This window comes from Myotis myotis, unplaced genomic scaffold, assembly GCF_014108235.1.
Source record: "Myotis myotis isolate mMyoMyo1 unplaced genomic scaffold, mMyoMyo1.p scaffold_m19_p_18, whole genome shotgun sequence".
Classification (NCBI taxonomy): domain Eukaryota; kingdom Metazoa; phylum Chordata; class Mammalia; order Chiroptera; family Vespertilionidae; genus Myotis; species Myotis myotis.
The window spans coordinates 40,129,079-40,417,436 of record NW_023416322.1 but is presented as its reverse complement, the minus strand read 5'-3'; the positions used below and the strand labels follow the sequence as shown (position 1 = coordinate 40,417,436).

The 288,358-nt window shown below is 43.1% G+C and overlaps 1 protein-coding gene and 2 pseudogenes across 1 annotated transcript; 1 reads left to right on the top strand and 2 right to left on the bottom strand.

The window, feature by feature from the left end:
- Positions 1-102,230: 102,230 nt before the first annotated feature.
- COL11A1 (collagen type XI alpha 1 chain) lies at positions 102,231-242,931 on the bottom strand. The gene is made up of 67 exons (XM_036344132.1): positions 242,497-242,931; positions 220,524-220,691; positions 218,328-218,541; positions 215,845-216,007; positions 205,430-205,558; positions 198,844-198,960; positions 198,192-198,284; positions 196,005-196,259; positions 194,776-194,838; positions 193,321-193,362; positions 192,057-192,119; positions 191,315-191,389; positions 189,980-190,066; positions 188,158-188,214; positions 184,361-184,414; positions 182,946-182,999; positions 182,770-182,823; positions 182,442-182,495; positions 181,138-181,191; positions 180,977-181,021; positions 179,643-179,696; positions 178,993-179,037; positions 178,704-178,757; positions 177,995-178,039; positions 176,075-176,128; positions 174,850-174,894; positions 173,663-173,716; positions 173,538-173,582; positions 168,181-168,234; positions 166,535-166,642; positions 165,167-165,220; positions 159,858-159,911; positions 159,690-159,734; positions 159,505-159,558; positions 159,357-159,401; positions 156,415-156,468; positions 152,693-152,746; positions 148,075-148,128; positions 146,080-146,187; positions 145,611-145,700; positions 145,079-145,132; positions 139,238-139,345; positions 137,387-137,494; positions 136,428-136,481; positions 134,871-134,924; positions 134,273-134,380; positions 129,817-129,870; positions 128,061-128,114; positions 126,768-126,821; positions 122,264-122,317; positions 121,136-121,243; positions 120,834-120,887; positions 120,303-120,356; positions 119,376-119,429; positions 116,818-116,871; positions 116,543-116,650; positions 116,023-116,076; positions 112,885-112,938; positions 111,906-112,013; positions 111,408-111,461; positions 111,277-111,312; positions 111,135-111,188; positions 109,775-110,024; positions 108,456-108,568; positions 106,859-106,927; positions 105,174-105,407; positions 102,231-103,941 (listed from the first exon to the last, which is right to left on the bottom strand). Exons 1-67 carry the CDS (start codon positions 242,600-242,602, stop codon positions 103,795-103,797), a joined length of 5,424 nt encoding a protein of 1,807 aa, XP_036200025.1. The 5' UTR covers positions 242,603-242,931; the 3' UTR covers positions 102,231-103,794.
- Positions 149,450-149,561, top strand: LOC118673798 (annotated as a pseudogene).
- A 26,552-nt stretch (positions 242,932-269,483) lies between the features above and the next one.
- Positions 269,484-269,578, bottom strand: LOC118673850 (annotated as a pseudogene).
- Between the last annotated feature and the right edge of the window lie 18,780 nt (positions 269,579-288,358).

The window sequence follows — 288,358 nt, the reverse complement described above, 5'->3', positions numbered from 1 at the left end:
GGCCACCGTGCTTATGTCTGAGAAAAAATCAGACAGTTGTCGCGAGACTGGAGATGCCGGTAAATGAGTCAGTGCCTCTCCTCGTATGAAGATGCGACAAAATCACAAACTGGAAACCAAGAGTGTGCGGTGAACCTTTGACAGAAATCCAGGCTGGTGATAGCACCTAGGGAACAAGAGCGTAGGTTAGGAGTCACTGTACATTCACGAAGAAAGACGATGCCAATCAAACAGAATAATTTTTAATATCATTTAGTTGCATTTAATACTATTGATAGGTGAGCCAGAGGAGCCCACCACATCATCAGTTATACCTCTTGAATTTTATGAATTATTTAACTGGACATCTTATGGTTATTTTTATGGTCATGGTAAAAAAAAAATTATGACTCATATTGAGAGTTTTTAAATATATTTGCATTTGATTAAACAAATCAAAGACATGATAGGTGAATAAGGGGATTTTGGGGTGGGCCTTCACTTTTCACTGTTTTTAGAAATATCTGAGGAAAAGGATTCTCAACTTTGCTTAATTTGCCATCTGATAGGTGTGTGTTTTTTGAAAAAAAATCAAGAATTTGCTTTTAGAGAAATGTGTGTAAAGGAGATGGAGGCGAGTGCAAATTCAGCCCTATCCATGACACGTGTCTGTCCTCTTTAATGGTGTGGGATGGAGGAGTGAATGCCCTACTAAGGGCCAATGCCACTAGGGACTTTTCTGTGTGAGGAAACCAGGCAGGCCACCAGCCAGGCCACCGGGTGACCTCTGGTAACAGACAGGAGGCGGGAGTTGCCTGGTAGCGCCGGGTAGGTCTCATTTCAGTGGTGGAACATTTGGCGTGGGTGGTAGAGTGACGATAAGGAGGGCAGTTGTTCTTTCCCCAAAAAAGGATCCGTTTCTCCCACTCAGGATGTTTTCTGCATAAGTCTCACTTGTCATAGAGATTTAACGTCCTGTTTTCTTCTTTCTACAGTAAAAAACACAACAAAAACCCACCATCTTTCCCTCCTGGGTTCCTGTCTTCTCAACTATAAAGTCAAATATATTTTCTTGTAGCCTCTTCTCTTCAAGTCCCAGAAAATTAGAACATAGGCCCTGGGCTGGTCCTCCTTTCAAATATCTTCCTGCTAACTGCTGCGAGTCTGGCTGTGCACACTCCCTGCAGGGCCTCCGGCCAGGGAGGAGGTGGACAGTGAATTTCCCAGTTTCACGCTGCCCTGGGAGCTCCCGGGAACGTATGCCTAATGAGCACAATCGCGGGATTGTTAGTCATTGCCTGTTCTTCATCTTCCTAAAAACACAAACACATTTTGGAACCTCTCAGAGTTTTTTTAATCAGGTAAAATTGGTTCCTTTCTTGCAAATATTCTAGATATGACTAAAGAATGAAATGATCAAAGAATATAGAAGATTATGTTCTTTGTGTTTCATTTCAGCCTCATCCTTTATCTCTCTTAAAATGTCAAATCAATTACTTTCATGTTGGTATATACATTTTTTATTTAATTAAGTACAGTAGTTCGTACCATATCTTTCTTTAATAATCACGTGTTAGTGTTTAAAAATTATAGGTATCTTCTTTGTTTCAGTTTTTAGTTAATATAGCAATGCTTAGTAGGTTGTTAAAAAATATCATTAAGGTAACGAAAAGAAAGTGTATTAACTCAACACCCAGAGACCATGTCCTGCTGCTCCATATTTCAAGGTTTACAGGAACACATACATGCATGCCTATGTGGGGGTGTGTGTATTAACATGTGTGAGGTCATCAGTACACAGATTCAGGTTGATGTTCATCATCGTTAAGTATTGTGGCTGATCTGATTGGTATTGCTGACCAATCCAACTAACTGATAATGTAGAACAGTTTTACCCCAAATTGACTTCATCACCAAATGGTTTCTTTGATTCATCCTGACAGTATTTTCTCAGAATTCTTTAAGCACAGAATGTCAGGAAATGGGCTATAGAAACTAGTTGTATCAAGTCACACAGGTTATACTAATCAGCTTTCCATGCGCCAGCCAACAGGAATTGACTGGATGTCTACATTAGACCTGGGCATGTGGAGTGTCTCTCAAATAACTGAAGTAAATGATGAAGCAGCAATTGCAGATTTACCTAAATCACCTAGACGATGCACCATGATTTCTTTAGCGATGTCTGTAGTAAGGCTGCTGGGCTGTCAGGTACTGGACCCGCAGGGGTGTTTATAGGTAGCAAGTGTCACACATTTGAAAACCCCCATCAGGCCTGAAACCCTGGGGAAACACTGGGCAGATCACCCCAGCAGGTGCAATGGGTGAGGGAGCCTCAGAGTGGAAGCAGGAGAGGGTGGGAGAGTCCAGTTGCTAAATAACAACAACCAGACAAAAGTTCGGGAGTGAATGAAACAAAAATCAGACACATTTTTTATGTAACTGGATTGCTCTGGACTGAGTGTTCAGTGAAGGATTCTAGCTTCAATAGCATCCGTAGCCACCAAATCTCTTCATTTATAGGAAAACCAAATTGGTATCGGTTTGATTGTGCACTGTGCTCTCCTCCATTTAGTCTTTGAATGAATATGTATAGGCACACTACGGGGTAAAAGTAAGAAGGATTGGACAGTTGTTTGGGGCCAGGCATTGTGCTGAGCACTTTGTTTACATTATCACATTATATTTTAATGCCATGCTACTGAGCATCATTAAGAATAAAGACTTAAGTTACTGATGGGTTTACAAGCAGCTATAAAACTCCGTCTCAACTATCAAGAGGCCTATAATATGGTTGGAACGGGAGAATATTGACATAAAACCACAAATAATACAAATTAGTCTCTGCAAAGTGCTGGAAGAATAGCAGTTAAGGAAACACCAGCAATGATAAGAGTTTAAAGTTATAAATATTTGCTGAGTTCAGGGAAGGATTCGAGGATCCATGTCATGTTTGCCTTCAGTGCTACAATAAATTCTCATTTTCCCACCTGTCTCCTGTTCCCCCAAATTTTCTGGAAATCCTCCTGAAAGCTCTTCTCTTAAAAAACAATGTTTTTCTTCTTCAGGCTTTACCACTCTTTTGAAACCCATTCAACTACCTCACTTCTTACACCCCCGGAAGTGACTCAGAATGTAGAGATTGCCTGCGATGAATCACCTGGGCCTTCCGTGCTATAAGCACCTGGAGTTCACAGTGTGCCTCCTCGTCTTGTCCCTGATGTCCAGCTTGGCCATAGGACTTGCTGTGGCCGTGATGATGTTAGAGATTTGATCAGAGCACAGGCTTGAAACGTGCTCGCGTGTTTGGTCCTACCCCTGAGTTCCTTTCGCAGGGAGGCGCACCTGCCCTAGTTAGCCACTCATCTTGTGATGACCTCCCCTATTCTAATTATCACATTATATTAGCAAACCCGGACCCATTGGGCAGGTTGGAGCCAAACCCAGCAGGGCGCAGCCTATATCAGCTGAAACCCAGCTTACCCATAGATGCAAGAGCCAGAATGAATGCGGATCGTTGCGTCCCACTAAAGTATTTATGCGCAGCGGCATTGTGGCAATAGCCTACTGAGGTAGCCCTCCTCCCAGTTTTTAAATTATTCTGAACACAATTTTTCTTGATTCTATCTATATAAGATGTACTGATGGTGAGTTGATGCATATTAAATACATTCACCTAAATCATTCTCTTGAGTATTAAATAAAAATATTAAATGCCTGTTCATTATAACAGATATCTTGTACTCAGCATTAACCAGTTCAAAATTGAACTTTTCTCACCACTTTTACAGATCTTTTTTTTTCACAATTCCCCCTCCCAGTTGATATCATTCTACCTATTGCCCAACCAGAACCAGGGGCGACATCACTAACTCATTTCTCCCCCCATCATCAGTCCATCCTGTTGTCCACTAAGATCTTTGATTCTGTTTCCTTAACATCTTTTTCATCTTCCTCCTTGGTCCTCTGGCTGCAGACTCTTGTTATATATCTTCCATCCTCTTTGACTTCTGGTCCAGTCTGTGTGACCCTCCAAGTGTTCCTCTTTATTGCTGCTAGCATCTGAAAATCTAAACCTGATCATCTCACTGTCTCTCCTAATATCCTTGGGGTCCCCCTGAGGAGACTAAGGATGTTCAGTAGGTCTAAGGCACCCTAGCATGGCAAGCTGGTGGCATGTAGGTAACCAAGGCTCCCCGTGCCTTCATCTCCACCGTTCCTCCCTTCCTGCAGTGTTTGGTCCAGCCATCCAGAACTGCGTTCACTTCTTGCTTCGCTGATTCCTTTAAACTTTCACATATGCTCCTCCTCTTACAGCATGCCTCTTAAGTGATGTGTGCCTTCGAGTGCGGTGAAATATTATTCATCAACCCAAAATCAATTTGCCAGAATCATCTTATCAAAATTCCTCCTCTAGGAAGATTTCTCAGGCAAAACCCTCTCTCACTTCCCCAATAGTCTTTTGCACAGAGTCAGGACGGCGACCTTTCTATGCGTTTCCCTATCTCGCTGATGATCTTGTTATTACCTCCCTTAGTCCAAGTATTGCATTATGTGACATTTGTATTTTACTAGTATCATAACACCCAGAGTTTCCTTTCACTCTGGTTCCCCTGATACCTAGAACATGATCGGCGCCTAGTCGGTGCCATGAATGAATATAGACAGGGAAGAAAGAGGTTAATAACATAAAACAGTAATTGTCAGATTCTTCCCTTAGTTTCTTCAAATGGTAGTTGTTCACATACCTTTCATCTTCAGGTTCTGCTTACAATTAAATTGCCAGTATCTTGGGAAAAAATTAATTCCTTTTGATAGATTCTGCCATTCTGCTTAAGTACAAAAGGTCTAACATTTGGAAAAGTAAATGTTGCCTCTGATCAACACACCATTGATGTCATGACATTGACACTCAAGGACAGAAAGGGGAAGAACGTTTTCTAGTGGAGGCTAATTTTTACTTCACCTTCTCCGAGGTGTTTTTTTCTCTTTGATTGGGCCTGAGCATTAAATGGACAAACACACCGACAGGAGAGAGGCACACACGCTGATTTAATACAGGTTTGCGTGACAGGGGCCCTTGATGGGGGCGTGGCCTTGGGAAGGAGCCCGTCAGGAGTTAGGCAAGCCGGGGTCATGCTAAGGCCGTCTTGGTAGTTTTCCACACTTTTTCCTCCTCTTTCTCTACATTTTTCCTACCTTCTCCCTAGCCACATCCTACTCACTTTTCAGGGTTCAGCTTTGTGGTGTCCATTTCCCAAGTTTCTCTTTCCCATCTCCAAAACCAGGCGAGGTCTGTAGTTATATGCCCCCGTCAGATTTCTCCATTGGTTTTGCAGCCCTCGTTATACTCATAATTATTCACTTGTTTTTCACTATTAGATTACAAGGTTCATGAAGGCCAAAATTATGTCTTCCTGAATCTCCATGTAGCCTCAGGGCCTAGCAAGTCGCCTCACGTCTTATCGTCATTTAAAGCAGCAACGAATTAAAGGTGTGCCAGAATGCATCCCTGGCTCCCGTACCAGGCACCTCATGGCTAGACTGATTGTAAACGCCTTTCCCTGGTTTCTGCCTGGGGTCCTGGGCATCCTGTGAGGTTCCCATCTGTCCCCCGTCCTTTCACTCTGAGGAGGACCCCAGTGCATCCAATACGTTCTAGGAGCGCCCGGACAGCAGCTTTTGCCCATCCTGAGATTTTCTGTTTGACAAGAAACAGATGCCTACTCAGATCAATGAGCACTGAGATTGACCAGGTAACCTGCAGGGAGTGAGGGACCTCCCCCCTGCTCTGCGCCTGGAAACATCCCAGGCACGTGACATGTAAAAGACTTGCTAAATGAAAATAAGCATGTACGTCCGTCTCAGGGTTAGGAGAACACTCCCACTGTTACCTGGAGGGAGCCCAGACAAGACAGTGCATTCTCCGCGGTAGGAGAGGCTGTAAATCATTAAGTAGCTGCCGGTGCCTGAGGGACGGCAGAGGCTTCCAGGGGAGATAACCACGTGGGCAGAGCAAGTCCAGGTGCATGTTGGCTGATCACAGACACCTGGCGCTGGGCAAGGGGCTAGTAATGACCACCGTGGTCCTCTCAAGCAGGTCAGATGCGGGTGAAAAACAGCTTCAGGGTTTGAGACGACCTTTTCAGTGATCACAAGGGCAGCTGGGACTCGAGGTACAGGGGGCGAGAGTGAACGCCCCGAGATCAGAAAGCGCCTGGCTGGCCATCCGCGGGGTTGCCAAGGGGACTGGGCTTAACGGCGGAGCTGCTGTCCATAGGAGCCATCTTCGTCCCTTCAGGCTGTCCTGACAAAGTGTCACAGTGTGGGTGGCTCATGAAATCGTTACAGTTCTGCAGGCTCGAAGGATGCGGGCAGAGTGCCTGGTGGTCAGACGAGGCCTCTCCCAGGTCTCCGATGTCGTGTGTCTCACCTGCGGGGGAGGAAAAGGAGCTCTCTCAGGCCCATTCTATTTCTTTCTTTATATTTTGCTCTTTTATTTATTTATTTATTTATTAACTTATTTTATTATCTTTTTTTCCATCACCATTCATCTCCTCTCTGCCCTCTTCTACCTCCACCCCTCCCCTCCACAACCACACTGTTGTCCATGTCCGTGAGTGCTCTTATGTTTTTCTGTTTTGCTCAGTCACTTCCCCCCACCCCCCCCACCAGTTGTCTATCCCTCACATTGGGCATTAAGATTCCAACACAGGGCTCTGGGGGAGACACAAAGATTCAGACATTCAAGAGCTAACTCTGGGTAGGGGAAAGGCAGGAGAGATCACCAGCTAACAGAGGAGCACAGTAACTTCTTGTCCTCTGAGTCGCCACATCTACTAGTAAAGTCGCCCATTTCTTTTCTGGCTGTGCCTGGACCCGCTTAGAACGTAGTAGATCTAAACCTGCATTTGGGAGACACCAGGAACTCTCCATGGACGAGTCCCGGGAAAGCAAGGTCTCACTCTCTCCTAAGACCCTACAGCAGCGGTTCTCAACCTGTGGGTCGCGACCCCTTTGGGGGTCGAATGACCCTTTCACAGGGGTCGCTAAGACCATTGGAAAACACATATATAATTACATATTGTTTTTGTGATTAATCACTATGCTTTAATTATGTTCAATGTGTAACAATGAAAATACATCCTGCATATCAGATATTTACATGACGATCCATAACAGTAGCAAAATTACAGTTATGAAGTAGCCACGAAAATAATTTTATGGTTGGGGGTCACCACAATATGAGGAACTGTATTCAAGGGTCGTGGCATTAGGAAGGTTGAGAACCGCTGCTCTACAGGGAGGTTCTTCTGGAATGTCTTCTTGTTCCTGCCTCCCTCCTGTGCCCCATAGGCTTAGATTTCTTTTTGACAATCTTCTATCCTGATAAAGTCCATGACCCTTGTCCCAGGATGAAATCATAGGCTCTTTTCCTTGTTTCCCTCTTGGGCTTCCAACGTGTTTTCTGAGCTTGTAGTCACTCAGGCCGCCAGAGAGAGAGAGACGCTGTGCTTGGAGATCGGGCTCCCACGTGCCCCCGACTTTCATCTGCTCCTGAAAAGGGAGGCGTATTCTAGGGACAGTCAGCTACCCAGGTACGAGCCAGAACGGGGATACATTCTTCCAGGCTGCTTTCTGTGCATGGACTGAAAGTTACACTTTCTTATTTCTTCTAGAAATGGGCCCCGTTGATCAGTGACACGGAGTAGCTGGGAGGGATTGCAGAGATGTGTGCCTCAGGGTCCCTTTTCTGACTCCAATTCAAATCTAACTTTTCACACCATGGGAGGCTTTCAATGATGCTCAGAGCCCACTGCTTCCACCCCTCCCGCCTGGCACCGACAGGTCTCGGGCTCCCCTGGGGTGGAAGAAGCATGACGTCACCAAGCATTAACACTGCCCTGATTTCTAGATGAGGAGAAGGACACGGACATTAGGAAAATAATGGAGTCCACGTGAAAGATCCCGCCAGGCCTCAGAGCTGTTACTCACCACATCCCACTCGTTCAGCCACGACCTCCACGACTCCTTTACGGAACGGAATTCTGAGCACCCATTACGCGGAGCTTAATTGCAACTCAGGGAAGTGAAATAGTATTAATCAGGGCTAATACCGCGGTGGACTCTGACCCACAAGAATAAATCTAATAAATGTGTAGGTTCCCCTGTCACATAACGAGTTCTTCCTTTGTCATTACTCAGGGGACTAGTGTGAAACCGTAAGGGGAATGTTTAAGGCTCTTAATGAGACGCAATAAATAATTGTATGGTTTTAATTTCCTAATCATTTTAATGCCCCAAATTAAGAGTATGCATCAAGGTACATCCATGGAAGCCTGCCCGTCCCCGTCCTCTGGAATAATGTGAGAAAAGAGGAAAAGTAAAGGAGATCAGATAAAATTGAGTAAAGAAAATGTTAGGCTGACAATCAGGGAAGCAATATCCAAATGATGAAATCAGGATGGTGAAACAGCCTATTAAGTGAAGTGGTCAGAAGTACCATCTCTCGGGCCATAAAAACAGACTGCAATAGGCATGTTACCAAAGAGAGATGTTCTTGGGCGGCTCAGCTAGAGAAACCTGGGTCAGGGAAGTCTCCGATTCCAAGCAGCCCCAGCCTCTGTCTGCTCCCCCGTTCCTGGTGCCCATTAATCATCTGTCCGGTGATCTCAGCTCAGATCTGTGCCAATCCTCCTACCCTACAAAACAACCGATTTTAGCCACAGAAGTAGAAATACTTTCAGTAGATGCATCCCTCCACCCCACGCTCCTCGCCCCTCCCCCACCTCCCCCCCCCCCCCTACACACACACAGAATAACAATTCTTTGGAGAAAATTACGTATTCAAACCACTTAATTGACACACAGAACATCAAATAAGCAGGGAAATAGTGAAACCAATTGATTAGCAAGACCATGATATCAATTAGAAAAATGATCTTTTCAATATTTTTGGCCTGTAATATGGTTGATCACTCTTTCCAGTGGCTCAATATATGACTTAGTTTATCCGAACTTAAGAGACTGATGAAAGCCTCACATGAAATAATTTACTAAATATATTGTTGAAGATAATAGAAAAGAGTAGATATCCAGGAGTCAGATTACTGTGGTTTTCTTTGGGGATCAGGACTGAGAATTGTGAGTGTAAAATAAATTGGGTCTTATTTTTCTATTGTGTATTCTCTCATGGAATGTGTAGTCTTCATAATATGCATATATTATCTTTCAAAGATATAAGAACGAATATCCAATCATGAATAAAAACTGCAAAAGAATTCTTTGAAAAAAGACAAATAATTTAAAAAAGATCTATCCCCTGCTCAGCGAGTCCATTTTCAGATATGACAATGGGGAAGCAAAATTGATGGCGAGCGATTATTTGAAATCAGAACTATCAGGAGACCTTGACTTTTCTAATAAAGAGAATTTTAGGCGATAACTCTTACTCGGATTCACATTAGTAATTCACTAAGCTGAATATCAACATCAGTAGCTGACTTTCATATCTTTAAAGAATCTAAAACTGAGTTTGTTTTTATAAACACAGCTGTTGGGTAAGTGTAACTGAGCCTCTCAGCATTTGTGGATGCCTCTCTGTGTGTCGAAGTGGTTAGCATGTTTCCATATCACTCTCCTCATCATCTTCATGTCTTTTGTCCACGCAATGTGGCAAGCTACGGTACTGTCCAGGGTCATAGTCATAAAAAGATCTAGATACCATAGAATGATAAATGGTTTCTATCACAGTCCAAGTAGAATACTGGATCGTTATGAGTTAGTCACCCTTCCATTTGCTTCTGTGTGGTAAGACATACTGGGTTTTGCTCTTTCTAAAATTTCTCTTTTTTCTGTTGGACTTTGAGTTCAGGAACTCCTTGGAAATATCTAGGGTGTAACGGAGGCCCTGAGGGGTATTCAGGAAGTACACTGAAAAGTCCGGGTGAAAGGGGGTTTCACGATGGCTCTGTCATTGGATAGTTTGTCATAACCACGCCTGTGGCACCTGGCTTGTCATGCCACATCTGCCAGGTGTTTAATCGATGCTTCAGAATGAATAGAAACGAGGTGACTAGATTCTCTAATGATGTCCTTAGATGTCAGGGGAGGAATCAAGCCTTCGAGATGCAAGAAGACTGCTTTGTTGTTGTTGCTTTGTTGTTGTTGTTATGTGGGATTCGCCCATGAAAGAGGTAAGAGAAAACAGAAGCAAGATGCTACTATGAGGAATTGGGAAGTCACCCCGAAAACCTCCTAAATTCCTCCCTACACACTGGAGACCGTGTCCCATTCCTGGGTGCTCTGCTCCCTTCTTAGATTCTGCTGTGCTGACAGTCACTGTTTCCACTTAGGCCACTGCTTTCAACCTGTATTATCTGCTCATCCCTTTGTTCCCCAAAGTGTTGGCTAAAACTGTTGTCTATTCATGAAGCTGTGGTGCTGGCCGTTCACTACCCGCCTCAGCCCTGAAATGGACTGTGCCTGGCTTCAATCACTTCTGGGTGATGCCCTGGGGGAGATGGTGGTTTTCTTTCCGCCCCTTTCACTTCCGTCCTTAAACGATTGCCCCCTTTCAAAACCTTACCGCTTACCATTCCACACCAAGGGAACTAATAGAATAAGTTAGAGGGCAATGGCTGTGTATCTCTGGAATCTATAAGAACACTTGAGAGAACAAGAAACACCCAATATGTTTACCAATATGAATAGGTAAACATTCCTACGATGTCCTGTTATCATTACACTGTAGGCTCTGCTCTCTGAAACTGCAGGCAAGGACATCACATCCTGTAGACAGCTTCCGTGTAAGAAACAACAAGCCCAGCTCTCTGCTGCCTTCAGTGATTTGACCCAAACACTAGAAAAGCCCTGTGCTTCTGCCTGTGCAGGCTTCACACACATTCTCAGGGCAGGACAAGGGCTGAGAAGTGTCACTCAACCTCTCACAACACAATGGCTCCCTCCAGTGTTCAACACTCAGCACATTGTTGGCAAGAGTTTGGATGCCATCCCTACACCTGTACTTCTGACTGGCACCCTGTCTGCATCAGTTTCTGCTGCCGGGAGTAATTTATTTTTTTTTATTGTAGTGGCCTTGGTTAATAAAATTATGTAGGTTTCAGGGAATAAACATTTTTAAAAAGAGGAATACCTTAAGGATCTCATGTTCTTTGATCTAACTAGTACTAGAGATGATCTAACCAGTACTAGAGATGATCTAACTAGTACTAGAGATGATCTAACCAGTACTAGAGAGGCTGAGTTCCCATCTTGTGTGTAGCTCAGGGTGATGCCTATGGCTGCTTTTAGGAACACAGAGATGGCATCCTCTCGTAGCCAAAAGATGCAATATGGGGGGAGAATGAGGTCATCATGGGGTAGCAAACAGGTTGACTTTTATTCTTCGAGTTACTCCAATATTTCAAAGCGCTCACGAAGGCATTGGTTTGGAAAGTAACTGTTCAGTGAAACCTCAACCTCACTTTCAATCCTCAGTGTCCACTTCAGCATTTCAGATTTAATAAGCCTCAGCATGGAATGGAGGCGTGCAAGTGCCTGTCGCCTCCTCCTCAGCCCTGCTAACCCGGGGTGAGAAATGTATTCATGCCGCGTGGTACTCCACCAGGCTGCCTGGCCACGGGTGAGGAACAGGTATGCTTTCGGGGTGTTCAGTTTGACCAAAACACACCCCTCATGATGTTTTCCATGGGAGTCATTGACCATCAGGTCAGCTCAGTGAGGATGAAAAGCTCAACTTTTTTGCTCACAACCAAGATCGTTGTATTTCCCATTACCCTGTAGTAGTGAATCAGTGAAGGTTGGTGACGACATTGAACACCACGGCTAGGAAATGTCTTGGGGGAGATTGAAGAATTGCTGCATGTAATCTAAACGCCAGACATCTGGAGTTCCATCACACAAGATGCTAGAATTATCTGGGATTCCTGGTAATGATTTCATTGCCGATGACCGAAGTCAGTTAAACCACCTATCAACACACACAGCAAAGGTATCGGTTCTCCTTAGCCAGGCAGGGGTCAGTCCGGGAGGTCACTGGGCTTTCTCGGAATCTTCTGCCTCTACTTAGTTTTACTCTCAGTGATGGCAAGATGCAGTCTTCCACGAGCACATCACCTTTAGAACGGAAGATATTTCAAGAAAAAGAAAAGCAATTTGATCCTGCTCACATTTATATCCAGCCTTCCAACTTAGCGATCTGTCAAGGTCTCAGCCATGAAAAATCATAGTCTCTAAGGGGAGGAGGGTATCTGATTGAGTGTGTGGAAGACAGGACCATCCCTATGAAAAGGGAGCCCAGGTAACTACATTTTCCAGATTCCCTGCACTTAGTAGTAGCAACCAGGCAACTGAGATGTAGCCAATAGAACGTGATTAAAAGTGATGTCGTCGCCGAGACCGGTTTGGCTCAGTGGATAGAGCGTCGGCCTGCGGACTGAAGGGTCCCGGGTTCGATTCCGGTCGGGGGCATGTGCCTGGGTTGCGGGCATATCCCCAGTGGGGGATGTGCAGGAGGCAGCTGGTCGATGTTTCTCTCTCATCGATGTTTCTAACTCTCTATCTCTCTCCCTTCCTCTCTGTAAAAAATCAATAAAATATATTAAAAAAAAAAAAAAGTGATGTCGTCACTGCCTGCAGTCCATACCGTGGATGTGTCTGTGGCTGCACATATCAAGTTACCCTGTTTCTTCAGCTGCCTACGTCAGAACCCAGGAGGTTGGGCACTTCTATGTCTGTGTGACTCTCAGGCATCTAGTTCAATTGTTTTTCATTCCGCCGTAACTGTAAAATTGTAGAAACCATTTTAGACTGTCTTAGATTGAAAGAGCGAGTTAAGTTTTTCATGCTAAATCTAAATGTGAAGTTATCTCTCTTTTGTCCTCGAAGAATAGTGTTAGCTTCAGCTTCACTGAGAACACTGTCCTTCGCAACGATAATCTATCAGGCTAATTAGTATCTTCCATGTATATTGTAGCAGGTGTGTCTTAGCCCATGCCAATCACACTTTGCTATGAATAATCAATGACTTCCAGTGTGCTGCTCACTTCATTGGATTTCAGAACACTGCACCACCTTCTGTAGGTAGTGAGCTTGAGAAAATGTAATATTGTTTAGCAACTTTGTGTTCTCCATAGATTTCAAAGCCAGTTGTAAATATTGTTAATTGTAAAGTCATGCTCAATGAATTTTCACGGTTTAGCTGCCTCTTGTGGAGTGTCGCAATGGAGAGATTTTTCTAAAAATTGATTTTTAATACGTGAAAGTGATTTAATGTGCCATGCAAAATGATGAAATTCATGCATATTGGCATAGAAAGTGATTTTTTAAAAAAGTTAAATAGTTAAACCAATATATGGGTATCTTTCTATATTTTAAGAGGTTTTTTTTTTTTTTTTTCCATCATACTCTTGGGTCTCCCTCCTATCAGATATGAATATTGCAACAGATTTTTTTCCCAATCTTCACATGAAGTAAATTTATAAAGTAATACTGTAAGCTCCTCTCAAGTGTTTTAGATTATAAAATAAAACTCCAAAATTGTATTGAAAAGGTTAATATTGAAATTTAAGGTTGCAGTATTTGACTACTAAGGCATTTGGGGCCTTATGTTGATTTCCAACATAAGGGACTTTGAAACCAGTGGGTGAATTCTGAAACTACTTAGACAACTTAAGGAAGATTTCACTCAACATCTTTACGGATCTCCCCATCAGCAACCGCCTCAAATAACCTCGCTCTGCTTGCTTCTTGGGACGCCATTAAAGCTCAGAGCAGATGAGATGATGTGGAAATGAGGAGTTTCCAATAAGATGCTCCATCATAACAGCCTGCAGCTCTGCTCTGTGTTCACTTCGCTGCTACCAAAGGGCAGTGTGCGCTACAGGACACTGGGCGCATCCATGACTTTTCTCAGGAGGCATCTCTCCAAGGCAGTGGTTCTCCACCTTCTGGCCCTTTAAGTATAGTTCCTCATGTTGTGACCCAACCATAAAATTATTTTTGTTGCTACTTCATAACTGTAATGTTGCTACTGTTATGAATCGTCATGTAAATATCTGATATGCAGGATGGTCTTAGGCGACCCCTGTGAAAGGGTCGTTCGACCGCCAAAGGGGTCGCGACCCACAGGTTGAGAACCGCTGCTCTAAGGCGAACTGAGACATTTCCACTGAAACTAACACGAATGCGGATACCTACCTTCAGTGGCTGCACGGGCGCGTTCTGGTAGCCCACCCACAATCCAGTTTGGTTTTGAGGATCTGTGAATTGTAACTCTACTGGAAGTGTGAGCCACACAGGGGATTGGTGGTGGACTGTGGGGTCGCCACCGGAAAGTTCTGGTTGAGCAATTATCCCGGTGGCCACCTGGAGTGGGGACCGAGGGCTCAGCCTTTGCTCTGAGTAGGAGATTCCTGTGGCCGTTTCCTAGGGCTGCACCTGAAACGTGAAACAAAGGCCATTTTGTGCAGAAACCTGTCCCCTGACCTCCCGGGTGCCCCAGACGCTCTTTGTTTGGGACCCCCACCTCCTCCCGGTGCTGCTGGTTGGGTGAGGAATCCTGCAGGTGAACACTGTGTTGTTGCAAGAGGAGATGTTTGAAGAGGTCAGCACACTGTGGTAGAGGGAATTCAGCTTCAGCTCCCTGGCAGGGCGAGGGGTCCTGTTAGACCATATCCAGGACTTGGTGCTGCCGTGGCTGTGAACTCTGTACGCAGCAGTTTGCCGGCTTCCCTTTCTTTCCTTTGGGACGTGTTTCTTTGTCTCCGCATGTTGGTGTTTGCTTCTATGTAGTTGGCAGAGCTGCTGTGTCTCCTGGAATTGGAAGATTGCATACCCAGTGCCTTTTTTTAACCATCTTACCGTCTCCTTTGTCGGACATTTGTTCCCAGTTTTTCACCAGAATAAACCGCCTTTCGGTCACAGCCCGTGTGTATATACATCTCCAAGTCTTCGCTGATAGATCTGCTGCTTTGTAGAGAAAATAGCAGAAATCATTCATTTTAGAAGCAACCGTCAATAAAAGTGAATGCAGCACCATTCACACTGCAGACCTCCGCCTGCGCAGCATCCGTTTCAGGCTCAGCCTTGTCTGGCAAGGAGGCACATGGAAAATAGTCCCAAACAGCACATCCTGGAAACAAAGCCGCCGTGTGTCTGATGGCGGTCCTATTGTCCTCACCCGGCATGTGCTCAGGAGTAGAGGGCACAGTCGTGCACCCGCCAGGATGCAGACATGGGCTCAGCCTGCAACCTCAGCCGTCAGGGCTCTTGGCCAAAACCAGCTTGGACTCGCTGCCCACCACAGGTCTCATCCTCCGACCAGTTGCATCTCTTCTGTGCCAGCTGCGCGCACCACCACCAAACACACTCCAGCATCCTTCCTTTCTCCTTTGTGAGTCCAACTTTCTGTTGATAAAAATAAATGAGCATCAAAAGATGTCTTTCTTTACTATTTATTTATTCCATCATCTGACAGGAGGATCAAGGGCATCCACGGAGATGAGTCAATTGTAAAAGGACCGCGGTGGCCAGGCTGCCAACTGCCCCCTCGGCGGTCCTGGGAGGATGTCCAGGGCCACTGGCCAGGCCTTGGGAGTGGCTGCTTTAGTTTTGTCCACGACCCTAATCTTTATCATCTTCAGAATCCATTCTGATTCAGCCTCAGGAATCTTCACGCATTAGACATTTCTGGATTGGCAGAACTCTAGAGGGCAGGGAGAGGTTGTGGGTTTAATCCCTGGTTAGCGCACATCCAGGAATCAATGAATGAATGCATAAAAAAAATGGACAACAAAAGGATGTTTTTTCTCTTCCTCTCTCTCTAAAATCCATCAAGCATGAAAATTTAATGAGTGGAGAAGTAAAGACTCTTAGAACTAGCAAGACACGTAATTTCTCCGATGTGATACAAAAGATGGAAAACCTTCCCTTGATCAAAAAAAAAAAAATCAGATGCCAACAATTGTCCTTATTTTACATGTGCAGCTGCCAGAACTGTAGTAATTATCACAAGGGAAAGAAAGTGAACTACCTTCCTGTGAGAACAACTGTGAACCTTAACATGGAAAACATTTGTAAAGTTCATGACTGACCAGGGTATGTTCACGGTTTCACAGAGGTGTTTGTTTATTCCCTCACTGAACCCGTGCACAGTTCCCGCTTCCGGAAGCAGGCAGGGAGGCCTGGCGGGCTGGGCACCAGAGGAGTATCAGCAGTCACACGGTGACATGCTATTGTCAGCGTCTGAATAAAAACTTCACACGGCGGAGGCAGCACTCTTTGTCCAGAGGAAGGTGAAATGAAGCAAAGCGTGCCATTTTCTCTTGAGCAGGCTGTAGTTTGTTCGGAAGTCTAAACGCAGGCACACAGAGACGCACACGATACAGAGCACTGTGTAGAATAGCATGATTCCATTGTGATCCTTTAGTGATGTAGGGACTCAGGGAAGGAAGACAGCACTCAACATGGAAGTGTTCCAGAATATTCCACGGGTAGATTATGAAGTCCTTTCCCCACTTTACACAAAGAAGAAAAGGCATGCAGGTGATGAGCAGGGGAGGTAGAACGTAGCAAAGGTAAATGCTTGAAGTACTTTAATGGGTTTAATGGTTCTTAAAATTAACTCCACACTCTGAAATACTGCTTCCAAAACCACTGGAAACACCGGCTTCTCTCTGGAATGGATCCAAGTGAAGATAGCAGCAAGGGTAATATCCTGCCACACATCTTACATGGAGCAAATAAATGAAATGAATGTTCGGAGAGAAAGCAGCCAGTTCTGTTAAATGCTGTGTAACTTCAAGCTTGCTGGTGGGAAGGACAAAGGCCGAGGGGAGGGTGTGGAGTGTGGAGGAGGGAGAGACTGCACATTCACAGCTGGCCACCACGTCTCCAGGCCCCTGGACTCATCGGAGGCAGGAGCTATAACCCCACTAGAAGTGTTAAAGTCGAGGGCCATCACACGTGCTCTTAACTCATCGGGAACTGACTGTTGAAATAATGGAATAATAAAAAACGGAGAACACATCTGTGGTCTCTAAATTAAATCGTGGGAGAAACGATCACATTTCTTGCAAGTTGTCCTTGGTGTCAGAGCAGACCAACGTGCACACGTTGGAGACACACGAAAAGCACCAATGTAGCCCGGCCGGCGTGACTCAGTGATTGAGTGCTGACCTGTGAACCAGGAGGTCACGGTTCAATTTCCAGTCAGGGTACATGTCTGGGTTGCGGGCTTGATCTACAGTGTGGGGCGTGCAGGAGGCAGTCAGTTATCATTGACTCTCTCATTATTGATATTTCTTTCTCTCTCTTCCTCTCCCTTCCTCTCTGAAATCAATAAAAATATATTTAAAAAAAAAACCCACAATCTCGCATTTCAGACATCACTTATAAACCCTCTTCAGATTATCCTAATTGTGTGAGCCATCTGTCTTCTGTTTTGATGGTAACAGATATAATATTTCACTGCTGTGCTGCAATGACAAATACAAATATTAGGCGGGGGAGGAACAGGAGGGGGGAGAGGAAAGGAGGAGGAGGGCTGGGCATCTTCATATACATAATAGTAAATTGCTTGTCTTATTGAACTTATTTTCCTCTCTCATTGGCTGTGACTTCCATCTTAGAGCACTCAGAGGCCAATGGGGGACTAAGACTTGAAACAACTTACGAGGCCATCAAATCTAGTTCACTTACTTTCTAGATGGGGAAACTGGGAGGGACTTTGTGTTCCCAACCATGGCTGCAGTAGTTGATAGGCATTTGCCAGATCCAATCCCCTAGCTCTGGCTCCTCCATGGCAACCAGAACCTTTCAGGTGGTCTTTCTCCCACCTGTGACTGCAGAGAACTAGAATCAACTTAGCAGGCAGAGTAAGGTCACTTTTTTGCTCAAAACCTTCCAATAGCTTTCCCACTTCATTCTGAGTTGCAACCAAAGCTCCTGAAATCATTCCATGATCTCCCCCTCTCTACTCCTGGGATCTCAGAATCTTCTTACCTTCTCTTGCTCCTCCTCCTACACCTACTCCGTTGTTACCTCTTAGGATTCCTATGTGTGTTGAGGCCTTTGCCCTGCAAAGCTCTCTCGGCAGATACCTTCATGGATCACTCCTTCAGTGACAGGAGCTGACACTACATGGAGGGCCTTCCTCGCCACTCATTTCCTGTAGCAGCCTTCACGTGTGTTGCATATTCTTTCCCTGTATGCTTTGTAATTTTTAAAATCCATCATCATCATAATTTTAGACTATATTGTATTTAATCATTTATTTATTCTTTTTGCCTCTATTCAAATGTAAGCTCAATAAAAGGCAGGGGTTTTACTTTTTTCTGCTTTATTACCAAATTCCTGGTGCCTACAAGAATCTCTGACACATAAGAGAGGGTAAATAAATGTTTGTTGAATGACTACATGAAAGGATGAATGGCTTATGGACTCCTGTCTGTATGATGGGAGAGTCAATGCTGATAAATGATTTGATGTGCGTGAGCATACGCAGACTCTGAGGGTCCGTTTCTCATTTATTAGAGTTTCTGTTATCAGCAGATCAAGATTACTCTACTACATGACACGTTTACTATTAACCGTGCATAGTGCCAAAGAACAACAAAAAATCCCCCGCTTTCCTATAGATTTTAAAAAAATCAATCAGCTGAAATACAGTCAAGCAAGAGAGTGTGTAGGTGACACTGTCCAGTTCCTCATGCATAGATGATACTGAATGTTCTGGCAATCACAGAGCAGGAGGGTAAATTGACGTTGACTTCCTTGTGTTTTATGTCTCACCCTTCCTATTATGTGAATCTAATTAAGGTCTGACGCTTGTTTTAGAGAGCGATGCTAAAGGAGGACTACTTCTGTTCTCCAGGAGCAAAGCACGGGAATTCGTGTTCTGTTTTTCATGAGGGAGACAGATTTAAGTGCTGCCATTGCTCACGCATTTCCTAGATTGGAGCATCAGAGAACAGCATTCTGCTCAGAAGAAACAACGATTAGTAAATATTAGGTGCAAAGTGGCAGATCCTGGTATTCCTGTACTTATTTCCACTGTGTCCTGCAAGAAACCCATTATCTAAAAGTGTTTACAAATTCTCCTTGTACAGAGCTTGGATTTGTCATATTTTTTAAATGTCACAAAAATCGTGTCTGCTTTTATCTTCCTACCTGACAGCTCAGCGGAGTCCCGGAATTTTAGGAAGTGGGCCTTTTATTTTCCTTCTTTTATCTTTTTATTTCGATGTGATTTCAGGCTTACAGAAAAGTTGCTAGAACAGTACAAAAGAATTCTGCCTAGCGTTCAACCAGATTGCCTCAAAGTTGTCATTTTGTCATATTTGCTTTTGTTTCATCTTTTCTGCATTCTCACTTTTTCCTCTTTCTCAACTCGTGTGCAGATGCACACACACACACACACTCACACACTCACACGCACACGTTGTTTTCCAAATCTGTCAAATTGTAGACATACACTCACTTGCCTCTATTCAAATTTGGCCCTTTAATTGAGGCTTCTGAGTCACAGTAGTGAGGCAGGAGAAAAATCAAGGGTTAAAAAAGGGCGTTTTCATGACATTTAAAATATATGACAAATTCAAGCTCTATAGAAGGAGAATTTGTAAACACTTTTAGATAAGGGGTTTCTTTCCAGAACACAGTGGAAATAAGTACACGAATGGCAGAATGTGCCACTTTGCACAAAATACTTACTAATAGCTTTTATAGTTGATTACTATCGAAGAGGGAAGTGCAGTGATGCTCCTGTTTAAGTGTGTACACGAAAGACATTGATAGAGTATTTTTTCTATGAAGATAAACTTAATAAGGTTTTAGTCATGCCTTCTGGAAAAAGCCCTATACCACCCTGCTCCCCAGTTATACTGTCCTCCTTGGGCTCCCACCGGGTAATTGCTCATCTATTGGCTGAACTGATCGTCTGAAAATCATGCCAAGTCCAACTAGGAATAAGAGAGAAGAACCACTTGCAGATGAGCTCAGGTTTATTAGCTACCAAGTAGCAGTAGGAGTTCATGTCTCCCTTTGCCTCGTGTTGTTCCATCTCTAACTGAGCTTTCCCTGGTGTCAGATGTGGAAGAAGTTGGCCTAGTCAAGACCACTAAGATTCTGTACCGATTCTGATCAGCTCCGTTAGATACGCGTGTGTGGTTTTCTCATGTACTGCGTATCCCCCAAGGGCATTGCTAAAAATAACAATGGTAGACAGCTTATCCCAAGTTCCAGGTTTGTTTAGTATTTCAACAACATATGGTATCGAGAGGCAAACAGCCCATTACTATAGCTAATGCGGAATGATTTTGCTTTATGTTAAAAAAAAAAAAATGCATCGCATTTGAACTAGCAGCAAATCCAAGTTGGTCAGAATTTAAGGCTGCACAAAACTGCTTGAGGTAGCATTTATTTCCTTGAACTGCTGTTACCACCAAACATGCTACTCTTCATATCCATTTCCTTGGATCTATAGCTTAAAATTCTAGCTTACCTTTTTAAATAAAATAGTGTTATTTTTTAAAAACTATTTCAGAAACATCTGGGACTGAAGGTCAGTACTAGGTACGTGTAGGACCACAGTGAGAAAGAGAGACTCTGACTACAAACCAACATTTAGTTCAAAATCACGTGTGTATCTGACATATTCCAGAACCTAACGTTTACTATACCTGATAGGAGAGATGGAGGAGCTCCAAGTGCTGCAAGCTCCGTGACAAACACAGTAGATGTCACATCCGGGTACCAAATGAAGCCCTTCGTTGTGGCCTTGGAAACAGTTCTCGATTTCATTGCACTTGGTCCCTATATGTGTCTTCAGAAGCCCACTGGGCGTGGGCTAATGGAAATGGTTGCTTTTTGTAAGCCGCTAGCTGATGTACATGAATGGAATGCAACGCATACTAAGGGAGAGTTCTATAAGAGGGTGTTGATAATTATCACATTTCGGTCCAGCAAGTAAAAGAATACACATTATTATGTGATCTATGTCCATGGAATGTAAAATTAAAAATGCCTAGGGGACAGGGGAGAAAAATGACCTCAGAACAAGACACTCTGAAGTCATTTATTGACCAGACTTTTAAAAATATTGAGATGTCACATGGCCAAAGAAAACAAACACGTTACATGGATAGGGGAGCAATAGGGACATAGAATTTCAAAAGAGGTCACATGCCAGTAAAGGCTCTTGGACTGTTAACATGGACATATTTTGTATAACTAGAGTTGCTAGGACCATCTTCTAATGTAGTAGATGAGCAATGGTAAGAGGATGTTGGTATTGGAAACACACAAGTACAAACTCGAGGGTATGAGTAGCACTGCACTTTGGACTTCACTATTTTGACATTGACAATCTATTATGTCAGCCATTCATGAGTTTTTAAAGGGATTGGGATAATATAAAATTACAACTATAAAGTAGTGAAGTAACCCTCCAAATTACAGATGAAATTGGAATGGCCAATTTGGTGTCATCAATTGCAATTAGTTGGGATTAATTATGTAACTTTTTGTAAAAAATCAATATGCTATTTTATAATCTCAAGATGAATACATTTATAATGTAGCCTACTGCTTTAAGGTCAAGACTTAGCTGAGGCATTTAATTGGAAATGTTGGAACATGTACCTGGACACATTTGATGCAATATTGATCTTGAACCCTTTAATTAGACACTTTTATTACATAACATAATTACACAATAGTATATCTTTCTAATTCTCTCAAGACATAGAATTTTACTTTTCCATTGGTCTCTCATTCTACAATTAATTTTTCCGACCACTCTTTAATTATTGTCTTGAAATATGAAAATAGTTCTCTGAAGACACTATTTAATATGAGCTATGTAACTGTCCAGCTTTTCTAGGCATATGACGTCCGGTCGTAATACAAGTGTTAAAATAAGCTGATATCCTAAAAATAGTTATGTTTAATGTATTTTACTAGTGTGCTTGCCGCCGACTGCATGCCCACATCTCCCCGGTATGTTCTTACTGAAGAGGAACAGTATGTGGGTTCTGTTTGAATAATTGAAGACATCCCAGTGTTTGAAGACCCAGGGCTTTGCAGTGTTGACAGTCAGCCATCACAATATGTGAACCTCCCTTCTCAAGGTCAGGAATGGATTCGCCTCTGAGGGCCTTGCTCTCTTGCACCTGTCACCTGCCACTTAAACTTGGTGCTCTGGAACTAACCCTCATATCCCAGGCACCTGGCCTGGCTCCAGGAGTGCCTGCTAAACTTTCTTTTCACCCTGCCTGACTTCAGTGTCCGAGCTGTCACCTTAGGTGAGATACCTGTTCTGATCTGCAGCACCTGTCATCCCGCCAACCTACATTAAGAACCTGACTTTGCCCGGCCGGTGTGGCTCAGGTTGAGCATCGACCCATGAACCAGGAGGTTAAGGTTCCATTCCTGGTCAGAACACAGGCCCAGGTGACAGACTTAATCCCCAGTAGGGAGCATGCAGGAGGCAGCCAATCAATGATTCTCTCTCATCATTGATGTTTCTATCTCCCTCTCCCTTCATATATATATGACTTCACAGCGTTAGTAGACTCCAACTTTCAGGCCTTAATCCCCTGCTCTAGTGTTCTCCCTTTCTCCTGCTTTTTCTTACATACCCTCCTTGCAGGCTGTGACTGAGATCTCTCCTGATCCCTACCATCCTTTATCTTGTTACCATCTTCTCTTTGCTGCGGAGATACAACTGTGGAGATATACTGGTCTTATTCAAGCCAAACATCTGACTGCTTGACCACCTCATCCATCACATAAACACTAATCTCTTTCTCAGTTTCTTCACTGAATGTTTGAATAGGACGTACAAACTCAATTGCTAGGTTCTCAGGTGTACAACTGTACCCGTATGTCTCTGTTCTTCATTTTCTTATTCCCATTTGTCATTTTTCAGAAATATAAATGGCATACTGAGTCAACCTTTATTGAATGACAGTAATTTGCCCAGAACTGTGTCAGAACTGAGGGACTGAACAGTATAAGATGTGACAGTTAAGTGACTAAATTATGAAATCTATACAACAGAAATATACTTGGTATGGAAGGCATATAATCTATCATTACATCTAAACAAGTTGTAATATTTTACCAATGAAACAGAAGCTGTAGTTATCAAAATTTATAACAATGTCTATACAATTCATAAAAGTCAAAGTAATTGAACTGTAATGTTCTGGGATGAAATAGCATTGATATCCAATAGAAAAAGTGACCGGCAACGTCAGTGCGCGCTTGTTTTGCCCATCATGTCTTAACATGTAGAGATATTTCAGACTTTGAGGAGCTATTTCTACATCCCCTGAAGCTCATTTTATCCTCATAGAGACAATCGGAGCGATGATAGTTTCTCACGTTTCAATGCCACGTTCAAGTTCAGGAAAAGTGATCTTTTCTTACATTACATTTGAGGTTAGAAGATTGACTCTTTTTTTTTTGTCATATTAAGTACTTGAACAGTTTTATGAGTTGCTTTTTTCATAGATAGCTTGCCATATATTTCACAACTTAGGTAGCTTGTTTTATTATTTTGTAAGTAAAAAAGATTTATAGTACTAAGATCCTGAAATAAACTCAAGTTAAGACACTGGACAGCAATGCCACACTCAATTCAGTAAGCTTTTAAAAATGTTATCTTTATTGTTGAAAGTATTACAGATGTCCCCCCTTTCTCTCACTGACCCCCTCTACCCTGCACCCGCCCCTCCCAGGCCTTCACCACACTATTGCCTGTGTCCATGGGCTGTGCATGTATGCATCTAAGTTCCCCAGGTAATCGCACCCCACCCCATCCCCACCCCTTCCCTCTGAGATTCGTCAGTCTGTTCCATGCTTCTGTGTCTCCGAATCTATTTTGTTCCTCAGTTTATTCTGTTCATAAACTTGCTCGACAGCAAGGTGTATTTATGATCCACATGATGTAAATGCTGGCGTAATGGACTCCAAAGCACATTGAAATTGCTTAGAGAACAGCGAAGCTGGAGGAAATTTCCTTTGTAAAGCTTTTATAATTCTAGCCCACTCTCATATTTAGTGGGGTTTATTCTTCTGAGTGGTAAACCAAATGACCTCGGCTGTTTATATTTACCTGTTTCTAAGCTATAAATTCATTAGCTATGCCAGCCCATCTTACTTTAATAGCCTATCATTTTAAAAACCAGCGTAATAGCATTTATATATGCTTTTAAGCAAGAAGGATATTTTACAATGTTGATTTTACATGCATATAAAACTTAATAATAGAACAAACTAAGTATAGATTATTTTGTTGTCATATGATGAAACAGGGTGATTAAAATGCTGTGGACAATTCCACATGCTGAAAAATATATATTGTTAGTACATTTCCTGACATATCACATCCACCATTCAATAAAAAAAAATGTCAAGTCTTGCCAAAAAGCAAGAAAGTGAAGACCCAAAGTGAGCTGAACTCGGATGTGACACAGACTTTGTCATCGTCAGACATTTAAAATAACGAAGATGAATATGTTAGGTCTCCGACGGAAAAAGCAGGCAACATGCAAGGAAAGACAGGTAGCGCAAACAGAGGACTTTTACGAAAGAACACATTGCAAATAGATGTTAAAAATAGAAATTGTAGATGCTGTTTTGAGTTACGTAAAAATTGCAGCACACAATTTGAAACTATGATGAAAATCATCAAAACACTGAAGATCATGCCTATTGCTTTAACGAGCTAGTGACATGAGTCAGTGTTTGGGGCAGATGGGGGACAAAAGATAAAGTGTAAGAGAGGTATATCCGCGCCTGCTGGTAGGACCAAGTCAGGAGGTCATGTTGTGTCTTCGATGATATGACAGTTTTAGGCCAGTGCAAGGATTAAAAATTCTGGGAAGTTTAAATGGGCTATATGCTGTGTGTGTGTGTGTGTGTGTGTGTGTGTGTGTTTCCTGTTCCTTTCCAATTCATGTCCTTTCCATCACTATAACAAATACCATTTCACTATATATATTATTGTTGACACTATTACAGATGTTCCCCATTTCCCACTTCCCCTTTTGCCCACATCTACACAGCCCTGCCCTCTCCCCTGGCCTTCACTGCCCTGTTGTCTGCGTCCATGGGCTGTGCAGGAATATATATATTCTTTGGCTAATCACTTTCTTTCGTCCAGTTCCCTCCTCCCCTCCCCTCTGGCATCTGCAGTCTGTTCCATGAATCCATGCCTCCGGTTCTATTTCGTACAATAAATATTGTTGGTAATTTTCTAGAGAGACAGAAGGAGAAAGCTTTTGGGGCTTGTCCTTGAGCAGGTCCCATCTGGTGCCCGTGTCACTCGCGTGGGCTCTGACCACCTTGTGAGTGACGGCACCTGCCCATTAGCACGGTGAAGCCCACAGATGGAGTCCGGCGTGCCATGCCTGCTGCTGCCAGGTTACGCTTTAAACCAGGGGTGAGGAGCCTTTATACCACCAGGGGTCATGTGGATATTTATAACATCATCCGCAGGCCGTACACAATTAACCACTTAAAAATTAGCCTGCTCAAGTTGGTCAAACATTTAATGAACTCACCCCTCATGCCTGGGCAGGGCCAGACCCAATGATTTCAAGGGCCTTAGACGGCCTGCAGGCCAGATGTTCCCCACCCCTGCTTTCAGTGTGTGTACGCCCTCTTCACCCTCCAGCATGCTCCCCCCAGAAAGAACCATGACTTAACTGAGAGTGAAGGAGTGCAGTGCTGATTCTCCATGGCAAGAAGATAGACAGCACCCCCAGGAAAAGGAAAGGCCAGTGGTTGGCCAAGAACAAATGCTCCAGAAGGTGTGACACAATATGAATAGATGATCATATAACCTACCATCCAAACTGAGATACTTTTATAGAGAAACAGGAAGCCATTCGTGTGCCGGCTCACAGGCACCAGCTGGGGCGCTCAGCCACCCTAATGTTCAGGTCTGTTAGAGGAGGCCTCGTGCAGGATGAAGCGTCGACGACCGGTGATAAGAAGCTGAGTGCATTCAGATACTCAAGGTCCCCTCAGTTCTCCACACTGTACGTGCAGTTAGGATTCTTCAGACTCAAGCGTGTGTGGGCACAACGGTGTCTGGCCCGCCTCCCTGGCATCCGCATGCCGTACTTACTTCCATTAGAGTCCCCTGCTTTGTTTGCTGAGTGGCTTCATCCACTTGACCTGGTAGAGCTTCCGTCCCAATGTTTAGAAACCAAAGTTGTTTGAAATAGCAGCAAAGCTGGTCACCAGAGTCATTTCTGTTTCCGTATTGTGTTTGTTCATCCATACCTTCCCGGGGAAATGGCAGGTACAACATTTTGCTTATGAATATGTGGACGAATAAGAAAAGGAAAGGATCAGGCAAGAACCGTGAAGATGTCTAATCTAATCTACTTTTTCTACAAAGCCCTTCTCCGGGCTACCTACTGGCTCCCTCTTCACTTGCAGCTCGGTTTTCTGATGACGCTGGACACCGTGAAGGCAATGAGCCCTCACATTGTTTTCTTCAAGTGTTGAGAACTTGACTTCTGTCATTTATGCCTGTAACTCCTCCGGTGAGTAGACCCGGAAATGAACATCAAACTCATCTCTGTGTCGCTTGATTTAAATCTGTTTTGTAATACTTTTTCTTACTCCTGATGTGCAACATGATAATCCTGTTCAAATTGACTTCTTGTCATAAATAGTGCAAGAAAACATGGATCAGTTTAAAGTGCATTTTATGGCTAAAAATAAATAAATTCCTTACTCACTCCTTGGCAGGAAGTTGCTGATTCTATGGATGGTGACATAAAATACAGCCTCAAAGTCTTGCTCCATCAGCCTTACCTTCCTCTGCTTAACTCAGCGTGTGATTATATTCCCTAAAAGTTTCCACTGCACCATTTTTGGTTCAGTTAGTATTATTGTCTAGCGTATGCACGGCACAATACTTGTCTTCATCAAAATTATATATATGCGTGATATTTGTACTTGTAATTCTGAGAGAGAATTAACTCTCAAAGATAACTGCCATAAAGAATTATGGACTAAATCAGGCATGCTAAAAATACCGTTTTTATTCTGAGGTTATAGATACACATGTCAAAACAACTGGCAGAAAGTGTGACGTCCTCCGTCGATCATCCGGTTATGTTGTCTGCAGGATGCCAAACAGCCAGCTTGATTGATAATTGTTCCCAACCGCCTACATTGACTTATTGAGCCATTGCAGGTATCGTCATGAAGAACAAAGCTGATCATGTCACAGCTCTGCTTAAAAGTCTGCCCGTAACGTAGAGGCTAGTATCCAAAATCATTAGCTTGATGAAAAGAGCCTTTCAAGAACCTGTCCACAAATTGCTTCTCCAACTCCATCGCCTATCAACCTTCCTCCCTTCCCTAAGTATTGCACCATTGCCTTTTCACCTGGAAAAGTCTTCGTCCCTCTTTAAATCAGGGATGGGGAGCCTTCTTTCTGCCAAGGGCCATTTGGGTATTGATCACATCATTCGCGGGCCATACAACATGACCAGCTTAAAAATCAGCCTGCTCTATTTGGTCAAACACTGAATTAACTCACCCCTAATGCCTGGGCAAGGCCAGGCCAAATAGTTTTTCAGGCCGAAGACAGCCCATCAGCCAGATGTTCCCCACCCCAGCTTCTTTTATTCTTTCTTTTTAAATATACTTTTTGTTGTTGATAGTGCTACAGATAGCTCTCATTCCTTCATCCCCTTCCTCCCAGCCCCTACCCGCCCCCTACCCTCCAGGTCTTCACCACCCTATTGCCCGAGTCCATGGGCTATGCCTATGAGTGTATAACTTCTTCAGTTTATCTCTTCCTGCCCGCCCTCCCCCACCCCCCAACCCCATATCGAGGTATGTCAGTCTGTTCCAGGCTTCCATGCTCCGGGTCTTATTTTGTTGGTCAGTTTATTTTGTTCATTGGATTCCACTAATAAGTGAGATCATGTGGTGTTTGTCTTTCTCAGATTGGCATGTTTCACTTTCAGTCATGGCCTACAGGTCACATTGTCAGTTATCCTGACCTCCCCCTGCTTGTGCTCAGTCCCATGTGCTCCCCTAAAATCTTTCATTGGGGCACAGTAGAAACGGATGGTTCATGCTAACTGTTAGCCGGATGAGCACGCGAGGGAATGAATGAACACCTTGTTCGGTTATTTGCGTGTCGTCGCTGAGTCAGCATTCCTACGGTCAGTCATGTATCCTCCTTTGTGATCTATACCTTCTGTTTCGTGAGAAAATCGTGAGAGAAATGACAGCCTCCTTATGTGAGGTCAGCAAATCATAATAAGGAATCTAGGAAAGCATACTTATCATTATTCTGTTACCACATTCATTATTTTTGTTAATGGGCATTTTCTCTTCAATCTTCATAAGCTTTAATGTTTGTTTCATCATCTTCCATTTCTTTCCACGGTAATTCCAATATGCAAATGGCATGCAGGAGCCCAGGTAGAGTTCAGTGTATACTGTCCAGGCTTTAGAGGGCAGGGAATAAGCACACTTTACCTCTTTCCCCCTCTTGGGTTCAGAAAATAACTTGCGGCAGGCGGTGTTAGCAGGCAAGGGCATTAGAAAAGCTCTTTTGCCTGTTCCTACACCCAGCTAGGTGGAGGAACTAAGTAGAGATGAGAACATCACCCGGGCTAAGTAGAGATGAGGACGTTCATAAAAAGACCCAAATCAGACTTTTCTGTTACCTACTGAGTATAACATGGCATTGATAGCCCTTTCTTTCCTAAACCTTGGGAATTTAGGAATAAAAGGGTCTTATGTTAGAATGCCTACTTGAATTATTATGATATATAGGATGGAGAGTGATGACAGAAATGTAACTTTATTTCACTCAGTTGACAACTTTAATTTTTTAATGTTTTGTAAAAAAACAATGGAAGCAAAGGAATACCCAACTCAAAGGAATATGAAAACATTAGGCTTAGATTATAACTAGAGGCCCAGTGCATGAAAATTCATGCACTGGAGGAGGGTCCCTCAGCCTGGCCTGCCCCCTCTCACAGTCCGGGAGCCCTCAGGGGTGGGAGGCAACCCAGCGATCAGGGGAAGGTGACACCCCCATCACACCTCTGCTGCTGCCACTGCCAGCAGTGCAAGCCTCTGCCGGCCCTGGTTACCTGAGCCTTGGGCGGCCCTGGGTGGCTGGGCAGCCACCATCTGAGGCTTGCCTGCACCTTGGCTGGCCCTGCTTGCCTGAGCCTCAGTCAATGGGGGGTACAGGAGGACCTGAGGCCCCCGGTGGTGCTGAGGGGACTGGGCACCGCCATCTTTGTGAGGGTGTGATGGTCAATTAGCATATTCCCTCTTTATTATATAGGATAGTTTGTTCGTGGTGGACCATATAAGAGACTAATAAGGAAGTAGGCAATTAAGCAATCCTCAACTTATCTGTCAAAAGTAGTTGTTATTTTTAATATTAATAAAAATGTAGAACATGGGCTGACAGACTAAAGGCTGCAGGAAAACCTAGCCAGCAGCACACCTCTGAGATTGAAATCCCATGGACACATTTACTTATTTTTTATTTTTCCTTTATTGATTAAGGCATTACATATGTGTCCTTATCTCCCCATTGCGCCCCCCCCCCTCCCACTCATGCCCTCAGCCCCCTGGTGTCTATGTCCATTGATTAGGCTTATATGCATGCATATAAGTCCTTTGGTTAATCAATGCTTCTCTGTCACTGGATCTGTTTTTGTTCATCACTTTATGTTGTTCATTATATTCCACAAATGAGTGAGATCATGTGATATTTATCTTTCTCTGACTGGCTTATTTCACTTAGCATAATGCTCTCCAGTTCCATCCATGCTATTGCAAATAGTAAGAATTCCTTGCTTTTTACTGCAGCGTAGTATTCCATTGTGTAGATGTACCACAGTTTTCTAATCCACTCATCCGCTGATGGGCACTTAGGCTGTTTCCAAATCTTAGCTATGGTGAATTGTGCTGCTATGAACATAGGGGTGCATGTATTCTTTCTGATTGGTGTTTCTGGTTTCTTGGAATATATTCCTAGAAATAGGGTCACTATGTCAAATGGGAGTTTCATTTTAACTTTTTGAGGAAACTCCATACTGTTCTCCACAGTGGCTACACCAGTCTCCATTCCCACCAGCAGTGCACAAGAGTTCCTTTTTCTCCACATCCTCTCCAGCACTTGTCATTTGTTGATTTGTTGATGATAGCCATTCTATCAGGTGGGCACATTTGTTTACCTGTGGTCTGCGTCCCCTCTGTGCCGCTGGGGCACAGTTGAAGAATTGTGGCAGAGACCATACAGCTTGCAAAGGCTAAAATAGTTCCCGTCCAACCTTTCCACAAAGAGTTGACTGACCCTAGCTTAGAACTGTTAAACTATTTTTTATTTCCCTCTCTTAAAAATAAAAAAAGGTCATTGTAAAATGCCAAGAATCACAAAGAATATAAACTACCCTAAACCTCATACCTTGACATAAATTGAGCTCCCTGGCTATTATTAGGAAAATGGCTTATGAAAATTGCACTCCTGTAAGCCAGTGGGTCTCAACCTCCAATTTCCAAGTGGTACCTCCCACCAAGTAGAAGAGAATGCATAAGATTTCTCATGCTCCTTCTATGATTTCCACAGGCAGCCAATGTTATGACACATGCCTGACCTCTCTGCTTCTCTTATAATGTTTTGGTCAAGTAAAAGCGGAGCTAAAAACACAGCAACAACAAGAGATTTAATAGGCTTCCAGCAACTCTTACATTTAGGCAATACTGTATTTAAATCACAATAGATACAAACAAATAAAACTATGGAAAAGTCATTCTTCAAATTACAGTGCTTGAGTCTGTAAAGGATACTTATATATAAACGTGTGTGTGTGTGTGTGTGTGTGTGTGTGTGTGTGTGTGTGTAACCTGCCCAAATCTTATGTCATTCATGCTTATTTAGGTAAGAATTCTCAAATACATTATTATCCTTTCGGCCTCATTATGTTCTTTAACTCATGATGGAAAGGAATCTTTCAAAACCTACCTGCAGTAGAAATTGACACAGAGCAAAGAGCAGAATTTTCCTACTTTTAAAGTTTATTTTTACAACTGAAGATAGGATTGGAACTAACATATAAAAGCAGCCAACCCTCAATCATCAAGATAAAAAGAGGAACTTCTCCCAGCTCTGGTATAAGATGAAAGTTTAGACAAGCATTGTCTTTCTACGCCCACGAATTCAGAGGAGGCAGGAGATGTTAATTATAAAATTATATTCTGACAACTAGACGAAAATCAAGCAATAAATCTTGAATATAAAACTGCTGAGGAGGTTATTAGTAGAGGGAAAGGGTTGCAATCTGAAAGGAAAGAAGTCACATTGAGAATCTCTAATGAAGGCAGCATATGCTTCATTGCCTCACTGTTTTCCTTAGAAAATACACTATAAACTGCAGGGGAAAAACATCAAGTTGAAGCGAGGATACTACTCTTCTAGGGCCTCATGAAACATGCACTTATTGTTAAAAAGCAAAAGGGTAATTAATACCAGGACTTCTGTTTCTGAACCAGAAGAAAAACATGAGATATTGCCAAATTAAATTGGTTCCAGGGGATATTCTAAAGAGAGGGACATAGGAATGAGGATTCAAAGACTTAAGACAAGTAATAATAATATTATTGAGAGTAATGCTAATTATTACTAGAGGCCTGATGCATGAAATTTGTACAAAGAGCTCGGTCCTCCCAGCCCCAGCTTCATCTGGAAGGATGTCCGGAAGGCCCTTCGGCTGTCCATGGACTGAAATGCCTTCATTTTTCAGTATCTGAAATCACTTTACATATGAAACCCAAGTGGGTAGGTGAATGTAACGTTGTACCCTGAAAGGCATCATGACTTTTTCCAGTTTATGTAGGTAAACAGTCTTTTATGACTTGGCCCTACACTTTGTTTTTTCTGGGTTCAGATACATTTTCTGTGAAGGTCACAGCCTTGACTGAGAGGCCTTTGGTCTCGGGCTGCTTCTGGTCTTCCTTGGGTTCTCTGAACTGTTTTACCCACTTGTCCCTGGAGTGTGTGGGGTCTTCCTCGGTGCTCAGGCAGAGGGAGGTGTTATGGACAGGTGACCCCATGACCTCTATTCTCATGTAATCACTGAGAAATTGCGTCAGAGTGACAACTGCCAGAGTGTACGCAAGATGAGTTATATTTGCTGCTAACCTATACAACAGCCTTGCAAGGAGCTAAGCAGGAGTGTATGATCTCATAGTTTTGTGGGTCAGAAGTACAAGCACAGGTTAGTTGGGTCCTGGGCGTAGGGTCTCATCATAGGGCAATTGAGATGTCAATCAGGGCTGTGGTTTCATCTGAGACTTGACTGGGGACAGGCCTGCTTTTGAGTTCACGCAAGTTCTTGGTGAAATTCAGTTTATCATTTATAATCATCATCATCATCATCATCATCTCAATAAGTAGGAAGAAATATACTTTGGAAAATTGAGGTTCTAAAAATGTATTACTCATATGCCACTTGGTTGGGAATTATTAGAAGCATTTTCTTTATATTAAAGATAAGTAAATAAATAAAAACAAGGCTGACCACTAACATTATTTTTCAAATTAAACTAGTGCAGAATGTCTAAATTAGCACAATAGAAAAAGACAATAATACAAGCTTTAACATTGGAAATGAAGAAATAACATAGCTATTCTTCCCCAGCGATATAATGGGAACCAAAAATACTACTTATGGACAAACTGTGAGAATTATTTTAAAACTTTAAAAATTTGCTGGATGTGAAAACTTCAATATATAATAATAAATCACAATTTTAACATTAGCAGTGGAACATGAGAATAAAATTTCAAAGACAGTATGAATCACAGCAGCAGAAAAACAAAGTAACTGGAAAAATTATAAAATTATGTTAACACAGTCTCAAAAGGCTTCTCTGGGATTCATGAATTTTTATAAGTCAGCGTCTTGTTTTGTTCTTTTATTTATATGACTGGAGACCAGGAACAAAGAGAAGATTCCTATCTCCAGGGCTCCTAGGATTTTATTGTCCAGTTGCCCGAATTATTCAATACCATAACGTCTTTCTGGCCACCAGTGTACCAGTCCTACCTACATAATGTCAGCTCTATTGAGGAGCATCTTGAGTTCTCTTTGTAAATTAGTGTCATGTTTTATTATCGACATATAATTGCTATAAAATGATGCACACTTTGCCAAGCTTTGCAAATAATTATGCTTTCTATAATAGGCATGGAAATGGTGCATACGTTTAGTAATTATAGCTAAATTTTTGTGATTATAAGTGACAGATGTCTGTCGCTTGTAATCATTTCACTTGACATTTTCAATGATCATGGCGCTATTGATGGGGGAAGTGTAAGGGGATCTCAGATGCCAAATCTTAGTATTTCAGGTTCATGTATAGCTGTCAGGGCCTACCCATTCGAAAGTGATAGAAAACTGTTCTTTGGTTAAAAAAAAAATGCACAAAGGAGGTCCTCCTGGCAATGGAATGAGCTAGAACAGCCGTGGGCAAACTACGGCCTGCAGGCCGGATCCTGCCCGTTTGAAATGAATAAAACTAAAAAAAAAAAAGACCGACCCTTTTATGTAGTGATGTTTACTTTGAATTTATATTAGTTCACACAAACACTCCATCCATGCTTTTGTTCCGGCCCTCCGGTCCAGTTTAAGAACCCATTGTGGCCCTCCAGTCAAAAAGTTTGCCCACCCCTGAGCTAGAACCTCTCACAATGTAAACTTTTTTTAAAAAAAACAAAAAACCACAAGAGTATAAATCTATTTTTGGGAGTTAGTGTATAATTTAACTTATACTTCTTTGTATCTTGTCATCAAGGAATTTAGTTTTTCTCTATTCTGTTTACCAAGAGGAAAAGAGTTCCCAGTGATTTTCAAATAATCATCTCCCGTGGACTGTAACCTGTGACCTCGCGAATATGTATGTTTGCCATTGGAAACTGCCCTTGTTGGAATGTTTTGTCCTTAAACATTGAATTTGCCCCCCAATCTTGGGATAATTAATCTGCCCAATATGTCCTCATGAATCTTGTTTTTAAAAATGAACTTGTTTTTATTCTTGAAGCTATACCCTCAACAATAAAGATAAATCTATTTTTTAACTTTCAGTTCTCCCTGAAAATAATACCGTGACCTTATGAAGCAATCATAACCAACAAAAGAAAGATTATATACTTAATACATTTTAACAAGTTCATTATTTGCCCTAAATTTCTTAAAGCTATAACTCAGAGTATCAAACAAGGCTAGGGAGAATAGGTTTTCTGAAATTGCTGTCCTGTGTAGGACCATTTTCCTTTTGTTTAACAATTTTCTCAGCAATTTGCAGCCCAGTCCTTTTTCATTCGTTTTTGGAGGGAGATGATCCATGAAGAGAATCATAGTTGTCTTTGACACCTGCACAGAAACCCATTTTGTGCCCAGCACATCCCTAACCTGTGAAGATTACTATGAATTGCCTCTCTTAAAAATAAAAATCACTCTAAATTTACCCAGTTCCCTTTTTCCTTTCGTTTTCAAAAAATTTTATATTTTGAAAGGAAGGTAAACCTAAAGTGAAAATAAATTTCTCCTCTGTGTTACTGAGCAAAACAAACACATTCACCTGAAACGTGTGATGAGCATTTGAGTATAAAATGGAACGTAGTTAGGGTTGGCGAGTTTCTAATTCATTATTTTAAAAAAAATTTAACATCATCTTCCAATTTCTCTTGGAAACTTTTCTATGATTTCCATGTAAATGTCTTTTAGACACCGTGGTATCTCACGAGCCATCGAGGCTCAACTGAGCCATGTATTTCCTTCTCCATGCTTGACCTACCTGATCCTTTCTTAAACATGACAGACATACAATAAACTGCATATGGCCAAAGTATATAATCTGATAACATTTCACATATGCATACACCCTTTAGCAGTTCAGCTCCCAACCCTCCACATTGTCTTTCTCTCTCCAGGTAACCACTGACCACTCTGTTTAGAATCTCCTACAGTGTTCTATATGTGGAATTAAACATGTGGTAGTATTTTAGCCCATGATGTTAAACCAGTAAATATCCGTGATAAAGCTGTTAGAGAGGAGGTTACATTTGGGTGGTCAGGTAAGGCTGGACTGAGAATGGGATATGGACTAAAGACCTGGCAGGGTGAGGGTGCGAGCTATTTGTGTATCTGTGGAAAGAATGGTGTGGAGGGAGACTCAGTTGATGCAAACAATCCAAGGCAGAAATACACTTGATGTGTTGTTCTTGGACCCGCAAGGAGACCAGCAGGGTTGTGACAAAGTGAATGATGTGGAGGATAGTCTGAGGTACAGTCAGAGATGTACCTGGTGTTTGGTTTCCTAGGACTGCCTTAATAAAGTACCATAACCTTGGTGGCTTACACAGCAGCAATGTATTCTCTCATCGTTCTAGAGACTGAAAGTCCAAGATCAAGGTGACATCAGGGTCAGTCCCTCCTAAGGGCTGTTGGGGGGGGAGGATCTACGTGATACTCCCCACCTAGCTTCTGGTCATTTGCTGGCCATGTTTGATGTCCTTTGGTGGGCAGAAGCATGGCCTCAATCTCTGCTTTAATCTTCAAATGGTATTATGTGTGTGTTGTGTGTGCCTTTGCCCAAGGACGACCGTCATATCGAATTAAGGGTCCACTCTACTCCAGTGCCACTTAATCCTTGATTAACTAATTACAGTGAGGTACTGCAAGGTAGGACATCAACCTATTAATATTCCAGGGACGACATTAAACACACAATAGTAATTCAACCCAGAAAGTGGTGTAAACACACAGAGAAGAGATAGTTGTTCTTAAACTAAACCCATTATTTCAGAAAACAGAGATAGAGGCAATGGGTTCTCTGTTCATTTTATGAGGACTTCATAAGCCTAGTACCAAAGTCAGACAAAGATATTACTAGGACAGAAATTAATGGTCTATAGCCTCCCATGAGCACAGATAGAAAAAATCCTTAAATAAATCTTATCAAAGAGAATCCAGCAATAGCCAGAAACTTGAGTTTGTTCCGGGGATGCCAATAAAACTTGACACTAACAAGTAAATCATGATAATTGATCAAAGTAATAGTCACCTTTTCTCTCCTTTACTCTATTTCAATAAATCAAGTAAAATGTTGATAAAACTTAGCAAACTTTGATTTAACATGTCATATTGACTGCAATTTCTTCATTCTAGTAAAGGCCACCACCAGAAGGCTAAGGATGCTTAATAGCGAGACATTGAAAAGGACTTAATAGTGAGGCATTGCACACTCTTTCATGATGACCCGGAATAAGGCCATGGTCCACACTCTTCCATTTTTGTTGATCAGTGTGCCAGAAATGTAGGCCAATACAATACAGCAAGAAAAGTAAATAGCATGCACAATGATCTGACAGGAAGAAGCAAAACTTTCATCTGCATCAAGGATTGTGTGTGACATTTTAGAGCAACTTTGCTTATAATATCTCCAATCTCTAAATCACTTAAATGTTCAACAGGAGAATATTGGGCAAATTGTGGCATATTCGTAGAATGGAATGCTATTGGGCAATAGACACAATCAAACCACATACACACACCATTGAAGAGCTCGCATTCTCTCTCCTGTCACACACGTGTCTTTATGTCACTCTTAACAATTCTTTTCATTTCCGTTTTGATAGGAAATTAAGTAGCTCGCTGTCTTTCTTCCTGGCGCTCGCCCGGCTTCTAGAAGTTCAGCATCTGCTAACCCAGAGCTTCGTTCTGATTCTCCCTGCCTTGTGATCACTCTGCACCCCCTGGAATCTGTAGACAGAAAGTGTTCTGGAGTCTCGGCGATCAGAGGGTAGGAATTGTGAAAGACAGTGCCCTGCTCTGTGTGATCTAATGAGCCCCGCGGTGCATTCTGGAAGTCTGTGCTGGTGCAGATAACAAGCCTGGCAACTCTGCCAGGCACAGACAGGTCTGCAGGGAAGGGTGCGATGCGCCTCCAGTTTAAAATAGATCTTTCCATTTGAAACAGACAAGGTTTCAAACACTCATCCTGGATTTTTTTTTTTTTTTTACAACACATGACATATAGATTATGTAGAGAATTAAGAACTCTGCTATTTGTTTCCTTGAATAGATAGGGTAATGTGATTCATATTTTATTTCCATTTGAGTAGAAATAAAATTAACTTAGCCCTGTGTTCCTAATGTAAAATAAGTGAAAAACAAAACAGTTCCGGGCCAACATTGAAATAAATCGTCATTCTCAAACCATGAAATAGAAAATGAACGCAAATCAGATATATTCAAACATGCAGCCCCAAGAAATTGTTCCTCATCACTTCCTTCAGTCTTGTGCAAAAGGTTTCTGAGTTACTTTCTCTAAGAATATTTTAAATTTTTATTTATTATATTTTTAAGAGGAGGAAAAGTCTTTTTATTTTAATTTTTATTGAATTTATTGGGTAAACATTGGTTAATAAGATTATGTAGGTTTCAGAGGTACGATTCTGTAATACATCAACTGTATATTGTCTTGTTCACCACCCCGTCAAAGTCTCCTTCCATCTCTATTTCTATTCCCCCATTTACCCTCTTGCACCTCCCCCACCCCCTCTCCCCTATGGTAATCACCATACTGTTGTTTATGTCTATGAGTTGTTTTTTAAGTTTTTTACATAGAAAGTATAAGAAATTGAATATTTTTTTATTTTCTGAGAATTTTAGCAATATTCAATTAGCATAAGTACTTATTCCTAAAACCCAATCAAAAGTTTAATTTAGGAGACGTCATTAATCTAAATTACTAACACTGTCTGGAGATGGGACAGTGTTTCACACTCACATACAAGAGGTGAAGCCTTCGGGATTTATAGACACTGACCTAGCAGTGCAGAGAGGGCACAAAGCTCTGTTCTGTGGTTCAGGGCAGGGCCCAGGACCAGAGCTGCTTTTCTCCCCGGGTGGCACCAACTTCTCAGTGGTTCGACCTCAGATAAATCACACATACCAACATCAGATGGAAGACGAACAAGCCGGCCTCCCGGTTGGCTCTCTCCCAGTGGCTTATAAATCTCTGTCATTACTAATCCATCACATCCGTTGTTGATCAGTGAGTGGTCAGACCATAAAACCAAACCCCCTGCCCCCATTGCCACCAATAGGACATCAGGTGAGTGAGCAAACAGAAACCTGAAGGCAACACACCAATGGACAGGACCGGAAGCAACGCCAAGAGAACAACCCAACAAACACGAGGGAAGAATCAAAGTTGAAGTGCTTTATCTCGGGGATCTCACCCCCGAGAACCGCCTGGGATTAGGCTGCTCCTGAGAAGCACGCCTCTGACAACTGGTTCCTATCAATGAATTCACTGGGCATCTTGGCAGACGATTTTCAGAAGTTATATACAATACATTTTTAAAATAAATACACATCAAGTATTTGACTTCACATATGAATTGATAAGGAAACCCGTAAGACATTAGAACCGATGCAAAGGAAATTTGAAAAATATGCAAAATGGATGTATCACTAGGATAGCAATCAACTAAATAGCACTGATAAAAATCAATTTCTGTGGGAAGAATTAGTTGCCTTGTTATAAAATCTATACTTACAGACTTGTGAACTATCTCAAAACAATGAAAGACCAAGATAACCTGAGAGGGTGACCTAGACAAGACATCCATGATCTTTTTGGTCCATTTAAAGGCTTTTACCATTTTTTTCCTACATGCTCTTTTACCATAGAGTAGATAAGGGCTATGATGAGGTTGCTCCTATAACCAAAGAGCTACAAGAAAATAAATGGGATTTATTTAATAATTATAATTGTAAAATTGATAATAATAATAATAAAACATATAAAACTTTTGAAGGTTCTCTCCAACCCCTAAACATATGGTGAATCAAGGCTCTCCTGAGGGCAGGAAGACAAGCCTCAACCCGGCTCTGGCTCTTCACTCCCACTCCTTGTGCAGAAAACTAAAAAAGAGAGAAAAGAAAATGCCAGCACCTACATACTTAGGAGGGTAAACGTCTGTGTTTTTGGAGAGAAAATATTTACTTGGCTTGCTGAGTACTGTGTTCAGTTTAGTAGAACCCAAGGTAAGGATGAGATATAACCTTGAGAATTACTTTGATGAGAAGGTAAAGGTCTGTAAAAACTATATACATTTTTATACAAGAATAGTATTCACTGATAAACATTTTTCGGTAGGATCAGATTAGCATGTGCATTGTTAGCCAATACTATAAGGTAGGGGTAAACAAAAGACATTAAGGATACAGAAAAATAGGAAATGTGTTCCTTGATCATATCTTCATTGTTTTCCAAAATGTAGCTGAGCTCTTCCCATGGAAATCTTGCCGTGAAATATTAAAAGTAATAAAATTGCAATAATTGTACGTCGTGGTTATGGTACATTTTCTTCAGATACGGATATGCTCTGATTACCAGTCAGAGTTTGGACATGAAGTTCCATTATAATGTCACTGTGGAGCTGAGGGCGCCTGTAAGGCTGGCATGGCAGGGGAACTAAATGGGCAGTGTGGGGATATTATGACGTAGTGCCCTTTGCCCCTGGGAAATCCTGGAGCTGAAAGTAATAATGTCTCTCACATTAATGGGCGGTGAAGTGAATGCTGTATTCATCTTCCTAAAAGTTCAGTTCTTTTGAGAGGATAAGGAGATAATACCAATGGTATTCATGTAAGAAAAGTTTTAGGTAACATTCGAAGATCAATTGTATATGTTTAATATTGTATATTGGCCATCTGTACTATTTTGTACTATTGTAAGTAAAAATGATTAACTTTCAGTTTGACATTAAAGTCAGATTTTCCTTTTTGCCACCCAGGATATAGATAAATGCTTTTAAAGTCTTTGTATGGGCACTGATATGTTTTTGGGTAATTTTTTTAAGTAACTATTGGACTAATTGATTTGTTTTGGTTTGATATCAAATGAGAGTAGACAAATACAAGATTTAAGCTATACCTCCAGGAGTGGATGCTGGAGTAGTTGGACATACTCAGAGAATCCCAGGTATTGAAAAGATTATCTGCCTTGCAAGGACCAATGAAGACAGGAAATAAAATAGAAATGCTCCCTGTGGAAAATAAGGGAAGAGTCTTTTCCTCTCTCCCTTTTCTTAGAGCATGAATTCTTTCGGCTGAATTCTTTGTCTCTCTGAAATATAGAGAAACCTCCTTAGATACTGCATAAGCCTCTGGCCAGGTTTATGACCTCAGAATGTCTTTCCCAAGGACCTAGGAGTCATCTTTGAAATTTAAACATCTTGGCCACGTGCTCCACGTTGTAAAAGTATATGTCCTGTCATAAAGCTATGAGGTTTGCCTGGCCGGTGTGGCTCAGTGGTTGAGTGTCGACCTATGAGCCAAGAGGTCATGGTTTGATTCCCTGCCCGGCACATGCCAGGGTTGTGGGCTCCATCCCCAGTAGGGGGCGTACAGGAGGCAGCCGATCCATGATGCTCTCTCATCATTGATGTTTCTCTCTCTCCCTCTCTTTCCTCTGTCTGGGGAAAACAAAAAACATAGAAGTTTGTTTTTCCTGTGGATAAAGGCAATTAGGTAACACAGATGGTCACCTCATTACGAGGTGATTTTAGGACGAGATAGGAGTGACAAATGGCGCTTTCCTGGGCTCTTCCTTGAGGACTATCATTGTTGTCTTGAGGCCGTGTGTGTAATGGGTTGGAGCCACTTTGCTGTATAAAAGGGGAGATGTCTTTCTGTGTTTGCAACCTCCTAGCAGATTGCCTGCGATGCCCATCACATTCGGGTCTACTACTTATTCCCATAACAACATTGATTTCTTTCTGTTTTATTTTTGTGAAGACGTTTTCTGGATTGGGAGAATATTTCACTTTTATTTACATTTCCCCAACAGTGTGGGTATTAAAATCACCATCAACCATGATCCAAAACCATCGAGGGCGGCGGTTCTCAACCTGTGGGTCGCGACCCCTTTGGGGGGCGAATGACCCTTTCACAGGGGTCGCCTAAGACCATCAGAAAACACATATAGAATTACATATTTTTTTGTGATTAATCACAATGCTTTAATTATGCTCAATGTGTAACAATGAAAATACATCCTGCATATCAGATATTTACATGATGATTCATAACAGTAGCAACATTACAGTTATGAAGTAGCAACAAAAATAATTTTATGGTTGGGGGTCACCACAACATGAGGAGCTGTATGAAAAGGTCGCAGCATTAGGAAGGTTGAGAACCACTGCTCTAGGGTCAGGGGAGTGACTGGGATTTTGTAGGTGGCGCCGCAGAAGGAACAGGGAGAAGCCAAAGGGGCTGCAGAGGTGCAGGGCACAGGTGCACGCTGGGGCTAACGTGCGAGACCAGAGGGGCATGTCCTGAGGTCCTCACACCGAAGTCTTTAGGAGGCACCGCCTGTAACTGTGCCCCTAACGCTGACTGCCTGGCGTGGGTTGGTTAAACCGCAGAGATACGCGTTAGAAAATAATGAGTCAGGTTTCCTTACTTGAATGAAATGTCAATGAAACCACAGCTCCGAAAATGTCACAAGCCAGTCCGTGAGTGCTGGCCGATTGAGTTGTACAGACAGCGTGTGCTGTGAGTTCAGAAAGGCGAGAGGTCACAGATGAAGTGAGTTGGAAAGATTTTTTAAAAATTAACATGTATGAAGTCTTCTCGGTATCAAAGCAAAAGGATCGTGTTTAAACAAGCTTTTAAGTAGCACCCGGGATGGGGCACACATCCCATGGGGGGGGGGGCTTCAGCAGTGCTAATTATCATCATGTCAAAGGGCAGGAGGCACCTTACCTACTGGCCTCGGGCGTCGGCCTCGGCCATCCCAGAGAGCTGAGCCCCCTCCCCGAGGAACCTGTGTGCAGGCATTTCTGTTTAAACCCGTTCCTGGCTTTTAAATCTAATCCTCTCTGTGCAGTACCTTTTATTACCTTCGTAGACAATGAAATCATAAAGGTTAGGTAACACTGTTTCCTGCCTGTGACTCTGACGGATCACTCCTCCTTCTCTTGGCTTGGGTACCAGACCGGATGCCGGGACAGTGCTCACATAAAGCCCCAGAGTTCTCTCCTCACCCAGCCACCTTTTCATGTATTCAACCTGCCTGTGAGTCCAGCATTATTTACTGCTGCCTATCAAAGTAACTCAGACTTGGAGGCTGGAAATAGCACGTGTTCTCTCACCGTTTCGATGGTCAGGGGCCTGGGAGCCGCTGAGCTTCAGCAGGACCCTGGCTAGGGGTGCCTTTCAGGGCTCACCTAGGAGGGCAGCTTCTGCACTCACTCGCCTGTCCGGCTGGCAGGTCTCAAATGTCCCTCTTCTGAAATGACGCACGTGGGCATCGCCACTGGGCTGCCTCCCGGTGTGCAGCCCGTCTTGTCCCGAAGCAGGAAGTGCCAGAGACGGTAAAAGAGAACATCCGAGACCAAAGCCACAGGCTTTTGTAACCTGATAGCAGAAAGGGCAGCCATCACTGCTTCCATATTCTATTCAAAAAGCCTTTCACTCCATCTTGCACGCAAGGAGCGGAAGTCGGTAGGTGGCCACAGTGTTCCCTGTGATAGCCTAATGAAGCGCCCACCCCAGCCTGCGCCTCCTTAGGGCAGGCACGCCACCTCTTAGGGCCCCAGCTTTCTCCCTGTGTCTGTAAAATGGCACAGACTGGAGTCACTCCCTGTGTCATTGTCCAGACTAAAGGTTCTTGAGAGACACAGAGACAAGCCACTAGAAATGACCCCTGGATTTAACCAAAGGGGTGTCGAAAAGTGGTGCTAAATAGGAAAAGTGAGACGCGGCGTTTGGATACACAGAAGAGCGGAGATACAAGTGCACCCAGACATCTAGAGAAGACGGGCAGGGGTGGGAGTTAGGGTGCAGTGGGGAGGCTTCTCCCAGCAGGGCTATTGGATGAGTGTTAGGTTTTTCATCATGAGGCAAAATCTGAGACCCAGTTATCACTGTGGTCACATGTTTTGTCCATCAAAATATAATTAAACTAGAGGCCCAGTGCATGAAATCCGTGCACTGGTAGGGTCCCTAGTGGCTGCTGGCCGGGGCCTCCCTCACTTCCCCTGGCCAGCCCCGCCCCCTGGTTGAACTCCCAGACGAACTCCCAGTCGAGGGGACAATTTGCATACTACGCTTTTATTATATAGGATGCCTGAGAGACCATTCTCCTTTCTGCATATAAACCAGAGAAATCAGCCCGGGGTTCCCAGGTGCATAGAGAAGTGCTAAGCAAGAGAAGAAGAAAACACAGAATAAGGAATGCGCTCTGTCAGCAAATCCGTAAGTTACTTAAACCCCATCTCTGCTCCCACCTGCTTTCTGTTGGCAATCTGAGATTCTCCGGAGTGTGACTTTCAGGGCACATGTTTGCTCCCACCGTTCGCACATCCCGCACCCTGGAGGCCTGCGACCTGGTGATCGCTCCAAAGCTCCTTGTAAAGCGCACTCCGCCCTGAGTCCCCCGGTGGCAGGGCTGCCTCTGCCCCACCGCCCCGGTGACGGATGGCGCAGTGTGCAGGCCTCCAGCCCCCGAGCCTCGCTGGGAGTGCAGGTGCTGAAGAAAGATGAGCTCGTGCGAAGAGGAGCATATGGTGTTCGCGAAACCTCCCGAGAAACGATTAAAATTGCACCGTTCCTTTTGAAGAGAGGCCAATTACTGGCGAGACAGCGTCGTGCAGTAACCCTCTAATCGCCCCAGAGCCGGAAAGGGTCAGACTCTGGAGCATTCTGTCTGTGACTTCAGGAAACCGGACGTTAGCAGAGAGAGCAGGCTCGCTGACAGGTCATTGAGAAAGCTACGGGGAGGCCTGGCATAGCGCGAAGGCTGTTCCGTTTCCTACTGCCGTTTGCTCTTTGAGACACAAATGTCATGTTGGGCCCCTGACATTGATGTCTGAATGAAAAGACAATGCACATATATAGTAAATACGAGTAAGAACATGTTACCTTCTTACTGCTACGTGAAATAAAGCGCCAGGAGAGCTGTGCAGGTACAGCGTGGCCGGTCAGAGGTACAGTTTTGGCCACTGTGGTTCATAGAATGCCAGTCAGCTGGAATGAAATGTAAATCTAGACAAGATGCAACTGGCCGAGAACTTCCGCTCAGTGAACTTCCGCTAAGCCAGTCGGAGGAAGACAAGGACCATATGATCCCACTAATATGTGGGACCTAATGAGCAAAAGAAACTGACCAAGTGGAGACAGACTCCTGGATACAGAGAACAGTCTGGCAGCTGTCAGAGGGGAGGGCTGGGGGCCTGGGTGAGAAGGGTGAAGGGGTGAAGAAAGAATAAGAAGAAAGACTCACGGACATGGACAACAGGATGGTGATTGCCAGAGGAAGGGGAGGTGGCAGAGGTAAAGGGGGGACACGTGGTGATGGAAGGAGACTTGGGGTGGAGAGCACAATGCAGTATACAGGTGATGGAGTCTTCTAGAACTGCACACCTGTACACTTTTATTAGCCAGTGTCCCCCCAGTGAATTCAAAGGAATAAGTAAATATAAAGAAAACAGTCAATTAGGTCAAAGAGGTCACTTACTGATTTGTTGACATATCATTCGGATGGCCCACAGGAAGGCCTAAGGCAGGAATCCGCTTCTTCTACATTATTTGCTTAATCCCTTCACCTTGTTCCCCCAACCCCCTAGGCCCGCCCCCATCAGCTGTCAGTCAGCTCTGTAGCTATCAGTCTGTTCTTGACTGTAGCTCTGATTCATTTGCTAAGTAAGATACTGTATTTATCACTTAACTGCACATTCAATGCTTTTCAAGATTGCGAATGCGTGCACTTCACAAAGGAAAAGATTGCTTTTATTTTTTTTGGATAACTGGCTCGATGAAAGAGACTCTCAGTTTTGAAAAGATAATGTTTCACAATTGAGAAAACATGTTATGAAAACCTCCCGTTCATCTCGGTTGTCATTTTGCCTCTCATCATATCCTACAGTGTCCCATTTCCTATTTCATTTCTAACTGTTCCCAGGAGGATATGGAAAAGAAAGTAAGGTAACATCAAAAAACCATCAGATTGCCCTAGCCAGTGTGGCTCAGTGGATACAGTGTCAGCCTGCAGGACTGAAGGGTCCCGGGTTCAATTCTGGTCAAGGGCACATGCCTGGGTTGTGGGCTCAATCCCCAGTAGGGGGCGTGCAGGAGGCAGCTAATCAATGACTCTCTCATTATTGATGTTTCTGTCTCTCTCTCCCTCTCCCTTCCTCTCTGAAATCAATAAAAACATTTTTTAAAATCATCAGATTTAAAAATGAATAATAAATCCATCATTAGTGCTTAATTCCAAACCAGGAAATGATTTGTTCTCTTATCTGGAAAGACTGAGGGAGGGGAGGAACAAAACAAAACAATTCCTTCTGGACCACTGCCAGGCGTCCCTTTGTAAGACATAAAGGCTCGCTGATCTCTGAGACAAGGCAGTTTTAAACTCCACCCCACAGATGTTGCTCCTGTTTTCACAGACATTTAAACCAGAGGACGCCTTCCTCATTTGCATATGCTGTCAACCAACTGTTCTGGTGTCCCCTGGGCCAGAGCTCCTCCCACCCCCCCACCCCCCCAGTAAATGGCACAGTCAATCCAGATGGGGTTTTATTTCCAGCAATTGTGTCACCCCAGGGCTTAACCAAGTGCACTCTGACTTAGAGCAGACCTCTGATGCAGGGCAGTAAGGAACTGGCACAGGAGGAAGGAAGATCTCTGTGCGGAGGATGGCTTCATGTCGGTGTGGGAGGCTCCAAACCCCTGGCCCTGTGCTGACATAGCATCAGAGAGCGAGCTGGAGCGACACTCAGAGCAGGCCCCCCCAAGCCCTCCTCACCCAGGCGCCGAAATGACAACCGCAAATGTGCCTTCGAAGTTTAATTTAGTCAAAGTGACCTTGATCACTTGATTGGGTGCTATCAGAGAGAGTGTGTTCAAGTGTATTTATGCATGCCTGAAGCAGAAGAGGGGAAATATATCCTTCAAACAGCTACCCCCAAAGAGTTCTGGGATTAGGAAAGAAAATGAAAAAGGCCCATTTGGCTCATTAATAATTCAACAGCTTTCTGATTTTAAAATCCCCTCCAGTCAAAACCCTGACGTCCCTTTGTTCAGGAAACTCCGAAGGCGTGCAGCTGGGAGGCATGGCGAGCTGTGTGTGAGGACGGCTTCTTTCATGTGGGCAAAGTTGTGCCTCCGAATTTGTATGGAAAGTCCCTCCTGCCGGCACCTGCGCATCAGACCTCTTTCTGCCCCGATTTTTCTACCCCTGGCGCCATGTGGCTGGTTTTCCGATGCACATTCTGTGGCTCAGATAAAAACCACATGCACAGCACCTATAGAGAGAGCGTGTAACTCCAAAGTAATTTCTCCATTAACAAAACCATCATCTGAAATATTTAAAATAAATTTTTAGCTTCCTAAGCTTGTAAAAAAAAAATGAAGCTTTGTGTCAAAACCTTCTCACAATTTATTATATTGAAAATCATGAGTACATCTTTTTTACACTCTCAGTCACTGAACTTGGCTGTGATCTTTATTTTAATATGCAGAGGATAGAGTCTATGCAAATACTTCAATAGCCAAGCCTTTGTGTGCATTTCACACATGTCCTATGGAAAACATAAAAACGTCGTTTCTATCGACAAGTACTTGTTGAGCATGTATGTGCCAGGAACTGTGCTATGCACTCAAATTCTTTTTTTTTAATATATTTTATTGATTTTTTACAGAGAGGAAGGGAGAGAGACAGGGATAGAGAGTTAGAAACATCGATGAGAGAGAAACATTGATTCAGATGCCTCCTGCACACCTCCCACTGGGGATGTGACCGCAACCAAGTTCATGCCCTTGACTGGAATCAAACCTGGGACCCTTCAATCCACAGGCCGACGCTCTATCCACTGAGCCAAACCAGTTAGGGCTGCACTCAAATTTGCTAATGAACAGTCTCTGTCTAGAAGTAGCTTACTGTCTAGGGGTGTTTCCCAGACAAATAAATAGGCGACTGTGGGAGAGAGTGCGTGTCTTCATATGGACAGACGTACCGTGTCAGCTGAGCTGGCTGGGAACTTAACCCCGTCCTGAGGAGGGAGCCCAGACCTCCCAGAAGATGCCTTGTCTACACCCAGTTCTGCAAAAATAGTTAGAATTAGAGTCACCAGTAGCAGGTGGATGTAAGCTTGAGAACAGGGGATGTTTGTCATGGGAATAAACTTCGGGGGCGGGGGGAAAAGGATATATATATTTAAGAATTCTGAAGTGATAAGAGGTGATTTCGCTTGTGAGGACCTTCCTAGCATTTAATAAAATACAGTGTTATTTATGTGTAAATACACAGCCTGAAAATATACAGTGCAAGGCCGGTACTAAGCCAGGGTGTGGAGGGGAAGCGGAAGCAGCTCTGGAAGTCTAAATCTCCCTCAAGGGAACCCTACCACTGGCTGGTCCTTCTCACTTCCACCCTGAGCTCTGGTTCTTTGTGTGACTATATCTTCCCTCCCAGATCACAAACCTACTGATTTTTTTGCTGGTCTGCCTGCCCAGTCTGGAGAATTATATGCAGCATAGAGATACATTTGAATAAGCAGGTGATTGCATATTAGATACTGTATTTCATTTTTTAAAATATATTTTTTATTTCAGAGAGAAAGGGAGAGGGGAAGAGAGATAGAAACATTAATGATGACAGAGAATCATGGACCGGCTGCCTCCTGCACGCCCCACACTGGGGATGGAGCCCACAACCCCGGCCTGTTCCCTGACCGGGAATCGAACCCTCACCTCCTGGTTCATAGGTTGACACTCAACCACTGAGCCACACTGGCCAGGCAGATATTTCATATTTTTAAAGGAAGAAAAACTTATATGAAATACAGGGTGTCCCCCCAAAACATGTACACACTTTAGCAGCTGACAGTTCAATTCTGAATAGACCCCGCCTTCGTAGTTATTCCAAGCGTGGGTATACATGTTTGGGGGACACCCTATGTATTTTCAGATGACACTATTGTTTTCGCTTTCACTTCCTAACGTTCCAGTAACAGATATTGGAAAGCTACTCCTCCGATTTATTTTCCGCTTTTCCATCACTTAATGCCAAGCTCTGCCTAATTGCAAGGGAGGAAGCACACCCCGGCAGCCCCAGCAGCGGCCATTTCGGCCCCAGGTCCCCTCCACACTGAAATCGCAGCCCTGGGCACAGGCTCCCCACCCGGCTCGGTCTCGTCCCGGCCACAGCAGTGGGATCTGCTGTCCGAGCCAGTGCCCCTGCCCGTGTTTATCTCCGCGCAGGGAGCTTACGTCCAAGGAGAAGCCATCTAAATCTTTGGAAATGCTCTCTTTATCTGCCAGACCCGGGCGCACACACAAATGAAAAACCGCAAATAATCACATACATCACAAAGCAATACCTGACGGACAGCTGGGTGAGAACTGGCGTTTAAACAAGTTTCTAATGGGCATCTGGCTGACACCCTGTATTTCCAGATCCGTCTGCAACATTGAACGACCTGGAGACGTGTTAGGTTTCTGGCCTTTTAAAGACCTTTTAATATGTCTTAGACTGTTTTTCTACTTAATGGGGATTTTCAAATCTAAAAGCTTCGGAGGAAAAGACCCTAAAAAGTCTTGTGAAAACAAACCCAATTCTAGATGCATCCGGAGGCGGGCGCTGGAGGGGTGCCTGCGGGGCTGTCATTTCCCATCCCTTGGCAGCACCGGGCACCACCAGGTTAGGTGGCCACCACCCGGAGCTTCCTGCCTGTCACTTCCATGGCAAAGGCTCAGGTCTGAGCTAAAAAGCGAACGGGAGACTTTACCTAACACTCTCAGGGGCTGGCCCGAGGGGGCCCGGGTTTAGCCCCACTTCTCCCTCTGCCATCTGCAACCGTGTGTCAGAAACATGAGGCCGTGGGTGTTGGCATGGAATCCCCACAAGCCGTCAGGGACCCCCGTGGCTCTGGAATGCAGCTGCGTGCGGAGAGAGGCCTGGTCTGTGCGCACACGGCGAGGCCACGGACCCTCCTGCCGCGGGCCTGCCAGCTACCCCGCATCCAGGATCGATCTCTCTCTATCTCTCTCTCTCTCTCTCTCTCAATATTTATTTATTGTCTGAAGTTTTACATATGTCTCCTTTTTCCCCAATTGACAGCACACCCCACATTCATTCCCACCCCAGGCAAGCCCCTGCCACCCCAGTGTCTGTGTCCATTGGTTATGCTAATGTGCATGCATACACGTCCTTTGGTTGCTCTCTAACCCCCCTCCTCCCCTGCCATTTGTCTCTAGATCTATTTTTGTTCATCAGTTTATGTTGATCATTATATACCACATATTAGTGAGATCATGTGATATTTATCCTTCTCTGACTGGCTTATTTCGCTTAGCATAATGCTCTCCAGCTCCATCCATGCTGTTGCAAATGGTAAGAGTTCCTTCTTTTTAGTATATGTGCTGCCGAAGCGAGCACAGGGGTTCCTTCTTTTTTATAGCGGCGCAGTGTTCCATCGTGTAGATGTCCACAGTTTTCTAATCCCCTCATCTGCAGCAGAGGCAGTGTGTACCCAGGGTTGGCATCTTCAGTGCCTAGCACCGCACTGGACAGCGAGAGATTGGGAAATGTTTAACGCGTTGAGTGATTGAAGAAATAAAAACATGGAGACAAATGGGAACCAATAACAACTGAATGTTGGTTTATGTTTCTCTTATTCGCCTGGGAGTAGGATGTGTCATGGTTTTATTTCCATCTTATTATGGAACACTTTTTTTTTTTTTTTTTTTTTTTTAGCACTAAACCTTGACTACTGGGTGTGGTGCAACACACATAAAGTGAACGTGGTGCTTTTTAAAATTTAATGTAACATATTGCCTCTCCAAGTTACAGGATATCCGCAAATGTTAATTCTGGATTAATGTTTTTCATGAATAGAGTCACTTCAACATCACATTGATGAGATTTAGCTTTGCCAGTGGCTCTATATCTAATGTATGCCTCTGGATAGCTGTTCAACAGAGGAATTGAATGGCTAAGAGCCATAATAATAATTCCTTCTTATGCATTGGTATTTTATGCAACAAATACCTGTGTGCTGCCCAGGAAGTATATAAATAAAATATCTCTATTTTTTTTATCATAACAAGGTCACTCACATCTGTTATGGAAAATGCTGAGAGGTAAAAAAGGAAAGAAGGAAAAAATTCACTTAGATTCTCATGGGAAAAAGATACTCACTGGCCAGCAGGGCAATTTGCCTTTCACTCTTATCCACGTAAAATGTTATACAGTTTAAGTCATAACACACTTCTCTACATTACAAAGCAAAGATTTTCTCATCATCTTTCATTCATTCTTCAACAAATATTTTCCACCACCTCCTAAGAGCCAGGTACTCTTTAGGGCACTTCAGATACACCGTGAACAAAATGAACAATGTGGTTGGTTTTTTCACCTCACCTTCTCTTCCACTTGGAGCCCAGATGTCCCAATCTTTAAATGAGCGCCTCACGGAAAATCACAGACACGTTTTCTCTGGCAACCCAACTTCTAGTTGTTTCCGCTCAATTCCCCTTCTTGCATAATGCACACACGTGCAAACATGCACGCACAGGTGCAAACATGCACGCACGGGTGCAAACATGCACGCACAGGTGCAAACATGCACACACGTGCGAACATGCACGCACGGGTGCAAACATGCACGCACGCACAGGTGCAAACATGCACGCACAGGTGCACACGCACAGTAATATACAGTACTGTGTATTTTTTTCAAAAAATTTTTTCACTGTTCAACTTTACTTGGGCCACTTATAATGACCGGCACTACTCTGGGCCACTTATTTCCTTAGACTTTTTCCGTCTCTCCTCCTATCTACTTCTCCAAGCAGAATGCTCACCCCGATGAGCAAGAGCCTGTTGAGCTTTCTCGGGGTGGGGTCAGGGGTCATGAGAGCAGGGAGGAAGGAACAAAGAATGCAAAAGTTAGAAAATGTACACTCCTGCCCACAGCGAGTGAACGTGCCCATTTCATCACATCCTTGACCCACTTGACATTTTTATTTTCAAAATTGTGGCTAATTTAGTCAATGATCTCAACACTCTCATGTTGTTTCCACAGTTAAATCTTCTTACGTTTGCAGACCTGCGAAGTGCCACCCAAATCCAGTTGCAGTCTGGAGTTTTCTTCCAGATATGCACATGTATTTATTTTATTTCGTACAGTCAGTGTGAGGCTAAGCTTGCTGCATGGTTCTTCTAAAAATAGGTTGTGTTGCTGGTAGAATTGCTATCTTCCAAATGTGCTGTAAGTTATATAATTGAGCTAATGCCTGGGATACATCTGTAGTTTATTTTTTTTTCTTAAAGTAGAAGTAATATGAATCTGGGAGAATTCACAGACTTCCTTTTCTCCCAAGAAGAAAACATTTATTACTTTTTAATATCACCTTGCTTATTGCTTTTTGATGCATTTGTTTTAGGGGGAAAAGGAGAGTCTTTTACAGTCATTACTCACAGGGACAGATGAGTTTGGAAGCAGGTTTTTATTGCCTACTTGAACTTAATGGATTCCAGCACGCAGAGTGAAATAGAGTTTACACCGTGTCGTTTACATTGGCATTAAGTCGGGAGACGCACCGGCTCTCCTGATGCCTGTGCTTGCCAATGTGGAGTACGATCTCTGGATTATGTCTGGCCCGCTCCTGATCGCACCTAGATAAAAACCCAGCTCTTCACACTAATGACATCTCCTGGTGTGAACATGAGTGTCTCGTGGCAAATGGATAATGAGGGCTCCGCAGTCCCTTCTGGACGATCCGTAGTTTCCATTCTCACCTGGCAAGTGTTGGGTGGGACTGCCTACAGCTCCGGTGACCAGCTGTTTTCCGACACGCATTCTTCTTTTGCTAGAATTTGAGTCAGGTGACTGCATGATTGTCAACTATCTCCCCTTGACCCCCGCTGCTTCTCTAAACACCAATTAAAAAATAAAAATGAAGAATGAATGAGTGAATAATGAATACAGAAAGGTAATCCTGAGTGACAGTAGCTACACACTTCCATTTCATAGTTCAAATAAGCGAAACTAACATGTAGTGTCGGACAACAGAGCGTGGCGGCTCTCAGGGGGCTGGGGACAGCGACCAGAGGGGGGCACAGAGGCGCTCTTGCTGTGTGGTCACATTTTATTATTTATTTATTTATTATTTTTTTATCCTCACCCGAGGATATTTTCACATTGATTTGGAGAGAGGGGTAGAGAGAGGGAAAGACAGTGCCCGGGCTGTGAAGGAACCTGCAGCCAAGGCACATGCCCTTGACCAGAATTGAGCCCAGGACCCTTTGGTCCGCAGGCCAGCGCTCTATCCACTGAGCCAAACCGGCTGGGGCACCTTTTATTTTTTTTATTGGAACAGAATTTACAGAGCTGGTATGTATCTCCTCCACGGGGTTGCAGTTCTGCTAACTCTAACACCTGGAAAGGGATAGACGGGATTTCCCATGGTGCGTTCCTCAAAGACATGTATCACGTAGTCTTCTTCCATGTGGTTGAATCTAGTAGCCACACACTCTTTCAAAATTCACGTGTTAACAAGAGCAACATTATTTTTCATGCAATTTCTTATTTTCCTGATAGAAGGGTTTCTTGTACCAACTCCCAGCCCACCCCGAATACTAACGCTGCCATGGCAAGGCGGGAGGCAGGCGGAGATGCTTTCACAAACGTCTGGGTGTTTGCCCTTCACTGGCCCGGCCCGACAGGTCTACTTCCCTGTTGCTCTGAGGGAGGATGGATGATCCCCCCCCCCCCCCCCCCCCCCCCCACACACACACCCATGGCCCTCGCCTCTCAAATAAAGCACTTTCCCTTTGGTTGGAACGATTCTTCCCCAGGACTCACTAGCCCCGTAGTAACTTCTCCTGAAGTTTTAATGAGGTCTGACCTTCTCTTTTATTTGCTGTGCTGAAGTTTTTGTACCGCTGCCAGGGGCGGTTCAGTAACAGGCGAGCCGCACCCCCGGGCCGACTGTATTTCAGCGGAGGTGGAAGTGATCTCCGTAGGTCAGCCCGTTAAATCTCCAAAACGCCCCGTGATCTTTCCCGATGGAAGCCAGTGCATCGGCCAAGAGGGCTCTCCCTGCCCCTCTTGACGGACCTCTTTGCCTCTCTGTTCTGCACAGCTCGGGTGAAATACCGAAATAGACTGGCCCCGCCGGCCCCCGCGCCTGTGTGGCCATCAGATATGGAAATACAGAACTTGTCAACATAAAATACTCTCGTCTTGAGCTTTGCAACCTTTCCAAGGAATTAGGAAATTTAGTGCTTCCAAATGGACCTCCGGGGCGTTGTTAGGCTGTGAGTGCAGTGCTTGGAAATATATTCGCAGTTGGCAGTGTTCTTGAGGTCTCATTCTAATTTGTTTCTTCAACATCCGCCACCCGTCCAAGGACTTTTATTATATGGCAGCAGACAGAGAGTTTTTATCCAAACCCCTTTTTCTAAATCTGAATCAGTTCAGGCTTCCTACCTCCCTCAGAAACCTAACTAATGTCACCAGCACTTCAAGGAAGTTTGTGCTGAGTCGGGTGCGTTTTATATTTACATTCATGGTGCTATTGTGCCCCCTTATTTGACATTTATTAAAAACGAACCGTGTGTCTACTATGTAATCAGTTGGATAATTGGGAAAAGGAACTCTGCATTTACCGTGGGCTGATCACACTTTCTGTGCTGTTAAATTGTCTTTCTGTTTTCTAATTGCACCATTCCTGGAATGTGTACAATATTATGTAATATATTTGATAAGGACTTCCATCCCTAAAAAACAATTCTGTGACTATCAGTCGATCCTCTGGCTTTTTAAGTTACCATTCTGTGCCTCGGGGTAGCTTCAAACCCTTCATATTTTGAAAAGTCACATTTGGTTTCCAGATGGCATATCTCTTCGCCGTGTCCCTTTATCATCTTACAACTCAAGCTCCGAGGCTCAGCGCCTTCTGGTGCTCGAGTCCCAGGAACTCCCTGGAAGGCCTGCAAGGTAGCTGACGTCTGTGAAAGCGCCATGTAACTTACCTTGACCCTAAAGGGGTGGAGAAAAGACATATCATTTCATATGATAAACACATGTAAGTAGAATTCAATGTAATTCTACTTATGTACTAAAATATATATATTCTACTTATTTCATATAATTCTACTTATATGGAAACTAGGTAAATTATCCCTGTAATTCAGTACCTGTATGGACTTGCCAAATTACAGCTGAGAAATGAGTTGTTTACATACATCAATTAATATTGAAATTGATGTAGATATAATCTTAGGGATTTTTTTAACTTTTTAAAAAATTTCGAACAGACTGATGGTTGCTAGAGGGGAGGGGGCTAGGGGGCTCAGTGAAAAGGGTGAAGGGTATTGAGAAATACACATTGGCAGTTACAGAATAGTCACGTGGATGTAAGTACAGCATAGGGGGTGCAGTCAATAATATTGTAATAAGTATAATTTTATATCTTTAGAAATGAAATATTGCTTATTCTAACAATGATATAAAGCGAGGTTTTTTTTGTTTCTTTTTTATTGTTTTATTGCTTAAAGTATTACAAAGGGTATTACATATGTATCCTTTTTTCCCCCCCGCCCTTGACAATTCCCTGGCCTCCCCTACCCCCCAGTGTCTTATGTCCATTGGTTATGCTTATATGCATGCATACAAGTCCTTCGGTTGATCTCTTACCCACCCCCCTCTTGCCCCCCAACCCTCCCCGGCCTTCCCGCTGCAGTTTGACAATATGTTTGAGGCAGCTCTGCCTCTGTATCGATTATTATTCATAAGTTTATAATGGTCGTTATTATCCATGAATGAGTGAGATCATGTGGTATTTTTCCTTCATTGACTGGCTTATTTCACTTAGCATAATGCTCAGTTCCATCCATGCCGTTGCAAATGGTAAGAGTTCCTTCTTTTTTACAGCAGCATAGTATTCCATCATGTAGATGTACCACAGTTTTCTAATCCATTCATCTACTGATGGGCACTTAGGCTGTTTCCAGATCTTAGCTATGGTGAATTGTGCTACTATGAACATAGGGGTGCATATATCCTTTCTGATTGGTGTTTCTGGTTTCTTGGGATATAATCCTAGGAGTGGGATCACAGGGTCAAATGGGAGTTCCATTTTTAGTTTTTTGAGGAAACTCAACACTGTCTTCCATAGTGGCTGCACCAGTCTGCATTCCCACCAGCAGTGCACAAGTGTTCCTTTTAAGCGAGTTTAAATGCGTTCTTTCAAGGACAATCTTCCCATGTTTATGGGAGAGTTTTAAGCATGTGGGAGGCACAGTATGTTACAGTTGGGCCACTAGTGTATTGGTCCATACCATAGAGAGATGATGTGTTTGGAAGTAAATATTTTCAATGTTTTTGTATTCTTAAAAGCCTAACCAAACGTGCTCCCATCCTTTGGAGAGAGTCGAACGGAGAATTCATGAACTGCCTCTGTCAGCCAAGGTCTCTATATATCTCTTCCCTCTCTAATTGCAGACAAAAGGTTATGGGTTGTATTTTTCACACTGAAAATCAATAATGATAAAAGTAACTAATAACCAGGAAGTTGGGAAATATGTAGCTACTGCTTGAAGGGAAATATTTTCAACTTGCCTGCACATCTTAATACTCCCGAATGTGTTGGCAGTGTGTGTGCATGATCCTAGAGCATCAGCTTGCTTTTACATTTACGTGTAAAGCACTAGAGGACGACCTTACAAAAGTGTAACTGACTTCCAGGAAGCCTGGAAGGGTTGTTGGTCAAGGAACCAAAACCTGGGCGCGTCTTGGCGGGAGAGAGGGCAAGGGGTTGGGAGCATACGTTGTAAGAACATGAGTCAGACACTCATCTTATGGAAACAGACCAATGTGCGAAAATGCAGGCGAATCATCAATGGGATCTACATTCAAGTACTGGCTCCACAACTAATTCAGTCACTGGTTTCACACAATTGAGACTCTAAGTATGTATTTCACGGTCCCAGAGCTTAGTTTCCTAACATCATCTGCGGGAAATGAAGAAGTGTCCAACTTCTTCAACTCCCAGCAATAATATTGTCAGGTTCTGTGAAACAAACATCTGCTCTTACTACATAATCTTCGAAACTTTCTACAAGTTATGTGGAGATTTGTTGACGGTTTTGTGTTAACTTGTCCAAGGAAATTCATAACGATGGTGACTACTTAAGGGTTTGGTTAGACACGTCTCAACCAAACACTGTGAGAACATTTTAACTCTTTCCTCCTAGTTTTATAAGACAGAACGATACCATCAAATCTTCACACCGTGAAGCTTTTGTTCAATAAAAAGGCATTGGCTATTTCTGCAAAAAAGCCTTCTCATGTTTTATGATCTCCAGTATGGCTCTCTCTCTCCAGCTTCTAGACCCAAGACCGCTTATCTCAGGGGTGGCAAAGGGAAGCCACATGGGAGACCCACAGTATCATTTGTCCAAATCCATGACCTCCCTTCTGCCTCCACCCTCACTGCCTTCCTTCCTTCCTGCCTTCTTCTTTCTGTCTCCTCACGACTCTCCCAGGAGCAGAGACAGTATCGCTTGGCTGCCTAAACTGCTGAGAGGAAATGCTAATTCTTAAATATAAATGAGCTGGGATATTTTTAAAAACCTCATAAGGGAGTCAACTCCTTAAGGTTTTCATTCTCAATTAAGATGGTTTTTACACTAGCCAATATCATCTTCAAAACATATCTGTAACAGATGGATAATTATTTTTTATTATGTGGTGATTCCATTTCCACTATAAAAAGTCAACGTCCACTGAGGCCAGATCCTATTTTAATTGGTTATGTAGCTAATAAATTATTTATTAATGAGGAATAACACAGCTTCCAACAAAGCACACTGATAACGCATTCCTTCTGGGATTGCAGTACTTTATTTTTTCATGGACGGATTCTGAGTTAAGGAATGCAAGGCTTTGAAAAATTCAGTGCAAACAGAATAAAAGTGAGGATGACTGGGCACAACTCCACTTCTTTGTGGAAGACATGCCTGGAGCAAAGAACTGTGATCGAGTCATGGAGCTCTAAGGGTGTGGGGGGAGAACAGGGCTGAGGGGAGTAGACCTCACTGCGGGGTTGTTATCTCACTAAATCTCAAAGCACTGTATTACCAAATGCTCTTTTTAAAAAAAATATGTTTTTATTTTACTTATTTTTAAATAATTCTTTATGGTTAAAAGTATTACATATGTCCCCTTTCTTCTCCCTACCAGCCCCCCAACTCCCCCTCTCCCCACTGCCCCAGGCCTTCAGCACCCTATTGTCTGTGTCCATAGGTTATGCATCTATGCATACACGGTCCTTGGTTCATTACCTCCCACCCACCCACCCTCCCCCGCCTTCCCTCTGAGATTCCGCACTCTGTTCCAGGCTTCCATGTCTCTGGATCCACTCCAGGCACTGGTGTATTTTGTTACTTAGATTCCGCATATGAGTGAGATCATGTGACACTTGTCTTTCTCCGCCTGACTTATTTCACTTAGCATCACACTCTCCAGGTCCCTCCATGCTGTCACAAAGGGTAAGAGATTTGTTTTTATTAGTTTTAGAGAAAGAAAGAAGGGAGAGGGAGAGGGAGAGGGAAACATGGATCGGCTGCCTCCTGTACGCCCCCTACTGGGGATCTGATGGAGCCCGCCACCTGAGCGTGTGCCCTGATCTGGAATGGAACTTTGACCTCTTGATGCTAGGGATGATGCTCAACCAACTGAGCCACACTGGCCAGGGCCAAGTGTTCTTTAGGAGGAAATGCAGAAGAAAGACATCTTCCCCAAAAAGAAATAGAAAGACCCAAGTCACAGTGGCATCCCAGAGAATAATATTTTAGGACAGTCTTATTTTGGCTCCATTGAAAATAACCAATGCGAACAAGCAGGGGGCGACGTGGCTGGGATGAGACTGTGAAGGGTCTACGCTGGCGCACTAAGACATCTGGACTGGCTCCAGACCTCTGAAAGCTAGTCGATGTTTTTAAGCTGTGTTGCTATATAACTTAATCTTTGCTTTAGAAATAAAACTCTGACAGTGAGGAAGATGGGCTGGTTAAAGAGGCACCTAGAGAGGAGACTGGCCAGCTGAACAGTGTGACAGTCACTCCACGTGAGAGATGGTGACAGCCTTGGGCTGATGAGGAGAAGGATTCGGGAGGCATTTTACAATCTATTGTTAGGGAACTAATTCGATTCAGTGCTGGGAAGTTGGGGATTTTATAATTTAATGTTGTCTCAACTTTTTTCTTTTTTTTTAATGTTGAGCTTTGCTCTGATTGATGTTTGCCTAGGATCAAAACATGGAAGGGAAAACCAGAACTCTAGTCAAGGTTTTCTCAGCTGATTTCCATCCTGAAGACTAAAATGTGCTATTTTAGCTAGCAAATAATTTTTAAAATGTTTTTTATTGACTTCAGAGAGAGAAAGGGAGAGGAGAGATAGAAACATCAATGAGAGAGAATCATCCATTGGCTGCCTCCTGCACGCCCCCTACTGGGATTGAGAGTACAATTGAGGCACATGCCCTGACCAGGAATCAAACCAGGGCCTCCTGGTTCACGAATTGATTCTTATCCACTGAGCAACACCAGCTGGGCGCAAGCAAATAATCTTACTTTGATAATAGAACTGTAGCTGTAGCTTAAATTCACTAATGTCTAATGATTTCTCTCTGTTTTCCAATAAAACCTGTCATTACAGGCATGCAGGAAGATGATAGATAGGCTTTTGTGTTTTAGTTTGGTGCATCGAGATAAGATACGACTTGTGTTCTTTATTTCTAAGGACCAAGGCACATCAGGAGCATTTGCCAGATCCCATTAGGCTTTATGGGAGAGGAAAGAGCAGCACTCATGTCTTCAGCAAAGAAAGTGTCCTTTGATTTTTAAAGACAGCCGAGTGTGATTCAAGTGTCATTGCCCATTAACGGACTCTCAGAATCTCTGGGATGGGTCAGACTTTGTTTACGTTTCCTAGCTAAGTGCCATGCTTTGTGCTCAGATTCTGTCACTAATGTCCCCGAAAGAAAAGGGGAGGGTGGGAGGGAGAACATTAGAAAAGAGGAAGTGCAGGACACTGGGAAGAAGGAACGGACGGGGGTAAAGAGCTAGGTGGGCTTGTAACTTGGACCAATCAGCCATCGGTGCTGATCAATGTGCAGTACCATCCAAGGCCCATAAAGGCATATTTAAAAATATCATTTCATTGTCACGTGATATAGTTGATTCTGTCTATATTAGTATTTTTCTTTTTCTTCCCCCCATACCCCCACCTCCCTCACCAACCCCCGCCCCCCTCTTTCTGAAGTGTGGAAACCACAAGCTAAGACAGCAGTTCTCAACCTGTGGGTCGCGACCCCTTTGGCGGTCGAATGACCCTTTCACAGCGGTCGCCTAAGACCATCCTGCATATCAGATATTTACATTACGATTCATAACAGTAGCAACACTACAGTTATGAAGTAGCAACGAAAATAATTTTATGGTTGGGCCACCACATGAGGAACTGCATTTGAAGGGCCAGAAGGTTGAGAACCACTGAGCTAAGACATCAGCCATCCGCTGAGAATGCAAACACTAGTACGTTTCTTCTCCTTGGTACCAATCTGGGCTTGAAAGCCATTGTGGTTGGTTTCCCTTCAGCCCAGCATTTTGATAGTTAAGCCTTTACCTGCATCTCAGGTGATACACACTGGACAGGCCACTTGCAACAATAGAAGATTCGGGAGGAATTGTCAGCCAGCAGAACACCATGTACTTGTGCAACTAAAAAAAAATTCCGTATCTCTTGAAAAAATACCAGCTGGAGTAATGTTCATCAGTCATCTTTGCTGAAGATTAATGTTTGCTTCACACAAGAAAAGTCATTAAAACTGACAAATTAATTGCCCAGAACTGGGATTCATATTGTGGCCAGCTGGCATGATAAGCACAGCATTTGCAGTCATTCTTTTAAGAAAACATCTGTGTGCTGGTGGGTGTCGCTAACCGAGTGTGCTGACGTAGGCGAGGTCAGTCCAGCCGGCCACCGTGTGCTACCTGTCGGGTGGGGGGGATCTACCACACAGCGGACCCAGCACTCAGGGCGGGAGCTTAGAAATGTGCATCACTGGCTCCCGAAACACAATTAGTTTGCGCGTGTTTTCCTGGCAGCAATTAGCGGCAGGCAGGAGTTTTAATGAAATAAAGTTGTGATTCCCACAGGGGCTATTTATAATAAACGTTACACAACGATGTGAGCTTCCAACTGTGTATGTTAAGAATTGATTAATAACAAAGCTATTAAGCCACATATTAGGTTACAGATTGTGCCAGTGTAAGGGATACCGCTAATTAAGTCATCATAATCACTCGCATGTGCCACATCTAATTAACTTTTTATATCTCCTTAAGTGTTTCCTTCAGGACCCGCAGCGTCCCATTGGCCATTTCCTGCGATATTGTTTCCCAATAAAGGAGGTTGCTGTGGAAACACTTTGAGGGTTCAATCAGAGAAAGTGGCTTTTCACGACAATTACTTTGGGCTCCACCAAGTCTATTCTTGAGGGAATGAGTTAGCACGAAGGGAGGGTGTAGGGTTTTAAAATGCTTCTATGCAAATTAAGTTGGGAAAATAGCTTTAAAACTTCTGAAGAAGTTGAACACTCCAGTCTTAATGCCTGAGAGGACTGCAGCCTGTTGACCTGTTTGTGTGTGTGTGAGCGGAGAGCGCGCCCTCTGATCTGGGAAGAATCCTAGAGGGTCTTGACCTTGGTAGGAAGGGAAGGCTTAATGGGCTTCTCTTCGGTGTCTGTCTCAGAGAAAATGGTACCTTCAAACCAGTTCCACCTTTACTGGTAAATTTTAGCCTCTGCCCCCATGTAAGCTCATTTAAAGTATTATTTCATCACCGAACAGTAGCTTCTACAATTGATGTTTAACCGTCTCAAAAGTTCATGTTACTAGTTCTTTAACTTATTTGTTGGATAGTATTTTACCGTGAGTAACATAATCTAGCATGCTCTTCACCATGGACCGGAAGAGCAGATCTCATTATTGACATTATCAAATCAATTACAAGAAAAAGCTAATTTTGTTGCTGTTGATGGTGTATCTTCTCATCACTGCACTTCTGCATGGAGATGCCTGGAACTTTACTACCAATTTACCAACTGTTCAGCCCTAATAACTGCGCAAGGTACTGTGCCACGTCTTAACACAGACTATGACCGATGCTTAACCCAGGAAAACAGTCTTACCCTCGGCATTTTACAGATGAGAAAACAGGGAATGAGATGTTTCATAACTTTTCCAGTTCGAAGACTAGCAGACGGCAAAGCCAGGGCACCACCGCAGGCCATCTAGCACTGAAGGGACCCTCAGCAGCCACGTCAAACGTCACCTCACCAGTTCATCTTCGCTTCGGTTCTTAAAGGACCTGCCGCCATTGGTTTCCTATTTATTGACAATAGTGAAGATTCTACTAAAACCACAGCTTTTCATGAGAATTTTTTTTTTTGGGGGGGGGGTTGTTTTTAACACATTCAGACCCTTGGAAAGGGTTCAAATATGTAGACTTTAATTGTAAAACAATGCTCTATGCCCTGGGGGAGATAGTCAAGGCAAAAAGAACACAGAGGAAGAAAACTTAAGCAAAGCATATTTTATCTCTGTACAATGGGATATTTCCCACATTATCTGATGAGTTTCTTCTGCATTTCTTTAACATAATAAGGCAATTTGCATTAAATCATATCGTTTGTGCCAAAAATATAGTCACGGACAAAAGTAGTGAGAAATAAATATCTGAAAGTGTAGCTTGCTATTTATACTTCTATATTTGCATGTGATTTTCAACAAGAAAATTAATATTTATCATTTTATTTTTACTTCTATATGGAAAACATTCAATGATCCTCAAGTCATATTCATTTTAGCATAACATGAATATTAAAATGTGGCTTTTAAATAATGTTTTCAAGATTGGAAGTATTCACTTCTTCATGTTGAAAGTATAACAGGAAAAATGTTCATTAACATATTGCCATTGCCTATGCAGACTTATTTTTTAAATTTCATTTCATACATATAAAATGTGCAAGAAGTCAAGAAAAATCTGGGCCAGTTGTGAGCACCAGAATTTCCCTGTGTACTGAAATGTTTAGAATGTCAGTGGTAATGAGCCAAAGTCAAAGTAATTAAGTACAAATGGATGAAATCACAGAACTGCTTATTACTGGTGTGCTATTTCCCACCCAAAGATCAGATCCTTAGATCTGCTTTAAATTTTCTATTTATATGTAGTTTATGAAATTGTGGTCTCTGATTGCTTGATTTCCATGAGATACATATTCAGATGCATAATTATTACATTTAAGAAAAATTCAGCAAACCATATAAAAATGCAAGAGCACTTTTAACTAGGTTCTGGTACTAATTCGAACATGAGTATGGCGGTTCCCCACACCTAGGAGCAATTCTCGCCAGATGGGTGTCCCATGATGCACCTCAGTTCTACCGGGGATTCGCATCAGATTCCCCAGCTGAAGGGTTCAAGGTTCCCCCTCCTTCAGAAACCAGTTGCAAGGCCAAGTTGTTACCCGTACTCCTGGCCAACTGGCTACAGATGGGAGGTCCCAGGACCTCCTCTTTGGACTCCAGACACCTGTCACAAGGCCAGGTTGTTACCTGTGCTGTCAATCAGAGGTTCCCAAGACCCCGTCCTCAGGTTCCACTAATTTGCTAGAGCGGTTCACATAGCTCAGAGAGAGAGCTTGCCCACTAGATCAATGGCTTCTTAGGAAAGCGTGGTTTGAGCTGCCCACTCTTCAGTTGGGTAGGAGAGAGAGAAGCCACCTGCTCTTAGAGGTCTTGCCGGGGAAGATGAGATCTTGTGATTTATTAGCTGGCTGCTACTTGCTGGGCTGCTTGTTTAACTGTTTGTCTCAGTTTCCCGATCCACTTGCCAGGGAGTGTTCTGAGCTTCTTGCTAACCTGCCTCAGTCTGATTTACGATGTGTGCAAGGTGTAAAGCATCACTGGATTCCGTAGACCTAGTATGAAAAACAGAATGTAAAATATGCCATTAATCAGTTTTCATATTGATCACATATTGGAATGACAGCATTTTGGCCAAATCATTTAAAAATATGTTATATTTAATGTAATTTTACTGGTTCTTTTTGCTTATTGTAATTTGACTACTAAAAATGTAAAAGTCTGCATGTAGCTTACATTGCATTTATATTGAATAGCACTGGGTTAGAATGTTTGAAATCCGTGTAGTTATGGTCAGGTGAGTTTCAAAGAAGAATGGAGAATTAGTAGAAGACATATTAAATGAACCATCTTCTACATGACATCCACCGTGTGAAATCTACCTTAAGGTAGACCTAGGGTCAGCAAACTGCGGCTCGCGAGCCACATGCAGCTCTTTGGCCCCTTGAGTGTGGCTCTTCCTAAGCCTTAGGAGTATCCTAATTAAGTTAATAACAGTGTACCTACCTATATAGTTTAAGTTTAAAAATTTGGCTCTCAAAAGAAATTTCAATCGTTGTACTGTTGATATTTGGCTCTGTTGACTAAAGAGTTTGCCGACCACTGACCTAGGGGAACTGTCTGAGAGAGATGTTTGTGATGAGATAGAAGTGACAGGGGGAACGTGCCTGTCACTCATAGAGTTCAATAGGGCCACCTCTCTAGGCTGTGACATTCCTCCTTGTGCAGAAACGCGGCTTATGTTTGTGGGAACCCAAAACTTCTTTGGAAAACTGAGCCTCTAAGATGGATACTAAGTCCTCTTTACAGCCAAGTTATCTTGATAAATGGATTCTAGAATTCATTAATATTCTACCTCTAAAGGGTTCTGGGAAATAAGATAGGATGCGGGACAGATGAACAGCGGCTCTGTTATCTTCACGTCCCACACATTCCTTATTTCAGCCGATTTTCCCATATCTATTTGTATATGTGGCTTGTGTATGTGGTTGCAATGAGAATCTAATAGCATTTCCTGTTTCTGGTTTCAAGCCCTATATAAGCAGCGTATATTTTTATATCCGGACTTAAGATAGATATCACATGTTGTGTTGTCTTTCTTACTGTAGCCGACTGGAATTCGTCATGGGAATTCACGGGGAGGACCCGATGGCATTTTTTAAAATGCAGTCTTCCATGTACTTTGGTTTCGTATTTAAAAACACACAGATAATTAATAAAAACAAAGTCCTACATGCCATGGAATTCTAAATTGACTTCTTAAAGCACGTACTGTATTGTATCCGACTGGACACCGTACTGTATACGTCTAACAAAATGTGCGTTGATGTCTCCTTGGAGACTGTCAACTGTGTGCCACTCATTCCTATCCCCTTGCTAAAGGTGCGATGGTTAAGAAGGACTGTTTACAAACACGCTATGAATTAAGAGGTTTAGAAAATAATGATTGTCCAGCATTAACTACGGCAGGGTAGCACATGCCTGTTTGAAGTGACAGGATCCCCGTCTTGTCCTAGGCAAGTAGATGGAAGAAATAGCATCAGACACTTGGAGGAAAAGAAACTGTAGTGGCCTCCCCACCCAGCGCAGGTCGTAGCTGGCGATGGTGCAGTGAGCAAAGGTGTGTTATTTTAATATTCAAGCCTCTTTTGACCCCGGCAGTGGGTCTCAGGGAAGAGAGGGCCCCACTCTGGCTGCCCGGGCCAACCTGCTGGGAAAGAATTCAACCATCAGGTCCCGTGGCCCACCTGGGGGGACTCAGTCCACGCTGGAGGGCGGCACACCTGCATTGTTTGAATTTCCCAGGTTCAGATATAAATGAATAAATAATAATGGAGGGCGCTGGCCAACACTAGGATGCAGGCTCTCCTGATGGTGCCTCCATCCCTCAGCTGCAGGGGAGGCCGTCCCTGCATCTCCCGGGGACCCGAAGCCGAGTGAACGCATCCTTGCTATTTTTCTGTTCATAGTTTAGCACCAGCTGCTGTGGCCGGGGGGCGGGAGTCCCCACAGGGAGTGTGGGCCTCAAACCTAACACTGCAGTGACCATTTCCTGCACCGAACTCCCCGCAAACATCTCAATGCCCGTGACGGCGCAGGACTGCTCCCCTGTGTTTTTAGCCCTCATGCTCATTTCCTCCATCAATCAGCCCCTGATCCACTCACCTATTTATCAAGGGCATCTATTAATATGTGTTAATGGTATACAGCGATGGTTGTAAAGGACCTGCCGTTATGTATGTAAATGTAATGTCTGCAGCCTGATTCCTCTTCTTCATTGGTATTTAGGGTAGAAAAGGTTAACTTACTGAGAAAACTAGGAGTGCCTGACTCCCCAAGGACCCGCTGATAGTAACCCCAAAGTCCCAGTGAATGTAGCTTTTATGCTAATGCTCTATGATAAAAGAAGAGCCCAGAAAATGCCAGTGTATTTAATTTATAAAGATTTTACAGTATCGCCACTTAGAATGCATTTTAGTCCAAACAACTTTGAAGAATGGAAGCTCACGTTGACTCAGACGTGACCCTGGGGAGTCATTAATAACCCAGGACACTCCATCTTCTAGCGACCTGCTCTGGTCACCGGTGCCCACACTTTCTGTAAGTCGGCCACTCCGTTCTCCTGCGTGACGATGGGGGAATCCTCAGGTCAGGAGCCTTGGAGGGAACCTGGGAAAAGATGAGACTACGGACCCGAAGCTGATGACCTCGTCTCAGCTCTGCCACTCCCTGGACCCGGCAGCCATCCCTCGGTTGCTGGGGTTCTCAACCAGAGACTGCGTCCGGATAAATCATTTAAACTCTCTTGAGTTTAAGGATTTTTGACAATTGTAGGATATAATTTCTAATTATTAAAGAGAGGGACATAGGTTTCAATCCAATCCATGAACTTGAAACTAATACTCACGTGGAGTCTAGCTACAGAAGAATTGTGACTGTCATGTGATGCTGACTCTGTACTAGCAGTTTCAAACGGGCTTCTGCTGTTTCCCCATCTGTGTTTCCTGTACCCGAAGAACACACGTCTCACTTCCGTGTAATGGCTCTTTCTTCTCCAGGCCACTAAGGTATCAGGAGAGGTTACATGATTCTGAGGAAATATGGATTTAATTAGAGTTGTAACCTAGTGAGAATCAGAGTTACCTCCTGTGGCTCTCTTTGAGAATAATATTTTTCATAGATATAACGCCATATAAACACAAATACACACACACACATATATATATAATGCTACGTGTGTGTGTGTGTGCATGCACACACATTATTTGGTCAAGATAAAATACCATTATCAAATTGACATTTCTCTCTATGTTCTCACCACCTTCGTTATTAATCATTTACCTCTATGCTGTGTGCCCTTCTAGATATATGACCTACATTCCGATTGATCATAAAGAACTCAATTGTATTCTTTTCTTAAAATGCATGTGTGTTTGTGTGTGTGCACTGCTGGTGGGAAGGCAGACTGGTGCAGCCACTGTGCAAAGCAGTGTGGCGTTACCTCAAAAAATTAAACTTGGGATTGCCTTGCGGCCCAGCAATCCCACTTCTGGGAACATATCCTAGGAAAAATTTTAAATGTTTTAAAAGCATGATACAAGTTAGCATCATTTATGTATGACCAAGTCATTATTCTGATCACAAAATTAATATCTAGCTAAACCCGTACGCAGAAAATGATGAGGCATGGTGTGTTTTTGATGTTATAGAGAAATTAAAATAATATTCCTACCACATTCTCCCCACTGTCATGGAGAGCTAATTGAATAAAAAGTGAAGGGATTTATTGGAATGCACAACCATTGCTTTCCAAAATGTTCCCAGACATTCTCTTGCCATGTGTAGATAATGCATTTTAAGAATAAAGAGTAAAACCAATATGTGGCTAATAGATTATGAATATAACTTCAATGGAGGAACAAAGTAGAAACGCTTGGCATTTATAACAATGGATAGATTATTATGGCCTGACTTGGAAATGATTAAATCAATTTAAAATTCAGACAATGTTTCCAAAGGCAGGAGAAATCCGTAGGGAATTTTGGGGAAATCTGCAATAAATTATGCTTAGACTAGAGAGATTTAATTAGAGATTTTTTATCTTAAATCTGTTGGCGTTTTGCCAGTTAGCCATTAGGTTTTATCCCTGCTTGGAAGCCTTCCCACAGTGAAATGCCAGGATTCCCTGTAAGGCTGACATTCTAAATCTAGAATCTTAAAGTGAACAGCAAAGATTAGAAGCACAATTTTCACATTTTTAAAACTTTGTAAATTTCTCTGACTAGGTAACAAGCTGGTATGGAGAACGCTATTCTTTAGTCCCTTGTTTTATTGTTTTTGTTTGTTTTTTACATAACCCAGCCCAACTTATCATCCCATTGCTAGCAAAAGCTAAAACAGGCTTCATCTGTGTTTTGCATGCAACTCTTCATATAATCCTCATTACAGGACCAACGCCACACAGGCAGCATTACGCCCAGGGTACGCATTGGTCTTCGGCCCACTTGAAAATGAAACAGGAATATTTTTCTAGGTGTTCTTGCAAGAATTTAAGTCTCCTTCCGTGAACTATTACATTAAAAATGCCTCAGAATGGCCCAAGAATCTTCAGTTTCAACGAATTCCCCCTGCCTTTTCTACATTCCCATAGAGACTTAACTTTTTTTTCCCTCTGAGTTCCATAACCCTCTATGTATGTGATATCTATTGTATGGGAATTGTTCATTTACCTATGAAACATATAGAAGACTATAAGAGGACTATGGCAAACAAGAACGCTATATGACTGATGAAGCACTCAATGGGCCATGCAGTAGTAAAAATAATTCTATTACTACAGTGTTGCTGATTTTCCCCATCGATATATGGAGTTGCTCAATTTTCTTTTTTAAAAAACATTTTAAAGTATTTATTTCTAAGTTAGACGTTGGATGTTGGAAAGAAAGCGTTGTCTGTTGCCATGAAGAAGAATGTTAGATGCCAGTTCCTAACATTCACTTGATCAGTTTGAAGAAATTCCCTTCCATCTCCAGGCTAATGGAAGTTTTTGTCCGCAGTGGATGTCGACTTTTGTCAAACGGACTTTCTCCTTCTATGGGGACAGTCACATGGATCTCCTTTCTCTGGCTGTCAGTGTGGTGGATTAAGGTAATGACCTTTTGAACGTTGAGCGTGTGCAGATCCCGCAGCTGCTCCGCACTGGTTGGGAAGTGGTTCATTCTCTAATGAACTCGCTGCTGTTACGTTAGCGTCTTGGTCTATGTTAGTGAGGACTGTTGGTCCACAGTGTTCTTTTCTTTAACTGTATCAGATTTTGATATTAAGGTCATGCTGGCTTCCTACAAATGAGTTGGGAAGTGTTTGATCCTGTGATTTATTCATTTGGGTTTTTCCACCTCTTTTTATAGATTGATAGATAGTGAGCTGCCTACCCAACAGATTCCCTGAGAGTTTTGATCTATGAAAAACTGTAGGGCTGAATGGTTTTCCAGCCGCCAGTGAGCCCATTCTTCTCAGGGCAGATCGTTAAGCTTTTATTCTTTGCTCTTTCCGTAAAGTGCGCTGTGATCAGTTGAACGTCTTTTGTCAACTTGTATAAGAAGTATCGGTTTCAGTTTTTCCACATCGAAGGCCTGTATTGACAAATATGATCATTAGGTTGAATGAATTTCCCAGATATTTGTACAAATCACCAGATATTTTCTGTATGGTATCTTTTGGGCCCTCCAGAATAATGACAAAGATCGGTACTCTACATATTACAGCATTTTGTCTTACAGTATTTCTGTATCATTGATTTAAATGTTGTACTACTATGGATTAGAATTAGGGTAATATCTTAGAATATCCAAGCTGGCTTCAGTATAACCAGGTTCAGTGATTATAAATTATCTGGACTGTAAAAAAAATCCTCCCTATATTGTCATTCTCCTTCCCAGGGGTGGACACCGGTGTGTTTGGTGGAAAGCTTTCCAGTTGTTGGTAAAGCCATTGTTATTCTGGGTCATGTACCATCTTATGTGTAAAGACTTTTTAGACTAAGAAAGCAGTATTTCCACAGAATAGCACTAAACAAAAACAAATGCAGGGAACATTTAAAAATATGCTCAAACTGCCATAAGTTCACTTTCACAAAGGTGGAAATCTAGTCCAATTTTCAAGTTAATGCTTTAAGCAGATACCAGTGATTATTGACAGTTAGATGGTAATCAAGAGTCCATCATTGTGACTAAAAACAGACCACACCTGGCAAGGTACAAACAGTATTATGGCATCTTTAATAATTCAGCTATTCATTTCCATACACTTCGGCTATTTCCAGATTCCAGTACCCCGAAGATTGTGTGCCATGCCGTATATTTCACCAGCATAGCAGGTGTGCTTAGCAGAAATGGAGAAATTGCAAAGCCCATACTTATTCAACAAAGACAATTTACTTTTTTTCCCATTGACCCCTTCTAGGCCACCCCACCCCTCGCCCAGGTCTCCACCACCCTATTGTCTGTGTCCGTGGGTTATGCTTATATATTTACAACTTGTTTGGTTGACCTCTTCCCACCCACCCACCCACCCACCGTGCAATGTATGTCTTATCGGAAATTACATAAGAAAAAAAAAAACCTTGAGTGGTACCTAGGGATATGTTATGATTATGCTCAGCAAAACAGTAGAATGAGACAGTTTCCATTGTCAAAAATATACGTCAAATTAGAAACTGATTCTGTGGAAATCAGAAGATTCTCTGTGTAGCTGCTTAAAATTGGCTTGTCCGTTCCTTCAATCAATGTTACTGAACACCCTTTATGAGATACACTAAGCCTGCTTAGGGTTGAAGAATAAATAATCATCACTTCTTACTGTGAAAAATTATATTTATAGTATGTAGTTACGACACATGATGTTTTAAGTGCATTAAGTTTAAAGCCAGATAGGCAATTTAAAAATGCAGTTGCATTAGGATTTGTAATTGTGATAATGGTGAGAATAAATGAAAACATTAATAAATATTGATTTCACTATAGTAGAAACAGATTCAGGTGTAAAGGAGAAAGGTTGCGATAACATGAGGGTAAATGTTTGGATATTTATCAGAAGACAAATCAACTTAGAGAAGTGACTACTGGACTTTCAATGTCATTTTAAAGGTTTATGCCTGAGTCCATCAGTTTGTATTTCCAGCAGCTTGTCAAATTTCAGATCAAAAGTATGAGCCTACCAGCTGTATTTCATAAAGATCAGATAATCAGTAAAAGATAATAGACAGGCCATTTTTATAGTATTAGTTGCCAAGCTGTAGTACATAATAAGCACCTATGAGTTAAATAATTCTCAACCTCTGTTCTCCTTCATATCTGTTTTAATTTAGAGATGTTGTATGGTATCTGTATTTCACCTCAGGTTTTCTGCATTTCCATGGTACCCAGAATTGCACAGAATGAAGCACACAGATTAGAGAGATGTCACTAGTAAGTACAGTCATAGAAAGTATTTTTACAGAATAAATAGGAGCTCCCAAATGTCTGTAGAAATCAGTTGACAACAATTTATTGTAGTATGGACAGTTTGACGCTTAAAGCAAATATTGATAAACCCCAAACTCAGAAACTAAGTTCCATGTCGATAAAGTTATTAAAATGTGCTGTAACTCAAGAAGGAAGGCTTAGAGGGAGCAGTCAATACTAAGACACAGACGAGAGGATTACGCGAACCAATCAGCACTATCAGAAGTTTCCAAATAAAGGCGACTGTAGTATCAGGGGGCAGCACATTGTCGTGTACTTTTGCCTTTGAAATGTCAGTTTTATTTAATTATTCCGTTAACAATTCCTGATGAATGTCCCTCGGGTGCCAAGTTGCAATTTAGAGCCAAACCAAATGCTGCCTTTAAAAACAGTCAGTAGAGTAGAAACTAAACACCTCACACATTAAATGACGACTGGTGAATAAACCAGAGAATTTTATAAATGCACAGTAGCAGGCTGTGATTGTGCTATAAACACAGGACCATGGACTATGTAGGAAAATGACACAGAATCTCGTTTTCACCGGAGCCTCGGAGAAAGCCTTTGTGGGAAGTGATGAGGGAGATAACCATTACTGAGTGGCAATGTGTAGGGACATTCACGGAAGCAACCCATCGGTGTGTCTCTCTCACATCATGTTTTCTCTCTCTCTGTCTCTCCCCATCCTTTCCACTCTCTCTGAAAATCAATGGAAAAAAATATTCTCAGGTGAGGATTAACAAATAAATGAATATAGAGGAAAAATAAAGTTGGGCCCATCCATCCAAGCTTTTTGCCCATGTTAATTGCAGTGTTCAAAAGCTATTCATCTGAGTCTGTGATTCAAGTCCTGTGACCGGTCACTAGTGGGCAAATACAGTTGAACCTAGATCTGATGAAAGCAACCTAAAATTCCCTTCTCTTCTGCTCACTCTGAATGCAAACAAGCAAGGTGAGTTGAGTCCAGTGTGGTCGATACATAGCAAATCCTCAAGGCGCCCTGTTCTAGGAACTCATCATGTAATTCTCAAAACCCGTAAGAAGGGTTTTCTGTCACTTCCTTTTACAGGTGAGCTAAGTGAGACACTGAGAAAGTCACTTGACCAGAGTTGACCACTTATGAGGTCAAACATGCTATTTTGAAATCACTCAGTCGATGATTGATTAGTCATCACTGTGGCTAAGGACCCAGTGTGCAAAAGAAACTGGATTTAAACTTAATGCATCCCGAGAGAATAAGCCGATATAGTGGCCTGTGGTCCGTTATCAGAATACCAGTTATGAAGTAGTGCTTATGTGTTGAGGATAAAGTCCTGAGGCAGCTGAATTGGGTAAAATATGAAGCTTCACCATATAACAATCTTTCAGGAGGTGCAATTTGAAAAATAAAAAGTAAAAACCTTCTCTCTCTGCTTCCCCAGTTATTGATGGCCACCAGGAGAGTGCTTGCATTTGAATTACAGCCTGTCAGCTTTATTTTCTAAGTTCTCAAAAAACTGCCCATTTTAATTAAGTTTAAAGGGTCCACCTGGAGCAATAATATGATATGAGAAATGGCCAGTCGCATGTTAAGAAACATGACATGTAGCCAATGTGGCCATTTTTATAGCTACTCAAAGGGGGAGAAAGTAAAAAGCATGATGTTGTAATACCTCTCTCATTGTTTATAGATTAATTTCATCTTTGCATATGTCTTTAAATTATAATGAACGACAGGCTGGATATATTTCCAGCAAGCTTTTAGATTAAGTGAATTATAATATATCAATAATAATGATGATGACAGTATTGATGATTGTGATGATTTTATTTAAAACAAACATGAGGACAGTTAGGAAAAAAAGCCATAATTTTATTTATTGTTTTAGCTCAATTTTTCAACTCACATACATAATGGTGATCTGTTCATGTCGTTAAAATGTTGACATTTTGGTAATTCCAGGTTGAAGAATTTAGGTCCTCCTGTCACCAGATGGAGAAACAAAATGTTTCTCTTTTCTATGCAAACATTGCAGAACATCTCAAAGGCGCTTTTTCAAGGTTTAGAATAGACAGAGGAGACCATTAAAGCAATGAATCTTGAATTATTCAGTTATCATTTGATGATTTTCTCATTCATCCCATTGGTTGTTTTTTATTCGAGCAGGAAATAATTGTTGTAAAAAGCTGAAACTAGATGCATTGCTTTTGCCCTGAATGACGTTGAGCTGTCTTAGGGGAAAATCTGATGTGGAAAACAAACATTTCATTCCAGGAAGATAAATACTATTTATATGTAAGTTCCAGGCCAAAGAATGAATCAAAGGAAGGAAAGTCAACTCTGCCTTTAAAAATCAAAAGAGATAGCCCTGCCCGGGTAGCTCAGTTGGTAGAGCATCTTCCCAATACACCAAGGTTGTGGGTTTGATCCCCAGTCAGGTCACATTCAAGAAACAACCAGTGACTGCATAAATAAGTGGAACAACAAGTCTCTCTGTCTCTCTGTCTCTCTCTCTCTCATTAAAAATTCAATAAATAAATTTTTAAAAAATCAAAAGGGATATTACAGAGGCAATGTCTGATCTGATTATTAAAAAGTGAAAGGAATCAAACACACTCTATAGCATGCAAAGAACTCTAAGAACTCTCGCAAATGGTTCAATTTGGTTCAAAAAATGTATATTAAAATATTTAATTTCATAAATACTTATTGAATTGTTATGATTAGAAACTATAAAGGGAAAAAAAGTTCTTGCCTTTAGGAAATTTAAAAGGTTCACCAAAGAAGTAACTGAATAATTAAAAAATAATATGGAAAAGTTACCCAGGACGGTGCATAAGATTAAAAAGTCATATTAAAGCAGAAATAATAACATCTGCGTGCGGCAGGAGGACAGGAAGTTGCTGGAGGGTGGAGGTAGATCTCTCTGTAGGTTCCAGGCGTCAGTAGGAAAGTCGCCCAGACTAGAAACAGCCGAGTCATTGTGTGTCATTGGAGCATAACGTTTAGGGGAGAGACAGTGACAGTCAGAGAAAGTCTGATGAAAACATCTAAGTGCTTGCCAAGAAAACCTCTGACTCAGTGCAAGCTCATCAGGCGTCTCTGAGTAGGAAAGTGCCCCCAGGGGACTGTGCCCTGTACTTCACTGCCATGCCTGACCAAAAAACACACACATTGCTTTCTGATTATGTGTATCTCATCTTATTTTCTGGTTTTGTGTGTATTCTGTAATTCCTGCCACATGGTCTCGCATGGATATGATTTACGAATAAGTAAACATAAACATCCTGAAGGTAGGGAACAGGGTGATCCAGGAAGGTGGCGAATCATGCACAACAGGAAGGTGATAAAGTCAGGTATTTGCTCTGCTGATGTTTAAGTTGCTTTTGCTTTTAAACATCAACAGAGCAAAGGGGACTAGTTAGCAGACTCGTAGGATAACACGGGACAGCGCGCCAGGCCCTGGAGCGATTTGGCTTAACAGAGATGGAGATAAAGCAGCAAATTCCAGAAATAATTAGGAGGGGAAGGAAAGAGTCCTTCGTTAATGGCATGACCAGCTCATTTGCTGACCACACAGCAGGGGTCAAGGGCTCCATGCCTCAAATACCTTATGTAACGCTCCTGGCAATGAGGAGGTGGCCATTCTTCTTATTTTACCTATCAGAGCACAGTGACGCTTAGAGAGGCTAAAAATTAATTAAAAGGTGCCCAGCTGGGCAATGGCAGCACTTGATGGAAGGCCCAGTTAGTACGACTCCAGAGGAAGACACCCGGGGAGAGGCAGGTACGGGCTCAGAGCGCAGGCGCCGGCGAGCGAGGGCAGTTGCCCGAGGCCTCCCATTTGGCACCGTGACAAATGCACTGAGTCCTAATGAAGCCCATTGCGCAACTGATAAACATTTCATTCCTTTCACAGTGGTTTTCACTTGCGTCAAACAGTCTAGGTCCGTTTAAAACCCTGTTACATTCTTTGCACATGAGCAGCAATCATAAATTCTGTAATACTGACCTCTACAAAATGGTCAAGAGTTTATTCAGACTTCCATAATGTAAAAATAGTTGAAATTCTAATTTTAAAAAAAAAATCGATGTTGGGAAGCACAATCCTAATAAAAACAAATAATTAGAACATAATTGGACAGATGTCTGATTGTATAGTAACTTCCAGTTTGGGGGGAATTTTAGTAATTATAAATATAAATGAATAAAGATAGCACAGCCTACCAAATTAGTCCACCGTTTTGTTTTTTTTTTCAAGCATAACATTGCAGCTTTTCTAGTTTCTGAATAAGTCTAAGCAGAATATTGGAGTTATTTGCATTTGCTTTTATTCTAGAGTGTTTTCCTTTTGCATCCAAGAAAAATGATTAAAAAGTATTCTGAGATTTTAAAAATCTGAGTTTACCACCTGATGCACTCAGCAATGATGGCTGTGATGTCACTAGGCAATAGGAGATTTTTAGCTGCATTATAGTCATATGGGACCACTGTCATATATGCAGTCTTTCATTGACCCAACTGTCATAAATCAATGCAAATCGACCAAATGGCAGAACGACCAGCCACTATGACATCCACTGACCACCAGGGGGCAGACACTGAATGCAGGAGCTGCCCCCTGGTGGTCAGTGCGCTCCCACAGGGGGAGCACCACTCAGCCACAAGTCGGGCTGACAGCTGGAGAGTACAGGGGTGGCGGGAGTGATGTTAAGAAACATATTAATATAGTTAGTATTAAGGGGACTTATAATTTCAAGTTGGCTTATGTAAAAATAGCACAACATCATGTTTAAAGCATCCTGTTTTTAGTTTAAAGAACTAAGGTTGTTAAACTAAGCATTTGATTACCAGCAAACTTTTAACACACATCTCATATGCAACAAATGTATATAACGATACACAAATATTTTCATGAGAAAAACGGGAACCATCTCCGTGCCACATCCCATTGGAGTTGTAGCTAAAATTGACTCAAATGGTGGCTAATCCATTGCTTTTGAGAAGCACAAACTTCTCTGTAAATTTTACTTCTTATTCTGCCTTCTTCCCTCCTGGCACCATATTCCACTCTCCCAGCCATGAAACTCCATCTCTTCCATTCAAGTTCAAATAAAGTTCATCTTTAAAATCTTCAGTCTTATGACCAGAGTGAAAGTTCAGAAAATGATACTGCCAGTTGCTACTCCGGTAATAACCTAGAATACTGTGGCTGCTCCTGCAGCGTTAGGAATGACACCCGCTATCCATCCAGGGAACCGAGGAATTGTCTCAGCAGCTGGTGAGTCATGTGGAGGGTTTACTAGACTGCGGCCAGAGGCCCATGAGGAGTGCCCATTCCTCACTGTGTCATAGATTCTTCAAGATGCCTGGAGTCATGTTAGTTCTCTTCTCTAATGAGGCTCAGGGCAGTGATTGATGGGCAGGTCTTTAATCTCCAGGGACGGATCCCAGGAGACAATGTTTTCCGGACCAACTGGCCATAATCATAATGATTAGTAAATGATCACTCATCACCGTGACCTTCATCTCGTCTGTGCAAGGACAATCGTGTGTTTTCTAAGTGCTTATTAGCTTGTTTTTATAAAGTGTATGCATGAGACGTGATCTCCATATATATAGTCAAGGCCTGGCATCTCACAGAAGGAAAAAAAAGAACAACTCTTGGAATGGAGTCCTTAAAAATAATAAAGGGTTCACTCTTTATGCATCTCATGTGCTGACTGATAGCTGTCTTTCACTTTAAAAAAATAATTTTTTTATTTTTCAATTACAGTTGGCACATAATATTGAGTTAGTTACAGGAGTACACCACAGTGATTAGACATTATATAACGTACTGAGCATTCATCCCAATAAATCTTGTACCCATCTGACACCATAGATAGTTATTAGAGTATTGTTGAAAATCCCTATTAAATACAGTAGTAGTAAAATCAATCTCTTCTTAGTTAGTCCCCTGCAATACAAGACAAGGAGTCAACATTAGGTTATAAATCACTATAAAGCCAGCAGCTGGAGACCACCCCTAACATTTTATAGAGCTTAAACACTGTGATATTCTTCTAGATCAGAAGGAGTCACAAATCGCCAGCTCCAGCCTTCTACATCTTGGTGGCGGGATTAAAATGGGAGACTCACACTTAACACAGCATGTAAAATAAGGCAGGGGTATTGTTTGCAGTTCGGGTGGAGGTCAAGGTGAATGTGATTATTAAGTATGTCTGTTGTGAAATCATCTGTGAAGTAAGGCCAAAGTGAAAGAGAATAGAGAAATAAATGCTAATCTACAAAGAAGTAAATGGAAGCGTTTCACGGTACATGGGCAAGGATGTGTATTGTGAGTGACATAAACAGCATATTATTAGCAGAAAAGCAAAGAACATCACTCCTGGGTCTTTCAGATCCTTCATACAAAATGTTTAATATTTGAAAGGTTCTCGCTGACAAGTGAGATGAACTCAAGCATTAGAGGGCTTGGACATTGTCTGTATATCAGATGTGATTTTATGTTGTGATTTTACTTGAAGATCAGTTAAGGACAACTTAAAAGAAATTGTGCTGAGGTGGGCTAGACTCTATTCGATGCTTGTAACCACAAAGGTTTTTGGGTTTTGGGGATTTGTCTGCGTGTGTGTTAGATAAGAGGAGACATGATTGGAACTTTAGTATGTTGGTTCAATCAACCCATCCAGTCACAGAATCTACTAACTTGTTACTTTTATTTTTTATTTAAACAACAGCAAAAAATATACAAGGATGCGTTTTTAAGCAGGAAATCTTTAAAGAGAGGTTCTGCAGAAGGAACGTGCTCCCCTCGCCCACTCCAGGGCCTGCTGTGGGGACGGGCCCCGAGACCTGGAACTGACTGACTTTTAAAACGCAGACTGTTGGCAGTCTCACCCCATCTCCTCCCACGAGAAGGGACAACCTTCTCTCCACCTGTGAAAACCTGTTTATTTTTACAATAGATTCGTGTATTCAGAGTATTAAGAAAAGCACCTTGGCGTGTACTCTCAAAGGCCTGCGCTTCTCTAACCTATGAAAACGTGTTCGGGTACGTTGGCCTGCTTTGCTCTTCAGTAAACACATCACATTTCTCCTTAGCCAAGATTCCTCATTTCTGAAGGTCACCCAGGTACTTGACTCAGAGGCTTACCGCGGGTTTAAATGGAACTAAAGATACACCGTGACCTTTCTGACGGCGAAGAGGCTGAGCACACGTCAGCCTCGGGCTGCAGGCTGCAGTGAGGCCGAAGGGGTTCCGCTCTGAGCCTGCCGCGGGTGTGCGTCCCCGTGCTACATGCACCGCGGGACAGAAGGGAAATCTTTCATGACAGCCTGTCTGTTGCCATTAGTACAATCCACGCAAACGTCAAGGAGCCCTTCTCGGATCGGTCAATGCCGGAGTCTCTGGGAACCGCCCAAAAAGGCCTGAAGTTATTTGAAATACAGTTTTAGGCAAGATCGAGAGGGCGGAGAAACCGAACAAATCAGAGTGTGGGGGACGTTGCTGATGGTCTGTCACAACATAGACCTGAATTATGGCATTTCTCCTCCTTTGATATGAAATCCCAGGATATTTACTGTTGGGCTGTTTTCCACGGGACAGAAATAAACTGACCTACTGAGTCCTTGCCTTAAGCCATGATGCTTGATGCTCCTGGTAAAATACTCCTGGTAAATGCCTATGTACTAACTTAACTGGAGCTATTCAAAAGTTACTTCCCCCCCAGCTACTAGACAGTATAATAGACGTTTCATCCTGTCATTCTCATATTCCAGCAACCAGCACCCAATTCTTCCTTCTCTATGGTATCCGCTCTCTTCCGGCCAGAGAGGTGTTTACAAAGACGGGGAATGGAAAATTGAAGTGACAGCTTGTAACATTTTTTATTTGCCATTTCTTTTCCCACAGTTTAAAGCTAGAAGCACAAGGCAAATTCTCTAACACAATTATTTCAGCTCAGGCTTTAGAGTCCAGGGGATTCTCAAACCCTGGCTGGCAGAAAGTCGAATGTCAAGCCCTCCTTATATGTCCAGGTTTTAGTATGAAACACATTTGCTGGGGAAGACGCCTGTGGTCTCCCTATCTAGCAGGGCTTGTCAGCATAACACGGTATTGTTCATCATGCCATTCGATTTTTCCCATGATTTTCTTCATCATCCATTTTCAAACCCAAGACAAAATGGGCTTTTTAAGTGGCCCTCGGGTACCTCCGTTTTGCAGGGTGACGCTGAGCAGCCGGTGGGCTGGCCTTGGCGGGGGACCTACTTTATTGACCGTGTATTGAGCAGCCGGACAGCATCTGGTGCCGAAGGGTGACCTGCCTGACACGACGACTCAGCCTCGCTAATGTAGTACGATGTTCTGTTGATGACGAGCACCGATTTCAGAACATGAAGCGTGAAAACTATATACAGCTAGGGCTTTTTCCGCAGCAGACGTAATAAATTATACAAGGTAATACGCTTCTCTGCAGGAGGGTTGAATCATAAGGGAAATCGCCTCGTCTCCGAAGAAGGAAGTGTTTTAACTTGGGTCCGTGAGAGGTAAAATACATCCAATCCGGGACCTCAGGCCCCCTGTGGAGAGGCAGATGCGGTCATGGAAACTGCTCAGGATTCACCTTCTCACCACGCCAAAGTGGGAGGAGCCACGGGCCCAGTGTGAACTTGTTCCCTGAGCTGAGCTGAGCTGAACTAGCCATGAGCCCACTGAGAACAAAATCGTCTACCACACTGGGCCTGCTCCATTTGGGGCTTGCTTGTGGAACTTCAATGCCGGGAGCTGCATACACAGTTTGTTTAGCTAGTTCTGTCTTAGGGGGAAATCCAGGGCACTTTGGGAAAAGTTTATTTAGTAAAGAAGGAGACCTGGGATGTTACAGAAAGGGATTTAACTGAGCCTACGTCTTAAGACGTTGTTGAGTATTTTAGAACTTTAGGGTTATCTTGTTGTCATTGTACATATGCTACATATATGTGAACCCATGTTGCCTCACTTGTCCTATCTCCAGAGCAATGAGGAGACAAGGCTATTACTCTGATCAGGGGTCCTTCACATGGAAAGAGACATCATGAGGAAAAAATAGCCGATGAACAGAGAGGAGAGAATGAAGAGGATATTCATGAAATGCCAGTGACCACCTAGATTCCGCACCTAAAACTGAAATCACCTCCTGTCCTACTTGCCCCATCTGATCAGTCACACATCCTCATTTTTTTCATCATTTAAGTTCAAAATTGTGGATCTATCTTTAATGTTAAGTTTTATCTTGTCTTCTTAACCCAGTAACCCTATGACACGTTTCTTCACCAAAGGAAACATTCCTGAGTTCTTTTCTCTCCCCATTGCTGCTGTTTTCTATCACGTACAGTCACAGCATTATTCCAGAGTATTCTGAGGACACTGGCCCTTTAAGAGTCTCTTCAAAGAAGAGGGCTTTCTTGGTTAAATATGTTTCAGAAATGCCATAGGCTTTACCTCATTGTAGAGATTTAAAATGCTTGTTAGCAAGTGTGTCTCCCAATAAAGGAACCTCTTTGCCTCGTTTAATCCAAAATTTCCAATCTTATTTCAACACGGCAACTTAGAAAAAATAACAGTTATAACCTCTGAGGACCAGCATTCTGTGAGACACAATCTGAGAAATGCTTTCTGAAAACATTTTAATGACTTTCTATCTAGTTCCCTGGCCTTAAGGTAGTCATGCCGAATAAGCCAACACATTGTGTAACTTCCCTGTTTCAAAACATTCTATGCATGCTCGCTGTCTCTTGGACAAAAGTAAGTTCAAGCTAATACTCAAAGGCAGGTACAACCTTTACTCAAGCTATTTTTTAGATGAAAATGCCACTATTTTATAAAAAGAAAAAATCTTGCTGAAGCCAAACAAATTCTCTTATTACTCTTATAAAGGACAAGTCACCTGAGTTCTCTAAGCCTCACTTTCCTCCAGTCCTGTCTCGTAGCTAACACTGCATCGTCAGGTCTTTCCTGGCCCGTACGCCCTTGCCTGGACCCTGACACTCATTCCATGCCGTGCACTTGGACTCAGCCTGTCTTTTTATGTATGTTTTATATACATTTGATATGTTTCCTTTTACTCAATGGGCTCAGAGAAAATATAACGCAATGATTGAGGACCATGGCTCCATATTCCAGCCAAGATGACTTAACAGGCCTGTGATTTCAAGCCAATTATTCTTTTGTGTTTCTCTTTCCTCATATTCAAAATGCAAATGAATATTAGTTGGCAGGATTATCAGGAGTATTAAACGGGTATGTACGTGTGTAGGAAAACAGAACTACCGAATAGGTAGCTATTATGATTAAGATTACCGATGTCTTCATGTTAATATCTAGCCTTTATTTTTCTTTGTAGTGTATACAGATGTCTCCATGTTAGTGTCCAGCTGTATGTTTTCATAGGCTTTGCTTATGGAAAGTATTTGTGAAATGTTTCATGGAGTCAAAAGTATCAGAACTTGGACGCTTAGATTGCGCGGTAGTTTACTTGCCTGGTGGGACACGGTGTTTGATAAGTGTGTCCAGGAATAGTTCTCTGGGCCAAGACCTATGAGATCCAAACTTTTATTATGGAAACTTGAATGTCCTTGCTCTCCTCACAATAACTAACAGGAGCCCTGACGTTAGGTCAAGGTTGATTGGCGGGAGGTGCTTGGCCAGAGTTGATGCACCTATACAATGGAATTAAGATTCCGTTTTCTTCATCTTGTTAATGATGTGTGTATGCAGTGCCAAGTACTTGGCAATATCGGTTAATTAGTAAATCCATCGTAAATGATTAAAGGCACATTAAATATGTCATTTGTAATGTAGGCTCAGGGCTACTGTTGCATTTTTGCTCTAATGAGTTAATGTATTTAAGGAAATGATGATGTTGGGCTAAAGTTATTTCAACTTTCAAAAAAAAAAGAGTTTTTAATTAACATAATCATAGGCTTTCCATGAACACATCATTGTCTTTTTAAGGGGAATTAAGGAATTGCATTTGCCTTCGTAATTGTATTTTCAAAATACTAATGACATTTGTGATAAGAAATAACTGGTATAGTTATGGGGAAAGGCCTGGTTTCATTATAGCTGATCCAAAGTTCATTCAACTTGGAGAATGAGAGGAGCAGCAGGAAAAAAAGACCAACAAAACATTCTTACAAGTCAGAGACAGACAGCTGAAATAGGACATTAGCGGAGTGATAATTTAACTGTGTTACGCAAATTAACTACCCAACTGCAGATGCCTTAGAATAAAGTTATTTGAGCTTCTTGCGTTCGATTCAAATAGATAAAGATTGTGTCACCTCATAAACTGCAGTGCATCTGACATAAAAAGCTGTTTTAGAGAAAATCTATTTTTTTAAAAAAAATTTATAATATCAGTAAACCAGGACATGAGTAGCTGTCAAGGGCTGACTTGAGTTTAAAATAGTCCACTATGTTAATTAAGTCTTGTTAATACTTTGGATTTTTAAAAAATCAATTCTTTGTTCTAGGAAAGCTACCTGAAGATAAAGAAATAAACATGATCTATCTAGTCTGAACTAGTAATTTTCAGTACTCAACAACATCTATTTTTAAGCTTCTCTATAAATGATAGTCAAGGGCTTTGTACAGAAGAGAAATCATCTTTTCAAAATGAGCCCTCGTCAAATATTGATGCTATTTTTGACACCCCCCCCCAAAAAAAAGAACGTATCAAGAATGATTTTATCTTTGTTATTGTTCTCATTACCATCATCATGACAGTCACCTAACGTGTTTTTCATCGTGATTGCCTAAGCCATGTATGCTCAGCGCCTGTCAGTACCGAGTGCTTCTATAACCATTGTCCTAAACCAGATAATAAAGTTGTTATCCAGTTCCATCCATTCTTAGCACTCATTCCTATTTGGCTTCAGAATGTAGAAAAAACATAATAAAAATTACTTTAGCAAAAAAAGAAGTCTACATACTCTATGGGTTTAACTTATTTGCCAATAAATAAATAATCACCATGGCTGAACTAGTCCCCATCTTTGATGGGGAGGTGGTTTAGATGTCTTACTAACGGACATCCATTTATTTTTCTTGCTGATTCATAGGCAGAATAATGAGGAGAGCGGAATGTGAGTCACAATTTAATGTCCCAGGATTGTTTTTTCTTTACACAAGAGAGGGAATATGTCATCGAGGGGGCAGGAGTCTGACTTGTGGTTGTTCCTGAATCACTTCTGTTTGGACTTTCATCAGAAGAGTTGCTTATTCTCTGGGGGGGAAAAAGGAACAAGGCAACAAATAAAGAATCTTAGCTCTGCCTGGGTAGCTCAGTCGGTTAGAGAGTTCTCCCAATACGCCAAGGTTTCCAGTTGGATCCCGGGTCAGGACACGTACAAGAATCAACCAGTGAATGCATAAATAAGTGGAACAAAAAATATTTCTCTCTCTCTCTCTCTTTCTCCCTTCCTCTCTCTCTCCAATGAAAATCATTTTAAAAAGGATCTTGGTTTCGGAAATGAGGAAGAGGTCAAAGAGAGGCAAAGAAAGAAGCAGAAACAAGAAAGACGTGCTGGTAGCAAAGAGTAGGAAGGTCGCCATGCAGATGCAGCGGTGACAGTAACCCTCCGGGCGCCGGGCCCCGTGACTGGCTTCTCGCACGGGCTCGTTGACACTGTTCAGTATTAGACAGGAAGCAACCACCATCCAAACGGGCAAACCAGGACTGATTGGCGACTAAATCCTGCAAAACCACCAAACAAAACACAAAACCAAAACATGAAAACTGTAGCTCGAGCACCTACCTTACTTCTCTCCGTGTGAAAATAATCGGGGGTGCTATTCGTAATCTGGCATTGTTGAATTTTTTCGTTGCTTTGAAATGTTTGTGACACTTCAACAGGAAGCTGCTTTTATTGTGTTTTGAATTTCTTCTGAGTAACATGACTTCTAGCTGAATTGCTATGTATTACTTTTTCTGTAAATTATTTGCCGGAAAGAACACAGATTAAATTGTGAGGCTTTCTAAGACTGTCGGACTGTTTCTGTCTCGTGGCTAAATGTAATGGTCTGACACCATTCAGCGTGGCATCGAACACTTTGCTGGAGGAGAAATTGAAAGGCGTGGCTCAATTCAAACAAACCTAAATATTGTAATTGCACAGGCGATTGTAAGAATACTCGCTGCCTTTCAGTATCCTCTTTCTTTTTGTCTCAGAAAAATAGTCCATTTGGGGAAGCAGTACTCTCAAACACTCCGTTTTCCAGGTCCCCTGCGATGAGGGATTTCCACGTTACTATTCCACGTTACTAAGTTCTAGCCCAGTGGTTCTCAACCTTCTGGCCCTTTAAATACAGTTCCTCATGTTGTGACCCAACCATAACATGATTTTCGTTTCTACTTCATCATTGTAATGTTGCTACTGTTATGAATCGTCATGTAAATATCTGATATGCAGGATGGTCTTAGGCGACCCCTGTGAAAGGGTCGTTCGACTGCCAAAGGGGTCGCGACCCACAGGTTGAGAACCGCTGTTCTAGACAAAGAGATGTTAGGACTTCAGAGCAACTGGTTAATAGAATCAGGGAAGCTTTTGCAGCCACCTGGGACTGAGTTTACCCCACGCGTATCTGATGGCTTCCCTGAGTAGCCGTATTAGCCAGAGAATGTTGCCCTGCGGGGTTCTTTAAGGAAGAGGATAAAGCCTGTAGGCATAAGCCATTGATGCATGCATGGTATGTGTGAGCCGCTGTCGCGGCAGCTCTGAGATTGCCCCTCAGGAGAACTGGAGTTCATAAATGTAGTTCACAGTAGTAATCACTACCAATGAATACCTTAATTTTGTTTTATCTGATATAGTCTCAAAAATGTAATTAATAATGGGGATAAAGAAGTCAGCTGATGTTTTTGAATATAATTTGTGTAGCCCTTTGATTCAAAGACTTCCCAGTTATATGCTATACCTAAATAATATACATCTATCTTTATTACATGACATGCAAAATAAAGACCTAAAACTCTCATTTTTTTATTTGATGTTTTGTTTTGTTTTTGAATCCTCACCTGAGGATGTTTTTCCATTGACTTTTTTAGAGAGAGTAGAAGAGAGAGGGAAAGACAGAGAGAAATATTGATGTGAGAGAAAGACATCTATTTGTTGCCTCCTGCACGAGTCCTGACCAGGGCCTGGGCTGGAGAAGAGCCTGCAACCAAGGTACATGCCCTTGACCGGGATCAAACCCGGGACCCTTCTATCCGCAGGCCAGCGCTCTGCCCACTAAGCAACACCAGCTAAGACAAACTCTCCTTTATTTAAATCTGATACAAAACGTGCTGAGGAACACCAACCAGGAAAACTGATTTTACAAACTTTTTACAAAGTATGTGTTGTCTCATGTGAATGTCTAAGGCAGTGGGAGGGGGGGTCATTTTTAATTTAACTTATTTATATATGAGATTAGAGTTAGATTGCAAATGGATACAGAGAAAGCTCTTATGTAAAATTTAATTTCCTCAGCATTACAGAGAAGCCAGAATACATTCAGGCATACGTGGTTAAGTGGGTTGTTTCTCTCGGTTTGGTCCAGATTTAGATTCTAATCATTAATGTGCAATGTAGACAAAGTAGGTTGAGGAAGGAAAATGGTGAGTTTAGCTTTATACATTCTGACTTTGAGGTGACTTCAGGACACAGAGGAGGCGCACGATTACACAGGTGCAAGCCCTGAGTGAGGGCAAAGAGCGTCATTAGCAGACAGATGAGAAGGGGTGTGGCCAACTGGCAGGCTGTACAGCTGAAAGTGTGGGCCCAGAGCCTCGGCAAACATCAGCTTGTTCTCTGTATCTTCGTGTCTGTTTCTATTTTGTGTTGTTTATTCTTTTGGTGGTGTTTTTGGGTTGTTTGTTTGTTTTCAGATTCCACATAAAAGTGAAATCATAGGTGTTCCTTCTTCTTTATCCATTCATCCATTGATGGACATCTGGACTGCTTCTGCATCTTGGCTATTTCTAGTAATGTTCTATATATATAATCTTGGACTATACTGGTGTATACATTCAGACTCGGCTTTCTTTCATAGTGAAGTTCTAGAGTTGTGTGTTTTCACATGAAATTAACAGGAACTGATGAAAAGGACCCAGTGTTTGTGGCTCCATCCCTGGGCTTACGGCCTGCACATTTCTGACCCGGGGGAATTTCCTCCTTTCCTCTTTTATGTGCAACTATATATTTAATTTATTTTCATGTAATCCTGCATTTCCATGTTAGGGTGGGTGTTTCTGAATCATTTCTGTTCACCATGTTTCTTAAATCAGAAGCACCAAATATTATTCCCTCCTATGTATTTTCTATGCAAAAACTCTCTCCTTCTCTCTCTCTCTCTCTCTCTCTCTCTCTCTCTCTCCCTCTCTCCCTCTCTCTCTCTCTCTCTCACACACACGCACACACACACACACACACGCACACACGCACACGCGCACACGCACACGCACACACATGCACACACACGCACACACGCGCACACACGCACGCACGCACGCACACCACTCAGTGGCTATGTAGACGTCTCCTGTATGATTATACATTTTGAGTAGCTATTAAAAACCTTCGGTCAGATTCCCCAGAAGCAGACCCTGAGATAGGATCTGTGTGCAAGTGATTCATTAAACAGGCTCCCAGAAGAAATGGGTTTTAAAAAAAAGGCCAAAGAACCATGTGAGATTTCAAGCAAAATCTCAGCTGCCACCTGATCACACGGTGAGCTCTGGAGCATAAATTACACTCCATTTCTGACCTGCCGGGGCCAGAGAGCTGGGCCTTCAAATGCCCACAGTCAGTTGCTGACGGAGGGCCACTGAGGGCCACACACTCCCAGCTCCTGCCCTCTGCGCTGCAAGAGCGGGCCTCCAAAGGCTGGGGAGGGCTGCGCGTCTACAGGGAGAGCCCGCAGCCGCAGGAGGAATGGCTTGTAGAAGCAGCTAAGGGTCCTGAGTGGGTCGAGCAGCAGTAATAGCTGATGGATAACGATAGGCCCCAATTTCATATCACATGTATGGAGCTCATGCTTCTAACTAATGAGACTTACAGAGATCTTACACTGGTGAAAGGAGAAATGGGGTGTTCTTATCTGTTTATATAAAACAAATTGTGAAACTGTGGTGGTAAGATACAACAACATGAATATACTCTTCATTTATTTCTTTTCATTGAATTAGTGGGGGACAGTGGTTAATAAAATTCTATAGGTTTTAGTGTACAACTCCACAGCACCTCACCCGCCTGTTGTATTAACAGCTCTTTAAAGATGATCCCTGTCTGTCCTGAAAGATGGAGGCGGGGGAAGTGCAGAGCATGATGGGAAGGTGGCCGCTGTGATGTGTGAACATCTGGACCAGCTGCAGCTCTTGGGGAGAGGGCCTCGGGGGGACAGGATGGCCCTCGGGCTGCTCAGAGGCTCTGGGGGAGTCTATCACGGGAAGGTGGGGATCTCAGGGAGCAGACGGGAGGCTGGCTGGTCTGCGCTGGTCCTGGGTCTCTCGCTTGGGTCAGAGCTCGAAGGCAGTGGTGAGGGGTCACATTCTGACTGAGGTCGGTGAAGGTCCATAGCGTCTGCCCGGGCAGAGGAACGGACAGAGTCCAGTCCTGGATGTCTCACCACTTAAAGACACCGACTGCAGCTCGTGTTGGCGCCGAGTCCCTGCTCTTCATGCAGGGCTTAGAGATGATATGGTTAGGACCACACACACACACACACACACACACACACACACACACGTATTTAAATGGAGTTTAAAACGAACAAATAGCATTGACTAGTGATCCCCTCCAAATTGTGAGTTATGCCGGTTGTAGAGAAATTGTTTACAGGAAGGTCTCTCTCATTGAAGAGATGCTGACAAAGGAGGCATCTTACTGTGGTCTCTGTGCGTGGCTCCCCGCTGGTACTCATGAAGCAAAATGTATTGCATTTTCTCCTATAAAGTGGAACATCATGATTTCATTTAAATTAAGAGTTGGAAATGTCACATGTCCAAAATTCCAAATGTACCCTGCCCTCAAAATTTGACTTTAAACTCAAGTTTCTCTCTGATAGAAATACATGTTTCTAAAAATAGACCAAGTGGAATAAAACATTAAAATTCAAACCTCATTTGCCAATTCCCCAAGGTTTCTGAGAACCAGTTTGTTAATAATACGGAAGAATAGAAATGATCCTCTTTCTTATATGTGTACGTCTTTAAAGTAAAAAACATGTTTTAAGATGGGACAATTGAGAAGAGGGTGACAATCTTAAGAATAAACTCCCAGCAGATCCTTGCTTCCAAGGTGACTCAAAATTATATCACAGGAAGTTAAAAATCGTGTTTAAACTCTTTTGAGTCCCTGTCTAGTATCACTTTATAAAATACTCTTTAAAAATTTTTAAATTGATTTTTAGAGAGAGAGAGAGAGAGAGGAAGGGAGAGGGAGACAGAGAGAAATATCGATCGGCTGCCTCCTGCATGCCCCCTACTGAGAACTGCACCTGAAACCCTGGCATGTGCCCTGGTCAAGAATCAAATGAGGCTCAACCAACTGAGCCGCACCGGCCAGGACTATAAAATGCTCTTACCCCTGCATATTAGAGACGCCTCCTTACATCAAACACGTTCCATTCAGATTATGAATGTTGTAAAAGTGGGCAAGATGCCAATCATTGTAACATTATAGCTAGCAATTGCTTCCCTATTGCCACCCCTTTTTATTTATTGAATTGGACCTAGTTGGCTTTAAGTTTTGGATTTCATCAGCAGGACAGTTGTTTCTTATTATCTTTGCATACTGATGGATATGGCTTAGAGTAGATTTTGGACACAATTGAAGCACAGATAGTTTTCAGAATAATTCACTTCTTACTTTAAACACCTTAATATGTTCTTAAAATACAAGAAGATAACCATCACAAACAAGGACTAATGGTATGAGAAAATGGATCACTTTTAAAAGCTGTGCATTAAATAGTTGTATTGTCAAATAAAAACAATACCATAATGCCTCCAAAGAAAAATAATACAATGCCTCCCATAAAGCAAACAAATAAAAAGCAGCCCACTAATATGAAGGATATGTTAATTGTTAGAATTTCAAATTAATAGGATTGACTATAAAGGTTATTTGAAAATGTGTTAATGAATTAATCATATTTTCCGTTGAAAGAGAATAAAAAACTAAAGAAGAAACATATGAGATGGGTTATTTTTCACATTAAATAAAATATTGCTCATTTATTAACATCTCAATAGGAAGAAAGATCATTTTAGTAGACCTTAAGAAAACAAAGACAGCATAAAGAATCATGCAATCTCAAAACTACGCTCTCTACTATCACACACACACACACACATACATACACGCATACACACACATACACGTACATACACACAAACACACACACACCAGAATCAATTTAAAGGCAGAATTCAATACATATCAGGCAAAAGTGGCCTGTGGGTCACTGACTCAGGGACACTTAACATTTACAATATTCCTTCCTGAAACTATGTACTATCCAAACCAATATTACCTCTATATGTCCTTTTTGATCTAAAATCATAATAATTAATGTGTCAAAGTAAGTATATAGTTCCATATTTAATATCTTTTTAAGACCTTTAATATTAATATCTACAACAAATTAAACAAAGGCTATTCGCTGCTATGAAATCACCATACTTTATCATTAAGCAAACAAACAAGCAAACCAAAATCTTAATGAATGGCCCATGCTCTAATTTAATACCATCCTACTGGGATCTGTGAGTCCTTGATCTAAATACCTGCAATTAATCAACACTCACCCAATGACATTGATTTGAAATCTTAATGACAACGGCAGTCATGCAAAATCAATTCATCACCGATAATGAAGTGAAAGATTCTAAAACGAGATCATTAAATACAAATGAAATGATTCGATACAATTCGAGGAGCTCTGACTTCTGTGTATAACTTGAGGAAATGTAAACTGAATCTGATACACACACTCCTCAGTGGGCATTCAGTGTTTTCAAAAAGAAAACTTCCCACCGGAAACCTCCTTTAATTAACGCTCAGGTCCTATCCCGCACGCCGCCTTGTCCGCCAGGGTTTCCTCCCATGAAAAGGCAGTTGTTCAACAAAAATGCTAACAAAGTCTGATGATGAGCCCTTCTGCGGGGACTCCTCAGCCGCTAGTTCTGGGACAGTTAGAAGCGCTCAGCTCTGCGCCATTCTTGGCTCCGGCACTGCTTCAGCCACGTCCTCGGGGGAGTCATTTCAGAAACGGGTGGCAGTGACTCAGGGCGATGGGAGTCTGGCAAGCGAGCGTTCCTGCTTGGGCTCCGAGGCGTTAAACATGGGCAGGACTTGTTGACGCCGTAGCATCAATAACATGTGCGTGTAGGTTCATGCTCTCATGACCATTCACTGTGTCCACTGAAGTCATTTTTCCTGGATTCAGTTGGAGGTTTTTTTATTTATTTTAAATGCAGACATAGGATAAGAAAAAAAAAATAGTGGTCAGTAAGCCTCTCTTCCCCAAACTGAAACTCACGTGGTCAGAGGGACTGCGAGCCGCAGTGCTATGCTCAGAGAAGGGACGAGGGGAGTGGCATGGAGTGGAGACAGGAGTCTTTGCAAATGACATAGGAGTTGGAGAGGATGCCCTAGAGAGAAATTCATGCTTTTTTGTCTGAAATATTTCTGCTGAAATGTTTATCAGTAGATTGCTCATCGCACCCCCACTCCATTGCGGATGTCTCGCTCTACTCTGGGATTTGCGATTTGCTAATATCAGAAACATCATCACCATCATCATCAGGTGAAAATAACTTCATATCGCAGAGCGCAGTAGCATATTTCACAGAGGATAAAGGACAAGGTCAGTTTTGCATTATATCATGAAGAGAAAGCCTCATAAACTCATAGCGTTGGAGATTGAAGGTCAAAGCCAGGACGCATGGGTAAGACTCCAGGCGGACAGTGAGTGCTGCAGTGACCAGGAAGATCAGGTGTGCATAATTTCACCTCTGTTTTTAAAAGACAGCATGGCCAGTCTGTTATAGAACATCTTATCAATGTCAAACTCAGGAGATAACCCCCATGAGCCCAACCACTTAGGTCAAGATCCTCCTCAGTTCTCTTGCTGGCTAATGACGCAGAGCTTAGTTAATGGCACACTTTCCAGTGTGGGTCTTACCATGCTGAGTCTTGGGGGGCTGGCTTCTAGACATGTTCTGCGTTTCATTTTCATGGCAAAGTGCATTTACATATAATTTCACCCTTTATTTGCAATTCTTCCTGGCCGTGATCATTTCTGTTTATGTATTTTGTCTCCTTGGCCTCTGCTCCACTCTCCCTGAGTTTCTTTCTTTTTTTCTTCTTCTTCTTAATCCTCACCCAAGGATATTTTTCCATTGATTTTTAGAGTGGGGGGGGGGGGGGGAGAAACACTGATGCGAGAGACACACATCAATTGGTTGCCTCCGGAACGCACCCAAACAGGGCCAAGGATCAAGCCTGCAACCAAACATTAATGATGAGAGAGAATCATTGATCATCTGCCCTTGACTGGGAATCAAATCCGGGACCTTCCAGTCCATGGGTGGAGGCTCTATCCACTGAGCAAAACCGGCTAGGGCTCCCTGAGCTCCTTTAATGATGGATTAAGGGACCCACATTCCTGCTAACAGCAGTCATTGCCAATGGCAGTTGAGTACAGCTTTCATTGAGGATAGAGGGCCTGCAGCCAATGCAGTGTGTCTATAATCTGTGAAGCAAAAGACCACCCGATGTTTCCAATTGGAACGAGGGAAAGCTTTAGGTCATTCCTCTGCATCCCCACCTCCATGAACTGCCTGCCTCACCACAGTGTCTGCCGAGGGCACCGCATTAGCATCGTTCCGGTTAAGATGAAATGCTGAAGGGCTGACTGCATCCAATATCCCTAAATGACACTCATCCCCATAAAACATAATTTATCCCTCGATATTAATTCCATTTGATTTTATTTCCTGTAGCATATGACCAGTGAAGAAAATACTTGTATTACACATTTGGTATAGAACTACTCTTGAATCAGATTAGATCTCTCAAATTTACTATAAAAACAGATCAGCCAGATCATGAACCATTCACATAATTATTTTCAGTATGATCTCATATTAATATTGCCATGAAATCAAGATGGAATTTTAATTTACCATGTATTCATCAGTATTACTGCTTAAACCAATAGAAATTCAACCCTTTAAAAAAAGAGAACGAAAGATTAAAAATTACGACTTTGGCCCAGTCAGCATGGCTCAGTGCTTGAACGTCAACCTATGAACCAGGAGGTCACAGTCTGATTCTCGGTCAGGACACATGCCCGGGTTGTGGGCTCCATGACCAGTGGGGGGCGTGCAGGAGGCAGATGATCAATGATTCTCTCTCATCATTAATGTTTTTATCTCTTTTTCCCTTCCTCTCTGAAGTCAATAAAAATATATTTAAAAAAAAAATAAAAAAAATATGACTTGGGTTTATATTAGGGGTTTTTTCTTTTGTTTTACTTTATTAATGCATTGTATAGATCTACAATAAAAAGCCATAGTTAAAGGCCATGGCATTGCCAATCTACAGAGTAGGAAATTAGTAGCAAAGCATTTGGCTACTACTTAGCTGGTAGGATCTGGGAAGAGGAGAAAGAAGAGTTTGCTATGGAGATACCACCTTAAGAAAGATCTAAAATATAGCAAACCCTAAAGAAGAAGGAACGTGCCCACAGACAGAGCACTGATGCATTGCTTTCTTTGGTGGTGACCTTTGCTATGACTAAAACTACTGACTCAAAAGCAGAATAATTGATCATTAATATTAACTATGTTGGAAATATGTACTATTACACTATTACAATGGCTAATGGTAGTGACTTTTTAAAGCATGTTATGGAGAGCTGTCATATCCTGGGAAGATACGAAGAATCCATTTCACACGTATTTTTCAAAATTCCTTTTGAAAATGACTTGGCTACCAAATTGCTACTATCATAGGGATTGCCAATCTACAGAGTAATTATCAGGGAATACTACGGAATGGTTACATAACTAATGTCATTGATGCTATAACAAATGTGATAGAATAAGAAGCTTGAAGTGTTGGGTGGAATATATAAAGGACGCTGATAATAGGGAGCATATAATTATTGTTTTTAGATTTAATGTAAGAAATAAATACAGAACTGGGGATACTCGCAAGACCCTATGCAAAGGTGACGGGGAGGGAGACTAGATTCCAGGGGTCAGACACCCACAGGCCTCAGGTTAGAATCAGCCGCTGAGGTGAAAGGCACATCTCTTCACGTCTCTCCTGCCCCGCCTGCCTCCTGGGCTCCTGAAAGACAAGAGCCTCCCTGCACTGCAGTGAGGGAGACCCCGTTCACCCTGGCGTCTCTCTCAGCTCCTGGAAGGAGCGGTTCAGGAGGCCGCGTGCCTCCGAGCTCAGAGGCGCCGGCGTGGACCCTGCTCTTTCCTTTCGTGTCCGCTGCCCATTGGAGAGCCTCCGTCGCGGCCGCACCGCGGAGCCCGTCTCTCTGTGGGAAACATACAAAACAGGAAACAGTCCATCCTTTGTCCTCGTCCCGTCTCATTCTCGGCCTTTGCCTGGGTATCTCCAAAGCGCGTGGACATTTCCGAGGCAGAAAGGGAGGCTGGTAAGGAACGTGGGAATAAGTGCCCTTGAGATGTTAGCCTGAAGGAATCACTGAAGACTAGACTGAGCTCGCAGCGGGACACTGGGGCATCCAGGGACCAGGCCCGACCCCAGGCAGTGGGCTGGGGAGCTGGGTGGGCGGGGACTCTCCGCTGTGGTCTCCGAAAGGGGCCGCGCCCCTCCATGCAGGATGGCTTGTAACTTCCCTCCTCTGACCACTACCCATCAGATCTGTGCATCTAGTCAAACACTCCAGTTGCTAAGTTGAGTAACTCTAGTGCAAGTGATCGCCTCACTGTTTCTCTTGTAGGAGGCAGGTAGCACCTTCCTGGGAGAGTTCAAGCCAAACGTGACTGCCCACCGTTTGGAGGCAAAGAGCCCTGAGGCCTGAGAACAGACAATGGCCACAAAACGTGCGGCCTGAAACTGGGTATTCAATTCAGCTCAACCCGATTGAATTTCAGTATTCTCGGTTTAAGCCTTTGCATATGCACCTGGTGATGCGCCTGCACACACATGCACATGCACTCACATGCACATGCACACACACATGTGCACACACATGCACATTCACGTGGGATGTGGTTGGCCTAGAAAACTCCGTACAGAGGAGGCTTTTGCTCTCTCCCTGAGACAGACATCTCACCTGCCGCACCAGGTATGACAGCTGGACATCGCCCCCGGAGCCCCGCCATAGCCAGCTTTTAGCAGCAAGTCACTGTCAACATAATTCACCCGCTGGGAAATACGCTATTACTTCTTTTTCCTTTTGCAATGCCAACTCGAGCAGCCACAGTTGATATTAAAATGCAGAGATCAGCATGGCAGGCAGGCGATGCTACTTGCCAACCTGGTGTTCACTTGGCATTCCCCTTAGAACAGAGGTTCTCAACCTGTGGGTCGCGACCCTTTGGCGGTCGAACGACCCTTTCATAGGGGTCGCCTAAGACCATCCTGCATATCAGATATTTACATGACGATTCATAACAGTAGCAACATTACAGTTATGACGTAGTAACGAAAATAATCTTATGGTTGGGTCACAACATGAGGAACTGTATTTAAAGGGCCAGAAGGTTGAGAACCACTGTCTTAGAAGAAGGGAGAAGTGTCTCGCTCCCAGCCGTGTGGGACTAAATTACTTCTGTTTGCAGAAGTGAGGCCTCGTGGAGGCTGTCTCGCTCTCGTATCCTGGCACATCGTCAGGGCGCCCAGCCTGCAGGCTTCCGGGCATGTGTGCTAATGGCCCTTTCGAAGGCACTCGCCTCTGAATCGCAGGCTGACTGTGTTGTATTTCCTAAAGAGACGGCATTCCTCTTCCTCGCTTGTTCTCAGTTCTCCTGTTTCCAACTTCAGTCAGAACCTCCAATCCTAGCAGCCTCCTTGCTGCCTCTCTCTGCTGCAATGTCAGAGGTGGGCGAAAGGAGCCTTTAAAAGGACACATGAATCAGAGCGCCGTAAAACAGTGTTCCATGTTGTTGACTAAGGTTGTTTCATCTCGGTGCCTTAGTTAGGGCTCCAGCAGGGCCACGCGGCTCCTCTCCGAAGACCAAGAGTGCACACAGCATTTGGTGGCCTGCGTGACTCTGAGCAAACATCCGTGGAGACGGACAGGGTCTAGTGGTGACCACTGGGGAAGGGGACAGAGAGCGATTCACGCCCGGCAGTCATTCTCTCCTAAGCTAAGACCCTGTCAAATCCCAGCGTCGCCACGTCTCTGAATCTCTGGGTTCTCTCTCCGCTCAGGCGGGGAGCTGTGGGAGGCCGCAGATGGCTGTCCAGGGAAGGAGAGGGAAGCTAGCCTCTGACCACCTGAAGGCAGAGGGACTTTAGGTCGGAGGTTTCAGATTTAAGGAAGAAGCATTAGGTTTAGACCTACAAAGGGCTCACTTTGCAAGCATCATTTATGGAAACCCATTTGTATACCTAGGGGCTAATGCCTGGAAGTAAGGGGAGTCCAAAAAAAAAAGACACTACTTTAATCTCCTGCAATACTGAAGTCCACCCCGATCTACCGGAAAAATGTCCCACCCCAAGAACACAGCCAGCGACGTCAGGGGAAATGTTGATGAGAAGTTGTTTTTCCGAAATTATGTACAATCACCGCCTGGTTTGCTTGTAAATAAAGAAAAACAGGAGCGCGGTGCCTGGTTAAGCTTTGCATACAAATACGCGCGCTGCCAACTGGCTGCGGTTTATCCGCCTTCATCTGACTGAGCTCCGCGGGCCCGGACACGCGCGAACAGGCTCATCGCGGCTGATGTGGGTGCGCGGCTCGGGCTCGGGGCACGCGGCCTGGTCCCCGCAGCTGTCCCTGCTCCCCTGCTGGCCCGGAGCCCGCGGCGGGAGAAGCCCGGGGTTACTGGGCTGGTTTATGTGTGTTCGTGTCTGTCAAGGCGCTGGAGGCGTGGGGAGGCCCGAACGCCGGTGACCGGCCACCCTTCTGCGCGCGCGCTCCCCGCCTTCCGCGCCTCGCAACTGGCGGGGTGAACTCGCAGCAGCAGCCCTCGCCTTGCTGGTCCAGGCCATTTACTTGTTAAATGTCATCAGTTCATGATCATCGTTTCCACACAGGAGAGTACTGAGTGACCAAGCACACAGGTCCCCGCCCCCTCCCCGCCCACTTCGTGGAACCCTGTGCCTGCGCGCTCTACCGCGTTGTCTGTAAGAACCAGAACGCGCCATCTCAAGGGATCTCCCCTGAGGACACGCGAGACCCACCTGCACCTGCTTTGTATTTTTGTTACTGAGTTCCGAGGGTCATCGGTTTGGAGTAAAACTCGCTGACGGCCTGCAGACGGGCGAACACGTCCGCGTGCCCGGAGGGTAGCGCCCAGCCGCGCAGGGGCCGCGGCTCCAAGCCCAGGACCCTCCGAACCTCCCCTGGGCGTCTGTGGGTCATTGAGGTCAGGAGTGGAGCCCTTGCCATGACAGCAGCGCCCTCATGAAGAGACACCAGAGAGAGTCAGTCTCTCTCTCTCTCTCTCTCTCTCTCTCTCTCTCTCTCTCTCTCTCTCTCTCTCTCTCTCTCTCATCTTGACCATTCTGCACCCAGAACTAAGAAAATAGATGGTTGTTTAAGGCCCACGATCCGGGGCTCTGTACAGAGGCTTTTGCTTGGATGGGATCTTTCTGGGCTTCGGCTGCCTTGTGTGTTCTGGATACGTAAGTGTGAACCACCCGTAACACAGTCTCTCTTAGCTCCTTGCTGTGTCTCTTACCTTCCGTGAGCTCCGACCCCCTCTCCTTGACATCTGGGTGATCTGCCCCGTGTCTCCCGAGTTTATTACAATAAGTCTTTGGGACTTTTATTTGGGGGGAGGGAGGGACAATAAATGTTTTCTCTGACCCATATTCCTAATCTCCATCCTCCTCTGCTGCTTTTGTTCAGGACATCCATCCTGGGCGCAGGCCTCACATGCCCAGAAGGGCCTGCACACAGGACTTGGATGAGGTATTAGCGGAACAAAGGGGCAAGCGGAGGGCACAGGCATCAGGGGAGCGCACCCCCCGGAAAGACGCCCCTGGCATTCCCGGACCTGTGGCAGAGCCTCCGCGTTTCCAGGAGGGGCCAGAAATGCAAGTGTGTAAACATCAGCAACAAATTAAAAGGGGTTTGAAAGGGCGTCTCTGAGCCAACCGCATTCCACTAGGTCAGCCTCTGAGGCCAGTGTAGACCCCGGCTGCTCTCCCCTTAGTGACATCCTCGGGGCTGCGGTCGCTAGGCAACAGTCCTCCTGGTGGTTCATAGAAATATCCTCAGGTCTGTGGAGGTCAGGCCGAGGGGAGACCAGCTCATAGGGGATCCTGTGCCGTGTCTGTCTCCAGCTCAAGGGGACCCTGACCCGTGTCTGTCTCCAGCTCATGGGGGACCCCGACCCGTGTTTTTCTCCAGCTCATGGGGGATCCTGTCCCATGTCTTTCTCCAGCTCATGGGGGATCCTGTGCCGTGTTTGTCTCCAGCTCATGGGGGACCCCGACCCGTGTCTTTCTCCAGCTCATGGGGGATCCTGTGCCGTGTTTGTCTCCAGCTCATGGGGGACCCTGACCCGTGTCTGTCTCCAGCTCATGGGGGACCCCGACCCGTGTCTTTCTCCAGCTCATGGGGGATCCTGTGCCATGTTTGTCTCCAGCTCATGGGGGACCCTGACCCGTGTCTTTCTCCAGCTCATGGGGGACCCAGACCCGTGTCTTTCTCCAGTGACTGACCCGTGTCTTTCTCCAGCTCATGGAGGACCCTGACCCGTGTCTTTCTCCAGCTCATGGGGGACCCTGACCCGTGTCTTTCTCCAGCTCATGGGGGACCCTGACCCGTGTCTGTCTCCAGCTCATGGGGGACCCCGACCCGTGTTTTTCTCCAGCTCATGGGGGATCCTGTCCCATGTCTTTCTCCAGCTCATGGGGGATCCTGTGCCGTGTTTGTCTCCAGCTCATGGGGGACCCCGACCCGTGTCTTTCTCCAGCTCATGGGGGATCCTGTGCCGTGTTTGTCTCCAGCTCATGGGGGACCCCGACCCGTGTCTTTCTCCAGCTCATGGGGGATCCTGTGCCGTGTTTGTCTCCAGCTCATGGGGGATCCTGTCCCGTGTCTTTCTCCAGCTCATGGGGGGACCCTGTCCCGTGTCTTTCTCCAGCTCATGGGGGATCCTGTGCTGTGTCTTTCTCCAGCTCATGGGGGATCCTGTGCCGTGTTGGCAAACAGCTCCGGGCACAGAGAACCTCTGCCCAGCAGCTGAGTAGGGCTCCCCGAACAGCAGACATGGGTTGACTGCCCAACGGGCTCTGTCCCGGGATCAGTGTGACTGTATTGAATAGCGGATGCGCCTGGAGCTGGTACATCGCTTGGCAGTCACCCCTGTGCGGGCAGCCGGCACTGGTCACGGGAACCACAGCATCAACACTGGCGTTTTCCTAGACACTCGGATTTTCCTCGCCCCAGCGCTTTCTCCACCGCGATGAGCGCTACTGAGTGTCTTTCTCCTGAGCGGGGCTGTGGGATGACATCGCAGCCGGGGCCTCAGGCAGTGCTGTCGCCGGGGCTGGTCCCATGGCTGGGCTCCTGTGCGTCTGCATTCTGCTTGGGTTTCCCTGTGGGTGGTCGGACCCGCGTTGCTGGGGCGTGGCTCACACTCCCTTCCCTGTTTCTAAGGCCTCGGGCCAGGTGGCGGGAGCTGCGTCAGAGAACTGGCAGGTGTGGGGAGACGGGCAAGAAAAATGAAAACTAAAACCTTGTTCAATGTTCTCCGACAGAAAAAGAAAGAGCAGTTGTTTTTTAATCCGAGGTTTTTTATGGTATAATCATTGTCTCCTTTATTAACACACTTTATCTCTCTTCTGCTATGAGGTGGGAAACTCCTGTGCCTTCTCTTATCTCATGCTAACGGTCATTAACACACAGACCGGCCTGGGCTCCTAGTCACTGCTAGGACCGCCGCCAGAGCTCTGCCCGGCTTCCTGTATGCTGCCAATCATAAAATGTGCTACTTACTACTATTGTTAGCAGTGTTATTACCTGCTTTTATTTTGTTGATATATTCAAAACCACTTGCCTGGACCTTTAGAAAACATTCAATGAAAAATTCTGCCCCCAGCCTGTCCCTTGCATGGCTCTTCACCCCGCTCCCCTGCCCCCTCCCCCCCTTTCCTTCCCTGGGTGGGGGTGGGGGAGGTTCCCTCATATTGAGAAGAAATTCTGATAAGATTTTTTAACAGTTTCATCAAAAATCTAAAATAAAACATGTACTTACCTAGTCACGTGGCTTTCCTGCCTTGAGTTAAGTTGTGAATCGTTGAGGGGTTTTGTTTTTGCTGTCAGCATTTTCCCTCTTTTCTCGTGTCTCTCTGTCAGGATGGGAAGGTCTCTGCAGCCATGTAGACATACTAGTTAGAATGCTCCTGCACATGTGAATTACGTTGCTCTATAGTTAATGAATTTTAGTTACATAAAAATACAGCTCGGGGTTTTAAACGACATTTTACCTTATAAAGTGGTAGCTGTGCTCATTTTCACTCAGCAACTTCCTTTTCTTGAAGCAGATCACACGCCCAAGCCTGTGTGCTTTCAGAATCCTGACTCCGACCCTCCCCCGCTGCTGACCGGAGGGACCTGCCGATCCCCGCCTGTCCTAGGGGACTTTGTGGCCCTTAAGGGAGCCTGGCCCCCCGCACAGAAGTGCCTGCCGTGGCAGGTGGCAGTTGCCCTGTGCCCCACAAATCATCATGTCCCCCCCGAGCCCCCCAAGGAGCTGGCCAGCATTTTCTGTGCAGGGGACGCCCTGACGAGGTGGCGAATGGAGCTAGTCCACTCACTGGCTTCCTCTGTTCTTGTCACTGGAATAAATTCTGGGACGTAGTTTTGCTTTTCAGTTTTGACAAATGCAGATCTTCCCGCTGAGGAACAAAGAGCCGGTTCATTCTTTCTAGACAGAGAGCGGTCATTTACAGGTGGAAATCGGTGTCCTTGTGTGGCTTGGTGTAAACAGTGTTAGAGGCAGAATGCCATCAGGAGGGAATTATCAAACCAGTCCTAGTTACGGGACCGTGAAGAGTCCTGAAATGATTTCAGTTTACATTTTAGGAGGAAAGAGGTAACAGTCTGTAACTCTTTCCTCCCCGTTTTGACCCTGACCAACCTCCTCCTAAATATGGGTGATGGGTTCACTGGATAGAAAATAAGTGAGGCCCCCGCAGGCCTCGCTGTGTCCCGATGGCCCCGCCTGCGGGGAGGCCTCTGCAAGGTTCACGGTGTGAATAATCCTGCAGCCCCTGCCTCTGCGGGCTTCGGCTGCGGGGCGGGACCACCCGTTACATCAGCACCAAAGAGACCCCAAAACCCACGGAACTCAAGCACATCCCATCCCGGGGACAGGGCCCGGGAGCCCGTCTGCGCTGGGGTCCCGGTTACTTACAGAGGACGCGCGTGCCCTGGGGGCCTTGGAGCATCGTTCCTAGAGCTTGTGTGGCCGCGGGGCCGCTGGCCGCTGTGGCGCCGTGATCGTGCCACCTGTTGCCCTTTCTGCAAGTTCTGGGAGGCAGGAGCTCGTGAGTTCTCAGCACCGTTTAGGAGGGAGCTTACGCTCTGGTGCTGACGGGAGTCATGAGGAATGTGGAGGTGGACACCGTGCACTTCGCGCTCAGTCTGTATCAGTGGCCCTTGCGGGACTCATTTATTTTGCAATTACCCAGCGCGCAGGGGACTCTCCCTGTGACACCAATCGGCTTCGCTCGGGCCCTTCCCTGTCATGGCTTCCCCTGAAACGCTGTGTGAGCTGCTGGAAATAGGGGCGCGTCCTCAGGGGAGAACCTGCCCGGATCAGAGTCTGACACCGTGGTCGGTTCGGAACCTTGCCTTTCCACTCTGCGCTCTCTTTGGCGCTCTCTCTCGTGTTGGGTGGTACGGAAGGACCCCGGGGGGAGGGAATGCGATTTATTTATGGGGGCTTGTCGGGCATACAGGGTGTCCCAAAAATATGCATGCACACTTTGAGTAAGTATAGAGGCAGTGCTTATTAAAATACATTCCATCTTCAAAATGTAATCGGACCAGCTGCTAAGGGTGTACACATCTTTTTTGGGACATCCTGTATTTATATGGCTTGTAGTTAATAGTTATGCATAATGAATACCAGGAATGAATAGAAATGGTTTTCTAGAATAATCCTACTACCCAGTGTTATGATAACAAGAAAGGTCTGAGACAGTTTACCACGGCATGCGTGTCATTTGGGGCCCAGAACCTGAAACTTACGGAATGAGTGCATGAGAAGGAAGGTATAAAACATACAGAACCAGTCTGTGAGGAATTCTCACACATGTATAGTGAGCATATGAAAGAAGTCTGACAGACTCTCCCTAGATTTAAAAGGATCTAAAACCTTAAAAATACTTACCAATAACAAGATGCAATTTTGAAACATCTCTAAGCTATTGATAATGAAAATGTTTTTAATCTAATATGCAAGGGGAAAAAACTCTTTCTATAGAAATTAAATTATAAAATTTCCTATGAAGAGGCACTCAGAAATGGCAGTCAAAAAATAAGCATGTGGAATAAAAGTATTACAGTAGTTCCTTCAGAGAATTAGTAAAAACATGGATATTTTCCAGGATTTTCTGATTATTTTTGGTGTTGGTCCATTTCATAAATGAATACTTTCCTGTAGTATCTGTACTCATTTTAAATAGTACCTTCTGTCTTTTTTGTATTGGAGATTTTGTATTTTTCGTAGAGAAAGACCAAATTTTATGGACATCTGGCCCAGAATCCACCCATGCAGTGAAGTATTCTTCTTCATGGTCTGTGCATGAATAACTTACACACAGAATATGCCTTTTCTATTCCACTGAGCTTCCTTTTGTCTAGATTAAATCAATAATAAGGGAGAGAAAAAAAATCCGATTCTAAACAGAAGGCTGTAGCCATACATAAAAGGCGTAGGAAATAGTTCTATTGAGTGCCAAATTCGAGGCTATTTTGTTTGAATGGACAGCTCTCCCAGCATAGGTCAATATGCACAACAGTCTCTCTTATTGCTATTCATTTATTAAATTGTCTGAGGTAGGGGACCCCTCCTCATTAACAATATTATTTCAGGGTGATTTAGACACTGTTAAAAACAGTTCTGAAAGTACTTTTAATGCTGAGATTATTAAGTTAGAGACCTTGCAAAATGTTGAACTATGAGAAGTACCTTTGTTGAAACTTTAAATGTAACCTATTTTTATTTTGCAAATAGAGTATTACCATGTGGTGATACCATGTGGTGATCTGTTTTAGACAAGTGGAGATTTAAACAACTTTTCTGAGAAGGATAATATTCTTCTTCAAAAATGTAAAACAATTCTAACCTGGCTGGTGAGCACACAGAACCCAAAGCCTTTTCTGCAGGAGAACGCGATTTGGAACATGTTTAAGAAAGAGAATGACCAGCCCAGGTAGACAAGACTTGAGTTTATTTATACGATTCATATCTCCCTTCTCCAAAGGACATTTACAAACTTAATTTCAAAAATAAAAGAACTTCTGAAGGACACACGTTCACGTTTTCATGTCAACATTACAGGTATGCGCTTTTGTGATAAATTATCGGCTGGAAAGGGTCCAGTGGAATCTGGCATCAGTTAACTTAACACTTCATATAAGCAATAATAAAACATTTATTTTCAAGTCTGACATATATTACTTAAAATAGATACAAAGTTCAATTTGTAATTTTTAAAGTTTACTGCTATTTCAAGCTACCTGAAAGAAAATACCTTAGTGGAAAAAAAAAATGTTTTGATTGTTTTTCATAAGTATGACTTTTAAACAAGCACTATTAGTGACAGTCCACCATATGCACTTTAGCAGTTAGGTAGGTCTGGTAATGAATGATATTATCTTGAAAGAAAAGAAAGAATATTTGTTGGGCAGGTGCAGGTAAAATAATTTTTGGAGACTCATAATATGCAACCTAGAATCCAATTCAAGAAGTTGATTTGTTTTGAAAAGTATAACATTGAACATATTCATAAATAATTGCTTAGCTTCCCACTTTGAATATTAACCTGGGTAGCACACCAAAGACAAGAGGTGAGATAAGGTAGTAACAAATGTACATCTGATTGATGGAGGCATCCGTGTGTTTTTAAATAGCTCCTCGTACGCGTTTTCCTGTCCAAAAATATAAACTTGCTTGTTTTCCATGTATATACAAGTAGCCTGTGAGATCCTGGACTCTGGAAAGAAAAAAAAAGTTGAGGTATAGCACTGAATAGAGCATCCAAATGCGTCTATTTGGCTGAAATTCATCCACGTTACTGTCAGCAGAGAAGTTGATGGACGTGCGCCTCGCAAAGTCTTCAGGTGTTTGCACCTCTGAGAAATTTGTTGTCGGCATCGAATAACTGAACCCCTCAACGGCAATATATACAAAGGCATTTTATTGTTCATCGAAGACAGGGAATTAGAGCCATCAGAAATGACAACTTTATTTTTTTCATAATACATATATTTATTGCCATCGTAGTTCTGCGATTGTCGTAAAATTCGAGCCAGATGGAATTCAGACACACGCGCAAGTTTTGGACACGGACACAGATAACAGCATAGAACTGTACACAAAATAATTACAATTTATTCAACACACTGTTTTAGCACATCCTTCACGGATGGGAATGAGCACCATATCTTTTATGAATATATATTTTTCTCTCTCTTTTTTTTTTCTACAGCACCAAAGAGATCCAAATAGGAAAAGGAGAGGTGAAAATTGGGTATCAAGAATAAGGCTTGTTTCCATCTCAGCCACACTATCTTTTTTTCTTTTTTTAAATTATTTTCAAAGCTTTTGCCATGTGATTCTGCCCTCACTGATGAGGGCGTCAGTACCTCCTAACTGGTACATGTACACGTGACGAGTTGTTTTCTATGCCATCCTTTCTCAAAACTCGCATGTGGCATCAAATGGGTGGGTGGCACCAAGGCATGTTTCCTGTTGATTTCACATGTTATTCGTCCTAATCTCAGCCAAGAAAACAGACAGGGCCAACTTCGAATCCAAACTTCTGATTCTGATCACCAAAGTCATTAATCATTACGTCAACGATAGGGACTTGGTCAATTCTCGGTGTGTTGATTTCAATCACAGTCTTTTCGTAGCCTTTTCTGGACTGTAGAGTTAAGCAGAGATTGGACAGGTTATGCAATCATTTTATAGTCTTAACACAGATGTTATTTTTTTTCTTAAGCTTCTGAAGCGAGATAGGAAGATAAGAAAGGCGAGTGGAAGCACAAATTTATTATTATCGATGTCATAAGCTCTTCTTGTTATCACTTATGTCATGTGTGGTTTTAAATATTGGATGCTGACACCTCCATTTAGCCATAATTACCCAACTATAATACTCGAACAAATTGCACAGCTGAAGAGAATCTTACTGAATTGATAAATACCATTTAATAGGAAAACTAATGTTGGTATTGGGTTATACGCCTACCTAAATAATACATCCTTATGAGTAGAATCATAATTAAAATAGATATAGGAGTTAAATGCAAGAGGTGAAAGCACTGGTGTGTCTGAATTCTGTGGATAGCGATCGGCACGTTTCTACTGGAGAACCCAAGCACCTACTTCCCCCTCTTCGTGAGCTGCAGGGTGGTTCCTCTCCTTTGGGGGCACCTGCTCACTTGTAACTGACTTATCTCCAGGCATCAGCTAAAACGGGGCTTTTGGGGGCGCTCTGTGGGCCATTTTCCTATATGGAATCCCAGCGTGTGGAAAAGATACTCCCAGAGCAGAAAAATAAGACAAATAACAGTGGCGTCTACACTGTGTCATGTAGTGCCAACCACCAAGCCCTCATCGACTAAGTACAGTGCTGAGGAGATCTGCGGTACAAAGGCTGAGTCCTTGATCTGTCATTTTCAGACCATGGACTGAGGGGGGCAACAAAATAAGGTTTTGGTGGTGGTGGTCTTTTCATTTCAAGAATAACTAGCTGCAATATTGTTCAGATATCAAGAATAATTCCATAAAAATAACCCACGACCCAAGATTACCTTCTGTTGTGGCTTTAAAAATGTGTCTACCTGCCCACCTGGCATGGCTCAGGGGTTGAGCGCTGACCTATGAACAGGAGGTCATGGCTGGATTCCAGGTGAGGGCACAGGCCTGGGTTGTGGGCTCGATCCCCAGTAGGGGGTGTGCAGGAGGCCGCACATCAATGATTTTCTCTCACTCTCTCTCCTTCTGGCGTGTGTATCAGAGGTTTCTAACATACTGTATTTCAACATGTCAGTGATTAGCAGTGAATCTTAACAACGGCCTTGCCTATGCGACATGGGGCCACACGGAGGGCCATGTGCCGCCTGTGCCCGGGGCCGTGGAGCCGCGACTCACCGCGCAGCCGTCGTGCAGCGCTCTGATGTACGGGCTGTTGTCGTGGGACATCTCCTCGTCGTTGGACCCCAGGAACCGGAGCGCTTTGCCGTACCCGCCGGTGGCCGCGTCGTACCAGGCCGCGGACTGGTGGCAGTGGTAGGTGAAGTTCTGCCGCGCGGACGCTGTCAGCAGCTTCAGGAAGGTCATCTGCACCATGTTGATGGCATTGCCTTCCACGTCCAGATAGGAAAGCTGGGAACAGAAACGCCAAAGACGCGTCAAGACTCTGCTGCTCTTCTCGGTCCTAAAGGGATAAATCCCTGTGGACAGTGACCCGGGAGCCGGGAGCATGTGGGTGCAGCTCAGAGCCATTTTCCTTTAAGGAAAGTGTGCGCTGAGGGTCAGGGGACCCAGAGCCAGGATCTGAAGCAGTCGGGGCTGTGTTCCCACCTGAGCTGCTGATCTTTGGAAAAAAATCACTTTCTTTTTATGCTTCAGTTTCTTTATCAGAAAAAATTTTTGTTTCCAAATAACCTTTCCTTGCATTTGTGTGTTTTCTAACAGTAAAATAGTAAAACAGTGAAAACTGAGGTGTCTCAGTGCAACGTAAAGTGAAGTATGTTTATGTTGTTTGATGTCGCCGTCTCCTTTCAAAATGTCATAGGATAGCAACTGGAAGTAAATTTTTACACGCGCTCCTGCAGTTCCCATGGCGGCCATGGTCTCCTAAGGCAGTTCCGGTCTTTACTGTTCAGCTCAGACCCGCCCGCTTGTCCATTCTCAGCCGATGGACTTGCTCATCCTTGTACCACCAGGCACAGTGCCTGGCACGGCACAAGGGAATGTGTTGTCAGTAAACACTTGCTTTGGATTTAGTAAGAAAAATAGTTTTAATTGCAAAGTCTTAAAAACTGTCTCTTTTACCAAAGTTATAAATTGTGTTATGGGGTATAATCAACAGAGCTGGGCTCAGCTGAGACATATAAACTTAGATTTTTAGAAAAAATTAAATTCACCCAGATTATATTGAAATGAAATCTTATGGAAGTGAAGAACACAAAATGAAATTGTCAGAATCAAAGATACTAAGTAGATATATTCCATCTGATGTTTCTAACATAAACCATTTTAATGATGTCTATCTCAGCTAATAAAATGTATATCTTATTATTTTAGCGAATTTAGTATATCTGCATTTATTTTGATAGAAAATTTTAGATTTCTCTAAAGTCTACACCACAGTAGTGTAAGAGCCATCGGTCCTGCTTCGTACAACCTAGACTAGCACTGTCAGTGTCAAGAGAAAGGAAATTTGAGCCTCATTTACGAAGCTCTAGAGCAGTGGTTCTCAATCTTCCTAATGCCACAACCCTTTACTACAGCTCCTCATGTTGTGGGGACCCCCAAACATTACATTATTTTCGTTGCTACTTCATCACTGTAATGTTGCTACTGTTATGAATCGTCATGTAAATATCTGATATGCAGGATGTATTTTCATTGTTACAAATTGAACATAATTAAAGCATAGTGATTAATCACAAAAACAATATGTAATTATATATGTGTTTTCCAGTGGTCTTAGGCGACCCCTGTGAAAGGGTCGTTCGACCCCCAAAGGGGTCGCAACCCACAAGCTGGCGACCCACAGGTTGAGAACCGCTGCTCTAGAGAAACCATTGCATGTTGAGGTAACAACATACCAGTTTTCCTCTCTTAAATTCACTGAACCAGCTTCCCGGCTTCTCCTTTGGCCATGATGAAATTCTCACCTGTTGCAAAAGAGCAGGGAAATCAGACAGTCGGTAAATACCATGAACAGTAACATGCGTGTACACATCAGTAATTTTCAGTAGGAGGGAGATGCTAAAGGGCCTACGCTGGATTATACAAAATGATACAAAGGGCCAACTTGGAGATGGATCCTGGGAATTCCCATTTAGTGAGGACGAGTTATTTTCTTAGTTTCATTTCATTGCTAAGAAGAAGGGAAAAGAACCTGGTAAAGGCAAGCGAAGGGCTGCAGGGAACACAGCTGGGACGCCCAGCTCACCCCTTGCCATGGATGCCCTCCCAGCGCCAAGTGGCATCAGCCGTCTGGCGGGTACCACCAGCATCCACAGCCACGGTCCAGCCTGAAAGTCCCCCGCCAGCAACTGAGGCGGATGCGACAGAAAGTCGTTGGCGGGAAGCGAGCCTGGCCATGCCCTGCTGGGAAGAATGGCCGGAGTCTCTCATGGATCTGCGTGGATCGTTTTGCTCTGCAAAGGGGAGCGGCATATACGGCTGCCTTCTGGCAGGGAACTGGAGTCATCGGTGTAAGGGGCGCATTTCCTCTTTGCCACACAGGTCTGGGGGGCTCCAGAAGCTCTGTGATGCTTCGCCGCGTGCCGTGCGGGTGGGAAATGGAAGTTTGCTTTGTCTCCTGCCCCTACTCTCCACGCTGCACATAAAGCCGCTTGTTTTGACTTAGGGAGTTTCTGTAACTCAGACTCACGCCATTTCCTAAGAAAAATGTGGTTTATTCAGAAACCATAAAGGCAAAATTTCCCACCTGTATTATGCTTGGAGACTATAATTATGCCAGTGAAAAATCTTTCATTGTATTAATAATTAGCCTTTAGCTTTAAAGATAGAACTCAAATGTACTGATACTGCTAGGTGAAAACCAAGAAATGAGTTTGGCCCTAGCCGGTCTGGCTCAGTGGATAGAGCATCGGCCTGTGGACTGAAGGGTCCTGGGCCCTGGTTGGGGTTCATGCAGGAGGCAACCAATTGATGTGTTCCTCTCTGTCTTTCCCTCTCTCTTCCACCCTCTCTGAAAATCAATGAGAAAATATTCTCGGTTGAGGAAAAAAAAAGAAATGGGTTTGAAGGGACTAAATATTTCAAAAGTATGCATGTGTGGAGAATACTCTTCTTTTATTGAAAAAGTAATTCTTTATGAAACTCTATTTCCAGCATAATACACAGCTGTGAGTTCTACCACGTGGTAGGTGGCGTAAAGACTATTACACATGCACTGAAACCTGAGGATCGGCTGTGTTGTGGAAAGCCCTAGAATTTTAGAGAGCACACAGGTGCAAAAAGAACACACGTGGGTAAAAATACAGGAGAGAAGTATTTGTTAACGCCACACATCACTTGGTGCCTCATTCATGTTTATGCAAATGGAATGCTCTAATTACTCCGTAAGAAAAGCAGATGAATGAGAATATGACAGCATCATTTTCCTGTTGAGTTCAATATTGCAAAAACACGGCGGGAACTGTCACAGTCACCACCGACGCACTGGCTTACCCCCTCGGATTTCCTGTCTGGGTAAATGCACGTCTCGCCGCCTGATGTGAAATTGCAGTAAACCTTGAAGGAATCTCCTGAGCAGCCTTGGTTAGGATCGATCCAGTATTCGCCTGGAAGCAGGGAACAACAGGTCATGGACTAAGGTCATGGGTAAATTCATGTAGGCCTGAAAGCAACTGCATTCTGAATCCAATTTCATTAGAAAGAGAAATGAGGTAACATAAATATCCACCTGTCTTTCCCACGGGGATTTCTCCTACGCGTTCGGTCGTCTTGGGGTCTATGTTTGAAGAGGTAAAAAGTGACCCTTTTGTCTTGTCTGCCTCAGAGCTGTGCCTGTACCCCAGGTCCTCTGCCCGGACACCCATTTTCCTTCCTAGCATGCCTCTTACTTTCAGGTCTCGGCTTCCATGCCGCCTCCTCAAATAGTAACCTCTATTTCTCATGTGCAATGAATCGCCCGCACATGGAGGCAGATATACACTCCACCCTAAACCCCGTCGGCATTATTTACCACTGAAGGCAGCCGAGTAGAACAGCCAGGGTATATTTTCTTGGTTTAGTCATTGGTAACAGTGGAGGCGGTGGGAGTATCTACCCGGCCTGAAGGATTACCCGTGAGCATTACTTTAGAGCGAAAACTCCTTCGTGCAGTAACTGTCCTCCTCCTGTGCACGGGGCCCGCAGAGGCAGGTGGGTTCTGTGCATTTAGAGGCCGCTTTCTGTCGATGCCGCTAGCTAAGTGGCGCCGAGCACACTGCACCCTGTGAGTGACCCTGACGGTGGGGGCAGGTGGGTGAAGACGGTAAATAGGGATGAGCAGTTGCTCTGGCTGTTGGTGGGTGGATGAAACACATTTTTGCTCCAAGCTGTCCTAACTCTTAAATACTCTGCTCACTGGATCCAATGCGATTCAGTGACGCTATTTCACCATGTTGATTTCACTCATATTAATGTAAAGTATGTTAGGGTATAGGATATAAATTATCATATGGTAACGTGCACGTATGTGTGTGCACATCAGTCCCATTCTGTGACTATTACAAGGCAAAGTGCATCTCTGTTATCTATAATCATCCAAAAATGATCTTGTCATAATTTAATGAACCCTTATTTAACAGACACGGGTTTTTCAAAGCAGATTTTGCATCCCACAGCGTAAATGACTTTTTCTGTTACAAGATGGGAATTAATAAATGGTTGGCTCTCACTTTCTTTGGAGACTGTATTAACACTTAACGAGAATTAATGAGCTGACACCCGCCTCGGAGCTGGGAGGCACCGTACTTGGGCTTGGTCATGTGTCACTGACGTACCATCAGGGAAGTCGGGGTGGCTGAGCTGCAGGTCTTTGCACGTGCGAGCGGGGTTGGTCTGCGTGCCCATTGGAAACTTCATGTGCTCAATGTCTTGTTTCAGGGAGTTGAGGGAACCGAATATTTCCTCCATCCCGTCCGAGTAGTCGAGAGCAGCGTCCCCCGCGTCGGCCTGCATGCCCTCCGTGTGTCGTCTTGTCTTCTTGGGTGACAGGATGGGTAGAGGCTGGATGACTTCCCCAGGTGGGCCCTGCAAGAGAGGACACACAGGCCTTGTTTCCTGCGGATCTTAGTTCTTGCTGGTGCCGGAGCACGCACTGGCGTGGATGTTCATCAGATGCTGCTCTCGTTTATTAATTAGTCCTCATTTACATGCCTTATCCCTACAATTAGCTTTCAGTCCCTGAAGATGAAGCACCACTTTAAGGCTCTTGTGCTAAGGAGGTGTCTGCTGTGCTTGGTGATAATTTATATGATGATACTTCAATCTTTTACAAATACACCTTAGCTTGTTTCAAACATTTATAAATGAACAAACTCAAAAGAAATGCTACCAGACTTGCGTTTACACTAAATCGTTGATCCATATCGTTATGGGTTGAACTATGTCCCATAGAAGTCTGGAGTGCCAGCACCTCAGAAGAAGACTTTTATTTGGAAATGGGGTTGCTGTGCATAGAATTAGTGAAGTAACTGAGAGCAGCAGGGTGGGTCCTAGACTGGCCTCCTTGGAGTGAGGGAAGATGGGGGCAGAGACCGGCCTGGACAGGAGTCAGCGCGAAGAGGCGTCAGGAGAAGACAGCCACCCACGCGCCGGGCGAGAGGCCTCCCTCGGACCTGGCCCCACCGCCTCGGAAAGGACCTGCGGGCCTCTGGTCTAGGGCTTGGGCCCCTGGGACTGCTGGACAGTAAGATCCTTCGGGTGAAGCGCACTGCTCCCCCTCCAGCTGGGAAGCAAGCCCCCCACAGGGGCCTGAAGCCTGGACATGCCAGCGTTCACCCGTGGGGGTGACTCATCGCTTTTCTTATCATTAGACGCAGCAGGAGAACAATGCCGACCTCAGCGCTGTTTGCTCTGAGTGTCAGATATGCATTATCTGTGTGGCAGACCATCAGCTGCTTTCATGAAAATCTGACATCAAAATAGATGAGTTTCTTAAGAAACAAATAAGAACAGGACTTCCCGAATAGAGATATAATGAAAGCATCTCTATTCACACAGCGAAGCCAACGCCAGGACAAGCCTCGGCATGCAGACCGAGAGCTTCCTGAACGTGGCTGCTCCCCCTCCTCACACATTTGGAGGCGTTGTCTCGAGACCCTAGGAGCCACGAGGCCACGCTCGCCTCCACGCACTCACCGGAGGCCCGGGGGGCCCTGGCAGACCACTGTCGCCCTTCTGGCCGGCGGGTCCCTGTGGGAAAGGAAAAGGAACAAGATGAACAGAGAACGAGGCAGTGGAGGCGGCCTCGCTGCCAAGGGCCGAGGGCGCAGGTACTCACCGTGGAGCCTTTGTTCCCCTTGGGACCTTGAGGGCCCTGCAAAACGCAAGAGCAAATCACAGAGATGAGGAGGGTGTCTCTTTGGGGCATCTGTACGTTTACTTTAAAAAACTCTCTTTCCTGGTACTTACTGGTAAGCCTGGAGGACCAGGGGGCCCGATGGGACCAGCAGGACCTGGAATCCCCTAGGAGAGAGGCAGCCGCGTTAGAGGGTTTTTCTCAGCCGTCAGTGTCCTGGTTTGCATGGCAGCCACAGTGCCACATGCAGAGGACGCAGAAATACGTGGGAAGAGCTTACGTTTCCCATTGTCTGTCTAAGAAGTCACTTTGCAAGATAGTCTATTTCATGTTGCTTCAGTGTCTGCATACATATTCATGTTCCTGCAGCCTTCAGAATAATGATTTGCAAGTGTTGGGGATCAATACCTGTGAGTGCAATTAACTACTGAACTGTAATTTCTGTGCTTCGAACTTGTCACGCTTTTAATTTATTACTCTAAGGTGAAATAAATTTCAGGAGATTAGAATAAAGACGCTCTGAATCGCCTCCTCGGTCAAGTAGAAAGGGCTGTGCACGTGCTGTGTGTGTGTATCACTGGGATGGGCAGGAAAGTAATGTCCTTCCTCACCCCATCGCCCTTCGCTCCTGGAGATCCCTGGGTCCCGGGCAGCCCTCTGTCCCCCTTCTCGCCTTGTTCCCCTGGAGGCCCGATCAGGCCAATCAAACCAGGATGCCCCTGTGGGAGGCAGAGAAAAGAAGTGTTAACACTGTAGACATCACAGCCCAGTAGTCACTTATTGTCATAAAATAATTGCACATTGAACTTGTGAAACGAAACTTGAACTTTCTGAAAAGGCTGTGGGATGAAGACCCGCTCTGCCCACACCTCACACGATCGTTTCCTCTGACATTCAGACCGTGCGGAGGGCTGGGGGTCCTGCGGCAGGACTTGCTTTCTACAAGTAGCCTCTTCGGTGTTTCCTTTACTGACAGGGAATTCCCTCAACCGCAGGACCAACAATAACCAGATGTGAGATGCTGGTGAGGTAAACAACTGGAGGTCATTGTTTCAATAAGCATCTGATTTTATGCGAAATGACTTCTATTAAGAGACTGTGCAGTCTTTAAGAGAGATACGGAAACTTAAAAATAATCCAAAAATATTCATGCCGTTCCGAAAAAGGCTTATTTTACAAAAGAATTATTTGGTGCAGCTCAGTATACATTTTGGGAGATCAAATTATTATTTTGATCTATAAGATAGTCTGTTCAAATTTTTACTTCCATGTTCAAAGCATAAAAGCGGGCCTTTTGCTATTCCCTACGTTTACTTCTGAATTCCTATTTTAGCATAACCTCGTGCTCTCTCTGTATGTCCGTACAGGGGCACTGAGAAAAGGCAACACTGCATTCTGGTACCTTCTTCATGCGACTCTCTGTGTATTGCCTCTTTTCTAAATCCTCTGGAGAGCTAAGGACTGAAGGCGCTGTCCTCGGTTAGACCAGTAAAGACAGTCTTTGAAATCCCCCTTTCAGTGCTTTAATCTGCAAACGATTGTCTCTGCTACTAGCGTATGAAAACGGTAGGAGCACAGGCTTATTCTCACCTTCTCGCCCTTGGAGCCAGGGTCCCCTTTGAGGCCAGGTAATCCGGGGGGTCCCTAAACAACGAGAAGTCACAAACAGAGTGGGTGTGAATGAGGGAGTCACCTTACTACCCCCCCCCCCCTCCAGAGCAAGTTCGGTTTGGGTAACTCTGCCAACTTAATCTTGACCAAGTTTAAAAAATAATAATGACCGGGATTTATTTTTCAGAATTCCAAACTATTGTGCACATTTAAAACTCTGTGGTTGACTATTTAACCATAATAATAAAATATATTAATGATCATTTTGATTAAATAAATATGAAGACAGAAATAATAGTTGTTTCAGTTGAGAAGGGTAAATTGTTAATTGCACTAATTTTAGAAGAAGGGGTTTCCAAATAACATCTATTCAATCAAATATTTTGACATTAAACTCAAATTCAAAGATTATGCTGTTTCTAGTAAAATTTAAAAAACCTCGGTTTGGCGTACACTCGGGAGAAAGGTCGCGGTGGGTGGGAAAGCGGGTAGGAGGCTGCTTGCTGGGCACGGGTAGTCTAGTGGCTACTCCTCCAGCCTGGAGCCGGGCACTCACTAGTTGGGTAAACTTGGCGTCTGTCACTTATTATCTCTGAGCTTTATGTAGAAAAGTATTCTAATAATAACAACTGTGTCACAGAATTGTTGTCATGAAAGAAAAACCAGTCCTACAAAAAGCACTGCCTACACTGGAGTGCAATGTAACTATTAATTATTATTCCTTTTTGCTATGCCAATCGGCTTCCTCATCGCAGTCTAACAGAACCAGCAAAAGTGCCAAAAAAAAAAGAAGAAACCCTAGGAATTCTAATTGCTTGGGCTTAATGAGAACTATACCAGACATTTATTTGTGTTTCTAATGCATTTTAAATCGTTTCTATGGATATTATTCATGAAGGAGGTACAGGAAATTCTTCCTTAATACCTCTAAGCTAATAATCTCTATGAAATTACAATATCTAAGGAGGAATTTGCCAGGCAAAAACCAGTTTCGAGTCATTTCCATCCACTGGAAATAGAAAGCGGGGAAGATCTGATATGAGCAGTAGTTATAACTAACCCTCTGAACTGGGGACACATCAGAATACTAACTCTGCATTTAAAGCTGTTATTCCAAGTGGACATAGTTCCTAGTTCCCCTTTAGGATACTGAAAATGGAAAAACCCTAGAGAAATACATAATTCATAAGTAATACAGTGAACGAGAAAACGGGGGATACGTTCTTAAGTGTCTGGAACACACAGACATTCCCTGCAGCGCCGGGCTTTGATAAACATCACAAAACTCCGCTGCCTTAACGTTGCCAGGCACTGCGATATTGTGAAATAATATTTAATTTGGTCAAAAGCAAGCATTATGTTGTTTGAACATGCTAATCACTATGGAACACTGCACACCTCGACCTGCTTACAGATAGTTTAAATGTAGCAGAAAAATAAAATCAAACTGCAGTTTAGTAACCAGGCTGCCAATTACTCAGGCCTTTGTGGTTTCAAAGAGAACGCTGTCGGTTCTTTTATTGATCAGCCTGTGAAGAGAGGGAATGTGAGGTAGCTCTAAGGTAAACGTGCCCGAAGATGAACACTGAGCAGTGTTTCAGCGACACTGGAGTGAATAAACACAAATAAAAGCTTAGACCCAAAACACAGATGCTCACCTGCCTCCAAAAACTACAATAGTTCATTAAACACCCTCACATCCAGAACAGGGGCTGTGAATGTCCTCATGTTACAGACGAGGAACTTTCCGAAAGCCGCTCAGCCAGGCAGTGGGAGCGCTTGGTTTCGAACCGGGAGCTTGGCTCCAGGCGCAGTGGCCTGAACCATGATCCGCTCCTCCTCGCTCAGATCAAAAGAGTTGCCCCCAAACGTATATCAACGTTAGCTGAGTCTGAAAGACCATTAAACGGCCATGAAAGACCCTAGAGATGACTTCTCCCGCTCTCACCTTCTGAGGACCAAGCAGCACCTTCATTAGAATTAGGTATCACAGTCAACCGCTGTGAAAAAGCAACAATACGTCCTTAAAACAAGCAGCCGGAGACGGGTGGGCACCCAAGCTCTCAATCTGACCCTTTCCGAATGGGAATGGGTTTGAGGAGGTCAGCCCCTCCCTCGCTCTGTAAACCACGTTTACCTAAGAGCCGCCTCGGGGTGGCCTGTCTGGTTTGTTTTTAATATAACCATTTAGCCGGAGGAAGTCTCCCGCGTGATTGATGTTTTTTATTTCATCCAGGAAAAAGGTCAGAATACTTACTGGAAAAATCTGAAATAACATGAAAAAAATCCCTGGCGAATTTTAGGGTGACATTAAGGCAAAGTGCTTTCTTTCTCCAGGTCGGACTCTGCAGCCAGGAGCGGCCCGTATTCATGGAGAATATTCCCCAAATAGTGCAGACGGTCGGGGGGCAGGGCTGGCCCAGGGCCTGTGAGGTCGAGTGCTGACTTGATAATCTCCTGCTTGAAGTCACTCAAAACTTGGTAACTTTTATTCAGTCACTAAAATAACTGATCTTTTTTTCAGAGAAAGTTAAAAGACACTCATGTTAGAGGAAATTTTGGTGACATTTTTACTAAAAGGAATGACCCCAATAATTCCTGGAATAATTAAGATTGTGAGACCCAGTTTAATGGCTTTCTAAGTATGTAAATGTCTCTGAGATGATTAACATATTCATGATCAGCAGCGTTTTGTAGAATTTACGTTACTATATGGAAGTCCTTGCTTATTTAAAGTAGTGAGCGTCACTGGCAGAGCCTTCAGGACTGGGCCAGCGCTGCTCTTCTAAATGCAGGGCCCGGAAAGGCAGGCCGCCGCACGCATGTGGGGAACTGTCCGCGTTTGGAAAAGACCTGGCCAGGCCATTGGTGGCATTTTATTCGGAGGGGAAACATTTTTTTCATCCAAGGACAGAACAAAGGAAAGATCTAATCATGGGGCATATTTTCAAAAGAACCTATCAGTTAGATTTATTTTCCTCTTCTCCAGTGTAAGACACTTCCTTGAATGTTGCACAAAATAGAGAGCAGGTTATAAGCTAGAATAACGGAAACTGTAGCTCATAAACGATTTCGTTTCTGGAATTCTCCCCTCCTAACAGGAAGGGTGCTACTCACCAAGGGACCGGGTGGCCCGTCTTGGCCTGCAGCTCCGGGGAGACCTTGTTCTCCCTGTGAAAAATAAACAGGATTAATTTCTTAAATGAACAGAAACATATTTATTTTAATTTTGGAAGAAAGAAAATTTAATTTTAGAGTCCCTCACATGGGGAACTCCAATTGTAAGCTCTCGAGGCTTCTCCCTTTGTGTGGTGTTTGTCTACAGGCACAGGCGTGTGCAAGCACACACACACACACACACACACACACACACACACGCGCGCTAGGTATTAAAATATGACATCTTCGTGATCATAGGGTTTCGTTTTCTACTCTGCCTTTCTGAGTTAGAATTTCACCATGAACTAATTAAATAAATGACATACTGAAATATTTAAGATTTTCATTATTACATATTTCCCGAATTCCCTTCAAACATCCACACTCTAATTTATAAAATAGTGCTGACATGAGCATTTTCATTTAGAATTGTGGTGTGTGTCTTTTTTTAAAAAGATGAAACATCACAGATGCTCACCACAGGCCCGGGGATGCCCCGAAGGCCCTCCGGACCGGGCTTCCCGGCGGGGCCCTGCGGACCAACTGGGCCAGTCTTCCCGGCAGGCCCTTCGGCACCTGCTTCCCCCTGTTAGAAAATACAACACGGGCACACGTGACCAGTGAGGAAACATGTCTTGTTATTTCATGAAAAGTGTTAAGTCTAAAAAACGTGTCAATCTAGACGTTGGCCGTGTATGCAAAGCCGTGTAGGCATCAGCTTTGCATACGTAAGACCTACACCACCGGCCTTACCTTGGCGCCCTTTTCCCCTTGCCGTCCCTCTGCACCTGCTGCTCCCGGCGGACCCTGCAAACATCACACAGTCAGACCTCCTCTGCACTTACAGGTCACCTGGGACATAAAAATCTCGGCATTCCTAAACCTTGTGGCCAACTGATGTAGGGAAGAGTCATTTATGTTGCATAACCTCATATTCAGAGTATCAAAGAAAACGTTCTGAGCTAGAAATAAAGCATTATAATCCCCATATTTACATTTTGTGCCTAATAACTGTGCTGCATTATTCATGTCTTCACTTTCGGCATTTCCTAGAAACCTTTCAACTCGACACCAACAGGGCTCCGGCTGTGAGAGCCCGCCACAGTAAGATCCACACGTAAGTATCTGTGATAAACTTATTCTAAGGCCTGTAAGACTGACAATTACTAAGGAATATTTATTTCATGTCCACTCGTTAATTGAATTTGTGTTGTTACTTTAACAAGCATGTGATGCCAGGTGATGGAATTTTCTGCACCAGTTCAGACACAAGTCCTGAAAGCTTAAATGAGTGATCTCAAGAAAACTGCATTCATTTTTCCCCCAGACTCTCTTGTTTACTTCAACTTTTGCAATGAGTTGTGCTCAGAGTCAAGGGCTGAGACTGAGGTTGGGGAAAGGAGTGGGGACGGTGCTTTTTAAGGCTGTCATGTTTACGTTATGTTAATCAGCTCCCGAAATTATTTCTCAGCAAAATGCATGGAACAAACTTGGTTTTCGAACAGCTGTGAGGCTAACTCGGGTCTCAGCATTTCACAGCTTATTGACAGCAGCTACACACTCTTCTAGTGCCTGAAGGAAATACACTTCTATTCTCAAGTATTACCAACGCGTGACAGGGTGTCCGTGTACTACAAATGACAACTTAATTCCCCTTCTTGTTCAATAACTGTTAGTGTGTTGAATGTCAGTATCACCGCCACTTGCCACATTCTGATCAATATTCTATTAGGAAGGCTTCTGTGTAGGATTCACTCATGGAAAAAATGGTAATACGTGTGAACACATGTCTTGCCATTGCTCCTTCGGCACTGGGGTGCTGGAGCTAATGGCTGTTGGTCTGTCTTTCCGGGTCTCCAGTATGGGGAGACCGAGGAGAGGAGGAATGTTGATGCCACAAAGCAGAGACAAAGCTTACTTAAGCTTTCATGTTCTGGTGACTGAAGGCGTGTAGTGAGAGGAGGAAGGGAAAAGGGGCACTTGGTCAATGAAGAGAAATTGCCTTCCAAGAAGATATTTACTACAAACCAAATTCATTTCTGTCAGAGAGAAATGTCTGTAAATATCAACTCACATTTATGTTGCTGGGAGACCAAGGAAAACCTACTACACTCTGTCTATGAAGATGGGTGTGTGAAAATGCCCCTAAAATTAAGCTACCAGGGGGAACAGCTCGGTCCCTTTGGATTTCTTAGGGAGACCGAGCCCAAGAAATACACTGAGTGGCCAGATTATTATGACCACCCCATCAGTACTTCGTTGGGCCACCTTTTGCCTTCAATACTGCGGCGATTCTTCTTGGCATTGACTTCACGAGATGTTGAAAAGTGATGCGAGGAATCCGACACCATGCCTGAATAGCACTGTCCAGTCTGTGAGATTTGATGGCTGTGGAACCCAGCTGCCTGATGGCTCTTTCAACTTCGTCCCACAAATGCTCGATTGGATGGAGAGCTGGTGATTGTGGGGGCCACCTAAGCAAGGTAAAGTCTCCCTCATGTTCTTGGAACCACTCCTGCACAATATGAGCACCGTGGCATGGCGCCTTGTCTTGTTGGAAGAAGCCATCTCCATTGGGATACGCCATCCACATGATAGGATGAACTTGATCAGCAACGATACTTAGGTCTGTTGTGCTATTCAGACGTTTATAATGGTCTGGCCCTCTAGCAACTTCAGCGCGAAATTATAGCTAATTTGCCTACAAACATCAGGTGGTCATAATAATCTGGCCACTCAGTGTATACTTGGTGTTTCCCACCTATCCACGCACAGAGTATGTGGCAAAGAGACTAGAGGAGGAGCAGGCCTAACCGCTGCGAGAGGCGGGTCCACAGAAGCTGTTACAAAACAGCACAGCAGTAAGGACAGGGAGGGAAATCTAGCACCTGCTGGAACCAAGATCTCAACAAGGGCACTGCTTCCAAATCAGAGACGTGTGCCCATGGAAAGCGATCTAACGTTTCCTGCTGATGGCTGCCGGGCCCATTCCCTGGATCCTGCGTCCAGGTTTTCACAGTTTCTTAGGTAGCCCTGGCCTGTGACAGTCCATCTCTCTGGGATGCGCTGGAGCTGATGCTAACAGCCCAGGACAGCTACACAGAGGGCGGCTGCACAGACAGGGGAGCTGCCCTCACTGGAGTGTGATCCAGTTCCAGAGGTATTTTGGCAAACTTAGGAAATCACCCTCTTCTCCAGGACGTACATTTCTCAGCGTCATTCTAATGCACTGCTTACCTAAATAGTATATGAATTCACACACATAGTGGATAACGCGTAGAGGTTTCCAATGAATCATTTTAAAAACTTACTCTTTTCCCAGGAGGACCTGGCGGGCCCGCCTCACCAGAGGGGCCGGGAGGACCCTATAAAATGAGAAAAATACATTAAAGCCACTGGGTGCTGTTTTACGGCCACAGCATTTTTCAGAATCAGGACTGAAACCAACCCTCCTGCTTCATCTCCCCACATCTCTCTCCTAGAGAATCTCCGCCCTTCTTCAGTTACCTCGCCTGCCTTTAGGGAACTGTAGGCAGCTACCTGGTGAAGCCACAGTGAAAACTTCCTCAGAGCCGGAAGAAAGCGGATCAGAAATACTGTGTTCCTTTAGAAAGTGCTCATCTCTCTCTGACAAGCATCCAGTAGACGTGCTAACTATAGAAGCACGTGGGCGGTAATGCCACTCAGCTCGCATACATCTGTGCAGCCATGGAACGATGCGTGTCCACCCTCCCTGCGCCACGCCCGCATCGCTATGCCCAGGAGCAGGCACCTGCCGGCGACGGCCCCGGCGCCACCTGCACAGAATGAGCCCGAGCCCCGTGGGCAGATCTCCAGGGGGGCGCTCTGGACACGCAGCTGTGCTCGGGGAGCAGCGTCTCTGGCTCCTGCTCGAGCCCGTGCCCGCCCTGACCCGCCACACGTGGCCACAGGCCCGAACCTGGCTTTCTTTTCTGGTCTCATGTGTGATTTCCAAACGACTTAGAGTAACACGAATGGACAGACAGCTGAGTCTGATGCAGTCGGGCAGAACCTGATGTGACTACCTTTTTTTTATTATGAAGGCTTTGCTTATATTTCTTAAATCACATTGAGTTAGAAACACTCCATGTAAGTTTGCCTTTTAACTGGAATTGAAATATAACTGATAATTCTTTCAGAAAAAAATGTTCTTTCTGATTTTCTTAAATGCCTGAGGCTAGGTAAAGATAAAATAAAAGCAGTATATGCTTCCTCACCGGCTGCCCGGGGTCTCCATCCTCACCCTTGTCACCACCAACACCATCTTGACCCTGTAACGGGAACAGAAAATGAGCCCAACATTTCCCACTATTGATTCACTTTGATCTGAGAAAAGGGTACAGTATACGGTCCTAGTTCTTGAGCTAAATTATCACCAGGAGGACACAGTATTCTGCTCTTTCTGTTGTTCTTTTAAGGACTATGGTATCTCTCACTCTTTCCATAAAGATTTGTGAAATTGTGACCGCATCAAATTTAAAACGTAGTATGCTCTTGTTAATAAAATTATTTTTGTTGATGAAATGTATTACATATGTCCCCCGTTTTCCCTCCCACTGTCCCCCCAGACCTTCCCTGCACTATTGTCTGCGTCCATGGGCTATGCACTATGCATGTAATCTCTCCCCACCCCTCCCCCTTCCCTCTGAGGTAAGTGATTATATTTTTCTGTAACTATTAGCCACAGACACACTGGGAACATCCCCCCTCCTGCCCCCCCCCCCCGGGTTATTTTCCACGTTACTCACCGCAGGGCCGGGCTCCCCGGGAGGACCTGGGTCTCCAGGAAAACCAACAGGACCCTAGAAGGATGTGTCCGGAGGGAAGGAAATAAATGAAAACTATTTTTTAGGTATTCTGACGTTTACGAGGTACAAGTCATGGTATGTCCCTGTGAGAATGTCTCACTTCAGCTACAAGTGAAGGCAGTCCCTGGAGGCTGGGGGGAGTGTCTGCAATGGTGACCAGTCAGTCCCATGCTTTCTCGTCTTCCTGCGAAAAGCTCCAAAGTGGCCTTGACTTCGGTGCCACTTGGAAGGGACCCACTTACCGGGTTGCCTTTCGGGCCATCGTCCCCTGGCGGCCCCTTGGCGCCGGGAGGTCCAGCCGCGCCGGGGGGCCCCGCTTCCCCTTTCTCGCCTCGTTCTCCTTTGGGGCCCTACACAGCAGCAGGAGAAGAGCGGTTACCTTACAAGCTCCGAGTCAAACCTGTCCCCAGCTTTCAGGTGTTTTCATCTCTAAGCCAAGCGCGGCTCGAGCTGTAGTTTTCGAGGACGCTGGAGAGCATCTAGCCTCCTCCTCAGACGGGGAGGACGTGGGCCTCGGAGATGCGAGACCTGCACCGAACGCCGAGCTGCCACTTCCTGGCTGGGCTTCTGGCAATGCGTTCGGCTCCCCAGGCTTCCTACTGGGAACAGGGTCACCTTGCACGACCAGATGAGGAGGCATACGAAAGAGAGGACGTGCCAGTGACAACCCAAGCAGTGGTCGCCACGCAGCGTGCGCTCCTATAGAGCGAGAGCCACACCCGGGGGTCCCGTCCGTGCTCTCGGGACGCTCAGCGCTTGGAATGAGGGCGGCTCCACGCTCCAGCTCGCTTCCCGCTGGAGGAGAGCCCTGGAGCCTTTTCCATGTGTGTGAACCAGGGTCTTAGCCTGCACGTCGGGGCAGCGGGCTCTGGGCTGCAGGGCGCGGTGCTAGGAACTGCGCGATGCAGAACAGCTCCCCCGCTGCCCATGAATGAGCTTCCCTGCCTTCAGGCGCCACCACCAAACACCTGTCCAGACGTTTCCCAAGGCTTCCCCTAGGGGCCACACTCACGCCAGGTTTAAACGGATCTCAATAAGAACAAGGCCATCCTAACGCAATTTAAACATTTTTTTTGATGTAGCATGTTGGTCTGTTCATTTCTCTTGTGGACAACCCACCACCAAACTGTAGACAATAAACAGCTCAAATCTGAATGCTCTGCGTTAGGAAAATGTGACTCATGCGATGTCTACATTAATCAAAACATGCGGAGGACGTGACGAAGTACCCCACGGACACGCTCTGCACGCCTGCTTTCCTTAATGGAAAGGCACGGAAACAGCTGAGTGACGGCGAGGCCTGGGTCACGTGTCACAGACGCTTAGGGGAGCCCCTGGCCGCCCCCCGGAGGAAAGGCCCTCGCACTTACCCCCGTGCCTGCTTCCCCGGGCGGCCCTGGGTTTCCCGCTTCTCCAGGTTCACCCTGAAACAGAGAGATCGGATGAGCATCAGGGCACGGACGTGAGGCTCACCTTTGTGAAACCGCCTTCAGTGCCGGCCGCGATGTTTGAGACCAGCCTTCCGTCAGTCTCGTCTCTAAAAGGCCAAGAGACTTTTCCTGTGACTGACTTTTCCTTCTCAGGGGAGAGGCCACAGCTACGGCTCTCACTGGTTAGTTACAGGCAGGCCCTTCACCCGGGTGCCACCAGCCTCACAGGACAGACAGCCGCTGCTCCCAGCCCAGTGGGTATTTGTGCCCCGTCACTGTTCATACAATTAAGTCTATGGATTTAACAATTTCAGGTATTTTTGTAGCAAAATGTGAATTTAATTTATCACTGACAAATAAGCAAATCTTTTGGTCGTATTTTGATTCTCCTGAGAAATGTATTTAGTAGAGGCCTAAAGAACATAGAAACAGTGTATTTATAAGATGCATAAAGGCACATAGATACCAATTAAAACTGCTCCCTTTGAGGATGTGCCTATTATTAATGTGGATGGTTATTTGTCTCCCTTAGCAGACTGGTAGCTAAGCCTCCAAGACTAATAGGTTTTAGTTAGGAAAGCCTGTTACTAATTCTTTGAACTTAGAATGCTGGCAAATAATATTCTATTCAAGTAATCATCCGAGAGAATATAACAGTACATTCATGTGCCATGTTTACCCACCAGATCAGCGGTACCAGCAATTCTGAGGCAGAAACGGCTCTAAAGTTTTTAAAAATGTAAGGCCTGAATGCTCTTTAGCATTTAACTCTACTCTCTCAAATATTCCCACTGCTCATACATTAAATAGAAACAGAATCCCAGGGCGAGGCTATCTTATGTATATAATTCCTTCCTCGATGAAAATATGCACATATTTTAACTTCATGAATTATCTGCATAACGACAGAAAACATCAAGTACTTTCACTGTGTATAAGTTATTTTCTTCTCAAGATGAGGAGCAAATATTTCCAGTTTTCAAATAAATCATACAAGTAATATTTATTGAAATAATATTGTATTTATATTATTTATAAAGCAATGAATCATTCAGCCATCTGAGTATGATGGGATGATATATGTGATATTTCTGTCATTATTCATTATTCATATCCTCAAAATAAATCTTAAGTAGTTTGCCATTCAAATCAAATGTTTTCTACATGGAACAGTATGGTCTACTGCGTGAGTTCACGTAGGTGTGAAATTGAAACAGTCAGACTCATACAAGGAGAGAGTAGCAAGGTATTTCACAAAGCATACCTGTACGAGAACATCCAATTGTACATATTAAGTGTATATGATTTTTATTTGTCAATTATAGCTCACTAAAGCTGGAAAAACAACAACACAGGAAACCGGGCCCTGGCCGGGAAGCGCAATTGGATAGAGCGCCGTCCTGATACACCACAGGTTGGTTGGTCAGGGGATCAACCGATGAACGCATAAATAAGTGGGACAATAAACAACAAATGAATCTCTCTCTAAGAAGTACACAAATACAGGAAATCTACTGACCATGCACAAAGTATCTTCTGAGCCACCACGTTAACCCCTGGTGAGACCACAGCAATTGGAACTAGAGGGAAAATAACTATTTTTCTCGTCACCCTCTGCATATTCTGTTGTTGTGTTTTAATCCTTGTCCACTGTAAAGTTGAACTAGATTCTTAAGGATTATTTCCATTTTTTCAAATGAGGAAAATGACAGGTGGCAAAGAGATGGGTTTGAATAATTGTTAAAACTTAAAGACAAGTTTTTACTACAAAATTCTCTTCATTTAGAGAACACATCTATGTTCATTTGTCAAAAGTTAATATGCAAATTATCTTTTGTATATTACAGGCAGGTGTGCACAAAATAAGCGAACAATTATTTAAGAAGAAATTAATGTGTAAATGTTAAGTAATGTCCCATTTAAAGGCTTGTGAATAGGACAAAATTCCAAGTAAATAAAATGTTACGACATGCCTACATCAAATGGATAAATCTGTATTTCTCGTATCAACAAGGCTACACCATATTCCTTCTAGAAAGTCATAATTAATATGCAATAGTATAAATTCTGTAGAGCAGGAATGTTATAATTTTAAACTGTCATTACTCAGCATGCCACCATTTTGCCCCATTCTATAACACCCTTGCTCAGGACGATAGCAAATGGCTCTGTATGCCTTTTGTCATAAAATATGCATTAAATCCTCAGGCCCTGTGCTGATACACATCTCTGTTTTGAGGAAACCGTTCAAGTGCAGAAATCCATCTGTAGCAAATATATATTCTATGGAAACAGGCTACCCCTTTTTAAGCAGAGTGCAGCATGACTAAGGGATACGCTTTTCTTGCCCTTTATTTTTTTCATTGATTTGTGACTGGAAATAAGTTTTCCAAAATGAAAATGAGGAAGCATCCAGCCAGAATCAAAGCTGATATCAGAAACCTGTAATCTACAGCAAATGACATTACTCCAGATGCTGAAGAAAATTAAAATCAGAATTGCATTTCTATCTGGCTGTCACACAGAAGCATATTTTGTTTTGAAAGAGAGAAAAATGAAAACTTTCTATGACGGTGACACAGATAGAGTCCGCCACATCTTGATTGTAGGAAGTGGAATCACCACTCTGGCCAACTGAGTCATTCTCTGGAGACTGGGCTTGGCTGGGCTAACAGACAGGCTGTAAGCACATGGGAACAGCATGGGAAGGGAGGTGCACACAGCTCCAAGCATCTGGCGCCTGTGTTTGCCCAAGAGTCACACAGGAGGAAAACCACCCAAGAAGCAACCAAAGTCCTTACAACTGTTCCCCCTGCACCCCAAAGCTCTGCAGAACAAAGAGATGGGCTGAAAAGGCTATTAAAAGGTTTTAAAATTTGCTATGTGGGCAAAACTAAAAGTAGAGACTAGGTCTCACAACGCTCCAGTCAGCATTTAGCCAAGGAGGGGAGGGGTGACGCAAAGGGAAGGAGGACAGTTGTGTCCTCATCTGTGAGACAGGGACACCATCAGATAGGGCCTCTCCCGCCTCTGTTCCCATGACAACTGAACTCAGTGAAAAGGATCTTTCAATTCCACCCCCAGCTCACCAGCGCCTTTTCAACACTAAGCTCCCAATGTAAGAACATAAAGAGATATCAGTCTAAAAAATAGCAGATGGTTTATGCAGTAACAATTCAATCATAACTTTAAAGTGCTTCATATGTAGTAATTAAGAAACCATTTGAATAATCACATAGGCATGGCGGGTAGCTCATTGGTTTGAGCATCATCCCAATACGCCAAGGTTGCTGGTTTGACCCCTGGTCAGGGCACATACAAGAATCAACCAATGAATGCACAAATAATTGGATAAACAAACCAATGTTACTCTTTCTCTCCTCCTCCTCCCTCTCTAAAATAAATAAAAATTTAAAAAGAATACTCATATAGGGTTAATTACATTGATAATACTAGGATGTAAGTGTTGAGCAGAAATCAACATCCAAATAATATATTCTAATTCTATCACATTACTTTTCTGAGCTTTAACATTTTAAATTAAAATAATTAAATTGAATACAAGATATATCAAAAAAATTTTAGATCAAACAACAGAACTTTTTGCTTCTGATAGCATTTAATTAATAACTAGAAAATTCAAGAAATTTCTGTTGTTTCTACTGGATAATATTTTATGTTTTGAAATTTCACTTTTGGCCACCAAAACTGATAAATATCTTAGTTTTTACATAAAGCAAAATTGATGTCAATTTTTGGAAAATTCTATTAAGAAATGAACATGAATGCATCAATAATAAATCAGAGAATCAGTGTGCTATTTGCACCAGGGGGAGGAGGAGATTTTTAAACGTGATGGTGTTCATGAGAAAAGGAAGGTATCTCGGGTTCAGATGTTATTTTACAAAGTGCCAAAGACAGGGTACAGCAATGAAAATGAACTCCACATACGACAAAGTGAGTGATTAACTCTTTTGTAGTTGAAAGGATTCTGTTTTCCCTTTTAAGTCATTGCATCAACCAATCTCTTCTCATTTCAGTAAAGAGTGTTATTAGAGACACTTAGTCTAGTCAGACATACCTGGGTCAGGGTAGATCTTGAGTTAGTCACTTTCTACGGATAAAACCTTGATGCAAACACTGAAATTCTCCAGGCTTCAGCTTTCCTGGCTTAGACATGTGGATAATAATCATACCCTCATCACAGGGTGGTTGGGTTGATTAAAGGAAATACTCCATGTGCACCATCGGTACAATACCTGGCGATCAAAACCATGGTATCTCAAAATCATTCTACCTCTCATTATTGAACTACCGGAGAGGATGACTTGTGATTCATATAACTGTGTGTGATACACTTAGAGAGAAGCCCTAGAGACATTAGCCAGTGTTAACAAGTCCTCTATCCTTGCCATTCCAAACTGTACATCACTACATTCCTGACCTTTTCTCCAACACCACCAACGGAACCAATGGATCCTGGAGGTCCTTGCGGTCCCTGCAGGAGAGGAAAAGGAACACAGTTATCCTCCTTATAATGACGTAATAAATCCATAAGTATGCATCTAGTTCTTCTTAAAGAGAAGTATGTGCAAGAATCCCCAAGTCACTGGAAGGATGGGACAAAATCATGCCTTTTACTGGGTTGTCGAATTCACTGGAGAGCAAATAATTTAATTAGATTAAACTGATTTTTAAATGCACCAGACTTTTGAAGCTAAGACTGGACACTTTCCAACTCTAGTCCTGCCAGTTGGTACACAAAATGTAAATTCAATCTTCCTATCAGTGAACATGCCCCATTTAGAGGATGACTTTTGTAGTGGATCAAAATACGACTCTGGTTAGGAAGGAGGTGATCCATGCCACAAACAAGGTCAGCCACCTCCCAACCTCAACATTACTTCAGGACAATGAGAACCTAAAAGCCTTTTTGGTACATCTGCTCCTGGTACATTCTGGCCCGAATTAAAAGCAGACATAAGGGCAGTAAAGACAAGAATAGATGACTCGTTCTTGGTGAAAAGGTGAGGTCAGAAGATATGATCCCCTCCATGCCTATACATTTGTTATTGATAACAAGATAAATATGACATTACATTTCAAAATCCTAGAATACTGGAACAGTGAGTTAGTTGTGAAGTTCTGGGGAGATTGTTTATACAACTGAGAGGAAATATTTTACACGGCGAGAGGTGCATGATGTATAGGCACATATTGCTCTAACATATTTTATAGAGTGAAAATACAAATGCAAACTTTTAGATAAAAGTCACCGATGACAGATGCATACCTAAAGGCGGGCTGGGGTACAGTCCTGGGCTCAGGCAATCAAAGCTAATCACAAACCATCTCCTCAAGACATTGTAAGCGACAAAGGCTAAATTTTGAGACAATTCGGTAACATTGAACAGTTATCATATGCAAGGCCTGGTCTTAGCATGTTGAACTGAACCAATGTGGTTATTCTAATAAAGCTAATATTTCTAACTCACCAATAAGTATGTATTGAATGTGCACTTTGTACCTATTTTGTATTTATGGTGATTCGTTCCCTAAAAAGCCTGTTTCTTTTCTTGGAAAATGACAGGGAGTAAATAGGGGACCCTTGAACTCTGTACACGTAAACACTTAGTGACAGAGTGATTATGTCCCTTGTGTTGCAGACACAGTGGTCATTAAATGTCAACACCCCATACAACTTCACAATAATTAACGTATACTTCACAGTTCTTACATCAGCTCCGTTGGGACCTTGGGGACCTCTGGGGCCGGGAGGGCCAGGTGGACCCTGTAAGAGACAGACGTAAGGTTATGAGGCCGCACTTAAACGCACCTGGGAAACTGAACGGTCACAGCCTGCAAAAGCAGTCAGTGAGCCCATCAGGCTTATAACACGTTCTTGGTGGACACAACGCCACATTAGCAAATGCTTCTTTATACACAGCTACGGGGAAATTAAAACTGCAGGGGAAACACTGAAAAAGGCGCCTGGCCAGTGTGGCTCAGTGGATGGAGCATTGTCCCAAGCACCACGAGGTCACAGGTTCGATTACCAGTCGGGGCACATGCACATGTCTCGGTCTCGATTCCCAGGAGGGGCATGCAGGAGGCAGCTGACCAATGTTTCTCTCTCATCAATGTTTCTCTCTCTCTCTCTTCCCCCCTTCGTCTCTACAAATCAATAACGGCATATTTTAAAAAGTTTAAGAAGTCTATTGCTGCTATCTGGTATAATGCATTCATAATACAACTAGAAATAGTTTGTGCCAGGATAGGCCAGAATGCTAGTGTAGAAAAGGAACGAAGTTGGAACAAGAAATGGCGCCTGAGTAGCTCTGGAATTCTTAATTCTATAGAGTATTTTAAAACGTGTATACGTGTTCCATAGGTTAGAATTGAAATACGATTAACTGCCTCGTTGTCTCTCTAAAACGATGGTTCTCTCTCCTTCTTTTGCATTAAAATGAACTTGTACGCTTTTAATAAAGTATGGGTGGCCAGAATCCGTAACCTCACACTTGTGATTAGTCTGGAGTGAATGCCAGGGCATTGGTATTTTTTTTTAAAGGTCACAGTTTATTTTAATATCATGGTTGAAAAGCTTGTCTACTCCCAGCGTTACCATAGGTCAGGAGAATGCATTAATATTCAGGGAACCTAGCAGCCACATCCAGGGGATGCCTGCTCTCTACCCGGTGCTGCTTGGAGTCTTATGTCCCCTGTTATTCAGTTTATTGTGATGAAAAAAAATCATTTCTTATTTGAATAAAATAAAATCTAACGTTCAAGTGTAAAATTATCAAACATGTATTTTAAGGAAGTAAATATTGGAGCAATCTTTATTGAAAGAAAGCAGCAATTAGGAAATGTATTCATTATATTTCATTATTAATTTCAATGATCCTACCTAATTGTTTCCTTACCCATTACAGTGCTTACTAAACACACATAGGTATTTCACATTTTCAGTTGAACCCTGAGAGCAGAAAGCCAGAATCAATCGATGGAAATTATGTCATCACGTTCTAATTAATTGAGAATTCCTTGTTAAATGAAGACTTTTGAAATACAATTAATTTTAATAATGTGCTAACATTTGCTAATTATTCAAATCCTGGGAGACCACTATCCATTCTTTATTTACACCACATGAAAGTCCAGAGCTCAATACTAGTAAATAACTGAAGTGCGGCAGTTTATCTACGCCTCGGGAATATACGCACATAGAAATGGAAGATAAATCACAATATATCAACCAGCGAGAGCCCCAGGTGTGTTCACCATTACCCCAAAGTGAGAAAGAAAAAACAGGTTCAACGTGATGAGAGAGACAATGGTCACAGATGCAGGGTGGGTAGAGGAAAGAGAAAGCATCCATTTGAAAAGCCATAGCCTTTAGGACAACTTTGTTCACATTAGTAAACCTTCAGGAGATACTAGTAACATGGGAATCCATCCTATCTATCCGACACCGAAAAACCAAAACGTACCATGGGACCGACATCCCCATTTTCACCTTTTTCACCAGGTGGGCCTGGCAGACCCTAAGAAAATAGAATAGAAAAACCATAAAAGTCACTCATTTATTGAAAAAGAAACACTTGGCCAGTTTCTGACATAAAACCAAAAAATAAATATAAAGTTAAGTTAGAACTTGAACATGAAAATTAAGATTCAGAAACTATCATATCAAAATACTTATCATATAAGAAATGACTACATGTGATAAAACCTTATATCTACACTTACAAATAACATGCAGGCTTTGTATAATATTACACCGTTTGAGTTTAGTTACCAGAACTCACAGAGCAGGCTGCACTCAAACGTCACCTGGCTATGTCTTCCTGGGAAGATTACTGTACTTTTCCCTTGAACTTTCTCACTAGGTCCCCCACGTAGAATTGTTTATTTTTCCTCTTTCATATCACAACATGTTGTACACAGTCAAATTGTATACAGCACTTAAAAACACAAATTTGCCACTTGCTTGTGTACTTACAATCATGAGCTCTTAGGTGTCAATTTTAAAAGTGGTAATAGTTTCAAATCTAGTATAATTATGGAATGTTTTAATTTTTAATGTTATTTGTATATATCTGATACACTCTATACATATTTCATTTTTAAAGCTGATACAATAGAATCTCGGGTGTAATCTACTTAAGAAATAAAAAAACACATGATGCAAAGATTTAAACTCACGCTGGTACTTTAGAAAAGTATTTACATGGCACCTCACTACAGTAGCAGCAAATTATTAGACCACGACCCACAGTAATAACTGCATTTTACTCATTACTCCCTAAACCTGCACATGCGAAGTAGCTGAAACATGGCTTCTAACAGTCATGCTGACCCTTCCTGCACAGGTGAGGGTCTTTGATGTTTTCATTCTGCTTTACTTATCCTGTTCCCTTTCATTTTTTATGCTGGGGATACCCCATTAAGTGGCTTTGATGATCTACTGCTTCCACATGACCCAGTTTGGGGAGAGGGCGCTTTACCAAGTAGATACATAAACTTTTAAAACATTGGGAATATGCTCATTTTGATGAGGAAATCTTAAGTGCTGATTTATACTGCACAACATAACCAGGATTTCATTTCTTTTTTATCGAATGTCAGACAGGTGTCTAGGAAAGTGGCCTGCTACGTGTAATTCCCACGCAGTTACCATCATCTACTGTCGGTTCCAGAATTGCTAGAGAAGCTCCCGGGAGGAAATAGCCAGGTAGAGTTGCAGATTTTAGTCCGCCTGAAAACTACCTGGGAGAGATGGCTAACATTTTAGACTCCAAGATCCAAAATCTCAAAGACGCTAATTCATCGCTGGAGCACACAAGCTTAAATTCTTAAACATGCAAGTAGACATGAACACAGATGAAATAAATATTTCATTTGTAAGTCCGTTGTTGTTTTTTTAAGTAATCTACATTGCAACTTAGGCATAATTCAGTTCTTACCAACACCATGTAAATTAACAATCACATTCCTATATTTTATCCAGGTTTCCACCTTTTTTTAGAGAGTGCATCTAATTTGGGATTTCAAATTAAATGATCTATAAATGCTAGTGGATAGATTTATTTCCTTAACAAGCCCAGCTCTGCATTGCATCATTTTTTTAGGCGTGTGGTCATCCCTAATATTAACTCAATAGGAACCTGATAGAAAAAAATTTCTTTCTTTCTAATGAAGTTTGATTATAGTTTGAGTTAATTAACACATTTCGTACCGCTCAGGAGTTTTCTCGTGTTTCGCGCGCCATCTGTAAGGACCGCTCACGACTGTTCTCGTTTTTCACGCCCACGGAAAAAGGAGCGAATCTAGATATTTATGTAAATTTTGTTTGGTCCCTCTTCATAGAGGAAAATGTTTTACGCAGTACCATACGTTAAAAAAGTACTAGGAACTTTCATTGTTTGTTTAATTGTTTTTGTAAATAAAAATGTTATAATTATTGAAAAACAACACCTAAAGTGTATTATGATGATTTAAATAATGTGCAGTTTGCCCAAAAACGTGCGGTCCCTGGCGTATGTCTTAGAGATTTCTATGCGGTACGCAATGTGTTAAGACAGAATGTTCTTATTAAAACTAATAGAGACATAACGAGTCAGGTTCTCTTGTTGCAGAGCTAAACCTCCCTAATGGCACCGGGTGAACCGTTTTCATGAGTCCTCAGTGTTTCCTGGGAGTAATTTATACAGGAAGAGGTCCTGGTTTAAGGTCTGCCAATCTGAAATCATTTGCCACTAAAGTGATGAAGTGAAAAAATGAATTTAGGCCAAAGACATTCATTCTATGTCTCCTTCATATACAGACAAAGAGTAAACTTCAAACTGAAAAATCAAGTCATTAACCAGAGTATTATATCATTATTACTTAGGTCTATTACAATTGCTTATATCTATGCTGCCATGAAGACTCAATTAAAGGACGTAGATCAATTATGAACATGTTAATCACATTAACATCGTTTCAGATTCCTGATTTAAAGAGGTGGCCATGGCAAAATAAAATCCATTTCTTAGTGTATCGATTTCTTGAGTCACCTTATCAAACAGCACATTTGTTAAGTTGAGGTAATGAAGGTAATTTTTTATTTAATATGTTATAACTATAAGCTACCAGGCATCTTCTTTAATCATGAGAATTAAATTCCTGAATTACACCCTTATAGAATTCAGAGCAATCTCTTAAATGAGAAAGTGGAAAGGGAATGGTACCATAGCCATTGGCAATCTAATTTTTAATGTCTTGTTGTTTTCAAATACATGTGTTTTTCACACATTGATGTGTAGTACTCACGATTACTTATTTATTATTGTCTAATAAGTGTAAAAGAGTTAAACAGTAATATGAGAATAAAATCTGCATTTTCCAAGTTTAAAAGGATATTTCTTGGCATGAAAATAAAAGTGGAAAAAGATGATATCATGTTCACTGGTAGACATTCAATGAGTTTTATAACAATAATTATGATAATATAATTAATTACATAGTTTACAATGTAATTTGTATAATTATATTCATAAGCTATTTAATATAAAAAACCAATACTCTGGGACTTGTGAAAATAAAGATAAAAAATGAAATTTATACAAATTCCACTTCTATTTACTTTTCTATAGCCTCACAAATTTTTAAGTGCAGCGAATAGATGATTTAATTTGAACATTTCTAAAATTTCTAATGTGGCATATCTAACATCAAAATGGTACCTGAATGTTATTTAAAACAAAATTTTGTAATCTTCTAGAGCAGCAGTCGCCAGCCGGTGGTCCGTGGACCCTGGAGGTCGGCGACCGCTGCTCTAGAGGAGCGCGAGGCAGGTGTAGAATGAGCAAGTGGGTAAGGAAAGCTCGCTGTCTCCAGTTTGTAGGAACCTGAGCGCAGTAGGAGGAGGTAGCCAATAGGGCAGACGTCAGTGACGCGTGCTTTCCCGGGAAGCGACATCAGTGACGCGTGCTTTCCCTGGGGGCGACGTCAGTGATGCGTGCGTTCCCTGGGGGCGACGTCAGTGACGCGTGCGTTCCCGGGGAGTGACGTCAGTGACGCGTGCTTTCCCTGGGGGCGACGTCAGTGACGCGTGCGTTCCCTGGGGGCGACGTCAGTGACGCGTGCGTTCCCTGGGGGCGACGTCAGTGACGCGTGCTTTCCCTGGGGGCGACGTCAGTGACGCGTGCGTTCCCTGGGGGCGACGTCAGTGACGCGTGCTTTCCCCGGGGGCGACGTCAGTGACGCGTGCTTTCCCCGGGGGCGACGTCAGTGACGCGTGCGTTCCCTGGGAGTGACGTCAGTGACGCGTGCTTTCCCGGGGGGCGACGTCAGTGACGCGTGCGTTCCCTGGGGGTCCGTCTGAAATTCCTCACCTGCGGTGCTTACAGAACACACTTCCTCTCCTGAACGCACTCTATAAAACGCACATCACAATTTTAAATGTGATTTTAAACGATCCATTCACTGTTATGTTGCTTATGTGACCCATTACTCTAACGTTTGCTGTTGGTATTTTCGGTTGGTGGCTGTGATTGGCAGTTGCTGTTTCTCAGAATGCTTTTAATTTTTGCTAGCCATCTGAAATACCAATTTTCCTGCTATGACGTGTACGAAAACAAAACAAGATGAAAAAACCCTTCTAACAATTTCCTTTTGGCTATCAGACTTAAACAAGAGTCGTTTTTCAAACAGAAGAATAAGGACAGCAGATGTAATATCAAAGACGGGCTAAATAAACACCAAAAACAGAAACGGGGGCAGACACAGCTCCAGAAAAATGAATATTAACAGGTAAAAAGAAGTTGCAGCTCAGATACACATATAAGAAAAACAGCCCTTAGGGTTAGCCCTGTCCCAACATTCTGCTTTGTTTTACATCCAGCAGAAAAGCTGGTGCGAAGTAGGTGGAATGACAGAGAACACAGGCAGAGAGCAACGTACCTGAAGACCGATGGGACCAGGGGGTCCCGGGAAGCCTCTTGCTCCCTCATCCCCTTTCTGTCCAAACATCCCCTGCTGACCTCTGGGCCCTGGCTCCCCGTCGCCTCCCTGGCGGAGAACAAGGAACAGGATCACAAACTGGGAAGATGGTGACTGGGATACACGTCATCATAAAGTGTAAGGGCTTCCGGTGGAATCCAAGCTGGTGTAGGCAGGAGTAAACTTGTACCAAGTGGGTTAAGCTTCCATTCTCTGCTGCAAATATCCCAGTGTTCGTTTTGTTCATATTCCTTGTTTCTGGGGTACGGCTGATTTTAATTTTCTTGTGTATGCAAGTGAAGTAAAAGCTTTGTCACAGGGAAAAATAATGCTCAGCACTGACTACAATGTACTTCCCAACTGGTTAGGGACTCCTGTGAGATGAAGTCACAAGGGCTTTTGTTTATAGAGATCAGCTAGGTTAGCTTTGTTAGATCTTTTACATTTCAGTCCATATTAAGCATACGAACAAAATCACATAGTCTGGCTATGCAACAGTTCATGAATTTAATCGGGGACTGTAAGGATTGAGGTGGGCTGGGCAAGGAGGGATACTTACAGCAATTCCAGGGGCGCCAACGGGACCCTGAAGACCTGGGGGGCCGGGAGGACCCTAGGGGGAGAGAAGAATCAGGAATTCTGCCACTGAGGCCAGAGAGTCCCAGGAGCGGAGGGCGGGCCGTTCTCTTCACTTGGTGATGAAAAGAAGTCTTTTCAGTGTAGCGCAGTCAACCACTATGGACGTTCGTCCGAGACTCACAGGTGTGTGGCTGCAGTCCATTTTACATCAGCAGGTATGAAAGCCACTCAGGTCTGTGAGGTTGCAGGTATTTAGACATGGGTTTCTGCGCTAACTTAAATAGCGGTAAAGTTTCACATCTGAAAATTTTCAGAACACCCGGTCTCTTGAATGAGGGATGTTTGAGTCAGAAGGAGCTCATGAGAAGTTCACCTGTGTGCTGTCATTCTAAGTGCATGCTGGGAGGTGGGGGCCCTCTGCATGGGGAAGTTAGTGGTCTAGGGAAGTTAGACTGGTCCCCGTATGTAAACATGTGGAACCGAGTGTTACTTAGTAAGTATACCAGGACTCCTTCTTGTGAACAATAGATTTGAGTAGGCTTATTAGTCTTACAGGAATACATGTTTCTTGCTAACTTACGTCTTATATGTCAATACTGAAAAGGCCTTATAAATCATCCAGGCACGAAAGAGAGTCATTGGATTAGCTTGTTCCTTAGCGTAGCCGCTCCGAGTTGGAAAAAGTGCTTAAAGCGAAGTTCCAGGGAACCCGAAACCCTTTCAGGTGTGAACGAGGTCAACATTCTTTTCATAACAATGAAGACTTTACTTGTCTTTAAACCACATGAAAATCTGAACTAATGATGGCAGGTAAAATTGCTGGTTGGAATCATTGCATGTATCTGAATATACACTGAGTCTGATGTTGGCTGTGGGCTTGTCATCTATGGCCTTTATTGAGTTGAGGTATGTTCCCTCTATTCCCACTTTGCTGAGACTTTTTGTCATAAATGGGTGCTGGGTTTTATCAAATGTTGTGTGTAGTGATGTGATCATGCAGTTTTTATCCTTCGTTTTGTTTATGTGGGGTATCATGCTTATTGTTTTACGGATATTGCACCAGCCTTGCACCCCCAGAATAAATCCCACTTGATCGTGGCGTATGATCTTTTTAATGTGTTGCTGGATTTGGTTTGCTAATATTTTGTTGAGGGTTTAAGCATCTATGTTCATCAGAGATATTGGCCTGTAATTTTCCTTCTTTGTCGCGTCTTTATCTGGCTTTGGAATTAGAATAATTCTGGCCTCGTAAAGGGAGCTTGGGAGTCTGCCCTCCTCTTGAATTTTTTGGAAAACTTTGAGAAGGACAGTGGAAAGGGGTTTTATTAGAATCGACTGAATTCAAAGTAATATTGGATATAAATTGTAATTAAAAAAGAAAATTCAAATTAAAAAATAGAATTGATTGAATCCCAAATGTTATAGTGTTGATGTGATAATCTTCTGATACATAAATAAGCAGTACTAATTCTCTATCATGGTCATCAGCAGAAGGAGTTGAGTGAATAATGCCTCCTTACTACAGCAGGAAACTCACATTTTCTCCTTTGTCGCCCTTGCTGCCTTTCTGTCCGGGCTCACCGATTTCACCCTGTATTGGAAAATTCGAGGTAAAGTTTATCTGTAGTATGCCATACCAATGCACCATCATCACCATCATTTCCCTCTTAAATCTGATGTTTACATAATTGCAGCCTAGCCCTTCATGTCCCTGTTTCAACTGTAAAAGGCAGGTTCCCTCCGCTTCTCACTTTCTGGTATTGACTAAAACACAGACTGAAGTCAACTCAACCTGGAGGAATATTGCAACAGGATTTTTACTTTATAAAATCCATTTTGTCTGGAAAATTACCATGATTGTCTGATAACAGAAGTACATTGACTTATTTAAAAATGTATAATTACATGGCAGTGAAAAAGTATTTTTTCTCCTAGTTTCCAAAATGCTAAAATGTTGCACATTATCATAGCATTTTCACCAGTGTTGCTATAGTGCCTTGCGATAACATTAGACGATATATACCTTCAGACACAACATCACAGTTATACGTTCAGAATGAAGAGCTCAGAATCTTTTACGTTAGTAAAAGAGAGAGAGAGGTGGAAAATTATCAGACATGTTTGCAGCCCATTCCCAAGTCCTTACTCTGCAATACCCAAGATGCAAGGGCTGGGTATACACGAGTAATTGATGACACTAATTTCACATTTATTCCAAAAGCGTATGTATTCACACACAAATGAGCGATTTGGGCACCTGATACTTTTTTCTCATCCTCTTTGCTCTTGTGCCTGTTCCGTCCTTGTTCATACCCCACCTATTTCGTGGGTGTTTACTAATCCCCCAAATCTAAATAAAACTTTGGAGCCCACGCCAGATGCGTGAAACTTTAGAGGAGGCACCTTCAGATTTGGGGTCTAGTCCTAGGTTAACACGTAGGGCTCTTGAGGAAAAGCCACTTTCACAGGATACACGAACGAAGAGAGGGGACCCACCTTGTCTCCGTCCTCCCCGGGGGAGCCGGCGGGCCCAGCCGGCCCCGGGAGCCCCACGGGGCCTTGCACTCCGTCCCTGCCCGCGGGGCCTTGGGGCCCCTTCTCTCCCTGTAATTGAAAAGTCAACAGACCATCACTTTGTGGTGAGAAACCTGCACATTCGCTGTTTGCTACAGATTTAAGGAGCAGCGCTAACAGTCACACTCCAGCTTCCAGATTGGCAAGGAAATTGCCTAAAGTTCTCAAGAAAAACGTATTTTGTAAAGGAGGACGCAGAAAACGCATCGCCTCCTTCCCAGCCAGGGTGCTCTCCTTGGTAACGAGGTACAAATCGCGGGCGATGGCCCACAGGTCTGATCGATTCGTCTTAGAATTTTTATTTCAAGCACACATTTCCTAATCAAGTTCCGAATATCCATAAATCGGATGCTTGATGTTTGCAAGAACTCGCTGAGCCTTTCTTCCTGGACAGTGATACCAGACACTGGCCTTTAAGGCTAAAAATGCATGAAAACACATTTGCTCACTGCCCAACCTGGCAATAGGTTTTGTTTGTGACCTTCCTTGTATTTTTAATAAATGTTTCATGCATATTCTACAAAGTGATTTAGAACTACAGTTTCACCTGATCCCCACAAAATATTGTGGCTATCTTCTTTTCTGTCCAAGGGGGCATGGCCTCATTTTAACATTCTAAATGTTTCTGAAAGGTAATAGTTTATAGAAAACAATCATTTTAATTTGGAAACCTTTGAATAATATCATAAACAGTAATGAGAGCAAATGCTTGGACAATGGACTCAACTAGTTTAATCTAAAACTAAAACTTGCTAAAACTAAGTCTTTGTGATAAAAAAAAAGCATTTTTAAAATTATAGGCTTAACCTAGATTACATAATTCAAGACTGACGTGTATACAAATCTATTAAACTCATATTTTTGCATATGATGTCTGATTTTCATCTACATTTACTGAATGAGTCTGTGTTTTCATCTTGGAGGATGAGAGAAAGCTTTTTTTTAGAAAATATGATTACATCAAAAGCAGGAACCAAAAGAGGGAAGAGATCTTGACACAGCAACATAAACCTAGTGAAGAACAAAATATAGCTTATGATCACAGGTATAAAATTTTAAAAATCCAATAAATGTACGATGAAGTAGCTGGTCAGATGTTTCCCATCTCATTCACTGTAAACCCAAACTCACATCGCATGAGAAGAGCCGCCACTTTCTATGGGTTTCACTTGCATGAAAATGATTGGACATAAATTTGTACTGCCCTGGCTGGTTTGGCTCAGTGGATAGAGCATCAGCCTGCGGACTTAAGGGTTCCAGGTTTGGTTCTGGTCAAGGGCAATGCCCAGTTTGTGGGCTTGATCCCCAGTAGGGGGCGTGCAGGAGGCAGCCAATCAGTGATTGTCTCTCATCATTGAAGTTTCTCTCTCTCCCTCTCCCTTTGAAATCAATAAAAATATATATTTAAAAAATAAAGTTGTATTACAAGAAGAGAGAAAAGTGCACACCTTTCTAAAATATAGCGGCAAGGTATAGTTTTAATCAAAACTCCAATTTTATTTTTTTTCTTAAAGGAGCCAAATCAGAAGCCTTTTACATTAATAATATCCAACTCCCTCACAGAATTAGGGTTTCATAAAGTGTGGAAAAATATCAGCTCATTTCACTGAATTTGAAATATTCTCTCCTATAAAAATAAAGAAGTGTGTTTCTATGCCAGGCACATAGGCAGTGAGAATGCAGTGGCGTGTGAAGAGCTAATATCCTTGAATAAAAAGTAATAACTTTTGCAGGGCGGCAGGATAATATGTTTTTCTCCTTGAAATTACTTACAGGAGCACCTTTCTCTCCGGCTGGACCGGGGGGACCCTGGGGTCCTGGACGCCCTGGCAATCCGATGGGGCCTGCGGTGCCTGCCGACCCCCGCTCCCCTGGGGAGCCCTGTACACGGGAGAAAAGGCACGGGTTACTAGTGATGGGAAAGGGGAAGCAGGCTTAGGAATCAGGGACCTAGCAGTGGGGTCTTACAGTCCCGTGTCACTTGTAGACAATTACAAAATCTCAAGCAAGAACAGTTGTGCTCACTAGTTGAAAGATTAATTTCTAGTCCAATACCAGAGTTAGGAAATATTATTGAAAGATAAAATAATTTCAAAGGCACATATACTTAATTTTTTGAAGATGTTATGTATTTTTCATTTAAATGTAAAATTATTATACAATTAGAGATATGCATTAGTCTTTTCATAAAGTCTGTGAACAGGATGGCTTTAAAAAATATAGGATCTAAATGTACTCATGTGTGGTCAATAGAAATTTCCCAGATTTGCAGGAGAAAAAACTCCAGTTGAATGTATATTTTCCTGAGGTGATGTGGTATAAAAATTAAGACAAATATATATTTCCTTAATTGGATACCTGATGACCGGCAAGTACATGAAAATAACTTATGGCTTTTACTTAAGAAAAGAATGCTTGTTAGTTTTATAGTGAAGTATGTCTAATATTTAAAATCAATCAAATATTTTCATGTATATGAGAGAGAAAGAATGCTGATTTGAATCAATGACAATGCCCACAGTTGGTAGGTATTACGTAATATTTTTACTGTACAAAGCTGAGCTAGTTTAATGACTCCCTGGGAGTATTAATAAGATTACATTTCAGATTGCCATCTTGCCTGTGAAACCTGCATTAAAATTAACAATGAAAACACATTACTTTTCTGTAGTTAAAACACTGCTCATGATAATGTCGCAGCTCATTCATTTCAAAACAACGGATGAAAACTTTTTCCATGTGTATTTGCTCCCAAAAGTACAGCTGCAATTTCCTTTTGTCAGTTATTTCAAACATTCTGTAAGTCTAGATATTTTTAATAACAGCATGCTCTTCAGTGATTTCATTCTATACGTCTATAAATGAAAGGGGAAGATCTCCAGTGATACGTGGCGAGTAAGCAAATCCCATTAAAAACTTGCAAGTCTCACTGGAAGATCCCCAGGCCGACTTCGAACAGAATAAACCTATGAATCCTCTAGTAGCGGCTGAATCCCGAATGAGGTCTGATTTTTTTAAAATGAAAATTTAAACCCAATAATAAAAAGAGAACCCATTCACACGTTCCACAAAAGCACAGTGAGAATCCGAGTCTTGTGCCTGGGAATACAAACTGTATTATGGTGGACATCAGCCCTTGAACAAACACATCGCAATGCGTTTGCCCCATAAAGTGTAGACACTTGCAGTGATGGAAATGACTGCGTTTCTCTGTAACCGGCTATAGTAGAAACGGAGGGCGTGATCATTGTCAGATACATAACTGCATCTAAAAGGAACATGTTTGGGTTTAAACGTAGCTTAAGTGCATAATGATCACCTCCACAGGGGTAGAATTTTGGGGGGTTTTCTCTCCTCACTGATCTCCAGCAAGTCACATACTTGCTGGCACACAGTAGGCCCTCAGTCGTGTGTCCACTGGGTGTGTGGCCTTTTCCTTCCCAGCACTGGAACCACTAGCCTCCTCCCACCGCGAGCAAACCATTCGCTTCTCCCTGACTCACTCTTCGTGCAGATTACAAAGAGTTTAGATCAGTGAACCCAAACAGTCTGGTAACACATCAAGCAATGCCACCAGTTAGAGCATAAATTCTGAGCACAAACTCCAAGTCCTACACTCTCTCGGCCTCTGGCCATTGATCCGCACCGCCATCTCCATCCTTCGCTCCTTCCGACTTGGATGTAACCACACCTGAGCTCTCCCCTGGTCCCCGCAGAGAAAACCTGCTTTATCTTTAAAACTACAGCACGTGACGCACTTAGTCTGTAGGTGTAACCCTGCTAAGAACTTCGGCTTCCTTATTGAGGAGCAAGAGAAAGGCATTGAGAAAAAGGCCCTCTGGAATGGGATGCAGGGGGAACAGAGTGAATGGGAACTGGACGGGAAGGGTTATGAACGCCTAAGGAAAAGTCAAGGAGAAGAAACATTAGCACCTAGCGAGGAAGAGCGAGGCGCAGGCTCGGGGAGGGGTCGGAAACAGGAGCCATGGGAAGGGGAAGGAAGAGGGTGGACTGGGCGATGGTGCAGCTCGCACCATCATCTCCCGCAGCTGTCGGCCCCTCGTACCCTTTCTCCATCTGGGCCCCCACTTCTCCCGGGGAACAAAGCAAATGTGGTCGTAAAACTCTAGCTTGTACGCATCACACTACATTTCTATGAATCACCTCATTTTCCGAGAAATGATGATGGTGAGGAAGGGGATGCCGTATCAGAAAAAAAAAAAAAATAGAGGTTATTTAGGGAATACATTTTCCTCGGTGTTGCTTTCTGATAACAGGTGGCAGCCACCATCTGAGAATTTGCTGGCGCAATACATTTGCGCGCACTGTGCGTGTACATAAATGTGAAGCGCGGCCCAGTTTCCGCTCCGCCCTGGCCGGCCAGCCCCTGCTGCTTCTGCGGCCACTCAGCGGGCGACCCTGAGGCGGGAAGCCTGCCTGTGCCTCGATGGGCATCTACTGCCAGCTCTCGGATGCAACATGGGGCATCCAATAAGCACACGGAGGTGCCAGACTTCAGAAGCCCAAAGTTAGGCATCCTGTTGGGATCATTTTGTTGTCGTCAGTGAGAGCATTAAAACAATGTTTCTTACCCGTCAGCAGATGAGTGGGTTAAAAAACTGTGGTACATCTACATAATGGAACACTACGCTGCTATAACAAAGAAGGAACCCTTACCATTTGCAACAGCATGGATGGAGCTGGAGAGCATTATCCTAAGCGAAATAAGCCAGTCAGAGAAGGGTAAATATCACATGATCTCACTAATATGTTGGATGTAATGATCATCATAATTTGATTAACAATAGATGGATCCAGAGACAAACGGGAAAGGGGGGGGCGTTAGAGAGCAACCAAAGGACTTGTATGCATGCATATTGGCATAACCAATGGACACAGACAATGGGCCATGGGGGCTTGCCCGGGGTGGGAATGGCTGAGGGGGTGGGGGTGTCAGTTGGAAAAAAAAGGAGACATATGTAAAACTTTAGACAATAATAATAAAAAAATGTTTCTCACCCGGCTGGCGTGGCTCAGACACTAAGCATCATCGACCTATGAACCAGGAGATGCAGGTTCGATTCCTGGTCAGGGCACAGGCCCAGATTGTGGGCTCCATCCCCAGTGTGGGGCGTATAGGAGGCAGCCAGTCCATGATTCTCTCTCATCATTGATGTTCTATCTCTCTCTCCCTCTCCCTTCCTCTCTGAGGTCAATAACAATATATTTTAAGAAAAAGGTTTCTCAATACACATTTACTCCCAGCAGCCAAACTTCAAAAACACTACAACACCCCAGTTCTGCACTCCGATCACCTAGACAGCGGTGAGCATTTCCAGACTCTGTTTAGACCCAAAAACTCGCTTTTCATCAAATGGTCTTTTATTTATGGCTCCAGTACCAACATCATTCCTTTAGGCAAAAATCATTTTTCTCACCTTGTCTTCTTTGTTCTGTCTTTTAATATATCACTTATTTATTATTTGTTATTTTATCTATCTCCTACCTGGCTTCCTCTGTAAGCCATAGCTCTTTGTAGGAAATGCCCACTTAGTGAATCTATATAACGTCAGTGGGTCTTGTCCAGAATTTTAAAATATTGACTGCAATAAAATATAATAGATAATGTGAAAGTATATTACATGTACCGTTTCATATAGTGAGTTTTACTCAAAAAGTCATAAGGAAAGAGTTATCTCTCTAGTGTGTCTGTTTTGACTCTGATTTCTGTAAGCTGAAGCACAAAGATTCTACTTTTCATAATTTATGAACCAGGTATGAACCAGGTTACGGTATGAACCAGCACCCAGGTTACGGTATGAACCAGGTAACTGATTGCGAAATTACAAATATTCTCAAGCTAGGATTCGCAAGAGGTTTTTCTGGGGGTATTCATATCAAGGGCCCCACCTAAAGCGATCTCCTGTCCTCAAACAGAACCGGTGGTTGATGCAAATCTAGACGCCGCCACCCCCCCCCCGCCTCCCCTCCCCCCCCCATGGTCACAGAGACGGGGCACAGACAGCCCGCTCTGGGTTTCTGACTGAATGAATTATAGGGAAAGAGAACAGGCGTCCAAGGATTCAACCTGACCATTTGCTTAAGTAGTTTAATCTCTGATTCATTCAAATTAAATAACTGTTATAAAGAGCACGTGTAGGAGTAGTAAAGCCCAGTGAGCTGGAATATGAGCTCTAACTCTTCCTTTTGACACAGTTGCTCACAGGAGTCGGGAAGAATCAAGAGGACTTGGACAAATGAGACTAAGAGGAGAGAACTGAAGGCGTTTAGAGTGAGAGATGCACAGCTGGAAAGGAGTCTATGCAATGCGCGAGGGTGGACCTTTGTCGTCAAAGGTCTATAAACTCGGGCTCATCATTTATCTTTTCTAAGCCTCAGGTCTCTCACCTTTAAAAAGGGAATAATATCTACCTGGTCAGGTGATAAACACCATTAAGATAATGATTGTAAAGTTCATAGCATTAATAATTGAAAGACTAAACAGTTGCGATATCATTTCATTTACCCTTCACATTTATTTACATTCTTTCCCCCAAGAATTCTATTTAGTACCTTTTCCTTCATCTGAATAACAGCAACATCTCCATCCCTCTCCACCCCTGTGCGTCTCAATCCTGCATGTACCGTTACTTAGTCAATACCCTGAAGGTAACGTTAATAAAACAGGCTCTGGTGATTGGGATCAAATTGTTGAGAACTCGTTGATCACGATAAGGAGTTTGGATCCCAAAGGCAGCGTGGGGCCGTGAATATGTATAAGCAAAGGAACAGCATAGCTAAGGGTGTGTATTCAACCAGAATCGGGGGAACCACTGGCTGAAAAGGGGAAGAAAGCGGAGTCCAGGAAATGTCACTGAGACACAATTAAGCAAGGAAACAGAGGAAAGAGACTGGACAAAGGCAGTAGTCGCAGAAATTAAGAAAAGGGGGGAAATTAAAGAAACATTTTGAATGTGGAACTGGAATGACTTCAACATGTGTAAGGGAATTGAGAGACAATGTGAGGCAATTGCTAGCTTCTGAGATGGGTGAAATAAAACGCAGCATGAGAAGAGGCCACCGAACTGGGCAGCTCGACTGTTACTGTTCACCTTTCAGGCTACAGATAAGAACCAAGATGAACTGATGGAGAGCCGTGTCGGATTGCTTTCCTAGGGGTTGGTCAGGTATCTCAAAAAAGGAATCTGGTATTTACTCATTTGCCAATTATTTGATGCGGTTGCATTAGCTAAATAAAGCTATCTGGAGAATGAATACATGGATATACACTTTTCGTGCTTTTGCGACGTTTAAATAAGCATTGATAACATCCCAGTCTCACCGAGTACTCAGAATCAGACAAATTACGATTTAGGGGGCAAAATAGCTCCTTTCCCTCCTGACAGCATGGAGGAGCAGTATTTTCAGTCCTCAGAACTCTCTGTTTCTGCACTCATTAGTGCAAGCAATTAGCAGCAGCCCAGCGCTGGCTGGCTTGATTGACACGTGTTTATTTCTCTCCACACGCCGTGGGATCACAGCGGGAGGATAATGAAAGGAGAGGTGTAATTTGCAGTCGTGTCTGGCATGGTTGTTTATTACAATCATACTTACCACTGGACCTGGTGGGCCCTGGGGACCCTCTCCTCCTTTCAGGCCAGGTGTACCCTGGGAAAAGCGGGGGGAAACCGAGAAAATGAATCGGTGCAAATTGAATATAAATTCAAGGACAGCATGACTGGTAAAATGAGGGTGTGGGGAAGTGTTTTTAGACACAAACACATACTGTGATATAGACGATCATCCATGCATACGCTGACACATTTCCCTTTCATTAGTCACGAATCTTTATTTAGTTAAAAAAAGAAAAGCAAATGTTTCGCCCTAACCGGTTTGGCTCAGTGGATAGAGCATCGGCCTGCGGACTCAAGGGTCCCAGGTTCGATTCCGATCAAGGGCATGTATCTTGGTTGCGGGCACATCCCCAGTGGGGGGTGTGCAGGAGGCAGCTGATCGATGTTTCTCTCACATCGATGTTTCTAACTCTCTATCCCTCTTGCTTCCTCTCTGTAAAACATCAAAAAAATATATTTTTTTTAAAAAAGCAAATGTTTCTAATAAGCAGTTTCATTCACGGTGATGGTACCTGAGCTCCAGGGAGACCTCGTTCGCCGGGGAAACCACGGAGACCTGCCGGGCCGTCTTTCCCTGAGATGCCTTGAGGACCTGGGTCGCCCTAAGGGATAGAACATACATCCGTCATAGGGAGCGATTTCCATACATGTGACCACAAACAAAACTGTAGCTCCCCCTATCATTTCACAGAGAGCATATGATGGGAAAGGCCACATACATTAAAATAAAGTCAACACCACTTATATATATTTCATATGGATATAAATGGATGGTTTTATAGTCAATGGAGCAAGCTTCTTATATCATTGTTCGGTCATGCCTTGAAGTACAGCCAAGGGAGTATATCAATGACGTTTCTTTCTGACGTTCATGGGAACGCTCCACCACCGTGTAGTTAGCCCAACTATGACCAGTGACACGGAGCTGGAGTGAACAGTAGGTGGATGTTTTCGGCCAAGAACACCCCTGAGCATCTGTACCTTTGCACCTTCTTTTCCTGCAGCGCCAGGAAGGCCTTGCTCACCAGGCGGCCCCGGGGGGCCAGGATGTCCGCGTTCGCCCAGGGGACCAGTCTCGCCAGTGGGCCCCTCAATGGAAAGGCAGAACTCATTAGATTGCCCTTTCATTTTTTGCAAAGATAACACAAACCCCACATAGTGCATCGTTCTCATTCATTTGCATGGCGTCTATTGTTCTCAGTGATTTTCAGGATGCTCTACAGAACACTTCCCATAGAGTGCTGGCAGAGCCGTGTCTGGCGGGAGTCTGAAAAGATGACGTGTACTCTTAGAATTAGAGTGTCCAAGGGAAAGCTATGAAAAATGGAAAGAGCTGCTCCCTTTGTTCAATACCAGAAATCTTCAGAGTGAGGTCAGTCCGAGTGCTGTAAAAAGCTATGGTTTCTACCTCTAGTCTGTCCCCTTCTTTCTTTTTGTCTAAGGTATCAAATAGGAATGAAGAAAAAAAGCCATTGGGACCACAATGGTAGCTACTCAATGAATCACGGCTTGAAATTGAGCTCAGGTTCCCAGGAACCCAAACAACCAACGTGGTCCCCCTTGGAATGTCCCGAGTGGAGCCCTCACTGTTAATCTACACTCATCTGACAAAGTCTGGCGAGTGGCAGGGGATCCTCAGGCCATGGGTTTGGGCTGGCAGTTCCTCCCGCCCGAAGGCTGTAACAAATAACCCGCTGCCTTAAACTGCTGCAAATGCCACCGTGAAAAATGCCAGGTCATTCACGTGTCCCCGAGCGCAGCTGTTCTGTGGCGAGAGAGTTTAATGAGCTCGCAGGAGGATCCAGAGAACAGAGACCAGCGCTCTCTGTCTCCGCTTAGACCAAGGCCCCGGAAGGCAAGAGACTAAAGATGCGTAAATGCAAAGTGCGCAGATGCTGTGCTTGTGGGAGGGGAGTCTTCCTACAACCTGAAGATGCAACTGGTTCTTACCTTTCGGTCCTGGATAAAGAACCAGATGCCCCAAATTGGAGTGTACATTTTTAGGTTTAAATTCCTTTAATTATATAGGGTGTCCCCCCCCCAAAAAAAATGTATACACACACTTTGAATAATTATGAAGGCAGTGTGTGTTTTTTAATACATTTCATTTTCAAAACCAAGCTATCAGCTGTTCAAGTGTGTATACATGTTTGGGACACCCTGTATATTGCTGCAAGTCCCCACCTTACCATCAATAGGCAATCATTTCCCCCGAAGGAAATTTCCCTTCAATTTTTTATCAGAATTTAACAGTAAGGAATATAAAATGGATCCTAATTTAATGGCCATCACCACTAAAGACAAAAATGAGCGGTGATTCACACAACTGTGCCAAAAAAAAAAAAGTGACTGGCAAGGACTGCAATCAATATTGTTCCTTTTAAATCACACCCTTTGTCTTACCATGAAAATGTGATTACATTTGAAACAGACCATTGGTTTTTCTTTCTCAAAAGTACCAATAAAAATAATCCAATGAAGATGCATACTCAATACATCACCTGCTAAAATCATTGTTATGAAGACAAAAATCTTAAGATACAATATATTACAAATGTTACATTTTTAGAATAAAATTGGATCAAAGCCTTATATTTCTAATCCACTTCTAAGTGTAATTTTTACTCAGAAGACTAAAGTCCTTTTGTAACTTGAAATTCCGGGAACAGGGGATGGCCGGCCTCGTTAACAAGGCATTGTGGGTTTCCAGAAGCTGCTGTCATGGCCAGACTTTCACTGCACTGAATTTTCTGACTGATTTTTAAGATTTTTCCTTCTATTTTACTCACTCAGTTCAGTTAGAAATCCCTTTAGCTAAGCAATAACTACTGAAGTTCATGTGATGTAAGCAACAGGCATATATTACAATGCTACTGAAATACAAAAATGCCTCATTTTCAATCCTAAGAAGCTGGCAAAGGTGAGAAGAGAAACAGGAGAATAAGGCGCGTTAGGGAAGCAGAGTGTGGGACGTACCTGTGGTCCAACAACGCCCCCGGGCCCAGGAGGGCCGGTCTTGCCTTGAAATCCCTGAAGAGAGAAAGCATCATCCATTAAAGCTCTACAGCAGCGGTTCTCAACCTGTGGGTCAAGACCTCTTTGGAGGTCGAACGACACCTTTCATGGGTCGCCTAAGGCCATCAGAAAACACATATATAATTACATATTGTTTTTGTGATTAATCACTATGCTTTAATTATGTTCAATTTGTAACAATGAAATCGGGGGTCACCACAACATGTGGAACTGTATTAAAGGGTCGTGGCATTAGGAAGGTTGAGAACCGCTGCTCTACAGGGTACGACACATAAATTAAAATTCTCCGAGATAATGGAACACCGCACATGAAAAGGAAGTCACTGTCGGCTAAAACACTTAGTGTGTCATTATTTTCCTGCTCTTTAAAATTCAAAATTCACCATGTGCATTATTTCACATGACAGTCCAATGGCGACCTGCAATAAGCTCAGAAAATAGAGTAAGACCCTGGATGACCCTGGAGTGGAAACATGTCCTCAGCCCTGCTGCTCAGGTCAAACGAGATCATTGTCACCCAGCGCTGCTGACAGGCGGCATCAATGAGGATGGTAGACGCTCTCCCCAACAGGCCCCCCGATTCTGAACACAGGCATGAATCCACAGTCGATGATGTCAAAGCCCTTCTCCTTCCTGCATCCCAACAATCGTGTAAAATAAACACGGTGTAAAATGTATTAATAAAAAGAATACTTGAGCCCAGCCAGTGTGGTGCAGTGGTTGAGTATCAATCTATGAACCAGGAGGTCTCGTTTCGATTCCCGATCAGGCACATGCCAGGGTTGCAGGCTCGATCCCCAGCAGGGGGCGTGCAGGAGGCAGCCGATTAGATGATTCCTTCTCATCATTGATGTTTCTATCTCTCCCTCTCCCTTCCTCTCTAAAGTCAATAAAAATATATATTTTAAAAAGGTATACTATAAAAATAGTTGACATGACTAGTGAACATCTCAGCATTTGATCAGTGTTCTTTATTAAAACCCCAAAGAATATGCTTACAGATGTATCGCACAGGATGAGTTATTAAGGAAGAATCTGCTATATGTTAGCTGCGTGCACTGGCTAAATCATGCCTTTGGGCTATATTTGGTATCTGTATTTTTCCAGACTCATGGGTTATTCATTCTGCATGTCTGTATTATGGTTGGCAAGTGTCTTTCTCATGTGAGTGAACTTATGTTTAACAGTTGGAGAAATAAGACTCCAAATACTGAGAGACAAACCTTCCAAAGAACTGAATTAAAGCATATGGTATTTGCAAGGTTTATTCGCTATAACATCAGATGGAGATAATAAGGTCAGAAAGTGCCTGGCTGTCTACGGCCATACCACCCTGAACGCGCCCGATCTCGTCTGATCTCGGAAGCTAAGCAGGGTCGGGCCTGGTTAGTACTTGGATGGGAGAAAGTGCCTGGCTGGCGTGGCTCCATGGCTGAGCATGGACCTATCAACCAGGTCACTGTTCAATTCCCAGTTGGGGCACAGGCCCAGGCTGAGGGCTCGATCCCCAGTGAGGGGTGTGCAGGAGGCAGCCAATCCACGATTCTCTCTCATCATTGATGTTTCTCTCTCTCTCTTCTCCCTTCCTCTCTGATGTTTTTAAAAAAATAAGGTCAAAAAGCAAAGGGCAGCCACAGGTGGCCCCCCTTTTATATCACAGCCCTCCAGGCCTGTAAGAATGGAACTGTTATTCTGAGCATCTCTACGTGCGTGTTACATGCCTTTAGCGCCAACGCCTGGTGACCCCCTGAATGAGTGTGTGCCCACACTGTCCTGCCTTCAGCAGCCCTGCTCAGCCCCTGCATCCTCACGCCTGTGGCTTCCTTCCTGGAGCCAGTCCGCCTCACTTTTGCTCTTCCTCTTCGGCTGCTGCCTTCTGTTTTTCCCAGCGATAACCGTCTTTTCCAAAGAATCCACCTTCTCATGATGTGCCCAAATGCATCAGTTTTGTCATTTTTGCCACCAGCGATGTTTCAGGCTTCACTTGCTCTAGGACTCCCTTATTTGTCTCTCTTTTTAATAGCTTAGTTCAACTGAATCTTGTTTTTTCTATCAGCCTTCTTCACTGCCCAACTTTCCCATCGCACATAGTAACTGGGAGTAGGAGGTGTGGGCAGGCTTAGCCTTGGTCTCTAATGAGCCCTCTTTGCTCTTGGCCATCTCCCCCGATTCTCCCATGGCTGCCTGGCCCATCAATTCAAATGGTAGCTTCGGCCAAGAATTCAGCCTTCTCTTGAATTCTTGGCTGAAGCTACCATTTGAATTGATGACTAAATCAAGATCAGCAAAATCTTTAATAATTTCACTGTCCTCATTGTCTGTATTAGGATCAATACAGGACTTGGCACTGTGTTTCTGAGAGAAACTTGGGTTGCTTCAGTATAATAGAAACTATTTCTAATAATTCCCAGTGGTCTTAAAAAGCTTTGGGTGGTAAAATGTCAGATTGAACTCTCAATTCAAGGATTTCTGACTGAGGACAAAATTCCAATGTAACAAATATCCATTTTTAAAAATGAGGTAACACATATATAGCAAAATACAGCTACTCTAAATTCTTGTAAAAGGTAATCTTTTAAATCCCAGTCAGCGTGCACACATACAAACACACACACACACACACACACGAGAAAGAAAGGTTTCTGGCAATAAGATTATTCACTATTGCTCTTAAAAGTGGATTTGGCCCTGCTGGCATGGCTCAGTGGTTGAGTGCTGACCTATGAACCAGGTGGTCACGGTTCCATTTCTGGTCAGGGAATATGCCCACGTTGCGGGCTCGATCCCCAGTGTGGGGCGTGCAGGCGACAGCTGATTGGTAATTCTCTCTCATTATTGATATTTTTTTCTCTCTACCTTCCTTTCTGATATCAAAAAATATATATATTTTTAAAAAGTGGATTTGAAATCTGAAATACAGTTTTCCAGAAATAATGCTAGGCTTTGTCTAGGAGAAACTACTCAATGAGAACATCCACCCTAGAATCATTCGTTAATATGCTATTTTCCCTCTTTGTTTAAATTTAAATATATAATATGGTTACTCTGGAGAATAGCAGAAGCTCTTATTAAATTGAAGACAAAAGGGATTTTATAATGAAAATTCTCTAGGTATCCCTCCCTTCACAGACATTTTGGGAATATTATAGAATTACTCCCACAAAGCTCTACCAGGACTTGGTTAAAAATGATTGACTGCAGTATTTAAATGAGAATGCATTTGCAAATTTGAATGTGGATTTTTCTTTAGAGGGTTTATTTTATGCTCTTCATGTAGCTATCTTTCCCGGGAGAAAACCCAACCAATTTTACTCTTTGGTCTCACTAAATCATTCTGAAATGTATTTTTGAAGTCCAAGACTTTGAAGTTTACAATCTGACTAAAGCGAAAAAGTTCTTAGACCAACAACTGTCACTGGTGAATGACACAAGACTACACAGAAAATCATCACATTTTCAGATTTGTTATCGTGGACTGTGATGCGACTCCAAATACATCTTCGTGCTCACAGAATGCCCTCAAATGTTTTGGAGCCTCATCCTCAAAGCTAGCCTGTGTGGTGATTTCCTTAAGAAATCTGGATAAAATTAACCAACGATGAGAAGCAAAATGGGATTCCAAGTCAACATGCTAATCCACGATGATTTCTGTTTATACTCACACCCCACTGGCATAGCCTGACACCTGGTTTTGTGATGGTGGCAGAGTAAACCCACAAACCTGCCAGGATCAGTAAGGCATAGCTAAGCTTCCAGTGTTCCCTCTGCCCTACTCATGTATTTAATGTTACACTGTTCATAACGTTAAAAGAACATTCAGTCACATGTTCCCATTCATATTTTTCTATTGGAGGCAAGAGGATGCATTTGACCTAGTTCCAGACCAATTATATAGCCTTGTGGTTTCAACATCAGAAAACATTGCATCCTTTTGTTCTGGAAAGAAGAAGAATGTGTCACCTGCATGGCTTACTTTAATGTGTTTCCTTTAGGGTTGGCTGGAATATATCTGCAAACAAAGACTTCAGTGAAAGGGCCAGGGTGGAGGTGTCACAAAAATAATGGGGTCTCCCCATCAGCTCATCCCAAGATGCTGTAATTGACCATCAGGACAAGCAAATCAACTAACACCCCATGCCCTCAAGTCTGTCCTTTTAGGTGTTTAGATACAAACATGGTCCTATTTATGCATTTTAAAAATATATTTTAATAAGAGTTTCCATAGGCCCAGCGGCGTGGCTCAGTGATTGAGGGCCAGGAGGTCACGGTTTGATTCCCGGTCAGGGTACATGCCCGGTTGCGGGCTCGATCCCCAGTGTGGGGCATGCAGGAGGCAGCTGATCAATGATTCTCTCTCATCATTGATGTTTCTCTCTCTCCCTCTCCCTTCCTCTCTGAAATCAATAAAAATATCTTTTTTTAAAAAAAAGAGTTTCAATAGTATCAATTTCTCCATTGTCCTTAACCTGGTAATTGAGCTGTTAAATAAAGTAGCTTTCTGTTCAGTGATGAGGTGCTAGAGAAGGACAATTTCAGTAGGAAGAGGGAGGTCACTTACAGTCTCTCCACGTTGCCCAGGGTGCCCTGGCAGGCCATCCTTCCCAGGTGGTCCCTGAAATCACAAATAAAAACACCACATGCTATAAATATGTATGACTTGTGGTACAGTCTCATGCAATATGTTAGATAATGTTCTTGTATTTTCATTAGATATTGTATTTTTGATGTTCTGTTAAAATATATATATATAATTTTTGGTATAATTCTATCTGAACTGAGACCAAGAGAAAATTGTACAACCCTAATCTGAACATTTTACATTTCAATTATGTTCACTAATAGTTACCTTTTTAAAAGGAATAGTGACAAATATTTGTTTTTATTTTTGCAAAAATGTTAGTTCTTTAGTACTTGAAATATGAATATATTTTGCCCTCCTTTTCTGATCAATTTTCAACCCATCAAGACTTGGAAAGGAGAGAAAGACAGTGCCCTCTAGTGGTGGTCTGAGCTTTTAACTGACAATGAAAAGAAACAAACTCTATGTTATAAACAATGGCAGTTACCTCTCAATTGCTTCAAGAAAAGGAAAGAAGGTACTACGCTCAATTTTAGACATTATCAGGACCAATTTTTCCCAGTAGGATTTCTCAAATTTTCTTGGAAGCATCATGTTTGTTAAGCACTGGAGAGCAGGTCTACTCTGCTATCACATTTTGTAGAAGATGCTGTCTTCGTCATGGCCGAAGAAATAAATGAAGCAATTAACTAAGTACTTAAAGTAAACAACTCAGTGAGATTCCTGCGTTTCAGACACTTAGGAGCAATAGGCTGCTTCTTTAGGCTCGTTATGAATTATCCATCCTCCTCAGAAGCCATTCTAAGGATCAGTTCACATTTCAAGACATGTTTACCGGAGGTGGGCACACATAGCCTTGCCATTCTGGATAAATGAAGAAAAACCACCATTTTAATAACATTTTAATGATGACAGATATACTTGTCATGATATGTTAATTATTTAAATACATCTCTGTATTTGTTTAAACAAATGCGCTATATACATAAATCTGCTTTGGAACATCATGCTTTTTCTATGTTGAGCTGGAATAGGGGTTTATTTAGAAATAAGCTCATTTTCACAATTTTGTCCTCCCCTGGAAGGAGCCTTTTCTAGAAAGCTCGGCTACAGCCTTTCAGGAAGAAGGGTCCTGGTCTCGCCTCGTACCCATCTGCTCCCTCATCTCATCGTTGCGGACACACGGGTGGCCAGGTGAGCTAAGGGGGCTAGTTAAAGGCTGCTCTTGTGATATTTCCCGAGATCATGGCTTGCTCAGGGACTGGCTCATTATTTTCCAGCGATTATGATGCCATCCTCCCCCCAGAACCAAAACTGGAATGTTTTTAACCAAGGCCCCAAAAATGCGATGCCATTTAACCATTCCTTCGTTCCAAGGCAACTTTTACATATCTAGGTATTAGGCACTGAGTTTTGAATTTTCCTCTCCTGTAAGTAGAATGTGTCTTCTAACAGTCATATTATAGATCTTCATCGCCTCAAGTTAAAAATTACCCTTAAGTGGGGAAACTGTATGCTGACATGGACTTAGCATTGCCATTCTAATCATGACTATCCCCAGCACTGAATCCACAATCCATTTGTACGTGCGTATGTGTACATTGTGTGTACACAGCATACATTTCATGATTACAATGAAGATGGACCGATTAACCTGCAGGAAGAGGAGGCTGCTCTCTCCCTCCACCCACGTCTTCCTTCTCCATCACAGAGATGGAGGCATTTCTTCCCTAAACATTATGCAAATGCCTCCCGGAGAAATGATGGGTGCTCTATCTCATGCTCTAACCTTTCACTTGCCAGAGAAACAGTATAGCAACCACTCTGCTCCGCAGTGAACGCATGTTCCTTGGCGTTGTCGTGTCTCTCCAACAAGAGTGCGTTCCGTTCAAGCGGAGGCACTGACACTTCTCACGCCTCGGAGAGGCAGAACGCACGCATGACCAATGGCTCCAAACTTGTGGGAAAGGCACGAGAACAGGCTGGAAAAGTCTGAGGAAAAGTGGGTCGAGTGGCTTTCCCTGACAATAGAGTTACATTGCACGAAGGGAAACAATCCTTAAACATAGGCCCACGAGTAAACGGTGCGATAATGTGCAGGTTACACATGACACTAGTTTTTATGCTGCTGAACAGTGGTCTATGCACGTGGCTTCAAAATACTCATGAAAAGAGTCCTATGTGTAGTTATTATCCTACATTTAATATTAGCTATTTGCATTGTTTATAATGCAGTAATGCAGATAATCTGCTCTTGATCTGTTTGCAGTAATAAAACTGTAGTGTGAAACTAATATTTTAAACATACTTGTACATGTGTCTGTGTAGACTGCACATACTGTCTGAAATTATTGTAGAAGGCAAGAGACTGCCTTAACATTTACTATTCAAGTCAGTATTTCACAATAAATAATTTATCTTCTGAAGATGTGAGCTGAAGTCATATTTGAAAGTAATAGTGAAATAGAGGGTTGTTCAAACTCAATAAGAATTGGAGAACATATGTATTTATTTATAAATTATTTTCAACATGTTTAAATATATAATGTAATCACATATAACATTTATTTAAAATTTTAACATCTTAATTTAGAATGTTCTGAACGGCACCTTTTTGCAAGACTTGTACTGAACGCACCAAAGACCTACTGAATCAAAATCTACATTTTTAACAAGGTGCCAACATGATCTGTGTGCACATTCAAGTCTAGACAAGAACAGTGGTGAACAGAGTTGAGCATTTGTCAGAACTACCTGGAGACTTTTCTAAGAACACCCCCCCCCCAACCCCCAACCCCTGGCCCCTGAAGCTCTGAGCAGGTAGGTGAGTGAGGCTGGGACAAGACTTTGCATTTCTAACAAATCCCAGGAGTGCTGATGTGCTGGTCCAGGGACCACACTTTCAGAACAGCTTCCTTAGATGGGTGATGCTATGGCCAAAAAGCTGTATCACTCCAAGTTTGTATGTTAAAACCCTAACCCTTGCCTGAATGGTGTGGCTCCGTGGTTGAGTGTCTACCTAAGAAGCAGGAGGTCACAGTTTGGTTCCCTGTCAGGGCACATGCCCTGGCTGTGGGCTCAATCCCCAGTAGGGGGCGTGCAGGAGACAGCCAATGATTCTCTCATCATTGATGTTTTCTCCCCCCCCCTTCCCCCCCCCCGCCCCCGCTTCCTTTCTGAAATCAGTATTTTTTCTGAAGACTTAACCCTTAAGGTAATGTTATTGAGGGGAGACCTTCGGCAGGTGCTTCAGTCATGAAGGTGGAACCCTCCTGAATGGGGCTGGTGACTTACAACAGATGCTCCAGAGCGCTCCCGCATCCCTTCCACCACCGAGGACAGTGAGAAGTCTGCGACCCACATGTATTTGAAGGGCACATTGGATATCACAGTGTTTTATGCCATGAGTGGTATTAGTTGCAGTAGAGGAGTCATTGAGAGAGAACAATATTCATGTTGTTCTAGCCTTTGATACACTTTGAAAGAATATTTAGTACGGTATAATTACATGATAACCAGAAACACTCAGTAAACATCACAAAGTGAAAAGATCTGTAGAATGTGACGTCATTCATTGCAATTTTGTTCTCATAGGAATTGTCATCACTGTGTGTATCGAGAAATGGTTTCAACATAAGCTATGTCTCTCAAAAATGCACCACATCCTCACATGAAGAAAGACGGAGAAAACTCTCACTTACAGGAGGGCCTTTTGGTCCTGGGAATCCAACCGGACCCTGAGGTCCTTGAGGGCCCTGAAAGTCAAGAGCAGAGGGGACACTTGAGAACGCGCCTTACAACACGCCTTGACACCTCGCGGGTGCATCTACAGATGAAGCACACAGAGCACGGAGCTTCTTCCCCACGTTGACGTCTATGGCAACACAGAGATCGCCTGTGCTCAGCGAAGAGCGAAGGGGGTGCTTTCTCACACGATTCAGCACCCAGAGCCACACGGCACGTTCATATTAAAGGTGTAAGCCAGGGCTGGGCCAGGAAGTTCCACAGACGCGCTGCTTTGAACATTAGCTAGAAACAGCCGACAAGGGGGATATTTCAATTCCAAATCCCCCAAAAGAAAAATTCTTTTTTAAATGGACTTTCTACATATTCTGACTCTAGTCATATAAACTAGAAGGAAACAAATAAGTGATTTCCTCAAAAAGACCAGAGAAGATGCCTTTAACTAATCTCTGTACTTAAAATAGGTTACTTTTGAAGATTGTATCTCATTTTACTTCCTCAGAGAAAATAAAGATGCAACACTGGGTCTTTATAATATTTCACAAAAGAGTGTTGACATATTCTTTTTGAATTAATCAAAAGAGTTTCCGGGGGGGGGGGGGTAAAAAATAAAGACTCTGTAAAAATAGTATTGAAACTCAATGAGAATTGCCAGATAAAATACCCAGTGTCTAGTGAAATTTGAATTTTGGATAAATAATGAATAATTTTAATATGTCCCAAATATTTCAAGGGACATAATTATGTTATGAATTATTCATTATTTATATAAAAGTTCAACTTAATTAGATGTCTCACTTATTTTATTTATTTTGATTTTGTTTTGTTTTTGCTAAATCTGGTCATCTCAGATCCAAATGAATGCTGTATTAACCAAGTCTTTACTAACAGGCACCCCTGAGCTGCAAATAATTGAGTATGAGTGATCATATTTAACTTGTAGGATATCCTATATTTTTATATTATTTCTATCATTTTTCAGTTGTGTGCCTAAGATCTAATTAAACAGTTCATTATAAAAATTCTTTGCAGAAAATGAGGACTAGGGAGGAAATGTCACACCAACTCCACAGAATACAAGAAATACGTTCTATATGTTTAAAACATGTATAAATGTTCCTTGGAAAAAAATTATTTTGGATCAGCCTTTAAATTTATCTTCAAAATATCCTCTTCTTGTTCTTGAAGTGTTTTTACAATTACACATAAGCATGCTATTGGGTCAGTGTTGTGCTCCAAAATAAAATTGTGAAGACATGGTTGATCATGAAATGTTGGGAAGCACAAGTAATATGTAAAGAAAAACTAATTTGTGTTTTAAAGACAAAATTCCTAGTTGTGCTACAATTTCTTAAATGCTTCCACTCCATTCAGTGAGTCAGCCATCTTAATTAATTTGACTGTATCTTCTTACTGACATGACTTGGTCCATAAAAAATTTCAAAATGTATGTATTATTTATGAGCTCAAATTGTACAGGATGGACTTAATTTGAGGATAGTTCATCAATAGTGAGAAATATTTGGTAGGAAGTTTAATTTAGTTAAATATAAACCAAAGCTGGAAATGACTACAACTAAGGATTTATTCTTTTGTCTCATCTACTGATATTTGTCACAAATACCAACATTATTCCAAAAAAATTTACTTATTCTCAGTTTTAAGTTATACATTGTAGGATAGTTCTGTTTTTGTGAAACTTCTTTATAAATTTCAAAAAGTAATATAAAAATATATGTCTATGATTGCATAATACTAAAAATAATTATAGAAAATTTAAAGTGAGTCTAATTTCTTTCACAGTAATTCAATTTAATATTTAAAATTCTTTCAAGAGGATAGCTTTTCAAAATCTGACTACAAAAATGATCCTTTTTGCCAAAAAACTAAAATAAAATAAAGGGCATGCTTAGTCATGTGTATTTAGCTTGAGTTTACATCAATTGGAAATAAACAGTTTTTCTATTTACTGGAACAGATGTTTTATCTTGATGTGAGTGCATATGGGTTGTGATTTAATGGCCGCGGGGAGCTTGCATTGTACCAGCATCATGCTGCTGGCCAGCTCCATGGACATAATGAGGATCAATGTGTAACATAAAGTGAAGGAGGCATCGGTGTTACGCGTCTACTTAAAAGAAAAAAAAAAATTGGCTTGAGTTTAAGAGTGACATCTTGGACCAATTACACGTGTTATTTCTCTCATTTCTGTGACAAGATCAGTAGCATATAACCTGTGTGCAAAAGAAAGATGGACCCTGGCCGGTGTGGCTCAGTTGGTTGGGCACCGTCCTATGCTCTCGGAAAGGTCAATGGTTCGATTTCCTGTCGGGGCACACGCCTGGATTGTGAGCTCGATCCCCAGTAGGGGGTGTACAGGAGGCAGCCCCGTCAATGTTTCTCTCTCTCTCCCTCTCCCTTCCTCTCTAAAAATGAATAAAAATATTTTTTTAAAATAGAAAGATGCCGTACCCAGTTGGCTCAGTGGATAGAGTGTCAGCCTGTGGACTGAAGAGTCCCAGGTTTGATTCCAGTCAAGGGCATGTACTAGGTTGCAGGCTCCTCCCCGGCCTGGGCCCTGGTCAGGGCTCGTGCAGGAGGCAACCAATCGATGTGTTTCTCTCACATCGATGTTTCTCTGTCTTTCCGTCTCTCTTCCACTTTCCCTAAAAGTCAATGGAAAAACATTCTCGGGTGAGGATTAAAAAACAAATAAAAAGTAGGAAGATGAAGCTTTCTTTTAGAGGAGTCAGTTAAAGACTAGGAATGTTTCAGCTCTCGCTGGATTTTGTGGACGGCCGTGGATGTGTGCTGCAGACACGTGTTCCCTTTCCTAGAAATGTAATCACTTGCAAAATCTTCGAATCGATTCTATCTGATGTGCCCGTCTCATACTTACTCTCTCGCCAGGAGGGCCTGGGGGGCCGTCACCGCCCGAAGTGCCCTGCCAACAACAGAAGGAAAAACCCGGTGAGAGTCCTGCTCCCAGCATCGTCCCTGGACGGAGCGCTTACAGCAAAGCCCGAGGAGACAGGCGCGGACAGTACCTTCGGACCCGGCTTCCCCGTGGGGCCTCGCGCTCCTCTCGAACCCCGAGGACCCTGCGGAGAACAGAAGACCATGTCGCTCTCACGCCACGCCAGAGGCGCCGGAGACATTGTTATTCCTGGAGAAAATCATCTTGGAAAATTAAGTCCGAAAGGAAAATGTGGATTGGATGTAAGGTACCCACCGTGGGACCGCGCTGCCCGCGAGGGCCTGGCTTGCCCGCGACGCCCTGCAAAGACAGTTGAGACAGGGTCAGGGTTGGTGGGCACAGGGAGCCGGGTCTGGGCTGGGAGGGGGCCTTGGCAAGGACATTACACTAGCGAGGCCAGAGCAATAGACGTGAGCATCGTACCCGTGCGCCTTTCTCTCCATTGGCCCCTGGGAACCCGGGAAATCCAGTGGAACCCTGCAAAGATGAAAACAAGAAGCATGAACTTGGTAACTGACATTTAACCACAAGTGGGAATCTTGGGGAACACAGTGCTTCTCACAAGCTGGTCTTATTTAAATGAAAAGTGCATCCTTAATGCACATACAAGCTCCACCCATGTATTTAAGGACAAACTTACAGGGGCGTCGGCAATCCTGGGGGCATTGGAAGCATGAACGGATAAAACAGATTTTCAGTTTTTTACTTTCGGTAAAATCATGAATCAAATATGTCATTTCTCATATAAGAAAAGAGCAACTACAGACAATGGGAATTTTATAGTCAGTAAATGGTTAACGTCTAACTTCATACCTGCTTCAACTCTGGAGAAGACTCCTAGGTTTCAATATGAATAATCAACTATTAAAACGAGCATTTTATACTATATTGTCCTGAATTAACACTCTGGGATGAGTCTACACAGCACTCTTCATTGAGTAATTTCATTCCTTTAGAACTGGATCAAGTCACAGACACCGAATCTCCCTCCACCTTGCCTGTGTGATGTCTGACTAGTCAGAACTAGCTGAGCTCTAAGGCAGGCGGGCCAGCGTCACAGTCCTGCTCTGGGAATTTCAAAGGCATAAATTCAAGACTTGTCTTTGTCATGCATTCACCTAGAAAACTTGGGAGTGTTACTCATTCTCCTTGAACAGAGTTGTTGTTTTCTCTTCTGCGAAATGAGGCCAGGCAACAGCTTACAGGTACTAGGGAATTTGGGGGAGATCGGGATCGAGGAAGGCAAGGTGTAAAACTGACAATGAGCCTGGCCGAGGTGGCTCAGTGGTAGAGCGTCAACCTATGAACCAGGAGGTCACTGTTCAATTCCTGGTCAGGGCACAGGCCCAGGTTATGAGCTCCATCCCCAGCAGGGGGTATGCAGGAGGCAGCTGATCAATGATTCTCTCTCATCATGGATGTTGCTCTCTCTCCTCTCCCTTCCTCTCTGAAATAAATTATATATATATAAAATGACAATGACAGTAATAAATGGCTAAAGATGTAATACGCACAGTAAAAGCGTTATGTCATTTCCTCTACAAACGACCACATTTTAGAAATGAACTGCACCCTAGTTCCCCATTTCTCCTGGTGCACATGTCCAGACTTCCATCTGCTCAGAGATTCCTGTGAGCTCGACTGTGGCTGTGGCCTCGGTACTGTCTCATGAGATAGAGCAGATTAGGGCTCCAGTCTGTGCTGTTCTACTTGCTAATTATCAGACCAGGGACGGGGTAGAGGGCGAGCTCCCCAAGACTCACTGTTCCCATTTGGACCATCGTGGGAATTAAATGCAACAACGATGAAGTGCCCATTGAAGAGCAGAAGGCGGTCCTGTTGACACGTGCCCCAGGCACGAAAGGAAGTATAATGAGCCTTCTTTGACTGGAAGACACTTTTTGCTTTTTTTTTATCCGCTCATTTGGACTGAAATACCCCTGAATGTTTCTCCACGTGGTAAAAGGCTGCTGTGTGTCAGAAAAACCTGGAGCGATTGCTGACATCGCGGATGGCCAGGTCCCACGCGGACCTTTGACTCAGGAATCCGCATTATTAAGTTTCTCCAGGTCACACGTGCAGAATGGAGGCTGTCAATTCCCATTTCCGCCCCAAGTCAGGAAAGCGTGCAAAGCCAGTGGCAGCTGATGGTCAGAGCACTAACCCAAACCCGTTTCCCACTAGATCTCTGACGCCCACAGAGACGACTATGTCCGACCCTAGGACAAGGGCTAGGACGCCTAATGTTCACAGCATGGGGGAGAGGTCTGCAAATTACATTTCTGAAGGCTTTCAAAGCCTCTTTTCTTTCTCTACAGAGAATCAGATAGTTGTGTCTGGTGCAGTATTACTTTGTGATACGCTGGGAATTTGATAAGCGAGTATAACTGAATATGGAAATAATTTACTTCTATCAGATTTTATTTGGGGACAAATATTCACTCCTGTCCCGAGTGGCATAGATAGGTAACACATTTAGAGAAACTCCACTAAAACAAATGGCTCTTATGCATCAATTTCATTTTTAATCAATTTATTTTCTTATATAGCTTCTGCTCTAAGAAATGTATGGGAAACAGACAAAAATGTCCAATCAAACAACTGGGCAGTTTGTACTAAATCATTCTTTTCTTTCTCATGGAAGGAATTATCACCAAATATGTAAGTTCCACACAGAGGCATCACCTGCTTTTCGATAGAAAAAGAAACAGCAAGCAAAAGGTCAAAAGTCAAAGGTTAATGGCAAAAAAGGCTCAGTGTGAAATGTAAAAATTGTTTTAAATGCTGTTTTAACTATCAAAGTGTCCTGTCTTAAAATAGATGTTACTTTTTGAAATAGCTACCTATCACTTTATAGTACACAGGATGAGTGCATCTTTTAATACCCACCAAGACTTTGCTAGTAAGATACTGGATACATTATATTGTCTAATTATAGTTTTTAAATTGCTTGAAGAAGATCAGCAAGATTTGAATCTATTTAAAATTCACTGGCTTCCACATACGAAAGTTATCTTTGAAGTTATCTTTGATCTTGGATGTGCCAATCATTTTTTTATTGTAGAACTGAGAAGCATAAATGGTTTCCGAGCACAGAATAAAATGTATGAAGAAAAGTTATAGAAAATAATAAAGACTAAAATTTCAAACATTTAAGCTAGAGAGTCTCATGTGTATTTAGCAACCTTAACATAAAGGAAAATGTTTGATTCTGCTAGAAAGAAACACTTCTCTAGTCATGCTGAAGCATTTGGCTAATACTAATAATAAAACCCCAAAATCAAAGAATATTGAACAGAGAAGTGACCTGTGAAAAACAGCAAAACATAAGCATGTCAAACTCATAAAAGAAAATCAAATAACATGACAGTTTCGTGTTTTTAAATCAAAGCACCAGCATAACTGCAATTCACCCTCCTAATTAGATCAGTAATTCCGGGGGTAATCTGAGGAGAGCTGAACCCCAGGGCTGTGCCCGGAATGTCTTCTCTCACTCCTAGCACTTGTGAGAAATGCTGGCATTTGAAAAGCAGGTACCTGAGAGGCAGGACAGGGGAGCAGGGATGGTAGTTAATGGGAAAATTCCTGATCAGTGCTTGAAACACAGCCACAGACAGTGAATGATGCCTGGATTATTTTAAAATCAGAGCCATAGGACTCTTACTTTACCAGGCTCAAAGGCTCATGTTCACCTCCTACTACAGAGGAAACAGGAATTACCCTATATAATAAAAGAGAAACATGTAAATTGGCCGTCCCTCCACTACACTCACCAGCCAATCAGGAGTGACTATGCAAATTAACCCGACAAAGATGGCAGGTCAATTTGCATACACAGGCGCCAGGCGGAGAGCAGAGCGGGAGAGCCGGCAGAAAGTGGAGTGGCTTGGGGAACTTGGCTCCCCAAGCTGCCAGATGGAGAGCAGAGAGGGAGAGCTGGCGGTTTGGAGGACTTGGCAGAGTGGGAGGCCATGGGACGTGGAGACAGAGCAGGAAGGGAAAACCAAAAGCTCGGGGAGCACCAGGAATGCAGGAAATTGTAGTTCTGGTGGCATATGGATCTCCTAGGCCAGCGGTTCTCAGCTTGTGGGTCACGACCCCTTTACAAGTCTAATGACCCTTTCACAGGGGTCGCCTAAGACCATCGGAAAACACATATATAATTACATATTTTTTGTGATTAATCACTATGCTTTCATTATGTTCAATTTGTAACAATGAAATTGGGGGTCACCACAACATGAGGAGCTGTATTAAAGGGTCGCGGCATTAGGAAGGTTGAGAACCACTGTCCTAGACACTAGAGCAAAGTGAACCTAGAGCAAGTTTCTGTTGTGGTGGGGGATGGAGGGAAAGCAAAGGTGAGAGACATAAGTAAAATCAGAGTGTCTAGGAAAAATTAAAGGGAAGATATCCTAAAACTTCCAGGAAATCTCCACCAATGGAGCAAAGAAAAAAAAATCCCCTATTCTGTGAGCAACAAACCAAACTGAGTTGAGGTCTCAGACAATTCGCTCATATGATTGCACAGACAGACAGAAACTCCCGATTGGAGAGGGCTCTCCTGAGGGCTCCCAGATTGGAGAGGGTGCAGGTCGGGCTGAGGGACTCCCACACCCCCCGGTGCACGAATGCCGTGCACTGGGCCTCTAGTAATATGTATAACATGTATTTTCTAGAAAATAATTTTTCTAGGAAAATTACAAGACCACACAGTAAGCCTCAAATAGTGCTGTCACACGACGACGAGTGCCTGTTTTCACATTTGTGTGGGGAAAGGACATTTCCCTCTCCCACTGATTATTTGTGAAGCTTATTAATAGATAAATGTTTGGGGATTGTTATATAATTAGGATTTATTTCTACCTACTATACCTGTCAAGCCTGAATGGGTCAAACAGAGATGGATGTTAGATAGACAGACAGATAATCTCATGGGTATTTAACAACCTTAATATCAATAACAAGAATTTATATATTAACTTGTTTAACCACTTGACTGTATCTAGTCAGTCAATGCAACAAGTGCAGCCGTAACGACGTTCTATAAATTAGCTTGAGAAAAATTAGCACACCATGGTAAACATGTATTTTTAAAACCATCTATGTTTATCCATAACATACATATACTTCAATGAGAAAAATATAGCATTTAGGTGGCGTAGGGGGTTGAATGGTGCCCGCCCCCACAAAGATATTTTGACATTGTGCCATGGAAGCATGGAACAGACAGACAAATCTCAGAGGGAAGAGGGGTGGGGAGGCAGGAAGAGATTAACCAAAGAATGTACATACATGTGTGCATAGCCCCTGGGCACAGACAAGAGGGTGGAGGGAGAAGGCCTGGGGGGGGCGGTGCGGGGTGGAGGAGGTCAATGACAGGGGGAGGGGAGGACATCTGTAAAACTTTCGACAATACAGATAACCTTAAAATAGTAATAAATGCATTAAAGTAGATAGGCTTACAAAGGGAAACAACTGCCCTGAAATACAGTTACCAAAAATTTTTTTTAGATTGTGATATGGTAATCTATGTGCATCTTTGATAACACACTTTAAATTATAAGATCTAACAGGCCTAATAATTAATAATTTTGAATGAGTGGAAGTGAAATTTCAAGATACTGTCATATTATATGCCCCCCCCCCCAAAAAAAATAAAGGTAAACAATTTTAACTGTTTCTACAAAGTGTTAGTAAATACACTCTAAAAAGCAAGCTAATTACTTTACCTTTGGACCTTGTCTTCCTGGATACCCAGGCAATCCTGGAACACCAAGTTTTCCCTAAAGTTAAAAACAAATTCTTGGTTGAATTAAGCTTAAATGATCATTTTAGTCATTTTTTTAGAAGGGCCACATATTTGTCACTAGAAAGAAAGATCTGCAAGTTTCTGCCACACTTTCATTCTCTGTCTTCATCTGAAGAGGAAAAAGGATGCTTCAGACATGTTTCCCATGTGCCCACGGTCACGCCCTCCCCTGTGCTGCCCGAGTGACAGGCCCTCCCTGGGACACAGAGCCCGGGTATGTGAGGGCTGGGAGCCTTGGTGGGCTGGTCCCCGGAGTAAAGAAAACACCCAAGCTCCTCAGCACTCCACGTCACTGAAGGGTGGGTGATGTCGATTAGAAAGTTCAGCCTTTTGATAAAAGTATTTCGTTCTCACAGTAAATATAAAGCCAGCATTCACAAGTTCTTTACCCTTTTCTCACTGAATAAGTAAAGTTAAATAACTATATTAAGAAATTCTTCCCCAATTTTGAGCAGTTTCTTCTTTTTTTCTCTCAAGTATCTGCATCAATAAATATACACAGGTTGCAAGTTAGAGCTAAGCAATGGTTTCTGTGGGGTGTTAACTCCTGCAGGTGGTCGCTTATATAGTATATGCAACTATGTTGTTCTCATGCGATGAGGTTACATCTCCATGTAAAAAGTGCTAAAACCAACAGATAAATAACAGTGGTGTTACAAATACTTGGAGAATGAAAATGCTATACTAACCAAAAATGGCCTCCCTGGAAAACCATTAACTTAAAAATCATAGATGGAGAGGAAACTAAATTAAATAGATGAATAAAAGGTGTCTGTGGAATTTTACTGTGATTCATTTTTCTTAAGATCTTATGAAAGGGCACTTTATGAAATATGTGCCCAAGTCTTAAACATTAGACACACATAGCATCAGTCTTTCATATGTACGTTTAGACAAAATAAAAACAAGTCTAAGTTACTATGTCCTACGTTAAAAGACGAGCAGTACTTAATGAATGGGGTATTTTACTAGATGAATCCAGGTAAAAAGTTAGGATTATAGTTCTGACCTTTCCATTATAGACTGAACTAAAGAGTGGTCTGATTGCAGGTCAGCCCTGCACAGATGGACAACAGGCAGACAAGCCCTGAGGGCACTCGGCGATGTTTGCAGAGAATGAAATCACCTAGCAACGCGTTCCTGTCGCTAAGCGGCTCGCAACTATGTATGGATGTGCTTGAATTTAACAGGATCCTCTAGACTCCCGACCCGGGTCATTAAAAGCACTTGTCAGTGACACGGAGCATTTTCTTCAAGGGCATCTGTGGACGGAGAGTTGCTCACTGACCTTCTCTCCTGCTTGACCAGAAGGACCGGGGTCCCCAGTGGGACCTGCTCGACCTTTGGGGCCTTCGGGGCCATCTTCTCCTCTTGGACCTAATTGACCAACTTCTCCCTGAAACGCAGAGTAACAGCATTTTTGAAACTTAAAATAGATTGGAGATTGAATGGCAGAGATTATCGCCTATCAGAACGTCATCTTCTTCACCTCCTGGCCTGTTTGCTCATGCTTTATCTATGATAATGAGGCTTGAACGTGTTGGTCGTTAATTAACAAACAACTGATATAGTTTGACACTGGACAACCTACAGAAGCCCATGCTACTGTGTATCATATTAAATTAATGTTAATGCATCTGTGTTTCAGAATGAAAGAGAAAAATAAGAATCAAGATTAAATAATAATAGGGTGGTAGGAGATGCCAGCCCCATTATACCACTTTGTCATAACAATTATTTTGACCTAAAGGCAATTGAGAAGCTGATATATGCAATAAAAGATGGTATGCCATACAACTGTACACTTGAAACCTATATGATTTTTTAACCAGTTTTCCCCTAATAAGTTTCATTTTTTTAAAAAATTCTCTGCCTGCTCCTTAATTGCCTAAAATAAAGACTTAAATTTGCAAAGGCGTCCTTCCTCCCCTTACAACCAGAAAGGACAGGAGGTAATCACTGGAGACAATGAGTCCTTTATCTACCTGGAGCCAGAAGCAGACAGGAGGGGTTTCTACAACATATTTTACTAAAGAGCTGTTCATGTCTCTTTTATGTGCTTCCAACTATCTGCAGTCCCAGGAACTCAAAGTCCTCTTCCTGTGTCTCCTCACTTCTCTAAAAATGTATTGTTCCTTTTCTAAATGCTATCTAAGCCAAAGTTCTAACCACCCCTTTGAGCTACTACTAGTCATCACTGAGTGCTCCCAGGTGTAAACATGATGCACCAGCTAGCAAACTTCTTATTTTCTCTTGTTAATCCCTCTACTGTCAGTCTGATTTTAAAGGGCTCCAGTCAGAGAACCTAGCAGGAGAGTAGGAAAAAATACTTGTTCCTCTCTGACAATAGCAACTTTGGAAATCACTGTGTGGAATATTTTAAAAAGTTCTCCATTTTAGACGTGGTTTTCATCTGCACTGGGTACTAGGATATGAAAGGTGCAGCCACCATCCTGGGAACAGGCTTTATATGAACTTTAGGGAACCAAATGTTCTACAGTTTGCTTCTTTTTCAGATTGATTAGGTACTATTATGTTAGTTATTAAATAAATCTTCCCAATAAAATGTTAATTTACTTCAGGCGACTCACATTTTTGTTTGTTTTCTAGACATTCATTATCAAAAAAAAGGGGTTTTTTTAGTCAAAAATTCAAAACCACCATATAATACAAATTCATACAAGTTGCGGGTATAGGTTCCAGGCAGCATAGCTCACTACATACAACTAAATTGAGAATAAATCCATTATGTTACTTCTTTCAAGCAATTTTATCATCAATTTTTAAAAATGTCTATAAATATGGAAATTTAATAGAACACCTAAAAGACAATTGATTATATTATCTTCACAAAGATTACAACACCTAACTTTTATATAAAAACCACTCATGCACATAATTGTATGTACTAATGGAAATTTTCTTTTCACTTACTCTGTCACCTTTAAGACCCATGTCACCTTTGAATCCTGGGAAACCATCTTCACCCTAAAATACAAGTAATAAAACAAGTGTTTGAATATAAAATATGGCTAAGTACAATGTAAATACTGATAATTAGGGAAAATTCTTCTGAGAAATGTGTATCCTAGTTGTAAAACTTCCTCCTCCCTATTCTAACCCTATGCCCAGTATCCTTCCATTTTCCCATAATTAATAAAATCATCAAATAATTTTCTAAGTTAATAAAATACATAAAATAATTTTTAAATTTTGGAAATATTTTACAAATGTGTCCATTAAATTTTCTCTATCTTATGGAGTATATAACCATTCTCTATGACAACATGTATTCTGTGCTACTTGAAGAAAAAGTAAATATTTATATAATTATAATTTAAAAACTTTGGATTATCTAAAACAATGTCTTTACCCTCCATTTCTAATTTCTACTGAATAATTCCGTATTATGCATTTTGTAGCACGAGCTTTAGACAAATGCTTTCCAGCTCAACCTGTTCTCTAATCGCCTCTTTTCAGGTGGAGAGTAAGCAAATCAATATTCCCCTTTTTCTGTAAACACAGATTGTTCACTGACGCATCATATGCACAGACCAGTGTTGCTGAAATGCGGGCATCCTTTAGCCAAGACGGGAGAAATTTTGGCTATAAAAATATGTCCTACCATTCTTTAGTGAACTCTAAACTTTTAAGAAGCATCACAACCTAATCCTCTCCTAATTTCAGGAAAAAGGTTAAATTCTGAATGAATCATTATTCATATATTTAAAACATTAATTGAGCAATTACTCCTTTCAGAGTACTGTGGAGTACGTTGACGTTTTTATTTTACCAATAAAACGAAGGTATAATATTTGGGCTAATTTTGGTACAGATGGAGTAACATGGTTGTTTGGAGAAAAGATGTGCTGGTGAAGATGATGATGATGGTGGTGGTGGTGAAGATGATGATGATGGTGGTTTTGTTAGAGGATCCCAGGGGAGGAATAGGGAAACTGAGACAGGAAAGTTCAAACAAGGCCAAACAGCCTGGGCAATGTGCAGCCAGCTTGTAGCTAACCAGCCATTACCTTCCCCAGCCAAGGTCACAGAACAAATGGTTAAAAGCCTCCCTAAGGAGAGAATGCAGGGGGGGGAGGGGCATTTTTACTCCCTGAAAGAAGCCAGCAGCCTCAGGTTTGGCAAGATAGAGTTGCCAGGTGCTTCTCATGAGTTCTGGAAAGGCCACAGCAAAGTAAAAAAAAGACCCTGAGAATTAATCTGCACCAAACAGTCAGCAGAGGAGTTCTGAAGCCACAGACGGGAGGTGTCTACCGCCTCGGACCCCCACCCAACTGCTCTCCAGTTTAGCTGAGAGCCGTCTGCGCTTCCCGCCAGGTGTAGAGGTTTGCTTGCTTTGCTTCTGCTTTTTTCAATAAAGGTGCACGCTTTAATCGCTTTAATCAGTTGGCTTTTCACAACGCAGTCAAGGTCTCTCGTATGAATTCATTACATGAGAAGCGCCCTGGCGGGGGCCTGTCCTGTCCGGGGACACCCCTCCCGTGGGTGAGCGGGGCCCACAACAGATTTGAGGCAAAAAGGGACTGGAGAAGGGGCGGCTGATAGCTTCCTGAGTAGAGAATCGGTTCGACTTGCTGGTTTGAAAAAAGGCCATTTCAAGGCAGTACGAGAACACGGATGTACTTCCGCGTCCTGCTGCCACATGCCCTCTCTCAACCACAAAGCTGGGCAAATCCAGTTTTACCTTCCTCCAGCGGGTGCACGTGCCTAACCATGCCCAGGATCACCCCCCCCCCCCCCCCCCCCCACACACACACACGTGAGCTAGATCCTGTCCAGCTGGCTCTCACCTTTGGTCTTGAATCTCCGCACTCCCCCACCCAACACTGGGACCTGGGGTCTAGAAACTGAATGATCTGCTTTTCCATTCGTCATCCCGCTTTGGTTACGGCTCACACACACTGCAAATCACCTTCTCCGTCCACCGGGGGACACGCTGCCCGCCCTCCCTCCCTCCCTCCCTATACCGACTGCATGTATTACAAGTTACTAAGCTCCAAGGCACAGACATGCTAAGGACAGACACGCGGGAAGGACGCAGCGGACTCTCCGCGCCCGGCACCGGCTCTGCGGCTCAGAGGCAGCCGCGCTCCAACCAAGCAGCAGCAGAGCAGCCCTGAGAGCCCGGCACGCAGCGCAATGGGAACAAACCCAACATTTTCCCTCACCGACTTGCAACCGAAACACCCTGCCCCCCAACACCCCCTTTACCGTCTGCAAACGAAACAGAAAAACAAAACAGAACAAGATAAAGAGGAGCCTTGGGCCGCCTGGGAAGAAGCGCACCATGTCACAGCACCTGTTTGTAGGAGCACCGCTGGCCTTGGCAAAAAGAAAAGCCCTTTTCCTGGGTGTTTTCTCCTCGTAGAGAGCGAGTAACATTTACAACAACACGCACAGCGGCAGCGTGGCGACGGGTGTTAATTCTGGACCGAGGCAAACGGCCTGCCCCCAGGTAACGCTAACAACCGTGATGCCAGTGACCCAACCTCTCTCCGACTGCTCAGCACACGCCAGCTCATCCTGCAGGTCCCCAGGTGCCCCCCCTCAGTTTCCAAATACAGAAACCCACGCGGAAATCATGTCTCTACACAATCATGTCAAGCTCAGTCCCCGAGGCTGCCATGCGTGTTCCAGGGCCATCTCCCCCCAGAACTCACCTCTCTTCCCGAACTCACCTCTCTGCCCGAACTGGTATAACTGCCGCCCCCTCCATCCCGCTCTCGGCGGCTCACAGGTCTCGCTCGTCCCACTAAATGGTGAAAGCCTCGTGCCCCGTTAACCTCTGAAGCTCCAGGGCCCACTACATTCCTGACCCTCGGTGATCAGGAGCTTCAACAAGCCTTTTCCAAACGAACATGTGCAGGCCGCCCTGCCTCGGCGTGGCCTTGGCGAGCTCTGCTAAGGCCCAGGAAACAGCAGGTCATGCTGGTCTAAGAGACCTGAACCTGGGAAAGGGATCCAATCTGGTATCTGCCCAAAGCTAAGGGTTCTGATGGTGCAGACGGTTCCTTTAAGACAGAAGCTGCCGTTCCCAACGTCCCCGCCAGAGAATCACCTGTGGAATTAGGGCTCTCCCTGCCCACATGCCACTGGGCAAGCAGGCCCTTGGGAACGACCACGTGACCTCCCACTGACCACTGTCTCCATCAGCTTTCCCCAGGAAGCCCGGGAGCCACCCCGGGGCCGAGTTTCCTGGAGAAAGGCTGCCTCCGGGCTCCCCATCAGGGGCCAGGCTGCGGTTCCGTCCAGGCAGGGCTGGTGTGGGTTTCGTTGTGTGTTTTTAAGAGACCTGGATGCTGTTCGTCTCACCTGTGCTTTCCCTATGTTCACAAGTAGAGATGCAAATGAGATGACTGGAATTCTTGGGTATCCATACAATAAATGGCTTTTTTAAAGCAAAGGGCACTATCAAATTCTGAGATTTCCAGTCCTAAAATGGTCAGGTCTGAATTAATCTTAAACACAAAAACCCCAGAGTTTTAGATGATGTGTAAAGGAGGAATTCACCCAGCCCCCAGGAAAAACATCTGAGTCTAAACAATAGCGGTTTTTAATTCTTGCCTCTTGACCTTTGGTTAACAGTGAATGTTGTTGTACGTAAAAGGAAAATGGTTTTGACTTCCTTTTTTATCTCTTATGAGAGAAATGGTTGATTATAATACATACTCAGAAAAAAAGTAATTAATATACATTAGGATTCATTAGGATTTAATGGTTCTTTACAAAGTTCTAAACTAAGAAGAATTCTTATCATTATAAAAAAGTTTTCAAAATTTAATTAAATCTAGGTAATACACAACTAAATTAATATATGGTATGAATAAGAGATAGCAAAAAAAAGTGCCTTAGAGATTTGTTTGGACAGTATTCAGTCTCATTTTACAGACTTAGAATAAGGGAAAGTGACCAATCTAAGTTGACATGTGTGGTTACTACAACTAGAATCAGAACTCAGAACTTTCAACTCCAAGTTTACAATAGTAATCCTTTTCCTAGAGGTCTATTTGTTTCTTCTCAGACCATACAATAATCTCAAATTATCTTCCTGCATATAAGCAATATACCTTTATTTTTTTCCTGAGTAGACTTCTCACAGATAACGCATCATCTATCATTTTAAAATATATATTTAACAGCTAGTAGCTCCATTTTGAAAAGGAAATGTATTTTAATAAACACTTTATAATTATTCAAAGTGTGTGTGTACATTTTGGGGAACACCTTATAGTTGCATACCTTGGCAATGCCTCCGTAAGTTACCTGTTTTATTTTTTTCAGAAAACTAAATTATAATGGATGTAATAAGTCCATCTCCTGTTATTTATTCCTTAGTGATATCAAATCCACTCAAAGTACTGTTGATAAAATTATGAGTAAGGGAATGAAAAGTCAAGTTGAAAACAACATTGATATTCCATATATTTCTCACCAAATCTACCAACATTTGATAAGGAACCCCATATTTTTAAAAATATAATATTGTAGTAAGAAAACTCAATACTGACTCTGAGTGGTATCATTCAGTTTCAGCATAAGTGTTGAAGGATTTGGGGGGGGGGGCGGGGGGAGGAGCTCTACACTTATATTAAACATTTATATTTTTAAAATTTCAATGTTAGGTTCTTTGTCTAAAGACAATTAAGCTATAAATGTTCTATAGAAGATTCCACATTCTTTACTCCACCTCTGCCTGGTTTTAATCTTTATTTCCTTCTCTTTAATATTTCATCTTTAATTCTTTCTAACCTTTATTTCTGTCTCCTTAATACTCAATCTTTCATTCCTCCTGGTTTTAATCTTTATTTCCTTCTCACTAATTCTTGTGCTGTGCAAACACTACCACACAGGGAGTCTTTCTCTTCCCCCAAGTGCTTTTCACTTTCATCTTTTGCACTGAGTTTCAATGTATGAATTTGGGGGATTTTAGTCGAGAAATAAACACTCCTCTGTTATGCATACAATATTGAACAACCCCTGCAGAAAATATATTTTCTAAAGGCCAATCTTATGATTTAGAAAAGTTAAATAAATACACGTAAGGAAAAAAGGAATGCATCTTGTTTCTCTTCTGTAATTCAGTCCTCACTCCAGGTTATAAGAATATATATTTTTTAAGTTTTCAGAATACAAAGTATAAAATTATATTTGCATTTTGGGGACATAAGAAATCACAATATACTATTTGGCCAACAGAATATCTTAAGTGAATTTACATTTTTGATATAATGGATATAGTAACTGAAACCACTAAGTAAATTATAATTTACCTTTTCACCTTTAGAGCCCTTGAGACCTCTGACACCGTCTGCTCCCTGTGGAATAAATTAGAAAAAGTAAATGACTATACTATTTTACATTGAAATTAAGGGATGTGGGAAAAAACAGCATTTACCTTCACTCCTCTGGGGCCGGGATAGCCAATAGGCCCCTGTGGGCCAGGCGGACCCTGAAACACACCCATTGGAAATTAAATAAGGAAACATTCCGAGCACTGCTTATGTTATAATTTACCAGATAATCTACAAGAATATGCTCTTTTCCACCACTGACATCGATTTCTTGGGTAGTTTTATTTCTAAAGTCAGAAATGATAAATAAACCATGTGACTAGCCCTACTTATCCCAAACGTATCATGTCATATATTCATGCTAAAAATAAGATAAAATTGTATGTGAAGTGATGTAATAATTGTATAATTAATAACTAATTTTATAAACCTGAAAAAAAATCTGATGTCCTCAGTGGCTACAATAGACAATTACAGATTAACCAAGAGGATCAATAATTTCTAACCAACAACTCTGTATAAATGTGTAGCGTTCACATCATTAAGAATATGATCAAAATGATGTCTTTTCCACAGCTGGTTCCATGGCACCAGTTTACATAAAGGAAACAATATGTTATATATAATATACAATTTCTGCAGGAATGCTGAGTATTTTAATAAGAATCCAAAACTAACAACTCTAAATAAGAATGATCCTGCCCTTGCTACTATAACCCAAAACAGTATTAACACTGAATAAGTCTTATTTAGGTATTTTGATAATTGTTGCTCTTACAGTCCATCTCTGCTTAAGGGTTGCCAGAAAGTATTAAGTGATGATGAAGTTTGAGTGACATAAACAGTGTAACAATATTCAGTCATTCTAGTCCAAGTTCACTATCATAATTCATGGTCATTTACTCCACATTTACTACATATGCAGAAAGCGGATTTATTTCTGACCATGAGAACAATTTTAAAAAACAGAAAATGCAGTCTAACAAACGGGCTAATACAACACTAAAAGTTACCTAATATGTATCTGTTTATTATATCCTAAACAAAAACAATTCTAGGAACATGCCATATTTAAATGGTAGCAAACATTCTTTTGGAAATGAAGACATGTTTACAGGTGGAGATGAATTAGTCTCTGGTCCTTATTTTCCAACAGTCATGTCCCTAAGCAATCATGCATCACACATGCATCACACATGCATCACACACGCATCACACATGCATCGCCGAGATGACGAGCGCAGGCATGTTCGGGGGGGGGGGTGCGTTTCCAGGAGGCTGTGTAACGTACCAGAGCACCCTTATCTCCAGACTGGCCTTCTTTCCCAGGGTGACCCTATTTAGCAAGAAGATGCACTGGTAAGACGCAAAGGAAAGGCAGTACACGATACTATTACATTTTATTTTCAAAATATTGAGATATTACTTGTTATGTTTCAAAACAAATGGAACATTTTGCATCCGTGTGCATGGCCTTAAATAACATTGAAAACTGTGGCATTTGGATAGATGCAAGTTTTTTTCAGCTACATAATATATTTGAGAGAGCTTGGGAAAAACACATAAGATGATACATATTATTATTCATCAGTAATTCAACCTCAGTGTCAATTCGTCTTACATAATTAGATTTCAATCTGACTTCTATTTTGCATATTGATCAATTAATCAGACATGCATCTTCAAAAGGGAACTAAGGCATGTGGGTGGGACCTTGAAAATGCAGCAAGCTCATAAATAATACTAATAGTGTCAATAATCAAGTTATTGAAAATTAATAAATAAAAACGTGCAGCTCCATCACCATTATAATCAATAAACACAAATAGAGGCTGAAAGAAAAATGTACCATAGCTCTGAGTGAGAAGCTGTAATATACAGAGACGGAAGAACATCTGACTTTGGGTGGTGGGCAGACAGGGCAATGTACAGACCCTGTCTCATAGAGACCCACACCTGAGCCTATACGATCCTATTAACCAATGTCTCCCAATACATTTAATTTAAAAAAAAAAAAGAGGTTTGAAGAGGAAAAAAAAAGCATCAATAACAAATTCTTAAGAATAACAACTGTAGAGATTACAGAATTACATTACTGATTGCTATGCAATAAACATTGCAATATTTTTTAGAAAAGGAGGGACTCCCTGGAAATGAAGGAATGGTGAGGAAGCCCACCCGGCCTCCTCTGAAAAGGAAGACAGGATGCAGGTGCTTTCTGTGGAAAGGAAGGGACGCCGTGAAGAAAGGTGTGACTGTGGCAAGGCTCAGAGCCTGCGGCAGAAAGGGCGTGGTGAGCCATGTGAGACTCTGAGCTGGGTCACCAGTTTCTCCAAAGACCACGGCAAACCAGTTAAGATGTTTGCCAGGGGAAGTGACACGGTGAAGGGTATTGGAGCTCCACGTTTAATTTCTGCCTCAGGCAGCTTGTATTCCTGAACTCATGAACCCCGTCAGGCACACGGGAAGCTGTCTGTGAAGATAACAGGTGTGGGGAGCAGGGAACTGTTACTCACAGGAGGGCCGTCAGCACCTGGGAGGCCCGCGAGCCCAGGTTTGCCTTGAGGTCCCTAACCAGACAGAAAGAGAATGTGTTAGTTTCAAAAGTGAAAATGAGGAAAAGGCTGACTTTGTACATAGGAATCTACTACTGATAAAATTCTTGAGTCACTGGTTTTTATACATAAGCCACACACACATAAATACTTTTGAACATATGATGTAGAAGAAATAGGACGTAGAGATAATTAAAACCAAACTCAGCAGATGTAAAAAGAAACATGCTAACTTCGGGCCTGCTTACTGATCCTAAATGTATCTCTTTATTTAATTTTTAAATTTTTTTAAAATTTATCTTTATTGACTGACAGGAGGCAGCTGATCAATGATTCTGTCTCATCATTGATGTTTCCATCTCTCTCTCCCTCTCCCAAATCAATAAAAAGGTATTTTTTTTAAATGAACAAGGATATAGCAGGAATGCTGGGTGGTGGACATAGCTGAGGGGTTTCCATTCGCAGTGTTTAGGAAAGCCATGGTATTCATGTAGACCAAGCATGTCAAATTCAACGGCTAACACGGGCCAAATACATGAGGCATATAGCCCAAGTCCTGTGAGTTTGACATGCTTAATAGACTGATAGTGAAGAGTTTTACAAGACCTGACTTAAATCTCTACCAAACAACAAAAGATGAAGGATAACCTTCAACTTGAAAAATTTGATTTTATAACTAAAGGTTAATAACATCTCTTTTGAAACTTTCAATCCCCTTCACTAATGTGCAAAGTCACTTTTAGTTGAGTAATTGAACATTATGTAAGAACTATTATAAAACACTATATTTTCAATGAAAGTATTTTGACTGTTACTGAAATTATCTTTTGCTATCAAGACAATGGTCTTATTTCTTAAGAACAAAATGTAGAGGTCTAGTGCAGACTATTCCCTTAATTATTACAGGTGTAATACTTCTATGTATGGCAAGGACCCTGTGGGCATTACTGCACGAATGCTTTGTTGTTGCTACATATTTAAGGGAACACTACAAATATTCGAACTCTCGTACTAGCCCTGGCGGGTAGCTCAGTTGGTTAGAGTGTCATCCCCATACACTATGGTTGTGGGTTCCATCCCTGATCAGGGCACATATAAGAATCAACCAGTGAGCGCATCAATGAGTGGGACAACAGATCAATGTTCCTCTCTCCATCTATCTACCTCCCTTCCTCTCTCTCAAACCAATTTAAAAGTTGATTGTGGCATAACTGTAAATTTACTAAAAATCATTGACTGTAGACTTAAAATGAATGCATTTTTATAGTATGAAATTATACTCCCATTAAAGCTATGTTTAAATTATATGTTCATAGAAATTAAAACTATATATAAGGGGGGAAGGCATTAGAAAGAGCAGCTGACAGTGCTGTGACTACAGGGGACAGAAAGCAGCACTTAGGAAATCTAGCAGAGACGATCAGAAGGAAAAGACATCACTTTAATTAAAGATTCATTCTTGTTTTGATCCAGGCATTGGGTTCTTAACAAGATCATTTGTCATTTGTATATAAGAAATGGTGGCAATGATAACTTCACCATTTTCCCTTAATCAGGTCTTGCCACAAACCCTTTGTCACAAGCAAACCTAATTACACTTCTTTAAATAATGAGAACGAAAAGGAGAATCAGAGAGAGAGAGAGAACACTGGCGCACACCAGTGCCGTCCTGAAATTAATAAGCTGAGCATGTCACATCTGGAAACTATCCAAATGGAAACCCTGAGAAATTTCCTACTTTCAGTTCGGGGACGCATGTACCCTCGTGGTTAAGCCCCAGATCAATTCCTTACGGCTGAGCCCCTGATATCTTATCAATAACCCCCCTAAGGTTGACGCCCAAACCGCCCGCCAGGCATCACTAGCCCCACAGACACTCACTTTTTCCCCGGGAGGGCCGATGGGACCTTGCGGGCCCGGGAGACCCTGTGTGGAGAGAACGCATCCGAGCGTCAGGGTCACGTCGCAAGAGCACACGCGGCAGAACAGTAAGCGATCAGCCCTCTGTTCCGCAGGAAGGGAGGCAGCAGCATCTGCATCTGTCCCCTGCGTTCCCCGGAAAGTTCCGGAACGCTCTGAGCTACTCTGTGGGCACCGGGGCTCCCGCGGGTGTGGCTGACCTGCGGGCCTCCCCCGAGCACCGATGACTCGCGTTCCTCTTGCAGGAAAGAGGCCTCGGCACATTTGCTCCACGTTTCTGCTTTTAACTTACTTTTTCCGGTCACCGTTGACATTGAGTATGACCTTGCTTCAGCCCAGGTGGGCAGCGCAGGGGTCAGACAATCGCACACCCTTTACAGTGCCCCCCGCTATTCAGGTGCCCCCCTGGCCGCGAGCATGGTCTTACCGTGTGTCCATGGTGTCCCCTGGGCTGCACCTGACCCCCCTGTGACTGTCTGACTCCCTTCACCCTTTCCCCCCAGTCGCCCCACCTGCTCCCCTCCGCTCTTTTTTCTTTTTTCTTTTTTAGGGGGAAAGGGCTTCTCTTCCCACGCTCACACTGCGGAGTTCTGAGCTGGATGTGGAAATTCTGTGGCTGCGAAAAGACACCCCCTCACCCCACGGCCTCAGGAGCTGCCCCCTCACTCACCTGCGGCCCGGGGTTCCCCTGCTGACCCGGAGGCCCGGGCTCCCCCTGCGGACCCTGCGTAGGGAAATAGGCAGAGACTGTAACAGCCGTTTCAAATCACAGCTTTTTTTTTTCTTCTCAGTTGAAAAATAGCCCCACATCCAGCCCCCCTGTGGACGGTCTGGCCGCCGCGGCAGCTCGTGGCCTTAGCGGATGTGGGAAGAAACCTTCATTTCAGATCCGGCCGCAGCAGGAGTCTGCGAGCCCGGATTTCGCAGGGATGCGCTACTCACGGACATGTTCCACGTACCATGTTGCCTTTCGGTCCTTGGGGGCCGTCGATACCTGCGATGCCCTTCAATGAAAGAACAAAATGTGTGTGATGTCCATCAGCTTAGATGCCACCCGCACATCAGAGACTGGCCTCCTCCTGGCACCACCCCCTTGGCCCGGGGGGCTCAGATCAGTTCAGGACAGAATGGGGATGAGGAAGAAGGGGAGACCTGTGCTCGGGCATCTGTTCCCAGAGGGGAAACCCACCAGCAGCCCCCACTGTGCGCTAGGAACCTGATAGGAACATCACAGGAGATAAACCACAAGGAAGAGCTGCCTGACACTGACAAGCAGCGGGGCTGGCCTTGGAACATCTACGCTGTTATTGCTCATATTTAAGGGTTTGAGGTTACACTGCAAACATGGAAGCTCTTGTACTGGCCCTGGGCCGGTGGCTCAGTGGAGCTGTGGCCTCCCCATGTCACACCCCACGAGCTTTCCCTGGCAGCCTAGTGTGGCAGCCCCACCACGGCAGCCCCACCACGGCACCCCCACCACGGCAGCCATACTCACAGGCTGCCCCACCACGGCAGCCCCACCACAGCACCCCCACCACAGCACCCCCACCACGGCAGCCCCACCACAGCACCCCCACCACAGCACCCCCACCACGGCAGCCATACTCACAGGCTGCCCCACAGGTCCTGGCGTGCCCCGAGGCCCCAGCAAGCCCCGAGGGCCCTGGAAGGAAACAAAGGAAAGGCTCATCCTCCTAAGAAATGCGCCCCCAACAGGCCCCGCCTGGGAAGACACTGAATGTAATGCTCAGAGTAAAGAGACCCTACGTCGTCTCTGAACTCACGGAAAGTGGCATTTAAGCCCATTTTCCGTGACACATGGTCAGTGCTGATACTGACCCGGAAGCCAGAGTGAATGGCAGTGAGTCTTTGCTACAGAAACCACGTATCTTTGTTTCTGTAAATTTCCGTAGGAACCACTTGGGATATTTTTTAAATAAGAAACAGCTTAATGCTTTAAGTCTGTCACTGCCCGGTCCCTTCTGACCAGAATGGCAGCGCAGAATCAGATTAAACCTCGTGTTTCTGCTCCACATGGAGACGGGCCCGGTTCTCATCTGTTTTACTTTGGGGTTAAGTCCATCCTGAGAGCATATCCCCGGAGGGAAAGAAGCTCGGTAGCTATGTACACAGATGATAGAAACCATTTCCCCGAGATGTTTTAAAAATTCTTTTTGTTTAATCTTAATCAACTTTCCTCCTCTTCCCTGCCCCTCCTCCATCTGTTGGGGTTTCCTCCCTTTGAAAAGTCAACACAACAGCTCCCTGTTTCTCATAGTCTCTCAGCTCTCCTGCCTTTGAGCCAACGGGCGGTATAAGTGGCAAATCATTTCTATGTAAAAGTCCAGATAAAGCAGGAAACGAGAATCATTTTTCCCCCTAAATGGCTCCTTGCACAGAAAGAGTCATATTATCGTTTTAGGTTTACACAGACATCCCCTTCATGGGTGTAGGCCTGCCTCCAGTCTGGTTCTTTGATGAACTAGCGTTAGGTAAAGCTTCCCAATTCAGTTTTTTCACTCGTAAAATTCAGTGGAAGAAACTAGACTCTAGCATACTTTATTCTTTTATCTGGCATGCTGAGCACTTCATGCTGTAGTGTTTTTCCGGTAATAAGCTTCATTGATCCTAAATGCCCAAATAGATTCCAGAGCTATTACTGATATTTTTTAAAAAATGAAACAAAACAATGAAACAGCAACCAAAACCAGATAAGGGTTTTTGTCTGACAAGATGTTATATTTTACATGTCTTGTCTCTCCAGTGTCTGAGAACTGATAACAGAAAAGCACAATGTATCCTTTAATTATATTTTACATAATAATCACCTGGTTAATTAGGTAATTAATAGTCACCAGCCTAGTCATTGACATTAGGGGGGGCAGCCCCACTCACTATTCCTCCAAAACGGGGTGTAATTTACAAAGAACGCAAGTTGCTTACAGCTTCCCCTGGGAGACCCCGTGGTCCGATTTCTCCGTCTTCCCCCTATCATTGCAGAATGAGTGGGAGGAAAGCACCATTAGACAATGTGTCATTTCTACGTGATCTGTTCTCTTATGTCTAATTGTAAACATTTCCATAAAAAATAAAGTTGCATGTACCCTCATTCCGTCTTCGCCAGGAGGGCCGGGAGGGCCTTGGGGACCGCGTTCACCCTAGTAAATCAACACAAATGCAATTCGAATATGAAATAAAGTAGACGGTTTAGAGGTCTGTTCTGCAGCTCTCCTACCAACGGAACAGAGCCTTCGGCAGGCGGCCTTCGCTTCAGTGCCCTCCTCAGAGCACCTCACAGGCAAACCATCACTTCACATGAACTGGTGTCGCTTTAGTATGCTAGGGAAATAGTCCCTTGGTTTTCCAAACAAAAAGGTTTAAATTAAACCCTCAAAATAATTTCCAGATGTGGAATTATTATAAGGTAAACCGTTAAAATATTATTTTGCTGAAAATTATTTCAAACATGGATGCACTTTGGTGATTTTAATTTCCTTTAAAATTTTTCTGCTTCTAAAACAATTCATATTAAATCAGCACAACTCTAGAATACTAAAGGAATTTGGGATTTTTTTTTTTAAAGCAAAACTATGTATTTCTCTTGACATGTGGTATGCATACATTATCTTGCTAGTCAACCTTCCTTCCTTCCTTTCTTCCTTCCTCTTTTCTTTCTTTATTTCCTTCTTTCTTTTTAAAATATATTCTCCAATTTACCTAAAGGTTATGCTACCTTCATTCTTAACTTCTAGAAAAGAAAAATGTAAAGATCCAAAACTGATTCTTTTTTTGAGAGAGAGACTGACTGCTTAATATCCCCCTAAAAATACCTCCTGGATTGCTGTTCACAGTGGTGTTTATTTAGCCCTACCCAGTGATAAGCCCCTGCATTGGAATGCACGGTTATATTATAGCAAAGAAATAGCTGTGGTGTCTCTGTCTGCCAGAAGCCTCTCATTTAGTGTAATAAAAGAGTGTCCAGTACATTGTTATACTAATAACAGATTGCCCACTAATGTCTTCTTTTGAGTATATTTCTACAAGTGGAAAATGTAAGGCTAAAAGAAAGATTAAGGCAATTATAAGAAAAATGGAAGGTAAAATTAAATCCCTAAATTATTGTTCTTCTATAATTATATTTTCTACATACATGTAAATAAAAATTCCATCTCAACTTATATTTATATAAAATGAGTATTTTAAAATCTAAAAACAAAGAACTTATATTAATACTGCATGTATAATTCTACCTATCTTTCTTTAAGTATCAAGTAGGCGTCGTGACTTACTAACTGGATTTACAAATATTAAATTTTCTTCTAATTTCCTAGAGTTTATCAATTCTAAAGTATTTCCTAATATTCTTGTATTATCTCTATATAAATAGTAACAGAATGGTATATCTTACCCTGTGACCTTTGTCACCTGGCAGACCTGGAAGTCCATCAAATCCTCGATCCCCCTATAAAATCATCATCATCAACAACATTATCATCATCATCATCATCATCATCTAACATCATCAGCACTACAATCTTCATCATCACTATCATCACCATTACCACCACTACCACCACCACCACCACCACCATCATCATCACATTTTCAGTTTCATTCTGTGGGATAATTTCACTGTGACATAATCTTTTATATCAAGAAAGATATTTTAAAACACAAAATTTTGAGAGCTGCACTGACATACAGGATCTGAATATATAAACAGCTGAGCTCCTGACCTTTGACCCAGGTTCTCCTGGCATTCCTCTTCCTCCATCAGCACCTGGACGACCCTGATAATGCCAAGAACATGATTAACCAAAAGCTAGTATTTTCCGACGAGCACAGAGGAAAGTACGACAAAAGAGCCGATGACTTCAGAATCCCTCAAAATACCCACGGAAGCCAGCCTTACCCTTTTGCCAGGCTTCCCCGTTGGACCAGGCGGCCCTTGGACACCACGAGGACCCTGTACCAAAACATGGCAATTAACTCATTTTCTAACATTCCTGACCAATAAACTCAATCACATTGACAGACATGCTTTTAGGAGTTTATACCCAATTAACTTTACCTTAATCATTTTCTGAATTGATACCTTTTTCTCTTTATTTTATGTCTTAATCGGTTTAACACAAGAAAGTCAGTTCTTATGCAAAAGTCCAGATAAACTAAGACAAGTGAATCAATTTTTCTAAATAACTTCTTGCAGAAAAGAGTCATATTATTCTATTAAGTTTATAGAAGCATGCACCTTCATTTAAACAAAAGGAACACAGTAATATTTTAAACTTTTTAAAAATCCTTATTCATTTTTTTTCCCCTCAAAACCTGAGGGTTTTGTATTTCACTGGACTTAAAACACCCCTAACCCATCCATCTCACTCCTCTTTTGTTTCTGACACCTTTCCCTTCATTCCTGGCAGTTCCTCTTAGGTAGTCTTTTATTTCATTTATCACACCGGGTTATAATTGCCTATTTTTCACAGTTGACTCTCCCATTGAGTTAACTGTTGCAGTTTTGGACTAAATCTGTCTTTTTCTCCTTTATCTTCTTCCAACTCAGCGCCGTGCCTAGCACAGGTTTTTTCAATCATCCGTAGAATGCTGGCGGACGCCTGGCAATCCCTAATGCAAGTGACTGACTGGCACCAAGCCATGCCAAGCAGAGTGAAGGCTGAAGATGCCCAATGTGTTTCTCTCCTGAATCAGTACAATGCAATGTTGTATCTACATATGAAGTCTCCCGTGGAGATCGATACACGTTTTTTAAAATAAAATTACACAACTAATCATAGATCAAATGCAGTTCCAGTATAAATATTACACAGGCTTTTATATTTAACTAACTATAAATAATTAAAGTTAATTTAAACAGTATGCATATCATCTGGTAGAAAATGTAGCACATTTGAAATGACAAATAATTTTATGATCACTGTAAAATACTGATTATAAAAAGTATAAAGTTAAGGGTGTCTAATACTTAGAGGTTAAGAGAATGCAGCTTTTAAAAAATCATTGCAGAGAGAGGGCCCTACCCTGTCTGTACCCAGCTGGCAGGCAAGGGGCAATTAACAGCAGGACAAATCTTGTTAGTTTTCAATGAATATGATCATTTGAGTGTGCATCTCTTATTTGCTCAAATTAATCAAGTCATTGGCAGTCAACTGGCCACTAAGGATTTCTCAGTGAAATGAGATGATGTGAGCTTCAAGGTAGTGTCAGTAATTTCTTTCCTCATAAAACAAGTGGCAGACACTCCCATTATCCTACTTGACGACAACAACAAAAGGCAAAAATGAAAGAAGTGACATAAATTGTTTTTACCTGAGGACCTGGGTCACCACTCTCCCCTTTGGCCCCCGATGAACCAGGCCCCCCCTGGAGAGAAAAGTGAGGATGCAGTCATTTAACTGGGCAATTCCCTACCCACTCTTCTCCCACCATTGTCACCTGAGATGACTAAACATTACTCAAAATGTACTTCATCCAATTAGTGTGATTGTATTAATAGGATAACATTTCCAAGTCCTTTGAAATGCATCTCCTCTCAGACTGTATTCCAGGGTGAGCTCCACTGAAAAGCCTATTTTAGGCATAACTACACAGAAGCCAATTTCATGAAATCACAGGGAAATTGTCCTTAATGTGTGCACCATCGGAGCACTGACGATGACACACAGGCGTCACTTATCATCACACTTACATGTGCCCCCGGGCACCACGCTCTCACTGCGTCGGGGGTGTGCTGAGTGCGCTCAGGCAGCCAGGACCAGGCAGACAGCTCTTGCTTTTACCCTCAGACGTTTACCAGACACCGCATTCTACAGCAACAGCACGTCAAGAACAGAGGCTACTGCTATCACCGCAACTGTCCCGGAATAATGCCAATGCCTGTTCTTCTCAGATTGGTCTGTGCTTTTCCTCCGAGAACAAGCCCTTGTGACAAACACCTCTTACCAACATGTACAGAATGCACAAAGTGCAACAAAAGCCTGGCACGTTAACTGCAAAAATAGAAAAGCACTTTATAAAGGTCCTGTGAGTTTTCGACATAAATACTAGGCACCCCTTTTAAAAGCACTCATTGGGCCTCTCGCTAATGACCCACTGGGCCGTCAAGAAACGGTAAAGTAGCCCCGCCGGCGTGGCTCAGTGGCTGAGCATCGACCTATGAACCAGGAGGTCAGGGTTCGATTCTCGGTCAGGGCACGTGCCCCGGTTGTGGGCTCGATCGATCCCCAGTGTGGGGTGTGCAGGAAGCAGCCAATCAATGATTCTCTCTCATCATTGATGTTTCTATCTCTTCCTTCTTCTCTGACATTGATAAAAATATCTTAAAAAAAAAAGAAAGGGCAAAGTAAAACCACCACTTTTGGGTGAAACTGCAGCATGCTCTGTGGTTTTGCTTCAATCCTGGTGTGTCAAGGTCACATCAATAACAAATAAAATAAACAATAAAGACTAGCTGGTCATCCCCCTAGAAAGGTTTAGAACATGACAACTGAACCTGGTGGTAATAGTTTCTTCATGCCACACAAATATACTTTGTGTGTCTAAGAAGTGAGGGGTTCATTTAAATCAAATTCCTATTCCATTAATAGTGCATTGAATCAAAGTAGGAAAAATTAAAATGCTGCTGTCTGAAAGTGTTAGCTTTCTAGCGCCTCCTGGTGGCTCCAACGTGAAATAACTACTCAGGACTCCTGAGAAATAGGGCAAGACAGAAACAGGAATATTCTAACCTTGAAAGTGACAGGAATTATGACTTTCAAATTTCTAATTAAGAATTCCTACAACCAAATGTCTTCCAGAGAAAAACTGGGCTCTACAATAAATCTTATTATTAATCACTGAATTGAATGCTAGGGCACTCGATTTATTTTAATTAATTTGCTGCATTATGTCCTCTGTATATAAGCACTACCTACTCAACAGATTATAATTACTTTGCCCAAACTCTTATTCTAAAAATTGTCATGCAATAATTGAGAGTAACAGGACAGGGGGAAAAAGACATTTTCTACGTTTCCTGTATATTTTATAAGCTAAGATCCCATTTGTCTGTTGGGAAGAAAACAATTGAATAAAGACATTTTTCATTGGAAGAATATACATCGTTGTCTTAAAATGTTGATGTAGTCTCTATTTCTTTTTAAATTCTTAATGTATAAAATTTTTTGGACTCTAGTGTTAACAGATATTTGAAAGTCTGTAATAATTGGATGTTTTGGAGCAAAGGATAATAGAGAAAATGGTAAAAAGAAGCAATGTGACTTTTTTTCTCTCATTACTTACCTTTAATATTTAAGGAACCTGATACTTCTCATAACAAAGACTTAAGTAGTAAAATTCATTCATCTTGGATGTAACACTGAGAATGCGCACACGGTCATCAATGTTATATCTTTCTGCCCATGTGATGTGACCCTTAATGACTGTTTGGTGAAACAGGAGGTGCCAATTTTCTCTGCTTTTACTGGTTCTGCTCCCCACCGCCCTTACCCGCTACAAATCCACTAGGCTTGTGTTTGTCTGGATGATCAGTAGGAAAATTCTTTTGGAAAAGACAGTGTTAGAGGTCCTAGACTAATATTTTTAAAGTAATACATGTCAGTGTTTCCCAAACATTCTTGACTATAGGAATCAAGCCGGTGAACTCTTTAAAATTATAGTTTGCCGCGGCCGACCCTGAACCTGTATCATCAGAGTCTCAAGTTCAGGGTTCAAGAGAATTTTTTTAATGAAATATACAAGTAACCCTTCTGCGCCTAAATCTGTAAAGCACTAACTTGCTTCTGATGTTCCCTCATCAGGTAAACTGGAGTTATCACTAAGTAGCCATTAAATATTAATACTATTTCTTCCCTTGTTAAGTAGCATGGAATCTTCCATGTGAAATTAGCATACTGTGAGAGGCAGAACAGTAAAAATACATGATAACACTTAATAATGCACATAGAACTATGTATAATTTACATTCTGTGGGACATATTGTCAGCACATATATTCCACATGAGCTCATATGATTGAGCGTAAAGCCCTTCAAAATTATGCAATGTTATGGAATTTCAAGATTGAATTAAGAGAACTGTAAATACATGTAAAACTACATAACAGACTCTTCAATAAAATACAATAGTAAATCTCTTTCACCCTCATCCTAATAAGAGTAAAAGGGATTAAACAGAAGATTGTGTACTTGATTAAACTTGAATAAAATAGTTTTGCTATGTGTCCACTAAGTAAATCCAAGATAAGATTTTCATTTTCAGGTCTATAATTTCTATAAATACCTATTTCAATAAAGCATATTGAAAGCATATAAAATCATAAAAAGCAGAGTATACATGACTTTTTATATTGAAAAACAAATATTTAAAATAGAAATTATTTATTCCATTAATTCTAAAATCAATGAGAACTTGGGTTGCAATCCTACAGTGTTCTTTTTTTCTAAAGAAGACAATATGGTTTGAAAAAAATCTGCACTTTGTGGATTGCTACAATGCTTACTACTTAGTAAGTTTCATAAGATTTGAAGATACTTTTAAAAATATTCGTAATATATTAGCAAGCTAGTAAGGAAAATCAAACACTTATTTTCCAAGAGTCTCTAAAAGACAAATAATTTCTCCAGCGTCTGGATCACTGTGTGGAATACTGCAGGCAGTCTGAGTGTAAGCCAGGTCTCCTGTTTGCTCCTAATATGATGGAATAATTTTCACTGGCCTCAAATACTTTTTCTTTTATTATGGAAAATTCTGTTTAGCATAAAATCAAGTCTCAAGAATTTAATGTAAAATTGAATTTTAGTAACTCTGAATATTATGCAAATACATTATATTTATATGTAGAAAAATTAGCATTAGAATATGTGACTATATTTTTCATGGTATTTACTTGATTTGAAAACTTTTCACTGAAAAAAAATTCATTTTCATCAAAATTTACTGAGGACTCCATTCTAATAGATTTTTTAAATGGAAAGAAAATTAAGCATGAGTTGGTATATATACACCCTAGTTTCACCAGCCAGAGGTATGAACACTGCGTGGACAAAGCTGCCCACGGAACTGCTATTTTAGGGATTTAAACACACATCATCTTGTTGGGGAACCTACCACAGGACCTGGTCTTCCGGTTAGACCCATTGGGCCAGGGGGACCCCTCAGCGCAATCTACAAAATAAAATATATCAACGTTAGGAATGTCCTACTGGACTCGCATGTTCAACCACAATATTCTTTGGCACAAGCAACCTCACGTGACAGATGACCAAAACAGGCATGACAGCTCCATGCTAGGAAGAGGCCTGGTTACTGAAGAATCGCTAGTTTCTAGATGACCTAAATAAGTATCAGACATTTTTAAACCTTTGGAGCGTATACAATCTTGTATCACATACTATTAAGATTTATTCTATAAAAAAAGGTTAAAATAGATCTTTGAATAAGAAATCTAACATCTGATATAGTTTTCTACTCTGAGAAGTGTACTTTAGAATAATGTATAGACCTCTCTTAAATGTTCAGTGCTCGTTGAAAATACGTTTAGGTGCTCTAAGTAAACATTTTCTAGCCATTATTTTAGGAAAGGCTATGACAATGAAAGCCAGGCGACAAAATGCAAAATTGATCAAAAGAGTATGGCGATACACTTTTTTTTGACAAATCTCAAATTTAATGTTATATAGAAAAATACATTTATTCTGTGAAATCATAGGCATGCATTACTGACACTGAAAATTAGAAATGTGAAATTAGCATACTTGAAAAGCTGGAACAAGTAGAGTACAAAGAATAAATATCTGATAGATGTTAAATTAGTATGGTGTGCGAGTTTTGAATATTAGTGATTCCAAAGGTGAATACTTAGATTATTCAAACAGATATCAAAAACAATACAGTAATAGAAATAATGTGTAAAATTGTATTAGAAAAGTGCACAAGATGAAAACGGTAGGATCTCCAAAGTTTCGCTACTGACTCACCATGAGATTTTTGACAATACACTTCTTAATCCTTGAGATTAAATATCTGAAAAATTGGAATTATAACGCTTGCTACCTATTTCCAAGTAGGTTGCAAGGACTAATAAAATGAGGAATTCAGTGGCCTCGTAAAGTATTTAAGCTCAAATAATTACCTTAAATTTGTTCAAAGTAATACAATTTACAAGATAAATTGTAGGGATCATTGACAAATTATTTTCAATATTTTTGTATTTGTTTATGGTAAGGTCTAGTAAACAAATATTTAAATTTTTCATTATCTTTATACATGATGTCACCACAGAATGGCATATTTCTAGGTGAACAGACTGGTAAATGTGTAAACAAATATTGGTAATGAATTTAAACTTATGTTTTCAGATATTTTATACACTCAGATTTATGATGATAAACAATGATATCCCATAGTGATTTATATCACTGAGCAGGTGGGTACCCACAACCACACCAATTTAGGCCTTTATTTCCTTTCTTCTTTAAAAAAAACTATACTATGAATAAAAACATTATATGACTTTCAACTCTTTCCCAATCCCTTCTTTGATTTACTTATGTATAATTTAATTGCAATAAATGGAATTATTGCCATTGTAGGAAGAAGTGGATGTGAAAGGCAGAGAGTGCTGGGTGTAAGCCCACCAGTGTCTTCAAAGCAAATTAAAAACGTGTGTGTTATGGTGTGGGTGCTATCACCAGAGTTACCTATGGCAATAGTGCAAGGGCCAGTCATTGAATACTCAATTAGGGAAAAAATCCTGCTGGACAACAGATACAATCTTAGCATTTCCCCATCTATATTTAATATTCTACTCAACAGTATTTTTTTCAAAATAGTGGCACCCCCCAGATGCACACACACAGACTCACACTCACTCACGCGTGCGCACAATCTAGCATAGTCGGGTGAGGGCATGCGCCTTGATGCTTCTTACCCGAGCCTGCTGCAGGATCGCCTGGGCCTGCGCTTCCTGAGCAGAGACCACTGGTCCTTTGGAGCCATCGCCGCCGCCATAGCGAAACTGAGCAAAGGCCACATAAAGAGACTCAGCATCAGCCTTTGCCAAGGAGGTGCCTTACTCACTAGACCAAAGCCGCCCACTCAAAAGAGTGGGATTTCACACAAGTCCAAGGTCACGCCATCATGAATCATGATGCCGAGACTTCTTATTTTCTTAGAAAGTCTCCTTCTGCCCGTTAGGCAAGGTCTCTAGACCATGTTCTACCACTTGTAGAAGAGACTAGAGCAGCGGTTCTCAACCTGTGGGTCTCGACCCCTTTGGTGGTGGAACGACCCTTTCACAGGGGTCGCCTAAGACCATCCTGCATATCAGATATTTACATTATGATTCATAACACTAGCAACATGACAGTTATGAAGTAGCAACGAAAGTAATTTTATGGTCGGGTCACAACGTGAGGAACTGTATTTAAAGGGCCGGAAGGTTGAGAACCACTGGACTAGAGGCTTCTTCCCACTGCTCAGTTCCATCCTTTCTGAAAAGTCTATCATGTGTTTTTCATGTGCACATATGGACCCATATTATCCACCCATTTGTAAAAATTCCAAATGCACCAAGTCAGAGGTGGTCACAGGGCCATTGCTATTTCATCGAGTAAAGCTGGAATCACCGTGAACACAGTGAACTTGAGATATATTTATTTTGTTTACCTTTTCTTTACTAAAAACCGATCCTACTTATATCCCTCCATAAAATTCTAAAGCTTCTTTTAAATTTTAGCTTACAATGCAGCATGAGTCAGTTTCTCACTACGTAATTATTACTTGCTATTTTATTGCCTTTACATAAATAAATCATTTTCCCCAGAGAAGTAGGGCAGCATTAAAAGGAACCTCGTGGTAAAGCAAATAACTTTTGAGCAATGAATGACACTAGAGAGACAGCTCTTTTTAAAAGTATCAACTATTGTTTATATGGTGAAAAACAGTATATTAATATTATGTTGACACATGAAATACAGATTAATCATACAACCAGGATAAAGCACGATTGGGGATATTAAGAAAAAAACTCTATGCTTTGTTGTCAAAAGTCTAATCAAATTCTGAAACCTTAATTCTAAGGTAGAGATTAATATTTACTAGATGTTATTTTCAGTAAAATTTCTCATAATTTCCAAAGGCTGCTTGACTTTCTATCTTATAGGATGATTTTTAGTGGACTGCTCTGTAACATGGTCCAACAATATTTTTCAGAAACAAGATGACAAATGTTAAGTCCTCTTTATAGCTACAAGAAATAACATACCGGTAACATCAACATGGTACCAGGAGGACCTGGTAGGCCATCAGCTCCTGGTAAGCCAGGACGTCCTGGGGGACCCTAGAAAGTAAATAAAATCCTCAAAATTAATAATAAATGAATGAAATAATCAAATTTATTAGAAACTGAATAACTTTTCGTAAGTCTACATGATCTCATTGGCATTTGTCTTTTCCTCCTTGGTTAATCTCCTTTTAGTAAGCCTACCGAGGAAGAACTGTATTCATTATACTAGTTAACATTATTTTCATAATGTGCAAACTTATAGGCTACACAAGGATGGTCCAAAAAAACCCAAAAGCAGAGGGATGGGATTTCACATGAAGAGTTTGAGGAGACTAACATAAAAGTTCGGTTTCACCATGTGACCCTGATGTGATGCTCATTATTAGCTCAGACTCTACCAGCCGTCAACTAAACACCCACTGCAGTTCCTGGACATTTTGTCTGAATTCAAATTGAAGAACTGAATCTAAAGTAACGGGTTCATGTCAACATGGAAATTGATCATAAGTTTTCTCACTAGTTATCACATAGATAACATGCACATTCTCTACCCTCACTTTTAAAATTATAGCTAGAAAAGTTAACCTAAATGTTGCACAAAATTAAATGTATAAACACCACCCCCACCTCAGTGAGACGAATAACATGTTAAGCTTGTGGAATGTTTTTTGATTTTTAATCTATGTTATATCCTTTAGTTCTGAGGAGCCCCTTCACTTACCCTATCGCCAGGGTCGCCGGGGGGTCCAGACGGGCCTTGTAGACCTGGAGGGCCCATAAGACCCTACAGAGAAATAAACCAGCATCTGAGTCAGATTCCTGCTCTCATTAGGATGCAGGCAAATTCATCCGATCAACATCAAAGAAGAGCTCATTTATCTTTCATGAATATACAACTGTCTCTCAAACAATTGCCCTATTTATCTTCCTATGAACAGACAACATATAGGGACCACTTTGTGGCTATCTGGACTCTCCCTCTATGAAGCTGCTCTCCCAGCGGAGGCAGATGGACCAGGGAAACACAGGGAAGAACTCCCCAAGGTCAAGTCCCTGAGGTAGATGTTGGTCCCAGGTCTTACGGAAGAAATGGTAGACTCCTAGGATTAGACCTCAAAAACGTGAGGGCCGTATGGAAATGTAGCATCATTTAGCCTGGAGGCAGCATTATATTTTCTTTTATGGGTAAAAGTATTTAAAGGCACCAGTATCACATGCTTATTTCAGATGATGAGATATGAATTAATCCCACAAAAGACAGAGGTTGTCATAACAAAGTCAGATCAGTACAACTACCTGCGAATGAAGACCCAGGGAGTGATGTCAGCCTCACAGGGAAAGGACAAAAGGAGCTGAGAGTCACTCCATTCAGAAACACAGACAAGGCAGCCACAACCTCTTAGAATCCCGGGCCCCATTCACGGAGATATGTCTACACCTTTTCCATAAAAATAGCCACGGCTTTTCTTTTACTTGCATAACTTTCAGGTAGAGGTTGAAAATGAGGTTAGATGCGGAGATATTTAAGCAACAAAATATTTAAAACAAAATATATTTCCACTGCTCTCAAAAGAATCTCAGCGGGAAGCCGGGGGTGGGTGGTGGGTGGGAAAAGATCAACCAAAGAACTATGCATATATGCATAACCCATGGACACAGAGGATAGGGTGGTAGAGGCCTGGGGCGGGTGGGGTGGGGGGTGAGGATGGGCTCTACCACCCTAGAGAAAGGGGAACGTCTGTAATACTTTCAACAATAGAGGTGTGTGTGTGGTTTGTTTTTTTAAAAAAAAAAAAAAAAAAAAAAGAGTATCATTTGGATAGCCAAATCAGAAAGCAATTCAAGGCCCAGGTCCTCTGAACAAATATTCGCCTCTATAATACTCAAATTAGTCTGAAATATATCAATTCAATAATGTAACAGAAATCTTATATCTGATTATTTTAAAAAATTAAGACAAAAATAATCGTAAAACATTTCCATACCGCAGGTCCGGCTGGCCCTGGTGGTCCTTCGATCAGCATTCCCTAGAATAAGGAAAAACAGGTTTTTTCCAAGGAAAGTGTAACCGCTCACCTTTTACCTGCCTGACTCTAAGGAAGCATTTTAAAAAGTGAATTCTCCATTCCTACCACATAAAACCAATCACAAACACTTTTGCATGAGGAAGGGCAGAAACTCAAAATGACAGACATGGGTTCCTGTCCTCAGAGAATCTATGGACTCGTTAGAAAACATATAAATATCCAGATCAGCCACATGACAAGGGGAACATGCTAAGTGCTTCCAAGAAGAGTAAAACAAAGGCATGTGACCAAGTTGTCCCCGGCTCCCAGGATAATTCCAGGCGCAAAGCAGGGACTGCAATACTGGTTGTGTGAGTGGAAGAATGGAAGGGACACCCAAGCACTTTATTCAGAAAAGGGGAGAAAAGTCCAGACGAAAGCAGCTGGGATAAATATGAGATCAGCTCTTAAGTGCATAAGAGAACCTAGTACTATTTCAGGATAAGAACCAGGTCCAAAACGTTCATGATTCTACTGCCGAAAATTGTTTTGTCATTTTTAAAAGTTGGTTGTAAATGTTCATAACTAGGGCAAAGTCACTCGGAAAACACTTATTTTTAAAAGCCTTCCGTTGAGCATGTGGCATCCTTTCTCAGCTTGTGGAGAAATAGAGTGGATAGCCGATAATGTCCTTATAGGTGCAGCGCGTTCATTTTTATTCACCCACCATCTTTTTTTAATGTTTATGTCATTGTAATTTCTGAAATGATATGCATGACCGCGAGGCCAATGGTTAGACCCACTGCTTTAGTTCTAATGCAGTAGTTTCCCCAAGGTGTTCAGCAGGTAGAACAGTAACACTGCTTTCCAGAAAGAATATGTTTCTTACCAATATCTAGAGTGGTAAGAAAATTAACATAGCTTTAAAAGTCATGTTTGGAGTGAACTGGAGCCTTTTTATTGGGAGGTAAGGAACTGAGTGTGTTTTTTTAAAATCTTCATTTGATTACCTAATGTTATTGGGCTATGAAACTTACTTTTTTCATAGGTATTTGTATCTAGGTCAAAAAACATGTCTAATAATATCCACTCAGACATAAGAGGAGAAATCACTGGCCTGGAAGCCGGAAGAGCTCAAGTCTAGTGACAGCTCCACCTCCAAACATTCACACCCAAGGGAAGCACTGAAACCCCTAGAATCTCAGGTTCTTTGGTTGTAAAACAAGAGAATTAGACTAGACACATTTCAGCCACTTTCAAATTCCAAAATTCCATAACTCTCTATTTTTGGTTTATTGAGATTCCACTTGCCAGAAATGGCCTTACCGACTCAGTTATCTGTGACAAATTATATACACATTTGGACAACAGAACTGTCAATGGACACAGTGAAATAACTACCAACCTTCACACTGTGTCCACACCAGTACTTACAGGTTCAACGACCGCTGGCTCTCCTTTCTGTCCTTTTTCCCCGTATCCGCCATGGCCATTTATCTGTTAAGTGAAAATTCAAGCAGCCTGTCTTTAAATAAATAAGGCCATTAAGTACTTTAAAATATATATGATTTCAGAAAGGAAGGAAGAGGAGAGAGAGAAATAGAAACATCAATGATGACAGAGAATCATTGACCAGCTGCCTCCTGCACACCACCTACTGGGGATCGAGCCCACAACCCGGGCATGTGCCCTGACTGGGAATCAAACTGTGACCTCCTGGTTCATAGGTCGATGCTCAACCACTGAGCCACACCAGCTGGGCCAGTATTTGTAACAAGGCAATTATCTAAATGTATTTTAAATAACCTATTAAAGTGTGTTTTTTAAATAGCAACCTATTCAAGGTTTAAATACTGAAAATATAACATAGGAAAACATAATGAACATTAATACTGAATCCTGAGTGAGAATGAACACTTGCTTCTTAAAGACAGAAAGATAAAGACATCCTCAGACCTTAAAAATTGTTGCAAGGCATTAATCAAAAAGTGTCATCAAACTAAAGTTAATAAAATGGAGGAAATGAGTGGGGGAAATGGGGGAAGGCGGTCAAAAGTTTAAAATAATAACAATATAATAATAAGTATGGTGCATCACCGAGCATCACCAAAATATAGTGTAAAAATCAGAAATTTCACTCACCACCCAAAATCATTATGACTACATTTTAATCGCATCAATGAAGAGAAAATCTGGATTCAATTCTATTCAAGATTATACTTTCAACAAAGACTCCAGCTGTGTGGCCAGAGATACAACGGGGGCAGGTCCCCAGGGGGGAGAGTCTATCAAGATGTCCTAGCTGTGATAAGTGTTCAAAATTTATATGAGGAGCTGGATTTTATTTATTTTTAAATGTTTTTATTTATTTTTAGAGCGAGAGGAAGGGAGAGTGAGAGAGAGATAGAAACATTGATGAGAGAGGAACATCATCGAATGGCTGCCTCCTGCACAGTCCCTACTGGGGATCGAGCTGCAACCGAGGTCCATGCCCTTGACCAGAATCGAACCCGGGACCCTTCAGTCCACAGGCCGACGCTCTATCCACTGAGCCACACTAGCTAAGGCGATAAGCAGCATTTTAAACCTGGAAAGACATCAAGACGAACATGGAAATACTCCCAAAAGAATACGCAACGACACAGAGCGTAACACAGACTTACGCTGGTTTCTGTGATATCTGTTTCTGCCGGGACCCCTGGACCAAACTCTTCGTTAGTGGGGCTCGTTTGCTTATCTTCATAGTCTTTATATTCATAAAAATCATATTCGCCTAAATCTCCATCTACCGGGAGGTCAGAGTCCCTGCCGTCTATTTCTTTGTTCTCATACAGTGTATCCTCGGGATTTTTCCTCTGGGCCTCATAATCCTCTCCGGTTAGATATTCTTCGGTAAACACATCTTCCACGGGACTTGGCTATTCATTTAAGTTGCAAGGAATCGGAGAACATGGAGGTTAATGTTAGTGAAGCAAGGTAAGCATTTGCAATCACAGTTCCATGGGATGTGATGGGAGGCAGCGGTTCAAATGCTACTCAAGCGAGTCTGAGCACTATTTCTGCCAGGATCATTGAAAGAAATAGTTCTGTACATCGGTATGTACAAGGATACATGGCTTTCTAACATGTTTCCCAATAGTGCCAAGGCAAATATTCACATGGGTTCCACATGTGTATTTGCTTGTTCCATTGAAAAGAACCTTGTTAGTCAATTTGATATTTATGGTTTAAGATTTGAATAATAAATGTGCTCTTAGTGAAAGATTGCTTAATTTTCAAATCTCGCAGAACATCCTTATGAAATATAATTACCACCAGAAAAGCCATGTAACGTTGACTCTCGATCCCCGAAATGAACTCTTCACGCCAATACTGAGACTTATCATTGCGATATGTAGGCGGAGTATCTGGCGTGTAGGGAAGGTTCATATCACCACAGTTCTTTAAAGCCAATATAATATAAAATACAGTCCTCACAATTTAAGACAATCAAGTTAAATATATCATTGTCAGATCTCAAAGAGTAGAGAATATTCACTTAAAAGTAAAAATTATATCAATAATACTCCCTCAGAGAAATAGAAACATAAACTTACTGTAATTTTCATTTTCTCACAAGTAATTCCCTAATAAGAGTATAAATCTAAATCATATTTATTATGCAATTTTTGGCCATCTTCTAATTTTGATGAAGTTCAAATTAACTTACTTTGCTACTTTATGAGTTTCATTTTTAAATAACTTGTTCGCTATGATATAGTGAGTCTAGATGATAAAGAAATCTTGAATAAATAAGATTACACAAAATCATGTTAATAAAATAGGCTGAATTGTAGCAATTTTTAACTAAAGGGAAATGTCCAATAACCACAGGAATGTTGTATTCTTAAACCAGGGGGTCTACAGGGGATGCACATTATCCAGCAGATATTACTGTTTCAGAGCTGAGACCTACAAAACTGGACGAGTTTGGGGAGATAAATAAACATCTTGAATAAAGATACCCATTTTGGGAAACGATTAATTTGGACAAGATGAAACTTATCTGTTCTTAGGCTAAAATGTCATTGTTCTAGAGTATGCATCTGCATGTAATGCACCGAGTTAATTCCCTGCCGAGACATGGGTGACATAAATTTTCTAATAACTCAATTACTCAGGCATTGTTTATACCAGGGAAGGCGGGGATTTTACAAAGTTAAACGGAACCACACGCTCCTTTTTGCACGATCAGAATGTACACATGATATGAAATTCAGAAAGATTGCTTGATTTGGACCTACATGTCCTTAAATCTCTTCGTAGAGACGAATGGGAAAGGTTAAAATGTGTTATTTTAACCATAATCACCACTGCATTCCTAAGCAGTGTGGAACTGTGAGCAGCGAGTAAGAGCCGCGAAGACTGCATCTGTTCAGGATGCGCGCTGTTACAGAAACGCCGGTGAGGCCGAGGTGGGAGAACTCTGATTGTATCCCCGGCGGATACAGTCCCCCTCGCGGGTGCTCCCAGGGAAGGCTGTGTTGTGAGCACCGCATCACAACGTGCCGAGAAGCTGGGGGCCCAGGAGCATCAGGCAAGGCGAGCGGCCACTCAGATCCACGTGGCCTTTGCACGAAGCCGGAGCCATGCGGGCCTGATCTGACACTGGCTGCACATGACCCCTGTTTAGGGACAGCGAACCCCTGTCTCTGGTCCTCTCACCGCGGCGAGACAAAAAAAAACCCAAACTTGCAGAGGCTCCCGGGGGTCCCTCCGGAGTGAGGCATCCCCGGAGAACAAGGCCCACTGTCTCCCCCGGGGCTGGGCCTGCCCCTGCCCCTGCCCCTGCCCCTGCCCCGGCGCATTACCTCGTTGGTGCCGGAGACACGCCGGGGAGCTTCGGTCTGGTAACTTCCCATGGTCCCATAGTTGTATTCCTGAAAATCTTCCACGATGTTTGCCTGGTGATAAACGCAATGGAAACGCAATTAGTCGAAATGGGAGGCGACCGCACATCTTCTAGAATCGAGATTTGACGGGGCGATCGGATTAGCCAGGGAGGGTTTTCTAGGCGGGTTAGTCAGCGCCTCGTCATCACAGATCGTCCTGCGGGTCGAGGACAGATCTTGATTGCTCTGGCTTTGCTACCTGGACCCCTAGTCTGGCTGTGGCCGCTGCTCGGTAACTTTTCTTCTTCTTGGATGCAAATCGGTCAGATTTAGGGGGCGTAAACTTTTGGGGCTTTTCCTTTGAGCTAGTGGCCACTGTCCTCGTCTTCTGTTGGAAATGGGATTTCTTCTTCTGGAACGCGCGGGGGGAGGCGGAATGGAAAACATAAATATAAAGTGAGAAGGGAGGAAAGGGCTGGGTGCGAGGAAGACGAGGCAGCACAGCGAACCGGCATGGTGCTCTCGGGACAGCGGCTGCCAAAGGAAGACCCGTTACTGGCTCACAGGACTCGGGGGGCTGTAGGGGGGCCACAGGGAGACGAACAGCGGGGCCCCAGCCACGTGTGTTTACCTCGGTTTGTGCTACGGTCTCCTCGGCTACAGGGGGCGTCCCTGTCACACTGTCAGCCTCTTTATAGTCTGCGTCCCCATACTCATAGTCATACTCCACCACCTCCTCGGGCGCATACTACATCGCAGAGGGAGAGACAGCAGGAACGTGGTTAGCGGCAGGTCACACCATTACCAAAGTAGGAATCGTCTTCTTAACGTTTGCTTGGAGGAAACGTTAGGAGCCAGGGAAGGACTGGTCCTTCAGGGTTACTTTGTGTCACACCAAGTATTATACTGTCCCACACAGAGTATAATAACCCGGGAGTGACGAAGCAGGTGCTCAAGGAGCATGATGGTGGTTAGGATTGTGAAGAAACTAAAAGTTTTGAATATTAATTCAAGCTTTTAACTATTGGATATTAATTCAGACACAGCCGGTATGTATTTGGACACAGTTGCTAGATATTCGTGTTAATTCTGGTTTGTAAAACTTACTCTCAAGGTTTCTCCATAAGGATTTTACAGTAGTTTCCATGGGCGATTTCTTACTTTCTTTAAACTGCATATATAAAAATGAAAAATAGAGAGACTAGGCTTCCCAAGTATGAAAGGGTTTTGGTATTTATTGTGAAATGGAGGGTGGGAGAGAAAGGACTACAAGGGACATGAAATGAGTCTACATTTTATTGGGAATACTAGAACCAATGGAAAGATTAAATTTTAAATTTATTCAGAAATCTCGAAATTGTTACTTATGATCCAAATGAGCATACTAGTAGATACTTGTGAAGCATTAAAAGATTCAAAATCATATCTGCTTATATTTAACACTTCATTTAAAATGTTAAATATACTGCCTTTGTATCTACCAAAAAAGGGCATGCCATTTAGATACCATAAACTACTAAACTGAGCTCACACTGTAAATAGCATTTTATACTAAACTTTTTGTGCAATAGAACAGACTAATTTGGGCGAGGGGGTGTCTCTTAAAGCCGAGTCTGTTATATTATAAAGTAGGTTTTCCGAAAACATATGTTTAAAAATTGACAAATTAGTTTACCTGTTTTGACTTATGTAGACATGTTTGTGTAATTAAAAGTAAGTATGTATGAAAAGTTTAGTTTCACAGAAAAGTTGCCTATATGTATTCCTGTCACTTTAAAAGGCGAAAGATTTATGCGATCTGAAGAGAAACCAGAGTATTTCCTGTCATTTTAAATCAATACTGAGCAGGTCTAGTAAATGCAGGCATTCACCCGTCACCTGATGAACAGATGTGCACAGCTGGGCGGGGCTTAGCATATGTGGGTCCATGTGCTGCAGAAAGTCCCACCACGTGACCGCAGGACCAATCAACCAATTAACACTGGTGATGCGGTGTGATCACGTGCTAATCACTTGCTGAACATTGTTCATGAGCAGGGACACTTGGATTTAAATATGTCGACTATAGTTGTAGGTATATAATATTTAGTTGTGTTGGTGAAATTACTATCTATATTTTTCCCAACATAGGGCCTATTTGCGAAAATGTGTTAAAAATAACAGTTAATCTGTTACTTTAATTATAAACAAATCTTGGTTAAAAGCATTTTTAAATTAACAGGGTGTTAATTTTCACATATGACATATGGACGGGAAATTTTGTCCATTAAATCCAAAGTCCATTAAATCGAGCTCTGCAAAATTGAGGGTTTACTGTATATATATAAAAAAAAAATGTGTTGGAAAGAGCTATGTCCTTAGTAGAAGGACATGCAAGACAATAATGCAAATTGAATGATGAGGAAAATAATGTGTTCACCTTCACAGACAAAATCTCTATCAAACTTTTAAGCTGTAAAGAAGAATAGAGATATTGTGAAGGATATATTGATAATTGATTTTAATTAAAATAACCAAGTACAGTAAGCTCATATATAGTATGAAATATTAAGCAACAGACTCAACAAGCTAATACTAATATAGTCTATATACTTTTTAAGTGCTAAATGCAAACTATTTGGAATTTCTTAGGTATTATACTTAGTAAAATTCCAATTATATCCCAACTGAATCTCTCTTGGCATTTCAACTCATCCTTTTTAATCTGCCCCCAAAACAGCAAGTTCTCAACCTTTCTAATGCCGCAACCCTTTAATACAGTTCCCATGTTGTGGTGACCCCAAACCATAAAATTATTTTCATTGCTACTTCATAACTGTAATTTTGCTACTGTTATGAATCATAATGTAAATATCTGATATGCAGGATGTATTTTCAGGGGTCCCAACCACAGGTTGAGAACCACTGCCTTAGAGGATTGTGATCACTGTGGCGATACTGCACATCTGGCCCTTCCTAAAATACCCTCCCTGGAGTGACCTCTCCTAGCTGGTACAGCTGAAGGTCATGTTGAAATCTAAACATAGAACTCCAGCCTTTTTTACGACTGTCAAAATTCCCACTTGATTAAATTAATAGAAACAGAGTCATCATTTCCTTTCGCCAGCAATATCTTCATTTTCAATGAATATGCATTGGATGCCTTATAACAAAACTTTACAGAATTTGGTAAAATAGAAAAATGCACGTGTATAGCACTTTAGACATTTTTGTTTCTTTATGCCTCTGCAATCGAGATAAAATGCCAATTATTTCTAGGAAAGTTAATGTAAGTATTACTGATAACATGATTAAGTAAATAAAGTAATTAAGAACTGAATTAGATATATATTCAGTAGACAAACATGGAGAGTGGATATAATTGAATAAGTCATGTTGAAAGAAGAAATATCAGGGTTCTATCATTACTAGCTACTAGCTGAAACTAGAACAGCCAAAAAAATCACCAGTCTACTTTATATTATGCTTTAGAGTTTTATAATTAAGTATGCTTTTCAGAGTCAAGAGCATCTATAACGAATTGTAAAGATAAAAGGCAATAAAGAAAGGCATATAGGGAGAATTTAAATGTGACTTAAAGCCTGGTATTCAGGCTTTATATATATAAAGATAATAGCTAATGCTATTGTCTATCTATCTATCTATCTATCTATCTACCTACCTACCTATCTACATATCCATCTATAGATAAGCCTGTGCCAAAGTAGCCAGTTATCTTTAGAGCATGGATTTCCTTGGAAGGAGTAAACCTTGTCTAACCTCCATAATCCTGTCCTCTGTTTGCACTCTTTCCAAATGGGGACCAACCAGACTCAGTTGTGACTGTAATGATGTAGGAAGTAACACGCTCACCACCTAAGCACTGACGGCATCTCTTTCCTGGAGCTACTCGGTCTCATTGGAAAGCATCACTGCTTTTGTTCTTATTTTTATCTGCACAACATCCCCTGAGGAGACATAAGGCTTTGTTGTCAACATGAAGCTTTCCAACTCTGGGGTTTTGAGGATGCCTTAAAGACGGGTGAAGAAGAGAGACCCTATTGTAATCAACCAGATGAATCTATGCAGAAAGATTAGCAGTGGCGGCAGGACTTCCACATTGCCTGTGAGCAGCTGAGTGTGAATGATTGTCTGTGAGGAGAGAGGATCTTCTAGAAATGCCATCAAGTCTGTCCTGGCTTCATTTGGTAGAAAATAGTGGGATCGGTAGGTATCTGTGCACCTATGAGAGCTAGAATACATGATAAATATTAAATGAATGGAAAATTAAGGTACTACATTTGGGGAAGTCTATCATTTTTTAATTTTTTAAAAAGATCATCTTTGTTTTCTTTTCTTATTTTTTATATGTAAGACCATCAATTGCCTACTGGATATAAGGCATTATAATCTGTGTAATACACGAAGAAAGAACCATATATAGATTTAATATCAAAACTGTCATAATTTTAATGTTAGCTATTCTTCCATATAGATGGTATTATGTAGGTTCAAATAAAATTTAAGTTTGATGATGTTATCACTATATTCAAATCTATTCACACGATACATTTTTCACTATTGTGCCAAACACATTAAAAACTGACTAAAAGTGAATAAGAATTTGTTATTTAGTGGAAACTAACTAGTCTAAATTACAAGTTAGAAAAAGCACAGTTCAGTTAACTTCTAAAAGAAACTGACATATTTATTAATTCAGATTAGAATAATAAATATGAATGTCACAAATTTATTAACATAAAATTAACTAATATAAAGTACATGTATGCTTGATGCTCCACATTGTACTTTATTTTCTGTTTCATTAGCAAATATCATTGCATTCCTATTTTGTATAGGTAGAACATACATCAATTTTTAATGTATTTTTTGAAATATAATGATATATTATAGTTCAAAATTAATATAAGAATTGCTTACAGATTTGGTTAACCAGTTTTTCACATACTAGTATAAAATGGTTGTCTCATTATTGAAGTATCAGTGTCACTTAGAATTGGAAAAAACCAAAAGCTGATTTAAATTTTTCATTGTGACATGTTCAGCAGAGAAACTAGTAAGAGATGCTGTCACGCATCACCCCAGCAGACTTTCAGCCAGCCTTTGCTCCAGCAATATGTTGTTTTCATCAAATGCTTGTAACAAAAACAAGTTTGAGCCCAGTCAGGCACAGGCTTGCATTTGTGCGCTCGATCCCCAGTGTGGGGCGTGCAGGAGGCAGCCGATCAATGATTCTCTCCATCATTGATGTTCTCGATCCCCAGTGTGGGGCGTGCAGGAGGCAGCCGATCAATGATTCTCTCCATCATTGATGTTCTCCATCCCCAGTGTGGGGCGTGCAGGAGGCAGCCGATCAATGATTCTCTCCATCATTGATGTTCTCGATCCCCAGTGTGGGGCGTGCAGGAGGCAGCCGATCAATGATTCTCTCCATCATTGATGTTCTCGATCCCCAGTGTGGGGCGTGCAGGAGGCAGCCGATCAATGATTCTCTCCATCATTGATGTTTCTGTCTCTCTCTCCCTCTCCCTTCCTCTCTGAAATCAATATATATATACATATATATATATGTATATATATACACAAATTTGACATTTGAGAATGTTAAATATATGTATAGACCATTAAAATAGAAAAAGGTTTACTATTTTAAATGAAGGCAAGTTTACTTTTAAATGAATTTAAGATAAAAAAGGGATAAAAAGTCTTATTTTGATTCAAAAGAACTCAGCTACGTGGCTAATAGCATTAAAAAATGGGAATGTCACCTCAAGGTGACATATTAAGAACACATACCTTTATTCTTTAAAAAAAAAAATCAGCACCATATCTGTTGCTAAAAATATATAAGCCTTATCTTTCTTAAAACAGGAACAAAGTAAACTTCATTAATCTCGAACACGGATACTAAATGTCATGCATTTTAATACGGGATCACTGCATCATCTGCAAGGTATGAAAGCACTAAAACTGAGGGCTAGTTTACCAGTCCTCTTGGGATTCAGCTTCTTAAGACTTTTTCCTGTTTTGAAAAAAAATTAATATGAAGTCATGGAAAAGATCACTGCAATAGAAATCGCTATCAGACCTTAAAAAGTAATGTAAAAAATACATATTTCCAGAATTTTAAAGGTAATATTCAAAATAACTATTTAAAACTGAAAGATAAGAGTCTTAGCCTGTTCTAAATAGTAAAACTCAAAAGGTGACACCTAGTAATCTAGGTGTTAGAAGGTAAGAGAAATGCTATTTGAGCTACTTTCAAGCACAAGGACAGTTTTAATGTTTTTCAACTTCCACCATCTCTTCTAAAATTTAATACTTCCAATTTGTGAAAAGAATCTAAATACAGAGTTTTGAGATCAGCCGAAGGCTAACTTCCAGGTTGCTTACTTTTTGATTTCCAGAAAATCCACATCAACCAATATTCCAGAAAGGTCTGGAGAAAGGGTACGCTGTCCTGTATTTCTTGTTCTTTGGGACAGTCAAGGCTGACAGAATTGCTCTGACTATTCTAACTTAGATACGTGTATTTTTGGTCTGAATGAGAACAGAGTCAGATTTCATTGTGATGAATTTTCTTGGGGGGAAAATCGCTTGGGAGAATGGTTTTACACCTGAATTTCAAATAACGTGACCTAACATGAATAAAAGTACATGAATAGTTTAATGACCACCATCAGTTCATACTGCTTTTCATTTCACGGTGAATGACATCAAATTTTGTGCAAGAAAAAGAAAACCTGTATCAATGTAGCAGAGCCTACCAGAAGTAGAAACTCCCTCACATCCTACAAACTTTAAGGTGGCTCTAGGGCCCCTGTCTCCTCTGCAGGCATTCCTCAAGGCCTGGGAAGTGGGGAGACCCCGAGCCCTTTCACCCCCATCTGGAAGCAGAGTTCATGACTGCAGCGCTAAGGGCAAAAATAGGGCTTTTAGAGATGATCTTTTCTCCCCCGCCCCCCCAAACATGCAATATGCTTATATACACCGCATACAAGGGAGGTATGTCTATTTGTAAGAAACTTAAGTTACAAAATACTTGAATAAGAGGAAAAAACACCAGAGGCCATTTCGAGTCAGTTCTTCCCAGATAGCGAGCGCGATTGGAAAAAGTGTGCTTTAAGGGAAACGGGATACATAGCGACCAGCCTCCAAACTGCAGGACCCTGTCTCTGCCACTGAGGGGAGACACCCTGGCCCACCCTGGTCCTCACCTCATCGATCTGCGGCTCCTGCGCCTGCGCGGCCTTGGGCGCCGAGGAATCGCAGTCGGGGCTGTAATGCTCGCAGTAGTCGTAGGCGGCCTTGGGGTCACTGACGATCAGCAGCTGTTGGATGTCGCCCTGCCCAGAAGCAAACAAGGATGTGGTCAGAATATTCAAATACACACTGTAGGTCTAGGGCAGTGGTTCCCACGTGGGGCACACGCCCCAAGGGGAGGGGGGCAAAGTGATTTTTCAGGGGGGCAGTTTGAGAATGAGTTATTCACAGTGAATTTTTTGCATTTCTTATGGTTCTAGGGGCCTCATATACAGTAGATAAATATATATTGTGACATATTTATGCATTTCAGTTCTCTATTTTGTTTTGAAAGTTTATTTGCTATTTTTTCGTATCACTTCATATTATCATTATTTTTTTAACCATTTCTTAGGGATTTCTTCCTCAGTACTTCAATTCTCCTTTCATCCTTTTATTTTTCTCTCTCATGGACGCCATGTTCTTTGGAAGCTTGTTTAGACCAAGTTCATGGCCTTTTAGGCTTCCTCCACGTGAACAGGAGCTCACTTTTTGAATAATAAGAACTATATGTCACAGTGTGTGTGTGTGGGGGGAGGCATCAGGATTTTAAAGATGCGTAGGTGAGGCGTGGCCAAAAAGGCTGGGAACCACTGGTCTACAGCAAGACTCACTCAAGATCACGTGTGGTGTATTTCTACATATCTGAAGAAGAAAAATCACTTACTGCTCACTGTTAAAAACAGTCTTATAGGATTGAAAGGGAAACTCACACCTTTTCCACTACAGTTGACGCTTGAACAACACAGGTTTGAGCTGCGTGGGTCCACTTGTATGTGGATTTTTTTGTTCAAGAAATATGTTAGAACATTTTTGAAGATTTGTGACAAATTTAAAAAATTCTCAGATGAACCTTATGATTTTCTCAGTAACATTTCCTTTTCTCTCACTTAGTTTATTGTAAGAATGTAGTATAGTAGTGACCTGGTGCACGGATTCGTGCACATTGAAAGGAAATTAATTAAACGGTGGCCAGCGGGGTGAGACTGGGTGAGAAGGGCTGGACACGCCCTGGAGCCAACCTCCCGCAGCCCCTCCCCCACCAGCCACACCTGGGGTGGGGCTGGTAGCGCCGTGGCTCTGAGGGAGTCTGTGGGGTCCCTCCAGCTGGTGGGGTCCCTGGGCCTGGCCTGCAGGGATCGGGCCGAAACTGGCTCTCCAACATCCCCTGAGGGGTCCCGGAGTGCGAGAGGGCACTCTGCAAAGCTGCTGTAGGACAGGGTGTGGAATGCAAACGCAAGTCTGCAGTAAACCAGATTCGGGCGGCAGTGCCCCAGCAACAACATAACCCACGGCCAAAGGTGGAACCGCGTAGCCCCGCGAGGAATCGGGCTCCCTCCTTTCTGGTTCCAGGTTGTGTCACCTGAGAACCTTTGCTGCCAAGTCACTGCAGCTCAGCAGTTCCTGCGTTGAGTGTCTGCCCCCTGGTGGTCAGTGCATGTCATAGCGACTGGTTGGATGGTAGGAGGGACACTTAGCATATTAGCCTTTTATATATATAGATAAATCACCTGACATACAAAATATGTGTTAATTGACTGTTCATATTATTGATAAGGCTTCTTGTCTATAGTAAGCTATTAGTCAAAATTATACACAGATTTTTGACTGAACAGAGGGTTGGTGCCCTTAACCCCAGCATTGTTCAAGGGCCAACTGTATTCTGCTCTTGAAACAATCTGTTTCCACATGGGTCTAATTAAACAGGAAACTAGTTTGACATGAATCTATGGGTCATGACCCTATTAATTATACTAAAGCCCAGAAAAATCCTGAGTGAATATCCATATGACACAGATTCCAGGCCCTGTAGATTTGAGAATAGGAACTGGATTTCCAGAACTCCTGAGGTCATTCTGAATAACTTCAAAATTACTCCAGCTTTCTCTGCATTCTACACTTATTAACTGGCGTTACTTAGGGCCTGATGAAAGTATAGACATTACGATGTTAAAGACTCTTAACACTGAGTACTAAGAAATGACCCTTTATTTCCTCTTACTTGCCTGTGTCTCCCCATAGTTTGCTGTCCGGAGTTGCAAATCCTCTGCTATTTCTGAATAAACTCAATCTGGGTAGCTAAAGACTGTGTTATTTCATTTTTAAGGCGGACAACACCAACTGATCAATTTAGAGCACTGAGATCCACGACTGAATTATTATAAATAATCACAAATAACCAAGAGAAATGTGAATACAGAATTATTCATTAGGCTGTATACAAAAAAAAAAGAAAAAATGAGGCCTCACTGAGTACTGGTCTCATGAAGGGTTTCAATTTGAAATCCTGAATCTGGAATTTCCTCCCAGGGTGCCGTTAAGTAGTTGGAATGATGCAAGTCACTCATCCTCACTCATCGTTTGTAGAAAGAACACACCGAGAGATCCTATCTGTGGCCCTCTCCAAGACTGAAATCTATGATCCCATGCTTAAATTATAGAAAATACAGCGAACCAAGTGGAGACATCCCTGAAATAGAAAAACGCTACCAACCTCAAATACGCATGTGGTACTTTTAAAATCCTGTATTTTTTAAGAGAATTACGGTTTCCTAAGTACTTACTATTTTAGTCAAGGCACCTGACCTCATTAAATGGAATCCTGCCAACCTTTCCACCATAAATTCTTATTGCAGGTGGTCCGTTTTCAACCATAAGACACACTACTGAAAAGTCGCTGGAAAATGCAGTTAAAACTCTGCTCTTCTCCATCTCCCAGAAGGCATCGCCCAGTGCTTTTCTGTTAATCATATGACAGGCTGTGAGACAGTCTGAAGATAAATAAAAGCATCCTGACAGGTGGAGGGAACTGTAAATATTTAGCTTCATTAGTCATAGAAAATTCCACGGCTGGAAAAAGGTGAAGTTACCCAGTAAAACTGGCATCTGGAGCACAGCAGGTGTGAAAGCCACCTTCTCCTCCAGTGGCCACAAAGTTTAGAGTTGAGGTGATGCAATTACCTTGCGTGGGCAGCTGTGGAAGCCAGGTCCACACGATAGAGTCTGCCTACAGAGAACATGGGTCTAGAGCAAAGCACATGTAAGAAAACCTGACGGAGCCTACCTATGCCGAGCAGGTTCTGCTGAATGTCATGTGCATCGCAAAAGGTTCCTGGCATGTTTTCATTAGACACGTTCTATAAGTGACAGGATAGCGTACCTCCTTTCCAAACTAAAATGGAATGCATGCATTCCAACAATGTTTGGCTTGTTTTCATTTTTGTTTTATATACATATACAATAACTATTTTATTATTTTTTAAATACATTTTTGTTGATTTAAGAGAGGAAGGGAGAGGGGGGAGAGAAACATCAATGATGAGAGAGAATCGTGGATCAGCAGCCTCCTGCATGCCCCACACTGGGAACTGAGCCCACAACCCAGGCATGTGCCCTGACCAGGAATTGAACTGTGACCTCCTGGTTCAGAGGTCGATGCTCAACCACTGAGCCATGCCAGCTGGCTACAATAGCTCTCAATAAGGCTCAACTACTTCTATTTTCTCATAGTTATATCACACTCTAGGAGATACACAAGTTAATAAAAACTCAGCTTTTTATGCCTGTGTAAGAAATCACCTTTATTGAAAAAGTGTCCTACAAGATTGGTTTACTGCTTAAAGGGTCAATGTGAGGAGTCTGAATTGTCAGATGCAACACCCCATCTTTCTGTGAGACCCACCAGTGCCTGGTTGAAGTCAGTTCCCAGCGTGGGCATCCCCTGAACTGACAACACAGCAGCTGATTCCTAAGAACCGGCACTGGAAAGCCAGCTGAAGGCTCGAGAGTTAGGTTCCCACAGGGCCTCATCCAAGTTATAAGGAAACAACGTTTAGGAAACGATGCTATTCGACAACCTTGCTGCACTTGAAGGCTTTAAAATAGCTCCTGGCATCTTTCCTTCATGCATATCCTAAGTTTAAGGATTCGAATAATCAGTCTATGTCACTTGCCTGGAAAGGACACTGTTTCTACCAGAACACAAAGGGACAGTTTCTAGTCTGGGATCCTCTTCTTACTCAGCCCATCTCCACTGTCCAATAAATAAAAATTCACTCAAATACATCTTCAGAAAGCAAGGCCCTGTCTGTTTCATTCTCCAAGCTTCCTCCCTTTTCTGGAATAAGCCTGCGTGCAGCGGGCGCACGATAAATGGGTCCCTGGGCAATGAATTTATTTACCACTCCAAGCCTCGATTTCACCCCTGAAATTAAGAACACTGGTATTTATTTGTTTTGCATTTCCTAGAGCTTCTTTAAAAATTAATATGTACTTAAGCAGTTTTTAAAGTGTAAAGTGTATATGTGTATTAGGTATAATTATTTCAGTATTTGAGGGCAATTCAAGGAGAATGCACCTTTGCAAGGCAAATTTCTAGACAATATGTATATGGACCCTGTAAAATTTAAAAAATGCTGCTGGAAAATCCATTTGTGGATGCTCTAAAAATAAATTCCAAAAGACTGGGATTAAGGAGCCTTAAAGTCATTATTCTATAAGGAAAGGCAGTCAGGAAAAAATATATAATCAACGAGAAAGAAAGGTGGAGTTAGCTAAGCAGTTTCCAGCATGCGCCACTGTCAAAGCCATTGCCTAACAAAATTCTAGAGTATTTCCATAAGGTGCCCGCTGGAGGCTAAGGCTTCGGTTCCCCTTTGATATCAGAGCTTTGTTCAATGTACAGGGGTCCTGGGAGGAGTTTTTGTTTGTATATTTAGGAACAGGGCCGACATTAAATCTTCAACATGGCACAGGCTTCTCAAGGAGCAGCTCCCACTGCCAGAAGATTAATTGGAAACTGATGCTTCCTGTCTGCCCAGACTTCTGAATTTGCCGGGGCGTTCGTTCTCATCGCAGTTCTGCTCTTCCAACATTCCATCCAGTTAATGATTCCTCTCAAGAATTTTGTGTGGAAAAGGAAAGCTGCCAACATGCTTAGAATTCTAGTGTAACTGAAAAATGCATCATCGATTGCGCGGAAGGAGGGAAACCACGTAATCAGAGACAGAACTGCTACCCACACAGTCCTTATATTTCACCCACAGCAGCTTGGGAAATCAATTATAAGAGAATGGGTATCGTTCCTGTGTTGCTAATTCAACAACTATTTACCAAGTATCACAGAAACTGCCTAAAGTTGAATAAAACACAACCACCAAAAGTGCACATTTGTCTTATACTTTTAGTCAAGGACTTTTACTAAAAAGTAATTACCAGCAATGCTCTATTTCCCCAAAAATAATAAATTAAATTAAATGTTCATTATTTTTAACCATTTTTAAGTTTTTAATTACAGTTGACTTACAACATTAGTTTCAGATGGACACCCAGTGATTAGACATTATATAACTTACTAAGAGATCATGCCTATAAATCTCGTAGCCATCTGACACCACACATAGTTGTTACAATATTATTGACCATATTCCCCAGGCTGTACTTTATATCCCCATGACTATTCTGTAACTACCAATCTGTACTTCTAAATCTCTTCACTTTTTTCAACCCCCCTCCCATCTGGCAACCGTCAAAATATTCTCTGTATCTATGAGCTTATTTCTGTTCTGCTTTCTTCATTTATTTTGCTTTTTAGATTTAATTGTTGATAGATATGTATTAGTGCCACTTCATTGTTCATATTTTGATCTTTCTTCTTTTTCTTCTTCTTATTATTAAAGAAGACCCTTTAACATTTCATGGAATTCTGGTTTGGTGGTGATGAACTCCTTTAGCGTTTTCTTGTCTGGGAAGTTCTTTATCTGTCCTTCGATTCCAAATGATAGATTTGCTGGGTAGAGTAATCTTGGATGTAGGTCATTGCTTTTCATCACTTGGAATATTTCTTGCCAGTCCCTTCTGGCCTGCAAAGTTTCTGTTGAGAAATCAGCTGATAGTTTTATGGGAGGTCCCTTGTAGGTAACTAACTGCTTTTCTCTTGCTGCTTTTAAGATTCACTCTTTGTCTTTATCCTTTTGTATTTTAATTATGATGTGTCTTGGTGTGGGTCTCTTTGGATTTATCTTGTTTGGGAATCTCTACACTTCCTGGATTTGTAGGACTATTTTCTTCACCAGGGAAAGGAAATTTTCTGTTATTTTTTTAAGTAGGTTTTCAACTCCTAGCTCTTGGAAAAATGGTAGCATACCTGGCCTCTTGTGTCCTTTCTTGCCACAGAAGAGCTATATCCTTTGAATTGATAAGTGCTAAAAAGTATGCTTATTCATTCATTTAGACAATAATAAACTTAAGGCACTATTCTAAACACTGAGTATATATAGCACAAAGTCCCTGCCCTCTTGGAGCTTAGATTCCAGATGGGGAAAGATAAACTAAGCAAAATTAAAGAGTGTTAAGCACTGTGAAGAATATAATAAAGCATGATAAGGGAGACATGTCAGAAGCCATGTCTGAGATGTGTCATGTAGATACATAGGACTATTTGTACATGCCAGCCATAAGATCCCCTTAGAAATAACTACATATATATATATTGTCTGAATGGATCAAAAAAACAAGTCCCAGGGAGATTGTCAGAGAGGATCAAAAAACAAGGCCCAAGTATATGATGTCTACAAAAAACCTACTTAAAATATTAAGACATATAGATTAAAAGTAAAGGGATGGAAAAAGATACACCATGCTATCACTAATCAAAGAAAGTAGGAGTACCTGTATTATTTTTAGTTCGAGTTGACTTCAAAGCACAGAAAGTTATCCAGGTTCAACAGAGACATTATATGATGATGAAGAAGAAAACTGTCTAAGAAAATAGCTACCCTTAATGTGTATGTGCCTAACTCCAGGCATCAAACTATGTGAGGCAAAAACTAAAACAACCCAAGAAAAATTTGATTAATCCAATATTATAGTGGAAGAGATTAACAACTTACTCCCAGAAATGGACAGATTCAGCTGCAAAAAATTAGCAAGGACATAGTTGAACTCAACAACACTATCAATCAAGTGGATATAATTGAATACATAGACTACTTCATCCAACAACAGCAAATCGCACATTCTTTTCAATCTCACATGGAACATTCACCAAGAAAGACCACATTCTGGGCCATAAAACACACCTTAACAAATTTAAAGAATAAAATCCTACAGGATCTGCACACAGATGTTTATAGCAGCTTATCTCACAGCTCCCAAAACTTGGGAGCAACCAAGATGCTCTTCAGTAGATGACCTAATGAACTGTGTTACAGCCGGACAGTGGGATATTAATCATCACTGACGAGCAAGGAGCTATCAGGCCATGAAGCACATGGAGGAGACATAAAAGCATATGACTCAGTGAAAGAAATCAATCTGAAGACTAAAAACTGCAGGATTCCAACTATGTGACATCTTGGAAAAGGCAAAACTACAGAGACAATAAAAAGATGAGTGGTTGCCAGAGTTTAGGGGTAAGGGAGGGACGGATAGGCAGACCACAGGAGATTTTTAGGGCATGAAACTACTTCATAAGACACTACATTGGTGAATGCATGTGCCAAAAGCCATACAATGTACAACAGGAAAACTGTTATATATCAATGTATGATTAAATTAACATAGAATATATACCCATATGTATCGCCTACCAGTATTTTAAGCACCTTATAAACATCAGGTCATTTTTAAAATAAGTATGTATGAGGGAGATTCCATTACTATTCCCATTTGAAGAATGATAAAATTAAAACATACATAAAGTAATTATACAGAGAAACATGATTAAGCTAGATGCTGAGATTCAAAATCAGATTTTTCTCATTCCAGAATCAATTCTTATATTCCCTCTGCTACACTGAAATTATAGAATTTGAACTGTGGGTCTATATATTCATTTTGGCATTTTTATATAAACTAATTTGTCATTATTTTACAAAATGTTTTTCGTTTTCTTTCTCATCTGTTAAATATTTTGTTCCTAAAAGTCTTCAGGTTGCAATTCAAATAGGGCCATTTTTAGCATTTTTGCCAGAATAGTACCATTCCATAAATGCAGGGTAGTATATAGACAAAATTATATACACTAAACAAATTTGCATCTAAATTGAAATGACACTATTTCCAAAGAAGTGAAAATGAATTGCTGGTGTTTTTACATCTTCTTCTTCATTCCAGCTCTCGATCCAACACGAAAACAATGCATACATGGTACCATTGCTATCTCCTGTCAGTTTTAGTTTAATTTCTACACATTCAGCTGCCATGAGTCAGAAATCTAGATAGGAACCATAATGTAAACCAAAAGAATTGAAAAATAGTTGAGTAAATTTTTAGGAAAAGATATATTAATACCATATTCAGGTATGCTGAATTAATTTCACCAAAGGAATCAGAAAACTTTATTCTGATTGAAAAAGGTGTGTGTTACAAAATTAAATTTAGCCTGTAAAACTGATGTTCACAAATAGTTTACACTTAAAATAAAACTTTGCACCCTGGCTGGGTGGCTCAGTTAGTTGGAGCTTCAGCCAGTACACCCAAGGTTCACAGGTTTGATTCCCAATCAGGGCACATACCTAGATTTCAGGTTTGATACCCTGTCAGTACACTTAGGGGAGGGAGCCAATTAATGTTTCTCTCTCTACCTTTCCCTCCTCTCTCTTTAAAATCAATTATATATATATATATATATGTATATATGTATATATGTATATATGTATATATCGCATATATGTACATACACACATATATACACACACTTAAAATTTTTTTAAATTTTCAAGACTAGAAATTAATTTGTTTACAATATCCATTCCTCTAATAATTCAATATGTAGTATTTGTGTGCAATCAAAGCATGATACTGGAAGATGTGAGTGTATACGATTTTATATTGCCTAGATCAATTTAAGATTTCACTTAGTAGATAAAATGTGTTAAAACATTGTCTTTAGAATCTAGGGCTTAGATAAATACCAGTGGAGAATATGTAAACCACATGGAATCCCAAAAAAATAACCTGAAAATGTCACCAATATCAGTTATTATTAAACTACTAGAGGACCGGTGCACAAATTTGTGCACAGGTGGGTCCCTCCGCCTGGCCAGTGATTGGGGCCAATCAGGGCCGATAGGCCAGAGGGAGGGACCGTAGGAGGTTGGCTGTGGGAGTACACTGACCAACAGGGGGCAGCTCCTGCATTGACTGTCTTCCCCCTGGTGGTCAGTGTGTGTCATAGCTACCGGCTGGTTGTCCAGTCATCTGGTTATAATGATCACTTAGGCTTTTATGTATATAGAAGACTAGAGGCCCGATGCCTCTACGACAAGAGTAGGCCTTCCTTCCCCTGGCTGCCGGCACCAGCTTCCCTCTGGCACCCGGGACCCTGGCTTCCCTCTGGCCATCAGCAGGCACCCAGGACCCGGGCTTCCCTCACAGCCCTGGCTTCGTCCGGAAGGACGTCCAGTCTAATTAGCATATTATACTTTTATTACTATAGATGCCACAGGTGAGGTATATAAGCACAGGAATGCAAGACTGACACTCCGAAGTTACACTGTTCTTTTTATAAAAATTCATACTGTCTGTGTGGGTACATAAGTGTATGTACCTATATGTGATATAAACAGATTCACACATCAACAAAACACAGCATCTCTTCCATGTAAAACTTGTCTATTAACCTGTAATATCTTGCACAGCTTCACTCAGTTCCACTTTGAAAAGTAAGTGACTTAGGGATTGTGCACCATCAGCCACCGGAATAACGAATGATGTCTCAGGGGCGCCCGTAGGGGGCCAGGCCCCAGTCTGTGTGTTTGGCTCACGACTGACTAAATGACACAGAAAGCACCGGCTACCATGCAGGGCCTGCAGGGTTAACAGAAGGAATGCGATGCTCTAACTGGGGAATTATAATGGGAAGAAAGCTTTCTACCAGGACCTTCACATCAATTTAAAAAAGGTATTTGAACAGCATAAAGGTCCCCTTTGCCATCTCTCTTGTGCCTCGGAAACCCTCACAAAGACCCGAGAAAAGCAGAATATCCGACTTGCACATTTTTCTAAATTCATCTCCCAGAGAAGGAAGTGAAGAAAATGTCCTTTTCTCTAAAGGAAAGAATAGCAGGCACTCGGAGTGGAGCCACGGGCCCTTCCCCGGAGAATAGCTGCCTGTGTTCGCATCACCCAATCTCTGTCAACGCTTCCCGGGCGCTCGGGCCGCCATTGTCCGCTCATTCTCTCACCCAACAATGGAAAACATCAGCGCTGCGCCCGCAGGGGACGAAAGTAGGTCACCCTGTCGAGTGGCCAGCCTCACTTTGGGCACGTCTTGGTGGTTCCTGCCCCAACCAGAGCCAGCCGGAAATAAAGTCCGACTCATCTTTACCTCAAACACTTCTTCATCCAGAATCCTCGTGCCGAACACCGTGATCCCGTTGGTGTCCACGATGGCGCGCTCGCTTCTCCCCAGCGGTCTGGTCGTTTTCTTCTTACAGTCAACGATCATGGTCACAGTTTTCTTCTCCACACTGATGGCGACCCGATGCCACCTGCAAAAGCCCGACGACAATCCTTGCGTAAGCGCCCCAGACCTGGTTGCTGAGCCATCATTCATGTTAAAATGCAGTCTGGCTCAGTGGATAGAGCCTCAGCCTCCTGACTGAAGGGTCCTGGGTTTGATTCCTGTCAAGGGCACATGCCTGGGTTGCCAGCTTGACTCCTAATAAAGGGCATGCAAGAGGCAACTGATCAATGATTCTCTCTCATCACTGATGTTTCTCTCTCTCCCTTCCCCTCTGAAATCAATAAAAATATATTTTAAAAAAATACAGTGCATGTGAAATTGGGAAAGTGAGCTGAAATGGTGCAAGATGGAGGCTCACTGTTTACCAGGAATGGCGCTACTTGCCCCGGAAACAGGCAGGATGCTCAGCAGGAGGGCTGCTCAGCGGCCCTGCTATCCCTGCTGATAAGGGGGTGCCATCCCGGGCTGCCCTGTGCATGGCCACAAAAGCCTCATCTCACCGTGTCCCGGTGAGGGTCTTTGATAAGAGATTGGGGGTGGGGGTTGGGGGGTAAGTCATTGTTTCCATGTATGGAAATGCTTTCTTCCCAACAACTACCTCTCTCACGGCCCCCTGAGGCTGGCTGCGAAAGGGTATGTCCTGGGTATGTCTTCTAACTGAATGCCAGCTCCACCAGGAGCCCGGGACGTCCTCACTGCAAAACACAACGTGCTTCTCTGTCTTTATTCACGTTTATTTCAAGTGCTTTCGTTTTATTTTTCCATTTTAATTTCAAGACAGTTATAGATCACTCCGGTGGGCAGGAGCCAGGACGGAGACACCATCTCTCTCCCTCTTCCCAGGCTGGCAGGAGGCGGGGACGCGGAAAGCAAGCCCGTCTGTGCATGTGTGTGGGGTGGGGGGAGCTCATTCAGGGCGTGCTGACAGGCGGGAGGGGAGAGGTGACCAGCCCTTTGGAGACGGGCATGCCCGCCTCGTCCTGTAAAATGGTGGGTCTCATCAGCAGTGGCTGGTGCTAACAGAACCGCCGGGAGAAGCTCACTAGATGGGGCAAGCCACTCTGGTTTATATTTTCTTTCTTTTTTTCCAAATGAAAAGTGCTAGATTAATATTCCAGAAATGTCTAGGATTAGATCCATAAAACTGCAGGAGCCTTCCTAAAATGTGACTTGGCAGGCCTCCGGATGAGGACCAAGTAGATTTCCACATACACTTAATCTGTGGTTTTTCCACAGCCCGCTCAGCGCGCACAGGCGTCTGCTTGGTTTGAATTGAGCAGAGATTTACATGGAGGAACCTCTTCCTACTGTGAGGGTGAAACTTACACGTTTCTGCTAAGATGCCTGCGTCCTCGCTTCAACCATTCTCACTAGGGGTGTGCTTTTCGTGAACCGAAAATACTTATGATTTCAATTGCTAAAAGTCATAAGCATTTATTGGGATTAGATGCTCTGAGTGAGAGACAATGCTGATAGCACAGAATTCAGAATTCAGCATGATTTTCGGAAGAATGGTGTGGTTGTTGGAGTCTGCCCTTCTATCAGCCATTTGCTAAAGCGATGACCTGTCTCTGCCACTTTCCAAATATATGATCTCGTGCAAGGGACCTACACTCTCTGTTGCCTTCTCTGTAAAACGGGTTATTCACATCACTTTCTTCAAAGAGCTGGGAAAATTAACTGTGTACAAAGTGTTTAGAACAGTATGCAGCACATGCCAAGTATTACATAAGGCTTCCTTCCGCTGTGCCTCCGTCTTCACCTGATTGGTACACGGTAAGGAGACCACTCTCTGCTCAAAAAGTCTACAGTGACTTCCCGTCTCACTCAGAACAGAGCCCGAAGTGCTGACAACACTGCGACCTGCTAGCATCTGGCCCACGTGGCTGTCCATGCCCACTGTCTGGCTCTGCTGCTCGCAGGCCGCCACCCTGGCCCTTGCTTGGACCATCCAGCCACCGCTGGACCTGCTCCCCTCCTCCTGGAATAGCAGCCTTTCCATCCTCAGCGTGACTTGCCCATCCCCTTCACAAGTCTCCGTGTTAGTGAGGTTTGGCCTGAGCCCACTTCTTAAAGTGCACCTCTCCCCGCCATTCCCTAAACTCTCCCCTGCTCGTTTCTCTCTCCCAGGTATCACCACCTGACATACTATTTATTAGTCATTTTTTACTGTTCATTGTTTGCCTGCCCAGACGGTACACTATGCCAGGCTGGGTATGTGAGCGTGTTCTTCACGTCTCTCTCGCCGGCCTGTAGAAAGCCGCATCATGCCTGTACACACTTGCTGGATTAATCCAGCGGAAGAACTGCGGTGGGCTGAGACACTGGGTGATGGCGTCACTTACTTCCCATCGGCGAGGTTGACCGTGCGGAACAGGGGGTAGTCTTCGGGGGCGGGCTTCCCCAGGTGGTCTTCAAACAGGAAGACGGGCGACCTCCCGACCTCCACGCCGATTTGCTGAATGCCGTGCTCATTGTAGATAGATAAGAGGAAAGACTGAATTCCTTTTTTGGGTTTTACTGTAAATAATATTGAAAAATCTTCTGGGAAAGTTCCTCCTGGGAAGAAAAGTCCAGAGAGTCAGATTCCGAATTTCCAAATGGCTCCTGGATCACCCCATTTTCTCAACTTTCTGTGTGGCCTTAGTAAGTCACCTGAGTTCACCCAGTGATAACAACACAGGTTTAAAAGCCAACAGAGGGGACCGTGGCCAGGTAGTTCGGCTGGTTAGAGCATCGTCCAGACACACCAAGGCTGTGGGTTCGACCCCTGGTCAGGGCACATAGGGGAATCGGCCAATGAATGCATAAGTAAGTAGATCAACAAATCCATGCTTTTTCCTCTCTCTCTGTCTCTGTCTAGTCTGTCTCTCTCTCTCAAATCAATTTAAAACATTAAAAACAAATAGAGAAGAATCTCTACTAAGCTTTTTCTGCAATAGCTGTCTAAGCTATATCAAGTTTAAAGCCACTCATTTAAAGCAGTTATTAAATAAAAAGTTAGGAAGCGAGATCATGATGCCAAGTACAATATCAAGCACAGTGGGCACTTTTAAAAGCACTTAAGTCCCACTTTTGGTGCCAGGTTTGTATCTGCTGCCTGTGCCTCATCCGAGGCCATCCATCATCTCTCTAAGGAGGCAGGGTACGAACACGGTGTAAATATCTTCTCTCAGTCATCCTTTTGAAAGCCAGAGTCTCTGATCAGTTTTTCCAACCACACAGAGCAGTTCCACTAATAAAAAAAAGCTTATGTCATTATAAACCAGAACTGTTAGACACTTGGCCGGTTTGATGGTAAATTCAAGAGGGCAGACTGTCTCCTCCCCTCCCCCACCATCATATCCCAAATACCCTGCCCAAGGGAAGATCCGTATCAGTGCTCAGAAAGCATTTAGTCAATGAATGTATTAGTTAACAGCATAAGTATATGTCAGACAGTTAAACAAAGAAAATGTATATAAAATAAAGTCTACACAGAGAGGGGAAGGGGAATTTTAGGAAATAACATATTTATATCAGACTTAAAAAATTACAATTTAATCATCCAATCTGTACAACAGGACCTTTGAATACTGTCGCTTTCTAACTACACTAATGAGTAAAAGCTGTTAATTATAAAGGTATTTCCCGATTTAAAATAGAGCAATAACCTTAAAGATTATTGTTAAAAAAGAAAATACAGTTATCTAAGAAATCAGGATTTAATGTCAATCTAACCTAGGCAACCCACCTTAGTCTCTCCCTAAAAAAGATGCTAATTAAAACTGTTCAAAATTCATGTAACATTATATTTAAAATCGTTTTTCTTGGAAAAAATATGTATGTCGGTAAGAAAACGTTTGTACAAGAAAAAATTTAAAAAATAAAACTGTTCAAGACTGTTTGCAACTATGTCAGAGAGAATTCCCTAAGAATGTAGTTCAACAACAGAACTGAAACCACCTCGCAGGTGAACTTGCACGTGGGTAGGCATGAAACGTGAAGTTGCTCCGTTCTCCCCAATAAGTAAATTCTGCGTGATTCTATGCAAAAGTGAGCTAGACACAATGTTGGCTTCAAGTTTTGTCATCTTGAAATAAAATAGCTTTATTAGGTTTTCTCATTAGCATATCTTCTGTGAATGTGCTGAGTTAAAATTGGCAATTACTAAATCATTATTAGTCCAGCCAGCGTGGCTCAAGCAGTTGGGTGTCAGCCTATGAACCAGGAGGTCACAGTTCGATTCCCTGTCAGAGCACAGGCCCGGGTTGTGGGCTCGATCCCCAGTAGGGGGCGTGCAGGAGGCAGCCAATCAATGATTTTTTTCTCTCATCATTGATGTTTCTATCTCTCTCTCTCCCTCTCTCTTCCTCTCTGAAATCAATAAAAATATATATTTAAAATCATTATTTTCCTTGTTGCCTTGGTGACCACCATCTATTTGCTGTCTGATATATAAAAATGATATCTTCCCCACCATAATCGTGCATTATAAAGTAGGATAAAAAGAAATAGTGAGAAGTAACATAGTGGTAGCCATAGTAATGCAGTGAACGTACCTGAAAAGAGCTGTTTTGTCGGGGCGCTGAGCTGGGCCTGCTTTGAAACTCTGTAAGCAGTATCCGACCCTTTCGAATTCTTTCTGTTTGTGCAAAAGCCCGTTGTTTTTGATATTCCCTCTGGAGAATTGTGAAAATCTAGAGCTTTTAGTACATCAACTGGAGCAGCTGAAAAATAAGTTAAAAATAAGAAAAATGTAATTGAACAAAACAACCGAATACAAAAATGAATATTTCCTTTTTTAAAAGAGGAAGTCGTTTGCGGTTCCACCTACAAAATCTGTTTATCACTTGTCCTGCTTCCCTAACATTTGGTGGGGAGCTGAGGAGTGGGGCGGCAGGTAAAGAATAACCAAAACATCCCCAATACAGAAGATCTCTACGCAGGAACCAAACGATCCAGAGCAAAGCAGAATATTTACTTTTATATAAATATTTATGCGTGTGGGCATGTAGATTTAGAATTTAATGTGACTTGTATATGAATTTGCAGACACTCTGATGCACCACAACTTCAACTTATAAAATCTTTAATTGCTCTAAATAATTGCATTGTTTGGCATTAAAGTGAAAGCCGGCATCTGTCATGTTCCATTAACTTCTAACAGATTTACTATTCAACTACTCATAATCTAAACAAAGGTGATTTTGAAGATTCAAACTCAGAATGAATGTTATGCATAAATACTGCAATGAGCAGTTAGTAAGTCATAGTGTGTGTACAAAGTAAGACGGTAAAAGAATAGTAGCAGAACAGAATGCCCGTGTTTTGAGTGCTTCGTGCTATTAGTTCGTCACAAAGTACTTTATAGAAGCCTATACTTGCTTGGATATGCGTGCGTCTGTGCTTTGTGCGCCTGCCTGGATGTACGGACGTATAACTTGCTGACTTTCACCACCTCAATTTGCCAGAGTAACTGCATGGGCATTGCTTCATGCTTCGATATTTAGATTTACAGCCCCTGGCGATGAGTAGTCCTGCCCTTCCCCCCTTTTATGTAGTCTCGGGGTGTAGGGTCAGGCCTATTTGTTGGCAGAAGCATAAATTTTCCAAATCCAGTTCATTCCGGCTGCCCCCTGCTGCCATGAGGTGACCAGTAGAAAATAAGTTCGGAACCTTAGACTTCCCCTTCAGATGAACATGATGCTGTAAACAGTGTATTGGAATATAATTCACATACCAGGCATTTAAAGTGTCCGATTCATTGGTTTTGGTCTACTATACTATTCGTTTATATATGTCATGATTATATCTATTATCAAATTTGCTACTTTAGCCATTTGAAAGTGTATAATTGAGTAGCATGGTTATATTCACGTTGTTGTGCAACCATCACCACTATTTCTGCCACTTTTTCAGCACCCCAGACAGAAACTCTAGATCCATTAAGCAGTAACTCCCCATTTCCTCCTCCTCCAAGCCATTGGTAATCTCTACTCTACTTTCTGTCTGTATGAATTTGCCTATTTCAAATATTTCATATAAGTGGAATCATAAAATATTCCTCAAAACACTAAACATAGAAGTACCATATGACCAAACAATTCCACTCTGAGAGATATACCCAAAATGGTGAAAGCTGGAACTTAAACAGACACCTGTATGTCAATGTTCATTGCTACACTATTCACAATAGTCAAAACGTGGAAATAACCCAAGTTTAGAAAAGAATTGGTATATTCATGCACTAGAACATGAGTCAACCAGAAGGAATGAAGTTCTGATACATGCTACAACATAGATGAACCTTCAAAACACAGCACTCTATGAAGTAAGCCAGGCATAAAAGGACAAATGAATATTTTAGACCCCCCCCCCCAATTTCCTGATCCACCACCAAGTCTCATTTACTAGTAATTCACTGAGCAAGTAAAACCAGCAATCATGAGCTGCAGCGTTGTGATAAAAGCAGACTTCAGAATCTATTACTCAATGTGCTTATATTCTATTGGCTCTCTATTTTTATTCAAAAATTATAAATTTCAGAGAAGGCCATGTGCCAGCCAGTGTATCAGTGAGTCTGAGACATACTCCTTACCGCACGTATTTAGATTCTAATGAAAAAGTCTCTATTTACGCCTGAGTAAGTAACAGGCGGCAGTGTCTCTATGGGAGTGGGTTCGCAAAGCCTTGTTTTGTTCAGACGGGAAAGAAGTCAGTTCTGGTTGAAAGTGAGAACCAATATCATGGCTTTGAAAACTTCCAGTTGTTAGTCAAAAAAAATAGCATCTCCATCAAATTCCAAAACATAAACTCGCTATTTCTGGGAGGACTTAATGAGAATGAAATTGGGACTTACTTTAGAGTCAGGAGATATCATCACCACAATTTACCACACTCAGAATGTAGAGTGACTGCTACCATGATGCTCTTTGAAAATTACAATTTCCATTCATATTTCTTACAATAACGGTCAGTCTGTTCTAGAATCTACGCGTGAACGATGGGATGCCCGCGAGCAGTGCGCATCTGGTCATGTCCTCAGTTAATTAAATTCTGGGCGGTACTGACTTCCATGTGTACAAACCTGTGAATGAGCTTTATGCACTTTGCCTTTGATGGTATAACTAACGTCCTTTCCTTTCATAGTAAAGACGTCTACTTATTCCATCAAGCTTCTGAATGAACATCAACATACAATCCAGTAGAGTACATACATAGCGTTTCAAATATTCTTAAAAACACCTTTTCTCTATGGAAAGCAGGCGTTTCCAAGGGATCATTAACTCTACCAAATCTGCTTACCTTGTAGCTCAGCCTGGGAATAGAGAATAATAATAGCAGTGAAGAACATTTTTTACGATAGCCCTGCTGGTGATGGCTGAGATTTTAAGCCAATAGGACAACTCATCTTTACTTTTCTGCGACGACAGGACTCAGACCACAAGAACTATCCTAGCGCCATGTCCAGAGAGTGTAGTATGTGCCAATCACTGGGCTGAATTTATCTCAGGCTGTAACCCTACAAACCATTCGGGGCTCTGTTCTTATGCCCACTGTGCAGGGGAAGGGACTGGGAACCAGAAAGCAAACGAAGAGAGTGCATGTAAGGTCTGTGCAAATATCAAATCTAGGCTTTTCCCATTCCCCCATCCTCGTGGCTGTACCCCAGAAATAAACACGCTGTATAACGGAACGGAAACTGTGAATATCAGACACTAGAATTATCTTGGGGTCGTTCACTGATGCCTGATGTTTACATCTGCTTGACGTTGAACTCGGTGCGTGCTGAAGGTATAGATTTACTCTAGAGGAGGCTGCTTCTGCAAGCCACAGCACCTTATCTGTTTACTTTATCTTATCTTCTTGCCTGGAAGCCATTAGGGACAGTACATCTGCAGAGTTGAAAGACTCTGGGGGAGACACGGACTCAGCCATAAAGGCTGTCATTCTTCTAAGAAGAAAAGGCAGCAGCCCCATGGTCCCTGTCCCAACTGTATGGGGGTAAACAAGACATAAAATGAACCACAACTTTCCTTCTCCCCAAACTATCTTTTCACGGGGTGACCCTCTCCAAGGGCAGGCTCTCTCACACTGATCCCTGCCGACTGTGAGCCTGCTGTGATGGAAACACACTCCCTGTGCAGGACTCAGACAAAGGCTCTGTTTTTCCTTACGGGGTTCTTTGTAGAAACACACAGTATGAAGTTCTTCAAAAAACAGTTAAAAAATAGGAACATCTAACAGAGATGCCAACTGGATTACTTTTCTAAGGTCACAAAAATGTAGCTCAGCTAAAGCCTTACAGTGTTTTTCCTTTCAAGTAAAATCGATAATATATTAAGCCACTTTGAAATCTGCCTTTTATTCGATCTCATCATCATAGCATTTAACAAATTCTTACAATATGGGTCTAAGGTTTTATACACGTGTGCATGTGTGCACACACAGGGAAACTATTCTTTTTTTATTACCTAAACTGCAACTGTTTAACAATTAAAAGTAGGAATTTATTTTAAGTTAACTCAATATTTCTACAACAAGTAGAATTTCCATAGTCAAGGCAAATCCTAAATGCCCTAAATAGTTTAATTGTTTCTCTGCTGCCAACAGAGATGGCGCAAGTCATGATTCGCTTGTCAGATGGATCCAATCAGAAGAGCATTTTGTTCAAAACCTTTTTCCTGGCTTCTGTGGTATACTTTCACTGTTCATTTTATGGGAGAATGGGATCTCAGAGCCCTGTGTGTTACTGCAATAGCCATTTAACTCTTTTCCCTGGTTTTCTTTTTTGTTGTCGTTAATCCTTACCCAAGGATATTTTCCCATTGATTTTTAGGGAGAGTGGAAGAGAGAAGGAAAGACAGAGAAATATCCATGTGAGAGAAACACATCGATTGGTTGCCTCCTGCTCTCACCCCGGCCAGGGCCCAGGATGGGGAGGAGCCTGCAACCAAGGCAGGTGCCCTTGACCAGAATCAGTCTCAGGACCCTTTGTTCCGCAGGCCAAAGCTCTATCCACTGAGCCACACCAGCTAGGGCTCCCCGGGTTTTCTTATTAATCTGCATGCCACAGCTGGAGTGAGCTGGCAGAACTCCGTGCTGCATGTCAGCCTGCTGCCTGAATCCCTTGAAAGCAGCCCGCTAACTAGCAGGTGTATGCACATGCCTTGCAGGTGAAATCTTGACGTTGAGCAACTGTGGGACTTGGACACATGACTCAGGGCCTTGTGCCTCAGCTTGCACATCTGTAAAGGAACAACAGAAGTATTTAGCTAAAAGAATTTCTGAGAGGACTGAGTTGGCATTTGTAGCGATGCCTCAGAGCAGCGGCTGGGAGGACTCCTGTGGACGAAGACTGCCCTGCTGTCCGGTACACGAGATAGGAGCGGCTTTACATTTGTATAAGGTTGAAAAAATTAAAAGCAGCATAATATTTTGTGACACATGAAAATGGCATGAGATTCAGACGTCAGCATCCACAAATACAGGTTTTTACTGTAGTAGCCACAGCCATTTATTCACAGTTGTCCATAGCTGCCTTCCAACGAGGACAGAGCTGTACAGCTGGGGCAGCGACCGTGTGGCCCGCAGAAGTTAAACTATCTACCATCTGGCCCTGGCGAGCTGAGTCCTGAAGGACGAGTAGAAGTTCATTAATGAAGAGGAAGGCGATAGAACTATCAAAAAATGGCAGCACAGAGTTCAAGGAAATGAAAGTGGTCATGGCTGCCGGATATGTTATCAACACTGAATATGCTTAGATGCCCAAATTCTCCCTGGGGGCCCCATGGCTGCTCTTGAGAAAACTCACATCTCTTCCATGAATATTCATAGCCACACACTCCCATGTCTACACTAACTCCTGTTCACTTCCCCAACCCCAAATATTATGCTCCTGCCATAATAACCATCTTCCAGCTTCTAATATTTTTATTATTCCTTTACTGGGGATATTTTTCAATCCTTCCTCCATTGGCTAAGGAGAGCTGGCTAATTTTTTAACCCTAACTGTCATCTGAATCCCCTGGAGAACTTTGAAATTGTGGATGCCTGGGTGCTACATCCAAACTAATGACTACAATGACTGGGGTGTGGACCAGTCATGTGTATGTTTTTCAAGTTTCCCAGGCAAGTTGAGTGGGTAGCCAGGGTTGAATCCTGGTGCATTCAGACTTGACCAACCTTCTGATCTCAACCCAAGCCTGACTTCCTTCAGGAAATCATTACTTATCCCTCCCAGGCTGGGTTATGGGACCGTCTCAAATGACCCCACAGGCCCTATATTCCCCTTGGATAACTCCACACTCTACTTGGTTGGCTTGCTTAATTATCTCATTTTCACTCTAGGCTGCATGTTCTCAGGCACAGTGCATGTCGAAATTATGATCATGTTGCCCTGTTTCATACTTATACCACCTAAAATTTCCTCTCCCCCCCCCTCTCTATCCCTAAACTCCTAAACTTGTAATTCATTATTTAATGTTTGCCTCCCTCGATGATTATAACCCTCTGACAGCAAGTCTTAGCACTATTGACATTCACTATAGTATTCATAACCAACATAGCAACTGGCACATAGTAAATAATCAATAGTGATATATGAATCAATGAATGAATGAATGAATGAACGAACAAACGAACCAGCAGCTACGTCCTGCCTCAGACCTGAAGCTGCCTCCCCCCAGGCTGAGGAGGAAGGTCTGGAAGTGGCTGTCACAAACAGTGCCTTGACGAGCTTCCCAAGGCTCGCTGCTTCCACCTGACTCAGGGACGGCAGGAGCACGGGTCCGAAGAGGCCTTTCTAATGCATGTATGTACTTTCCAGGGGGTCACTTGCCCGCACCTTGCACCTCACACCACAGGCCACATGTGAAGCACACCATCGAGAGAAATAAAAATAAGATGAAACACAGAAAGAGTTACACACCCTCCCCACCCAGGCCTGGAGTGCTCTGCTGCCCTGAGTGTGGCCAGCCAGGGGCGCTCTGTGTGTGTGTGGTAGTAGGTGCAGGGCTGAGCAAACCTGAGCGAGAAGAGGCCCAGGACCCTCTATATTTCCAAGTCACAACGGCTCCTAATGCAGAGTAAAACTCAGGGTTCCCCCACGCCAGCGGCCAGACGATTAAGAGCTGTGTCTGCGGCTGGAACTTCCGGCGTCTAGCGCAAGCCCAGGACCCATGGTCAGCGTGACCCTGGGTGAGACACTTACCCCACGAAGCCCCGGCTTCTTCAACTTAACCTCATTCTGAGAATTAAATGACATAAGGCACTTTGACCTTGGACACCTAGTAAGCATGCAATAAAGCAGCACCAGAAGGCACTGTCTCTTCAAAATGCCCCTTTGGAACACCTCTGCCAGTGCCAGTGAGCGCGCCCAGAGGTACCTTCCCTCACTGCTGTTCTCCCTTCCTCTGCAGGCCCTGGGGCCTCTTCACCGTGGAGCAGAGGGCTGGGCGTTTTCTCTCTTGGAAGGTCCATGACGTGTCATCCACGAAAACTGCAATGCGAGCAACCTCCCAGCATGCTCTTTTATTTCTCTTAATTGATTTTATTGATTTTTTACAGAGAGGAAGGGAGAGCGATAGAGAGTTAGAAACATCGATGAGAGAGAAACATCAGTCAGCTGCTTCTTGCACACCCCCTACTGGGGATGTGTCTGCAACCAAGGTTCATGCCCTTGACCGGAATCGAACCTGGGACCCTTCAATTCGCAGGCCGATGCTCTATCCACTGAGCCAAACTGGTTAGTGCTTTTTTTTTTAATTGACTTTTAGAGAGAGGGAGAGGAAGAGGGGGAGGGAGGGGGAGAGGGAGAGAGAGAAACATCAATGTGAGAGTGCAACATCGATCGGTGTGACTCCTACTAGGGACTGAGCCCGAAACTGGGGCATGTGCCCTGAACGGGAATCAAACCAGCAACCTTTTGGTGCATGGGAGACGCTCACCCAACTGAGCCACCCTTGACATTAATACACTGGCATCATTAGCATTTCCCCTTTTATATAATGTTTCTTGGCATTGCATAGACATTAATATAACTGTAGCCTTAACACAGTTACCCTGATATGAGCTATGTATTAAAAAGTCTTAAAAAACCAATATCGTGGTGTCTTTGCTCTGGTACTATTCCTTCATTTATTTCAAACACATACATGCTGCACACCAGCCTTGTATTACCAACCAACATGGAGTATTAAGAGATAAAATGTATTGACCTGCATTCTCCCATATTTAGAATGTATGGAAGTTCATCTTTCAATGACTGTATCGCACAAATAATATCCATGGAAATCATATACATTTCCTATGTCCCAACGCAATTTTTTTAGCATAAAAAAAAATTTACCAGATTTTTTGGGTGTCTTCTGTAATCTAATCTTTGTAGTAAAAAAAAAGTGAAAAATGAGAGAAATAAACTGCTGGGAAACATTAGCAAACTGTAAGCATGTAAGAGTAGAGTTGTACAGTTTACATTAATGGCCAGTGTTTAGAGTTTATTTTCCCCAAAGGGGTTCTGTAACAAATTTAAATGCTTTTTCCATTTTAAGCCTACGTTTAGAGAATATATTTCCTACAGAAAACACTATGAATATAACAAGTATAAGCATCTCAAGGCTCAAGGGCATCTTGAAAAAAATGAGTTTTGATATTCAAATAAAGAATAGCATCAAACTGAGAATCACTTGGACAAAGACAATATGAAACAGAATCTGGGAGTTGTAGCAATTTTATGGTTAATTTAATCAAACCAAACACCTTCCAAGCCTATTGGAACTAGCATTTCAGAAAACGATTAAATGTAAATATACAATTCCCTGAAAATGCCATTTTTTTAAAAAAAATAGTTACATAGTGAAATTCAAAACTGGAAAGGTCATGGGGAAAAATACATAATGAAATATAGGGTGTGGCAAAAGTAGGTTTATACGGGAAATAATATGATAATTAATCCATAACAATACAAGAATAAACTCTGTTTCACATACACCTGTAAACCTACTTTTAAAAAATTTATGTTTTTAGTGATTTTAGAGAATGGAAGGGAGAGGGAGAGAGAGAAACATCATCCATAGGCTGCCTCCTACACGCCCTGACTGGGAGTTGAGCCTGAAACCCTGGCATGTGCCCTGACTGGGAATCCAACTTGTGACCCTTTGATGCATAGGACAGTGCCCAACTCACTGAGCCACACCAGCCAGGGCTGTAAACCCACTCTTGCCCCACCCTGTGTTCTGAAGGGGAATTAATGGAGGGTGACTCCCATCAACATCGCTTGCAGTCACAGCCCATTTTGTTGAGGATTTTTTCTAACTCCAAGCTCTCCAGAGGTTGGGAGAAACCCTAAAACACAGGGCCTGAGACTCAGCACTGACCGGAACCACACATGGATGTGCTTATCAGCCTGCGTTCATTTCCCCGCAGCATCTCACCTGTAATTGCTTTCTCCGTCTCCGCCGCGGCCTATCTCCCATCTGTTCCCAGATAACACCCATCACCGCTCTGCTGAACCAGGAGACAAAGCACCAACTCCAGGCCCACCTCTACGCGACTAGGACCTCCACACAACGGCATCTGTTTGGCGCCCATCAAAGAAGCAAAGCGGTTTACATATCATGTGGAACCAGGCGGCCATGTTGACCATGACTAAATACGTAAAATGAAATGAAAAGCTATGGGAGTCATTTGGATAATAAATATGGCCTACAAGCTGCCCAAACAATTTAAGGCAATGTTTGTACTCCAGAATTATCTCATTCCACAGTTTATATACATTTAAAGAGGACATTCCTTTTTATAGATGACAAATATTTGATAAGCAGAAAGGAGAAAAATAAATGGGTGAATGAGTATAGGAAGGGCTGCCGATAAGAAAGATAATTAAGGTTCCAATAAGAAGGGAATGTTTGATCACAGTCTAGAGAGGCCTCAGAGGCGCCTGCTGTTGTTGGGTTTTGTTTTGAGATAAGCTTTTATTGATTTCAGAGAGAGGAAGAGGGAGAGATAGAAACATCAATGATTAAAGAGAATCATTGACTTGCTGTCGCCTGCACGCCCCCTACTGGGGATCAAGCCTGAAACCAGCATGTGCCCGGACCCAGAATAGAACTGTGACCTCCTGGTTCAAGGACTGACCGCTCAACCAATGAGGCACACTGGCTGGGCAACCCTGCTGTTTTTACTGAAAGGCATTCTAAGTAAAAGGAACCTGAGTCAGGCGTAGGCCCAGATGTTGGAGGAAATGCAAGGAGACAAATATGTCTCCAGCAAAGGGCACAAAAGAAGTATAAGGGATGAGGTCAGAGGAACAAGGGCGAGAGCATGTTGAAGGCCGATTGGATAGATCCTGTGGGATTAAGGTGCTGGGATTCTATTGCAGCTGAGATGGAAAGCCACTGGGAGTTGAGGGGATGGGAGTAACATGAACCAGCTGATTTTCTAGACCCCACTACAGCTCTGTGTTGAGAATGGACGAAGGGAGCACGAGAGGGGAATCAGAGAGCAGACAGGAAGCAATTGCAATCTTCTGTGTGTCAAACTGTGTTATCTTGGACGGAGAGACCAAGTACTGGGTGAGGATGTGGAGGTTCTGAACATGGAGCAAACAGGAGCTGCCGATAGGCTGTGTGTGGAGTAGGAGCGAAAAGGAGTCCGAGCTGCCTCTGGGTTTTTTAGGTCAAACATCACGACTGAGTTTATTGCCATCAGCTGAGAAGGGGAAGGTGGCGAGAGGAGCAGGTTTCGGGGGGTAGTTCTGCAGTTCGGTTTCCGGCAGGCTAATTTTGAGACACCTTCATATATGCCTTTGGAAATGGCTGGATAGGCAGGGGAGTGAATATATGAGTCTGAAGTTCAAGGAAAGATCTGGGGTAGAAATAAAACTAAGGGCGTGGACAGTCTGTCAATGTTATTAAAAGCTATAATTAACTTAATGACATGGTTATTTTAAAACTGTATTCTTTCCCTGAAAGAAATCATTATGATTTAATAATCAACATAGAGATCTTGGTCCACTCTATTAATCCTCAGAGACAAGAATGACTGTTTACAATTTCTGATCTAAAGCATGCTATCATTTGGGTTATACCAAGAACAAGCTTTAACAATGCTGGGCTACCTCCCTGCTTATAACGGAGTTCATCAATGTGTCCACATGTTCGGGTAACATAGTCCCCCACAAAATAGGAAGATTATTCATTCATATTTTTTTCAAGTCTCTGATGGCCATCAAGTGTCACTTAAAGGTGCTAATTGCCAGAAGGCTGGCTTTGCCGTGGGTTGGCTACCCCAGTAAAAGCAGCCTGGCCGCAGTCCTGCTTATTAGAGGGTACAACGGTCGCAATCAACTGGAACCACCTGGTATGGCTGGATATCAAAGTCTGCATCCATCCTGCCAACTTAGCAACACCCCCCTGTATTTTTAATTAATCATGTGATTCCAAAAGCATCTATCCACATGGTCTTGTGTCATATGGTCCCCACAGACTCCCCTAGCCGCAGCGCTCTCCTAGGAACAGACACACTCCATGAGGGTGGACTGGCCTCTGCCTTCTACGGAGTCACGGCACCCAACGCAGCACAGAGAAGAGCGGCCTTTGATTTTCATGGTTATTGAGCAGCCTCCATCCTGAACTGTCTCTTATCATAAACGCTTACAGGAACTGAAAGTTGAAAGTAGAAATATTATCCCAACGCTGACAATGTGTTATCTGAAAAGTAATGGCATTTCTGATTTCTAAGTGGCCAAAGTTAGGAAACTCTTTATTGTAAAGCAGAGTTGTATGTCCAATCCAACCACTGACGGTAACGTGGAAAAGGGCGGTTCTCACTGCCATGTATTCCATCAGCTGCCAGGAGAGGAGGGGCGTTTGGAGAAGCATCTACACCACAGTGGATCTCCTCACATCCGTTTACGCAGAGCCGCTGCTGTCAGACAACAGGAGACTTACTGATGGAATGACTTGTGCGTCGCAAATAGCCTTTCGCTGACGTCCAGTGGCCTGTACAGAAGCGAGGCACGTGCCCATTGTGCGCACATTTCTTTCCTGTTCCAGAGGTTTGTAAACCCTTGACTGAGCATCAAAATGATCATGAAATACCGCTGGGATTCCGTTCAAAACGCCTACATCCAGATCCACAGGGATGGGCTGGGAATGACTGTGAGAGGGAGCCAGGCGCTTCCCCCTACCTTCCTGGTTCAGTGGCGCCGCCTGCCTGAGGAGCGCGTTAATGCAGTCAGGAAATGTGTATGGCCCATCTGCTGTGCTGCAGGGATGGTGCTCGGGCCAGAATTTCTTACACGGACTAAAAAGATGCTTTCATTTCAGCGCCAGCAATGCTCCGTGATGAGCACCCCAGCTTGGAGGAAGTACCCTGTGCCTCCCGATGTGCTGCAAGGTCAACTACCCCAGGCTTCTTGGTTGAGGAGAGGTATTCCTCGGGGAGCTACTGCCTAAATGCTGCCCGAGTGAAAGGCAATGGTGAGCAGGTTGGGAGTGTTCAGGGTGCAGATCCTAGCTGGCTTGGAGGCAAAAAGAGATTGATGGTCACAGGAAATCAGCAGAGTATCAGCAAACACCTGTTGAACAGACTTCTGTAGACACTGGCAGTGATTGGTATACATGATCTCATATCACAACTCAGGTCTTTAATTAGGTTATTGAAGAGCAATTCATGAGAGCTGCAACTAACACCTTCACTTCATTCAGCAAAGACTTCCTGAGAGCTTCCTGTGTGGCAGGCTCTGTTCTACGTGCTTGGGGCACACTCAATCAGACAGATGAAGACACCCATGCTAGTGATTTTAGTATTTTTATTTTTTAAATATATTTTTATTGAATTTTAGAGAGAGGAAGGGGGAAGGAGTAGAACAATAGAAACATCAATGAGAGGGAAACATCACTGGCTGCCTCCTGCACGCCACCTACTGGGGATGGAGCCCACAATTCAGGCATGTGCCCTGACCAGGAATCGAGCTGGTGACCTCTTGGTTCATGGGACAATGCTCAACCACTGAGCAACACCGGCCAGGCCCTACGCTAGTGATTTTAGTGTAAAATTGCAATGGATAGAAATAGAATATAAAAAATATATACATTCTTCCAAAACAATTCTACAACCACTATCTATCAATCATATTCAGCACTTGAAACTATATGCTCCTTGCTTAAAGATGGTACTTTGTAATAGAATTATATGTATAATATGCAAATCACTTTCTAACATGAAGAATATTTACTAAATAATTATAAAGCAATAAGTACAGATAGGCTGCTCTTTCTAATAGTTATTAAGCAAAATCAGACAATCCCTAATAGCATACAAAACAGATAAAAAGCTCAAAAATGAATATGATAGAAATTTTCCCAATTATTACTTTTACAGGTATCATTCTTGGATTAAACTTTCTTGTTCACCAGTAGACAAGTGAAATGCTGATTTATGTTGCTGCCAAAACAAAAACACCACTCCCTATGTTTTTCCCCTTCTCTCAGATTACCATGTTAAAGCAAACGACAGTCCTTCAGTAGCTTTAAATATTCAGAGGCATCTGTGGAGAAAGCGTAAAACTGTTTCCCAGATGCAGAAAGCGAGAGAGAAATGCCAATTCACTCATTTTTAGAGCGTGAGTAAAGGAAAAGGGAGGGGGGCTAATTACTGCTAACAGCGTGACAGGAGGAGTCCCTCCCCCCACTCCAGGTTAACTAGACTGCCACCTCCTCCAGTCCGCTGGGCAAAGTGAGAAGAGAATAACCAAATACTGTCTGTGTCACATACTGTGTATTCTGGCATCTTGGTAGACACTGGGGGACAGAAATAAAACCAAACCACACTCACTCACTAATCCCCAGCAACTCCTAGAGCAGTGGTTCTCAACCTTGGCTGCACATTCGGGGTGGGCAAACTTTTTGACTCGAGGGCCACAGTGGGTTCTTAAACTGGACCGGAGGGCCGGAACAAAAGCATGGATGGAGTGTTTGTGTGAACTAATATAAATTCAAAGTAAACATCATTACATAAAAGGGTACTGTCTTTTTTTTTTTTTTTTTAGTTTTATTCATTTCAAACGGGCCGGATCTGGCCCGTGGGCCATAGTTTGCCCACGGCTGCATTAGAATCACCTGGGAATCTTTTTAAAATCCTGATTTCTGGGCCTCGTCCTCCGGAAATTCTGTTTCTTTGTTACTAATGTTGCGGCCTCACCCCATAACAAAGAAACAGAATTTCCGGAGGCTGAGGCCCAGAAATCAGGATTTTAAAAAGATTCCCAGGTAGCCAAAACCGGTTTGGCTCAGTGGATAGAGCGTCGGCTTGCGGACTGAAGGGTCCTGGGTTCGATTCCGGTCAAGGGCATGTGCCTGGGTTGCAGGCACATCCCCAGTGGGAGATGTGCAGGAGGCGGCTGATCGATGTTTCTCTCTCATCGACGTTTCTAACTATCTCTCTCCCTTCCTCTCTGTAAAAAATCAATAAAATATATTAAAAAAAAAAAAAAGATTCCCAGGGGATTCTACTGTGCAGCCAAGGTTGAGAACCACTGTCCTAGAGGAAGAGTACCATGTGAATGAGTGATTTGTAAGATGATGATAATGCGGTGGTTCCCCCCAAAAAACAATCAAACAACAACAACAAATACCAGGCATCTTTCAGTTACATTCTCCCAGGAGGTTACATTCCAAACAGCTTCTAGAGAATCAGATCGGACACCTTCACACTGAAGGTAATAAACATACTCCCCATACATCAGTCCCCCGAAGTGGAATAAGCCTGGTGTTCCTAGCAGCGAGTCCTGCTTAGAACAGGAAGCAATTTGCAAGAGTCCCTGTTACTTAGTGCAACCAAGCCAACAGGTTCACAGCCGTCAGCTTCTCCTTCCTTGAGTCCAAGGAACAAAGCCACAGGCGCTGGCTCCCAGCAGCGCCCCCTTTGGGTTTCCCACCAGCACTGGGGCTCAGGTGGGTCCATAAATAACAGCGGTGATCTGGGCTCCACCAGGGAGCTCTCTGCAGATGGAGGTGAATTATAGCACCCCTCCGCCAGGACCCCTTCCTATGCCTCCTCGGTGGCACTGAAGCTCTACACACAAGAGACATCCTGTTACTGGGTGCGGCTGCACGCTCCGGGCGCTCATCTTAGACCCCGCGGGGCCATCATCATGAGGGAAGCCGGGGAGGCTGTGGAGAAGCCTTGGACACACGGTGAAGTCCCCACGGACAGGGGCCCACAGCACGACTGTGTGGGCTCAAACCCTGGGCCTGTCACATCGTAGCTGTGTGACCTCGGGCGAGTCATTCACCTCGCTGCTGACTTCCTCGTGGGTAAAAGGGAGATTTTACTCTGAGGGCACTTGCAGGGCAGTTGTCAGCATGGAATGCATGGAAAGCGCTTACACAATGAGCATGCGCAGTGTTGGCCCTTGCTGCTGTGTATAGCAGCCCGGGGATAGGACGCTGCTGCTCAGCCTTTATTTTATTATTATTATTTGTCTAATGTATATTGTTACTGACTTCAGAGAGGAAAGGTGAGGGAGACAGAGAAACATCAGTGATGAGAGAATCATGGATAGGCTGCCTCCTGCGCGCCCCCTACTGGGGTGGCTAACCATGGCTGAGGCACAGGGTAGATGGGAGTGGGGTTGTAGCAGGTGGGAAATGGCTGGTCATGAACCCCGACATTTGGAGGGGCCATCCTGAAGGGCACACGGACTCCTGCTGCTGCTGCTGCCTGGACAACACAGTTATCCTCAGAACCAGTGAAACAGGCTGAAGGCTCATCAGCGTCCCGAGAGGCGTGGCAGCGGGTAGCAGGCTGAGCGCCACTGTCAGGGCCCTGCAGGAGGGAGAAGGCAAGGCAGGGACACACCCTGACGCTGGGGCTCCCCTCTCTGCAGCGCTGTCCAAGCCACAGGGTGCACGCCCGCCCTGGAGCCTCTGGGAATGGCAACAGCCACCCTTTCAGGAAGCCGTGCAAAGCTGAGCGAGGAAGGAGAGCCAAGAGCCTCTACAGTCTAAGGTTCGCTCCTTCGAGCCGGATGTCAGGCCCGGCAGACAGAGGAAGGAAGCGTCCGGTGACACCCTATGCGCATTGGGTTCTGTGAATAGGGACCTTCATGGGCCTGTGCAGTGGGGGCCCATTCAGGAGCAATTAAATTTGGTTAAAATAAGAAAGAAATGCTTTTTAAGGAGAGAGGGAGAAAAAAAAAAGAAGGTTTGAGGGGATTGCAAAAGTTGATTGTGCTAAAGCACTTTGACACAGGTTTGGTTTAGTTCTCAATTGTCCAGTCGTATTTAAGCTGCTCTCTTACTCTGAAATATGATAACCTTTCTTTTCTCTGGGCTCTTTCTCCCAAATTAATAGCACTGTCTCTAATTCCATGCGCAGCAAGCAAAGAGTTTGTTTTCCCAGATAACAGTAGGCCTGGGGATCAGCCAATGTCTAAAGAGCCACTGGCCAAGTCCATGGCCGGCCCGGGACTGGAACTGATAAATAGACAGTCCTGGCGAAATCACCTTAAAACGGACTTTCATCTAAACTAGCAGCTGTATTACTCAGGGTGAGATCCAACACGACTGAAAGCAGAAATGAACAAACACGTGAACCTATAAAAATTAAACCATATTACGATTTTGAAAGAAGAAATAAATATATTTGATGCGTTATAATATAGGAGGCAGTTGGAAATGAAAACAACAAAGCAACAACAACCCGCAGGTTCTGAATTAAATTTGAGATTAGAAGAAAAAAGGAAGCAAGGCATCACAGCACACTAAAAGCTACACTGAAAACTGCATGGAAAGTTGACTCTTGGGTGAGAGAATGTAGGGACCATGGCAACATTTTATAGCCTCTGTGTGTACCTCTCTTTCTTCTTTGCTAAGGAACAAAACTTCAATGGTCAAGGAAAAGAAAAGGTTGGTTTCCTCTCGGCACTCCCAGCTCAGCTCACGTTTCCCCAGAATTAAAGGAGGGAAGTGAAGGAGTAAAAGCCCAAAGGATAGGCTCTCAGGACCCACTCCCCGGTGCGCCTTGAATTCCTAATGATCACACCCCTGCCCCTAATCATTTCTCCAAAGGGAAAGAGGAAAGAAACATGCACTTAGGGCATAAGAGAATCCTGACCTTCACAGACCTAGATAGAATCCTTAAGGGGTATGCAAAACGAGGGGAAGGCTTGGCACTTACAAAACCCTGTGTGTGTGTGACTTTAAGATACACTAGGAGTATAATTGGCTTCCATGGCGTCTTCTCCGGAGCCTAAGACAGGTACTGCTTTTCCCTAAATACAGGAAAAGGCTTCCTGTGGCAGAAACACGAGCTCTGCCATGGTGCTGCCAGCACGACAAATATTACGGTTGCCCATTAACAGTGAGTACTTCCACCCGGCTGGCGTGGCTCCACGGTTGAGTGTCGACCTATGAACCAGGAGGTCACGGTTCCATTCCTGGTCAGGGCACATGCATGGGTTGCAGACTCGATCCCCAGAAGGGGGCGTGCAGGAGGCAGCAGATCAATGATTCTCTCTCATCACTGATGCTTCTATCTCTCCCTCTCCCTCTCCCTTCTCTAAAATAAACAAAAATATATATATTTTTAAAAAAGAGTACTACCTTATAAACTAGCTCTCTATGTATCTATTCCTGAGGTAGAAAGTGTTTCTGTTGTTTCAGATAATTAGACAATCCAAAGGAACACCTTTAACTAGAAGGTGCACTAATAAGTGCTCTCTTATTTTTCCAAGGTTGGCCCCTTGTTTAAAAAGAGATCGTCTATGGAACATACAACCCATATCAATTCATTATCTGCCTTAATAAAAGTCATATAACTTATATGAATATAATATACTATATCATCCCATCAATATAAAATCAACATGAAAAGCATAGAAATCTGACATGATTTGCCTTATTGAAATACATATATAACTTTCTGAGCTTCTTAAAAATTCAAAGTGGTACCTTCCTCTAGAGAGGATCAACACTATATTCTTAATCCAGCCACAAATACTTACAAAAAATATTTTATAAACTGTTATGCTTTCTATTCTGATACAGACACTCATGTAGAATCAGATAAGTAGGCATATTAACAATACAACTAGCCAAAACCGCCTTCCTCTGATCTTAGGAGGTTGAGGAATTTGTAAATGCATTCTGTAACTGTTTCCTCTCCGAGTTTCTTTAAATCAGTCCTCACTGAACCCATCTTCTCACTAATCACTCCAGGACATACATGTAAGTAATATTTGGTCATTCCATAAAGTCTCAGACTACTATTTTTTAGTTATTTACATCACTATTGCAGATCTTCCCCTCATTTAGAAAAACCATGGCTAGTATAAGAATGTTTTCATGAGAAAGAGTATTCAGCTAACAATTTTTCTGTGCCTCAGTTTCCTTATAGTAAAGTAAGAAGGTGGTATATAGAGAAGTAATTTCTATAATAATTTCTGTCTAGCATTCCCTTAAAAAATCTAGATATCTTTTTCTCCTTTTTATTACAGACACCCTCAGCCATGCTTGATTTGAGTCCATTTGTTATTATGAAATAGACGGCAGTTCAGTAAATTAACCAGAGTGAAGGTAATTTGTCCCGGAACAGAAACAAATTTTTTAGGGGGGAAAAAAAAAAAAAGGGCAGGGGAAGTACTTAGATTTTTTTGATAGAAAGCCTGCCCACAAGTCTGAAAAGGGGTTCATGGTCGCCTTGCTATATTTTAGGGTTAACTTAATATGAATGATGTGCTCCTTCTAATTTAGTCACAAAGTGAGACAAATATAGAGCCTAAAAAATAATAAAATACCTGTGAGCAATCATGCTATCTAAATATATACATTTCTCATTTTACAACTTTTTAATTTTGTCTGGAACGATCAGAATATACTCAGTGATTTTGATAAAGTAGACTCTGTTAAGTATTGATTATGGGGTAAACAGTCAATTTAAGAGATCAATAAACTTAATTTAAAACACGTGGACAGTTTTGTGAACGTGTCTCTAACTCCCACTGTACATACGCCACCCAAAGCGAGGCCACCTGTGTACAGCACGCAGGAGCATGCTTCTCGGAAGATACCTACTGTTCCTTATTTTTTCTCTATTGCAGACTTTGTCCATTTTGAATAGAAAAAAACAAACACGGAGACAGTATTAGTACTCCTCGCGGACACTGCATTGACTATCGGTATCGGAAGTGTATCTGATCTCTGAGCTGGGTTCCTATTAAGCAACCACAGGCCCAGCTGGATTAGCTCGGGAGCCAGCACCATTTCACCTGCTGATCCCGGGCACTCAAGACAACACCCAGCAGAGCGCACTGCCCACTGCAAGGAGCTCGGGGAGTTTCTCACAAAATGAATCAACTTCTTGCAAGGACAGTCTTGGCTTCACCACCAAAGATCGAATACCATGTTAATTAGCAAAACAGGATTCAATTAGAGGTTACTTTCCTTGATACTTAATCTTACCTTAACTCATTTTTAAAACTCTTAAAACCTCCTAGCTTAGCACCATCACAGAGTAGTCACCACAGCGTCCGGATAAACCTCAAGTCCTGTCTAGAAGACGCAATGGACTGACTGACAGAGAAACCCATATATTTCTGAGATAAAACGTTTACATTAACCACAGGCTAAAAATGGAAGCTAATGTAAATGAATATATCATAAAACTCTTTTGTACTAGATCATAATAAATACTACACATTTTGAATGAGCATGTTAGAGATTACCAAGGGATAGGGTTTCTATGTGCAACGTAAAATGATGACTGTGTGAGACCATACATTTTATTTGAATCCATTCATCCCAGAGCTTTTCTCTGTAAGGTTAGATGCTTCAGGGTCTTAACTAGCTTTCTTCTGAGTCGGATGTAATATAAACCCATAACTCTTGAAGGCTTTACTATTTTCAATCCTAGAAAAGCACATTTTAGATGAAAATAGGCTGTTTTAAGTCATCTTTGGGTCAAGCAACCAAACCACACCGCTGCATCTCTGAGAAACCAAAACATCATAGTATAATTCTAGCATACGACACTTTTGCTTAGAAACTGGAACAAAATCTTACTGTTCACTCACTTGCACATCTAAAGACTGGCATGAGAAGCGGACCTGGGTCCATGCCCCCTGCGTGATGATTCAGGCCCGTGTGTCCTCTCAGGCATTAAGATATGTACTACCAGGGCCTTTCGGACGGTCATTAATAGGCTAGAATGCCGACCAGTAGGTTTAGGTAAATATCTAGCTTCCCACTGAGCAGCAAGCACCCAGCAACTTGGTTGAGGGAACACCACCTTTTACCACATGACTATCTAAGCCAGCGGTTCTCAACCCGTGGGTCGCGACCCCTTTAGGGGTCGAAGGACCCTTTCACAGGAGTCACCTAAGGCCACCGGAAAACATATATAATTACATATTGTTTCTGTGATTAATCACTATGCTTTAATTATGTTCAATTTGTAACAATGACATTGGGGGTCACCACAGCATGAGGAACTGTATGAGAGGGTTGCGGCATTAGGAAGGTTGAGAACCACTGACAAGCAATCACAGAACGTTCAAGACAGGTCACCAGAAAGGACGGACAGAAGCAACCGGATCTTTGCCCCTGGCTGCTTCTCACATTACTTGGCTTCATAATAACAGGAAAGGTTCTTTTTCCATCACTGCTTCGCTGTGGTACCCGGATGTCTGTTTAAAAGTGTTTCAGGTAAGTAGCTACTTTACAAGGGTAGGGATGGGACCTCTCTGATACCCTTGGAACTTGAAGGACAAGAAGCAAACATCTCTAACCCTGAACGCCTACAATGGCGTCCTTGAGTTTATATTTCACCTTTCATTGAAGGAAGTCTGAGTGTCTCTATTTTTTTTTTTTTTAAATAAGTAGGTGCCTTTAGAATACTTTTGTCATGGCATATCCCTTCCTCCTTAACCATGTGAGGATTTTAAGAAGCCTCACTTGCTAAGTAGATTCCAAATAATAAACAAAACCAGCAGAGGGCAGAACAGCGGGCGGAGAGAATTGCCAATCCCGCTGGGAACCAGGTACCCCAAGGTAGAATGCAAACTTGGGGGGACTCCACTTTCAAAGACCCTCCTCTGTACCCTGGGAAAGGGAGAGGCGAGCGAATGGGCATCGTTGGCATAGCTTCTCCAACAGGTAACCGTGGTCCCCTGAGGCGCGGACTGTCCGCACGGGGACCAGTCGCGTGGAGGGAGCACCCACGCCCCGCGGCCTGCCCGCTGCTGGGGAAGGGGAGGCCAGCGCGGGCGGGGAGGGAATACAGACCTGGTTTCCAGGAGTGCGGCCCCGGGAGCCCCACCTCCCATGAGGCAGAACTCGGGTCTTGGCATCCAGGGGCCAGACTCAGGTTTCTGCTAAAGCTTGCGCCTTTGGGGCTGACAGTTTCTTCCTCCCTCGGCCAAGCCTCGCCACCCTCCTCCTCACCCCCGCTGCTCCATGCGCTTTGAACAAAGCTGGCTTTTCTCCTCCCAGCACTCGGGCTCCCGCCAGCCAGCCGAGTCTACAGCACCTAACGGACCGGAGCGCCGGGGCCACCGCCTCTGCGGGGAAGGGCGGGGCGGGCGGGGGCTGGGGGGGAGGGAGTCGCTCTCCCTCCCCGGGCACTGACAGGGCTGCGGTCTTCCCCACAGGTCAGCTCACTGAGCGGTTGCTGGTGCCACGTAGGAACTTTTCCTTACCTCTCCTCCCGCCCCACCCGCGCCCCCTCCCTTTCCAATGCTAGGCCTCCTCCCCCAGCCACTCGCTTGGCCAGTTTCATCATTCTCCATGAGAATCGCACGTCCAACCTGCAAGAAGTGGGGGTGGGGGTCATGGGGGGAGTCCGGGGCTGAAACTCAGGGAAAAGCCTTCTCCCTATTTTCCACCCCGTCCCCATAACCTGCCACTTTCCCCCTTAAAATCTCACCAAAATACTCCCCCCCCCCCCACACACACACACACGTGTTCTCAGTCTTCTAGATTCATCAGCATCCCCCTCCCCTTTGCTTTCTCATATCCCTGAAAGGAAAACAGACCGTTTCTCACTTTATTCCAGACAAAGAACTTTACCAGGGCTCCTTTCTCCCCTTTCTCTATATATTCGGCTCAGTTCAGCCCTAAAAAAGATGCTTCCATTCACTAGAAGCCGAAGAAACCAGAAGGGGTGCGTTCCAAGGGCGGGCGGGGGCCGGGCTGGAGACAAAAGCTGTACAAGTGCCCTCGTGTCCCAGGTAACGTTCTCCCCCTTCCCCCGGGCTCTGCGCCGCGGCCAGGGCACCTCCGCAGCCCCGCGCCTGACAGATCGGTGTCCCGGCCACCCCGTCTCCCCTTACGGTCCCGCCTACACCCGCCTCGCTCTGCAGTCTGAGCTTCCAACCTGGTGGCAGCTGCAATCTGGATTTTATTTAGGAGGGTGTTTTCTTGGGGGGCCCAGGGGGCGCCTGGGCAGGGGGGGCGCAGAGGGGGAGGGGCGCAGAATGCGATCGCCCGACGGACGGCGAGCGCCCACCTCCCCCCCGTCCCGTGGTCTTACCTCCTCTGACCTCTCGGGGCTGGACGAGGAAGGTCAGCGCCAGGGAGGTGACGGCCAGGTTCCACGGCCACCGTCTCGTCTTCCACCGGGAGGGCCACCGCTCCATCTCCGCGCCCCGCACTCGCCGCCGGGAGCTCGCCCCACCACCCACCGCACCGCGACCGCGCACCAACTTCGCGTCCCTTCCCAGGTAGCGCAGGGCTGTTTGCTACACAGCCATTGGGGCGGGAGCGGGGAGCAAAAAAAAAAATTTAAAAACTTAAAAATCAAAGGGCTTTTTCTTTTCAAATTGGATGGTTTTTTGCTTCCTTCCTGCCCCTCGGCCCCCCTCCTCTCCCTCTCGCTCGGCCCCCGCCGGCCGGGACCCTCCGATCCGTCCTCCGCGGGGCCCTGCCTTCAGACTGAAGGCGGGTGAGGGGCTTCCTCCAAAAACCGGAGAGGACTGCGGGCCCCTAAAGGCTGCATGCCGTCAGGGGGCCGGGCGAGAGGCTCCGGGCAGCCCCCACCCCGCCCCCTCCCCGCGCGCCCCCCGCCCCTGCCCTGCCCCGCGCGCGAAACTGACAAGCCGGCCGCGGGTCAGACCCAATCACACGCCGCGCGCGCGGCCCGAGCCCGCCCCCCTCGGGCTGGGCCCCGGGACCGCGGCTGGGAGCAAGCCCAGCCCACCTACCAGCCCCCATCGCCCCCTCCGGCCTCCCTCTCTCCGCCCCGAACCCCGGAGCAGCGACGGGAGGGAGCGGCGGGGGGCGCGTGCTTGGCTCCCGCGCCCCGGAATGAAAGGAATGGCAGGGGAGCCCGGAGCCCGCAGCTCTCAAGGCGCTTCTGTGCGCGATGAAAACAGCTACTTGTCTCCCCGCGCCCGTCTGCTCGCCGCGGGGCGGCGGGGGAGGGGCGGCCCGCGCCCGATCCCCACCCCTGGAGTCCGGGCTGGCGGCCGCCGTAACCTTATCCCCGGGCACAGAGCTGCTGCTTCCAGCAGATGGGGACCCGCGGACTCGGCTCCGCGTGCGCCCCGAAGTGTGTTGTTTTGCTGTTTTTAGACCGAGATTTAGAAGAAGGGGCTCCAGGTGAGATGGAGGCACGCACACAGGTCAACACCTATGCTCTCCCGCGGGACCTGGCGCGGACAGGTGCTTCTCAGAACCGTCTTGATCCTGTACGAGCTCCGCTGAGGCTCCTGGACTCCGGTGGGAGGCAGGGCGAGGGAGAGCGTGAGATGCAGGGCGCTGACAGCGAGCGCGGGGCGATTTCATGTTCCAGCTGACGCTGCCCTCCCTGATGAGAGGTAGAGGGGAGGAGGAAACCCAGGAGAGCAACCAGCAGAGGCCTCCCAGCGTCTCAGGCCCAGAGCTGCTCACAAAAGGCCTCCAGAGCTGGAACCATGGTCCCTGCACAGTAAACCCGGGGGAGGGGGTGGGGGGGGGGGTGTCTCACATCCTTCCACACCCTTGCTGGGGGAACCCGCTTACGCCTGGGATACAGATTCCCTGGCTTTCCCCCCAAGTCTAAACTATGGCCTCTTGTTGGCTCCTCTGGTTCCTTATTTCCTAAGGTGTCTCTCTCAACAGTGTTGTGGCCCAGAGCCCAGCAAGGTGCCAGCATACATTAGGCACTCCACAGAGGCCTGTTGAGGGGAGGAATACTGTCCCTGTTGACAAAGGCCAGTAGCTTTGGCCAGGACCTGTGCTGAGGACTGAAGATGCTTCACTGTGTAAGAATGAGGCACACATGTCCACTCATCTTTCAGGACCAACTTTCTATTAGTTATGGAAATAGACCTCCTCCGATGGGGTGAAGCAGATGCCCTATTTATGTGGGTTAAGAGTTGGAAGGTGCTCAAGAGACCAGAGTGAGGCCCAAGATGGAATCCACAACATACATAGGATGTCATACATGTAAAATGAGGAGAGCCACTAAACACCTTCCATGTGGCGGTCCCTCTCAGCGGCAAAGAGCCATCCCCACAGCGAGAAGTTGGCTCACTTTATATTAGCGATGCTGCCGGAAGCATGTGTGGGGCGCCTATGTCAGCTACAGAGAAGTGTCACCAAGGAGCTTCTTAGATGATGACCTCAAGTCGCTAATTTAATAATTCAAAATCAGAGTGTGTTTGAAATTGGAATGCACGGTTACAAATGAAAACTTTATGGTGGGAACTTAGGTCAACTTGCAATCTTCATTATCCTTCATCTCTTCAAAATGAAAAAAAAAATGTGTTTCTGCAGTGTTCACACTTTTTTGAGACCCTATTTTCCTATTCAATTCTTTGTATATTTTTAAATTTATTCTAAAATCCACCCCTTAATTGGAAACTTGTAAAATTAATAACGTTTAGATGTACATATTTGTGAGAGTGCCAAAATGGGAAACCAACTCAATGGCTAGAGAGAGTTACAGGGTTTGTAGGAACATGTCAAAATGGTGTTTCGAATTGTTTCTCAATCCTGTCCTGATTTATGGAGCATTTAGGGGCCTGCCACTGCCACCGAAGGTGAGAAATGAGGCAGGCAACCTAGCAAGCCCCGCCTTCCGGTCACATCTCAGGCCTCTCACCACGTGAAAGGGTCCTTTCAGGCAAAGGCACTTGGGTGAATAGAGCCATTACTGCCTTCTGCTCTCTGTGCTCTGTGGTCTACATTCCTCTGGCCCCGGCCCAGCTAGGCATAACCGGGGTCTGAATTGACGCCTCTGGGAGGAAATATAGTAGATTCATAGAAAGGAATATTAATGATGCCCAATCCCGCTAGCCCGTAGCTAGCAGCCAGATCTGGAGCCCAGGAACCTGCCCATGGGTTTCCAGGAGATGAAACCCATCGGTCTAAAAACAGCAAAACAACACACTTCGGGGCGCACGCGGAGCCCGGCCGCTGTGACTCAGTGGTTGAGCGTCCACCTCTGAACCAGGAGGTCACGGTTCGATTCCCAGTCAGGGCACATGCCCGGGTTGCGGCTGGATCCCCAGTGTAGGTTGTGCAGGAGGCAGCCGATCCATGATTCTCTCTCATCATTGATGTTTCTCTCTCTCTCCCTTCCTCTCTGAAATCAATAAAAGATTTAAAAAAAAAAAAAAAAGATGGAGGACAGGGAAGCTGGAAGAGACCTCACCACCTTCAACTTGGCATGGCTTACTTTCCAGGGCACTGCTTCCACGCCACCTGTCAGCCCGTCCTTGTTCACTGTTTATGCAGAGGTTCCAGTGTAATAGAACGTGACGTTTCCTGACGTGGTCTCTAATCCGCAGACAATCAGCTCGATGACACTTCCTATTTGGGCACATTATAAGCAGTGTTTGAAGGACAGCTTTGTAGAACTCACTCTGGCTGCAAGCCGTGCAGAAAACAACGTGGAAAGAGTTGAAAGAAAAAAGCAGTGGCTTCCTCGGGAGCAGTGTTCTAAGTTGGCTTCTCCACACTGGCTTGTCAGGGAAGCGGAGAGTAATTGGGGATGGACTGGGAGGTCCGCTTGGGGAAGTGTGAACGTTCTAGACAATTTTCAGAGCTCATGGAGTTTTACTAAACATTGTGAAGAGCCAACAGATTCCCCTCTAGGTCTTCACCAAACTCTAGGCATCGGGGGACAGAGTCAGAACCAATGTTTTAAACACGGGGAGACCTTAACAGCCAAGCTGGGGGCAGCGGTCCTCAACCTGTGGGTCGCGACCCCTTTGGCGGTCGAACGACCCTTTCATAGGCGTCACCTAAGACCATCCTGCATATCAGATATTTACATGATGATTCATAACAGTAGCAACATGACAGTTATGAAGTAGCAACGAAAATAATTTTATGGTCGGGTCACAGCATGAGGAACTGTACTTAAAGGGCCAGAAGGTTGAGAACCACTGGCCTAGAGAAACCTTGGGCATAGCAGGATGCTCCTAGTACAGAGTAATGGAGGAGTGGAGGTGGAGAGAACTCTGGAATGAAACAAATGGAGTTAGTCCCTCTTGCCTCACAGAGGCACCATTGTTTATGGTAGAAAGTGGGGGTGGGGGGACAGAGAAGTTTATTTCCATAATCTAGACCAGCTCGCAAGTTACTCTACAGTATTAAGTATTTTTGATTAAGTATTTTTCAGCACCTTTACTGTGAAACAACATGCAGAATGTAGAGGGATACAAACTCAGCCCAATTTCCATGATAACAAAACTTTTGGTGGAAAGTTTGGTCTGTTGAAGCTTTGCAAGAGTCAACTTAGAGATGACTGACCCATCCTATTTAAAAGAACCTACAGTGAAATCAATTCTAAATGACCCCAAACAGGCAAGAAATATATGGCCCTTGTACACTTGGGTGCATCTCACTTTAAAATACCCTTTGTGCCCTGACGGGTGTTGCTAACTGGTTAGAGCAGTGGTTCTCAACCTTCCTCATGCCGCTACCCTCATGTTGTGGTGACCCCCAACCACAAAATTATTTTCGTTGCTACTTTATAACTGTAATTTTGTTACTGTTATGAATCGTAATGTAAATATCTGATATGCAGGATGTATTTTCATTGTTACAAATTGAACATAATTAAAGCATAGTGATTAATTACAAAAACAATATGTAATTATATATGTGTTTTCTGATGGTCTGAGGTGACCCCTGTGAAAGGGTCGTTTGACCCCCAAAGGGGTCTCGACCCACAGGTTGAGAACCGCTGGGTTAGAGCATCAGCCCAGACACAGAAGGGTCACAGGTTCAATTTCTGGTCAAGGGTAGGTACCTGGGTTGTAGGTTCTATCCCTGGCCCTGGTCCAGGCAGGTATGGGAGGCAACCAATTGATGTGTCTCTCTCACATGATGTTTCTCTCTCTCCTACCCCCCACCCCCCTCATCCTCCCTTCCATTCTCTCTAAAAAACAATGGGAAAAACATCCTCAGGTGAGGATTAACAACAACAACAAAATAACAATAATGTACCCATTGTTAGCTATGCTTACAGGAACTATCATAGTCCTTGTTTGTAATTGTCCCAAGTCAAGTCAGGAGGGAGAGACAGCGAACAGAATGGCTCAAGGTTAAACACTTAGATATTTTTGGCCCTCTGTCAAGATGGTTTTACTCTCTCTGTCGTTTCTTCTCCTTAACTGAGTAGCTTTGGCATTTGCTAAGCTCCTGTATGTGTCAGCAAAAATGTAACAAGACTTTTTACAAAGTGGTACAGAAGAGCATCGACGTCTCCATCCATCAGTAGAAGTAGAAGATGAAATTTTAAACACTTCAGGGAACCATGTGCCATGGCCAAAGGAAGGACCGCAGCAATAATATATCCCAATGGTATTTTGCTGTGCATGACATTCCAACTAGCATTTGAGTAGTAAGTTATCTTCATTCACACCGGGTTGTTCCTAATAAAATAAGGGTTGCTAAAGGTAAGGCTTCTAGCTACTTTCAAGGGATTATTTACTGTTAAGAATTTGCTCGTAACCACTTTACAAATACTTTTTAAAAGTTAATTTTGGTAGCGAAATAAGAATATATGAATAGCTTTCTTTTGACACCTTTCATCAAATAAGTAATAAAAGGCAACCAGATGACCACACCTGCCATTGCACTTTCTGAAATAAGCAGAATCCTCTTCTACTCAGACCACATTCTCACAGACGGATCTACCCCAACGGCACTGCCTTGTCAGTGTTACTGACTTAGAATAAATGTTACTTTCAACCATATGTAATGTGTTTTCTGCCTCCACCATTTGTACCAACTCATTTAATTCTGAAACTTAATGCATGTGCTTTAAAAATTGGAAGACTCACTCCAAACAGATCTGTGAGTTATATGCAATATTTCTGTTATTTTTATATGGCAATCTTATACATTCTCTTGATGTTACACAAAATGCCAAATACGAGATTTAAGTCTGGTGAATAGGGTTAAGTATCAAACTAGATCTTATTTTTAAAACATCTGTGATGAATAACTCCAACTTAATGGGTTTTGCAGATTCGCAGGTTTAATAACCCTCCCAATATTCTATCTTCTGCCAGTGCTCATACAGTCAAATTATTGCTCATTTAAATGCTGCACAAACAATAGACTCTATTTCAAAAGTTTTTACAGTCTAATCTATGAAGACTGGAAAATTGCATATGAATTTAAATTATTGCAAAAGAAGTAGTATTCCATAAGAGGATATACTTTTGACAGCAAAATAACTTTTTTACTTTAATAAGAACTTCTTATTAGAAGCACTTAATGGGTTTGTTCTGTCAGTCTTCAGAACATCTTCATAGCACAGGAATGTGGCAGTTTTAATATTTTCATTTTAAGGATGAGGTTGGGGCACTCAAAGTTCAAACTAGGAACACAGAAACAGAACATGTGAAACATTTTATTTTCACATTCCTGCTCTCATTATTTTAATTTTTTTTCCTCTATTAATTTTTAGAAGAGAGAGAGAGGGATAGAGAGATAGAAACATCAATCGGCTGCCTCCTACACGCCCCCTACTGGGGATATAGCCCGCAACCCAGGCCTGTACCCAGACCAGGAATCAAACCAGTGGCCTCTTGGTTCATGGGTTGATGCTCAACCACTGAGCCACACTGGCCAGGCATGCTCTCATTATTAATTCTTTCTTTATAAGTAATATGTTTTTAGAATATAGTTTTGTATTTTATAGTAGGCATATTATTTTCTTTACAGATTAAGAAAATGAATGCGATCCCCAGTATTACAAATCTTAAAATCAGGAAAGGTAACGTCACTGACTATATGTATAGACTTAAAAAAATCTATAAATCTGATTAAAGAGTTTCTTCTTTGAATAAATTTCTAAGAAATTTTAAAAACCTGTTTTGAAAGATAAAGATGAGTTATTTTTATCCCAATGCCAATCTTCAGGTTTTACTCTCTTCTAAGACGTTAAAATAAATTTTATAAGTTGATAAACTTCTGAACACAGAAAACACTACTGAAGTTAGCCTCAAGGCGTTGTATGCTTTCCAAAAGGGAAAAGAAAAAAGACATTCAACATATTAAAGGAGAGAAATATAATCATAATTGCATTAGTATTTATCTAAACCACCCAAAATATTTGTTTTTAAAAAGACTTAAATAGGCCACGCAGGTGTGGCTCAGTAGCTGAGCGTTGGTTGATCTATGAACCAGGGGGTCAGGGTTAGATCCCTAATCAGGGCACATGCCTGGGTTGTGTGCTCAATCCCCAGTGAGGGGAGTGCAGGAAGTAGCTGATCAATGTTACTCTCTCATCATTGATGTTTCTATGTCTCTCTCCCCCTCCCTTCCTCTCTCTGAAATCAATAAAAACATAATAAAAATATACATACGTGTATACATATATTCAGCAGAGACATAAACTATATTAAAGAACCAAACGGCAATATTAGCACTGAGAAATACAATAACTGAAGTTAAAGATTGACTGGAGGAGTCAACAACAGATTGGAACCAGCTGAGAAGAGAATCAGCAGGCTTGGAAACAGGTGATTTGAAGTTATCTATTCAAAGGAGAGAAAAAAAAGTGAACATGCATTTTTCTAAATTTCTGATGTCTATGTTACAGAGTAGACAAATTTTTTAGGCCTGCTCAATTGCCTAGCCACCTCAGCGGCTTGACAGCCTGCGCAAAGTTTCTAGGAACTGAGCTCACACACCTGAGCCACGGCCCACAACGAACAGACAGATCAAAATTAAGCCCAGTCCTGACCTTTACGTTACCCAGAAATGAATAACAGGGGGAGGATGACGAGCTTGGCTAAAACTACGCAATGAGCTTTTGTAACTTGGCTTTGCTGCTATGGGAACCTGAACACCGATGTGGTTGTCCCCTTTAAATATTGGTCGTGGCCGCTTCTGTTTTGGGCTTCCCGAGTGGAGGAGCGGACACTGGCCAGTCAGTAAAGGCTCTAGATTTTAATCCGTCTGGAGCTCTGGTCATTCTGTTGCTCGCGCTCCACAACAGTCTATATGTTGGTGTTTATAGAGAGCACATAAGTGTACTCATACGACTTATGTCTGGATATGTACAAACGTGGCACAGAGGTCAGTGTCTGAGAACACTGCCCACCGCCTGAGAATGTCCGAGCCCTAGAGTGGGCACCCGCATGGCGCACTGTCGCATCTCCTACAACCTATCTCTTGAATGTTCCAGCAACTTCTGTCATAGAAGTCCCAGGAAGTGCTCCTCCAGGACCTTAGCCAGTTTGCTCTGGAAGGGAAAACCGCTAGGAGTGCAGCTGGGCTCAAGGTGGGACTCATTTTCTTCTGCATTCACTACCTGTTTTGCTGGACGAGGTGGCGTACCTCACCCCATAATCCAGACCCTCATGGCTGCGGGTTCCGATCCCCCCTCACCACGCCCTTCTTGGGCCTGCCTGATGCACGTGTTTGTTTATAATAAGGACTGAGCAGTGGTACCAGGAGACTGCCTGCCTCGTGGGTCCCCCGGGGCCAAATGGGGTCTTGCTGCCCCACTGCACAGCCGCAGCCCTGTCTTCTCTTAGTGAGCAGAATCGATTTTCCTCTGACAAAATGGAAACTCCTTTCTATGCCTTCAGGTCTCCCTGGAGGAGTCAGAGCTGATGGGCAGCAGCTGCATTTTGGGACAAGGCTTTTGCTGCCCCCTCCTTGGAAGCATGGCCCACCTGGAAACAAGGATGTGTGACCCTCCGGCCCAAGGCTGCGGGCCAGGAAGCACAGACCCCGCAGGTGGGCCCTGGGTGCTGAAGTGGTGATTGGGTGGTCATGACAGGTGCATCGAGTTCTGCTTTAGCCCTTAGTTCACATTCCAGACCCAGGCGTTCTCCTTGCTGGGCGCAGAATGATACGCTCATTGTTGACTTGGTGCCTAGAATGTGTTCAGAAAGATGGGCCTCCATCCATGCAGAGTAGGGCCTCCATCCATGTGGAGTAGCGCCTCCATCCATGCGGAGTAGCGCCTCCCAGCTGGCGCCTCTTGTTACTGCACAGAACTATTCCCTCCCTCTCTCAGGCCGGCAACTTCTGAGTAACGCAACACGTGGTAGATCTCGTGGATTCAATGACCACGAGTAACGCAACACGTGGTAGAACTCGTGGATTCAAGGACCAGGAGTTCCTTGCTAAACTTCCTTTGCTGCTCGCAGTGGACTGCTTGGTGCAATGTCACGATACCTACACCCTGTGGGCGGTTCAAACGCCCCATCATCTGGCTGAGGCCATGTGGGTGGGAAAGATAAACTCATAACCCTGGGAGTGAATCTGCCCAGAGAGCGCCTCAGGTGCGATCACACTGTCTACCTCAGCACACGGGAAGAGACCCATGGGTGCTGCGTTTCCCAGAAATGAAAATGACCTTGCATGCGAATAGCCAGGCCGGTCCTGTCCGTCCAAATTTCTGACCAGCCCTTCAGAGACTTTTATGACAGAGCAGGAGCTGTGGTCCTCAGGGGACCGTTGCGCTGAAGTGGACTCCAGTACCCATTTGTGGTTTCTGTGCATTCATAGTAGCACTGGAACATAATAACTCGGTATCTACCTATGATGACTTACTTAATGTATACTTGTAATATGTATATTTACACCCATGTTCCTGTCTCACCACTCGAATAAATGCTCCCTAATTACAGGAAAAGCACCTAACCCAAAAGAAATAAAATTGCTAAGTGCCATGCACTGAGAAGTGATCATTAACTCCTGGTAGATATGATAATAATTCTTTGGAATTATAAAGCAGGCACTTCACTAACTTGTGATTTTCAGAGGGCTGTTTCTCAAGAAGTGGCTGTGATTAGCCTGAAAGTGGGGTGATGAGGGACCCCTTCTGGGGGGGTCAGCTCCGATAGATATTTCAGGTGAGCTCTTTTTTGGCCTAGAAAGGAAACTCAAGGATTCCAAAGAAAAGAGAGCAAAATTAGGTCAGGATAGTTTAGGAGGCTGAACAAACCTGACTTCTTTTCAACGGATAGAAATCCAAAGAAAGGGCTTTATTTGATTTTACCATTTACTCAAGCAAATGAAAGCATTTTAAATGCAGGTTCAGAATGAAAGCATTTCTCATCTCTGTAAACTCAAATAATGTGCTCCAAGGACCTGGGAATTGTAGGTCTTTTCTACTAATGTTCCGTTTCTTCGGGAACAATTATTGTTTGCTTGTGACAAAACTCACAGCACAAGAAAGAAACTCAGTTTCCTCCTGTGTGAAGCATCCCGAGCCCTTGTGAATAATTTGAGGGTTCTGCCCTGGCTGTGCGCTCAGTTGGCTGCACTGGAAGGTCACCAGTTCAATTCCCGGTCAGAGCACATGGCCAGGTTAGGGTTAGGGCTCTGTGCCCAGCGGGGCTGCATGCAGGAGGCCGCCAACTGATGTTTCTCTCTCACATCGATGTGTCTCTGTCTCTCTCTCTCTCCCTCTTCCTTCCTCTCATTCTAAAAGCAATAAAAACATCTTTTTTAACAAAGAAAAGAAATAACAAGTTGACGATTCATAATCGTTTCTTTTGCACAGTATCAGAATCATACCCACTTTTGATGGTCTTATTATTCAGCTGCCTCATACAAAACACAAAAAAATTGCACACAATAAAATAAAAATCACCCTTCATTCTACACTCTGCATACTATTAACTTTCGAGTGTATCCCCTACAATTCCGTTTCTACTCATGTTTATACATCAAGCTTTAACTTGTTTGTGTATAAATCTGGGTCGAGCTGGGCACACTGTATAACCTGTCTTGTGATTTACCAAAATAATGTTTGCTCAGGACATAGCTTATTTTCCTTCAGTAACATTTGAATTACTGCGCAGTATTCCATCACTCCAATGTATCCAGATTTTATGTACCTATGGTTCCTGAAAACTACAGAATCTAAGCAGGTAAAGGGATATGGAAAATTCCACGCAGGACTAAGTGAGTCTAGAGATGTGGTTCCAATGCTCCAAAGACCAGTTATTATGGGACAACTCAAATATGGGGTGCAGGGGGGGGGGGTGTCTGATCATGAAACCAAACTGACTCCTTCCTTGTGATCAACACTCTATTTATGGAAAATGTGCGTTTCAGAGCCCCAGGAGGAGCAGAAAGTATGAAAGGCGAATTCAAAGCTCTGAGAGCTCAGCTGCTCTGAGGTGAGGACAAGAATGTGGATTTGAAGCACCAAAGGAAAGGACTCGAGGCCTGAGCTCTGCGGAATGAAGGGCGTCCCCTAGAAGGACCCTAGTCAGGTTCGGGACTTGCTGAGTGTTACCACTTATAATTGTTAAATCCCACCCCTTTCTTCTTCCACCAAAGCTTTTCTCTCCAATACTACATCCTTTTCCAGAGAATATTCTTAGTTTGAAATGACTTCATCACTTTTCTTTTTTTAATCACATTGTACACTTTATTTTTTTAATCGTTGTTGAAAGTATTGCATAGGACAGCGGTTCTCAACCTGTGGGTCGCGACCCCTTTGGGGGTCGAACGATCCTTTCACAGGGGTCGCCTAAGACCATCGGAAAACACATATATAATTACATATTGTTTTTGTGATTAATCACTATGCTTTAATTATGTCCAATTTGTAACAATGAAATTGGGGGTCACCACAACATGAGGAACTGTAGTAAAGGGTCGCGGCATCAGGAAGGTTGAGAACCACTGCTAGGACCTCTTCTAGCCCTGTCCCCTAGCCCCAGGCCTCTGTCCATGCCTTAGGCATTTAAATTCTTTGGTTGATCTCTTCCCACCCACCCACTCTCCCCTGCCTTCCCTCTGAGATTCCACAGTCTGTTCCAACTGTATTACTTTTCAAAATGTGTATTTATAACAATTTGCTGTTAACACAACTCTTGATTCTATTTCGTGTTAGCAAAGGTGTGCATACAGGAACCTGATACACGTTTCAGTATTAAAAGCGGCGACGGGCAATGAAGAGGATATGCCAGTGTGTGGTATTTGTTGACATTTAAACATATATATTTAACCCCTTGCTTTTCACCTCAGCATGCAGAACGGGATAACCCTGTGGCCACCCAGAATTCGTGTTGAATGCTTGCTTAGCTTCCAGTCAGACAACTAGTTCTAACTAGTTTCCAGGAGTCAACTTCTCCTGAGTTTGGATTGAAGTTTATGTTTATTACTGTTGTTTAGAAGAGCTTCTTCCCAGTCCACTCAACCCCGGGAGAGTCACATGCATGTGGCTGTTGTTGCTGACTTATTGCAGATGCCCTCCATCAACCACCCCCCACGCTTTGCCCCCTTTCACCCCGCCCTGGCCCCTCCCAGGCCTTCTCCACATTCCTGTCTGTGTCCACGGGCTACGCATACAGGCACACAAGTTCTTTTAGCATCTCTCCCGGTCCTCCCCACCTGCCTCTCCTCTGAGATATGCCCGTCTACTCGAGGTACCCATGCCCCTGGGCCAAGGGTCTCTTACCCTTTGAGACAGCATGGATGGGCCCAGAGACTATCTTGCTAAGTGAAATAAGCCAGTCAGAGAAAGACAAGTATCACATGATGTCACTCATATGTGGAATCTAAAGAACAAAATTCTCCTAATTTAAATCAGTGTCATTAAAAGCTATCATCTCCATCAGAAAGAAAAAAACAATTAGTGAGCACATCTGCAAAGGCAAACAGCTGGCCAGCCCCTGTCTGCAGGCAGGCTGCCCAAACACACCAGAAGGGAATAAACACGGTAATTAGTGTCACCTTGGGCTGGCGTGCGGAGCACACAGCCCTCCGCTCTGCCTGCGCGGTGCCCGGGAAGGGGCTCCAAACAGGAAGCTCCCGGGAAAAGAGCCTCTTTCATGAACTGCCCAGCCTCTGGACACCCAGCTGCCTTCACCTCTGAATTCTGCGTTTGTCAAAATGCTAATTCACCTTCCCTCTGGAAAAATAACAACATCATGCAAATGAGCCGTCTGATAGAACTTAAAATGGAGAAGTGAGTTTCCTCTTTGTGGATAATCTCTCCTTGTCAGAGTTGGTCTGGCCAGAGGAGCTGAAGAAAACAGGCCCTTATTCATGATGCCCCTCTCTAAAAGATGCTGCTGCTCAGAGGCAAAAATAGTCGCATTTCGTGGCCTGATGAGAAGTTTCCACTTAGTTTTTAGTAGCCTCAGCATAAAAAATAAAGTAGGCAGTAAAAAAATGAAACGTTGGGTTACTAATTTCCATAAAATTTCTTAAATTATTTTTTGGTTGAATTGGAAGGTTTTTGAATGGGAGGGGGGAAATGCATTTTTTAGGGCAGGGCCTGTTTTTAATTTTGCCACCCTCCTCCAGTTGACTACAAGCATGAAAAGAAACCAAAAGACTATTTCACACTGAACGTACTGTAGGAAGGGAGTGGTGTTCGTGGTTAGAGTGGGCTTGGAGCTCCATTTTTTGAGTTCTATTTCGGGCCTAATCCCTGGCAAGCCCGTGGCTCTGAGATAGTTGCTCAAATGGCCATATAAGGGTTTGCCTATCTGAGGACTTGGTGTTGTGAATGCTCTACGCTTCAAAGAATACAGTATTACATAGACTTCCATTCCCTTCCTTATACCAATTGAATGAAGCTTATATTTGAAATTTGTCACCTGACCCCACCTCTTGGGAAAGAATCCTTAAAATGTTTATTTCAGGTTTGTCCTCATAACGTTTGTTCTCTCCTAACTTCGGTGTCTAGTGTCCGCCTGATATGGAAGCGGTGCCCGCCCCTCCATGCCCAGCCTGTACTAGGATCTCACGGTGTCCCAATCACCGGAATCTGCTCTGGCTGAGTCCACAGAGAAATGGCCAGAGCGTGTGCCTCAGTCTCTCTCTGAACCCAAGGAGACACTGGCAGCCAAGCTTCAGGGACTATGGGAATCAGAGTTGACGCGGGTCCGTAGCATGAAGTGTTCCACTGAAGAAATGGCAACAGTGTGGCTCTGCTCCCATGACTCCACAGGCCCTTCCTCTCAGCCCTATATGCCCAACGCCCTGGGCATACGGGGATGGGCACAGGAACACGAAGAGTCCACCCGGATCAGTCATCTGCGCCCCGGAATGGAGATGGCTCTTCTTTAGCAGAGTGACCTCCAGCAGCCATGTATGTATGTGTTTATGTATGTATGACCTCCAGCAGCCAAGTATGTATGTATGTATTAGCTCCAGCAGCCATGTGTGTGTGTATGTGTATATGTATGACCTCGAGCAGCCATGCATGTATGGGAACAAAGACAAAATCCAGAAGCCATTTGTGGGCAGATAAAACTACATTTAGGACTCAGTAAGTCCTAGCTCTCATCTATTATATTCTTGGTTTCCTTGTCTGTAAAATTGACATAATATACCTATTCACAGGGATGGTGAGATGAACTGATATCACATGTTTACAATCTTCAAAGGGCCAAGGATTCCTTGATCAGGATGTATGACCTGTGGGTATCGTCGCGAACATTCAACCTGTCATTTGCTTTGAAGCCTGACCCCTTTGAAATGGGTTGCTTATTTCTTTCTAGTCAGGGGTCTCCTAAGAAATAATCACCTGTTATTCACTCGCCTGCCAATTCCCTTACTAGCTCTGTCTCATTCCAAAAAATAGCTGAATGACCTCAGTGGAAAGCTTTTTGTTTTTGAATGAGCATATCTATCCCAAGTTTCCCTAAAGCATTTATTGCTCAATGAGTATTTATATTCCAAGTTTATTCAGTATATGCTTCTGTGAAATTCTCTCGTTTTATCTTTAATTGCAAAGGACACAGATGACATCTAGTATTTTTAAAATTATATTTGACACAGATATTAAAATTATTTAAAATGTATTGGAAAAAAGGGTGTGTATAATGTAGAGAATCACTCGAATATAAATGATATTGTGCCTTATGAGTATTCAAGAAAGCAGTGTACTGGACATGAGGAACAATGAAGAGGAAAAGGCTGTGGACCAGGAGTACTTTGTAAGTTAAAAATGGCGCGTGAGCGATCATCTTCCAGCTCCATCTCTCCATCTCTCCCCCTGACTTTGTGTACTTTTTGAAATTTGTTTGTTTTTTAAATCCTCACAAGGATATGTTTATTAATTTCAGAGAGGAAGGGGGATGGAGGGGGGAGGGAGCGGGCATCAGTCAGTTGCCTCCTGTACCAGTCCTGACCAGGAATCAAACCTGAAACCTAGGTATGTGCCCTGACCAGGAATCAAACCACAACCTGTTGGTATACAGGACAACACTCCAATCAACTGAGCCATCAGGACGGGGCTGTAACTTATTTTTTAAGTGACATAGATGATCTCCATCAGAACTTCTGATACACCCTCATTCTACTCTGAGTATAATTTATTTCATCAGAAAAGTGCATGCATTTCTAAGAGGGTCTACGTTTTTAAAAGTGCAAAATGGGCTTACATAAAGAAGGAGGAGGAGGAGGAGGAGGAGTTGGAAGAGGAGGAGGAGAGAGAGGGAGAGGGGGACAGAAGGAGGAAGGAAGGAAGGAAGGGAGGGAGGGAGGGAGGGAGGGAGGAGGATGAGGATGGATAGTTTGAGAGGCATAAGAGTGCTGATTTCAACAGGTACTGTAATTTGTCATGCTTCTCTTGACTTTTGGAAGGTGAGTGATCTAAAAGTTATTCAATGCCATGTTTGAACTGTATATAGCAAAGAACAAAACATTTTCAAGGCCATTGCAGCACAATGAACCATCCCAAAACGTAGTGGCATAAAACAATAGCCATGTTACCGTGCCCACAGCTTGGCGCCTCAGAAATTCAGACAGCCCGGTCTGGAGGGCTCATCCCTGCCCAGGTCTAGTGTCAAGGACGAGAAGCCTGAAACGGAATGAGCTTGACTGGCTTGGGATTGGAATCATCTGGACAGATCTTCGCTCATTTATCTCGTGTCAGCGCTGGGATGACTCAAATTTGGGTTTAGCTGGAGCTCAACCAGCATGTCTTTATGTGGCCTTTCTGTGTAACATGGGCTTTGCCAGGGTAGTGAGGCTTCTTATGTGACAACTCAAGGCTGCAGGAAGGAGTGCGCCAGATCACAGGGCGAAGCTGTGTAGCGCCAGCCTTAGTCACATACCACCATCTGCACTATGTTCTATTGCTCGGAGGAGTCATGAGCTCACCTAAATTCAGAGGAGACAGAGACCTGGCCAGGTAGCCCAGCTGGTTGGAGCATTGTCCTACACACCAAAAGTTATATCCCTATTTGGGGTGCATACTAGAGGCAACCCATTGATGTTTCTCTCTCTCTCTCTCTCTCTCTCTCTCTCTCTCTCTCTCTCTCTCTCTCCCTCTCCCTCTCCCTCTCCCTCTCTTCCTCTTTTTCTAAAATCAATAAAAACAGATCCTCATATGAGAATAAAAAATAAGAAAAGAGGCCACATAGACCCTACCTCATGATGGAATAAGCTCATAAAATGTGTGACCATGTTTAAAAGCTGCCCCAGACGTGAACCTAGCACGGAAAGGCTATCCTTATGGGACTTCTGAGGTGTGGAGCGTTTGCAACCCAAAAGCTGTTGCGAAACATCTCAGAACACTTCATGAATTCAGAGTTGGGTTTACTCAGTGACTCAGTCCCACCCATTCTGAATTCCAGGTTCATGTCCATTGGAAGTGCCAATGCTTTTTTTTTTTAAAGAAAAAACTGAACTAACAGTCACAGATAGAAAGCAGACAGACAGCTCTGGGGCGGGGGTGGGAGGGTGGGGGGGTTGGGGGTTGGGGGAGGTGTTGGTGGAGGGATTGAACGAGAGAGAGAGAGAGAGAGAGAGAGAGAGAGAGAGAGAGAGAGAGAGAGAGAAACACTCAGGGACCCAGAACACAGACAAAAGTGTGGTGATGATAGAATTGGGGGAGGCGGGGGGGGGGGAGGTGGAAGGGGTAGGGGGGGATAAATGGTGATGGAAAAAAAATAAAAAGGACAGGCCAATGCTTTCGACATTCTTGATTACCGTCTTCTTGACAACATGGCAGCCAGTAGTCTTAAAAGTGCATACGAGCAAGCATTTTAATCTAAAGTAATAGTTTAAAGTGTAAAGTATTAAATAACAATTTCCACTCTCCTCAGTTATCTGCCATAGCTAATACCTGACTAAAGGGACGAGATTTGCATTGAAGAGAGCATGAAGTGACAGGTTCCTGAATGTGTCTGGAGAACAGAAATTTTCTGTCTCTGAGTCAGTAAGTGACTCTTTGGGCTGTCACTCGCCCTTTTCATGGGTCTTGGAATCTGGAAACGCTCCCTTTGGAGAACTGCACAGCACAACGGCATTTGAGAAAATGGAATTCCGCCTCCACTTCAAAAGCCCACAGGGCCCTGGAGGCCGCGGCAGCGGAACGGAAACAGAGCGGGGCGTTTGGCTGGGTGGGTTTCTTCTCAAGGTATCACATCTAGGATGGAAACTCACAGTTTAGGAAGAATATCAGCCCTGACCGGTTTGGCCCAGTGGATAGGGCGTCAGCCTGCGGACTGAAAGGTCCCAGGTTCGATTCCAGCCAAGGGCATGTACCTGGGTTGTGGGCACATCCCCAGTAGGAGGTGTGCAAGAGGCAGCTGATCGATGTTTCTCTCTCATGGATGTTTCTAACTCTCTATCCCTCTCTCTTCCTCTCTGTAAAAAATCAATAAAATATATTTTTAAAAAAAGAAGAATATCAAGGAATTGGAGAGTATACAGAGACATCAATCAAAATAATGATTTTGGGGGAAAGTAGCACGGTCTTTAAGTTAAATTCTGTAGAACACTTTCCTTTACATAATCGCTGACATTCACATAATACTTTTCACCATGTTCAGATCATTCAAAGCTCGATTTCTTCCACGTCAGGGAAATGGATTCAGGCAGACGATGGGGCTGATTGGAAGAGTGAAGACAGGAATTTTACACGAGGTCACGTGACATTAACTTCCCCTGGAAGATGCAATAATTACAATCCCTTGAAGGATTTGGAAAAATGGTGTTTGTGTCAAAAGGTCTCCAGAGGAAATGAAATTGTTTATTACCTCTAGGGGAGAAAAAAGGAGCTAAGGAAAGTAAAAAAATGTCACAGCATCAGGGCCCTTAGGTTTGTGGACACAGACTAACAACTCTGGACTTGGGAGAAGGTAAAAACACGTGTAAGATCTTAGAACACACCCTCTGAACACGTGCTCTCAGGAATTGTTCTATTCAGCTGTGCTTCCTCCTCAAAATTGATTTTTTTATTCCTCCTGAAAGAAAAGGGGGGTAGATCTAGCAAGCGAAGCATGACTTGTCGATTCAATTCTGGAAGCCGGGACATGGATGGGAAGTGGCACTTGACTGAAAAGACTGGGGCAAGCCCTAGCCGGTGTGGCTCAGTGGATAGAGCACTGGCCCAGGGACTGAAGGTTCCCGGGTTCCATTCCAGTCAAGGGCACGTACCTTGGTTGCAGATTCCCTGGCCCTGGTAGAGGTGCGTGCAGGAGGCAACCAATCGATGTGCTACTCTCACATCCATGTTTCTCTCTGTCTTTCCCTCTCCCTTCCACACTCTCTTAAAAAAACAAACCAAAATCATTGGAAAAATATCCTTGGGTGAGGATTAACAAAAAAGACAAAACAAACAAACAAACAAAACAACAAGACTAGGGCAAAATAAAACCAGGTCTGCAGAGAGGAGACGGGAAGGAGGAGTTTCCTGCCGCGGAATCTAGGGCTTGGGGCGCAGGTCCTCTGGCAAGGCAGCTGGTCAGCTGGAAGCCCGTGAGGAATATTTAGACTCTGAGCCTGGCCCCGGTGAAGAACAGGTAAGTGCCCTGACACGGCAGAGACTATGGAAAGAGACAAAAGCAACCGCCTGGACATGAGCATGAAGCCCTGTCCTTCATAAAGAAATACTGGATGATCAAACGCATGGCCCTATGAAGGCCCCTTCCACCTCTGGGTTCTCCAAAGCCCCATGGAACGGAGGCGTGGGCACGGGGCACCGGGAAGGGCCATCTGGCCCCTGCTCCTGCTGTGAGTGACAGACTGTGCTTTTCCTCAGAGCCATAGTGTTGCGTCTCCTGCCAGGGTCCGTGAACACGAGGCCTGCTAATGCTTCAGCTGGCAATTACCGTCAAAATCAGCCCTTTCACTTTTTTTTTTTTTTTTTTGTGATCACCAGTTACAAGTCAGAAAGTGAAGCTCGGTGAGGTTAGAGGACATGCTCAAAGCCACCCGGCTGACAGAGAGCAGAGCCTGGATATGAACAATGGGATTCTAACGGCAAGAATAGATCTGCCGCCCTAACTGGTTTGGCTCAGTGGATAGAGAGGCCTGAAGACTGAAAGGTCCCAGGTTGATTCCGGTCAAGGGCATGTACCTTGGTTGCAGGCACATCCCCAGTAGGAGGTGTGCAGGAGGCAGCTGATAGATGTTTCTCTCTCACTGATGTTTCTAACTCTCTATCCCTCTCCCTTCCTCTCTGTAAAAAATCAATAAAATATATTTTTAAAAAAATAGATCTGCCATTGGAGTTCATGATTTTGAGAAGGGAGCCTCCCAGGACTGAGGGCCTGGGATTGTCTGTGTGTCCTTCGTCGTGGGAGGTGCCTGGCTCACAGGGGGAAGCAATGAAGGATTGAAGGATGACCAGTAAGTCCTTCCAAAAGGAATGCTGCCCCTTCCTTTCAAGCTGGTGGACCACTAAGAAGTCTCTTTGAAATCAGCATTGGACCTGGAACTGTCAGCTTTTCCTAAGTACCATTACAATACATTCATTCTTTGGAGAAATTTCTGTGGCATTTAAAACAAGGAAGTATTGGGTGGGAAGAGATCAACCAAAGACCTGTATGCATATGCATAACCCAAGGGCAGGGACAATAGGTGGCGAGGGCCTGGGGCAGGGGGCGGGGACAGGCTAGAAGGGGGCAATGGAGGGGAAGGGGACATCTGTAGTATTTTCAACAATAAAGGTTTTTTTAAAAAAATTAATAAAATAAAACAAGGAGGTATTAAAGCAATGTGATATTAATACAGGCCTTTATGGTCCTTAGCTTCACAAGAGTGGCAAGTGTTTAGGCCAAGCAGACAATAAAAATCAAACTGGAAGAAAAAAAACAAAACCACAACATGGTTTCCAACATGTGAAGGTGCTGCCTGGACCAACATCTGTCTCCCCCTCTCCTGACCGCCTTCCAGCACGGGAACCACAGGAATTGACTGCAGGCGGACAGGGCCCAGGCGTGGGATGGTAATCTCGGCCAGGAAATCAATGGGCTGCTCTGGGAAACCTCCCCTTCAGCAGGAGGCTCACTGGCTGCTGCTGTATGGTCACCTTTTCCCAGGATGCCTGCTAAGGAGGACTCGGGGAGGTGGGAAGTGGGAGTAAAAGGGAAGAGAGAGGCTATACTTAAAAAAATCTACAAAACACATTCATCTGAGTAACTTTGTTGTTTTTTTTTTGTTTTTAAACTCAGCGTACTGCTATAAAAAAGATGTTTAGCTATCCAAAAAATGTTATTTAAAAATTCAAATGGATCTTGAAACCCACAACTCCTCCCATCTCTCCTAGCTTCTCAGAGGGGTCCCCAGGCCCGGGAGCAGAGCGGGGATACCGTTTTATGGGTCTGTCCTCCACCTTGGAGACTCCATTTTACAGACATGGAAACTGAGGCTCTAGACCAGCAGTTCTCAACCTGTGGGTCTCGACCCCTTTGGGGGTCGAACGACCCTTTCACAGGGGTCGCCTAAGACCATCGGAAAACACATATATAATTACATATTGTTTTTGTTATCAATGCTTTAATTATGTTCAATTTGTAACAGTGAAATTGGGGGTCACCACAACATGAGGAACTGTATTAAAGGGTTGTGGCATTAGGAAGGTTGAGAACCACTGCTCTAGACATTTGAATATCAAGATACAGTTAGTAAGTGGCCGAGTTCAGGTTCAAGTCCCACAGGCCCTGACTGCAATGTTTCTACTCCTTTCTGCTGGTCTCCTACTAAAAGGGCCTGAGGGGGAGATGAGGACGAAGAGCACTGAACAGTCATAAACAACCCCAAACCCAACTGTGCCCGATTCTGGAGTTTCCCACAGGTGACCCCATACAGTCCCAGAGACTCAAAGGAATAAAAGAGAAACAGACATTACAGATTTTTTAAAAGAGCCAATGAGGGCCAAATCAAAACCTTCAGTGGGACATTTTTAGCTCAGGTCTTCTTCCATTATTTTTTTTTGTTTTCTCACAGGAAACGAATTATGCAAACGAATGTAAGGAAATGGGTCAATAGCTGATTGAATTGTTTCAACTTAGAATATACACTTAGTAGATTTAACTACTGACTTCAGTTTTACATTGAGAATAATCATGATACTACACAGCTGGATGTTCTTCTTTCACATAGGATACTTACTAGATAGACAGGAAAAAGTTACGTAAGTATATAGGGAGAGGAATTCAGGTTTCCCATCGAAGGAGAGTGGCTGACAGCAGTCCAGGGAGAGCACCTACTCCCCAGCTTTTACTGCAGCCTGGCTCCCAGATTCTTTCCTCTGATTGCTTAAATAAAAATTATATGGTTGTCTTTTGTTATGAGATTTTAGACATTTTTTTCTAGGTTGTGTCCAAGTGATACTAAAACAAAATGTGAATTACCTTCATTTTTTTTTTTTCCACAACAAATATTTGGAAACCATCTGGATACATGGCAGCATGGGTCAGTGACGGCAAGCTTCCATTTGTTTTAGATGTTTAGAGTCATGTACACAGTCGTTGTGTGACTAGAATGCCACCAGGCTCAGAGTGTTCACTAGCGCACAGAGAAGCAATGACAGCCCTGGCCGGTGGGGCTAAGGGGTGAGAAAGTTCTTTCACTCACACTTCTTCTTCAGAAGGCGAGTCTGTGACCGCGCCCTCACCTCAGGGCTCTGATACCCCAGGCAGGTGATGCAGAGCCCGAAATGATTTATTTTGCACCCTCGAAACAAACCCTTGCAGCCTCACAATTGTGGTTTACCATGTGTGAATGCAGACTCTGATTGGTGGGTGGCTACATAATTTAAGTGCCAAAGAATAACCATTATGCCATTTAGATTCTTATCATTATGCTGAATTTCCTGTGCTTCTTTGGCAGTAGCTGGCAGACCTACTCTTAGAGTAATTCTGCAAAATAAAACCTTCAAAGGTATCCATTCAAAGCCTCCGTGTTTGGTTCAGTATGTGCAGAGTTTAGAAGTTTGTTATAAACTAGAGGCCTGGTGCACGAAATTTCATGCACTGGAGGGGGCTGTTCCTTAGCTCAGCCTGCACCCTCTCACAGTCCAGGAACCCCAGGGGACATCCCTAGCACTGCCACGGAGGCAGGAGAGGCTCACGGCTTCTGGCTGAGCGGCGCTCCCCCTGTGGGAGTGCACTGACCACCAGGACACCAGGGGGCAGCTCCTGTGCTGAGCGTCTGCCCCCTGCTGGTTAGTGTGTGTCATAGCGACCAGTCATTCCACTGTTTGGTTGATTTGCATATTAGTCTTTTATTAGTGTAGATTCCTAGCTTTGTGTAAGGAGTATACCTAGACACTATGTCTTCAATGTTCTCATACTACACTGGCCATTCATTTCTCTCCTCCTGGCCCCATATTTCAGATGCAATCTTTTTGATTGTGTACCATGTAAAAATTTTACAATATTATTCATCCCCTTGTTCATTTTAAATTTTATATAAAAATGACTGGTTTAAGTCATGGTGAAGGATATGTTTTGCTATATATTATATAGTGTAAACTTTAGTGGGTTTTTAAAAATATTTTTATTGACTTTTTACAGAGAGAAAGGGAGAGGGATAGAGAGTTAGAAACATCAATGAGAGAGAAACATCTATCAGCTGCCTCCTACACATCTCCTACTGGGGATGCGCCTGCAACCAAGGTACATGCCTTTGACTGGAATCAAACCTGGGACCTTTCAGTCCGCAGGCCGACGCTCTATCCACTGAGCAAAACCGGTTAGGGCAAACTTTAGTGTTTTAATCCTATTTTATTATACCCTCAGAGTAACATATGTAGCTCATTCAATTGATAGAAAATGTCACCATGGAATCCAATTGGCAAAGTTAGCCCTCATTATTCAACCAGTTAGCCAAATCACATTTGCTTCCTGTCTGAGAGTCAGACTATATTTTTAACATGATAAATTTATCTGTATGTTCGTGTGAAAACCTCCCCTCACTTTTGAATTCCAATCCTAAGATATACAGTTAAGGGGGAGAGTGAGGAATGGTATAGAACCCTGCCCCAAGCGGGTCGCTGGGGTAAAACTAGACACAGACTCCAGGAACTCTGTGCCTGTTTTCACTGGGAAACACACTCCTTTGTTTGATCCCTAGGAGATTTGAATGCTTCTCAATGGGTAGGGACGTGGTAGAAGGGAAATTATGGGAAGAGGTCTGAGATAGAGAGCTGGAAGACTAGACGTGCTGTGCTCTCCTAGGAAGAACAATATTAAGAAGTTGAGGATTTGAATATCCTTCCCTTTAATGCTACTGATGCTGTCCATGTCTTTGGCGGGTGCATACCCAAGTTTGAAGACCAATTAGAAGGTCAATGGTCTTTGATTTTTCTAATTCAAAAACATACACACACACACACACACACACACACACACACACACACTGTATATTTCTTAATCTTGAGCAATAGTTAAATTTAAATAATATACATTCAACACACATATAGGCAACACTGTTCTAGTTGCGTGGCTTATGCCCATGTGGTAGATTGTATTCTGATGTCCGATTATCACACCTCCTGGGTAAGAGACGTGCCCATGCTCAGACCCCTGAGGATCCCTGTACTTGTACGGTAATTCCTCCTTCCATTGTTGGTCTTGCCCATGTGACTTATTCCTGCAAAGGACAGTGCATGAGCCCCGTGTGTGCCTCATTCAAGCAGAAGCTTTCACAGCTTTGTGACTGTACTGCCAGGTGCTCTGCCGTCTACGATACACCCGTCCCAGAGAACGGCTACTCCTTCCCTGGACCTCTTCATCCGGGGCTGAGAGATGCTGCCAGCTCCGCAGAACCAGCAGGGCCCGGCAGGGCCTTGGGGGACCCACAGCTCTCATGCACCCTGGATAAGAAAGAACTGTTTTTGGAGATGCCACAGAGATTTGCTAATGAGGGAGCATTTACTTCAACAAAATCAATACATTTGTAACTTTGCCAAAAAATAAAAAATAAAAAAAGCCATGTGGCATCTTCATAAGTTCAGCAGCTGGAATTAGGCAAGATGAAGACCATGAAATGTTCTACATCATGTCAATGCAAAGCTCATGCTGGCCCTGTAAGCCAGCTAGAGGTGCCCGGGGAGTATGGCTGGGGGAGACTTTGAGACAAAGAGGATGGCATACACAGATGCCAGCTTACAGTGCTATCACGTTAAAGAAACTATTCAGAACAACATGACAATGCTGAGGTTAGGAGAGATGTGTTACTATGGGAAAGAAAATCCCATGAGCCTGTCAAATCAACACTGTCCATTTGGAAATCAGTTTATCATATGTACTCAGTAAAAATAACAAACCAGGTAATTATTTCACTTAAAGGAATATTACCGTTGTTAATAATAATATTTGCGATATAAAAAGGACACAGATAGCCTCCTTTATATGTTTTTATAGCTCACAAGGGTTTATGAATCAATTGTATCTCATTAATCCTATCAACGTTTGCAAGAAGACGCGTGAAGAGTAAACTGGAGTTCACACATTCAGGGAATGGAAGAAATTATCACCCACATCTTCTGGCTCTAACGTCAGAATTTCCCTCCCACTGCACAAGCCTGTCTCTAGTAGAGAAGATACAGATTGTTTATCTAGTGACAGTGAATAAAATATTACAATGTTATTACTTTGTAATAAAGATAAACTTATTCGCAATGACTCCTTACAATGAATTATGTACAATTCCTTACAAGGAGTATTTCTATATTTACACACATGCTTTGGGTTTGATTTGTAAATTTAATTTTCAAAACTATAAGTGCATGAAAAGGCATAGCCCTTAATGCAACGTGGGGTGAATTACTTTGTAACCAAAGAATGCTCACATTCGAGAGCCTCTAAAGCCATGTACATCTGCATTTGCAGTTCAGGATCCCAAAGTCACGGACTATAGAATAACATCTTATTTTATATAATAAGTAAAACCATATAAAACATAAAAGTGGGCAACTGAAGTTATTCTACTTAAGTGAAAACATCGTGAAGGAGCCGCAGAGGCAGAGCTGGCCAGCCCTCCAAGGCAAATGCAAGGAGGCAGGGGGATATTGGGCGAGGCTTTGTCAATTCTGAAGTCATTCCCATCAGATCTTATACCAAATCGATTGTGGAGAATGAACTAGGTTATTATGTGAACTTCACACTAAAACACTAAAAGGTGAAATGAAATAAAGTGATAAAATGTGTTTTTACATAGAAAACAAACAATTAGTGACCAAGAAAATCCTCCTCCTCTGATTCGGTCCTTCCTCTTGGTTGTGCCATTTCAGATCTCACATGACATTTAACTCTTTAAAAAAATTTTTTAAAATATATTTTTATTGACTTCCGAGAGGGAGAGAGACAGAAACATCAATGATGAGAATCACTGATCAGCTGCCTCCTGCACACCCCGCACTGGGGATCAAGCCAGCAACCCAGGCATGTGCCCTGACTGGGAATTGAACCGTGACCTCCTGGCTTATAGGTCATAGGTCGATGCTCAACTACTCTGGCTGGACTTGACTTTTTTTTTTTTTTTTTTTTTTCAATTTTGACACATTACAGTCTCAAGCCTGTGACCTTCCAGAGAGTTTAGCCAAGTTAGTATTTATTGCCACAGAGATAAGGGGATAATTCAGTTTTTCAAATATGATTTGGAAAAATGTCAGGGCAACCTATCCCCAGTCTCAAATGGAGAGTGCCTTCAAAAAGTCCCACTCCCATGAGAAAAGAGGAAGACCATCTGCGATTGACATTTAATGAATAAAAGGAGCTTTTGTCCCCAAATAATTCTATTTATAAATTCCACAGTGTAGATGTAAAAACCCAGTGACTCTTCAAATTTCAAAATTCATTAAGCCTTGAGAATTGTGAATGCACCGCTTCACCGCTGGGTGAATTTTTGTTTGTTTACACCCTGGTCCTGTCTCCTGCTCTCAAAATGACTGGTTACTGGAAGCCAGCAAAAGAAAGGACATTTAGATTTTTCTCTGCAATAACAAGTAGCTGGCTAACAAACGAACCAAGAACTAAACTGGGTTCTAAAATTAAAAGACGAAATAATGAAGGAGGTTAGCAAGCCAAGCTAATACATTAAGATTCCTAGCTGGGGTTCAGGTCGCGGGGTTCAGGTCACAGCCATCCATCCTTCAAGTTAAGGAGCAGGGCTGGCAGCTGCAGCACAGGGGCTTTGGAGAAAGAAAGAGCTGGGTCTGAGTTTTGTCCTCTGCCCTCACTTGTGACGCAGGTGGAAATGCGTCCTACGCCTTTGAGTCTCACTTTCCTGGGTCGTAAAGGGCTTTAATAAAGAAGACCAATTTCACAGAGATGCTTTCAGGGTTAAGTGGATCACTGTGCTACAGTGTCTTATAGACTATTTAGCACAAAACGATAAACTAGTCAATGATGTCAGCTGCCCTGGCCGGTGTGGCTCAGATGGTTGGGTATCATCCCATGCGCCAAAAGGTTGCTGGTTGGATTCCTGGTCAGGGCACATGCCCGGGTTGCAGGCTCAACCCAATAGGGGGCGTGCAGGAGGCAGGCAATCCATGTTTCATTCTCACTTTGATATTTCTCTTTCTCTCCTCCCTTCCTCTCTCAAAAAAAAAAAATCAATACAAATATTCTTTTTTAAATGTTAGGTATTTTGAGTTCTGAATATTTCCCTGGAGGATGGAAAAATGTAAGATTTCCTAATGACAGTCCATTTCTATTGACACACACCTAAAGTAATTGAAAAAAAAAACACACAAAAAAACCAAGACATTGATGAATTTTATAAAGAAATGAACCCATTCACATGCACACTTGAGGTAATTATTTTGAAAATGTTTGTTTAGTTATATAGCAGTGATATTAATGGTTTTTCTATAAGCTAGTTGGTAGGGAACCTAAACATAGTAAGGGGTGAATGTTGACTTTGGTAGACAATAACAATTATTAAACTGATAAGAACAGATACTACACTTGATCTTAGCCAAAAGGCCGAGAAGCGATGACAATAACAATTATTATGGGCCTATCAAACTATGAAAATTAGTAAATACTTTTGGTAGAAAATTTGAGGTGCAGAAAGGAGAAAACTGGATTCATTTACTATAGCTTGAGAGGGTTTTTAAATTTATTTTTTCAAGAGCATTTTCCCATGTCATTAAATAAACAAAATCCTCATTTTAATGTACATATAATGAATCTAATAAATTTTGAAAACTATGTACAAGTTGCCTTCCCTCTTTGAATCTGTTTCCTCGTGCGCACCATGGTGATGGTAATAACCACCCCAATGGCTTATTGTGAGGACCCCAAGAGGCGATGCTTGTGAGAAAGCTAGAATGGGAGCTAGAACGCAGTGTGCAAATGTTAGCTATCATTCACTCTGTGAGGCCAGAAGCAGCAGGGAAAAGGGCCTGGGCTGGATTCTGGTGGACGGGGGAAGCTTTGCCTGCTATTTTATAGCACTCTCTTACTTCAAGAGGAGGAATGGGTTTCCTAACTGTGTTTTGTTTAACTTATGAGTTAATATCGCTCCCACATAATTAGGATAAATCCTCCAAAAAAAGAAGTTAAAAGGCAAGTCAAGGTCTACAAATAGAGAAGAAAAGGGAAGAAGTGGGAAGATTTACATCAAATGGTCACCCCTTGTAAAGGATGAAGACATGTTAAATAGGATTCACTTGAAAATTTAAAATAGTCACAATTTAATATCTTGAATGTTTTGAGATGTATTTTGCTTTAGACAGAATCAGAAAGCAGGGACCATCCTTCATACTACCCCTTCTCTTGCTATTTGTTTTTACTAAATTCAGTTGTCAAAAACTGACGGGGGGTGGGGGTGGGGGGGAATATTTTAATTTTGTAACTATGGGTGATTGTCTCAAAAAAAGTTTGATACTCTCAACAAATCTCTTGTTAGTATTCCTATCAGAGTAAAACATAGAAACACTTTAGAATGGTTTTTGTCTACTGCCTGGGAGGTTATGCTTCAGAATGTTGAACCGTCAGAGAGCCACACACCCTGCATACCTATCTTTATCCTGGCAAAGTTCAGGATGGCTAAAAGCAATTCTTGTGTATCAAAAGTAAGCCATATGCATGCATTGGGTTGAATGACGGAAGAACTGAGTTCTAGGAACTAATTCTGCTGGTTTTGCTACCAATTTGGGCAATGACCAATAGCAAGCCACTTTAATCTTCTAAGCCTCAGTTTCCCTTTGGGTAAAATAAATTATATCATAGTTATTTAACTCTAACACTGTTTTTCTAAGTGTGAAATCCTTATTGCACATCTCAATTGCAATTATGTAAATCCTTCTTTTACATCATTTATTCATTAAGCAAATTTGAAAACTATGAATTTATTGACTTTATGAATGATTTAAACGATGTAAAAGAATGATGTATGAATTTGTACAGATGAATTTGCTTACACTGCACGGTAAGGCCCATCCTGTCTTTATGAAGCTGTCTGCACTCATTTGTCATTTAAAACAGCATTTATCACAAGGTCCGCCCCCCCTCCACGTCGAGCATGCATCACATATAGTATTTCTGATTTATGTGGTCCTCGCTGACCTCTTCTAAATCTTGTCTGCATTTCTTTCATCACCACCATCCTTTCTTCTTTCAAATCTTCTTCTTTTAAGGAGACATAAACATGGGTTGCCAAGGTAAGCTGAAATTGGCTTCATTTCCTGAAATTACCACTTGGCTCCCATGAAGTCCCCTTATACTAATTCAATATCCTCTGCAGTTTGTGTAAAAAAGCAAGATCATCCTGAAAGATAAAAACGATGACCTTTTTTCTCCTTTTCGGAGTATTTCAGAAGAAAAAGAAATTAAGGGATGCTAGTACATGAACAGGGAAAACCATGATGTTCTGAGCACCCGGGGTTTACATTCCCTCTGAGGAAATCTGACTTAGCCAGGACACTAGCAACTAGCAAACAATGGAGCCTCACATAGTTGGTGAGTCAACAGGCCTTTGCAGAGGCTAGTAAGCAGCCAACCACTGCTGGTGTGTGTGGTCCGGGGAGGGGGGCGGGGTTGAGAGCCGAGTCCTGTGTGACCCACTCTGCTGCCACAGCGTTTGGTCGTCGGCGCGAGGAGCTCCTGTGAAGAATGCTTGGTATGTTGGCCAGGGATCAAATCAGTCAACGATTTGAAGACCGTTCGGCTTCCAACATGAACACTAATAAAAGCTAAGAACACGGGGTGGAGCAAAAACAGAGATAATGAGTCTCATTAAATGAGAACTCACTCGCGGTCTGAATGGACGCTTGTGCCTGAAGAACTTTCTGAAGGAGATAGCAGGCAAAAAAATCCTCTGATGATTTCCTTATCTGCTACCATCACTTCACTACTTACCAAGTCACCTATATGACACATTCGGAACTCAACAACAGAGCATCCTGATCTACGATGAAGAAAAGAAATGGTGAGCCCCAGTGTGGCTCGCTTGGTTGGGTGTTGTCCCATACACCAAAAGGTCATCGGTTGGGTTCCTGGTCCTGGCAGGTGCCCTGGTTTCTGGCTCAAATCCCCAGTAGAAGGCGAGCAGGAGGTGGTGGATGGATGTTTCTCTCTCTCCCTCCCTCTCCCTTTCCCTTTCTCCCTCTCTAAAAATCAATAAAAATGTATTTTTTTTAAAAAAAAGAGAAGGAAAATGGTGAGATGAAACGTTTAGAAGGATCTTTAAAAAAAAGAAGAGTTAAAGGAGCTAAATGGAGGAGGTCCTGATATTTCTAAACAGCCAAAAGGGTTCTTCTGACTAGACATTTGTTGCCTTGGTTCAGACAAAAATGAGACTTCTTTGTGTATTTTTCATAGCATTGGATTTCACATAAGCCACTTCTGAGCAGTGGTGGCCAACACATACAGCAAGAAGCCCCAGACAGGAGAGAGGAAAGCCGCACTCCACCCTACACACATGCACGTCCTCCTGGCTGGGCTCCTGGAGCCCTGCGGGTGTGCGGGTGTGCTCGAGGGAGGCTGCAGGCGGAGGGGAGGCTGCCAGCCCTGGTTTTACTGGTCCGGGAGCCACTGCGGACGGTCACCTTGGGAAGTCACCCGCGGTATTGCTGTCGGCACGCTTTAGGTCGCTGCGTCTCCGGGTCCAGCTCCCATTCTTCATTATCCAAGACAGGCCTGGTCAGTTTCCTTTGGTTGAGATTCATTGGTCCTTATTCAAGGAAAACTCCCGGGTGTTTTCCCCAAGGAAGGTGGCAGTGGGATTCAAGTGTGTCCCTTTCATTGGATGCTAAGTGAACTGGCATGCTACGTCACAGGGAATTAGAGTCTTGCATTCCTCCACTTCCTGTTTCTTTTTCTTTCTTCAGACTGTTTTCCTTTAACCTTGCATGGTGTGGAATAAAATAGTGATGCCTTTTACAGTAATGCGTGTTCATATGAATACTGCACAGACAGATCCCATGCTCCGTTATGCACCTTACAACTTGGCTCCTTCCACACTGTAAAAACGGTTTCTTGATATTTACTGTTTAAGAATATTTATAAGTTAAATCTGTTACTCTGAATTTAAACTCACGGTTGAGTGAGTTTTAAAAATATTCATTGGAGAGTTACTAATTTCTGTAAAATATGTATTAACGGTAGCTGGGAATTCAAGGTGTTGTGTTGTGTATTTTTTTAACAGATTCGGCTACTGTATTTCTAAGTTGTTATACACTGCCTCGTGTTTTCCTATGGTCTTTGTCAATACCCTAAGTGCATCACCTAATTTGAAACAGGCTTGCTGCTGTTTTCAACTATATTCATTTTGTGGGTTAAATATACGAGATAGAAATAACTGTACAAAATGTGAATTTCTAGGGCTAGACATTCCAAACCTGCCCATGGCAGCCAGGAATGTGAGTCAGTCTGGGCAGGAATGATAAACTTGGGCTCTTTAAAAGCACTAGTCAATGGCTGTGAATCCTGAACTTAGAGAACCGTCTGCTTCATTCATCTGAAAGCTGTGTGAGGACCAGTGGATTTAAAGGCGCTGGGATGGAACGAACCCCAGCACAAATGCTTGCAGCGTGTGACAGGAGACCAGACCCCAAAAGTAAGTGATGCAGCAGGAAGTGGGGCTCACCTGGCCGGTCCTCAGCCAGCGGCCAGTCTCTGGTGTGGGCCCCTTTATTTTAGTTGGGAAGGAAACAGGAAGTGAGAGCGAGGGGACCACGTTTGGTCACATGGGAAGACTATCAGATGTCCCTGCAGAGGGGAAAACGGCAGAGCGCCCTGGGTCTGCTATGGCTGCCAGGCCAACCCACATTCCCTTTGGACAACCTCGCTGCCATGTGTCACACTCATACCCCCGTGGGCAGCGTGATGGGGGGACAGGCTTTCAATACCTGAAGCTTCAGGTGACAGGCGGCTCCATGGCCGCCCTCACAGTGAGGCTGGAGCACTGAAGGAGACACACTCTGCTCACACCCGGCTGTCTTTTAGGGGAAAACAGTCACGCCATAAAACTGAAATGCTGTGGTCACAATACATCGATGAAGCGCATTGCGCAGCATTTGTGCAACATCCCAAACCTTGGTTAAGGCATGAATATATGATCGAAACAAACAGATGAGCTACAGTGTGTTAGTCTTTTACCCAAAGGGGCTCTTCGTACTATTGCAAAGAACAGCTACTAGCTCTAGTTACATACTGTCTATCTTGCTATTGTTACATGCTGTTTAACAGAGGGACACGTAAATGCTCAAATGATGTTTCTCAAACCAAACACATGGTGGAACACCCGAGAGAGTAGTGCCTGGTGATACGCAGCAAATGCTAGCAGTGGGGCTAACGTTATTTCACGTGAGAGAAACAATATGGTTTAATGTAGCATGTTTAGCCCATGATTCTGTCTGCATTTCTAACTGTGCTGCCTCATTTCCTCACACAGAGGTGGTCTGGATAGAGTTAGATCCCTCAGGCAAGGACAAGTCGACCAGCTCAGGTTCATGATTAGGTGACGTGTCCAAGATGACCCAGTCAGCACTGTGAAGATCTAACCTGAGAATTCAGGGTTTTCACTCCAGACTCCATGGCCCCTCTCCCCTCACAGGTCCCCAAAGCTACGATTCAAACCCAGTCCAGCCACTGACCCTGCCCAAGGATTACCCGTAGGTTGCAGCCTTCCCCACTGTCTCTGAGTTCTCCCTAGACCCGTGGTTGGCAAACCGTGGCTCGCGAGCCACACGCGGCTCTTTGGCCCCTTCAGTGTGGCTCTTCCACAAAATACCACATGCGGACGCACACATACAGTGCGATTGAAACTTCGTGGCCCATGCGCAGAAGTTGGTATTTTGTGGAAGAGCCACACTGAAGGGGCCAAAGAGCCGCATGTGGCTCGCGAGCCGCGGTTTGCTGAGCCACAGTTTGCCGATCACTGCCCTAGACCAAGGAGGGGCCAGATGATTGATCTTACTGATGACTGATTGCAAAAGCCCGATGTCGGCATACCCGCAGGCTGAAGTCGTTTTAAATTCCATCAATTTACTCATCCCTGTAATGAAAGCCTGTGAAATCTGTCTTCCTTCAAAGAAATCATAGACTAGTGCAGAGACAAACAATAAAATGAATAATTATAATCAAGGACACTAATAAACTGTTTTTTGTTTTGTTTTGTTTGGTTGGTTCTTTTGGTTTTTAGAAAAAGCAAAGATAAAACTCATACCATGATGGCTGGCGGTAAAAGAATAGCTAGTGGCGGCCACTGCCAAGAAGCACAGGAGAGCCCTGGCCCGCGGCTCAGCTGGGCGGGGCACCCTTCCCTTACCCCCAAAAGTTCCAGGATCGATTCCAGCTCAGGGCACAAACCCAGGTTGTGTGTTGGATCCCTGGTCAGGGCACATGTGGGAGGCTGTTGGCTGATGTTTCTCTCTCACATCAATGTTTCCCTCTCTTCCTCTCTCTGAAATCAATAACTGTATCCTCATGGGAGGATATTTAAACAAACAAACAAACACAGGAGAAAGTGTAGAGGGGCAGGCAGGGCCAGTCAGCATGCTGTGATGCACACCATCTTTTAATGACATTATTCTGATAATATAAAATAATGCCCATGTAGATTGTACAGTTGGGAAATTATCCTATATAATAAAAGCATAGTTGCAAATTGTCCCCTTGACTGGGACTTATCCAGGAGTTCGACCAGGGGGAGGGGCTGGCCAGGGGAAGGGAGGGAGTACCCCGTCGGCAGCTGGCAGCCTCTGGGGACCCTACCAGTGCAAGAATTTTGTGCACTGGGCCTCTAGTATTTGTAATAATGCTTCGACACATGTCCTATTTTAACTGAATTATATGTTAGCAAACAAAACACTCCACCTATCATTATGTTATTATAAAAATGGTATAAAAATGGTATATGTGGCCCTAACCGGTTTGGCTCAGTGGATAGAGCATCAGCCTGCGGACTCAAGGGTCCTAGGTTCGATTCCGGTCAAGGGCATGTACCTTGGTTGCGGGCACATCCCCAGTAGGGGGTGTGCAGGAGGCAGCCGATCAATGTTTCTCTCTCATTGATGTTTCTAACTCTCTATCCCTCTCCCTTCCCCTCTGTAAAAAGTCAATAAAATATATTTAAAAAAATGGTATATGTGTGTATTTAAGTATATAACCAAGACTATCCCTAAGTAGATATGTCTTTCTTCTTCAATGGACCACTGTTAATGGATTCTAGAGACCACTTTTCAAGGATTTGTGTTCTAAGCTTCCGAATTCTCCTGTCTCGGTGGTAGAAACCTGAATAGCATGCCTATCACTGGGAGGTATATCCCATACCATTCCTTGGCATGCTCGTAACTTGTCTTCCCACACTTCCTGCTACTGCACATTTGAGGAGAAGTACCAGCTCAAGAGGGTGGGCCAGTGGCTCCCTGTGAACAAAGAGAACGTATATTTGGACTCTAGTCCCATCTCTGTCAATCACTTGCCTGTACCCTTGGAGAACCCGTGATTCAGGCCCACCTAACGCTCAGTCAATGAGTAATAGCTGCAAGGGAGGCAGCCGGATAGCCTCTGAGTCTGAGGGATGAGGGGCTGTGGTCTTGCCATTGCAGCCGCTGGCAGTACGGCAGGGAGGTAAGATTAGTATGCAACAGCACAAACTACGTATTACGTGTAATAAAAGCTACACGAGTCAAACTCCATGGGAGCTGGTCAGGGGGGCCATGACAGCAGCAGTGGCTGCCAGGACAGGCATGTTCATGCACGAAACAGGGACACTCCTCTACATCGCGAAACACATTCCCGAAACTCCCTTTGGTGAAAGAGTTTGCAGTAGGGCTCAGACAGCAGAATTCAGCTGTGATTTCCAACGGCAATGACTCTGACCTTGTGGGGATCGCCGTGAAAGGTCTCTTTTGTTCTTGGAGCTCTGAGGAACACCGAATGATGCTGTCAGGAGTCATTAGGCTCTGCAGGTCTCATATGCATTCAAATATGTCCTCTCCCGTGTACCTTGCTATTTCACATTCCCCAGCCTGTAATTTCTGACCTAAGTATATGGATTTTCAAATGACAGCTTGTAAAATAGCCCTTTTCTTATTTAAGGCGCAATTACGCTGCTCCAACTACCTAGGTCGCAGCCCAAACTCTCCTGCCGCTTTTGCCCCTCGAAGAGAAGGCAGCTGCCTCTGGGCCTGAGAGAATCCCCTCTTTTAAGGCCAGGAGGCTCCGGTATTAATAGAATCCACGCATTCCGCGGCGGAGGCTGAAATGGGAGTGGAGAAAGCCGTGCTGATTTCGGCTGTTTACTCTGATTTTTAGCAGGGGACGCGAACAAGGGCCCACAGTTCAGCCCCTGAAACTGTGGTCCAGGCTGCGAACCACAGGGAAGTCCGCTGGCCGCCTGCAGAGCCAGGGAGCCAGCGCAGGGGTGTTCCTGACATTTTTCAAATGGCTTTCGACACAGAACTCCTCTATTGCAGTCCTTGAAAGGGGTTCAGTAGTCGCAGAGGGAGCCTCGGAGGGGGGACGCGGCTGCTGCCAGGGCAGAGACATGCAGCTGGTGGGAGGGATGGCGAAGGAGAAGAGACGACAGGGAGAGAAAGGACAGGCTGGTGGAAAACATGACAAGAGGTTTTTCATCCTCAGAATGACTCACGGGAGAGTTCACACAAAACCCAAATGCAGCAATTAATAAAGCGGGTTTTCTAAGATAAAAAAAATAAAAGGGAAGATACTTAATCAACCCCAGTCCTGCGGTGTCCCTGTGAAAGGGTGCAGGTGAGTCTTCTGGCAGCATCCCGGCCCTAGAAGCACCAGCCCCCAGGACCCATCCTCCACGTAGCCCAGGGAGTGTCTGGAGCTGCACATCTCGTAAGGGCTGAAGTCTGCTTTCAGGGGAGGCGTGGCCTGACATGACTTTCTGATGGCAATCATCGATTCTTGGAGAAGCAATGGGCACTCACACGCAGAAAGAAGTTCCCTCTCCCATACAGATGTGATTTCTCCCTCTCGCCATGGCAGGTTTAGGGCTAGGGGTAGGGTTAGGGTCAGGGTTAGGGCTAGGGTTAGGTTTAGGGCTAGGGTTAGGGCTAGGGCTAAATTTAGGGTCAGGGTTAGGATTAGGGTTAGGGTTTAGGGTCAGGGTCAGGGTCAGGGTTATTTCAAGCCGCTTAGTGAGTGGCAACGTGATATGCGGAATAGATAATACCCTATTCTGCAATGCTGGGAGTCTAGGTAGTGTAATGATGTTTCCTGAGAAGGCAGTCATTCATGGTTCCATTCCACAAATTCTTATGCATTGCCAGATCCTCTTCTAGTTACTAGAGATGTGATAAGAAACAAACGAACAAGATTCCTATGCTCTAATCGGGGCCATTTAAAGCTATTTGACGGTTATCATAGAATAATTACAGAACTGCAATTGCATTGTCAGCGAGTAACAATGATCTAAGGCCGGCAGGGGAATTAGCCAAAACCCCTCAGTGACTTGCCCATAGGTCTTCCCAACAGCCTCTTGGCAGCAGAAAGGGGAGGAGCTGGGTTTTTAGCATTTGCCTATTTGGGTTCAATAAATGCCCCCACCATGGTCGATGCTTAGATGCCAAGTTTGGGGGCCACAAAGTAAATCAGGTAAAGTGTCCCCCTCAGGGTGCTCGCAGGGCCCTTCATTCTAAGAATGTTAGAGTTTGGCCTGGTAGGAAAAGGAAAGCATTGAATTATTACCTGCCAGAAAGTATCAGTTTGTATTTTGAAAATATAACCGTTCTTTGGATAAATTCGTCTTGAAGAGCATTTGAATGTGTGTGAAGAAACTAGTTCAGACAATGTTACTAATGTGCGTGTCAATTCCTTCTTTTATAAAATAAAGACAGTAACACTGCCTCATCATAAGCGTTCTGAGATGAACTTATAAACATAAATTGTCCAGAAAGAGTCAGTACATAGTAAGTGCGCAAGAAACTTTAAAAAACGTTTTCTCCTCTGTTTTCCCTCTTCCTCTTGTGATTTGCTTATTCTTGTTCAGCACAGGCGGAACCTGTGATGGAGGAGCCGTTTGGGAGTGGCCACCCCACGCAGACGGTTTCAAGTCCCACAGTCTGGCCCTGGCCTGTCTGGCTCACTGGATAGAGCGTCGGACTGAAGGGGCCCAGGCTCGATTTCGGGCAAGGCCCACTGTCACTGCGCCAGAGTCCTTTAACATCCTCTTCGAAATCTCTTAACACTGGTCCCCATCGCTAAATAACCCCTCAGTTAAACTCTTGAGTTACCTCTTCTACGAATGCTATTTCTTTTCTGATGAGGCCTTAACTAATAAAATGGCAGGCAGGGACGCTTATGGTAGAAAGCATTGCAGGTGACTCATCATCCTTGGGCGTCCACCTTTCGCTAGTGGACACGAAACCCCATCTCAGCTGGTTTGAAAGGCACATTATTTAAAAATAATTCCCTGAGTGTGCAAAAGCGGATCCCATGACTAACAGCAGCATGCGGGGTGGCCTTGCCTCCTGTTATTAGCTGGGAGCAGGGGCCCAGCTGCGGGCAGAGAGCAGGCGGACCACAATCCAGGGCCCAGCGCCCTCAGGGTGGGCTGGGCAGACAGGGAGGAGCTGAGCCGCGCGTTTGCTTACCTTGGCTGAGCGGTGGTGGGCACGGACGAAAACCCAGAAGCAAGCCCTCAGCTCTGAGGGGTCTTTGTCCCTGTGGACACCATGGGACTGGGAAGGACACTCCTGTAACCACAGAACTTAGCGGTCAGGGTCACAGGTCAACAGCAAAGCAAAGTCACAGGATTTAATACTGTTCTTAGTAGGACATTTATTTTGAGTTTACAATATCCACCTTAAACTCCCATCGATTAAAGCTATTTGGCATTACACAAAATGTTGTAATTATTTAAATAAACACTCAATGCCCTAGGTGGTTTGGCTCAGTGGATAGAGTGTCGGACTGCAGACCAAAGGGTCCCAGGTTTGATTCCGGTCAGGGGCACATGGCTGGGATGTGGGCTCGATCCCCAGTTGGGGGTGTGTGGGAGGCAGCAGAGCAATGATTCTCGTTCATCATTGATGTTTCTATCTCTCTCTCCCTCTCCCTTCCTCTCTGAAATCAATATATATATAATAATTATATATATATATATTTATATATATAAATAAAATAAATCAATACTCAAAAAAACGTTAAAGACTCCTCTCTAAATCATGTGGACCCTTAATTTTCAACACTTGATCTTTTTTTTAAAAAAATTATGATTCTTCAATGGCAAGCTCAGACTGCCGATTTTTAAGACATTTTGGCAGACCTCCCAAAGTAAAAGCTATCGTTTTCCAGGACCATGGAGACATCAGCGTGATTTTATAAGGTGGTTTCATTTCACTATAGCAGGTATGATGAGATAATGGCAGAGATATTAATGAAAGTGTAAATTTTCTTCAAATTTAATGTTATTGTATAATAAAAAGTTGTTTTATATATTTACTACAGGAAAATGTTAGTTAATTCACAACCAATGCATTTTATATCAATGCAGCTTTACAGAGGACAAATTGACTATCAATGTTTCTGAGAGTGTAGATTCATTTTTAATGGCTGCTTTTTACATTAATGGCAATTTTCAGTCAATTGCCTAATAGAAATGATTTATAAATATTTTTAAAAGCAAATTAGCTCATAGATGGTGATATTTAATTTAAGTAATATTGGACAAGTCAGCCAAAGTAGTTTTTTAATAACATGATGTATTATTTCCCCCAACAATTTAAACATGTTCTTTTAGTCCATTAAAAATCACAAAAGAAAATTAAAGCTTCACTTTCTCATATATTTTTCTCTGATTAATTTTTCACATGCCATAACATTTACTATTTTAAAGGGTACAATTTAGTTGTTTTAGTATATTCGCAAGATTGTGCAACCATCACCATGATTTAATTCCAGAATATCTTCATCATTCCCAAAAGCAACCTCATACCCATTAACAGCCACTCTCCGCCTGCCTCCCCAGCCTCTGACAACCACTGGTCTACTTCCTGTCTCTGTGGATTTGCCTATTCGGGACATTTCCTATAAATGGAGTCATACTCGTATGTCTGGCTTCTTTCAGCTGATATAGCTTATGATTACTTCATCCCTTCTAATGGCTGAATGATAGTTCACTGCAGGCACACACCACGTTTTGTTTATCCATTATCCATCACGTGATGGATGTTTGGGTTATTGCTACTGTTTGGCTATTATGAACAATGCTCCTATATATCTATGTGCAAGTTATTGTTTGCACATATGTTTCAGTTGTCTTGGGTATCGATACCTAGGAGTCATTGTACCAGGTTATATGGAAAGTCTCCATGTAACTTTTCAAGGACTCGCCAATCTTTTTTCCAAAGGGGCTGCATCTTGTTATATTCTGACCAATGATGGTGAGGGTTCCATTTCTCCATTCCCCTGTCAACACTTGCTATTTTCCATTGTTAGATTATAGCCATCTGATTAATTTGTAAAAAAAACATGTTTTTGTTTATTTCAGAGAGAAGAAGGGAGAGGGCAACAGAGATAGGAAAAATCCCTGAGAGAGAAACATCAATCAACCGCCTCCTGCACAGTCCTTACTGGGGATGGATCCCAAAACCCCAGACAGGCCCAGACCGGACCGGAACCTAACAGGCGACCTCCTGGTGCACGGGGCTTGGGGCAACGCTCACGCACTGAGCCACACTGGCGGGGCCGCCTGATTAATTATTTACTTTCATGACTTCCAAAGAAGAATTGACAAAACGTGCAAGTGGGAGGATGAGAGAAGTAAAATATGACTCTTCTAAGAGGCCAGTCTGTTGCTTCAACCAAAAACGGAAACAAACGATAAAAAACCTCTAAGACGCACCAGAGCCCATACAGCTGATCCAAACTATGTGTCGCCGGGTTCGGAAAGCCAGAGGTGTCCCCGGGGTGTGCGCCTGCCCAGCGTTTTCCTGCACTGCCTCACTCCACGCCACCTGCCATGCGGTGCAGCCACTGTGTCCCGCCCCGGACTCTGCACGCCAGACACTGCACACACCTCTGCCTCCCGACTGCTCCCTCCTCAGAAACACTCATTCCTCCTCACAGACTCCATCGGAGCCCACGCTCCTCTAACCTCGCCTCTACTCATCTGACTGTGAAGCGGAGCGTTCTCATGTTTAGGCTTCGGCACTTTCAAGGAGATATTCTGGCCACATCCAACTATTTCTTTTCAATAGAGCAATGCTTTAGTAAATGACAATAGAATAGGTTTAGAAGTATTTTTAATCAATATCATTTATTATGGGGAGTGAAGACATTATATTTTAGTGGCGTTACTTGCATCCATATTTAGGCAAGGGGTGTCAGCGGAAGTTGGCAGGAGCCACATGGGGGACACACCCTAGGAATAAACCTCACTAGAGCAGCATGGGGGACTGCATCTATTCTACCCACACTGAACACCAGAAGTTCAAGTGTTTCTAATGCTCCTGTCTGTTAGGGCATCCAAAAGTATTCTTCATTAATACTCTCTGATTAAACATGCATTATGAAGCAAACTATCCATGTTGCTGAACAGTTCATTATAATTCTGATTCCTTGACTACAATTGAATGACATTTAAACAATAATCCTTATAAGATTCATTTTATATATTCAATGACTGTGAGATGGTAACTTTTTAGAAATGTAGGAAATCTCAAAATCAGAAGCGATTCCCTTCCTTCCTGTTTGCATTATCTGCAAATCACTGACATAACTGCTCTCTGCTCTTGCTGCCCACACTTACTTGTACATTTCCTTGGCATGTATCTAGCTCGCTTCCTCTCCCTCTCTGGAGCATTAAGAATTTAATGCTCTTGACCTTTTAGAGGAAAAAAAACAGCTACCATGTTAATACACATTCAATAAACTCCCTGTTTGTGTGAAATCATTCATTGTAGTGTGTGTGTGATAAACATCAGACATTATGGATGATGGTGCAACCCCATGTTTCATCTTTTTTCCTGTTTAGCCCCAATATTCCCACTATGTTGAAGCCACTTTGAACTTTTTCCAGCTATGGCGTCATAAGGCCATTAACTTTGAATTCATCATATAACTACAGCTATATAAGTGAGAAAAAAATGAGGGTAGTAATATCTGAAATAAAAACAAAGTAAAAATGTACATGAAATATTGGGATGAAATTGGGGAGAGAAAAAAACCATAAATACTTGATTGGAACTACAAGTGAAACAGTAAAGAATCAAGGATTCCTGCAAGGTTTTTAACCTAAACAACAGGAAGTATGCAGATGCCAGTCACAGGTACACGGGTGCTAGAAGGGGAAGAAAATTAGGGAAGGGAGGCGAGGGATTCTCCTACTTGAGGCAGAAATGTTGACAGCATAATCAGCAGGATGTGGAAAACTTGACTCTAGGTTTAGGAGCGGGTAGACCTCCAGAGAAGTGTTCAAGTGTCATCACTATGGATCCAACTGATGTAAAAAGACAGAGTCGTAAGTAGAGACGGTTGGAGCAGATGTCTCCAAGTTATTTTGTGCCCTCAAGAATTTTGGAATTTCTAGTGAAAACTGTGGACCCCTCCTTAGAATTCTGATTTTACCTGCATAAAAGAAAAGGTGTGGGATTAAAATGAAGACCAATTTGTTGGAAACAGAGCTATCAAAGTAACTTAGAGTGTGATATGCTAAGGTAAGGACTTGCTTATTAATGCATTAGATAACAAGATGTAGTGGTGCATCTAATAACTGCGATGATTTCAATGTAATGACGACTCTAAACAATATCTAAGGCCAGAAGAACCATAGCAATTGGATATAAACCAGCAGTGTTTCCCAGTGATGCCAAAGCCAGCACATTTCTAAGGATCATAGGCCCCAGCCAAAACGCTCCTGTACCACCTTGAGCAAGTCACTTCCCCTCTCTTCGCGCCAGTCTCTCTTTTCCTTAGCCCTCACAGGGTTACTGTGAGGGGTTAACTGTGTGAGTGTTTGCAGGACGGCCTGGTGAATCCTAAGCACTATATTAGGAGTACTTACCACATAAGTGTGGCCAAGTAAACCCCCCTTGCAGACTGAGCCATGCCGTTCGTTTCAGCCTGCCTGTATCTTAAAGGTCTTCTGAGCCAGTGAAAGAGACAGATGTTGAGTGGATAGAGAGATAGAAAAAAGAAGAGGAAAACTAGGAGAATGCAAGTCACAATGAGATGAGTTTCAAAGGGACACAGTTCAGAGGAAGAGGCTGCTAGGAGGTCAAGGATGGAGACTGAGAGCAGATATCTGGGCCGAGATTGGCAGTTAGTACATTATCGGTACCTCCTGGAGAGGGCCTGCTAGGTGGGTAGAAGCAGATGCCAGACATGAAGCTATTTGCCGAACAGACTGGTAGTGCACAAAGACAGTGAACTGGATGACTTTCTTCAATAGTTAGCCCATGAGAGAAAAAAGACTGAAAGGTTATCAGATTGAACGGAACTGACCTGAGCACCATGGGAGGTACAGTAGAGAGAGTCTGTGAGGAGAGAAAGGGTAGAAATTGTAAAAGAATTGTTTTGTAGAAGTTCTTTCTGTATTCTGGCTATTAATTTCTTAGCAGGCACATGGTTTGAAAATATTACTCCCATTCCATAGTTCATCTTTTCACTTTGCTGAGTGCATCTTTTGCTCTGAAGAATCCTTTTAGTTTGATGTCGTCCCATGTGTTTGTTTATTTTGTTGCTTGTGCTTTTGGTGTGATTTCCAAAAGATCATTACTAAGACCCATGTCCAGGAGCTTTTTTCCTGTTTCTTCTAGGATTCTGAATGTTTTAAGGGCTTCTTTTTGTTTATTTGCACACACATATTGAAGATCTGGCACATCAATGATATTGAGCAATTTTTTGTTTTTAATAAATGCCTTTTATTTTCTGGAAGTACCATGTTTGAGAAAAGTCCCCCCTGACCTTGGGCTTTGATTCAAGTTGAAGCATCCATCCCAATTCTGGCAAAGACAATTTTGTTACAAGCAAATCAATTCTGTCTTCCATTTCCTCACATGGTCTCCATCATTTATCCTTCTCTTTACATCTCATTTATTTCCTGTTGGTGGCCTACAATTATCCCTTTAATTTGGCCCTTGCTTTTCTTCTTCTTACTGAGCCCTTGCAATAATTGTCCTTGAGTGCAATTCTATTTTTGATGGGCATCGTGTTTTGCTTACTTTCCTGCCCCATGCAATTCTAAGTGTCCTCAGGAGCTCAGCCCAGGGTAAGGCAATCTACTTAATTAATGTTTCTAATGGACCAACACTGGGTCTGGCAACAAACATAAAAAATGAGCAGGGAGAAAAAAGATTACATGTAGCTATTACGGGGAGGAATGACCCACTCTAGTGCAGAGAAAGCCTACAACGTGAAGGAGTCAAGAGGTGCATAAAGTTGGGTAGACGTTGAGATGTGTCAAAAGATGTGATCTTTTATAAGACTTCATGTAGGTGGACGACCTAATTGCGACTTCCTTTGAACAATTATTGAACAACCAGTATAATCCATGGCTGCCAGGAGGAGAAAAAAGAATAGGTTCAATAAGGAGATCAAATTTTAGATCAACACAGAAGCAACAGGCCTAGATTTTGACCGTTCAAAAGTAATTTTACAAAGGTAGTTCAGTTCATCATGCATGTATGTTTGTTGGGGATTCTGCATGATCGGAGACCTACTCTGTGTAGAGTATCATGTTTGTGCCTTTCACTTACCATTCTTGACTATGTGCACGGGAATACATGCGGACTATTTCTTCAGGGATCTGTTTCATTTAACAAGCTCCCAGCTTGTCCTTGCTACGTGGCAGGCACTCCTTTAAGTGCCTTACCAACGCTAACTTATTAAATCATATGACTTAGCATTTAAATTTATTTTTCCTGGCAGTGTATGTGAGGATCCCAGACAGTAACTCTTCTGGAACATTTCTGTTAATTGATTTAAACCAAACATACTAAAAATAAATATACTTAAGTAACAATCAAATGCTGCCGTGGTGGACTATTGGTATTTATCCACATTAGCAAGCTCTTTGAATCTCTCTTGGCACACACAAAAAAGGACACACGTGAATAGATTCACTATTTATTCATGGCTGCAGGCATACCTTCATTTATTCAAGAAACTTTTACTGAGTGTGTGCTATGTACAGCTATGTGTTCAGTGATTTTTTTTCTAAGAGGAGGAGGAGGAGGAGGAGGAGGAGGAGGGGGAGGGGGAGCGGGAGGGGGAGGGGGAGGGGGAGGGGGAGGAAGCAGCAGCAGCAGCAGCAACAGAAGCAGCTCATATAGCCCTGGCCAGGTAACTCAGTTAGTTAGAGCATCATCCCAATACACTAAGGTTGAGGGCTTGATCTCCAGTCAAGGCACATATAAGAATCAACCAAGACCTAACCGGTTTGGCTCAGAGGATAGAGCATCGGCCTGTAGACTCCAGGGTCCCAGGTTCGATTCTGGTCAAGGGCATGTACCCTGGTTGCGGGCACATCCCAGTAGGGGGCGTGCAAGAGGCAGCTGATCGATGTTTCTCTCTCATTGATGTTTTTAACTCTCTATCCCTCTCCCCTCCTCTCTGTCAAAAATCAATAAAAAATACATTAAAAAAAAAAAAAAGAATCAACCAATGAAGGCCTGGATGGATGGAACAAGAAATCTCTTCTCAATCTCCTATCGTCTCCTATCCTCTTCTCTCCTCTCCTCTCCTCCCCTCCCCTCTTCTCTCTCTCTCTCTCTTTCCCCCCGCCTTCTTTCTCTCTCTCAAATAATTTTTTTAAATTATAAAGCAGATATAAGTAGGATAACTTCACATTCAAAAAGCTTATAAACTGGGGACGTATGTTGAGGCAAAAAATTCAGATAATAAAGCAACTAATAACATGAACTACATGGAAGGGTGGAAACACACACCGCCCTGTAATAAACATGGAAGCAGTGCCCGGTGGACTGTGTACGACCACAGAGGAGAGCACTCAGGCTGAAGAGGCTCCATGTTGGCGATGGACGTCCGTACCGTCTTCCAGGCCAAGAGGGTGTAGAACACGGACGGACTTCAGCTGGCCTCGTGTCCCTGGGCTAAAAGGGACGTGCTAACAATTGTCAGGGGAAAACCGTTCGCTAAATATTGAGAAAATGCTACCTCTCCAGTTAAAGGAAACTTTGTCCACCAGTTTCCAGCTGCAAAACCGTCTACCAGTTCCACATTTTTTTGTTTGTTTTACTGTTTCTGAACTTTGATGGCTCTAAGGGCTAGAAATCTATTTCATCTCCAGCTGGCAATACAGCTCTGCCCGTTTTCCAAGTTGGACGCCATGCTCCTCCCTAACGAGTCTACCACAGCTCATTCTCCTGAGCTTCTCCCTGGACCAGAAATCCACTCTGAGCGGGAGGCCCAGCAGGCACCATGGCGCTCGGTCCTCGGGCAGCGCTTTCTCAGCAGTTACTACTTTCTTTCTGTTCCAAGAGAGAAGTGTCTTGAAAAAGTAAATAAAAGATGAGCTTTGAAAGCCAGCTAACCTTGTTTTCTCCTCTCTACTCTGTCACCATGGAAACACCGACTGTTCTCAGAGAGATGGGGGGATACACAGGCAGGAGATCCCACACTTTAGCCCGGCAAAACCAGGAGCAGCAGTTTGCTTTCAAATAGTGCCTCTCGATGATAGCAATATTGGCTGATCTAAAATATTAAAACTACTAACAGCCCGACTGGTGAGGCTCAGGGGTTGAGCGTAGACCCGTGCTCCAAGAGGTCACCACTTAGATTCCGGGTCAGAGCACATGCCTGGGTTTTGGGCTTGATCCCCAGTGGGGGGCGTGCAGAAGGCAGTTGATCCATGTTTTTCTCTCACTGATGTTTCTCTCTCTCTCTCTTCCTCTCTTTAAAATCAATAAAAACATATTTTAAAAATACAAAACACTACTAATAAGTAAATTTTTGAATGGAGAAGTTGTAAGTGGTTAGCTGGGTTGCAAGTTCTGAAATTTTCTCACATATGCTGCTCTTACAACAACAACGTGTGAAGGAAAAGTTTCTCCGATGCTTCCATTCCCTATGAGCAGCTCTGATAGGCACAACTTTCAAAAACAGGCTGAAAACGGCATCGAAATAAACGTGTCATGAAAAGCTAGTTGAAAATAGATAACCGTAGCTTCGTTTGAAGAACTAAGTAAGATGGTGCTTGTATTTGCTTGTATTTACCATAACGGAGTACAGATCTCTAGTGGGTGAGAGTGGGAGAAGTGAATTCACACGCTCTCTGTGTACAGTTCTTTGCTTGCTCAGTGCCCGGTATAAATGGCCTTGGTCACATTATGC

Bases quoted from the DNA above. Each gene is read 5' to 3' on its own strand.
- COL11A1 (XM_036344132.1), bottom strand. From the start codon at position 242,602: ATGGAGCGGTGGCCCTCCCGGTGGAAGACGAGACGGTGGCCGTGGAAC. The intron at 183,000-184,360 runs GTAAAAACAATT...GTTTTGGTACAG, and splicing joins GTGGTGACCCAGGTCCTCAG to GGTCCTCGTGGTGTCCAAGG. The intron at 110,025-111,134 runs GTGAGTGCGTGG...CCTCTCTTGCAG, and splicing joins CAGGGCCCCCCGGGCCTCCG to GGCCCACCTGGGGAAGTCAT.